Source organism: Triticum aestivum, chromosome 3D (genome assembly GCF_018294505.1).
Source record: "Triticum aestivum cultivar Chinese Spring chromosome 3D, IWGSC CS RefSeq v2.1, whole genome shotgun sequence".
NCBI classification, from domain to species: domain Eukaryota; kingdom Viridiplantae; phylum Streptophyta; class Magnoliopsida; order Poales; family Poaceae; genus Triticum; species Triticum aestivum.
Window position 1 is genome coordinate 327,795,625 of NC_057802.1, and position 288,358 is coordinate 328,083,982.

At 47.8% G+C, this 288,358-nt stretch overlaps 1 protein-coding gene across 1 annotated transcript; it reads right to left on the reverse strand.

Moving 5' to 3' along the window:
* Window positions 1-212,373: 212,373 nt before the first annotated feature.
* On the reverse strand, window positions 212,374-217,390 carry LOC123078681 (GDSL esterase/lipase At1g28600). Its single transcript, XM_044501265.1, has 5 exons — window positions 217,050-217,390; window positions 216,730-216,954; window positions 213,559-213,716; window positions 213,160-213,436; window positions 212,374-212,884 (listed from the first exon to the last, which is right to left on the reverse strand). The coding sequence occupies exons 1-5, from the start codon at window positions 217,300-217,302 to the stop codon at window positions 212,607-212,609; spliced, it is 1,191 nt and encodes a 396-aa protein (XP_044357200.1). The 5' UTR covers window positions 217,303-217,390; the 3' UTR covers window positions 212,374-212,606.
* Window positions 217,391-288,358: the final 70,968 nt, after the last annotated feature.

Here is a 288,358-nt window from a genome sequence, read left to right on the forward strand (position 1 = left end):
AAGTTTTACGTGGCTGCTACGGGCTTAGCAAGAACCGTTCTTACCTACGCATCAAAACCACAACGATAGTTTGTCAAGTTGGTGCTATTTTAACCTTCGCAAGGACCGGGCGTAGCCACACTCGGTTCAACTAAAGTGAGAGAGACAGACACCCGCCAGTCACCTTTAAGCATCGAGTGCTCGCAACGGTGAAACCAGTCTCGCGTAAGCGTACGCGTAATGTCGGTCCGGGCCGCTTCATCTGAAAATACCGCCGAACCAAAGTATGACATGTTGGTAAGAAGTATGACTTATATCGCCCACAACTCACTTGTGTTCTACTCGTGCATATAACATCAACGCATAAAACCTGGCTCGGATGCCACTGTTGGGGAACGTAGTAATTTCAAAAAAATTCTACGCACACGCAAGATCATGGTGATGCATAGCAACGAGAGGGGAGAGTGTTGTCCACGTACCCTCGTAGACCGAAAGCGGAAGCCTTAACACAATGCGGTTGATGTAGTCGTACGTCTTCACGATCCGACCGATCAAGTACCGAACGCACGGCACCTCCGAGTTCAGCACACGTTCAGCTCGATGACGTCCCTCGAACTCCGATCCAGTCGAGTGTTGAGGGAGAGTTTCGTCAGCACGACGGCGTGGTGACGATGATGATGTTCTACCGACGCAGGGCTTCGCCTAAGCTCCGCTACGATATTATCGAGGTGTAATATGGTGGAGGGGGCACCGCACACGGCTAAAAGATCGTTGATCAATTGTGTGTAGAGAGGTGCCCCCTTGCCCCCGTATATAAAGGAGCAAGGGGGAGGCCGCCGGCCAAGGAGGAGAGGCGCGCCAGGAGGAGTCCTACTCCTACCGGGAGTAGGACTCCCCCCCTTTCCATGTTGGACTAGGAGAGGAAGGGGGAAAAGGTGGAGGGGAGGAAGGAAGGGGGGCGCCGCCCCCCTCTCCTTGTCCTATTCGGGCTGGGGGGGAGAGGCGCGCGGACCTGCCCTGGCCTCCTCTCCTCTCTTCCACCTAGGCCCACTAAGGCCCATTAAGTTACCGGGGGGTTCCGGTAACCTCCCGGTACTCCGGAAAAATCCCGATTTCACCCGGAACACTTCCGATGTCCAAACATAGGCTTCCAATATATCAATCTTTATGTCTCGCCCATTTCGAGACTCCTCGTCATGTCCGTGATCACATCCGGGACTCCCAACAACCTTCGGTACATCAAAACATATAAACTCATAATATAACTGTCATCATAACGTTAAGCGTGCGGACCCTACGGGTTCGAGAACTATGTAGACATGACCGAGACACCTCTCCGGTCAATAACCAATAGCGGAACCTAGATGCTCATATTAGTTCCCACATATTCTACGAAGATCTTTATCGGTCAGACCGCATAACAACATACGTTGTTCCCTTTGTCATCGGTATGTTACTTGCCCGAGATTCGATCGTCGGTATCTCGATACCTAGTTCAATCTCGTTACCGGCAAGTCTCTTTACTCGTTCCGTAATACATCATCCCGCAACTAACTCATTAGTCACAATGCTTGCAAGGCTTATAGTGATGTGTATTACTGAGTGGGCCCAGAGATACCTCTCCGACAATCGGAGTGACAAATCCTAATCTCGAAATACGCCAACCCAACAAGTACCTTCGGAGACACCTGTAGAGCACCTTTATAATCACCCAGTTACGTTGTGACGTTTGGTAGCACACAAAGTGTTCCTCCGGTAAACGGGAGTTGCATAATCTCATAGTCATAGGAACATGTATAAGTCATGAAGAAAGCTATAGCAACATACTAAATGATCGAGTGCTAAGCTAACGGAATGGGTCATGTCAATCACATCATTCTCCTAATGATGTGATCCCGTTAATCAAATGACAACTCATGTCTATGGCTAGGAAACATAACCATCTTTGATCAATGAGCTAGTCAAGTAGAGGCATACTAGTGACACTCTGTTTGTCTATGTATTCACACATGTATCAAGTTTCCGGTTAATACAATTCTAGCATGAATAATAAACATTTATCATGATATAAGGAAATAAATAATAACTTTATTATTGCCTCTAGGGTATATTTCCTTCAGTTCGTTCCCGTCCGAGGCCTCACCATCGTCCTCCACCTTGGTTCGCTCGCCGCGGCGCCGCCCTCCAGTGTTGTCAACATGGTCAACAACCGAGAGGAATAAGGAGATGACTGTACATGGTGAGGATGACAGTAGGGACCCAGCAGCGCGCACAGTAATTTTGTTTTTTCGGGACGGAGAAGGGTATCAACTGGGTTGTGCGGGACCCGTGGCCCATCTAGCCCAGGCTTTTATTTCATATTTTTAGCACATGACCGGCCCAGTTTGTTTTTTTCCTTTCTGAAAATGGGTAGCCAGCTATTTTGTTTTTTGCAGAATAACCAACGTAGGCCTACTTGCTTTTCTACGCCCTGCTGGGCCGGAAATCTTTCAAGACGAGGAGGGATGCATTTGCCCAGAAAATGGGCTATAAGTAATAAGAAATGGGCTATAAGTAATAATAAATGGGCTGTAAAATGAAAAAATACAGCAAACAGGCAATTAGTTCCAAAATACCGTTTTCTTTCGGATTTTGATATTTTAAATTTCATTGTTTTTGTGCGGGTAAAATTTCGTTGAATTTAAATTAAGATATATTTAGATTTAAAATTAATTTGAATCTGGCTAGAAATTTCGGGTTGTATGCTGTTTGGGACAGATTTGGAGGCTGACTTGTGGGTCTACTAGGTTGACGTGTACTTTGGCTTTGTCAACTTAGTCCACAAACGATTCTAGCAGCAGTGACCGTTGGATGTTAAGCCAACGGCCGTGCTGCTTCTGCAATATCTGATCTTCTTGCTCCAACCGCCCAAACCAGCTCCGGTGGGACTGCCTACTCCCGCCTCCCGTGGCCGGCTATGCTGCCGCACAGGCCGCACCGCCCCACCCTACTTCATTGCTGGCCACGCCATTCCTCTACTCACCCACACCTCCTGTTATTTTCCGGCGACGGTAGCCAGACGAGTAAACCCTCGTACTCCCCACCGCGTGGGCAACCATTGCCGAGTCTTCCCCGGCTCCGTGTCGTTCCCTTCCTAGGCCTCGCCGTCGTCCACCGCCATGGTGCTCTCGGCGCGGCCTGGTCAACGTGGTCAACGAACGACATCCATCGGCCATGGACTGTACGCGTAAAATAATGATTCCTCCACCTGACAGCTGGGACCCACCGGAAGGGCCTCTGTATTTCGCGAAAAAAACGTTTCCCTCGCTGACATGTCGGACCCACCAGCTATATCTTCGCACGCAAGGAAGTGCCTCCTTATTACGCACAAAAAAATGAATACCCCCCTACTAGCTGGGACCCACCATAGTGGGAGGATGACTTGTGGGCCAACTAAGTTGACGGGGATGGAGGGCTTTGTCAACTTAGTCAATATGAACGATTCTAGCTCCAGTGATGTTCCTGGTGCACTGGGGCCTTGTTCTTCTTCAGCAGCTTGAGGCACTGGGGCCTTGTTCTTCTCCTCAGCAGGGATGTTCCTGGTGCTCCTCTTGGGTTTTGGCTTTGGAGCTGGAGCATCAGTCTTAGGAGCAGTTTTGGGCTTAGATGGAGCAGCCCCTGCCTTAATTGCATCTCCCATAAGCTTTTGATCTTTGGGTGCTGGTGCTGCAACCACTTCCTCTTTCTCTTCTTCAGAATCTCTAATCATTGAAGGTTTACCAATAACTCTGGCAATGGTCTTCTTGACCCTTTCTTTCCTCTTCTTACCATCTCTAGTTTCCTTGGGTTCAAGAGTGACCTCCATTGTTTCTCCTGTGGCAACTTTCCTTGGCTTAGACATGGGCTGTCTTCTTGCTGGCATCTTAGTTGTCAGACCTGGCTTAGTTGCAGCAGCTGAACCATACTCTTTCTTCAGCACTTTCTTCTTAGAAGTGGCTTCATCTTCAATAGCCACATAATCTTCATCTTCAGAGTCAGAAGTCCTCTGCTTCCTTGTTCTGGTAGCGGCCTTTGGCAGATTGCTTGGAGTGCTCCTGCTGCCTTCATCATAGCTGCTAGAGGGACTAGTGCCCTCACTTAACTGAACCTGTTCCTCTGACTTGTTCTGGCTGTCACTTTGGTCAGACATCTTGCAAGTACAGTGTCAGCAAACCCTGTGAATAGGTTATAGATGAGGTAGAGTAGATGAGCATCACAAAGTACAGGAGTTTTTGCAAAACAGATGACTTAAAAACTTAGTTTTAGTTCTTCACAGAAAGCATTTCGGATCTACCGATTTGTAAAATCGGTGATACCGAAGCAGCTTTTGGAACCTGAACTAGTGAACTTGGTCAGACCGAGTCACAGTTCGGTGGTACCGAGACTGCTAGGGTTTCACAGAGAATCGAACTCGGTCACACAGATTTGCAATTTTCGGTCGGACCGAAAATGCGTGTGCTCTGGCCTAAGCCAAAATCGGTGAGACCGATTTCTACAACTCGGTCGGTCCGAGATGAATTCGGCGGAGACCTAACCCTAAATTTTCAAATCAAAACTAATCTACAGGACGTTTTCGCTGGACAAGATGATTTCAATTATGGCAAGAAACATGGCAAATCAATGTGCTAAGAATCGGAGTTAAAGATTAGCACAATGATCAAGTCTGTACCCTAGTGCGGCGACGAACTTGCTACGGCGGCAACGGCGGAGAATATTTCCGTTGACGGCGGCGGAGACCAGCGGCGGGAGGTCGCTGGCGACGAGAGGACGATCCGGAGACCAGAAGAGGTAGAGTAGGTTACGCGTGGGCGAAGTGGTTCGGAGAAATTTCCAAAATTTGACCTAGTGGTATAACCTGACCCTGTCGGTGTGACCGAGTGGAACGACTCGGTGGCACCGAGATGCAAAACTGCAAGCAGTTACTGCAACTCGGTGTGACCGAAAAGTTCTAATCGGTTGCACCGAGATTGAAAACCCTAGATCAACTTGGTGACTCGGTAGGACCGAAAAGGATGAATCGGTCAGACCAAGATGCACAAAGAGGTTTTGGAGGTTTAAGTCTATGACGAATCGGGATCTCTGAGTGCTCCTCACACAGAGTGGTTCGAATCTGACTTGGTCAAACTTTGTGATGTAGCATGAATAGAGTTTGAGACAAGAAAAGCATAGATAGCTAGAGGGTGTTCTTAGGCATTCTTGTCCATCCATTTGGCAAAAGAGAAAGAGCCAAACAATCATAGCAACAAATGGATGTCCTCGAATGAGTAAAATATGCATCCAACATGCTCACACAATTAAATGGCAAATGAAATATGTGACAAAGCATGCACAAACACTCTAGCATCTATCAAGCAATTTGGCGATGACTAGGTCATCTATATATGAGTATATTGACTTAGGAGTCAAATGAGAACATTTGATCATAAGTCATACTCATCGTTTAAGCACGAGTGGGGTTACCACTTTTACATAAAGCATTGTTGTGTTCACACCATTAGAGTTGCTTTAGCTCATTGATTTGAGTAAAGCTCCCCCTAGATGTGATATCCCCCCTAAAGGGAATGAACTAACCTTGGGTTTTGTCGATGATGACTTCATGTAGGTGTTGAAGATGTAGATGCTCAATGTTGATGTAGATCATTTGGAGCAATCCTTTGGAGTGAGTTGCACTTTCAATACCTACACAGGTTAGTCCCACAAGGAACAAACACGGATATCCATAGACATAGAGTGACGCATACACAAGATGATGTCCATGAAGTCATTAGGTTACCTTGTCCCTTGTCTTACCAACAAGAGGGTTTGTGACTCCTTGAACTAGTGCAAGATATGGAAGTTGTTTGCACTTGTGCTTGCCAAAATGATAGGAGTGAATTATGTTGGCGGAGTCACCCTCAAGAACTCTCTAGTTCTTCTTCTTCTGGATCCACACCATCTTGAAGGGAACCCTTGGAGTCGTAGTTGTACTTGATGAAGTGGAACTTGATGTAGTCTTGGGAACCCACTTGACCAAGGCCTTAGGTGCTTCTTCAAATGCATCAATTTCCACTTGAAGCTTATCCTTGCCTTTTTGCTTGTGGTCTTGTGGTGGAGATCATCTTGAGCTTGTGTTCCTTTGAAAGAAGTAGGATCATACTTCTCTTGTTGAGGAACAAACTTCGTCTTGGGGTATTGATCTTCTCCCCACTCAACTCCATTGGCATCGAACTTCCGTTCAAAACCAACACCTTGATTCTTCCGGTGTCTTCCTTGCTTGCGCACAATTTCCTCAAATTTCTTACTTCCGGCAAGACTCTTGTAAACACCTTTCTCAATGATTCCCTTCAATAAGCTATTTTCTTGCTCAAGTGTAACTTGGCTAAGAGAATCATTAGTGGAATCAAGAGAACTACTAGAAGCATCAACATTGGATTTAGCATGATTGTTGTTACTACTAGATGAAGAATCTTTCTTGTTCTTGTTGCTAGATTTAACTTGTGGCATGTAAGTAGACAAGAGTAAACGCTTGGCAATGTAAGAAGAACTTTTCTTGCGAAGATCATCATTGATTGCCTTTAAAAACTCATGCTCTTGCTCAAGGTTGAGCTTTTCAAAGCATAGCTTATCATGAGTCTTTAAAAGTTCTCGATGATTTTCCAAGGTAGTTTCATGAGCTAACTTAAGAGTGTTTAGTTCTTGAGTTAGACGCTCAATCTCCTTCTTATCATCATCATTCGTTTTATCTTGATTAGCATGATTAATTGACGTTTCATCATAGTTTTCATCACTAGAGTTGTCAACAAGTAAATCATCATCACCTAGCAAATCATCTTCATCACTATTGAAATCAACATACTCGGGATGTGTTACCTTTGGACCTTTGGCCATGAAGCATCTTCCAATTCCTTCATTTGGTGAGTTAAATATGTCATAGGAGTTGGTTGACACAAGTGCTAGACCGGCAACACCTTCATCTTGAGTATATTCGGAGTCGGAGTGATAACTTCTTTCGGAGTGATTGTCGGAGTCGGAGCCGGATACCCATTCACCAACATGAGCTTGATGTCTTGTTTTTGTGTAGCTCCTTGATGACTTTTCCTTTCTTTCCGAATCCTTGCTTCTCTGAGAGGGTCTTCGTTCATAACGGTCATCTCTACTCCTCCTTTCTCTTGGTGGTGATTCTTCTCTTCTACTTCTTATTTTGGGAGAATCTTCTCTTCTTTTGTAGGGGGTCGTACACTCATTGGAGCAGTGTCCGGGTCTTCCACAATTGTAGCAATTACGCTCACGACTAGAAGATCTTTTGTCATTGTAGGACCTTGACTTGGAACTTCTTTCTTTCCTTCTACTCTTGTAGAACTTGTTGAAGTTCTTTACCATTAGGCTCAATTCTTCATTGAAGTTTTGTTTCTCACTTGAAGATGTGGGAGTATCACATGAGGCTTTGTAAGCACCACTTGACTTGTTGTGAAGCTCTTCTTTATCCTTGAGTGACATCTCATGAGCAACAATTCTTCCAATGACTTCTGTTGGCTTGAGATCTTTGTAATTGGGCATCATTTGGATCAATGTGCACACGGTATCATACTTTCCATCCAAGGCTCTTAGGATCTTTTTTATGATGAATTTGTCGGTCATCTCATCACTTCCTAAGCCGGTAATCCCATTTGTGATGAGAGCAAGCCTAGAGTACATTTCAGTGACACCTTCACCATCCTTCATTTTGAACTTGTCAAGTTGACTTTGAAGCACATCCAATTTCAATTCCTTGACGGAGTCGGCACCTTTGTCCATATCAATCAAAGTATCCCAAATTTACTTTGCATTCTCAAGATGGCTGATTTTGTTGAATTCTTCGGGGCACAATTCGTTGAAGAGAATATCACAAGCTTGAGCATTGTATTGTAGCATCTTCAACTCTTCCGCGGTAGCTTCACGGTTCGGTTCTCTCCCATCAAAGAATTCACCTTGCAAGCCAATACACACAATAGCCCAAACGACGGGGTTATGTCCAAGAATATGCATTTTCATCTTATGCTTCCAACTAGCAAAATTAGTGCCATCAAAGTAAGGACCTCTACGGTGGTAATTTCCCTTGCTAGACACCATACTCTCCTAGGTTGTGAAACCAAGGCTATGACCACCAAAAGCTATGAAAATCAAAGCAAATGGAGACCAAAGCTCTGATACCACTTGTAGGATCGGAAGTATGGCTAGAGGGGGGTGATTAGACTACTTGATCAAATAAAAATCTAGCCCTTTCCCAATTTTAGTTCTTGGCAGATTTTAGCAACTTAGCACAAATCAAGCAATCAACCTACACATGCAATTCTAAGAGTATAGCAGCGGAATGTAAAACAATTGCATATGAAGGTAAAGGGATGAGTTTGAGGGAGCAAACGCAATGTTGACACGGAGATTTTTTATCCGTGGTTCCGATAGGTGGTGCTATCGTACATCCACGTTGATGGAGACTTCAACCCACGAAGGGTAACGGTTGCGCAAGTCCACGGACGGCTCCACCCACGAAGGGTCCACGAAGAAGAAACGTTGTCTATCCCACCATGGCCGTCGCCCACGAAGGACTTGCATCACTAGGGTAGATCTTCATGAAGTAGGCGATCTCCTTGCCCTTACAAACTCCTTGGTTCAACTCCACAATCTAGTCGGAGGCTCCCTACTGACACCTAGCCAATCTAGGAGACACCACTCTCCAAGAAGTAACAAATGGTGTGTTGATGATGAACTCCTTGCTCTTGTGCTTCAAATGATAGTCTCCCCAACACTCAACTCTCTCTCATAGGATTGGATTTGGTAGAAAGAAGATTTGAGTGGAAAGCAACTTGGGGAAGGCTAGAGATCAAGATTTATGTGGTTGGAATGGAATATCTTGACCTCAACACAAGTGTAGGTGGTTCTCTCTCAGAAAATATGTATTGGAAGTGTAGGCATGTTCTGATGGCTCTCCCCACGCAAGAAGAGTGGGTGGAGGGGTATATATAGCCTCCACACAAAATCTAACCGTTACACACAAATCACCAAACTCGGTGGGACCGAATCATTAAACTCGGTCAGACCGGTTTAGTTCAAAATGTGAACGTTAGGATTCTCGGTGGGACCGACATATCAACTCGGTGGGACCGATGTCATTAGGGTTAGGGCATAATGTAATCTCGGTGAGACCGATTACACAAACTCGGTGAGACCGATTTTGGTAATAGCCAAACAGAGAGTTGGTCAGGCAAACTCGGTGGGACCGATTCGCTCATCTCGGTTGGACCGAAACGTTACGAAAAGGAAACAGAGAGTTTGCATTGCAATCTCAGTGGGACCGATCGCTCATCTCGGTTTGACCGAAACGTTATGAAGGGAAACAGAGAGTTTGCAACCCCATCTCGGTGAGACCGAGATCCCTATCGGTGAGACAAAATTAATTAGGGTTTCTGGCAGTGGCTGTGTCAACTGAACTCGGTGGCTCCGGATGTGAAACTTCGGTGGGGCCGAGTTGGACTTTTTGGTTTAGGACATATGTGGATATGAGAAAGTAGTGGAGGGTTTTGGAGCATATCACTAAGCATTTTGAGCAAGCTCCTCATTAAGCAACACCTCATCCCTTCTTAATAGTATTGGCTTTTCCTATAGACTCAATGTGATCTTGGATCACTAAAATAGAAAATGTAGAGTCTTGTGCTTTGAGCTTGAGCCAATCTTTCGTCCTTAGCATTTTGAAGGGTCCACTTTCTAATCCATGCCATGCCAACCATTGAGCTATATGTTGTTAGGAATTACCAAAACCACCTAGGGATAGTTGCACTTTCAGCGCTCTTCCCAGGGTGCGCGCGACGAGCAGCGCCACCACGCTGGAGACCCCGGGCACCGCCGTGGGAAGAGCCCTGTGCATCGTCCGTGGGACGAAGGAGTCCAGCATGCTCGCCGAAGTGCTGGCGAAAATGGCACGCAGCCGCTGGGCCGTGGTAGAGCTCCTTCTAACGTAGTTAGAAGTCGAAGCGTGCCACGGTCCACGTAGCTGTCACCGCCGCCCACGCCAGTGGAAGCTTTGGCACGCGCGCAGCTGCTCCTCGACTTCCCTCCTGCTGCGGAGAAGCTCGACGAGTGGAGAGCCACCATCCGGAGCCTCGTCTCCATCGCCAATAAAGATGATCCGCGACCGGCGGGGCCTTCGGGCCGGCACACCGTCAAACCACCACATGCCAGCGGTGGAGGGGCCGGGGGTGCGGCGGCCACGGTGCACTCTTCTCCTCCACGCCAGCCACCGCGGGTGCCGGTCCGTCGCGATGACGCTTGTGATAATGTTTCCATAGCTTTGTCCGACCCACGGACCCACCGCGACCAACGCCAAGTTCTTCGAGAACGAGCCCACGAAAATGCTCGAACCACTATCGAGCGCCGGCGCGATACGCGCCACCAGTCGGACAAGCGGGCGGGACCCACTATGGACCACCCAGCACCGGGGAGCTCCGGCGGCCTACCTTACGAGGTGGGTTGCCCAGCTTTTACCCATGAGCTGCGGCTGTTCCAGTGGCCGTCCCACCGCACGTTTAAGGGGAAACCCTACGCAAGTACATCCAGAGGTTCAGCCGGGTGCAGTACAACATCCCCGATGTTCATCCTGCCGCCGGGATCAGCGCGTTCCATCAGAACGTGCGCAACCGCAAGATGCGCGAAGAGCTAGCGATGAACAAGGTTAAGGATGTGGTCGAACTTTATGTTCTGGCCGATAGGTGCGCCCGGGCTGAAGAGGGAAGGAAGTACCCCGGCGAGGACGCCGACGCGGAAACCGACTCTTCTGATGAAGACACCGCCGCCCCGACGAAGAAGGGCCGGCGTAGCAACAGGAAACGCAAGGGCAAGACCGTGCTTGCCGTCGAGGGATCTGACAGCACCGGCGCTGCCAAGAAGGCCAAGGCAGACGACCCCGGCAAGGAGATTGCCGGGTGTGCCGCCTGCCAGGCTTTGGCGGCTGCCGACAAGCCAGGAGGCTCCGACAAGCAGTATTGCAAGATCCACCGCACCAAGGGCCACGACCTCCAGAACTGCCGACAAGTCGAGCTGCTTGCTGAGAAGCAAAAAGCTGAGTACAAGAGGCGGGACAAGCAGAAGGGCCAGGATGGTGCCGAGGGATCTGGCAAGAAGCATGGTGGCCAAGGAGGCCGCCGTGGCAAGGACAACCAGCAAGAGAGGCCCGCCCGGGGCCGTGACAAGAAGCAAGAAGACGATGATCGTGACGAGGACGACGAGTCCGGCGAGCAAGAGTTCCAGAAGGCTACGGAGGCCATGTGCGTCGATGGTGGCGCCTCGCTGCATACTTCTCATCGCCAGGTCAAGCAGTGGGCGCGTGAGATTACAGCAGCAGAGCCGTCGCTCGACGCTCAGAAGCCGCTGAAGTGGTCCAGCACGCCCCTCATCTTTGACGCCGAGGACCACCCTGACTGCACAACCACGGTCGGGTGTTTGCCGTTGTTGGTCTCGCTAATGATACGCAACCTCAAGGTGAACAAGATGTTGGTCGACGGCGGGGCTGGCCTGAACTTGATCTCGCCCATCGTGATCAAAAGGCTGCAAATTCCTGATGGAGACCTCGAGGAAACGGGCACGTTTCAAGGGGTCAATCCGGGGAGGAGTCAGCCAAAGGGGAAGGTCACACTGCCCGTGACGTTTGGAGGAGAGTTGAACTACAGGACGGAGAGAATCATCTTCGATGTGGCCGAGATCCCCTTGCCCTACAACGGGATCCTTGGCCGCCCGGCACTAGCCAAGTTCATGGCGGCGGCGCACTACGCCTACAACATGCTGAAGATGCCCGGGCCGTTGACCATCATCTCCGTCCCCTCCGACAAGAAGGACGCGCTGATTTGCACCGACCAACTCTACCGGGAAGCAGTTGCAGCAGCCGCCGCCAAGGCACTTGCTCCTGCCGCAGAAGCACCGGGGGAGAAGAAGAAGCTCGGCAAGACCTCTCGCACCCACTCCGGCAAGCGCACCTCTTCGGAGTGTTGTGCTACCATCGAGGATGTGCCAGAGAGCTCCACCAGCAAGAGCAAGAAATCCAGAGCTGAGCCACCGCAGACCAAGAAGGTGTCCGTTAGGGAGGATGGCATGGGGGGGGGCTTTCACCATAAGCTCCACCCTCGACAGCAAATAGGAAGGCGCGCTCGTCACCTTCCTGCGGGCGAATGTCGACGCATTTGGATGGCAAGCATCCGACATCCCTGGTGTTCCCAGGGAGGTGATTGAGCACCACCTAGCTGTCTGTCCTCATGCGCGGCCCGTCAAGCAGAAGGTCAGGAAGCAGGCTCTGGAAAGGCAGGAGTTCATCACGGAGGAGATCAGGAAGTTGGAAGCGGCAGGTTTGGTGAGAGGAGTGCTCCATCCGACGTGGTTGGCCAATCCGGTGGTGGTGTGCAAAGCAAATGGGAAGTGGAGGCTGTGTTTTGACTACATAGATATCAATAAGGTTTGTGATCAATTGAAAGTACAGTGGGGTTTTTACGCCCGAACTGCGAGTGTCGTGTCCTCCTCAGGGACTAGGCAAGTCAATGATCGTGCATGGATAAAGCTAGGTAACACAATTCAGCTTATGAATGCAGAAATAAAACCTAAACTATCAATGATTGTCGCCAAAGAAAATGCAGATAAGCAAAGGTAGATTCAGATTTTACTCGATGTATTTTTTGGTGTTTTTTTTTTAGTTGAGAAATAAAATGCTAACTCAAGCATACATCAACGGCTAGGGAATTGAAAAGAGATGAACATATATATAACTATCTAACATTTAACAGGGGGAAGAAACAAGGTTGTATGGCTGAATATAAATGTTTCACATCACGGCTCACACATATTTTTTTATCACAGGTACTTGAGTTAACGCATAGACTACAAAATGGAACAAATTCACAAGGTTGGATACACATATAAGGTGACAGAAAGACCACAGATACACAGCAAGAACAATTCAACTAGGGAGAACACAAAATATGTGATACAATATTTGTAAGTACGAAACTGAACCATTCACGGATTGCAAGCATTCTAAGAATTTGAACATTACAAGGCATTATACATCTCCTATTACAGAAATTCAGAGAATATAGAGGGAAAAAGAGAAAGAGAGCAGCAGTTTATGGTTCAGATTAGGAGCAGCAGCATGAGCGCAAGAAAAGTAGCAGCAGATCAGCAGCACAAGTACAGAGAGAAGCAGCAACAAGGTTTGGGGAAGAAGAAGCAGCAGGGGCGCAAGGAGAGATGGGACAACAACAAAGGAAAGGAGTAGTAGCAGCAGTATGGAGGCGCTGGGGAGAGGAGCAGAGATACAGCAGTAGGGACGTGGGGAGTAGCAAAGTGCAATAGCAGCAGTAGGTTCAGAGAAGGAGCAGGACAACGGGGATGCGGGAAGAAGAAGTAGAAGAGCAGCAGCAAGGTTAGGAGAAGAAGAAAGGTGGAGGAGCAGCAGGGAGATGGATGGGCGGCGGCGCGAGGTGGTGAGGCGGCGCTGTGGATGGTGGTGGATGGATGGCGCATGTCACATCCCTAGTTCTGGTATGACCTAGGCTAGGCTTCTTGTGAGCATCATGTTTAAATTCAATTTAAATTTGAAATGGGGATTCGAGAAACCCTCAGAAATCATTTCTGGAAATGACCTAGATAAAAATTGCTCCAAAAAGGTCCAAGAAAATGTTCATGTTACTCTTTGAAAATATTGGTCAGAGTTAAAATTCAAACCAATATTTCAAGGAGCTCATAGATATTTATTTTGGACATTTGGAATTAATGCAGTAATTATTTGCTTTGGATATATATGGTTATATATATAAAATATTGTCCAAAAATTATGCCAATTGTTGAGGAGCTCTGGAATAATACCACTAGCCCCTACAAAAATTGGCATAAGAAAATAAAATGGTTAAGTATTTTTTATTAAATCAAACAAATGTCAGAAAAATAGAAAAGATAAACAAAAAGGAAAAAGCTTACCTGGCGCCTACCTGCAGCCATCTGGCACCTCAGCCGGCCCAGCGGTGCGGCCCACTGGCCCAATCGCCAACCGTCGTCCTCCTGGCGACGACAGAAGGACAGGGGCACGCGCCGGCGCGCGCGGCCACGCGACCGGCCGCGGCCACGTCTCCCGCCACCTCCTGCTTCTTCCCCCTTGTCGCCTGGATCACGCGTGCGTCGCCACGCACCCCCAAGCCTCTTTCACTCTCTCCCGTTTCCCCTCCTCCCCTGGTTCTCTCTCTCTCGACCCGCCCGAGCGCTGCCGTCGCCGCCGCTCGCCGTTGCCGTAGCCACCGCCTCCCCCCTCGCCTCTCCGACACGCCCAGGAGCTCCGCCTCCTCGCTCTGAAGCCCTCCGCCGAGCCACGCAAGCCGGAGCGCCCCGTGGAGCCGTCGCCATCGCCATCTTCGTCTCCGGCCGCCGTGGATCCGCATGGCCGCCCCGCCGACTCTAGCCCTTCCCCGAGCTCTCCGATGATGCCCGCCGATTCGCTGTGAGCCCCGCCGTCGTCCCCCCCCTACTCCCCTGTCTTCTGCGCTCTCTAGCCCGCAGCCGCTCGAGCCCGAGCTTCGGCCGCCACCGCGAGCTCCGCTCCGGCGAGCTCCGGCCTCCCCAGCTCCTCCCACCTGCCCCACCAGATGCGGGAGAGCACGGGCTACGCCCCGGTGCTCTCAGCTGCCGCCCCCGTGCCCAGCAGCGCGGAGTCCGCCGCGACCAGAGGTCGCCGGCGATGACCTCGCCGGCCTGACATGCGGGCCCGGCCTGCCAGGTGATTAGCTTAAGGCTAATCACCATTTAACTAAACCCTGACACTGACAGTGGGCCCCCGCGCCCTAATCTTTTAATTAGATTAGTAAACCCCCTGTTTAACACTGTGTCACTGACGTGTGGACCCCACACGTCAGGTTTGACCCCAGTCAGCGCTGTTGACTTGCTGACGCAAGCATGACGCAGTTATTCATTTTCTGGATTTAAATTAAATCAGGAAATTCCAGAAAATGATATAAACTTCAACAATTCATAGAAATTCAACCGTAGCTCAGATTGAAATAAATTATATATGAAAAATTATCAGAAAAATTCAATCTGTCCATCTGTACTAGTTTCATGCATGAAAACCAAGTTATACCTGCTGTATATGTGAAAACACATAAATGGCATTTATAAGAGCTTATCTTGGAGTTGCATTTGAATCTTTGGTTCAAATGGACTTCAACCAAATGAATGTTAGTTGCATTAGCTCAAACAACATCACATCTTCATGCCATGTTCATGCATCATATTGTTGCATATGCTTGGGTATTGATTGTCGACACCGTTCCTTCTCGATAGGTCCTGCTCCGGAGAGTGTTCCAGAGTACCTGTCCAGTGAGCAGTGCCCCTCTGTTGATCTACCAGGCAAGCAAACCCCCTTGTTCATTCCAATACAATCCCACTCTCTCGCTCCTGCTCTCTTTTATTGCATTAGGACAACAACGATTCAACTGCTACTTTATGCTGCGGTAGTTGAACCCATTCCTCTGCATGACCTGTCATTGCCACAGTAAATAGTTGAAACCCACTAGCATGTGTAGGAGTTGATTGAGCCATGTTGTGTTCCTACCATGCCATGCCTGCTATTGCTTAGAGTTGTGTCAGGTCTGATTCATTGGGAATGGATTGGAGTGTTATGATATGTTCTGATGCTGAGATTTAAGTGTGTGAACACGATTTGGTAAAGATAGCGGTGAGAGGCCATGTAGGAGTACATGGTGGGTTGTCTCACTGGAACCGTCCTTAAGCACTGAGTTCTGTGTATGTTGTCCATTGACTAGCTACTACCACACATTGGGTTCCGGTAACTCGACCCCTCTCGACTTATTAACCAACTTGATCTCCGTCCAGGAGTTGCAACTAGTTTCTGGTGTTTGTAGGTAGTGCTATTTTTCTACCGAGTGGCACCCGGCAGGGTGGGCTTGGGACAGACTAGGCACAGGTGGCACGGTGTACCAAGTGGCACCCGGATGGTGGGCTTGGGAACCCTGCTCACATCGTTTGGGGCCGTGAGCGACACCCCGGCCGGATCTCCTTGCGGATGGAACCCGAATAGGCGATAAACCTGGACTAGAGTCTTGTGTGGTTAGTCAGGTCGTGGCCGACACCCTTGCCAGGCTTCCACTTGAAGGTTGCCGAGATACATGACGTGTACATGGCGGTAAGTGGCGAGAGCGTGTGTGAAGAAGTACACCCCTGGAGGGTTAACATGATCTATTCGAATAGCCGGGTCCGCGGTTATGGACTTCTTGGATGCTTACGTGGTACATAGACAACTTGAAGTGGATACTCTAAAATGCTCAAGATAAGTGTGAGTGCTATGGATGGCTTCTCGTAGTGAGATGGGAATGAATCCATAGTAGTGTATTGATGTGGTGATTAGTGGACTCGGATGCTCTTTCTTACCTCAAAGAAGTTTCTCGTAGTCGTAGAACAGGATAGCCACTGAGTCAAAGCTGGCTTGCTGCAACTAAACCCCACATTACCTTCTTGATACAAATGCATGTATGATAGGATCTGATGTAAGTCTTGCTGAGTACCTTCGTACTCACGTTGCTTTATTTATGTTTTTGCAGCGGAGACTTTGGTCTTACTAGTAGTTCCGCTTGGACTTCGACGACTAGCTTGTTACCTCAGCTATGATCTTGTACCCTTGGGAGGGTCTTGTAGATAGTCAGGCTTCTCAGCCTTTTTCTTTTGTAGTTGTCTGTACTCAGACATGTAATGCTTCCGTTGCTTGTATGCTTTGAATGATGGGTCATGTGACCCCTATTTGTACTTAATGCTATGTGGCTCTTCTGGGCCTTTATCTATATGAGTTTGCGTTATGTTGTGATGCCATGTTGTACAGCACATACTTGCATGTTATGCGTACGTGTGACGTGTATTGCTATGTGTGGGATCCGACAACCTAGTTGTCTATCCTTGGTAGCCTCTCTTATGGGGAAATGTAGTCTAGTGCTTCCACCGAGCCATGGTAGTCCGCTACAGCCCGGTTTACCGGAGTCCTGCTAGCCCAGCACTACTGCTCCGGAACACTTAGACTGGCCGGCATGTGATTCACTTCGTTCCTGTGTCTGTCCCTTCGGGGAAATGTCACGCGGTGACATCCGGAGTCCTGCCTAGCCTGCTACAGCCCGGGTTCCCGGAGTCCTGTTAGCCCAGTTGCTACAGCCCGGATTCACACGCTGCTGACCGGCATGCTCGATGTTGTTTCATGTATGCCTGTCCCCATAAGTTAGTGCCACTTTGGGTTCACGACTAGTCATGTCGGCCCGGGTTCTCTGTCATATGGATGCTAGCGACACTATCATATACGTGAGCCAAAAGGCACAAACGGTCCCGGGCCATGGTAAGGCGACACCCGTGGGAATACCGTGCGTGAGGCCGCAAAGTGATATGAGGTGTTACATGCTAGATCGGTGTGACTTAGAATCGGGGTCCCGACAGCTTTGGTATCAGAGCCTGACTGCCTGTAGGATTTCCAAGCCAACCTGGTCGAAGTTGAGTCTAGAAATTCTTTAGTTATGTAAGGGAATTGATTGTGGAAGGGAACGTAAGGCTCTTTTTACTTCTTTTACCTCATGCCTTCTGATCTGAGTCATCCTATCTTTCCTACGGGGTTAAGGAACTAGGCTTCCTCTTCTGTCTATCAGGATCACGTGTTACTACTCTGTAGTCTCTTAGGATTGGTTGATCAGAGTCATATCCCAGTTCGAGTACCTCCGGTGTAGCCTGTTTAGTAATATCTCAGAACCTTGAGTGATGATGTTGAGTATGGTGCTACCCCGTCTTTTGCAGAATGTCTCATTTTGAGCATTTTACTGCCGTTATGCTGCCGGAATTGTCCTAGGAGTTTGAGAGATACTAAATTTCCTTGTGCTACATGTTGCATCCTATAGTTGTTGTTGACCTCGTCCTTGGTTCCGCTTCTCAGGATGTCGTCAATTAACCAAAGTTCTGTTGCTCGTTGCCTGAACCACGGAGGTGGTAGGGATGAGGGGGATCCTCCCGACCAGCCTTCGTTGTCAGAGTTTATGTTAGAGATGGAGAGGAACAAGCATGAGTCTAACCGCTTGTTAGCACGTATCGAGGAGAACACCGCACCTCAGTGCAAAGAGTCAGCGACCATCTATGATTTCATTGGTTTGAAACCACCTACCTTCCATCATTCCATTGAACCACTCGATGCAGATGACTGGCTCCGTAGTATCACACACAAGCTGCATTCTGCGAACGTAGCTGAAGGTGACAAGGTCACCTATGCTGCATATCACCTGGAAGGTCCTGCTAGACTTTGGTGGCAGAACTATGACGCTATGCTTCCAGCTGGCCAGATACCGACCTGGAGAGATTTCACTGAGGCTTTTCGCGAGCATCACATTCCTCAGGCTCTCATTGACCGCAAGAGAGAAGAGTTCTGTAGTTTCACCCAGGGTAAGATGGCTGTTGATGCTTACAGTAGAGAGTTTGAGAACCTCGCCCGCTATGCTACAGAAGAAGTGTCCACGGACGCTAAGAAGCAGGCTAGGTTCCGGAAGGGTCTCAACCCCAAGTTGCGTCATGATCTCCACCTGCACCATTGCAATACATTCCAGGCTCTTGTGAACAAGGCCATTAATGCGGAGACAGCTCAGCTCACCTACGAGGAGTCTCGTAAGAACACCCGTGATTTGGTTTCTTCCTCTGGCTAGTTCTCATAAGCGCCGGATTTGGGTTCTGAACTCCGCTCTTCCACCCGGATATTCACCGAGGCCATCTTATGTGGCGCCTCACCCAGTTTAGTAGTATGCTCCACCCAAGCCTGTTGGTAGACCGCCTGTCAATGCGGGTCCACGTCCAACTTCAGGGACTTGCTTCACATGCGGAGAGCCAGGACACTATGCACGTGACTGCTCTCAAACCAACTATGCCCCACCCCTGCCTGAGAAGTCTGTTGGCAGTGGTAAGCCATCACGCAAGATGATCAGTGTCAAGCCAGCTCCCACTGAACGTGGACGTGTGCATCACGTCTCAGCTAAAGACGCTCATGATGATCCGGATGTCGTTCTTGGTACACTCCTTGTCAATTGCCATCCAGCTTCGGTTCTTTTCGATACCGGAGCATCTCACTCCTTCATTTCTGAAAGCTATGCCAGCTTGCACAACATATCCTTTTATGATATGCCCTCTCCACTAGTCATTCGAACTCCTGGATCCAAATGGCAAACCTCTAGTGTAAGCCATGGTAATGAAATCCTTGTCGACAGACTTGTATTCCTTGCATCACTTATAGCCCTCAAGTCTACAGATATTAACATCATCTTGGGTATGGACTGGATGAAATCTCATTATGCCAAGATTGATTGTTACACCAGGTCTGTTCAACTTACACATCCATCTGGCAAGATAGTCACTGTCTCCACTAGAGTTGCAAAGCGACAACTCTATTCTCTTAATGCCAGCCCTCTTCCAGACCTTGAAGATATCCCGGTAGTCCGTGACTTTCCGGATGTCTTTCCAGAGGAACTGCCAGGTATTCCACCTAACAGAGATGTAGAGTTTGTCATAGATCTTATCCCAGGAACCGCCCCAATTTCTAGGAGACCTTACAAGATGGCACCCTTAGAACTAGATGAGCTTAAGAAACAACTTGATGAGTCCTTGCAAAAGGGTTTCATCCGTCCTAGTTCTTCTCCCTGGGCTTGCCCCGTCCTCTTCGTCAAGAAGAATGATGGTACGGACCGGATGGTTGTAGATTATCGTCCCGTTAATTTGGTCATGATAAAGAACAAGTATCCGCTCCCCAGGATCAACGACCTGTATGATCAGCTCGCTGGATCCTCAGTCTTTTCCAAGATGGATTTGACATTAGGCTACCATCAAATCAAGATTAGAAACGGGGACATTCCCAAGACGGCTTTCGCCACTCGTTATGGCCAGTACGAGTACACCATCATGTCTTTCGGTCTAACCAATGCTCCAGCTACATTCTCCCGATTGATGAACTCGATCTTCATGGAGTACTTAGATAAGTTCGTCGTGGTTTACCTCGATGATATCCTTATTTACTTGAAGAACGAGGAAGAGCATGCCGAACATCTTAGACTTGTGTTAGAAAAACTCAGAGAGCACCACCATTATGCCAAGTTCTCCAAGTGCGAATTTTGGTTGCCAAAAGTGACCTATCTGGGCCATGTGATCTCTGGTAAGGGCATTGCTGTCAATCCCGAGAGATTTCAGGCCGTTCTTGATTGGACTCCACCTGAAACGGTTAAGCAAGTTAGGAGTTTCCTTGGTCTAGCCAGTTATTGTCGCCGCTTTGTTGAGAACTTTTCCAAAGTGGCCAAACCTCTCATGAAACTTCTCAAGAAAGATAAAAAGTTTGAGTGGTCCCCACAGTGTGAGTACAGTTTTCAGGAACTGAAAAGACGCCCGACTTCTGCTCCCATACTGGTGCCATCGGATTTCACTAAGGACTTTGTTATCTACTGCGACGCCTCACGACAGGGACTAGGTTGCATTCTTATGCAGGATCGTCATGTGATTGCCTATGCATCTCGACAGTTGCATCCACATGAGGAAAATTATCCTACACATGATCTAGAGCTTGCAGCCGTAGTCTATGCACTTAAGACATGGCGACATTACCTTCTTGGTAAACGTTGCGAGATTTACACCGATCACCAGAGTCTCAAGTATATCTTCACCCAACCAGATTTGAACCTTAGGCAAAGACGTTGGTTGGAGTTGATCTCAGATTACGACTTAGGGATTACCTACACCCCAGGCAAGGGCAATGTCATGGCTGATGCGCTAAGTCGTAAGTCCTATTGCAACAATCTTATGTTGCAGCAGGGCCAACCACTTCTCCATGAGGAATTCTGTAAGCTTAACCTTCACATTGCTCCTCAAGGATTCCTTTCTACCTTGGTGGCGAAGCCTACTCTTGTGGATCATATCATAGAAGCCCAGAAGCATGATACGGGGATTACCCGGATCAAGAGAAACATTACCAAGGGTATTGCTAGTAGTTTCTCTATAGATGATCGAGGTGTTGTTCTCTTCGAGAACCGTCTGGTAGTTCCCAAGAAGCAACATCTTCGGCAATTGATCCTTAAGGAGGCGCATGAATCCCCTCTCACGATTCATCCCGGTAGTACTAAGATGTATCAGGACCTATGCCAGAGGTCTAGTGGACTAGGATGAAGAGAGAAATTGCTGAGTTCATAGCTAACTGTGACGTTTGTCGTCGCGTTAAGGCAGAGCATCAAAGGCCTGCTGGCACCCTTCAGCCTTTAGCCATTCCTGAGTGGAAATGGGATAAAGTTGGTATGGACTTCATCACCGGCTTTCCCAGGACCAAGAAAGGGAATAATGCTATCTTCGTAGTCATTGATTGTCTGTCCAAAGTGGCTCACTTCCTACCTTTTCGGGAGAGTATCACTGCTAGTCAGCTCGCTGACTTATATATTTCTCGAATAGTGTCACTTCATGGTGTCCCACTAGAGATCAATTCAGACCGTGGTAGTCTTTTCACTTCTCATTTCTAGGAGAGTTTCCAAACTGCCATGGGAACCCATCTTTCCTTCAGTACCGCTTTCCACCCTCAGTCGAGTGGTCAGGTGGAACGGGTCAACCAAATTCTCAAAGACATGCTTAGAGCTTGCGTTATCTCATTCGGTATGGATTGGGAGAAATGCCTACCTTTCGCCGAGTTTGCTTATAACAATAGCTATCAATCCAGTCTCAAGAAAGCTCCTTTCAAGATTCTGTATGGACGAAGATGTCGAACACCTTTGAACTGGTCAGAAACCGGTGAAAGACAATTCTTTGGACCGGACATGATCCAGGAAGCAGAAGAGCAAGTTCGCATCATTCGTGAGAATTTGAAAACAGCCCAGTCTCGTCAAAAGAGCCAGTATGACCGTCGTCATAAGGAAGTGGCTTATGAAGTTGGCGACAAGGCTTACCTTCGGGTTACTCCTCTAAACCGATCATTTCGGTATGAAGGGCAAGTTGGCTCCTCGTTACATTGGTCCTTTTCGCATTCTCGCTAAACGAGGAGAGGTTGCCTACTAGTTGGAACTACCCCCACATCTTTCTCGAGTCCATGATGTCTTCCATGTCTCTCAACTCAGGCGTTGCTTCTTGGATCCCATCCGCGGAGTGGACCACGAAACGCTTGATCTCCAAGATAACCTCACACATCGAGACTACCCTATTCGCATTCTTCATCAAGCAGAGCGTGTCACCTGACGTCAGAACATCAAGTTTCTCAAGGTTCAGTGGTCTCATCATTCCGAGAGAGAAGCTACTTGGGAGCGAGAAGATCGTCTTCGACTGGAGTACTCCACCTATTTTCCATCGACCCCTGAATCTCGGGACGAGATTCTTTCAAGTGGGGGCGAGTTGTCACATCCCTAGTTCTGGTATGACCTAGGCTAGCCTTCTTGTGAGCATCATGTTAAATTCAATTTAAATTTGAAATGGGGATTTGTGAAACCCTCAGAAATCATTTCTGGAAATGACCCAGATAAAAATTGCTCCAAAAAGGTCCAAGAAAATGTTCATGTTACTCTCTGAAAATATTGGTCAGAGCTAAAATTCAAACCAATATTTCTAGGAGCTCATAGATATTTATTTTGGACATTTGGAATTAATACAGTAATTATTTGCTTTGGATATATATTGTTATATATATAATATTGTCCAAAAATTATGCTAGTTGTTGAGGAGCTCTGGAATAATACCACTAGCCCATACAAAAATTGGCATAAGAAAATAAAATCGTTTAGTATTTTTTATTAAATCAAACAAATGTCAGAAAAATAGAAAAGATAAACAAAAAGGAAAAAGCTTACCTGGCGCCTACCTGCAGCCATCTGGCGCCTCAGCCGGCCCAGCGGTGCGGCCCACTGGCCCAACCGCCAACCGTCGTCCTCCTGGTGACGGCAGAAGGACAGGGGCACGCGGCCGGCGCGCGCGGCCACGCGACCGGCCGCGGCCACGTCTCCCGCCACCTCCTGCTTCTTCCCCCCGTCGCCTGGATCACGCGTGCGTCGCCACGCACCCCCCAAGCCTCTCTCACTCTCTCCCGTTTCCCCTCCTCCCCTGGCTCTCTCTCTCTCTTGACCCGCCCGAGCATTGCCGTCGCCGCCGCTCGCCGTTGCCGTAGCCACCGCCTCCCCCGTCGCCTCTCCGGCACGCCCAGGAGCTCCGCCTCCTCGCTCTGAAGCCCTCCGCCGAGCCACGCAAGCCGGAGCGCCCCGTGGAGCCGTCGCCATCACCATCTGCGTCTCCGGCCGCCGTGGATTCCCATCGCCGCCCCGCCGACTCTAGCCCTTCCCCGAGCTCTCCGACGACGCCCGCCGATTCGCTGTGAGCCCCGCCGTCGTCCCCCCTACTCCCCTGTCTTCTGCGCCCTCTAGCCCGCAGCCGCTCGAGCTCGAGCTCTGGCCGCCGCGAGCTCCGCTCCGGCGAGCTCCGGCCTCCCCAGCTCCTCCCACCTGCCCCACCAGATGCGGGAGAGCACGGGCTACGCCCCGGTGCTCTCAGCCGCCGCCCCCATGCCCTGGAGCGCGGAGTCCGCCGCGACAAGAGGTCGCCGGCCTGACATGCGGGCCCGGCCTGCCAGGTGATTAGCTTAAGGTTAATCACCATTTAACTAAACCCTGACACTGACAGTGGGCCCCTGCGCCCTAATCTTTTAATTAGATTAGTAAACCCCCCTGTTTAACACTGTGTCACTGACGTGTGGACCCCACACGTCAGGTTTGACCCCAGTCAGCGCTGTTGACTTGCTGACGCAAGCATGACGCAGTTATTCATTTTCTGGATTTAAAATAAATCAGGAAATTCCAGAAAATGATATAAACTTCAAAAATTCATAGAAATTCAACCGTAGCTCAGATTGAAATATATTATATATGAAAAATTATCAGAAAAATTCAATCTATCCATCTGTACCAGTTTCATGCATGAAAAACCAGCTTATACCTGCTGTATATGTGAAAACACATAAATGGCATTTATAAGAGCTTATCCTGGAGTTGCATTTGAATCTTTGGTTCAAATGGACTGCAACCAAATGAATGTTAGTTGCATTAGCTCAAACAACATCACATCTTCATGCCATGTTCATGCATCATATTGTTGCATATGCTTGTGTATTGATTGTCGACACCGTTCCTTCTGGATAGGTCCTGCTCCGGAGAGTGTTCCAGAGTACCTGTCTGTGAAGCAGTGCCCCTCTGTTGATCTACCAGGCAAGCAAACCCCCTTGTTCATTCCGATACAATCCCACTCTCTCGCTCCTGCTCACTTTTATTGCATTAGGACAACAACAATTCAGCTGCTACTTTATGCTGCGGTAGTAGAACCCATTCCTCTGCATGACCTGTCATTGCCACAGTAAATAGTTGAAACCCACTAGCATGTGTAGGAGTTGATTGAGCCATGTTGTGTTCCTACCATGCCATGCCTACTATTTCTTAGAGTTGTGTCAGGTCTGATTCATTGGTAACGGATTGGAGTGTTATGATACGTTCTGGTGCTGAGAGTTAAGCGTGTGAACACGATTTGGTAAAGGTAGCGGTGAGAGGCCATGTAGGAGTACATGGTGGGTTGTCTCACTGGAACCGTCCTTAAGCACCGAGTTCTGTGTATGTTGTCCATTGACTAGCTACTACCACACATTGGGTTCCGGTAACTCAACCCTTCTCGACTTATTAACCAACTTGATCTCTGTCCAGGAGTTGCAACTAGTTTATGGTGTTTGTAGGTAGTGCTATTTTTCTACCGAGTGGCACCCGGCAGGGTGGGCTTGGGACAGACTAGGCACATGTGGCACGGTGTACCAAGTGGCACCTGGATGGTGGGCTTGGGAACCCTGCTCAAATCGTTTGGGGCCGTGAGCGACACCCCGGCCGGATCTCCTTGCGGATGGAACCCGAATAGGCGATAAACCTGGACTAGAGTCTTGTGTGGTTAGTCAGGTCATGGCCGACACCCTCGCCAGGCTTCCGCTTGAAGGTTGCTGAGCGTGTGTGAAGAAGTACACCCCTGCAGGGTTAACATGATCTATTCGAATAGCCGGGTCCGCGGTTATGGACTTCTTGGATGCTTACGTGGTACATGGACAACTTGAAGTGGATACTCTAAAATGCTCAAGATAAGTGTGAGTGCTATGGATGGCTTCTCGTAGTGAGACGGGAATGAATCCATAGTAGTGTATTGATGTGGTGATAAGTGGACTCGTGTGCGCTTTCTTACCTCAAAGAAGTTTCTCATAGTCGTAGAACAGGATAGCCACTGAGTCAAAGCTGGCTTGCTGCAACTAAAACCCACATTACCTTCTTGATACAAATGCATGTATGATAGGATCTGATGTAAGTCTTGCTGAGTACCTTCGTACTCACGTTGCTTTATTTATGTTTTTGCAGCGGAGACTTCGGTCTTACTAGTAGTTCCGCTTGGACTTCGACGACTAGCTTGTTACCTTAGCTACGATCTTGTACCCTTGGGAGGGTCTTGTAGATAGTCAGGCTTCTCAGCCTTTTTCTTTTGTAGTTGTCTGTACCCAGACATGTAATGCTTCCGTTGCTTGTATGCTCTGAATGATGGGTCATGTGACCCCCGTTTGTACTTAATGCTACGTGGATCTTCTGGGCCTTTATCTATATGAGTTTGCATTATGTTGTGATGCCATGTTGTACCACACATACTTGCATGTTATGCGTACGTGTAACGTGTATTGCTATGTGTGGGATCCGACAACCTAGTTGTCTATCCTTGGTAGCCTCTCTTATGGGGAAATGTAGTCTAGTGCTTCCACCGAGCCATGGTAGTCCGCTACAACCCGGTTTACCGAAGTCCTGCTAGCCCAGCACCACTGCTCCGGAACTCTTAGACTGGCCGGCATGTGATTCACTTCGTTCCTGTGTCTGTCCCTTCAGGGAAATGTGACGCGGTGACATCCGGAGTCCCGAAGTGGTGGATGGAGGCGTAGGGGTGTTGGTGGAGGTGTTGGTGGCGCGCTAGGGTGCGGTGGTGCTGGTGATGGATGGCGCGCCGCCACGCCAGCCTGGCCACGGCGGCGGCCGGATGTGGAGAAGGAGGGATGAGGGAGAGAGATGTGTGCCAGGCTTGAAGGGGATCGAAGGCCACCCTAGGTATTTTGACCCCTCTCGATCAGATCTGCCCATATTGCACTTTGGCCCTTCTCTTCTCTTCTTTTAGCTCATGTAGATCCCTCTCTTCTTTAGGTAGCCCCTCTGGTTACTTCTTATCATCACACACAAGTCCATTCTTCATTCTCTTCTTTGCAATTGACTAGTTCTCTTAGCCACCTAGTCCAGATCTTGGAAATTTATAGTGCCTTTGTGCACTTTTCTGCAAAAGAAACAAATGACTAGTCAACAATCCTTTTCTATGATTTTCCTGCGAATATGCAACAGTTCACAGCAAGAATTAATGGTCAGATCACAACAAATGTTATATTTGTATGCCAAAATTATATATATGGAATGTGCTTATCAGCTTGTCCCTAGGGCCCCCTTCCCGTTGCCGCGCATCGACCAGATTGTTGACTCCATGGCCGGGTGTGATCTGTTGTCACTCGTCGACGCCTACTCAGGCTACCACCAGATCTTCATGACAAGAGAAGACATCATTCATCACCCCATGTGGTACGTATTGCTTTTTACGGATGCCTTTCTGGTTGAAGAGTGCTGGCTCGATGTTTGCAAGAGCGGTCCAAATTGGTTTTGAACCCCAGCTCCATAGAAATATGGAGGCATACATGGATGACATAGTGGTGAAAACCAAGGCGAGGCAACTCTTGTACAAGACCTGGAAGAGACGTTTGCCAACCTGCGCAAGATCAACCTCAAGATGAACCCTGAGAAGTGTGTCTTCGGCGTTCCGTCCGGCAAGCTTCTCAGGTTCTTTGTGTCGCAATGCGGGATCGAGGCAAACCCAGACAAGATCAAGGCATCGAGCAGATTGTGGCGCCCAAGCGAATCAAGGATGTGCGTCGGCTCACTGGCTGCATTGCCGCCATGAGCCGATTCATCTCCAAGTCCGCTGAGCGCGCCCTTCCTTTTTTCAAGATCCCGAAGAAGGCGGGGCCAATGTTGTGGACCCCAGAGGCTGAAGCAGCGTTGCAAGACCTAAAGAGATACCTTTCCTCTACGCCGATACTAGTTGCGCCAAAACCACAAGAGCCGTTGCTACTGTATCTAGCGGCAACGAATCAAGTGGTCAGCGCCGCACTGGTGGCACAGAGGGAAGTCGACGAGGAGGCAGTGGCGACGGCAGGTCCGGCGGACGGCAAGTCAGAGATTCCCCCGACAGGGCCTGGTGTCGGCAAGGCAAGGCCCCCGGCAGAGTCTGACGCCATCGGGGCGGTGCCCACACAGTCAAGTGAAGTGGAGCAGAAGAAGAAGATGATGCAGCACCCGGTTTACTTTGTCAGCTCCCTCTTGCAGGGGGCTAGGTCTAGGTACTCCGGTGTGCAGAAATTGCTCTTCAGCCTCCATATGGCCTCAAGGAAGCTGTGTCATTACTTCCAAGCCCATGAGATCACTGTCGTCACCCGCCTCCCATTGCAACGGATACTGCACAACCCAGATGTGACCGGAAGGATTGTGGAATGGGCCTTGGAGTTGTTGAGCTTTGGGTTGAAGTTTGAAAGTACCTCGACAATCCAGAGCAGAGTCTTGGCAAAGTTCATTGCAGAATGGACCTCAATGCCCAACGAAGAAATTCAGGAGACCGCTCTCCCCGGCAAGGAAGCAAGCCGCGACTGGATCATGTACTTTGATGGGGCTTTCTCGCTGCAAGGCGCCGGTGCCGGTGTGCTGCTTGTCGCACCCACTGGAGAGCACCTCAAGTATGTGATCCAGATGCACTTTCCCAGGGAGATGTCCACAAACAACACTGCTGAATACGAGGGGCTGCTTGCCGTTCTCAGGATCGCGGCGGACCTCGGGGTGAAAAAGCTCATCGTCAGAGGTGATTCACGGCTTGTCGACAGAAAAGTTAACAAGGATTATCAAAGTCCGTTGATGGAGGCCTACGTAGATGAGGTGAGGAAACTGGAGGAGCGCTTCGACGGTATACAAGCAGAGCACGTTCCCCGAGCGGAGAACGACATTGCTGACTACCTGTCAAAGCGCGCTGCATTCAAGCTACCTGTGGAACCAGGTACCTTTTTGCTTCGGTTAACGCAACCATCCGTCGAGCCATCAACAGAGCAGAACAAGCGGAGGAAGTCAGGCCCCGGCAAGTACTTTCCCGCCGAGCCCCCAGGGGCTGCCGGAAAGGGTGTTACCGCAGATCCTGAGCCTGCCGAGGGATGGCTGGCTCCGGCAGGGCGCCAAGCCCTAGCCATAGAGACGGCTGCCCCCATGGCGGAAGAGATGCCTTTTGTGACGCCCTCGATTCAATTGTACACTAATCATACACGCAAATGTGTACGATCAAGATCAAGGACTCACAGGAAGATATCACAACACAACTCTAGACACAAATTAAAATAATACAAGCTTTATATTACAAGCCAGGGGCCTCGAGGGCTCGAATACATAAGCTCGAATACGCAAGAGTCAGCGGAAGCAACAATATTTGAGTACAGACATAAGTTAGACAAGTTTGCCTTAAGAAGGCCAGCACAAAAGCATCTACGATCGAAAAGGCAAGGCCTCTTGCCTGGGAGCCTCCTAACTACTCCTAGTCATCTGCGGTCTCCACGTAGTAGTGAGCATCGGCGGTGGCATCTGGTTCCCGGGCTCCGACATCTGGTTGCATCAACCAAAAAGAAGAAGAAAGGGGGAAAAGGGGGAGCAAAGCAACCCTGAGTACTCATCCAAAGTACTCGCAAGCAAGGATCTACACTACATATGCATCGGTATCAATGAAATGGGCTATATATCTGGACTGAACTGCAGAATGCCAGAAGAGAAGGGGAAAGCCTAGCCTATCGAAGACTAGCATCTTCAAGCAGCTCCAAGCATCTTGCAGCATCAGAAGAGATAAGAGTAGCATAAAGTAAAGTAGTAGTAGTGTTATCAGCCTCGGCCAGAGATCCTTTCTCGACTCCATGCGAGAAAGCAATCCCAGAGCCATACTATCCATTTCTCATATCCATGTCTCATCTCAAGTATCCACTTCTAGTTGTATCGGTCGGGATACAACTCCAAGTGTCCGTTACCTTAGGACAGGCTATCGATAGATGTTTTCTTCCCTGCAGGGGTGCACCAACTTACCAACCACACTCGATTAACTCCGGCCGGACACACTTTCCTGGGTCATGCCCGGCCTCGGCCAAACAATACGCCGCAACCCGACCTAGGCTTAATAGAGAGGCCAGCACGCCGGACTAAACCTATGCCCCAGGGGTCATGGGCCATCGCCCCAGGAACTCCTGCACGTTGCATGGGCGGCCGGTGAGCAAACCTAGCTACCTCCTTCAAAAAGGCAGGTGCTTACGCAGTCCAACCCGGCATGCGCCGCTCAGTCGCTGACGTCTATTAAGCTTCGGCTGATGTATACGACGCGGAACGCCCATACTATGCCCACGTGATGGTTAGTGCTATCAGGCCAGAGGCCCCTCGGATCAAATATCCAAATCGTAGTGGATTAGGAACGCGCGGTAACAAGCAGAGACTCACGAAAGATGTGACCCCGTTGCCCCGTCTCGAGGACTTGTGGCAAGGGCTAGGAATGCCCGGCCACGCCTTGTAATTATCTCGCGGGCACCCTCCAGGTCAACCCGTCTCCACAACACTCGCAGGTACCCCTCAAGGTCACCCTCCTTTCCAAGTAACAGTTGTAAAGTCCAAGTATCCGTGTGTCCAAACATCAAGGGGAAAACCCGAGGAATCACCCCCGGTGAATTCCACTCGATGTAATCATCAAGGTGAACATAAGAGGATCCACCCTCGAGGTTCACACTTGAGGGGTTGCACGACAGAGTCGTATCGGAAGTGGTTAAGGCGGAATCACCCACGATGACCACGACCGAATAGCTACACTACAGGGTTAACATCAGAAGTGCTGATGAGGTCTCACCCTCGGCACTCGATAGTAACCCAGTAGTGTCGAGCAACTAAGGGGAAAGTGACGTGCAGTGCCGGGGCCTGGTCTTCGATGATGAAGCAGGGGCAACAAGGACAAGGTGGGGGTCACTGATGGATCACTAACCAACCTATACTAAGCAGTTTAGGATAAGCAGGTAAGGTACAATGAGCAGGTTACAAAAGCAGGCTATGCATCAAAATAGGAGCAAACAATAACAGTAGCAAAATCTAATGCCAGCATGAGAGAATGGAATGGGCGATATCGGAATGATCAAAGGGGGGGCTTGCCTGGTTGCTCGGACGAGAAGGAGGGGTCGTCAGTGACGTAGTCGATCACAGTGGCATCAGCAGCCATCACGGGGTCTACCGAAGAGAAGAGGGGGAGAAACAGTAAATACATAGCAAGCAAAAGCATAACAGGACAACAGGCAGAGCTGGACATGTTCTAACGCGGTGCTACACGCTACCGGCGAAGGTGGTAACATCTGGGAATGCTTTCCCGAAGTTTGGCATTTTCGGACAAACGAACCAGAGGAGAAAAGTTTGATGTTTGCTATGCTAGGGATGTGAGGCCGATGAACGGGCACCGTATTCGGGTTTGTCTCGTCATTCTGAGCAACTTTCATGTAGAAAACATTTCCATCCGAGTTACGGATTAATTTCTATGATTTTTCAAAGTTTTAAACATTTTTTGGATTTATTATTAATTTGAAAATAAAGACTAAATGCTAGGTGCACCCGGCTCTATGTACGCAGAAAAGTACCAGAGACTAATAGGTGGGCCAGGGGGTCCCAGTTGACCAGTCAATGTTTGACTGGTCAACAGGGGGTGGGGCCCCCTGTTATACACACACCAATTAATTAGATGATTAATTAGACTAACTAGTAATTAGTTTAGTTAAACCTAATTAATTAATTAATTATATTTTTTTAAACCTTCTTTTTTTAACAACACAAGGGCATGGGCCCCGCTGGCAGTGGCACAACCGGCCACTGGAGCGGGCGGTTTACCGGGCACACAGGTACATGCACCCGCGCCCGAGGTCACCAGGGGCACCGGCCACGGGCCATGGCAGCGGCTGGAGGGGCGGCCTCGGCCACGTCGAGGCTGGCGGCGCCGCAGGGAGTAGAGGCGGGGCGGCAGCGGTGGAGCCTGGAGCGGCAGGCATCGGCAGGCGAGCCGGCGTCAGGCGAGCGAGGCCGTGCGGGGTGAGCTGCGGAGGCAGAGGCCAACGGCGAGCGTGGCTGCCAGCGGCGGGGAGCAGGAGCGCGCGGCAAGGGGGGTGCAGCGGGCGGCGCGGCGGTGCATGCATGCCAGGCGAGCGAGGCGGGGAGCGGCGTGAGGGTGGTGGCCGCAGTCGGAGAAGGTGAGGCCAGCGCGCGGATGGGGGACGGCCGGAGCGCGGCCATGGTGGCCAATGGCACGCGCGACCACCTACGATGACAGAGACGAGGGGAGAGGAGGGGGAATCGGCGAGGGGCTCACAACGGAGCGTAGGGGGCGGCAGTGGCTCGGGGATGCAGACGGGGTAGTGATGTCGAGGGCGCCGGCGTCGGGTGGCGGCGACTTGGGGCGGCGGAGTCCAGGCGGCGGGGCGCGGTTCGATCCGGCGGCTTCGGGGTCATGAGACGGGGCAAGGTGGCGCCGGCGAGGGGGCTCGGAGCGACGGCAGGTTCGGGCGGTGATGATGGGGTCCGGGCAGTCCGCTCGGTCCTGATCCGGTTCAGGAGGGAACGAGAGGAAGGAGGGGATCATGGGGAGTGGGGGAAGTGGAGGTGGGGATCGAGCGCTCTCTCCTGTGACGGCGCTGGAAGGAGGGGGTGGAGATTGTGGGGGAGTAGGGGTTGCTTCTAGGGTTCGGTTGGGGGGGGTTGGGGTTATAGGCCAGGGGGTGTAGGGAGTGGGCCAGCCTGGCTGGTGGCCAGGTGGGCCGTGGCCCAGTGGAGGGGGAGGGTTGTTTCTTTTCCCTTGTTTGCCTCTTTTCCCTTTTTCCTTTCTTTTGCTCTTTTCTTTTTACAGAAAAAATGCTATGCAATATTTGAGCTGCCAAAAGGAGTTCTGTAAAATGTCGGACTTGGCCAAATAAATACATTACAATATTTGGCACCTGCCACAAAAAGTTTGGGAGGAGTTTGAACTGATTTGGATTTTTCACAAATGGAAAAGCATTTTAAAAAATGCTGATTTGGAACTGCGCTAATTCGCATGGGAAATTAGCTATCTCAAATGATGTTGAATCACTCATGACATTTAGTTAGTGAATATTTGCTACCCAGCGAACATTTTTGTTTTACTATTTTGGAGAAAATAATTTATTTGACTTTATTTTAAAATGGAATTTGAATTGGTTTGGAATCAAAGTGAGATTAGCAACAGTAACAGTGATGACTTGGCATCATTAGTAGGGGATTACTGTAGCTTGATTATCCGGGCGTTACACCTTTGGTCCTTGCCGTCGAGCCCTAGGTTCCAGCATGGGCGCAGCATACCGTCCGTTTCCTTCAGACAGGGGAACTTCCTGAGGAGCAGGAAGAAGCGGAAAAAGTAGCCCGTCGGTCTGCCTTGTACTAGTTCGTCGATGACGTCCTGTACAAAAGAAGACCGAACAGTGTGAAATTGAAGTGCATCCCCCGGGAGGAAGGACTGGAGCTGTTGGCAGAGATACATGGAGGCAAATGTGGCTCCCACATAGGGTCGAGGGCCCTTGCCGGCAAGGCATTCCGGCAAGGCTTCTTCTGGCCCACCACCCTCCAGGATGCAACAGCACTAGTAACAAAGTGTGAAGCGTGTCAGTTCCATTCAAAGAAGCTTCATCAACCAGCTCAAGCCCTTCAAACAATCCCTCTCTCCTGGCCATTTTTGGTCTGGGGGCTCGACATACTGGGCCCCTTCCCCCGTGCTGTCGGGGGCTTTGAGTACTTGTACGTTGCAATCGACAAGTTCACAAAGTGGCCGGAGGTGGAACCGGTGAGGAAGGTGACAACATAGTCAGCCGTCAAGTTCTTCAAGGGACTAGTCTGCCGTTTTGGTGAGCCAAACAGAGTCATCACCGATAATGGCACGCAGTTCACAAGCCACACCTTCATGCAATACATTCAAGACCTCGGCAACAAGGTCTGTTTTTCTTCTGTGGCACACCCCCGGAGCAACGGCCAAGCGGAGAGGGCAAATGCTGAAGTCTTGCGAGGCCTGAGAACGAAGACCTTTGACAAGCTGCACAAGAGTGGAAGGCCCTGGATTGATGAGTTGCCGGCGGTTCTTTGGTCGATCAGGACGACGCCAAATCGAGCCACCGGCCAGACACACCCTTTGCCCTAGTCTATGGGGCAGAAGCAGTTCTCCCCACGGAACTCATATACGGGTCACCTCGAGTGCTCGCTTATGATGAGCTTTAGCAAGAGCAGTTGCAGCAAGATGACGCAACGCTCCTTGAGGAAGATCGTCTTCGGGCGACTGTGAGAGCAGTACACTACCAGCAAGCCTTGCGCCGCTACCATAGCCACAAGGTCCATGCCCGAAGCTTTGAGGAAGGCGACCTTGTTCTTCAGTGCGTTCAGTCGGCCAAGAATTCCAACAAGTTGACGCCGAAGTGGGAAGGCCCTTATCGGGTAATACGAGTCACCAGGCCCGGCGTAGTCCGCCTGGAGACCGAAGATGCTGTCCCAGTGAGCAACTCCTGGAACATCGAGCATCTTCGCAAGTTTTACCCATAAGGCGCGGCTTGTCGGGCCTCCCGGCAAGCCACCTTTTGTACTAGATTTGCCGGCAAGGCATGTAACCCTTTGTACAAAGCCAGGCGCAGACCCTGAGCATAAATAAACGAAGCGCTGGCGCCCTAAGTTATAGCATGCATGCTAGGTTGATTCTCTTCCTCGGTTAGGGTTGATAGTGCTTAGTGGCGACTAACCCCTAGCCTAGAGGTCGAGTGTGCGTCTTTCTATCCTCTTTGGTTCACAGGGCACGTGGACATATCTCCTGAGCCGCTTGGGAGAAAGAGGATGGACCGGCACTCCGGCCCCGACAAGCCAGGATTGCGGGGGGCTGAAGACACAAGGATCCAACAACGGCAAGCCAAGGTTGCCGGGGGCTGCAGATTCAGATAAGTCTTTTATCCCCTGCTATGCACTTCAGTATAGGACTGGGACATATGAAACCTCGTTTATATTCTTAAAACCACCATGCTCCCCTTTTCCCGTACCCAAGAGCTATCCCCTGGGTCGGAACTTGGTCGTAGTCACGGTGGCAAGAGAAATGAACGAGGGGCCTAATCCTGCTTCGTCCCTGCCTCCACCAAGAGCGTGAGAATGGTTGACCAAAGTGGGGGGACGGCAAGGCCTATTGCCGGGCGACAATGTTTATCTTAGAAATAACAAGGATCCGTCCTTGGCATGGGCCTCGCTCATGCACAAAGAACCCGGCAAGCACCCTTTTTCATTAAAAACGTCCCATACAGGTACTGTTCGTACGGAATTGAAAACATGAGCAAGGGGATTACAAGTCTAAAAATTAACAAGTGCCCGCAGGCTTACAAACTAAAAAGAGATAAGGTGCCTGTAATCCCTTTCTTGTCCCTCTCCTCAGGAGGTGAAGCAAGACAGCGGGAGGACGAAAAGAGCGCCTAGGCGAAGTACGAGAAGCAGAAGGCGCCAAGAGAGGATTCCGGTGCCGGCGGAGGGGCTGGAAGATGAGGCAACGACCCGACAATACGCGACGAAGGCGTTGGTGCCCGCGTACTCCAAGTTGACGGTCACCGCCCACCTTCTTCGCCTTCTCCGGCCCTCCAACGCCAGCCGCCCAAGGAGGCGATGGGGAACGTGCCGATGGAGAGCTTGACGAGGAAGGCCCTCGGCAGGGCGCGAGGTCGAGGGAGAGGCGACGCGATCAGTCGAAGTCAGGGTCGGCATCCTGCCGCCCGGCTCCCTCGTTGTCGCTGTCACTGTCCTCCTCGTAACTCCCGCTCGAGGAGGAATCTTCCTCGTCGGAGGAGCTCTCCACGCAACACTTCAGGCGAGTTCCAAGATCTCCGAAGACCTTGACGGAGAGAAGGCCGCCCTCCATTAACTTGAAGTAGACGACGAGCCCCACCGTCAGGCTATGGATGCGAGCAAATGTCTTCCATCCACGACAGAGATACATAACATGCAGAGCGGGGAAGTCGACGTCGACCCGCGTACCGCCGGTCCCGCAGCCCCTGATGTGCAATCTGAGGGTCTGTGTGGATTGAGCTCCATCTCCTCAGCGAAGGGGGTGGGGAGACGGAGACGACGACGCGGTGGCCGGCGCAGCCTGGAGAAGAACTCGCGAGGCCGGACCCCGACGTGGCCCTCCATCGCGGGAGGCACCGCTGGCGGAGGCACGACCGCCGCTCCACCTCGTCCTCCTCTCCCCCGACCGCCGTGGCGACCTCGGCCACGCCCCCTCCCCCTTCCTCTTGTGGCTGGCTCCACCACCATGGGCTCATGGGAAGGAAGGACGCGCTGACGAGCAGCGACCCTCGCCGCCACCGTCGAAGGCCCAGCACCTCCTCTCGCCATGGCAGGTGGAAGAAAGAAGCAGGGATGAAGGAGGATGGATACTGAAGGAATGTGGGACGACGCCCCCACCCCCTCCTTATAAAGGGGCAGGGTCGAGGCTCGGCCGCCCCACTCAGCCAATCCAGCCGGCGGAGGCGCAGGGAATCGGGACCGACCCGCTGCCCCAATTAGCGACGGCCCAGTTTCCTGCCTCCATAGCCCGCCACTTGCATGAAGGACGCGTGTCGAACGTGCAGGGTCGAAGGGACGGGTGAGGTGACCTTTCCCCGCCCTGTGATCGGGGGAGGGGGGCGTGGGCGCCTCGAAGACTGCGGCCTGAGTCCATCCAATAAATGAGCCACGCCTCCACGCCTCCCTCTTTTTATGGGGAAGGCACGAGCCGCCTCTTTACCATGATGTGACGCATGCATGCGGAAACCGCCCCACGCATGCCGCCCACGTCACGCACGGCCCCCCACGTCGCGCGTTCAACACAGGTCGTGGGGAAGCACAGCAGACGGAAAATTACTGCGGTAGAATCCACCCCTCCTGGCCGCGCACCGTTTTGGGCCTGGCCCAACAACGTGTCGCGCTTATGTGTGGCCCAGGCCCAGGGGCTCCCGTCGATGTACAAAAGTAGGGGCACACCTTTGTACCCCTTTACTTGTGCACGGGCAGTCAGAGCCGCGCGCTGCTACCTCTTGAGCACTGCGTTGGTTTTCCCTTGAAGAGGAAAGGGTGATGCAGTAAAGCAGCGTAAGTATTTCCCTCAGTTTTTGAGAAGCAATGTATCAATCCAGTAGGAGGCCACGCACAAGTCCCTCGCAGCTACACAAACAAATAAATCCTCGCAACCAACGCAATAAAGGGGTTGTCAATCCCTTCAGGGTCACTTACGAGAGTGAGATCTGATAGATATGATAAGATAATATTTTTAGTATTTTTATGATAAAGATGCAAAGTAAAGAAAGAAAAATAAAAACGGCGCCAAAAATAGCTTGTTGTTGGGAGATTAAATATGATGGAAAATAGACCCGGGGGCCATAGGTTTCACTAGTGGCTTCTCTCGAGAGCATAAGTATCACGGTGGGTAAACAAATTACTGTTGAGCAATTGACAGAATTGAGCATAGTTATGAGAATATCTAGGTATGATCATGTATATAGGCATCATGTCCGCGACAAGTAGACCGACTCCTGCCTGCATGTACTAATATTACTCCACACATCGACCGCTATCCAGCATGCATCTAGAGTATTAAGTTCATAAGAACAGAGTAACGCTTTAAGTAAGATGACATGATGTAGAGGGACAAACTCATGCAATATGATATAAACCCCATCTTGTTATCCTCGATGGCAACAATACAATACGTGCCTTTCTGCCCCTACAGTCACTCGGAAAGGACACCGCAAGATTGAACCCAAAGCTAAGCATTTCTCCCGTTGCAAGAAAGATCAATCTAGTAGGCCAAACCAAACTGATAATTCAAAGAGACTTGCGAAGATAACCAATCATACATAAAAGAATTCAGAGAAGATTCAAATATTGTTCATAGATAAACTTGATCATAAACCCACAATTCATCGGTCTCAACAAACACACCGCAAAATAAGATTACATTGAATAGATCTCCACAAGAGAGGGGCAGAACATTGTATTGAGATCCAAAAAGAGAGAAGAAGCCATCTAGCTAATAACTATGGACCCGAAGGTTTGAGGTAAACTACTCACACATCATCGGAGAGGCTATGGTGTTGATGTAGAAGCCCTCCGTGATCGATGCCCCCTCCGGCGGAGCTCCGGAAAAGGCCCCAAGATGGGATCTCACGGTACAGAAGGTTGCGGCGGTGGAATTAGGTTTATGGCTCCGTATCGGGTAGTTTGGGGGATGTAGGTATATATAGGAGGAAGAAGTACGTCCGTGGAGCAGCGTGGGGCCCACGAGGGTGGAGGGCGCGCCCAGGGGGGTAGGCACGCCCACCTACCTCGTGCCTTCCTGGTTGATGTCTTGACGTAGGGTGCAAGTCCTCTGGATCACGTTCGTTCCAAAAATCACGTTTCCGAAGGTTTCATTCCGTTTGGACTCCGTTTGTTATTCTTTTTCTGCGAAACTCTGAAATAGGCAAAAAACAACAATTCTGGGCTGGGCCTCCGGTTAATAGGTTAGTCCCAAAAATAATATAGAAGTGTATAATAAAGCCCATTAATGTCTAAAACAGAATATAATATAGCATGGAACAATCAAAAATTATAGATACGTTGGAGACGTATCAAGCATCCCCAAGCTTAATTCCTACTCGTCCTCGAGTAGGTAAATGATAAAAACAGAATTTTTGATGTGGAATGCTACTTGGCATAATTTCAATGTGATTCTCTTAATTGTGGTATGAATATTCAGATCTGAAAGATTCAAGACAAAAGTTTAATATTGACATAAAAATAATAATACTTCAAGCATACTAACTAAGCAATTATGTCTTCTCAAAATAACATGGCCAAAGAAAGTTATCCCTACAAAATCATATAGTCTGGCTATGCTCTATCTTCACCACACAAAGTATTTAAATCATGCACAACCCCGATGACAATCCAAGCAATTGTTTCATACTTTTGATGTTCTCAAACTTTTTCAATCTTCACGCAATACATGAGCGTGAGCCATGGACATAGCACTATATGTGGAATAGAATGGTGGTTGTGGAGAAGACAAAAAAGGAGAAGATAGTCTCACATCAACTAGGCGTATCAATGGGCTATGGAGATGCCCATTAGTAGATGTCAATGTGAGTGAGTAGGGATTGCCAAGCAACGGATGCACTAGAGCTATAAGTATATGAAAGCTCAACAAAAGGAACTAAGTGGGTGTGCATCCAACTCGCTTGCTCACGAAGACCTAGGGCATTTTGAGGAAGCCCATCATTGGAATATACAAGCCAAGTTCTATAATGAAAATTTCCCACTAGTATATGAAAGTGATATCATAGGAGACTCTCTATCATGAAGATCATGGTGCTACTTTGAAGCACAAGTGTGGTAAAAGGATAGTAACATTATCCCTTCTCTCTTTTTCTCTCATCATCATTTTTTTATTTGGGCCTTTTCTCTTTTTTTATGGCCTCTTTTTTTTCTTAGTCAGGAGAGTCTCATCCCGACTTGTGGGGGAATCATAGTCTCCATCATCCTTTCCTCACTTGGGACAATGCTCTAAAAAATGATGATCTTCACACTTTTATTTACTTACAACTCAACAATTACAACTCAATACTTAGAAAAAAATATGAATCTATGTGAATGCGTCCGGCGGTGTACCGGGATATGCAATGAATCAAGAGTGACATGTATGAAAGAATTATGAACGGTGGCTTTGCCACAAATACAATGTCAACTACATGATCATGCGAAGGAATATGACAATGATGGAGCGTGTCATAGTAAACGAAACGGTGGTAAGTTGCATGGCAATATATCTCGGAATGGCTATGGAAATGCCATGGTAGGTAGGTATGGTGGCTGTTTTGAGGAAGGTAATGGTGGATGTATGATACCGGCAAAAAGTGCGCGGTATTAGAGAGGCTAGCAATGGTGGAAGGAAGAAAAGTGCGTATAATCCATGGACTCAACATTAGTCATAAAGAACTCATATACTTATTGCAAAAATTTACAAGTTATCAAAGCAAAGTATTACGCGCATGCTCCTAGGGGGGTAGATTGGTAGGAAAAGACCATCGCTCGTCCCCGACCGCCACTCATAAGGAAGACAATCAATAAATAAATCATGCTCCCACTTCATCACATAACGGTTCACCATACGTGCATGCTACGAGAATTAGAAACTTTAATACAAGTATTTCTCAAATTCACAACTACTCAACTAGCATGACTCTAATATCATCATCTCCATATCTCAAAACAATTATCAAGCATCTAACTTCTCATAGTATTCAACACACTCATAAGATTTTTTTTACCAATCTTGAATGCCTATCATAATTAAAGCAAATTACCATGCTGTTTTGTAGAAATCTCAAAATAATCTAAGTGAAGCATGAGAGAACAATAGTTTCTATAAAACAAATCCACCATCGTGCTCTAAAAGATATAAGTGAAGCACTAGAGCAAAAACTATATAACTCAAAAGATATAAGTGAAGCACATAGAGTATTCTAATAAATTGCGAATCATGTGTGTCTCTCTCAAAAGGTGTGTACAGCAAGGATGATTGTGGCAAACTAACAAACAAAGACTCAAATAATAGAAGACGCTCCAAGCAAAACACATATCATGTGGTGAATAAAAATATAGCTCCAAGTAAAGTTACTGATGGAAGTAGACGAAAGAGGGGATGCCTTCCGGGGCATCCCCAAGCTTTGGCTTTTAGGTGTCCTTAGATTTTCTTGGGGTTCCATGGACATCCCCAAGCTTAGTCTCTTGCCACTCCTTGTTCCATGATCCATCAAATCTTTTACCCAAAACTTGAAAACTTCACAACACAAAACTCAACAGAAAATCTCGTGAGTTTCGTTAGCGAAAGAAAACAAAACACCACTTCAAGGTACTGTAATGAACTCATTATTTATTTATATTGGTGTTAAACCTACTGTATTCCAACTTCTCTATGGTTTATAAACTATTTTACTAGTCATAGATTCATCAAAATAATCAAACAACACACGAAAAAACAAAATCTGTCAAAAACAGAACAGTCTGTAGTAATCTGTAACTAACGCAAACTTATGGAACTCCAAAAATCCAGGCAAAATAGTACGACCTAGGAAATTTGTTTATTGATCAGAAGCAATTGGAATCAATATTTTATCACGTTCTGGTGATTTTTAACAATTATTTTCGTGAACAGAAAGTTTCTGGAATTTTCAGCAAGATCAAATAACTATCATCCAAGAAGATCCTATAGGTTTAACTTGTCACAAACACTAATTAAAACATAAAAACAAATCTAACAAGAGGTTAGATCAAATATTTATACCTAAACAGAAGCAAAAAGCAAAAAACTAAAAATAAAATTGGGTTGCCTCCCAACAAGTGCTATCGTTTAACGCCCCTAGCTAGGCATAAAAGCAAGGATAGATCTAGGTATTGCCATCTTTGGTAGGCTATCCATAAGTGGCTCTCATAATAGATTCATAAGGTAATTTTATCTTCTTTCTAGGGAAGTGTTCCATGCCTTTCCTTAACAGAAATTGGAATCTAATTTTCCCTTCCTTCATATCAATAATTGCACCAATCGTTATAAGGAAAGGTCTACCAAGAATAATAGGACATGAAGGATTGCAATCTATATCAAGAACAATAAAATCTACGGGCACATAGGTCCTATTTGCAACAATAAGAACATCATTAATTCTTCCCATAGGTTCCTTAATGGTGGAATCCGCAAGGTGCAAGTTTAGAGAACAATCATCAAAATCACGAAAACCTACACTAGTACAAAACAGGGCTTTCGTCACAGGGCAATATTCACATGAGTCCTGGTTCAGTCACGAACCGGGACTAATGTGAGCATTGGTCCCGGTTCATGCGGCTAAGGCATTAGTCCCGGTTCACCTGGGCCCTTTAGTCCCGGTTGGTGCCACGAACCGAGACTAAAGGGTGCGATGCCCATTAGTACTGGTTGGTGGCACCAACCGGGACTAAAGGACTAACCTTTAGTCCCGGTTGGTGCCACCAACCGGTACTAATGGGCTTTGAGGCATTAGTACCGGTTCATGGCACGAACCGGTACTAAAGGGCCCATCAAACTCTACCCCCCCACCCCCCGTGGACCGCCTTTTCAGTTTTAGAAAAAACAAAAGAAAATGATGGAAATGTCAAAAAAATAAAATAAAATAAGTTTCCCATGTGATAGTGGTCTAGTTGTTGGGAAAATTAACAAATATGAATTTCGACTTTATTTGCAAAATCTCTCTGGAATTTCTTAAAATGGGCATAACTTTTGCATACGAACTCGGATGAAAAAGTTTTTTATATGAAAAATCATCTACTCGAAAAGTTACATCCGAATTTAACGGGGGTACCCCGTTAAACATTTTCAAAATCCTCAAAAACCTAACACAAAAAAAGATACGGGGCTTTTAAGATCTGAAGAGGCAAAAAAATTCAAAAAATTTCAAATTGTGGTCAAACTGTGGTCAAACAATGGTCAAACTAATTATTCTAGAATATTAGTGTTACTAAATAATTATTTCAGTTTTTTTGAATTTTGGTCAAATCTGGTCAAACTGTGGTCAAACAATGGTCAAACTAATTATTCCAGAAATATTAGTGTTACTAAATAATTATTGTTTTTTAAAACAATAGTTTCAAACTCAAACAGTGAAATGTGTCACTTCATGCTCAAGCTAAATTCCTGAGGGTTAATAGAATTGACATCTTACTATTGTCAGGAAAACAACAAGTGCAGACTTGAAAACGAGGGAGAATAGAACCCAGAAGTTAAGCGTGCTCAGGCTGGAGTAGTGAGAGGCTGGGTGACCGTCCGGGAAGTTAGATGATTTGGAATGATGAGGGGTGATTAGAGATTAGAGGATAAATTGAGCAGTGATGAGGGGTGGTGATTAGAGATTAGAGGTTAAAATAATTCAGAAATTTGAAAATCAAAAAAAAAATTTAAAAAAATTCGCAATTTTTTTTAAAAAAGCATAAAATTTCCTTTAGTCCCGGTTGGTAACACCAACCGGGACTAAGGGTGGAGCTCCACGCTGCGTCCACGTGGACGGCCTTTAGTCCCGGTTCATGTAAGAATCGGGACTAAAGGGGGGAGGCATTAGTAACGACCCTTTAGTCCCGGTTCAAAACACGGACTAAAGGCCCTTACCAACACTAGTCTCAAATTCAGAAGGCATCTTATTAAAATTTCCATAAGAATTGTTGTAGGAATTACCATAATTATTAGAGGAATTACTAGGATAAGGCCTAGGATTAAAGTTTCCCCTATACGCGTTGTTACCAAAATTATTCCTACCAACAAAATTCACATCCATAGATTCATTATTATTCTCAATCTAGGTAGACAAAGGCATATCAATAGGATCAGAAGAAACACTTTTATTAGAAAATAATTTCATAAGTTCATCCATCTTTCCACTCAAAACATTAATTTCTTCTATCACATGCACCTTTTTATTAGTAGATCTTTCAGTGTGCCATTGAGAATAATTAACCATAATATTATCTAGGAGTTTAGTAGCTTCTCCTAAAGTGATTTCCATAAAAGTGCCTCCCGCGGCCGAATCTAAAAGATTTCTAGAAGCAAAATTCAATCCGGCATAAATTTTTTGTATAATCATCCACAAATTCAAACCATGTGTAGGGAATTACGTAACATTAATTTCATCCTCTCCCAAACTTGTGCAACATGTTCATGATCAAGTTGCTTAAAATTCATAATATCGTTTCTAAGAGAGATGATCTTAGCGGGAGGAAAATACTTAGAGATAAAAGCATCTTTGCACTTATTCCAAGAATCAATACTATTTTTAGGCAAAGACGAAAACCAAGCTTTAGCACGACCTCTAAGAGAAAAAGGAAATAGCTTCAATTTATCAATATCATTATCCACATCTTTCTTCTTTTGCATATCACACAAATCAACGAAGCTATTTAGATGGGTAGCGGCATCCTCACTAGGAAGGCCAGCGAATTGATCTTTCATGACAAGATTCAACAAAGCAGCATTAATTTCACAAGATTCAGTATCGGTAAGAGGAGCAATCGGCGTGCTAAGAAAATCATTATTGTTGGTATTGGTAAAGTCACACAATTTAGTATTATCTTGAGCCATCGTGACAAGCAAGCAATCCAACACACGAGCAAACAAGAAGCAAGCAAAAAAGAGGCGAACGAAAAAGAGAGGGCGAATAAAACGGCAAGGGTAAAGTGGGGGAGAGGAAAACGAGAGGCAAATGGCAAATAATGTAATGCGGGAGATAAGGGTTTGCGATGGGTACTTGGTATGTTGACTTTTGCGTAGACTCCCCGGCAACGGCGCCAGAAATCCTTCTTGCTACCTCTTGAGCACAGCTTTGGTTTTCCCTTGAAGAGGAAAGGGTGATGCAGTAAAGCAGCGTAAGTATTTCCCTCAGTTTTTTAGAACCATGGTATCAATCCAGTAGGAGGCCACGAACGAGTCCCTCGCACCTACACAAACAAATAAATCCTCGCAACCAACGCAATAAAGGGGTTGCCAATCCCTTCACGGTCACTTACGAGAGTGAGATCTGATAGATATGATAAGATAATATTTTTGGTATTTTTATGATAAAGATGCAAAGTAAAGAAAGCAAAATAAATACGGCGCCAGAAATAGCTTGTTGTTGGGAGATTAAATATGATGGAAAATAGACCCAGGGGCCATAGGTTTCACTAGTGGCTTCTCTCGAGAGCATAAGTATTACGGTGGGTAAACAAATTACTGTTGAGCAATTGACAGAATTGGGCATAGTTATGAGAATATCTAGGTATGATCATGTATATAGGCATCACGTCCGCGACAAGTAGACCGACTCCTGCCTGCATCTACTACTATTACTCCACACATCGACCGCTATCCAGCATGCATCTAGAGTATTAAGTTCATAAGAACAGAGTAACGCTTTAAGTAAGATGGCATGATGTAGAGGGATAAACTCATGCAATATGATATAAACCCCATCTTGTTATCCTCGATGGCAACAATACAACACGTGCCTTGCTGCCCCTACTGTCACTGGGAAAGGACACCGCAAGATTGAACCCAAAGCTAAGCATTTCTCCCATTGCAAGAAAGATCAATCTAGTAGGCCAAACCAAACTGATAATTCGAAGAGACTTGCAAAGATAACCAATCATACATAAAAGAATTCAGAGAAGATTCAAATATTGTTCATAGATAAACTTGATCATAAACCCACAATTCATTGATTTCAACAAACACACCGCAAAAGAAGATTACATCGAATAGATCTCCACAAGAGAGGGGGAGAACATTGTATTGAGATCCAAAAAGAGAGAAGAAGCCATCTAGCTAATAACTATGGACCCGAAGGTCTGAGGTAAACTACTCACACATCATCGGAGAGGCTATGGTGTTGATGTAGAAGCCCTCCGTGATCGATGCCCCCTCTGGCGGAGCTCTGGAAAAGGCCCCAAGATGGGATCTCACGGGTACAGAACGTTGCGGCGGTGGAATTAGGTTTTTGGCGCCGTATCTGGTAGTTTGGGGGTACGTAGGTATATATAGGAGGAAGAAGTACGTCAGTGGAGCAATGTGGGGCCCATGAGGGTGGAGGGCGCGCCCAGGGGGTAGGCGCGCCCCCTGTCGGGTGGTAGGTGCGACATATGCCAACGGGTGGCTTATCATTGTGGGAGCCAGTAAGACATCGCCGGTGCCTGGAAATGGGATAAGGCGAACACATGCACGCCGGCGGATCTTACCGAGGTTCGGGGCTCTCCGTGGAGATAACACCCCTAGTCCTGCTCTGCAGGGTCTCCGCATGATCACTAGATCAAGACAAGTAGCTACAAGTGCTCCTTGAGCTGTTTGGCTAGGGGAGAAAGAAGGGCAAGGCTAGCTCTCCTTTTCTCTCTATGTGGTGTGTGAAACTCTATGAGGTCAACCCTTTGCATGGGTGTCCCGGGGGGCTTATATAGGCCTACCCCCCAGGGGTACAATGGTAATCCGGCTGGGCACGGGTCCCAGCCGTCAGTGTCTGTGCTCGCCGGCTTCTCCGCCGGCCATTGGGGCCCGCCGACTGGTGGGTCCCGCCGGCTGCCGGCCTCTTGCCTGACATGCCGTCCCCACCGCTTGGGGGCCTTGTCGGCGGCTGGTTACTGTTGCCTCGCCTCTGATGACGAGGGCTTTGTCGAGGTAAGCGTGGCTACAGTGCCGCCGCCTTGCGGGCTCTCACTGTAGCCTTACCTCGTCTTGTCTCCTTAATGAGGCACATGTTTCGAGGGAGGGAGGTAGCCGGCTATTGGGAGCCGGCCACGCCCCTGGCCGACTAGGGGAGGCTGGGCCGCCTTCGAGCGTCTCTCTAGCTAAAGGGGCCCGCCGCCGCGGGCCGTACTGGCGCCTGTCGTGGGTGACATCGAGGTCAACATGGCTACAGTACCGCGCCGGACGGGAGATGGCTGGCCCGTACGGCGACCTGTGGCCATGCTTGTTTCGGGATTCGGGGGTAGTGGGTTGTACTGCGGCCACGCCCCGTCTTATCACCGTTATGTGGATGCAGTCTTGGTGGGTGCGGTCTTGGTGGGCGCAGTCTTGGCCGGCTTTTGGGAGTCGGCTTTCTTCTTGGCCGGCTTCTGGGAGTCGGTCCTCTTGAGGCAGGCTTCCTGGAGTCGGCTATCTCGTCGCTTTCTTTGGGAAGGTTTCTGAGGCCGGGTCGCCTTCTGATTAATTAGCCCTGGGGATAGCCGGCCGAGGGAAGGCGGCCCTATGCTCTGGATGCTTGAAGGCTCGAATGGCCTGATAATTTTTGGAAGAGCCAGGGGGAGTCGGTTAGGCTACCCATGGCCATTTACTCCGACAGTAGTCCCTGAAGCTGGTTGGGCTTCGAGGCTGAGAGGAGGTCGAGAAGCTCGGTCAGCTTCTTATCTTGACGAGCCAGCAGCTGGGAGCCGGCTTCGGTTGGGCGCTCCGTCTTGGCGAAATTTCTAGAGTCGGAAGGCGGGAGTCTGTTGGCGCGTGCGCCGGGCTACGGGTCGGCCGCTCGCCGCCCGCGAACCACATGGCATATTCCGGCTGAAAAAAGCCTACCTACCCACGCGCGCGACAGGACGTCGCCGCAGGCCGGGGGCCCACCACTCCTACGCCTAGGCCCAGGCGCGGATTCTCTGTGGCCCAGAGCTGTACGCACATCTTCCGGCGGCGGTTTCCGCACGCCGTTAGGGTGCAATAATCGCGGGACGTGGGGGAGTGGGCGCAGTTAATCCCACGTTCCTCCCCACGCCTCGCCTCCTCGGCTTCGCCGCACGAGGCTATAAGTAGGGGGGAGGGGAAGCGGCAGACGCTCGCACGCTCTTCTCCTCTCCGCCATCTTCTTCCTTCTGCTTTCCCTCGCAGCAGCGCCTCGCCGCCGCGCCGTCCCACCAATCTTCACTCCGCCCCGCAGCTTTGCCACCGCAGGGCCGTGCTTTCTCCGCTGCCACACCCTTTCTTGTTAGCTTCTCGCCACCATGTAGTATGGTGGGGACTGGGACGGCTCCAACGTCCATATGGACCACATCAACTTCCTCCGCAAGACGCGGCGGTTGCCCAGCAAGGACCAGGTGTGGGTCCGTCTCGCGCCGGAGAAGGAGATCACGCCGGCGCCGGAGGAAGGCGAGCGGGTAATCTTCCGCTCGCACTTCCTGCGCGGCCTCGGCCTGCCGGCGAGCACTTTCTTCCGCTCCTTTCTCGACTTCTATCAACTCCAGCCGCACCACCTCACTCCGAACACTGTGGTGCTGCTGTCCGCCTTCGACACCCTGTGCGAAGGCTTTCTTGGCGTTCTCTCCACCCTCGAGCTCTGGCGGGAGTTCTTCCAAACCAACCTCGGCACCCGCATGCAGGGTGTGCCGGCTCAGAGCGGCGCCTTCATTGCGATGCGGAGGCCGGCGGCCGACAACCCCTTCCCCGTCATCACGCTGATCCAGTCGGTGAAGCGCTGGCAGAAGTCGTATTTCTACGTGAGGAACGTCGCCCCGCAAGGCGACTACGTCAACTTGCCGGCTTACGTAGCTGGCCCGCCGGCTGGGAGGCGGCCCCAGTGGTCCTATCGGGCCGTGATGCTGTCGCTGGCTGGAGCCGCGGCCGTCGCGCGACTCCGGGTAATGATCCAGTCGGAGGGACTGACTGGGTCCGACTTGCTGGCCGCCTTCATCGCGGGCGGGGTGCTTCCGCTTCAAAGCCGCCCTCATCTGATCTGTCAGATGAGGGGCCAACTCGATCCGAGCCGGATGTGCACCAAGGACATGCCTCACGACGAGGTGGCTCATATGGTGAATTATCTTGCCAACTGCAAGCTCTCCGCAGAGTGGTGGTTTGGCAAGGAGCCGTACTCCCGTGCTCATCCCCCGCCTATGGTATGCTCTCTTTATCCTTTCTTCTCTTAGTTTGGTCGCCGAGTTTTTCTTGGTCGACTCTGACCAGTTGGCACGTCTTGGCAGAGCCCTCTCCTTTGACCTGCGACCGAGTTGGGGGTGGATCGCTGATTTCTTCCCGACCGGGCGGAGCATGACTTGGAGGATCACGACTTGGGGCGGCCGCCATGGATGACAACACCGAGGCGGGAGGCGGCAAAGCCGGCGGCGAAGAAGGCGGCTCCGGGTTTGGCATGCAATTCAAGCCCGCCTCCAGCCGGCTCACCGCATGCTCCGCTGGCTTCAGCGTGTTGGGGCGCAGGTGCTGGCCGCTCTCTGGCCCGGTGAGGTGATTCCCCGCACTCCCAGTCGGACTGCCGACTGGCTGGAGGTGGCGGCCGGCTGCTTCGAATCCTGGAAGGCTTCTGCGGCTCGGTTAGGCGCCAGGCGGGTGCTAGAGTTTGTCAAGGCCTGGTATCCCGAGCTAAGTTTGGACCAGTTGGGCACCTGGCGGCAGGAGGCCGACACGGAGCTGGAGCCGGTGCGGCCGGCTATCATCCAGCGAGCCTCGGCAATCGCCGACTACACCGACACCAGCGCCTTTGCTCCTGAGGTGGACGACAACGGCGTTGCCCAGCCGGAGGAGTGGTTCGGGCTGAACCCGGCAGATGGCGAGGATTCGGCGGAGGAGATCGACTCCAGCGACGAGGGCGAGGAGGAGGAGGAGGAGGAGGGTGAAGACGCCACGCCAGATGGTGGAGCGGCCGGTCAGCCTCAGCTTGACCGTGCCTCCAGCAACAAGGCACGTGCGAGCGCACCGCCTGCAGCCGGCGATGATCAAGCCGAGACTCGTCAGCCGGCCACTCCTCCAGCCGGTGCCGCCGTCTCCACCGACCAGCCCGGCTCCCCTGCTGCGCCCTTAGTCTAATCTGCTGCCTCTACTTTCCTGTTTTATTACTCTTGGAATAGTATTTTGTTAAGTTTGCACAGTTCCACCCACTGGGGGTGTATTCGAACTATATTGACTGCCGGCCTGTTAAGGGCCTTATGTGTAAATATAATCATGCATGCGTTTGGCTTTCCCTTGTTCTTTGCTTTTCATCCTTCGGCTGTTTCCTTTGTCGCCCTCCCTTGGTTGCCGCCATCCCAGCCGGACAGCTGCTCTGCAGTCTGTGGCTGGAGAAGTGCTTGGCCAGTTGGGAGGGCAAGTTCTCTAGCTTTGTTGGATTGTAGCGAAGTGACTGGGAGGCCGGCCAGCCGGCTGTTTTGACAGCCGGTAGGCGTGGTTGGAGGCCGGCTTGCGTTATATAAGTTTGTTAGTCCTTAGCCGTTTTTCGTGTGGGCATCCTTTCTGCCTTTGGCTCTTGCCAATCGGACAGTCGGTTCTTCAAGCTGCGACTTACAACAAGAGAGGGCTCGGGTGCTAGCACACTACTTGTCTGACTTCAGGTAGAACTTTTAATATAACTTAAGGCGGCCAGTCCCCGGGCCGACTAGTCGAACCTAGTGCCAGATAGAAAATCAAATGTAATAATACATTCATGGGTATGACACTTGTCATTCGTAGGTAAAGGAGGGCAGTCCCCGAGTGCTCCTCGGGGGGCCCATTGTTTCGTACTTAATACAAAAAGGTAGCATGATACATACTGCTTTTAAGTGTAAAATCTTCTCAGGAGGTTGGCGTTCCATGGTCGTTCCGACTCCTTGCCGGAATCATCCCTCTTGCGTGCTCTTGGCTTTTGTGCGTTGATCAGGTAGTAGGAGTCGTTGCCTAGGGCCTTGCTGACGATGAAAGGGCCTTCCCAAGGGGCCGAGAGCTTGTGCTGGCCGGCTGTTCGCTGGATCAGCCGGAGCACAAGATCGCCCTCTTGGAAGGATCTTGGCTAGACCTTCCGGTTGTGGTAACGGCGCAAACCCTGCTGGTAGATGGCGGACCGGCTGAGTGCTAACAGCCGGCCTTCTTCCGGCGGGTCGACGCCGTCTTCTCGCGCTTCCTTGGCCTCCGCCTCCATGTACATGGTGACCCGAGGCGAGTCGAACTCGATGTCAGTTGGGATGACTACCTCGGCACCATATACAAGGAAGAACGGAGTGAAGCCGATTGACTTGTTTGGGGTAGTACGCAGACTCCAGAGGACAGCCGACAGCTCATCGAGCCAGTAGCCTGCCGAACGCTCCAGTGGTACGACCAGTCGGGGCTTGATGCCGGAGAGGATGAGGCCGTTTGCTCGCTCGACCTGGCCGTTTGACTGCGGGTGGGCAACGGACGCTAAGTCCAGTCAGATGCCCTGTGTCGCGCAGAAACGTGCCAGTGCTCCCTTGGCAAAATTCGTGCCGTTGTCGATGATGATGCTGTGTGGTACACCATACCGAGTAGTGATGTCTGCGATGAATATTACGGCAGTCGGCCCGTCCAGCTTCTTGATCAGCTTCGCTTCAATCCACTTGGTAAATTTGTCCACGGCGACAAGCAGATGTGTCATGCCGCCGCGGGCTGTCTTGAATGGGCCCACCATGTCCAGCCCCCAAACGGCAAAGGGCCAGGTGAGGGGGATGGTCTTGAGTGCAGAAGCCGGCAGGTGTTGCTTGGAACTGAAGACTTGGCATCCTTTGCAGCATTTGACTAATTCCTTGGCATCTTCCAAAGCAGTCGGCCAGAAGAAACCATGGCGGAAAGCTTTGGCGACAAGTGATCTTGAGGCTGCGTGGTGGCAACATTCGCCTTGGTGGATATCCTTGAGGATTGCTATGCCCTTCTCTGGCTCGACGCAGCGCTGAAGACTGCAGTGACGCTACGCTTGACAAGTTCTCTGTTTATTATTGCATATGCTCCGGCTCGGCGTTGCACAAGTCTTGCCGAGATCTCATCAGTCGGCAGCTCTCTGTTGACTAGGAAGTTGAGGATGGGCTGGGCCCATGATGGAGCTGTGACTTCTTCTGTTGTCAGTACGGCCACTGTGACCCGCGTGGGTGGGTTGGGTGGTGGAGAGTTGGAGTCGGCCACCGCCTCTTGTGTCGCTGCAGTCCCCGGGCCGACTGCTGCAATCCCCGAGCCGGGTTCTGAAGTCCCCGAGCCGGGTGCGACTACAGCAGTCCCCAGGCCGCTTGTCGAAGTCGCCGAGCCGCCTGCTGGGTTCCTCCAGTCGGATCCGACTGCATCAGGGGCAGGCGGTACGAAGATAGAGTCCGATTCTGGAGACAGCTTGATAGACGGTTTGAGGAGGCGCTGGAGAGAGACACCGATTGGTATGGCCTGTCGGGTGGAGCCGATCCATGCCAGGGCATCTGCTTGGTCGTTGTCGGCCCGTGGCACGTGGAGGAACTCGCACCCTTCAAAGTATCCACTGATCTGCTAGACGAGGAATCGATAGCTCGCCATGTTTGCATCCTTGGCGTCCCAGTCGCCAGACGACTGCTGGACCACCAAGTCCGAGTCGCTATGACACAGGATCCGGCGTATGCTGAGCTCTTTGGCTAGCCGGAGCCCGTGTATGAGCGCCTCGTACTCAGCCACGTTGTTGGAGGCGGCAAAATGGATTTGCAGTGTGTATCTAATCTTGTCGCCTTTGGGAGAGGTGAGGACGATGCCGGCTCCCAAGCCGGTGCGCATTTTGGACCCGTCGAAGTGCATCCGCCAATGAGTGGAGTCGGGAGCCAGCGGTAGGTACTGGGTCTCGGCCCAATCGACAAGGAAGTCGGCCAATGCCTTGGACTTGATGGCGGTGCGGGGCTGGTAGAAGATTGTGTAAGGAGCCAGCGCAATGGCCCACTTAGCCACCCGGCCGGATGCATCCCGACTGTCTATGATCTCGGCAAGCGGGGCGGTGCATACGACCGTGATGGGATGCTCTTGAAAGTAGGGCTTCAGCTTCTTGGCGGCGAAGTACACTCCATAGCACATCTTCTGGTAGTGCGGGTAGTTTTGCTTTGAGGTGGACAGTACTTCGCTTAAATAATATACCGGCCTCTGGACTAACTGGGCTCGGCCTTCTTCTGGGTGCTGGACCACGATGACTGTACTGACCACTCGGCTAGTCGCGGAAATGTAAAGGAGCATGGGCTCCTTCTCAGTCGGCGCCGCTAGGACAGGTGGAGTGGTCAGCATCTTCTTCAACTCATGGAAGGCTTGGTCTGCTTGGTCGTTCCACTCGAAGTGAGTGGATTTCTTCATGAGTCGGTACAGGGGGAGAGCCTTCTCCCCTAGCTGGCTGATAAAGCGGTTTAGGGAGGCCAGGCACCCGGTGAACTCCTGAACGTCTCGCAACTTGGTGGGGATCTCCATTCTCTCAATGGCCTTGATCTTCACAGGGTTGCACTCAATGCCGCGTTCGGAGACCAGAAAGCCTAGAAGCAGGCCGGCTGGTACTTCGAACACGCATTTCTTGGGGTTGAGCTTGATCTGGAATCGGCGCAAGTTGGCAAATGTTTCTTTGAGGTCTTCCAGCAGGGTGCCGCGCCTCTCCATCTTCACCACAATATCGTCTACGTAGACGTGGGCATTTGTGCCAAGTTGCTTGAGGAGGTATTTCTGCATGCAACGCTGAAAAGTGGCACCAGCGTTCCTCAAGCCGAATGTCATAGTCAGGTAACAGAAGGCTCCGAATGGTGTGATGAAGGCGGTCTTCAGGCGGTCCGCTGGGTCCAACTTGATCTGGTGGTATCCTGAGTAGGCATCCAAGAAACTCAACAGCTCGCATCCGACTGTGGAGTCTATCACTTGATCAATCCGTAGTAGGGCAAACGGATCTTTGGGGCAGGCTTTGTTGAGGCTAGTGTAGTCTATACACATACGCCATTTGTTGTTCTTCTTCAACACCAAGACTGGGTTGGCAAGCCACTCTGGGAAAAACACTTCCATAATGAAGTCGGTGGCCAGGAGCCGGGCTATCTCTTCTCCTACGATTCTTCTCTTCTCCTCCGACAGTCGGCGGAGAGGCTGCTTGACTGGTTTCGCGTCCGCTCGGACATGCAACTTGTGCTCAGCGAAATCCTTCGGAACACCCGGCATGTCCTTTGGGGACAATGCAAAGATGTCTCGATTCTCACGGAGGAAGTCGACGAGCTCGTCTTCCTATTTACTGTCCAGGTTTGCACCAATGACAGCAAACCTCTCCGGGTTCTCCGGGTCCAGAGGTATCTTCTTCGTCTCCTTGGCCGGCTGGAAGGAGCCCTGCGCATCATATTCCTTGGGGTTGGGGGACACGGCCGGCCACTTGCCGGCCATGGTCACAACTCGCTCCAGCATCTTCTTCTCTTCTGCAACCACGAGGGACTCGGCCAGTCAGCTGCTGGCTGCAGCGCACTCGATGGATTTCTTGTAGTCACCGGCTATAGTGATGATCCCCTTCGAGCTCGGCATCTTCATATTGAGGTAGGCATAGTGGGGCACAGCCATGAACTTGGCCAGGGCAGGTCGGCCAAGCAAGGCCTGGTAAGGGCTCTCTAGGTCCACTACTTCAAACCAGATGGCTTCTCGGCAAAAGTGATCCTTGTCTCAGAAGAGAACATCCATTTTGATCTTGCCGATTGGGGAATAGGACAGGCCGGGTACGATGCCATGGAACATGGTCCGGCTTTGCATGAGCTGCTTCGCCTTGAGGTTCAACTTCTCCATGGTGTCATGGTACAGTATGTTGATACTGCTTCCGCCATCAATCAGCACGCGGGAGAATCGGGCAGCTCACCTATCTGTCGCGAGGGTGACGTCCAACACCAATGCGTAGGAGCCAGGGGATGGCATCACCTCTGGGTGATCGACCCGGCTCCAGCTGATAGGCCTTTCTGACCAATGCATGAACTCGAGGTTGCTGGAGGCGACTGCGTTGACCTCTTGGTGCTGTCGGCGCCGGCTGCGCTTGTCTTCAAGCTGGCTTGTGAAGACGACATAGGCGGCGTGCTCATCTGGGAAATCATCCTGAATGGCTCCGACTGCTGGTCGAGCAGCCGGCTGCTGGGGGGCTGGAGGCGGCGGGCCGGGAGGCGGAGGCGGCACCAGCCCCTCGCCCTTAGAGATCCGTGTGAGCCAGTGGCACTTCCGGGTCGTGTGGTTGGATGGCTTCGCGCCGCTGTGTAACTTGCAGGGGGCATCGAGAGTTTGCTCGTAGGAGAAGGCCGGCTGCCAAGCCGGCCTGCCGCCCTTCTTCTTGGGAGCGGGCCACTCTTCGGGTTGCTCGTCTTCGAGAGTGGCCACCTGCCGACTGGTGGAAGGCGGCATAGGGGCTTTGCGCTTGTGGTCGTTCTGGTAGGGGCGTCGGTTGGAGTCACCAGCCGGCGTCTTGGGAGCCGGAGCGAGCACCTTCCCAGAGGCGTCCACTCGGAGCTCGGTCTTCATCGAGGAGTCGGCCGTGGTGTACTTGTCTGCTATGACCAGCAGCTCGTCGAGGGTAGCCGGCTCGTCGCAAAGGAGTCGGTGCTTGAGGAGGGTGCCCTCTCGGCACCCGACGGTGAAGTATTCTATGGCTTGAACCTCGTGCACCCCCTCGCAGGAGTTGCGGAGCTCGGCCCACCGCATGAGGTAGTCGCGAGTCGATTCGCTGGGCCCTTGGACGCACAAGGAGAGCCGGCGGGGCTTGGGAGGCCGCTTGTACGTGCTGGTGAAGTTGCGGACGAAGACTTCCGTGAAGTCCAGCTAGCTGTTGACGCTGTACGGCTTGAGGCTGTTCAGCCAGGTGCGTGCCATGCCTTGAAGCATGAGAGGGACGTACTTCACGGCTACGCGCCTGTTGCCGTTCGCTATGCTGACAGCGGTAGAGTAGTCGATCAGCCAATCTTCCGGCTTCACGGAGCCGTTGTACTTGGGCGTGTCTCTGGAGAGCGAGAACCCTTTGGGGAAAGGCTCGTCGCGGATGCGGGGGCCAAAGCAAGGCGGGCCGACATCGTCTTCTTCTTCTAGCACCAGGGATCATGCTAGGCGGTCGATCCGGTGGTGGGCGCCGTTCTCGCCGACTCCTTCGCGGTGGCCTAGTCGGCCACCGAGAGTCGGATGCGTGACAGGCGGCGGGGTGGGATATCTCTCCCCACGAGGCGGGGGGGAGGCGGATTGCCTTGGCGTTCCATCGCTTGGGGGCGGCCTTCTGCGTCGCGCTCGATGGTGATTCGAGGCCGGCTGCGGCTAGCAGCCGACTCCTTGTCTTTCCTTGCGCGGGCGCTGCTCGCAGTCGGCGACCGGGATGTCACGGCGTGTTCTTGGCGTGGGGGAGGACTCTCAGCGCGGGCGCCGGCTTAATGCCGTTCTGTGGCCGCGTCGATCAGCTGCTGGATGCGCCTTGTCATGTATGGGAGCTCATCAGCCCCCAGCCCGTTCAGCTCTTCTGCGGCCGCCTGAGCGGCTCGTAGATTCTCGAGCGGTGTGGCGTAGACTGGGCGGTCTGCCCCCAGCATGCTGGCGATGGCCGCGCCGCGCTTCTTGACGAGGCCGGCTCGGCTCGGCCCGCCATGAGGCGGCGTACCAAAGGCGGCGCGGTCGACTTCGCGCTGGTGAGCCTCAGTGAGGCATCTCATGGAGGCTATCTTCTGGCCCTCCGCAATGAGGGCGAGGCGGCGTGCCTCCAGAGTCTCGGCATCGGCATCGGCCGGGATGGGGACAGATAAGTCATGCATCGCCGCTTGTAGAGTGTCGTGGGCGTCCTCGCCCGAGTCGGCGCCGTGGCTGATGACCAGCACCTCAGTGACAGCGCTGCTGCCACTGTCGGATCGAGGGAGAGGGTCGTCGAAGATTACCACGTCGGAGGGGTAGGCGTCAAGCGATGCCGTGTCGGAATCGACAAGCATCGGGTCGGTGGAGCCGACCGACTCCAAGTCCACAGCAAGCTCGCTGGAGACGTGAAGCTGGTCGAGGAGGCTGATGAGGCGGCTCTTAGGGTAGTCTGTGCCCGCGTCGGACGCGGGCTCGTCAGAGATGCGAGTCTCGCCAAGATGGTCGGCGAGGCAGCTCGTCACGTAGGCGTCGTCGACGCCTTGCAACGCGTCGGGGCAAGCGCCATCGGGCGTAGCAGGCTGGCTACGCTCGCGGGGGAGGAAAAGGGTTCCCGTCTAGAACAGGTCTCCGGACGACGGCGCACCTGGCCCCATGGTGGGCGCCAAACGTCGGGTGGTAGGTGCGACATATGCCAACGGGTGGCTTATCATTGTGGGAGCCAGTAAGACATCGCCGGTGCCTGGAAACGGGATAAGGCGAAGACATGCACGCCGACGGATCTTACCCAGGTTCGGGGCTCTCCGTGGAGATAACACCCCTAGTCCTGCTCTGCGGGGTCTCCGCATGATCACTAGATCAATAAAAGTAGCTACAAGTGCTCCTTGAGCTGTTTGGCTAGGGGAGAAAGAAGGGCAAGGCTAGCTCTCCTTTTCTCTCTATGTGGTGTGTGAAACTTTATGAGATCAACCCTTTGCATGGGTGTCCCGGGGGGCTTATATAGGCCTACCCCCCAGGGGTACAATGGTAATCCGGCTGGGCGCGGGTCCCAGCCGTCAGTGTGTGTGCTCGCCGGCTTCTCCGCCGGCCATTGGGGCCCGCCGACTGGTGGGTCCCGCCGGCTGCCGGCCTCTTGGCTGACAGGCCGGCCCCACCGCTGGGGGGCCTTGTCGGCGGCTGGTTACTGTTGCCTCGCCTCTGATGACGAGGGCTTTGTCGAGGTAAGCGTGGCTACAGTGCCGCCGCCTTGCGGGCTCTCACTGTAGCCTTACCTCGTCTTGTCTCCTTAATGAGGCACATGTTTCGAGGGAGGGAGGTAGCCGGCTATTGGGAGCCGGCCACGCCCCTGGCCGACTAGGGGAGGCTGGGCCGCCTTCGAGCGTCACTCTGGCTAAAGGGGCCCGCCACCCGCGGGCCGTACTGGCGCCTGTCGTGGGTGAAATCGAGGTCAACATGGCTACAGTACCGCGCCGGACGGGAGATGGCTGGCCCGTACGGCGCCCTGTGGCCATGCCTGTTTCGGGATTCGGGGGTAGTGGGCTGTACTGCGGCCACGCCCCGTCTTATCACCGTTATGTGGATGCAGTCTTCGTGGGTGCAGTCTTAGTGGGCGCGGTCTTGGCCGGCTTCTGGGAGTCGGCTTTCTTCATGCTCGGCTTTTGGGAGTCAGTCCTCTTGGGGCCAGCTTCCTGGAGTCGGCTATCTCGTAGCTTTCTTTGGGAAGGTTTCTGAGGCCAGGCCGCCTTCTGGTAATCGGCCCTGGGGATAGCCGGCCGGGGGAAGGCGGCCCTATGCTCTGGATGCTTGAAGGCTCGAATGGCCTGATAATTTTTTGAAGAGCCAGGGGGAGTCGGTTAGGCTACCCGTGGCCATTTACTCCGTCACCCCCCTACCTCGTGCCTTCCTGGTTGATGTCCTTACATAGGGTCCAAGTCCTCTGGATCACGTTCGTTCCAAAAATCACGTTCCTGAAGGTTTCATTCCGTTTTGGACTCCGTTTGATATTCTTTTTCTGTGAAACTCTGAAATAGGCAAAAAACATCAATTCTGGGTTGGGCCTCCGGTTAATAGGTTAGTCCCAAAAATAATATAAAAGTGTATAATAAAGCCCATCAATGTCCAAAACAGAATATAATATAGCATGGAACAATCAAAAATTATAGATACGTTGGAGACGTATCACGCGCCACGGCCACACTAAGCAGAGCATGGGAGGGAAGCCGGAGAGAAGCCGAAGCACAAGATGGCCAAGGCAATGCCAAGACCAAAGATACCAAAGAGCGAGAGGGCGAGGTGGACTCCCTCGGCAAGGCCCTTGCCGGGGCAGCCTCCGCGGCCCCGGCAAGAGCCTTGTCGGGGCGACTTGCCCGATGCTAACGGAGCGAGCCACCCTTGAGCCCATGGTTTCCAACTCAACCAACCACATTGGAACTAGGGCTCGGGAGGCACCTCCGTGGTAGCATACAGATCTTTGTCAAGACCATAGAGATATGAGATCGGATGAGAACCAGAAGATGGCGACCCTCGGTAGGATCCTTGCCGAGGAGATCCACAAGACCCCCGGCAAGCGCCTTGCCGGGGACGACTGCAATGCCACGGCAAGACCCTTGCCGGGCCTCCGGCAAGGCCCTTGCCGAGAGCGTCAGCGGGGCCACAGCCAGGCCCGCGTCGACCAAGACTCCACCACCGTCCCTAAGAAGCTGCTAGCTCAACCAGCTGGGCAGGCACATGCGTGGCGACGGGCGGCCTCTATGCCAACTCAGCAAGCACCTGCGTGGTGGCATGCAGATCTTCGTGAAGACCCTACCACTGCGCCACCTTAGCTTCCTGCCTGCCTACATGGCGCTGCATGCACCGCTGGCCTGGGCGCGTGTCGAAGCAGGGCGAGGCGGCGACGGACGGGACGGGCCTCGTTCCCGTCCCCAATAAAGCTAAGGGACACCTAAGCTACGCATTAAATGCGTCTTGTCATGTAACACGAGCGATATGCTCGCAGCACTGTAGGCCTTTCCACCTCCTGTGTGCCACTGTGGCAGCCCCTTCCGACTATAAAAGGAGGCCCTTGGCATACTGGAGAGGGATTCGGCTCTTCTGAACTACACAGCCACCATAGCTAGTTTGAGAGCTCAAGAACTCTCTCAAATACACACCAAAGCAGGAGTAGGGTATTACGCATCCTCACGGCCCAAACCTGGGTAAACGATCCTTGTGTTGACTGTTATTCCTGCTCTTCTCACAACCCTGTGCCCCGGCAACCGTAGTGGGGATTCTTGCGATCCCATAGGTGTCATTTCCCCCCGACACAGTGCGAGTTGCTGTTATTTTTGCTTGTTTTTTACTTCGCAGAATATCAGTACCAAACGGAGTGCAAACGCAGCAAAACTTTTTGGAGATTTTTTGGGACCAGACGACACCTTAGGGACCAAGAAAGCACCTGGGAGGAGGCCCGTGGGGAACACAACCCACCAGGGCGTGCCCAGGAGCCCAAGCGCCCAGGGGGTTGTGGGGCCCACGGGAGTCTCCTGCACCGCCTCTACGCCCTATAACTTCCCAAATATTCCAGAAACCCTAGGGGAGTCGACGAAACACAATTCTGGCCACCGCAAGTTCCAGAACCACGAGATCCAATCTAACACCATCACTGAGTTCATCATCCTCGTTGGTGCCTCTCCGATGATGCGTGAGTAGTCCACGTTAGACGTACGGGTGATACGTCTCCAACATATCTATAGTTTTTTATTGTTCCATGCTATTATATTATCTATCTTGGATGTTTTATATGCATTTATATGCTATTTTATATGATTTTTGGGACTAACCTATTAACCTAGAGCCCAGTGCCACTTTCTATTTTTTCCTTGTTTTTGAGTTTTGCAGAAAAGGAAAATCAAACGGAGTCCAATTGACCTGAAAATTTACGGTGATTTTTTATGGACCAGAAGAAGCCCCCGAAGGAAAAGAGTTGGGCCAGAAGAGCCACGAGCCCCCCACAAGGGTGGAGGGCACGCCCTCCAACCTTGTGGGCTCCTCGTGGATCCCCTTGACTTGTTCTCGACGCGAAAAAGTCCTATAAATACAGAAAACCCTAGAACAGAACCTAGATCGGGAGTTCCGCCGCCGCAAGCCTCTATAGCCACCAAAAACCAATCGGGACCCTGTTCCGGCACCCTGCCGGAGGGGGAAATCATCACCGGTGGCCATCTTCATCATCCCGGCGGTCTCCATGACAAGGAGGGAGTAGTTCACCCTTGGGGCTGAGGGTATGTACCAGTAGCTATGTGTTTGATCTCTCTCTCTCTCTCTCTCTCTCTCTCTCGTGTTCTTGATTTGGCATGATCTTGATGTACCGCGAGCTTTGTTATTATAGTTGGATCTTATGATGTTTCTCCCCCTCTGCCTTCTTGTAATGGATTGAGTTTTCCCTTTGAAGTTATCTTATCGGATTGAGTCTTGAAGGATTTGAGAACACTTGATGTATGTCTTGCATGTGCTTATTTGTGGTGACAATGGGATATTCACATGATCCACTTGATGTATGTTTTGGTGATCAACTTGCGGGTAATGTGACCTTGTGAACTTATGCATAGGGGTTGGCACATGTTTTCGTCTTGACTCTCCGGTAGAAACTTTGGGGCACTCTTCGAATTTCTTTGTATTCGTTTGAATAGATGAATCTGAGATTGTGTGATGCATATCATATAATCAAACCCGCGGATACTTGTGGTGACATTGGAGTATCTAGGTGACATTAGGATTTTGGTTGATGTGTGTCTTAAGGTGTTATTTTAGTACGAACTCTAGGGCTGTTTGTGACGCTTATAGGAATAGCCCAATAGATCGATCAGAAAGAATAACTTTCAGGTGGTTTCGTACCCTACAATAATCTCTTCGTTTGTTCTCCGCCATTAGTGACTTTGGAATGACTCTTTGTTTCATGTGGAGGCATTGTTATATGATCTAATTATGTTATCATTTTTTAGAGAACTTTCACTAGTGAAAGTATGAACCCTAGGCCTTGTTTCCAAGCATTGCAATACCGTTTACGCTCACTTTTGTTACTTCTTACCTTGCTGTTTTTATATTTTCAGGTTACAAAAACCTATATCTACCATCCATATTGGACTTGTATCACCATCTCTTCGCCGAACTAGTGCACCTATACAATTTACCATTGTATTGGGTGTGTTGGGGACACAAGAGACTCTTTGTTATTTGGTTGCAGGGTTGTTTGAGAGACACCATCTTCATCCTACGCCTCCCACGGATTGATAAACCTTACATCATCCACTTGAGGGAAACTTTGCTACTGTCCTACAAACTTTGCACTTGGAGGCCCAACAACGTCTACAAGAAGAAGGTTGCGTAGTAGACATCAAACTCTTTTCTGGCGCCGTTGCCGGGGAGGTTAGTGCTTGAAAGTATATCTTAAGATCTTGCAATCTAATCTTTTAGTTTCTTTTTTATCACTAGTTTAGTATATAAAAGAACACTACAAAAAAGGGAATTAAGGTTGCCTCACATGCTTCATCTTTTTAATGTCTTTCGTGAAAATGATGGAAAGGAAAATTGTGCTCAAGTGTTAGAAGAAGAAATCTATAAGATGTTTGGCACTAAATTTTTGAATGATGAGCATGATTACAATGTTGTTAGTATGAATTCTTTGAATATCCATAATGCTAATGATATGCAAAGCCACAAGCTTGGGGATGCTTTGTTTGATGAAGATGATATTTTTAGTCCCCCAAGTTTTGATGTGCAAATTTATTATAATGATAGCATGCCTCCTATCTATGATGATTATTGTGATGACATGTATGCCGTAAAGAATAATTATAACCATTAAACTTGTCATCATGATTTTAATTTTCAATTGGATTATGCCTCACATGATAGTTATTTTGTTGAATTTGCTCTCACTATTCCGAATGAGAATAAATTTTCTTATGTGGAGAGTAGTAAAAATTCTGTGCTTTTAGATCATGAAAAGAATGCTTTATGTGATTGTTATATTGTTGAATTCATTCATGATGCTACTGAAAAATATTATGAGGGAGGATTATATGCTTATAGGAATTGCAATAATACCAAGTTTCCCCTATTTATGTTGAAAATCTTGAAGTCATGCTTGTTTTGCTTTCCTATGCTAGTTGATTCTTGTTCCCATAAATTGTTTGCTCACAAAATCGCTAGGCATAGGAAGTGGGTTAGACTTAAATGTGCTAGTCATATGCTTCATGATGCTCTCATTATGTTTCAATTCTTATCTTCTATGTGAGCATCATTGACATCATCATGCCTAGCAAGAAAGGCATTAAAGAAAAGCACTTGTTGGGAGACAACCCAACACCATTACCTACTATTTATGCATGTTCACATGATTAAGCTACTGTAGTAATCATGTTTTATAGCCTTTGTTTCAATAAAATTTCCAAGTAAAACCTTTGGGATAGTGTGGATGATAGTTGACTTGATTTTGTGCAAAAACAGAAACATTTGCTTCCAGAAACAGAATTGTTTAAATTCACCTGAATGTGATAAAATTCTGATTTTTTTACTCATTATTATATACAAATTTCTTACGTTGTACTAATTTTTCAGAATTTTTGGAGTAACAGAAGTATGCTTGTTGTTCATATCATTACAGACTGTTCCGTTTTTGAAAGATTCTGTTTTTAATGCATAGTTTGCTTGTTTTCTAGTTTCTATGGCTTATATTTTTTTGACTGGTGACTTTAGGGAAAACCCCCCACAACATTCTACATTTATTCATAATGTAAATATACAATGTACATGGATTACAAGAGGTAATCAAAAAGGGAGAAAGGTAACAAAAACTAAGAAGCTAGTTTACAAAACCTCATGGAGGTAGAAATGAAATCCATCTTAACAGCTCCTCCTTATATCTGTGCTTGACTCTGTGTTGCATGAGTGTGATATCATGGATGAAAGCACTCCTCCATCTATTAAAACTCTGTCTCTCATGTCTGAACATTCTTGCATTCCTGATTATCCAAATGTTCCAGCAAGCAACAAAAACAACCTCAGTAAAGAAAGGTTTTGCAAAGTTTTGATTAGCTTGCATCACAATAGAGGACATGTAATCCCTAGGTGGCCATGTGACTTGGAGATAATTCCATATTCTCACACTGGAATTGCATTCAAAGAATAAGTGATTCCTTGTTTCACGTGTCAACAGAGGACAAAGCACACAATTAACCCCATCATCCAAATGCCAGTGCCTTCTTTCAACCATATCTTTAGTGTTAAGCCTATCCATAATTAACATCCAAGCAAACACTTTTATTTTCATTGTGCGGGAAGATTTCCATATCCACAAAAGGAGAGGATTGAAAGACATGGTGGAATGCATGAAAGAATAAAACAACTTGGGCTTGAAGGCATGACACGTCCCCTGCCAGTACCAAATGTCATTTGCATCCACTTCCCTATTGCAATTGGCCATCAGATTCTGCACTGTCATACACTCCTGGTATGCCTATGCAGACAAAGGTAAGTAGAACATCTGGGTGATATCCTGGGATTGGAAAGCTTCAGAGACTATAAGCCAGGGATCTTTCACATAGGAAAAGAGCCTTGGAAATCTTGTTTGCAATGGGGCCACTGAGTCACCAATCTTCCATTTATTAGACCAAAACAAAGCTGAGTTCCCATAATTGATTTGTAGCCAAGTTGTGTTCCTAAAATGATCCAGCAATTTACAAATATCTTTCCATCAAAAAGAACCACAGCTATCAGTCCCCTGAGGTACAGAAGAATGATAATATGTATCCCAAATAAGCCCATGGTAGGTCCATCCTAGTTAAGAAATTATGCAAATGCTTAAGCAAAAGAGCCATGTTCTGTACACCCAAATTCAAGATGCCCAGTCCACCTTTATTTTTGGGCCTACAAATTAGGTCCCAAGCTGCTAAGGATGGTGAGGGCTCATCCCTATGCTTTCTCCATAAGCACTGTCTTTGTATTCTCTCCAATTGTTTTAAAATTCCAGCAGGAACAAGCAAGCTGCCTAGGTAAAAGATGGGCATGGAGGACAAAGCAGAGTTCAAAAACTGAAGCCTTTCCCCTGATTTAGAAAAGAAGAACTAGCTGACATTCTTCTCTCCATACAGTCAACAAGGGGCATAAAGTCCACCATTTTGGGCCTGGTAGTACCAACAGGTAGGCCAAGATATGTAAAGGGCATTTTGCCAACCTGACATCCAAAAGCAGCAGCCAAACCAATGGTGGTGTCCTCATCAACATTTATGGGCACCATGGAAGATTTATGATAGTTAACCACTAAACCAGTTGAAGTGGAAAACACCTGAAGCATGTCCTTTAGTGCCAATAGCTGAGCTTTATCTGCTGGTATGATCAGAAGAGTATCATCAGCATATTGCACTATGGGATAATCTTGGTCATGACATGGTATAGGCAACTTTAAAATTCCCCTTCTGAACATACCATTTACTACTGATTGCAAAAGGTCAGCAGCAATAACAAAGAGTAAGGGTGAAAGGCAATCTCCTTGTCTAACACCCTTTTTACAGAGAAATTGCCTTCTAGGTACTCCATTTAAGAGGACTGATGATGTTCCAGTGGAGAGCAACTACTTAACCCAAGAAATCCATTTCTGATTAAATCCCTTATACTTCAGAATCTACAAGATAGCTTCATGTTCAATGGAGTCAAAGGCCTTTTCAAAATCTAATTTAAGAATAACAATAGGTCTCCTGGACTGATGACATTGATGCAAATATTCAAGGGACCAACCAATACAGTCCTGGATAGTCCTGCTTTTAGTGAAACCATATTGATTCTTATGAATACACTTCATAATTATCTTTTGAAATCTATTGGCAGCCATCTTGGATAGAAACTTGAGGCCCATCCCAGTAAAGGAAATTGGCCTATAATCCCCAACCCCTTCAGGAGCCAACTTCTTTGGGATGAGTGTGATATAAGAACCATTGATATTTTCCAAATTTGCAATGCCATTATGGAAAGCATCAACCAAATCATAGAAATCTTGACAAATAATGTGCCAGCATTTTTTGAAGAATAACCCATTAAATCCATCAGGACCAGGGGCTTTGTCAATGGGCATATGTTTGACAATGTCATCCATTTCCTCTTTTGTAAATGGCTCTGTAAGGAAATCTAACCCATCAATTGGTTGAAGCAAAGCACTCAAGTCAAAGCCCATTACTATTCCAGCAGAAACACCCATTCTATTCTTGAAACAATTCCATATGATGCCCTCCATCTGAGAATGTTGTGAAACCACAAACCCATCTATATCTTTCAAGGAAGCAATGGAGTTTCTTCGATGCCTCTCAGTGGCCATAGCATGGAAAAATTCAGTGTTCTCCCCACCAAGTTTAATATATCTGATTGTACACCTCTTCTTCCAATATATAAACTGGAGATGTAGGAGTTTTCCCACATGCAATTTGACCACCTTCCTGAAATTAAATTCAGGTTTGTGCAATGGCCTGACCTCTTCTAAGCCATCAAGACACAAAATTACCTCATTACACTTTGAGATCAACAGTTTCAGTTTGGAGATATTCATCTGCCATTTCTTAAAAGCCCCTCTCAAACTCTTAAACTTATCTGCAATCTGGGCAGTGATATGAGATTTGTGAGAAGGTTTCTGCCATGCCAGCTTAACACAATCCATAAACCCCTCAAGCTCAACCCAATAATTTTCAAACCTAAAGATTTAAATTTAGGAATAGAGGTCTTAATTGTCACCACAAAGGGTACATGATCAGTAGCAGTTCTGGCCAAAGACAAAACTTCTGTCATAGGATATGAGGAGATCCAATCAGCAGATGTAAAAAACCAATCCATCTGCTCTAATAAGGGATTGTCCTGCATATTAGACCATGTATAAGATCTCCCCTTAAGAGGTAGCTCCAGCAGACCTAGGTGAGCAATTATTTCATTGAAAATGAATATATCATTCAAATCACCCCTAGGCAGATTTCTATTTTCAAGTGATCTCATGAAGTTAAAATCTCCAACAACAAGCTAATTTTCACCCATAGGTATTTGAAAAATATATAACCAGCTGACAAAGTTATCCCTAGCTTCCCCTTGGCATGGACCATACACATAAATTAAAGACCATTGCTCATTATTTTTCTTGGAGATGAACTGTATTACAACTGCAAATTGCTGAATCTCAATCACAGTGCCCCAAAAAATAGATGAATTCCACACAATCAAAATGCCCCCAGAAGCACCCTCAGAGGGGGAGAAATCAAAACTATCAAATCTTTTAGGGAAGAAAGATCTAATAGACTTGAAATCAAAAGAATCACATTTGGTCTCTTGGAAACAAGCAACAACACACTGACTCTCATCCAGCTTCTGCCTGATAACCCTTTGTCTAGCATCAGAGTTTAGACCCCTAACATTCCAACATAGCACACTCCAGTTCTTGCATGCATTACTCATTAAAACAAATATGAGTAGAGAACATAGTGTGATGACACTTAATGCCACCACAAACAGCAAACACACATGTCCAGCATGATACATTTAAATTATTACAGGGAACATCAAAAGACAAATGCCCTGTTAACTGAAGAACAAAAGAAAACACCTGCCACCCCCATCTAGCCAGCTGATAACTAAACATTTGCACCATTGTTTGTAGGAGTAGAAGGATCAGCCATAAGCTTCTCCACAGAAATCAGATCATCAGCAATGCCAAGCTCATGGCCAATCTGTTGCAGCTTGCGAATAGGAGTTGGAGGTGGAAGATCATCAAGTGGCTCCTCCTGCATTTTCTCAGATACTGTAGCAGAAAAAGGCTTGGCCTTTGGCTTCCTCCTCTTGGACTGCATTGGTAACTCCTGGAAGGTTGGCTTGAAACCATCTCTCTGCAAAGAACCACGAGTGCCCCTTCTGACTGAAGTTTCAACAACAGGAGTTGGAGCCATAGTCTTCCTGGGCCTTCTAACTTTTCTCTGTTCATTTGCAGAAATGACATTAGGAACCACAGGAGATGAAATTTGCTCTGCCAGCACAGTTGACTGTTGTGTCTCACAAACAGAAGTAGATTCATTCTGCCTAGCTGGGAAAAGAGCCCTTGCCAGAGGCCTATGCTCCAGTTCAGTACTGTCATAAGTCAGTCTTGGCACATCAAAGGCCAAGTCCCAGCTTCTTTTGGATAGCAAAGCATACTGAAAAGGCAACACCTGCATGGGCTTAGGGATTTCATATATGATATCAGAGTGTAGGATGGCCTCAAAATTCCTTATGAAAGTTATCTCTGGGGGCAACTCAATCCCACAAAAAACTTTACTAGCAGTATCATTTGGGACAATAATGAGGGGAGCCTCTTCCACAGAAATATTTTCACCCACAACGGGAACATTCTCAGGAGCTGGTGCAAGAGGCTGAGAAACCACCAGAGCCCAGTCATCAGGATTGTAGTTTGGACCATTATCAAGCCCCACAACTACAGGTTGCTCATGTCCATCTTCAGGCACAGCTGGCTGCTCCACATCAAACACAAGCACAAAATTTGGCTGAATGTGTTGATCCACAGACACAGAATGATCTTCAGAGAGGTCAAGCACCATAGATTCTTGCACCACCTCCACTTCCTCCTGAAGAACTTCATCTTCTCCCCAAACAGCATTGCCCCAGTTGTTGTCTCCCATGTCAGGCTGCTCTGGAGGTGGTGGTGGCACATCATTCCAACCCAAAGCAGGGTATGGAGGCAGAATAAGCTATGGGATTTCAGGGAAAGGCACACCAGGCAGGGGGTGTGGATTTCCATTAATTGGCATCCAATCCTCATCTTGTGGCATTTGTTCAGCAAAGTTTGCACCAAGTATATAGATAGGAGTAGTCCATGACACTCTTGCCCCCCATGCAGCATAGTCACTAAAAACAACATCACGAGGAACCAGAGCGTCCTCAGGAAAAGACGCAAAAACTAGTGATCTGACAAGGTATGGATCCTCACTGTTCCAATGATGGAATTTGCCAAAAGTGTTCACCGCAACTCTAATATTGTCAGTGTTACAAAGATCTAAGGGGATGCCCAGCAGCATAATCAGACCCTGATGAAAACCCTGAGCCCCACGAAAACCCTCCCCCTCATCATGCTTCATAAAACGGACAAACCGATCATTGCCAAGGTGCTGAGGTGGAAGTTGGAGGAGGGAGAAACGAACTGCTGGATCCCTAACTCGAAACAGGCCCACAACATTGATCCAAGGCTGAACAGATCGAACCTGATAACCATGAGCTTCCAGCCAGTTAGCAACTTCCTCGCGAGCAGCTCCAATCTCGTTCGCAGCTGGCACTGGCATGACCTCAGCAAGCATGTAGTCTTCATGGCGATGCACTATAGGGACGTGTGGCATCACATAGGTGCGTGGCCATTTGCATCTCCTCCATCGATGATGTGATGTCCAGCAGGGACATATTGCATTGGATCAAGAGGGAAGTTGGCCATGGCAGGCGGTGGCGATTTTGGCTCGGTAGGTGGCGGCGGAGTCACCGGAGGAGAGCCAGGAGGAGTCTTGGGGCCAAGTTGGAAGGAATTGGGTGACGTGTACGGCGCAATCAAAACAGGGGAGTCCAAGATAGGTAGATATCCCGCCAGAGAGATATTCTCGGCCCCTGTAGCTTGAACCTCGGAAACTGGAACGACAACGGGTTTCGGTTTCCAAACCAAACACAAATGCTGAGCAAAACGGGTGCAATCACGCCTTCTATGACCAACCCGAGAGCACCCCAAGCACTTTAAAGTTGAAGTGCACGCAGAGGAAAAATGTCCTTTCTTAAAACATATCTGACACGTTACAATTTCATCAACCATATCATTAACCATTTGATCGAAAGAGGCAGCTGCTTCAGATGAGCTTGGCACTACTACCGTAGTAGATGGGCCGTTCATAGTTGGGCCCAAGAGAGGTTGATTTGAAGACCCAGAATTCCCGCCCGAACAAGCCGGCGCACTATCCAAGGCAATACCCCCAAGGCAGTACGCTGTTGGATCACCGACGAGCTCACGTGCCAAAGACAATCGGCGACGAGCTTACAGTCCAATTAAGATCAACAGACTCAGGCGGATGAATGACCACTCGCTCCCTGTCAGAGACCTCATAACCAGCACTCTCAGAGGCAGCAATGCACTCAGCCGAAGCGTGATATCTATACCCCTTGCACGCATCATAATTTTGAAACATACCAAAAGATGGTTTCTTCTGAACACTGGATCCAGACTTAGTGGCAGACTTAGCAGGAGGATTATGCATTGCAAGGAGACCCAAGGCTGCCCTACGCCTGGAAGGGCTGACCAAAATCCATTCAGCATCACACTCTTTCTTCCAAATTTTAAACTCACAATACCAATTTGGTCCCCCATTACCCCACAAATGAAAGTAACATTTGAATTGAGGGCAGGAGTAAGATCTAGTATCAACAATGTAAAAACCAACATCCTTGCATGAAACAATAAAGCTAAATAACTTGTCGGCAATGTATGAAACCCAGAGATCAATGGCCAATCCTCCCAACGCAGATTCAAGAGCTGCTGCCACAGAGTCCTCAGTGAGCCTGAAATCGTGCCTGCTGAATGAGATGACCAAGGTGAAGGCACCTCTGTCTTCCATAGGATGAACGGTGAGGCCAGAAACCCTGTAGATCTCATCTGCAAAAACCCTACCCTTGGAGAAATCCAAATCAAGGGTAGATACAGGAGATGATGCCATCACAGAAGACATGAGTAGAGAGATCTTGAGACGCCCAACAAGATGGATGTATCAAATCTCCAAGTTACTGGTGGAAAGTGGAGATCGCCAAGGCCTAGGGTTTAGGGGCGGGTGGGTGGGAGCACCATGCCAAGGCCTCGTCCCTACCTTGGTTTCCAGAAATTCATGTCTATGGCTTATATTGGTCAATATAAATTGTAGAAATGATATGGTATTGTAGGCATTTTGTGACAACAATTTTGAATCTTGTCTTGACAGTACCAAAGTGAATGATTTGTCTTTATCATATTAACCCATCTCACGAAGTTTCGTTAAGTTTTGTGTTGTGAAGTTTTCAAGTTTTGGGTAAAGTTTTGATGGACTATGGAATAAGGCATGGCAAGATCCTAAGCTTGGGGACGCCCAAGGCACCCCAAGGTAATATTCAAGGATAACCAAGAGCCTAAGCTTGGGGATGCCCCGGATGGCATCCCCTCTTTCGTCTTCGTTCATCGGTAAATTTACTTGCGGCTATATTTTTATTCACCACATGATATGTGTTTTGCTTGGAACGTCATTTTCTTTTATTAGGATTTGCTTGATGCTATTTATAATAATGTTTTGCATCTTTTAGTTCAATAAAAAGGTCAAGTATAGCCTTTACCATGCTTATTTTGCAAGTCTATATGTTGCTGTTTTAAAAACAGAAAGTTTGCTGTTATGTTTTGAATATTTGTGAATAGTCGGAACATGATAAAATCTTGAAATTTTTACACAATGAGTGAGGGAGTCTTGGATTAAGGGGTCTCCGGGCGTCCGGCCTATGTGACGTGGGCCGGACTAATGGGCCGTGATGATACAAGACAGAAGACTCTCTCCCGTGTCCGGATAGGACTCTCCTTTGCGTGGATGGCAAGCTTGGCGTTCGGATATGAAGATTCCTTTCTCTATAACCGACTTTGTACAACCCTGGTCCTATCGGATTTCGGGTTCCGGCAAAACCCTTGAGGTTCAAACACAGGAATGCACACAAATATCTCCCTCCCTCTAGCTCGCACACATCACGATCTCATGGCCAAGCTCGGCGAACCCAAAGAACAAGGAGACACAAGATTTATACTGGTTCAGGCCACCGATGTGGTGTAATACCCTACTCCAGTGTGGTGTGGTGGATTGCCTCTTGGGCTGAGGATGAACAGCACAAGGGAAGAACAACCTCCTGAGGAGAGGTGTTCTTGTCCTTGGTGAGTGTGTTGATCAAATGGATCTAGTCCAAGATCAGTTGCCTCCTATGGTGATGGCTAGTCCTATTTATAGAGGCCTTGGTCCTCTTCCCAAATATTGAGCAGGAAGGGATGCCACAACGGCCAATTTGAAGGGGGACAACTAGTACAAGCTATCCCGACTAAAGGTGGTCTTCGCCTGCCAAAGGCTCTGGTGGTTACGCCGTCTTGGGCTCCACGGTGACCTCCGTCCTGCCGTCCTGCTGGTCTTTGTCTCATTGCACCAATATGGAAACCTTTGCCTGATGCCTCGGGACTCCTAGCCTGTGCTTGCCTCTTTAGCACCAAAGAGGAAACGAGGACACTGTGCCCACTGGTGCCCGCCTGGTCTTGGTCGTCATGGCTTACGTCATAGGAACCTCACGAGGTTCCCCTTGCCTTGATCTCTCCGCCCCTCGCGAGCCAGCTTGGCAAGGCTGCCCCTGAGGAGGTCTTGCATCGTCCGCCTCGCGAGGCTTGGCCCCTCGCGAGGGTCTTGAGGGTTTGCTGGTGAAGATGGGTCGTACGGGGCCGCTAGTGGAGCGATGCCGCGGGACGCAGGCAGGCAAGTCTGGGGACCCCCGTTCCCAAAACGCCGACAGTAGCCCCCGGGCCCAAGGCGCGCTCGGACTTGGCTTCGAGGCGAAGCCAAAGGGCAAATGCAGAGCGCCACGGGCCCCAATAGCCTGTGGCCTTGGTCGACGCGTGGAGATTGATTGGACGTGGGCGTCTCCGCCTCCCCATGCTGCCTCGGCAACTGCCAGACTTGACGAGTCCCTGCTGCATGCAAGGAAAAACCATCATTACCTGTGATCGTGGGGATCGCTGGTTGGCCTTCTCCAGCTATAAATGAGGAGGGGGGCGGAGCCCCCGTCGCCCATCTGTTCTTGCTCCGCTTGCTCCTTCTCCCTTGCTCCATTGCTAGTAGCGACTCCCATGGTGCCGATTCGAAGGTTCTCGGCCGTGGAGAAGGGAAAACCCCCCCGCGATGAGCCTGGGCCACTTCCACCGAAGAAGAGGCCAGTCCACCGTCGTGATGTAGTCGAGAGGTCGGAGGTGACAAGGACTTGGTGCGAGCGGCCACCTCCCAGGTATCCGCCACCTCTGTACTCCCACGCAGAAGGCTCCGGAGCCATGGTCGCCGCAGCCATGGTCGCCGCACCGTGGTGGCACACGCCGTCACCCCTAGAGCCCATGCCACGGAATCCTCGCATGAGCTTGTGATGTGGGCGGCGATGCTTCCGCGGACTTGGATTCGCTTCCCACAGTCCTTCTCCGCCGAGATGCCGCCGAGCGGGCCCCTCGAGCTTTGGCTGCAGCACGCCGACTGCGACGCGCCGTCGACCGGAGCGGAGGTTGAAGCCGTCTCCCCAGGCAAGATCTTCATGACCCGCGGCTGGGGTGAGGTCGCCCGGGTTTGCCGCACGGAGGGCGCCCTCACGATCCACTTCGAGTACGAGAGCGCCTCCACGATGTTCTTCAAGGTCTTCAACGTGGAAGGCCGCCGCTTGGAGTGCTGCCCCGGAGAGGGCTACCTGGACGGCGCCGCGACAAGAGCCGGGCCTGCTTGCCTCGCCAGCGGCTCATCCAGCAGCGGCGGAGCTTGGGAGTCCAGCGACTCTCCTGAGTCCTACGAGACCCCGTAGACGAGCGACGACAGCTACGTGCCCAGGAGCTCTCGCCGCACCCAGAGCAAGGCCGCAGCGTCCGGCCATCGCCGTCGCTGATCTGGATGGGGTTGGCGCCGGCCCCCATGGCCCACTACTGATGATGGCGTCGGCCGCGCCGGCGCGTGTAGATAGGGCCCTTAGAAGCTCCCTTCTTTTGTTCCTTGCGAGGAATCGAGATGGACCCCGTGGGGGTGTGTAAAGGGTCTGCAACGTCTTCTGTTGACATTATCCTTATTATGAAAATTTTGCGAGTGTGTGTCCTATTTCGGCTCGGTCTCCCCTTTCCAACGCCGCAGCGGCTTGATGCTCTACGCCGACAGGTCCCGGTCCCCAGGCAGGCTGCAGCCGCCGCTGGTATGCCAGGTCGCGATGCCGTGGTCAAGGCCAGGAGGTGAGCGGCCTAAGGTCCAGTAAGAGCTCCTGAGGCGCGATGCTCATGAGGTCCCCTTTAGCGCGCAAGCGACCACCGAGAGGTAAGAAAGGGAGGCGACATTGCTGCAATAGGGCTGCAGCAAGTGAGAATCCTATGCCGTAACGATTGGTTGGCCCGGGCGCGAAACTCATCTTGGCAGTCCAGAGTCGGTTCCTTGTGATGCGCCAAACTCGTGCATCAGCGGCCGTAGCACAGCCAGGTCAGGCCCGCGCGAGTCTCCCCCTCTCCTCCACGCTCTTCTAGGTGCTCTACGTCCTCAGGTCCCGGCCCTCGAGCAAGCTCAGCCGCCGCTGGTATGCCAGGTCGTGGTGCCGTGGCAAGGCCAGGGGGTGAGGGCTGGAGAGCCAGTAAGAACTCCTGAGTCGCGATGCTCAGGAGCCCCCCTTTTAACGCGCAAGAAAATCGCATGGGAGAAGAGGGAGCCCATTCTACCGCCTGTTGTTGTTGTCCTCAGGAGGTCCCTGCAGGTTAGCGCGAGGAGGGACATTGATTGCCATTATGATTGCTGGCCCGCGACAGGTTGCTCTGCAAGAGGATGGAAGCACTGAGGGCCTGATGAGGTGACGTGCGCGGCGTGCCGCGAGTCAGAGCTCGACCGCTCAGATTTGTCGGTGTTGCAGGGACGGAGCCGAGCACAAGCACCATGCTAGCGTGAGTGGCTCCCGTGGTGGGTGACGATCAGGCAGGTGATAACCATAGGTAGATTATGCATGAAAAGCAAAGTAGCTCAGGTAAATGCAAGAACGATACACGCCACTGGGTTGGACCTGAGCGGCTCGGGGATGACGCAGCCCGTGGGGCGCCCCCAGTAGAGTAAGCTAAAGATGCAAAAGGATACATGCCGCAGGGACAGGCCCACGCGGCCTGGGAATGATGCAGCCCGAGGGGCGCTCCCAGCTAAATACACTTGGAAAATGTCACCTGGTTTCATTGTCGAAGGGGTCTTGGGGTAGCTGAAGACACGTGGCGAAGGGGTTTCTCCTCACGAGCCACCGGGGCACTGAGCCTCGGGAGGCTCTAGGGGTCCAGGCGGTTCCTTGAGGATCGTCTCCATTTCCTCCAGTACTGCGTGATGCCTGGCCTCTTGAGCCGCCAGGACGTTCCGCAGGTGGCGCTGGAAGGCGGATGCCATGCCCGGCAGGCCGAATGGCATGCGAACGTAGCTGTGAGGTGGGCCCTCGCAACGTCCCACGCGCGAAGGCCAGAAAATCTCCTGAGATGCGGCCCTGTTGAGCCCGGGGATGTCGATGCAGACACGCAGCCCGCCATCCTCGCCTAGATGGGGAGCTGCGCCAGGAGGGCGGCGGTCGCCGCGCATGGCTCTTGCTTCTTGAAGCTCTTGGGTAGTCTGGGTGATGAACTCCTGAGCACCAGGCGCTCCTCGCCCGGTGCCGTCCTGAGGGAAACATGCTGCAAGGCGCGCCTCCATGTGGTGCCCGAGCGCCTCTCCCGTGATGTTGGCGAGGTCTCAGGCCCTCCAGAAGAGAGCCCCCGAGCCCTGCCCGAGGAGGGCGCCGGGCGTGCCTTCCTATGCGAGGGAGGGAGGCGCCCCAGGCGCGGGCGCCGATCCTGACGTGGCACCGCTCAAGGCGCCGCTCCCCTGAGGCCCTGTGCAGAGTAGCTCTTCTTCTTGGCGATGGCCTTAGGAGGGTACTCGCCCTTGCCATCAGAGTCTTCGATTTCTGCGGCTTGGAAGGCACGCTCGAGGGAGCACACCGCGTCTCTTTCTTCGGAGGGGACCGTGATGATCCCGCCGCTTCCTGGCATCTTGAGGACGTTGTAGCCGTGGTGAGTCATTGCCATGAACTTGGCCAGGGCCGGATATCCAAGGATGGCATTGTACGGCAGGCGGATGTGGGCGACGTCGAAGTCGATGAGTTTGGTGCGGTAGTTGTCGCGCTGTCCGAAGGTGACAGTGAGGCGGACCTGCCCTATCGGGGTGGTGGAGCCGTCGATCACTCTTGAGAAGGGCTTGGTAGGATGAAGCTGATCGTATGGCACTTGAAGGCTGTCGAACGTCTCGACGAACAGGACGTTAAGCCCTACGCCGCTGTCGATGAGGGTTTTGGTGACTTGTACGTTGCTGATGACGGGTGAGCAGAGCATCGGGAGGGTGCCAGCGGTGGACGCGCACTTGAGCTGATCTGCCGAGTTGAAGGTGATGGCGGACTTGGACCACCTAAGCGGGCGTGTGGCCTCGATCCTGGGGAGGACTGCGTTCACCTCGCGAGCAAACTTCTTGAAGATACGCTGAGACGCTGGGGCCTGAGCTCCGCCCAAGATGGAGGCGATAGTGCGCGGTTCCTGGAAGCCCCCAGCTCCTTCGTCCTGATGGTGGTCGTCGTTCCTTCTGGGTGGTGGTGGCAGCGGAGGAAGACCAGCGTTGCCCTGAGCACGGTCCTCGCGAGGCTGATCCATCCAGGCTTCCTCACGAGGCTGATCCTGCCAGCGGTCCTCGCGAGGCCGTTCGCGCCACTCCTGGTGTGGGCCGCGATCGCCCCAGCGACCTCCGCCTCGTCCTCCTCCTCGGCGGTAGCCCCGGTCGTTGCACTCGGGGTGTCGACCGAAGCTTCCATCTCAAATGGCCCTAAGCTCCTGACAGTTGTTGGTGTTGTGGCTGTGTACATTGTGGAAGGCGCAGAACGGTCGGCGGCTCTTGGACAACTCGGCATGGTCCCGGCCACGCTTCGTGTCAGCCTCCGCTGTGAGCACGACTGCTCCCTTGAGCTTCACGGCCTCGGCATGGTCACGGCTTTCTTCTCCTCCGGGTCTATAGCAGGGAGCCCGAGGAGGGAAAGGCGCCCTTCCTAAGCTCTTGCGCACTTGGTTGCCAAGTTGAATAGCTCGAGAGCCGTGCATAGCTCCTCATGGATGGCGAGCTCCTCCTTCATCTTGACATCGCGGACGCCATCAGAAAACGCTGAAATGATGGCCTCATCCGTCACCTTGGGGATCTTGAGACGAATGTTGTTGAAGCGCTGGATGTACTTCTGCAAGATCTCTCCTAGCTGCTGCTTGATACGGCGCAGGTCACCCGCGGCCGGAGGGCGGTCGCGAGTGCCCTGGAAGTTAGCGACGAAGCGGTCACGCATCTCATCCTAGGAGGTGATCGAGCCCGGGGCAGGTTCAGGAGCCATGAGCAGGCGCCATCCTTGAGAGCCATGGGGAACCAGTTCGCCATGACCTTTTCATCGCCGTTGGCCGCCTTGATGCTCAGCACATAGAGCTGCAAGAACTCCGCAGGGTCGGGGGTGCCGTCGTAGCGAGGAGGGAGATCCGGCTTGACCTTGCCCAGCCAGACGACGCCACGCAGCTCAGGAGTGAAGGCGCGGCAGCCGGCCGTGGCCACCGGGGCCCGTCATGGAGGTGGAGCTTGATCTTGGCGTCCCCGCGCCGCCACGGCAATTGGCACGTGGCCCTGCCGCGGCAAGCGATCCTGACATGGCGGTGCTAGGAGCGGTGGAGCATTTTTTGCGGTCGGGGAACTTCTTGGCAGCTTCCTTCTTCCCGCGCGGGCTCCCAGCACGGTGGGTCGTGCCGAGGGGCTGCGCGTCTTGGCGCCAGAGCGCCGTCTTGGTGCGTAGGTGGCGGAGGTGCACCGTGAGCTACGTTGCCCGCAGCTGGCGGAGGGCGAGGCAGCGAGAGGGACGGTGCGGGGAGCCCCCTGCGGCGCTGACGAGCTCGGCGATGCGGTCCAACCAGTCCTCGTAGAGGTCGTCAACGGGGCGGTAGCGTAGGAGCTCAAGTGCCATGAGCAGCGCGACCTGTGCGTCCGTGGGAGCGCGACGAGCGTGAGACGACGAGCCGGCCGGGGTCAGCGATGGAGTGGCGGTGCGGCCGTCCCGCCGCACCGAGGGGTGCAGCTAAGACGCTTGCTGCTCATTTCCCGCCAGACCGGTGGCGGCGTTGGCGGCGGGCGACGGAGAACGACGGGGGGGGGGGGGCGACAGGGGCAGTCTGAGCGACGCGAGCAGCGAGGGCGGCCCGGCGCTCAGCGCGGGCTCGACGAGCGTCCGCCATGGATGCGACAAAGCGATGGGACGCAGATCAGCGGAAGGAAAGCTTCGGCGCACCCCTACCTGGCGCGCCAAATGTCGGATTTCGGGTTCCGGCAAAACCCTTGAGGTTCGAACACTCGGGTGCACATGAAGATCTCCCTCCCTCTAGCTCGCATGCATCACGATCTCATGGCCAAGCTCGGCGAACCCAAAGAACAAGGGGACACAAGATTTACACTGGTTCGGGCCACCGATGTGGTGTAATACCCTACTCCAGTGTGGTGTGGTGGATTGCCTCTTGGGCTGAGGATGAATAGTACAAGGGAAGAATATCCTCCTGAGGAGAGGTGTTCTTGTGCTTGGTGAGTGTGTTGATCGAATGGATCTAGTCCAAGATCAGTTGCCTCCTATGGTGATGGCTAGTCCTATTTATAGAGGCCTTGGTCCTCTTCCCAAATATTGAGCGGGAAGGGATGCCACAATGGCCAATTTGAAGGGGGACAACTAGTACAATCTATCCTGACTAAAGGTGGTCTTCGCCTGCCAAAGGCTCTGGTGGTGACGCCGTCTTGGGCTCCACGGTGATCTCCGTCCTGCTGTCCTGCTGGTCTTGGTCTCGTTGCACCGATATGGAAATCTTTGCCTGATGCGTCGGGACTCCTCGCCTGCGCTTGCCTCTTTAGCACCAAAGAGGAAATGAGGACATTGTGCCCGCTGGCGCCCGCCTGGTCTTGGTCGTCATGGCTTACGTCATAGGAACCTCGCGAGGTTCCCCTTGCCTTGATCCCTCTGCCCCTCGTGAGCCAGCCTGGTGAGGCTGCCCCCGAGGAGGTCTTGCATCGTCCGCCTCACGAGGCTTGGCCCCTCGCGAAGGTCTTGAGGGTTTGCTGGTGAAGATGGGCCGTACGGGGCCGCTAGTGGAGCCACGCCGCGGGACGCAAGCAGGCAAGCCTGGGGACCCCCGTTCCCAGAACGCCGATAGGTCCCCTCCGGTGTCTATATAAACCGAAGGGTTTAGTCTATAGAGGCAATCATAATCATACAGGCTAGACATCTAGGGTTTAGCCATTATGATCTCGTGGTAGATCAACTCTTGTAATCCTCATATTCATCAAGATCAATCAAGCAGGAAGTAGGTTATTACCTCCATCAAGAGGGCCCGAACCTGGGTAAACATCGTGTCCCTTGTCGCCTATTACCATCGACCTTAGACGCATAGTTCGGGACCCCCTATCCGAGATCCGCCGGTTTTTACACCGACATTGGTGCTTTCATTGGGAGTTCCGTTGTGTCATCAGCAGGAGGTTCGATGGCTCCATCCATCATCTACAACAACGTGGCCTTGGAGGAGGCCTTTCTCCTCGGCCAGATTTTCGTATTCGGCGGCTTCGCACTGCGGGCCAACTCGCTTGGCCATCTTGAGCAGATTGACAGCTATGCCTCAGGTCACCAGACTAGTTTTGGAAATCTGGACTATGTCATTGATATCCGAGGAGACTTGATCTTCCAGGTGTTCACGACCCCAACCTCCGCTCTGGCCTTAGATCCAGAGCGCATCGCCAGGTCCGAAGACGGGATTACTGAGCCCGCCGGACTGTCAGCGGCCATTAAGCCCGGCACGGGAGAGCCGGAGGGAGTAGTGCTGCTGGCACCCATCATGAAGCCGGACACCGGCTCCGGACCCTCGGAGTCAGTATCGTGTGAGTTCGGCCAAGGAGTTCCCTCCCCGCCGTACTCCACGAACTTTCTTCTCCCTGGCCAAACCTCGCATTTAAGCGAGGCTCTGGGTTTGATGCGGTCCCTCGTCATTATAGAGGAGCAATGTCCGAATTATGCCCTGCCCGGACTAGGGGCTGAGAGCGGGGAATCTTACTTCCCACCCACCACCCACTTTATAGCCACTGTCGAGGACTTAACTGACATGCTCGACTATGGCTCCGAAGACATCGACGGTATGGACGACGATGCCGGAGAGGAGCAGGCCGAAAATCCACCGTTCACCGGACGTTGGACGGCCACCTCTTCGTATGACGTATACATGGTGGATACACCCAAAGCGGGTAACGGCGATGACGAGGAAGATCCAGTCAAGGATAAACCTCCTGAGAAAGAGCCAAACCGCCGACGTCAGCGGCGCCGCTCTAAATCACGCCGTGGAAAAGATAGCGATACCGGCATAGGAGAAAACAATACTCTGGACGATGTCGAAGACAAAGAAGACCCCGTTGAGCCAACTTTCAAACAGGATGAACGGGAAGATGGGCAAGTCAGCCCTGATGAACAGGCCGTAAACGAAGACTCGGATGACAGTAATTGTCTTCCGCTCTCCGAGGACGAGGTGAGCCTCGAAAACGAGGATTTTATCGTGCCTGAGGAACCTCTCGAGCAGGAGCGCTTTAAGCGCTAGCTAATCGCAACTGCAAGGAGCCTGAAAAAGAAGCAGCAGCAGCTTCAAGCTGATCAAGATCTGCTCAACGACAGATGGACTAACGTCATGGCAGCCGAGGAATATGGCCTCGAGCGCCCAACCAAAACTTACCCAAAGCATAAACTTCTACCTCAATTCGACGACGAGGAAATGGACCACGTACCGTCAGCGCGTAGCGCAGCTGACCGACCATGACATGGCCGGGATAAAGCGGCAACTCAAGCCGAACACCAGCCCATACCGCCTCGCCGTAAAGGTAGAGACACAACAGCTCGGGGATATACATATGACCTGCAGAAGGACCTGGAAAATAGAGCAGGTCAGATCAGATCAATCTACGGATCGCGGGGGCGCGCCCCGACGTGCGATGACGGCTCTCCAACCGGACGCGATAAGCATAATCACGCCTGGGCCGAAAACCGCAGACGGACTCCATCCGAGCTACGTCTCGACTTGGCCCGATATAGAGGTGCCGCACACCCCCTCTGCTTCACCGATGAAGTAATGGAGCACGAATTCCCAGAAGGGTTTAAACCCGTGAATATCAAATCATATGATGGGACAATAGACCCCACGGTGTGGATTGAGGATTTTATTCTCCATATTCATATGGTCCGCGGTGATGATCTTCATGCCATCAAATACCTCCCACTAAAACTCAAGGGACCAGCTCGACACTGGTTGAACAGCCTGCCTGAAAACTCCATTGGCAGCTGGGAGGACCTACAAGACGCCTTCCGCGACAACTTCCAAGGTACATACGTCCGACCTCCGAATGCAGATGACTTAAGTCACATAGTCTAACAGCCCGGAGAGTCAGCCAGGAAATTTTGGACTAGCTTCTTAACTAAGAAGAACCAGATCGTCGACTGTCTGGATGTCGAAGCCCTAGCTCCTTTAAGCATAGCATCCACGACGAATGGCTCGCCCGACACCTCGGCCAGGAAAAGCTGAAGTCCATGGCAGCCCTCACGGCACTCATGACCCACTTTTGCGTGGGCGAAGATAGTTGGCTAGCCCGTAGCAATAATAATGCAAGTGAACCTGGCACCTCTGAAGCCAAGAATAGCCACGGCAAGCCCTGGTGCAACAGGCATAAGTATCGAAACAATGGTGACAATACGGATGACACGGCGGTCAACACCGGCTTCAGTGGCTCCAAGTCTGGCCAGTGGAAGAAGCCATACAAAAGGAACAATCCGGGCTCTTCCAGCTTGGACCACATACTCGATCGTCCATGTCAGATCCACGGCACCCCTGATAAACCAGCCAATCATACCCACCGGAGTTGTTGGGTCTTTAAACAGGTCGGCAAGTTAAATGCCGAGGATAAGGAGAAGGGGTCACAAAGTGAGAACGACAATGAAGAGCCCCGTCGGCCGAACAAAGGGCGACAGAAGAAGTTTCCCCCCCAGGTTAAAATGGTGAACATGATATACGCTACCCATATCCCCAAGAGGGAGCGCAAACGCGCACTCAGGGACGTCTATGCGATAGAGCCAGTCGCCCCAAAATTCAACCCATGGTCATCCTGTCCGATCACCTTCAATCGCAGGGATCATCCGACCAGTATCAGTCACGGCGGTTCAGCCACACTGGTCCTCGACCCAATCATTGATGGATTCCACCTCACGCGAGTCCTCATGGACGGGGGAAGCGGCCTTAACCTGCTCTATCAAGATACAGTGCGGAAAATGGGCATCGATCCATCAAGGATCAAGCCCCAAAAACTACCTTTAAAGGAGTTATACCAGGTGTAGAGGCCCGCTGCACGGGCTCAATCACATTGGAGGTCGTCTTCGGATCTCCGGACAACTTCTGAAGCGAAGACTTGATCTTCAATATCGTCCCCTTTCATAGTGGCTATCACGCACTGCTCGAACGAACCGCATTTGCTCGATTTAATGCGGTGCCACACTATGCTTATCTCAAGCTCAAGATGCCCGGACCACGCGGTGTCATAACAGTCAATGGAAACACAGAACACTCCCTCCGTACCGAGGAGCACACCGCAGCGCTGGCAGCAGAAGTACAGAGCGTCTTTCTCAAGCAGAACCTTAATTCGGCGGCTAAGCTCCCGGACACTGTCAAATGAGTCTAGACTACTCTGCAGTAGGACAGTCCAGCTCGTCAAGAGCTCGACTAGCAATTTGGCCTCCATCTCAGTCCCGACCAAACGGCAGCATACGTACCGCGTGTACATAACTACGCACTCAAAATACCATGGGCATAGACGGAGACGTAACTTTATTGTGGTCCATCATACGGTTCCCACACATACTTTTCCTTTTCCTTTTTTACCATTTTTTGGTCTCTTTTTCACAGGCCTCTCCCGACGGCCTGATCATTGGTCCTTTCGAAGGATAGATATACCAAGGCGGCAAGCAGTACAGACATGTGGGAGAATCTCTAGACGCTCTTCTTGATGATCGTTCTACCCGTTTTCAGGACCCACATGTAGCTCCCCCTTGGTCTTGGCATGTTAAATAGCCAGGTTTCTTATCGCACTATTTTTACAAATACACTTTGACGTATTAATCGAATTATAAGGGAAACAGTTTGCGGACCAGCTTATGTGGCACTAGCTTACTACTTCATTTTATTTCGTCATTCTTGTCGATTGCACCCATACACTTTCGTATGCTTTAATTCGCCAGGGGCTCCATTATGCTCCATACTACGGCAACAAAGTCCGAATACTTTTTACAGTACAGTTCGGCACCCTCAATTTTAGCATTATATGCATCGGCTCCGAATCATGTCTTCGGTCAATAGTTGGGTTGTCTGTCTCCTGTGCTTACTACCTTACGTTCCGCTGTATCGGCTAGGGTAGTAAAGGGAGAACTACTACGATTGTGTCCTTGTTTATCCGGATAAGCACCTCAGTAGAGAAAGCCGAAAACTGACTGTCATGATGCGGCGTGAGCCGGTTAGCTGTTCGGAGGTTACAAATCTTTTGCGATTTTTTCCGCATTATGCGACGAATCGGTCTCTACCCGATCAGGTGTTTACAACACCCTAGTCCGGATTAAATGCTAACTAGGGGTTGCGCCTACATTTTTATTGTCAAACTTCTCTGGCTAAGTGATGGTGATAAAGCCACATAGTTCAATTGCTTGGTTCGTTGCGCTAAACACCTCCTTCAAGGACCAAATTCTTGGATCAAGAGTGCTTGGATTCCATCCCGAACACCCCCGTACTACCTACGTGGGGGCTGAAGCCGATGACTGGCCAACTCTCAGATTTAATAAAAAACGGACGCACAGGAGGTAAAATTTTAAATAATAAACAAGCATTATATTACATAACGGCTTTGTTTCATCATACAAGACAACATGAATGTATTCATTTGAAGATAATGTCTTTTGAACACTGGCCCTCTACAATGCGGGATCCCTTGAGGACATCGTCAAAATACCGCTCCGGCGTGCGGTGCTCCTTGCCAGCGGGCGGTCCCTCGGTCGCGAGCTTGACGGCGTCCATCTTCGCCCACTGTATCTTGACACGGGCGAAGGCCATCCGCGCACCTTCGATGTAGACCGACCGCTTGATGGCATCAAGTCAAGGGCAGGCATTGACCAGCCGCTTCATGAGGCCGAAGTAGCTGCTGGGTATGGCTTCGACAGGCCACAAACGGATTATCAAATCCTTCATGGCCAGTTCGGCCACCCTATGCAGTTCGGTCAGCTGTTTCAGCTTATCGCTAAAGGGCACCGGATGCTCTGGCGCAAGGTATTGCAACCAGAACAGCTTCTCCGTTGAGCTCCCCTCTTCGGCTCGGAAGAATTCCGCAGCGTCAGAAACACTGCGCGGCAGATCCGCAAACGCCCCTAGAGAACTCCAAATACGGGTCAGTAAGAAGTATCTTTTCTTCACATACTTGCTCTGCATAATAAAAGCCTTACCCGCCACGATTTTCCTGGCCTCCTGGATTTCCTGGAGGGCACCCTGGGCTTCGACCCGGGCGTCTTGTGCGCTTTGGCGGGCCTTGGCAAGTTCGGATTCTTGATCCGCAATATTGCGCTCCAAGGACTCGCATTTCTTCACGGTGTCCTGGAGCTCCTGCTGGACCTCGCCGACCCTGGCCTCATGCTTTTCACGGGCGGCTTGTTCCTTTGCTGCTCTCTCCCCGGCCTCGGCCAGCGCCTTCTTTAGGGTCTCCACCTCAGATGCCGCTCCTACAAAATATCACGGCACTATGTCCAACATAAATTATTCATCCTTCTTCGATATCCAAAAGGCCATTATATACCTTGCTGGTCCTCCAGCTGCTATTTCACACGACCGAGCTCTTCCTCGGTCCGCTCCAAACTCTGCTTCAATTCGGAGACTTCGGCAGAATGAGAGGTCACAGCAAGCAACGACGCCTACTTATTCACATAATACATATTTGGTTAGTCTCCTGCGAAAATTACTTGATCCTCTGTCCGGCTTTTCTTTCCGAACACCGGACAGAGTCTCAGGGTCTACTATCTATACTATGACATTCCTTTTGCATAAATTGCGTTTCATACCTCAAAGCCTGTTAGAAGGCTTGTGCAGGCTTCGGTCAGTCCGCTCTTCGCAGACTGAATCCTCTCAATCACTGTACCCATGAGGGTACGGTGTTCCTCAACAATGGAAGCACTTCCCAGCGCTTCCAGTAGAGTATCCGGTGCCTCTGGATAGACAGAGGTCGCCGGTGGAATTGGCGCATCTCCTTCATTCGAAGGAGGCTGCTTGCCTGATTCCCGAGCCGTATAGGTCTCCGGGACCGTATTCGGCTGGGGGCCGAATTGGATATGGCCCCCATCGCCAGTCTCCATGGGGATTTGCTCCCCCACGTGTCCGGTGGCCGAGGTTTCACCCTCTGGCGCCGCCATGACAGCCTCCTGCGTCTCTCCCTGACCTGGGATCCTTCGGGACAACACCTCGGTGTCATCCATGGCCTTGGGAGAGGAGGCCGCCGGAAGGGACCCGCTGTCCATCACCTTTGGGTCCAGCGAATTCCCCGAAGATGAGGATCGCTCGAGGTCGGAACGAGCCGGACTGCAAGTGCATGATTCAACATGTTAAAACTACGAAGTAAAGAGGCTGGATATATGAAAGCGTCAGGGCCTTTGAGTACTCACGATTCGGCCAGGGGCTTATCTCGGGGGCGCCACTCCGAGCTGCTATTGATGTCCCACGCGGAGTTATCCGCGAGGGAGACCTTCCCCTTCTTGGACGCCTCTGGCTCCAGATGTGTGGAGGCCGCCCTTTTCTTCCTTCCCCCCTCAGGGGGAGAGTTGCTTTCCTCCTCCTCCTCATCATCCTCGGCGCTGGAGGAGTAAGTCTCGGTGTCTTCGGACGTCACATCCGAAGCGCCCTTGCGGCGGAGGCCACTTCTGGTCTCCTTGGCCTTCTTCTCCGGCGCCTAGTAGGGCGCCGGAACCAGCATCTTCGTCAGAAGAGGGATGGCTGTTTCCTTGGGTAGCAGAGCCGGACACTGAATCAGCTCCGCCTTCTTTTTCCAGCCCTGAAAAAACAAATAGGGAAGCTTAGGCATCTTCCTTGAGTAAGCAAGTAAAGGATACACCTTGAAACACGAAAGACTTACCCGACTGGCAGGATGGGCTAGGTCGTGCCCACGCTCCTCAGTCGTATTCGGCCACGTCTCGTTGGCCTTAAAGAGCACCTTCCAGATATCTTCGTGCGTAGTTCCGAAGAACCGTTGCAAGGTCTGGTGCTCGCCCGGATCGAACTCCCATAGATGGAAAGTCCGGCTTTGGCATGGAAGGATCCGACGAACTAGCATCACCTGGATCACATTGAGGAACTTGATGTTCTTGTCGACCATGCTCCTAATGCGCGTCTGAAGCGCTGTCAGCTCGTCAGACAAAGACCAGTCCAGGCCCTTCTCTATCCAGGAGGTGAGCCGCATCGGGGCTCCGGACTGGAATTCGGGAGCCGTGGCCCAGGTGGCGTTGCGAGGCTTAGTGACATAGAACCACTGTTGTTGCCACCCTTTGTTGGTCTCCATGAAGGTACCTTTGGGCCATGTGACGTTGGGCATCTTGCTCACCATGGAGCCTCCGCACTCTGCGTGTTGGCCACCCACCACCTTCGGCTTCACATTGAAGATCTTTAGCCACAATCCGAAGTGGGGTGGGATGCGGAGGAAGGCCTCACACACGACAATGAATGCCGAGATGTTGAGGAAGGAGTTGGGGGCCAGATCATGGAAATCCACCCCATAGTAGAACATGAGTCCGCGGACGAATGAGTGGAGCGGGAATCCTAGTCCACGGATGAAGTGGGGGATGAATACCACCCTCTCATGGGGCTCCGGGGTAGGGATGATCTGCCCCATTGTGGGAAGCCAGTGGGCGATCTCCTGGGCTAGGTACCCAGCCTCCCGGAGCTTGGTGATGTCCTTCTCATTGACGGAGGAGACCATCCACTTGCCCTGCGCTCCAGATCCGGACATGGTCGGAGTGCTTTTTTGAGGTGGAAAGGATTGAGGCTTGGGTGCTGGAGCTCGAGAATGGATGGGCGGAGAGAGAGAAGGCATGGGTGAAAGGGGTGAATCCTTATCTCCTTATAAAGGCAGTTAATATCAAGCGCCTCCCCACTCGCCTTAAAACTCGCCTATTCCCCAAGGGCCGTGTAGATGGCACGGTTGGATTACCCATGCCCGTATTGATGAGAATCCCGCAATAAGGGGACATGATCTCTGCTTTGACAAGACGTGCCAATAAAACCGCATCTCAAAATATGGAGCGGGAGGCTAAAAAATGGTTCCAAATAATGACCGGGCAGGGACGTGATGTCATGCTACAAAAAGTTGTCAGTAGATTGGACTCGTGAAATATTATACTCTCTGCGGTTGTGTGTAATACTTGTTTTGCAGAGCCGGACACATTTTTTTGTGTTCGAAGGTCGCTTTGGAGTATTTGGAGGAGGAACCCGCCTTGCAATGCCGAAGACAATCTGAGCGCCAGACGCCTCGTCATTGAAGCCTGGTTCAGGGGCTACTGAGGGAGTCCTGGATTAAGGGGTCTCTGGGCATCCGGCCTACGTGACGTGGGCCGGACTATTGGGTCGTGAAGATACAAGACAGAAGACTCTCTCCCATGTCCAGATAGGACTCTCCTTTGCGTGGATGGCAAGCTTGGCGTTCGGATATGAAGATTCCTTTCTCTATAACCGACTTTGTACAACCCTGGTCCCCTCCGATGTCTATATAAACCGAAGGGTTTAGTCCATAGAGGCAATCGTAATCATACAGGCTAGACATCTAGGGTTTAGCCATTACGATCTCGTGGTAGATCAACTCTTGCAATCCTCATATTCATCAAGATCAATCAAGCAACAAGTAGGGTATTACCTCCATCAAGAGGGCCCGAACCTGGGTAAACATCGTGTCCCCTGTCTCCTGTTACCATCGACCTTAGACGCACAGTTTGGGACCCCCTATCCGAGATCCGCCAGTTTTGACACCGACAATGAGCAACAACAAATTTTCTACAGTGTGGTTATCTTTCAGAATTTTTGGAGTTAAGTAAGTATGATTCCTCTAGCATTCTTTGCAGACTATTCTGTTTACACAGATTGCTGTTATGTTTGCACTGTTTGCATATGTTTGCTTGCTTAATGATTCTATTTGAGGATAGGAGTGTTAAATATGCATAGGCATTTAGTATGCAATGTCAAATAATAATTTTAGTGATTTTCTACAGTAGAGAATGATAAGGTTTTGCATGGATTTATACTAAGTTATCTCACGAGTTCTTGTTGAGTTTTGTGTGGATGAATTTTTTAAGAATTAGGGAAACCGTGGTATGAGAGGAATTAAGGAGACACAAAAGCTCAAGCTTGGGGATGCCCAAGGCTTCCCTAGTCAATATTTCAAGAAGTCTCAAGCATCTAAGCTTGGGGATGCCCCAGTTGGCATCCCACCTTTCTTCTTCAACAATGATCGGTCAGTTTTGGTTGAACCTAAGTTTTTGCTTCTTCACATGATATGTGCTATCCTTGCAATGTAATTTTATTATGTTTAGCTTGCTCTTTGAATAAAGTACTTAAGATATGAAATTTTATGAGAAGGAGTCTTCACATAGTAACATAATTATTCGACTACTCATTGATCTTCACTTATATCTTTTGGAGTAGTTTGTCATTTGCTCTAGTGCTTCACTTATATATTTTTAGAGCACGGCGGTATTTTTGTTTTGAAGAAATTGTTGAACTCTCATGCTTCACTTATATCATTTTGAGAGTCTCTAAACAACATGGTAATTTGCTTTGGTTATAAATTTAGTCCTAATATGATAGGCATCCAAGAGGGATATAATAAAAACTTTCATATTAAGTGCATTGAATACTATGAGAAGTTTGATTCCTTATGATTGTTTTGAGATATAAAGATGGTGATATTAGAGTCATGCTAGTGAGTAATTGTGGATTGTAGAAATACTTGTGTTAAATTTTGTGATTCCCGTAGCATGCACGTAAGGTGAACTGTTATGTGATGAAGTCGGAGCATGATTTATTTATTGACTGTCTTCCTTGTGAGTGGCGGTCGGGGACGAGCGATGGTCTTTTCCTACCAATCTATCCCCCTAGGAGCATGCGCGTAGTACTTCGTTTCGATAACAAATAAATTTTTGAAATAAGTATGTGAGTTCTTTATGACTAATGTTGAGTCCATCGATTATACGCACTCTCACCCTTCCACCATTGCTAGCCTCTCTAGTGCCGCGCAACTTTCACCGGTACCATACACCCACCATATACCTTCCTCAAAACAGCCACCATACCTACCTATTATGGCATTTCCATAGATATTCTGAGATATATTGCCATGCAACTTTCCACCGTTCCGTTTATTATGACATGCTTCATCATTGTCATATTGCTTTTCATGATCATGTAGTTGACATCGTATTTGTGGCAAAGCTACCGTTCATAATTCTTCCATACATGTCACTCTTGATTCATTGCACATCCCGGTACACGGCTGGAGGCATTCATATTGAGTCATATTCTGTTCTAAGTATCAAGTTGTAATTCTTGAGTTGTAAGTAAATAAAAGTGTTATGATCTTCATTATTAGAGCATTGTCGCATGTGAGGAAAGGATGATGGAGACTATGGTTCCCCCACAAGTCCGGATGAAAAATAAAAAAATAAAAATAAAAAAGAGGCCAAAAAAGGAGAGGGCCCAAAAAATTGAGAGAAAAGAGAGAAGGGTCAATGCTACTATCCTTTTACCACACTTGTGCTTCAAAGTAGCACCATGATCTTCATGATAGAGAGTCTCCTATGTTGTCACTTTCATATACTAGTGGGAATTTTTCATTATAGAATTTGCCTTGTATATTCCAATGATGGGCTTCCTCAAATTGCCCTAGGTCTTCGTGAGCAAGCAAGTTGGATGCACACCCACTTAGTTACTTTTTGAGCTTTCACAAACTTATAGCTCTAGTGCATTCTTTGCATGGCAATCCCTACTCACTCACATTGATATCTATTGATGGGTATCTCCATAGCCCGTTGATATGCCTAGTTGCTGTGAGACTTCCTCCTTCTTTTTGTCTTGTACACAGCCACCGTCCATTCCACCTATAGTGCTATGTCCATGGCTCACGCTCATGTATTGATGGAAAGTTGAAAAAGTTTGAGAACGTCAAAAGTATGAAACAATTGATTGGCTTGTCATCGGGGTTGTGCATGATTTGAGTACTTCGTGTGATGAAGATGGAGCATAACCGGACTATATGATTTTGTAGGGATCACTTTCTTTGGCCATGTTATTTTGAGAAGACATGATTGCTTTATTAGTATACTTGAAGTATTATTGTTTTTATGTCAATATTAAAATTTTGTTTTGAATCTTATGGATCTGAATATTCTTGCTACAATCAAGAAGATTACATGGATAAATATGTTAGGTAGCATTCCACATCAAAAATTCCATTTTTGTCATTTACCTACTCGAGTTTGAGCAGGAATTAAGCTTGGGGATGCTTGATACGTCTCCAACGTATCTATAACTAGATGACACCCCGCGCGTTGCTGCGGGACTTTGTTGTCACGAAGATGATAACGATTGGAATTACTTATGATAAATTTTATTTACATTTAATGAATTTTGTTTTATAACATGCATATCAGCACGGTGATTTGAACAATTGAAAAGATAGATATTGGAACACCCAAGAGCTGGAATAGCTCCTGTCTTCCTGAATGCCTTGACCTTCATGGTCTCTTCTGAACATAGCCAAATGCCATACAAAGTGAGTAACGTCAAAATCTAAATGGCTCATACAGTAACCCTTGGTATAAAAGAATAATCCAGAAGAGTGACCCATTGCATGGTTGTAATTTATTAGGTGTGCAAACTACAAAAAATGAAGAGAATCTTACGGGTCCTAATCACATCATATACACCATGCATGGTTTTTGATTTCCTTTTGAGTAGTACCAAAATCGATCACTGTTACCAATGAACAATCATAGTGTACGGAATCCACATATCCTGACATATGTATACTCCAGTCAATCAAACTGTAAGGTTCAAAAGACTAAATAAATCGAATTTTATCTTGTATTCAAACTGATGTACCTAGCTGAGGAAGAGGCAGCTGGGCCAAATAGAATAGGCAATACAGTGTAAATAATCAGTTGAAAAGGAGCTCACCTGTGTGCCTATGCTTGGCGTTCACGCGGAAGACGTTGGGGGTAGAGGAAACAGTGTAGGGTGGTGAGTAGGAGAAGAGGCGGACGACTCCACGCGCGCCGGCATTTACTGCAATGTACAGCGTGGACTCCTCGGCGCCAATACGGCAGTAAGCCATGCGCTGGATATGGAAGCCTTGGCTTCGGATGCCTCATCGTCTAGACGTCGTCGACCATGATGCGACGCACTGTGTCACTTGGCGATGACACAGAAGGCGTCCCAATCGAGACATTAGTGGATGGTGGTGAGCACTTGAGAAGAGGGTGGACGACTTTGAGTGTGCTGGCCACCTCTGGGACATACTACAACACAGACTACCGGCTTCCATCATTTCAACATGGTAGCAAGCAACGTGCTGGAATCGGACGCCTCGGCGTTGCCCAGAATGTGATGGCGTCACCGGGTTGGACGGAGGCAAGTGACGCGGCGTGCCGAGATCGCCTGCTGGGAGATCGACCGGATATGCATCGGCGATCAGGCGAGTGAGCAGCTGCTCTGTGGTCTTGTCGACCGCCAGTGCTATTGATTGGTGGGGGTGGATTCGGCAGCTGAACCTTGCTTTATATAGGAGAATACGACTCATTGAGGAAGGGGCGGAAGACGAACGTGACCAAGAAATTAAACCGGCAAGGGTGATGTGAGGCAATTATGGAGAAGATGGAGAGGCCAGACGGAAAGGTAATCGTCATTTCCTCTGCCAAACTAAATACCGGCTGGATTATGGAGAAGACAGAGAGGCCGGAGGGAGGGGTAGTCGTCAGTGCTTCAGCCCAACTAAATACCCGGCTAGAGAGGCAGTTAATAATTTAATACCCGCTGGGATGCTGCATGTCTCGTGATTGGGTGGGTGCAGAACTGCTGACGTGGCTGCTGATGTGTATAACCCGCATGTAAAGAGAAATGATGTAGTGGGGAGGTGGCACATCGTTGATGTGGACAATGTGCATGATGAGATAATAGGAGTAGTGGGGAGCAACTTCTTAAGAATGGTAGATTTTTTTATTGTTCCATGCTATTATATTATCTATCTTGGATGTTTTATATGCATTTATATGCTATTTTATATGATTTTTGGGACTAACCTATTAACCTAGAGCCCAGGGTCAGTTTTTGTTTTTTCCTTGTTTTTGAGTTTTGCAGAAAAGGATATCAAACGGAGTCCAATTGACCTGAAAATTTACGGTGATTTTTATGGACCAAAAGAAGCCCCTGAAGCAAAAGAGTTGGGCCAGAAGAGCCACGAGGCCCCCACAAGGGTGGAGGGCACCCCCACCCCCTAGGGCGCGCCCTCCGACCTTGTGGGCTCCTCGTGGACCCCCTGACTTGTTTTCGACGCCAAAAATTAGTAAATACAAACAACCCCAGAACAGAACCTAGATCGGGAGTTCCACCGCCGCAAGCCTCTGTAGCCACCAAAAACCAATCGGGGCCCTGTTCCGGCACCCTGCCGGAGGGGGAAATCATCACCGGTGGCCATCTTCATCTTCCCGGCGGTCTCCATGACGAGGAGGGAGTAGTTCACCCTCGGGGCTGAGGGTATGTACCCGTAGCTATGTGTTTGATCTCTCTCTCTCTCTCTTTCTCTCTCTCTCTCTCTCTCTCTCTCGTGTTCTTGATTTGGCACGATCTTGATGTACTGCGACCTTTGTTATTATAGTTGGATCTTATGATGTTTCTGCCCCTCTACCTTCTTGTAATGGATTGAGTTTTCCCTTTGAAGTTATCTTATCGGATTGAGTCTTTAAGAACACTTGATGTATGTCTTGCATTTGCTTATCTATGGTGACAATGGGATATTCACGTGATCCACTTGATGTATGTTTTGGTGATCAACTTGCGGGTTCTGTGACCTTGTGAACTTATGCATAGGGGTTGGCACACGTTTTCGTCTTGAATCTCCGACAGAAACTTTGGGGCACTCTTTGAAGTTCTTTGTGTTGGTTTGAATAGATGGATCTGAGATTGTGTGATGCATATCGTATAATCAAACCCGCGGATACTTGTGGTGACATTGGAGTATCTAGGTGACATTAGGGTTTTGGTTCATGTGTGTCTTAAGGTGTTATTTTAGTACGAACTCTAGGGCTGTTTGTGACACTTATAGGAATAGCCCAATAGATCGATCAGAAAGAATAATTTTGAGGTGGTTTCATACCCTACAATACTCTCTTTGTTTGTTCTTCGCTATTAGTGACTTTGGAATGACTCTTTGTTGCATGTTGAGGGATTGGTATATGATCTAATTATGTTACCATTGTCGAGAGAACTTGCACTAGTGAAAGTATGAACCCTAGGCCTTGTTTCCAAGCATTGCAATACCGTTTTCGCTAACTTTTGTTACTTGTTACCTTGTTGTTTTATATTTTCAGATTACAAAAACCTATATCTACCATCCATATTGCACTTGTATCACCATCTCTTCGCCGAATTAGTGCACCTATACAATTTACCATTGTATTGGGTGTGTTGGGGACACAAGAGACTCTTTGTTATTTGGTTGCAGGGTTGTTTGAGAGAGACCATCTTCATCCTACGCCTCCCACGGATTGATAAACCTTAGGTCATCAACTTGAGGGAAACTTGCTACTGTCCTGCAAAACTCTGCGCTTGGAGGCCCAACACGAGTCTACAAGAAGAAGGTTGCGTAGTAGACATCAACGGGTCTGTAGGCAGTAGCTAGATGTCTTCATCTCTCTCTTTGATTCTCAATACAATGGTCTCTAGGAGATCTATTTGATGTAATGACTTTTTGCGGTGTGTTTGTTGGGATCCAATGAAGTTTGAGTTTATGATCAGAATTTTATTCATGAATGTTATTTGAGTCTTCTTTGATCTCTTGTATGCATGATCATTTATAGCCTCGTATTTATTCTTCGAATCTTTGGTTTAGTTAGGCCAACTAGTTCGATTTTTCTTGCCATGCGAAGAGGTGCTTTGTGATGGGTTTGATCTTGTGGTGTTCTTTCCAGTGACAGAAAGGGCAGCAAGACACACATGTATCGTGGCTATTAAGGATGACAAGATGAGGGCTATTTTTACATGAATAGATCTCGTCTACATCATGTCATCGTTCTTATTGCATTACTATGTTTCTCCATGAACTTAATACACTAGATGAATGCTGGATAGCGGGCGATGTGTGGAGTAATAATAGTACATGCAGAATCGTTTACGGCGTACTAATCTTGGATGTGATGCCTATATATTGATCATTGCCTTGGATATAGTCATAATTATTTGATCTTCTATCAATTGCCCAACAGTAATTTGTTTACCCATCGTGTGCTATTTCTCAAGAGAAGCCACTAGTGAAATCTACGACCCCTGGGTCTATTCTTCATCATATTTGCTTTCCGATCTATTATTTGCCACTTTTATTTTCATATCTATTTTTCCAAAAACCCAAAAAATGCCTTGCTGCACTTTTTTATTACTTATTTTGTTTCGCGTTTTATCGAGAGCTATTTATCCAATCTTCCACAAATTTATCTATCTTTTTACTGTGGAGGGATTGACAACCCCTCTTACGCGTCGGGTTGCAAGTATTTGTTATTTGTGTGCAGGTACCATTTACATAGTGTTGCTTGGTTCTCCTACTAGATTAGTACCTTGGTTTCACAACTAAGGGAAATACCTACCATAGCTATACTGCATCATCCCTTCCTCTTTGGGGAAATACCGACGCAGTTTCAAGCGACATCATCCACAACATCGGAACAAACTGGGGTCTCGGCTTCATTACTACATGCATACTCTAAAGACTTGAAAACCCCCATAAAGATCCAAATCATCATACAGGGCGACAAGACGAATACTCATTGGAGCAGCCTCGCCGGTTCCTTCCTTCATGCTGCTAGCTTGAAGAGCATCCTTGTTGAGATCAATTTTTTCAGCGTCTTCCTTTTGACTACTTGCAATGAAGTATAGCAGCTCCAGTAGCTCATCGCTCATTGTACCAACTAGATTAGATCAAGGCAATGGCTGGGAGGCGGAGTGACCTGGAGAGAATGGGAAAGTGATTTTGTAGAGAATGGGAGAGTGTTGTTGCACTACCAGAGGGGTGAGGCTCACTTTGGTGAACCGAACACGCCGCTGGGACTCTTGTGTCACCTCACGCGCAGCGTTGTCATGTCAATTCAATGTGAGGACATGATGAATAATTTGATCGACGTATACTAGTACTGATGTACTACTTACTAGTCGTACAACAACTACTTACTAGTTACTACTACCTCCATCCTGGTTTATTGGTCCCTTCGTATTTAATGTCACATTTTGACCATAGGTTTAACTAACAAAATGTCAATGCATGTCACCGAAAATTATACCATTGGAAACTATGTTCAAATACGAATCCAGTGATATAATTTTTGTGACATGCATTAACATTTAGTTAGTTAAATTTATGGTCAAAATTTGACACAAATTACGAAGGGGGCAAATAAACTAGGAGGGAGGTAGTAGTACGAGTGGCGCAATATACGGTATAGAGGACTACTAGTACTACAAATTTAGAAATGGAGTACGAAGTTACAAGGTTGTGCGACCGACTTTGTAGGCTACATGAGTAATACAAAATATAATTCCCATTGGACAACACTTTCACCAACAAGTATGCACTTGAAGCCTAATTGATATATATGGCTTCTGCACAACATCTCCATCATCATTATCAGTACATTCTATGCAGGTGAATTAGGATGCACTTGATCCCAAAAAGGTATCTAGCCTTCAAACCAACTATAGTACATAATATCCAACAAAACGTGGCCATGCTATAGCAGCAGGATACATGGCTCAGTCTAGATATCACTATGAATCAAGTTGTGCATATTTGATATTGGCATGAACCACATCACCGCATGTCGGGTTTGCAAAAGCCATTCCTCGCTTGGAAGCTTGATGCCTTTCACACACTGAAGATCATCTGGCAACAAGCTGTGTCGATGAATCTCTAGATATGGTGATTCATGAAACCTATGGTATGATGTGTAAACACAGTTCCCCCTGGCGAATGGAAGTTGCATAGCACAATAATCATTGCCGGTGATATGATCGATGATTGGCTGGATGATTGGATAATTGAGCACAAGGAACATGGAGTGGTTGTCAAAACTATAAACCCGCCTCCAGTTGAATATGCCTGGCCCAATGGAGCTGCGATCTTTCTTGAACATGAAGCATCCATAGCCATCATAGTCACGAACGCCCCAGGCATTGTACTGCATGTCGTTTAATGAAATGTTTGGTCAATTTGGTACGTGCGAATGAGCATCAAATGCCCACCGTCAGTTGAACGAGTGATAAACCACCACCCATTTACCTTTATATTTCTAGGTCCTGGAATTATGAAGGTCAGCGCATTTGCGTGTGCTGCAACAAATCAAATTGGAGACCAAAAGGACAAAAATATAAAATCATGTTCACAGTATGTGTGGAATTACGATTATTATAACAGTGACACAGATCATAGCCAGCGAATTGCAATGTTGTGGTCATAATCATACCCCAAGTAAAAAAAATTGAGCTAAGGGCTTTCATATTCAAACAATATGTCATGGTTCAAACATCATGTAAAAATGAGAGGAAAACAGCTATGCCAGGGCCTACTCATATTCTACCATAGCAGTTACTACTGTTCTCATATCAACTCTAACAATAACATGTGTGGTTATAAAAATCTTGGAAATGAGAGTAACATATAGCAATCATGAGGTTATACTCATAATATCTATTCTAACAATCATTAGATGCCAATTGTTCTCATATCAACTCTAACAATAACATGTGTGGTCATAAAAAGTTAGGAAATGAGAGGAACATATAGCAATGATGTGGTTATAGCCATACTATCTATTCTAAATTTCTAACAGTCAAAAGGCAGTCGTATTCATAAGGTAAAGATGAGATGAGACGAGACAGAAAAATTACACAAAGATAGATTCCACCAGTATATGCAGCCAATCTGTGCGTCAACCGCCTAAACAATGCCATCATGCACTATAGCATCAGACAGAAATGGAGGGTCAACATGATTCATGATGAGCCATAACCATGTATGGCGACCGGATTCCAGATAGACTAATCCCCCGTCAAACAGGGCAATGAGCTTATAATCCATGTAGTCTTTTGATGGTGTGGGCACTTTGCAGATTACAACCTTCAGCAAACGGAGGTCATACCAAAAGCTCGACGCGTCGTGCGTAGTAGGCAGGAGTGTCCGGCGGGGCGCGAGGCTCGATGCCGGCGGTATCCAACGATGGAAGGGTGATCTCTCGTTGGGTGTAGATATCCACGAGACGCCATGGACTAACGATTGGTGGATGAGGATGATCTAGTTGGCCTTCATGCCCGCCCAGTAGTGGTCACGCATGAAGAATAGGTGGGCAGGTAGTGGTAGATGTCGAGGGGCATGGCGGCAACCTCTGTAGGATCGTCAGGTCGGTGTCTGGGCCACCTGCAAGCTAGGATCGAGCATTAGCAAGCAGGGTGTCTTGAAAAGGGTCGGCCGGCTGCAGACAAGTACACAATACATAGACACCGAGCATGCGGCCAGACGCACGGTATTGAGCAGGTCCATACAATTATAGATCTGCTCCAAGAGAACATCAGGGAGGGAACTCCAATCGCGGCTTTGCGTGTCAAGCAGTTCTGCCATAGGTTTTTTTAGGGCGCTGAGTGATTGGGGTTTTCGGTGCCTACGAGCGAGCGGGGAAGTGGATTCGGGCGGGCAAGCAAAGAAGATGGCGTGTGTGGCCAAGCAGTGAGTAGGGGGATATGGTACGCGCGAGCTACCGACGAAGATGGCGCGGGCGGACGAGCAGTGAGCGAGGGGAAATGGTATATGGCCGACGATGGGGAAGAGAGGAGGAAGAAGAGGGAAAGACGGGCAAGAAGGTGCATTAAATCTCAATTATACTAATACTACTACTAGGATATACCGTCCTTCGACGTGTAAATAGTTAAGCCGATGACATGTGGATCTACCTCAAGAGGGCCCATATGTCAGTTAATGGAATAGAGAGGTGCGTAGGCGTATTTGCAGAAGTGTGCTCCACTGGTAAACATGATGGTAGTACAGGGTAAGGCTGATTTAGTAACAACAACATGTTGGCTCAGCTTATTAATTAAGTGTCCCATCTGCTACAACGCGTATTGTCACTTCACTATGAAGACTAGTTGAATAATTCTCTCTCACCGAGATGGACCGCCAAGACTTCCTATCTATAGTATCCCTATGCCTCGACTCTCATTCTGCCCAACAACAAGAAACATTGGACAAGTCACCCGACGCCAATGATGTAGGAGTAGTACTGGTACTACCTACTCCCTCCTTCCGATTTATATACAGATCAATAAAAAATCATCAACCAAGGCATGAAGAATTTTTCCAAAAGTACTCAATAATGGGCTTGTTTTCCTCAAGAAAAATGTGTTTACGAACATATTAATTGCAATCCCTGTGTGAACAACAAAAGACCAGAACTTTTATATGCATTGGTGAGTTTTCTTTTAATTCTTGCATGCAACATTTTAAGGAAGCTTGAAATATGAACATGTCAATGGGAGGGAGTAGTAGAAGCTTCATGCATGCATACAACACTCAGACGTACACATGCATGCATGCAACACTCATACATCCATGCGGCACACAGCACAAGACGCAACACACACACTCAAGTGCTCAACCTACACGTGCATACACTCACATACACAGCCAGGGTGGTTCGCGCGCAAGCGTTGGAATCCTGTCGCGCCTGCGTAAATTTTGTTTAACTGATTTCTTTGCTCTGCCAACTAAGAGGTGGGACCCAGAAACCAGGTGCCAATTTAACCAGTCAATAAAGTGCCATGTCGATTATGTAGCCGGTCAATAGGGTGCAATATGGTGCTCTACGGTGAGCTAGTGACCGTATAATCACTGCAAAACTATATGGTGACTGTAATGAGCGTAGTATGAAGTCCAGTGACCGTATGGTTACCAATACGTTGACCGCTAGTGTATTTATCTCGTTTCAAATCAAGCCATGTTAATCGGAAAGGACGCAGTATGGACTAGTACCTCCTTCCTGGTTTACAAGTCCCCTTTATTTTTTGTGCCAAATTTTGACTGGAGATTTACTTCCTCCATCCTGCTTTATTAGTCCTCTTTGTATTCCGTGCCAAATTTTGACCTTAAATTTAACTAACAAAATTTTAATGCATGTCATAAAAGATAATATTATTGGAAACAATGTTTAAATTTGAATACAACTATAATTTTTTTCACATGCATTAAAATTTTGTTAGTTAATTCTCTAGTCAAAATTTAGCACAAAATACAAAGGGGACTTGTAAACCAGGACAAATGTAGTAACTAACAAAATTTGAATGCATGTGACAAAAAATTATATTGTTAGAGTCCTATTTAAACATTGTTTCCAACTATATTATTTTTTATGAAATGCATTAAAATTTTGTTAGTTAAATTTAAGGTCTAAATTTGGCACGAAATACAAACATGACTAATAAACGAGGACGGAGGTAGTACTACTTTGATGTGTCCCGTCAACTCATAGACCAAGGATAAGCGTGCTTACTATGTCCTCTCCCCCACCCACGCGCGTGGTGGCTCACGTGATGTGGAGAAGCTTGCTTACCACGTACGCCTACGCCCTCCCCCTCGCCCATGCGCATGGTGGCTCGCAGGATGATACCTCTCCAATGTATCTATAATTTTTTATTGTTTAATGCTGTTATACTATCATTCTTGGATGTTTTAAATTCATTCTATAGCAACTTTATATCATTTTTTGGGACTAACCTATTGACATAGTGCCTAGTGCCAGTTGTTGTTTTTTGCTTGTTTTTTATTTCGCAAAATATCAGTACCAAACGAAGTCTAAATGCCACGAAACTTTTTGGAGATTTGTTTTTGCCCAGAAGACAACTTGGGAGCCAAGGAAGTGCGCGAGGGAAGGCCCGTGGGGGCCCACTACCAACCTGGTCATGCTAGAGGCCAATGACGCGCCCTGATGGGTAGTGGGGCCCACAGAGGTCCTTCCCATCGCCTCTCAGCTCTATAAATACCCAAATATTCCAGAAACCCTAGGGGAGTCTACAAAAAACAATTCCAGCCGCTGCAAGTTCTAGAACCACAATATCCAATCTAGAGCCCTATTCCGGCACCTTGCCGGAGGGGAACATGATCACGGAGGGGTTCATCATCCTCATTGGTGCTCCTCCTATGATGCGTGAGTAGTTTACTACAGACCTACGGGTCCGTAGGAAGTAGCTAGATGGCTTCTTCTCTCTTTTTGATTCTCAATATAATATTCTCCTCGATGTTCTTGAGGATCTATTTGATGTAATGACTTTTTGCTGTGTGGTTGTTGGGATCCGATGAATTGTGAGTTTATGATCAGTTCTATCTGTGAATATAATTTGAGTCTTCTTTGATCTCTTATATGCATGATTATTATAGCATCGTATTTCTTCTCCGAAACTTTTTTTGGTTTGGCCAACTAGATTGATTTTTCTTGCAATGGGAACAGGTGCTTTGTGATCGGTTCGATCTTGCTGTGTCCTCACCCAATAACAGAAGGGGTAGCAAGACATGCATGTATCATGGCTATTAAGGATAAAAGGATGGGGTCTATTCCTACATGAATAGACACTAGTGCAGGATGGTCCAAACGCGACACTACGATCAGAGACCCTTCGACGAAACTGTGTGCGATGCCATAATTGCAAGCGGTGGTGTAAAACAACCGTCAAAAAAGGTGCAAAACATTTGCGATGACGAATGCATCAAACACGGTTCAGATTTTAGTTGCGTGTGGGTTGCAGGGCATATGGTTCAGTACAATTAACTATTTGGGATGAGGAGGAACAAAAGAAACGGGCAGCCGGATGAAGGTGTGTGCAATATATAACATACGGTTCACTAGGATGAACTATGTGTGATTAGGCAACACAATGGAAACGGTTCAACTGAACAAGATGTGTGTGATACGCGTCAAACAGGTCCGTAATAAAAAATGTGTGCGAAGACCAATAATAACACAGATGATTGCTGCTAATAAGCTGTGTGATTTGCTCTGTCTACAGAAGAATAACATGTATATATATATATAACTAAAATAAACATCCAATTACATAAGTGACAATACAGATCATTCGCACACACCTCAATAAACAATTGCATGCATTCTAAAGTAGAAGAAATGATCGTCTAGTCATCTACTTCTTCTGACGCTCCCGCCACTGCTCTGTGGCTCGATCCCTCATATGGGGTAGGAAGAAGACACTTCCTCATGTCAACGATCCGCCTGTACATCCCGTAGCTTGTGTAGGCGTCCATGGCCGCGTCCTTGGCCGCGTACTTGACATGTTGTTCATCCAGTCTCTCATGCCACACACTGTGCTAGGCGTTCTTGTCCTTCTTGCTCTCATTCTTCATCTTCATGGAGTAGGGGTCGATGATGGCTGAGGCGAGGTCAACTAGGGAGTTCAATTTGTTTTTGTCGCTGCCTCAGACATTGTAGTGGTGCTGGATGTTGACAAGATTCAGGCATTTCAAGCCCGAAACCTTGAGCGCTTTTAGATTGTTGTTTGTGTCCACCATAGCAAAACTGTAGTCGGAGTTGTTTGATAAACCTGGAGAAATGCTCGCAAGGCCTTGTGGCAAGGTGGTAGTGGTAGACGAGGATGTCATGTCGCATGCACAACTGGGCGACGGCAATCTTCTGATCGTGCCCGACGCGGCCGATGGTGTACTCGAGGTCGAAGCCGACCACTTGGTACTTGTCCTCGGCAAGGAACTGCTCCATAGTTTGGATGGAGCTCTCCACCGAGACCGGATCGTTCGTGTACACCACCGAGAGGGCCTTCCCCCTCACGTGGGTGTCCACTACGTGATGCGTGGTGAACTGCCCGCCGTTGTCGTCGTCGGCCGCTGGGAGCGCCATTGGAACCGCTGGATGTCCTCTTTGTATGTGTCGTCATGGGTGTGCTTATTGTGTCGTGTGACGCGAGAGATGAAGGTAAATGGCCGCATGAATAAATTGGGGCCTGGGCGGCCTGGATTCTCTGCACGTACGCATGGCAGTTTTTGCAGTGGGTACCTGCATTGTCACGCCGCGCCCAGCGCAACCGCATGCACACGAATGTGCGTTAATGTGCACCGGCCCCAAACACTGGCAGCATGCATGGAGGAATGAGGGCAGAGCACCCGGAGGGACGAGAGAGCAAAGCGTGCGCAGCAGGACGCGAGCAGAGCGTGCCGCGGCCGCCTGAACTGCAAGCAACCACACGCATAGAGCAGTTGAACACGCAGGAAATGGTCGCCTACAAGCCGGCCGACAGTTGCATCGCTGCGTAGATACCGGTCGTGTGCTACTACCTCCGTCTAGTCTATAGTCCCCTTTATATTCTGTGCCATAGTTTTCCCTCAAATTTAACCAACAAAATGTTAATGCATGTTATAAAAATATATAATTGGAAACTATGTTCAAATACGAATCCAACTATATAATCTTTGGCGACATGCATTCGTATTTTATTAGTTAAATCATACTTATAAACCAGGATGGGGTATAGTAGGTAATTAAATCGCAACCGTTTTTTTATTAACCGTATATGTACGTGGCATTTCATCCTCCTCTTGCATGTCTTGTCATCCCGCTGCCGCAGACGGCTTACAGCGCAAGGTTGCGCAGCGCGCGGGGGCGTTCTTTTGGCCAAACGCTGGCGCAAATGAATCGTCCGTGAGACCGTTCCCGCGCAACCTCACAGATTCCCGCGCAAGCTTCCCGCCCGACTCGGTGAAATCCCCCAAAATCCCAATGCTTTACCGGCCTGCTATATAAACCCTCACGGCCGGCGAGTCCTGCGTCGCATTTTCCCCTCCCTCCCTGTAGCTTATCTCGTCTGCTTCTCCCACAATCGCCAATGGCACCGGTCCATCGTCGTCGCTCAGCCACTCCACCGTCATCAGAGGACAGCACCAGCTGGGAGGCTACACCGCGGCGGCGGCGCAGTCCTGGGCATAGTGTAGTGCGCGTGGCGTCCCTGTTGGGTGTGCGCAGAACACCCACCACACGCTCCGCCGCCACTGCCCATCGGCAACTATTGCTATCCGCCGTTGCTGCCACACCATCATCGAAAGCCAGGCCCATCGCCCGCTCCGCCGCGGCGGCCCGAAGGCGGGAGGTGGCCGTCGTGGCCGCCACCCCACTACCGGCCAACGTGGCCATCACCCGCTCCGCCACCGCGGCCCGAAGGCAGGAGGTGGTGGTCGTGGCCGCCACCCCATCGTCAGCCGCCATGGCCGCCAGCGCACTGTCGACCACCGGGGTCATCACCCGCTCCGCCACCACCGCCCAAACGCGGGAGGCGGAGGTGGATGCCCGCACATGCGTCAGCGACCTTGCGCGCTACATCGAGTTCCTGCGGGTGGAGAAGGAGCGCCCTGTCGAGCATGCAAAGAGCCTTACCGCTGTCGTGGCTGCGGCACACGCCTCCTCTGAGGCGAGGAATTGGGAGATCTACAAGGAGAACCACCGCTTTGAGAGGGGTTGGCTGGAGCGGCAGAGGGCGTTCGAGGTGAGCGTCGCTGAAGCTGCAGCAGGGGCAGGCACCATATTGAAGTTGCCCAGCTCATCGGTAGGCTCCTCCTCCTCTACCTCTTACTGAGCGCGCTCGGCAGAGGAGAGGCATTCGGAGGTAGTACAAAGCCCTTCCGTAGTAGTAGTAGTATTTAGGGGCTATTTTCTTCAGTTCATCTGACTATAGATGTGGTGGAACTGTACAACGTACTTAAAATTAGCTAGTATATATAGTTGAACTAGCTATTTCAGTACGTGGTTGGCAACAATTGGGGAAAAGTTTCATCGGTTTAGCTATTGAGTTGAACTGTTTGTATAAATTAAGAACGACTGCTTAATCTATGAATGAAATATATGCTTAATTACTGAATTTTAGTTGAAAAAATTAGATACTGCTAGTGATTTTCAGCTTCATATTTTGACAAATCGTAGTGTTACAAGGTTGACAAATGACAATGTTACTAGATCAACAAATGTCAATCTTTCCAGTTTGACAAATGGCAACATACTCAATATGACAGATGCAAATCTTACCAGATTGTTTGTAAGTGGTTGCAAATGGGTCATCCAAAAGAACCGTTTGCGTTGAAGAGATGCACAAATCTTGCTCTCACTTTGCATACGGGTGTTCTATCTAAAACATTTGTGATCAAGTGCCGCACAAATCCTGCTCGGCACATTTTCCCTTTGCTTCCTGGGGAAGCTGTCGGTTTGCATACGGGTGTTCTAACTAAAACGTTTGCGATGAGTGTTTTATATTTAAAAACCATTGATTTTTTTCAAAAGAAAATCGTTTGATAAGTCTGTACATTAAGAGAGAAAAATGCAAGTTCGCTCAAACCATATCTTTCATTCAGTCATACTGCGAATTTATATTCATATGACCGAGATACAGTATTAAAGTCAAGAAAAAAACTATTTCCGACAGCGGCTGAGGCGGCGTGCCGCACCGTCGTTGTCGTTGTCGTCCTCCGGGACGCCGTTGTTGAAGTCTTCAATGCAGCACAGAATGTTCTTCACTTGTAAATCAAACATCATGTCGTCGTGCGATCGACGAGCGGGGCGCGGGAGGACAGCAGCTGGCGGCGCTGAGAGGTAGCGGTCGACGGCGGCGTCCATGCCGCTGAAGGGGGCGCGTGCACGGGCATGGGCATGGCGAGTGCAGCCAAACGCACGGGGACCGGCGCCGCGGTGGGTGGAGGGGAGCGCACGGGCACGGGTACGGGCGCTGGTGCTGGCATATACACGAGCTCGTGCGGGTCCGCGGAGACCTCGCTGACGCCCGCGGCTTCCAGCTCCGCGATAGTGCCGGGCGACCAGCCCATCAATGCTACGGGGATGGTCACTAGCGCAGACGCGGGGATGGGAGCTGGCACGGGAGCGGGGCAGCAACCGCCGTGGCCAGCTTGTTCTGGGCCATGTCCATGAGGCCCCATTCCTCCTTATTTTCTATCTCCTCAGCTCGAAGTCGACTTCACCAAACTTGAAGACTAGTGGCAGATGATCCTTCTGCGCCATGGCGTTGGTGGATGTGGCACCCCGGCTTAGAGAAACCGGAACACCCCATATTCCAGCCCAAAGATCGAGATGAAGTCTTCTGGAATACGGCACTGCCTGACATAGAAAAAAATCAGCTCTTATTACAAAGGAAAATGGTACAAGGGTCTGATGTTGCAAAGGATCACATCAGCAAGGTGACACTATGCCTGCGATACTATTCTTGCTCTATGCTAGCAGCGGAACAACTCGTAGCAGTGGAACAATGACGAAGGTGGTGAACTCCACTCCATAGGGACGCTGGCTGGGACACGATCTAGCTCGCACAAAAGGAAACCATGACAAACAATCAACCAATCATGGCATCACCTACAATCTGGCATGACACGCCAGGTCAGTACATTGAATGTACTTGCAAGATCACAACAATCAAAAGCATCAAGGCAAAACAACAACATAGCATCAGCAGATTAATTAATTAACAACTACTATGATGAAGCGACTACTAAACATGATATGAAACTACTACAATACTGATAAACCAACATCTTAATCTCAATGAATCATCTCACGCTTGGCTATCTGCCCAAGCAATATACCATCTCGATCACCTCGTGATCCACCTGCTCACCTTGTGATCACAACATCCACATGATCACCTCGTGACCACATCACAACTAAATGATCATCCTTAAGATAATCTCAATATCATCATCTGCATCCTGCCAAACTATTACTGCTCACAATATCAACATATAAATCACCTATAAGTCATTCCGTCAGTGAGTGTTGATCGAACTGTGTGACCTAGTACGAACTTGTGCCCATGACCGAGGACGCGGCTATTGATAGATTAACACGCACACTCTGCAGAGGTAGCGCACTTTACCCACACCACGGGACCCATGGCCCCGCACTCCCATTCGGGTGGACCAATGGCGTTCCGACAAAACCGACCTACTGCCATGACACTCTCCCAGCCACTCCGACCAACACCCCTTTTTGGGTTCCGTCCTGGGTGGCCCCGTGCCTAGCAAAGGCATCAACGGCCACCGTCGTGGCAAAACAAAAACGGTCCCAAACGGGAAAAAAGGCGCCTAACAACAACTACGGGCACACAAGGGTATGTCTGCCTACCTGATTAAGGTAACGCACGCCCATAACCTTCCCTCGTTGGAGGCACCGGCAAGAGACATGACAATAGACCGCATTAGGGCCTCCCCATAAAAGGAAAATGTGGTTGCACTGGAAAAAGCCCGTTTCAGTGGCACCTGACCAATTTAATGACGGAATTTATCCCCAAAATATAACAGTGATAACTAATACTCCGATAACATCTATCAACCTGCAATCCAAGCCATAGCAATATCCAACAACTAATCGAAAGCATAATATTGTCATATCACACTACCCCGAGGATAGCATAACACTACGATCATGATGAATCCAAGAACAATAATAATATTACTCCAATAACAAGAACAAGCTATCCAACTAAGATCCACATGCAAGCATCATCTCCGAAATCATACTATCATCATGATAGAAATAATTCTAGCCACTAATAATCCAAAGGCAGCATGACATTCAAAGTAATACTCCAAAAATATACTGCCAGATACCTACGTGAAAATAATCATAACATGGGCCACTAATAATCCAATGGTAACATGTCATCCTCATAAGATGCAAAATATTAGTCCTAGAACTCCAAGAAATATCATGGCAATAGCAAGATCGAAACAAAACTCTGAGAAATGCCATGAACAGATCACAAGTAGCTAAAACAATATTTTAAACAAGTTCAAATAATTTAAACCTTGTCACTACATTGTAATCCTACAAATAGAGGGTGTGGCTTACCTGGGATGGAAGGATTCACCGGGAAGAAGTGCGAGAAACTCGCGGAACTAACCGCCGAAAAAGTTCTCTCTCGGAGGGGGCTGATTTACTGCAAGGGAAAAATGGTCATTTTTAGAATGTTAAAACATGGTGAACATGATACCAATAGAACTTGACGAGACGAAGAAGTGGGATTTGGATTCACCTCATTTGGAGTTGGGAGTAAAAAGATATGATAGTTTTTCTGCCAGGGACCTATCTGCAAGAAAATCTTCACAAATAGGCCCTCGGCCGAAAAAACTGAACATGTTTTTCTGAAAATACTTTTCCATAATGGAAAATGCATTTCGGACCGAGAGAGAGGAGGAATGCGCTTTCATGGAGGGGAGACGTATTCGTGAGAATACGCCTCCACTTATCCACGTCAGCGGAGGCGGGGTCAACGGCTGAGGGGCTGATGCCACTACAAAAAAATACACTTCCGCGATGATACGTGTTTGTCACAGTAGGTCACGTTTTTTGTCATGCATGTACATCCATGACAAGTTTATGACAGAATCAAGATAGTCATACCTGTGCTGTCGTAGAAGTGTTCCATGACATTAACAAAATTATCATCACGGAAGTGTCCACTTCCATGACCATAAATCGCGCGTCACAGAACTGTTTTCGTCAAGGGTGACCGACACATGGCATCCACCGTAATGGAATGCCGTTAAGCTATCGGGTCGGGTTTTGGATCCGATAACCCGTTAACAGCCCCGACCAATGGGGATTTTCCACGTGTAAAATCATCATTGGCTGGAGGAAACACGTGTCGGCTCACCGTTGGGACAGATGTCATCCGCTCATTGGACCGAAGGCGCCTATGATACGGCGACACGTGGCACGGCCCAACAGAGGCCCATTCCTATGAAAAGGCCGGCCCCTTTGACTTGGTCAAAAGGTGGCGGGCTGGCCCACGAAAAGCCTGTTAACGGCCTGTTCGCATATAGCCCATTTACAGCCCGCTAACCCAGGGCCCGTTACGCCCTATCCGAATTAGGCCTAGTAGCGTCATCTGGGCCGTCCAATATGATTCAACCCGTTTTAACTTCCGGCCATGTGTGGCCCATGACATCTTTCGGCCCATGTGAGGACCTTTGTAACTCTTGGCCCATTAACGGCCCGTGGTGAAACTGGCCCGTAATGAACAGTGTATCACTTTATACCCATTAACGGCCCGTTATTCCATTGGGCCATTTCCAGCCCAAGTTATCTTTCAGCCTTCTCAGGGCCCATTGATTCTTGGGCTCATTTGCAGCATTCGGTTACATACGGCCCGTTACTGTCATTTTCTGCTTCTGGGCCAAATTCAGCCCGTCGTTACAGTGAGCCCGTTTGCGGACCATTAATACGTTGGGCCGTTTTCATGTCAAAAAAACCCGTTGGGCTGTTTTCATAGAGTTATCAAATACGGCCTATTAACGGCCCGTTATGGTCCACGAATAGTATGGCCCATGATTGGCAAAATGATGATATGCCCCGTAGAAGGCCCATGGATCCTACGGCCCGTATGAGGCCCAGGGATATACGGCCCGTAGAAGGCCCATGGATCGTACGGCCCGTAGAAGGCCCATGGACCCTACGGCTCGTAGAAGGCCCATGGACCCTAAGGCCCGTATAGAAGGCCGATGGATCCTACGGCCCGACGAAGGCCCATGGATCATACGGCCTGCAGGAGGCCCATGGTTACAACAGTCCGTGTGTTGCCACGATTATTTTGGCCTAGTTACCAAAAATAGGCTATTGTGGCCACTAGAAAAAAACATAAAAAGAACTGCAGTGACTACAAGCAAACAACTAAACAAGACAATAAGGAAATAAATAAGCAAGCAATTAACGCTAGCCTATTACCGCTATTACACATATTACATCCACTGGGCATCAAAGTTCGCCACCAGTGCAAATATAGGGAACAAAGAAGCACATTACATACACTGGCCGTCAAAATTGGCCACCAGTGCAAATAAACGCGGCAGCAAAACAAGAGCATAACTAAAACAACTTCAGAAGAGCTCAAGAAACGTTATCCTGGGTATCCACCATGCTGGCAATAAGCTTAGCAAGCTGATTAGCTTTGTCCTGTTTGGCGCTAAAATCCTCCAACGCTTGCTGTTGCACCAGAAAGTATGCATCTGAATGCTCCAGGGACTTCCGCAGTCCTTCCGCTTCTTGTCGCAGCACAGATGATCGATGTCTTTCAGCTTGTAGTTGAGACTCAAGAAACCGAATTAATTCAGACAGTGAGTTTGAATAGCTTGTGCAAGCGGTAGTGGCCAGCAACTCGAACACTAAACCAAGACATGACTTTGGGGTTGTCTCGTTGTCTTCAAGATAGTCTTCCTTAGCTGTTTTATCAGCTTTGTTGGAGACCAACAAGGATGTGTCACTATCCTGAACCTTATCTGCATTACTTCCTTTACCATTGCTTAATAAGGCACTCTTCCCCAATATTCTGTCAGCATTCTAAAAGAAGAAACAAGAAGACACATAACAAGTTTAGCATGTACTAGTATATGAAACTCATTTAGGTGAACCAGTTCATTAGTAAGGTGGACAGGATTAAACTACCAAGTCTTCTATTGCCAAGTACTAGTACATAATAAAAGCATCAAACAAACATATATCTATGTCCTATGGTCACTGCATTGTCTTGCCAAATCAAAATAGAGACACAGTTCAAGTCATATCAGTTCAAGACAAAGCAGCAGTGAAAGAATACAAAGCGTGGGAAACTACACGGCACAACAAGATTTTAGATGGGTACCATGGGTCTACATGTACAACAACACTATTGGCTCTGTTGTGATGCTAGTAATGTGCATGATATGAAATTCAACTGTATACACAATTGAAATTGAAATCAACAGAGCTATTGATAAGAGCAAACCTGTTAAAGAAACATGCGTGAACATACCTGCTGTGCCATTGGAGTTTCGATTGGATCATTCAATTTAAAAATAATTTGTATGAGTAAATACAGTGATACAAGAGCAAAGCAATCATAGTTAAAAAAGGCGCGCCTAAGCGAGCTTTTAAGCGCACCTAGGCTCTAGGCGTTGGCAAAACGCATTGCGCATAACTATGCATAATCTGTGCATAACTGCGCATAAGCATGCGCTTTGGTCAGTAAAGCGCAAGGCGGTGGCAAAACGCACAATTAACGCCTAGCGCTTTTTTGAACTATGATAGCAATGGAATCTTAAATTAGAACAGTTGTTCTTCAGGTTTAGGCACTTGTTCTACATGAACAGAGTACAGTAAGACGCAAGAATATAATACTTAAAATAGAAAATGAGCTCATAGACCTTACCACATTCTTGGTTCGAGACCAGTACAGAACAAGGCGTTCCCAGTCATCGTCCAGTAAATGTGTCTCAGGAGAACGTAAGGGAATTTGATGAGTTTCTTTGCCGGTGAAGTACGTTTTCTTCAGGTAATTCCGATACTGCCACCAAGCATTCTTGAAGATAGCAGAGGTATTAGCACAGGTTACCTCATCCTGAGTTTCCAAATCGGTCCTTCTCTATAGAGAAAAATGGGAAAATTTGCTGTATTATAACCGTCATGGAGGTAGGATGTATGGGACGAAGCAAAGTAATTGCCATGAATAACATTACTTACACATAACTCCTGGACAAACACGTGCAACTGGCATTTTCCTTCATCTTCAGTATAATATTTCCAAGATGGGAAGATACGCACATACGATTTAACAACATCAAATGCGACAGATGCTAAACTATGACTAGCTGGTTGTGCTTCCTCCACAGGAATAGGTGTACTAACTGGTGGAGTTGGGGTTCGCCGTGATAGTACTGGCCCTTTGGGCACTGGAGCTGCCTTACTAACTGCTCTTGTTTGGGAGCTCTGTGGTGGAGATGGTGCTGTGTCAACAGGAACTGGGTTACTATCGGCTGGGGTTGGGGTTAGATTGGGTGAAGCTGGTTCTCTGTCCATCGCAGTAGGGGTACAATCTGCGAGAGTTTAGGTTATGTGTGGTAGGGCTGGTTCTTGTGCATGTACAACCGGGGTGCAATCTCCACCAAGAGGTAGCACTGTTTTATTTGAAGACCGTGTTTTTAGTCCGCTAGATACTGGCATCACCCGCTCCAATTCAAATGGCTGATAAACAGGAAACATAGTTGAATGTACAGACATTGTATGAAAGACAGATGCAATAGATAGTGTGGAAAAAAGAGGGCATGAAATAGTTTACATGTATATTGTTTAACTAAAACGGATAGCATGACATAATTTCACATATATGATGTCTATCTAAACTGGATAGCATAGCATAACATAATTCAAAGATATGATGAATAACTAAACAGGATCGCATGACATATTCACCTACATGTTATCTAAGTAATCGGGGTCGCATCATTTAATTCACATATGTGATTTATATGCTAAACAGAGGGCATTCGATATGATGTCTGAACTAAGAACATGGTGTTGAATATTGTGTATATGATGTCTAAACTATGCAATGCAAGACACTGTATGCATGATATGAGCAGTATAACCATGCCAAGTTAGAGCATACACCTCAGTGGGGGAATAGGACTGGTCATCTGCCTCTGAATCCATCTCTGAGGAGTTATCGGGACCCAACAAGAGATCTGCTTCGACAGGTAGCACTGTGTGCTCTGAAGGCCTTGTTTTCACTCCAAATTTTTCCATCTCCCACCCAAATGGCTGATTCACAGGAAGAGTAGTTTAATGTACAAACATTATCGACAAATGGAAATGTAATGAAGAAAAGGATGGGCAAGATATCATTCAAATATATGATGCCTGGTTAAACAGGATGGCATTGCACATTTCACATATATTATGGCTGGCTAAAAGACATGAGACTTCATAATTCCCATATATGATATAGAAACTAAACAGGTGGCATTACAGAACATGTCTAAACTAAGCAGATGACATATATGATGTCAAAAGTAGGCACTGCAAGGCAACATATGCATGATATGACTAACATCATCATGCCAAGGTAGAGCAAACACCTTGGGGGTAAATAGGAGTGGTCAGCGGCGTCTGAATCCGCCTCAGAACAGATATGTTCCTCTGGATTACAATCTGGAGAGGGGTGGGGAGGGTTTGCCATTGAACCCACCATGGAGCGATGTCTGCATGACATTGTATTGCCGCACAAAACTCTTCTCTTTTTCTCTACATGTTCAGCATGACTGTGTACAATATCTGACATGCATACAAAAAAATATGGTGAGATTATGTAAGGAGAGCATGCAGAAATTTAGAGTGATGGTAACAACCAATGGATCGACGTTTTTCCGTTGAACCAAAATAGCCCTAATGGATCGACGTGAATGTATAGTAATAAGTGATGCAACAAGTGTACAACCTCTTTGCCGTAGCCGTGTCGACCTTAGCATCATTGGGTTGGTCGTTGAAGCAGTTGAGGCAGAGGTGGCTGTCAGAGTTGTGGAGGAAGATCTGAGGAATGTGTAGACGGCGTCCAGGGCACTGCTCTGTTGTGATGGATCGTTCTATCGTTGGAGCAGCTCCGGTGAGCCATAAGACGTCAAGGCTGAAGCAGCACAAGACAGACATCGTCAATCTCAAGTGGGATTCTAATGGCATCTCCAATAGATGATGTAAAATGGATGTAAAATTAACATCACCAAAAACCACCTGACTACAACAGATGAGGTAAAAACTGTTGACTCTGAACTTAACTGTCGAAACTGAAATTTACTGTGGAATCTGAATGCTACTGTCGAAACTGAACGTAATGGTAGCAGAGAGGCACTTGACATGTAGTTTAGGGAGGGCCTGCAGTTCATCTTGAACCTGCACCCCCCTGAGCCGCCAGCCACCACCGGCCGAACCGCCAGCCCCAGCGCCGCCTCGCCGCCCCGAAACAACTCGCCACCGCCGCCCGGCCAACCCTCTAGGCCCCCCGCCCCCACCCTGAACCCTAAGATAGATAGTGGGGTACCTCTCCGGCGAGCCCCCGTCCCCGCTGCGGGTGGTTCTTCCTTAACTCCAGCGAGCCCCCCCAACCCTGAAATCGACTGACCCAAAAGTCGATTCAGTCGACTGAAGTGTGGATTAATCGGAGCAGAGCAGCAGCACGAGCGAGGGGGAGAGCAGCAACAGCAGCTGGGCGAGCGAGCGATCGAGCAAGAGCCGGAGCAGTAGCAGCAGCGCGAGCGAGCGAGCGAGAGCCAGAGCAGCAGCAGCAGATCCGGCTGGTATGGACGCCGCCGCCAAAGGGGCCTCGCACTGGGGGAGAGCCGCCATGGAGATGTCGCCCGCGGCACCAGCTTCAAGGTAGCCGCTCCATGGGGGTGCGGGATGGAGCACCGTCGGCGCCGGGAGGTCGAGTTAAGGAGAAGGTGCGATGCGATGAGTGTACAACCTCTTTGGTGGCGCCGAGTAGGCCTCGGCTTCGTCCGAGGAGTCGGTGAGGATGCTGCGGTTCCGGTGGAGCAGGTTAAGGCGGCGCTGTGGGGATGGACCAGCCGCGATAGACGAGGCGATCGTCGGAGCAGCTCCTTGGAGGTGGAGGACGGGGCGGCTGAACAGGCGGGACGACGAGATGGACGACGGATCCTCATTCGGGGAGGTGGACGAGGGATGTTGAGCTATTGCGGTGGACGACGTGTTGGGGAAGAGGCTCCGGCTAGGCAAAGGTGACGTGGCGGACGGAGGAGGGTGGGGTTTCGCGGCTGGAGCGGAGAGGTTATGGCGCCTGGGATTTCGAATGGCGAAAAGGGGGCGATGGGAGGGGGTGAAGCATGACTTAGGGACGCGCTTGTCCAAAATGTAGGGTGTGTTACAAAAGTACCCCCACCGATTTGAACTAGCGGCCCTTTCGGCTCAGGGTTAGAAGGGGGATTTCGCGTGTCGGGATTTGGCAGCTGGAGGGAGTTTTCGCGCGCGTTGTAATTTCGGGATAGCAAGGCGCGGGTTGTGAAGGCGCCAGTTTTGGGAGCACGATATCTGAATTTTCGGGATATAACAAGACGCGGGTTGAATTTTAGGGACAAGCCTAACGTGTAGTAATATTGTACTTGTACGTACCAAATCAATTCGCACTTCCCTCAACCAAAAAGAAAACGAAAAAAATAAAACTATTCACACCACACAAAGAGAGAGTCTTGCCCCGTTTTACTATACAAATGCTATTCAAAGCTACTCCCTCCTTCCATCTATATAGGGCCTAATGCGTTTTTCGATGCTAACTTTGACCAAATATTAGAGCAATGATATATGACATGCAACTTACACAAAGCACACCGTTAAATTCGTCTGTGAAAGGTTCTTTCAATGATATAATTTTCACATTGTGCATGTCATGTACTATTAATCTTGTCAATAGTCAAAGGCGGTCTTAAAAATCTCATTACGCCCTATATAGATGGAAGGAGGGAGTATGAGTCCATGTTATGTCCGATTAAATTTTTTCGCTTGCCTGTATAATGCATGTAACCTACTCATACCAACATTTTAGTGCATTCCAAATGTCTATACTACCGCTGCAATTCGAACTAAATTTGAATTCGTTTCTCTATTTCAATAAGAATCTACAATCATGATTGTTGCCAACTTCAACCATCATAGTTTCCTTGCTATCCGCCAGATATAAATCGGACGGCCTATAATGCAGGATGGCAGGCACACCATCATCAACAACTCCGTTTTTTATAAGAGTAGAGATAAAATATATTAAATGTAGTATAACATGTTCATAACCACACCATGTGTATCACCGTTATATATATTCACACATGCGTCGGTTTGAAACACTATGATAAATTCTTCAAATATCCGAATTCGCTTTTTATAATGAAGTATATATGATCTCTATTCGTCTTTTACACCCACACAACCCTCTTATCTTTGTAGCTAGCGCTAACTTTCTCTTGTGCATGCACACGCCCGCATCCCTCTCACCCTCCCTCAGCATTCTCTAGCTCCATCGCGCAAATTCGTCTTTTCACTTTAGGTCGTTCACCCACGGTGTGTGTAGGCCCCCCAGCTCCTTCTTTACAGCACACATCGATCGATATGCCTCTCTAGCCAGGTGTGCCTAGCACAAACACAAGCTTCCCCTCTTCTCTTGTCACCGTCCATGCCTCACTCCCACCACTCTTTTCATCGTTCTCGTACTCGCACACTCCTCCCCCCTCGATATAGTATGCCTCTCGTACCACCTCCTACATGCATCCCTCTCTCTCTCTATCCTTCTCCTCGTGCCTCATTTGCTTCTAACACACACATGCATGTATACCGATCGATCTCCCAACATATACCTAGATCGACTTTAACTACCCCCCCATCGATCGACGTACCTCACAAGTTATGTCTCTCCTTTCTCTAACAAAGGGCGATTGATCTTCCTATGTAGTTACGTCTGCTTACCACAGCCACATCGTCCCCCCTCATCATTCGTGCATGCCTCCTGACCCGTCTCTCACACGCATGTGCACAGACAACAAGCAGCCATCTCCTCTCTTATTGATATTGCGGGCGTGCCCTCCGTTTGTCTAGCAAGCCTATCCCACCATTTGTTAGAAGCAACTCCACTACCACCCCCTCCAACACTCTAGCTCTGTCTCTCTCCCAACCTTATTCCTCTCCTGCACATATGCATGGATGCCGATCGATCTCCCTTAATACATTAATTGAGTTTCTGGACTTTTAATGTGCATAATCTAAATATGAATTGCATGCACATGCTCCGGTGCACCAAAGTGGGTTGAAAATAACATGTGTGTCCTTGGTTGAATTTCTAGGTCCCATGGAAGAAATGAGAATGAAATTCAAACATCTGGGCGTCATGACTCGGCCGAGAACATCGAGAAACTTTGATTTTAAATTCATGTAAATCCAAAACTCGCCTGGAAATCATGAAACTTGGCATGGTGTCATGTCATGGCACTAACATGTTGTGGTAAAAAATTGGGCCGATTTGGAAGCTCGTGGTTCTAAGAGGGAACGTGCCACCTTTGAGTGTGAAACGATATACGCTGCCCCCCCTTGAGTTTCTTAACAAAGGCAACATAGAACTACATTAGTGCCCTGTTAAATTTGGAATTATTCCGGGTTCGTTTGTCGTTTTTTATACATTAATTGAGTTTCTGGTCATTTAATGTGCATAAGTCAAATTTGAACTACAAGCACATGCTCTCGTGCACCAAAGTTGGTTGAAAAATCACATTTGTGTCCTCGGGTGAATTTCTAGGTCCCATGCAAGAAATGAGAATAAAATTAAAACATCTGGGCATCGTGGCTCGGCCGAGAACATTGAGAAACTTGGTTTTAAAATTCTTGTAAATCCAAAACACGTCTGAAAATCATGAAACTTGGCATGGATGTCATGTCATGGTACTACCATGTTGTGGTAAAAAAATTGGCCGAATAGGAACAGATTTTGGTATAAGCTTCTTGCAAACCGAAGCTTCTCTCAAGAAGGCTCGTGGTTCTGAGAGGGAACGTGCCACCTTTGAGTGCGAAACGATATACGTTGTCCCCCTTGAGTTTATTTACAAAGGCAACATAGAACTACATGAGTGCCCTGTTAAATTTTGGAATTATTCCGGCTTCGTTTGGCCTTATTTACACATTAATTGAGTTTTTGGTCATTTAATGTGCATAATTCAAATTTGAACTACAAGCACATGCTCCCGTGCACCAAAGTTGGTTGAAAAATCACATTTGTGTCCTCGGGTGAATTTCTACTCCCTCCTTCCATCTATATAGGTCCTAATGCGTTTTTCGAGGCTAACTTTGACCAAACGTTAGAGCAATAATATATGACATGCAACTTACACAAAGCATACCTTCAAATTTGTATGTCAAAGGAGCTTCCAATAATATAATTTTCATAGTATACATCTCATGTGCTATTAATCTTGTCAATAGTCAAAGGCTGTCTTGAAAAACACATTAGGCCCTATATAGATGGAAGGAGGGAGTAGGTCCCATGCAAAAAATGAGAATAAAATTCAAACATCTGGGCATCGTGGCTCGGTCGAGAACATTGAGAAACTTGGTTTTAAAATCATGAAACTTGGCATGGTGTCATGTCATGGTAGTACCATGCCGTGGTAAAAAAATTGGCCGAATAGGAACAAATTTTGGTATAAGCTTCTTGCAAATCGGAGCTTCTCTCAAGAAGGCTCGTGGTTCTGGGAGGGAACGTGTCACCTTTGTGTGCATAATTCAAATTTGAAATACAAGCACATGTTCCAGTGCACCAAAGTTGGTTGAAAAATCACATGTGTGTCCTCGGGTAAATTTCTAGGTTCCATGCAAGAAATGGGAATGAAATTCAAAATTCTGGGCGTCGTGGCTGGGTTGGAAACATTGAGAAACTTAGTTTTTTAATTCCCTGTAAATCCAAAACACGCATGAAAATAATGAAACTTGGCTTGGTGCCATGACATGGCACCAACATGCTGTGGTAAATTTGTAGTCCGATTTGCGAAGGCGCACACATTAACAATCAACAAAGTCATTTTGGAACAAGTGCTGTCACGTTACAATCGGAAACACAAGTATTATTGAAACCGTGGGCGTTCTACTTACTAGTACCATTTACGTGCCGCCACGCGTCCCCATTTTTTATTAGCTAGGAGGCGCCGTGCAGGGTAGCTATTTGAGTATGAGAGGCGTGCGATCAGACCCCTACGTGTGCTTATCGGGAGGAGAGCCCTTTGACCTCCATCTGCCGTCCACCTCTCTCCCAAGGTCTCCATTAATGGCGCCCGAGCCTCTGTTTAATGGCGTGGCTATGTCTCACTCGACTGAGATTTAAGAGAGAAAAAAGAAAATCTGAAAGCACGGATCTTGATGTAAGATCCGACGGACCTATATAGCATCTACTACGACTTATAGCAAGACTGATGAATATATAAGGACGCGGCAGTCCGCGCAGGCCAGGTGCCCTCCCTTGCACTGCAGAAATCAATCGAACAGCACATCAATCAAGAAACCTGCACCTTGCTCAATCAGCCAAACGGACAAGGTGTATTCGAACCTCATACACTGGAGGCGTCAAGGGGCGGAGGCACAAGGGGCAGTGGAGCACGGTGAGGTCCATCGAGACCTTAGAGAGCTCCATCGTCGGGTCCTGTTCGGTCTCCATGATCTCGCCCTCCTCGTGCACAACCATCTCTCGACTTGGGCCGGGGTATTACAAAGCTTTACCGTCACATATTTTATACTACTTCAAGGTGCATTAAATCAACACATGCAAGTATCAAAAGGAGAGTCACGGCATGCATGCATGCGTTGTAATAATGCATCGGTAAACGCAAATTATTGAAATATATTGAGTGCAGTGCTTTGATGTGTCGTGTCAACTCGTACATCAACGAGAAGTTTGATTATCCTCTTCCTCGCAGACTTAACTGCACCTGCCTTTGGCTGTATGACAGGTTGGCCACACACCTGTCGGGCCCACCTGTCATACACGCAAAGGCAGGAGCGTCCCTCCCTCGCCCATGAGCGTGGTGGCTGGCAAGACTAGGAGAAGCTTTCGCTACACGCTCTCCCTCCCGCACGCGGTGGACATGCAGCAGTTCAATCGGTGTCAGATGGCCAGAAGCGTACGGCCACATATATTTTAATTTGTGGCGGGTAAATGTTAGAGGTTGCAGCAAATATATTGTACACTGCGGGTCTTTCGGCCAAGTTTAGAGGCAAGCATGTGGGGCCAGTGCTATGATGTGTCGCGTCAACTCGTACAATGAGGAGAAGCTTGATTTTACTACACGCCTTCTCCCTCACCCATGCGCGCGGTTGCTCGCAAACGAGGACAGGCTTTTGCTTAGTAGTACTTCTACAACAAGCTATCCGTCCCGCTCGCGGTGGACGGACATGCAGCAGTGGATTCGACACTGTAGAAGCAGTAGTAGTAACATCATTGTTCGTCTTCTCAAAGAGGCGAAGAGCCAAGCGCAAACCGAACGTTGCAGTTGCGAACATTGGAGCATGCATATAGCCAGGCTCTTGCATGAGACAAAATTGCTATGTGAGCCCACTATTGTACTAGTACGTACAGCTACTTGCTAGTATAGCCCTGTAAACCAGAAAGGAGTATTTTCCCTTCTAGAGATTTCAACAAGTGAATAGACTACACCGAGACGGAGTACATATGGAGCAAAATGAGTGAATCTGCACCGTAAACAAAATACGTACTAGTTCTATCGTTTTCCTCTCTGGGGTGCACAATATTAAGTATACTCACTAGTCTCTTTTTGACACGCATTTACGTTTTTTACACAGTACAGACGCAAGCGCTCATATACACGTGCATACACTCACCCCTATGAACGCACACACGCATGGCACTATCATCTTGAAATTTACGAAGTCACCATAGGCACCTCGTCGTCGACGGGTCCATAGGTGCTTGAATGCCAAGGAGGGAGAGGGTAGCGGTTCCCGAGACGTTGAACGGTCAATGATGCATCCTCAATTACATGCAGAGGGAATTAATTGGAGAAGCAGAATAGAGCCAGCACGATGTGAATGCAACACAGTTTGGACTCTCATATAATAAAGGCGCCCCACCACTCCAATCCATCTACTCCCAAGTCTCTGCGCAACACTGCTCACTCCAATCCAAGACCAAGTGACCAGAAGCCACAAGCACCTATGGAGGCGATGGACGCGAGCGGCAGTCGGCTGTGCCAAATCATCCAAGGCGCCGGCCTGCGGCCCCGCACCGCGCAGCGTTTCCAGACGGTGCTGGCGACCGCAGGCACCGTAGCCCTCGCCGACGCCAGCTTCGCCTCTCGCATGGATGACATGATGGTCAACTCCATCCGCAAGTTCACCGCCGTCAAGAAGCGCGCGGATGACCTTGCCGTACTGCTCCGGCCCGCGCGCCCAGGCTCCTCATTGCCTGCCACCCTCATCGGCCTCCATGGTGATGAACTCTTTCAAGCCCTGGTGGCCCTGCAGGTGCCGGAGATCACGACGAAGAATGTGCACCTCGAGGCCGCGCTCGCCGCGCAGCGCCTCGCCATGCAAGAAACCGTCGACCTGCACATCCACGTCTACGCCTCGATGGTGTAGAGTGCCCTGAGGTTGAGCACACAGATGATCTACGTACGTTCAAATACGATCAACCGTGCGACAGCAGTTCCAAATCGAGAGGGAAAGGCGAAGAGTCGGTGGACGGTTGCCAGTTTGCCACGGTACACGAAGAGGCGCCCCGGCCTACACGTCCTTTCAGAAATTCTACAAAAGGACTCGCCGTCTTCTTACTGCACCTGCCTTTGGGTGTATGACACGTGGGTCCAACGGGTGGCTGGCCAACCTGTCATCCAGCAAAGGAAGGTGCAGTCCAGGGGCGAGGAGTAGATGGCCAACACGCACGTGAATTCAACGCAATCTGCACTTCTCATATAAAGGCTCCCGCCAGTCCAATCTACGAAATCCTACGCAGCTACGCACCTAAGGGCAAGGGTGATCACTCCAATCGCAAGATCAGTTGACTAGAAGCTAGACCCATGGAGGCGATGAGCGCGAGCATCAGCCGGCTGTGCCAGATGGTCTACGACGCCGGCCTGCATCCTGGCACCAAGGAATGTCTCCAGGTAGTGCTTGAGGCCGCCAGGGCGAGGGGCCGCTTGGACGACAGTTTCGTCTCCTTGTTTGATGAGGTCCTCGTCGGCTTCCTCGACAAGTTCACCGTCGTCAAGAAGCTCGCGGACGACCTTGACGTACGCCTCCAGCCCACGTGCCCAGGCTCTGCGATGCCTGCCACCCTCAACAGCCTCTATGGTGACAACCTCTTCGACACACTGGTGGCCCTGCGACTGCCCGCCGTTGCGCCGGAGAATGTCCACCTCGAGGTCGCGCTCTCCGCGCAGCGCCTGGCGCAGCAAGACACCATCGACATAATCACCCACGTCTACGCGCAAGTCGTCCACAAGGACTACTACATGCAAGAGGAGGACGATAGGACGCTGGCCTTCTTGGACCGCAGGGCAACCTTGGACGGCATTGTTTAGAAGCATGTTGAGCTTGCCGCCAACGCCGCTGCTCCTCACACGTCGGTTGGTGACCCAGTGCACTAGGGCGTGAGGATGTCGTTGATGGATCCGTATGTATCTTTATCTTTCCGTCAAATCCATGTAGTAGTATATGGTACTACTAGTAATTATCTTACCTTTCGCATCAAATTCATAATTTTCCTACGTACTCCATGCATGAACCATGCCAGAACCAAACTTCTCATTACTCTAGGGAAAATCGTTATTTCTATCTATCGGTCGCCCCATGGAGCAGAACCAAATTTTAGAAGTTACAAGTTCAAAAGGAAAAGCCTGCCGTGTTTGTGTCGCACCCCCACACGGTTTGTCCGGCACGCCACTCAAGGGGGAATGCGTGCTGTGTTGCATTTTCACTTACAATTGGGACCGCAGTTGAGCAAACTGACTATCGGCAAACCCCCACCCCGCCCACCGCGCGATGGCTGAGAAAACAGGAGGGAGAAGAGATGGCTGTAGCTAGCACGGACTCCAAGAAAATTGGTGTCGGATGGGACTCGTGTGGGTGGCGTGTGCCGTACTGCTAGACATGAATGCTAGTTATGGCCCATGCCACCCCACTATATCGAGGTGCTGGTTACTCCACTATATCGAGTACGTAGAACAAATTTCCTGGAGTCCGTGCTCGGCCCTCCTCTATCTCTCTTCTCTGCCAGCCAGCAGACGCGCGGAGCCCATCGTCTGTTTGCTCATATGCGGTCCCACATGTCAGTGAAAACGCAAGAGGACCCATTGAACCCGCACATCTTTCACCTCGACGTGCTGGTGGTGAAAAACAAATCCAATAAAGATCTTCGGTGGCCGCTTTTGGAGTTACTCAAGAGTAGTAAGATTCTATTTATAGTTTAACCCAAGATGCACATCACGTGGCTTCACCTACCACTCTATTTTCATGCATGACACAGCCTGGATGCTGGATGTCCCACGTGTCGGCAAAAGGAGGAAGAACTCGATCAAATCTTTGGTTGTGCTCTCGGATTAGACTAGTTGTGCTAACTTAAAATTATATTGTGTAGAGTGGATGCAAGTTTTGGTATTGGGAAGAAGAGTACAATGATATATTGATAGAGCACAATTTAGTATATGTTCTAGCACTTTTAGCTAGCATAGAGGCTAGAGATGAGACTAGTGCACTTGTTGATAGAATAGAGGCTAGACACGTCTACTTCTTTACACTCGAAGAAGAAAGAAGCACGCAAGATCGAGCCTCCGCAGATCAACAATGAATGCATCGAGAAGGCACTAATCCAACTTACAGGAGCAGTTATGGAAGTTGGATATCTTCTAAAATGTATTCTTGTGGTTCTTGTTTTCTTTGGTCTTGCTTTTCTAGTCAAAATTTTGGTGATGTATTTCCATGTACCAAAAAATCAATGATGAAAAAAAGATATGTGAATAGTGCACGTACTCAATGACAGAGCACGGGATGGTAGCCATGGACATGGTCGTCCCTTTTGAAGAGAGTAGTAATAAATAACTTTGATGTGTCCCGTCAACTTGCAGAACGACGAGAAGCTTGCTTACTACGCCTTCTCCCTCGCCAACATGTGCGCGGTGGATCGTAGCACGAGGAGAAACTTTTGCTTACAAGCGGTGGATGTGCAGCAGTTCATTTGGTGTCAGATTGCCAGAAGTACTACTGTAGTACCATCATTATTGTTCGACTTCCGGAAGAGGAGAAGAGCCAAGCGCAAGGTCACCTACTAACCTAGTACAGTACTACTATAGCCAAAGCTGGTCCACCTTTTTAGAGCATGGTTAATAAATATAGGCGGCTCTTGCAGCGGCACATCATTTAGAGCAAGTACTCTCTTCGTAGGAACAAAGGAAGTGAAACAAAAGTTGGAGTGGATGCTAGATTGCCAATTAAAAGATGATTACATAGGGAAAAAATCCTATAGCATTCTATCCTATGAATCAAACGATCAATGTAGGAAAATTATGAGGGGGTCTCTCCAACAGTGTTCCTGGGCTCGCACCTAACATCACGGTGGTCGAACTTGGAGTCATTCATCTGGTACACGTGGCATCTCAGATCTGGACACAAGGTGACGCGACCTCTCACTTCCTCCGCCATTTGAAGCGGCGCGCCGGTGGAGGGCTAGCATACTCCAATATTAGGTTGGCTCTATGTGATGTGGCAACTTCATATACTAACCGGATGCTGGCTATACTACTATGGTACTCACACTCCAAGAAGTGACTCGAAAACCATTCATAAATTGAGTCTATGACATGCATTCGCAACTGAAATGTACCATTCATTAAATACAACAAGTCATCAACACACAACGACAACGAGGATACATGTTGGATTATAGATTATTTCCAACAAAACATTCTAGCAAATACTAAAGTTTTCATCACACAACAAATAACAAGCAATGAAATGAACTTCAACTCAACCAATCCTCGGCGTTGGAAACGCTTGCTTTGAACCATAGGTGCTCTGGGAAGGGCCAGCTATTGTCAATATCGAAAGCAACGCAGGACTGATCATCCAGGCTGAAGCGGCATATATCAGGACCAGGGTAGGGAAGCCACCGAAATGTCCGAGGTATAGATACAGTTGCTTCTCATAAATGGTAGTAACGTTGTGTCAACAGCAGCTGGATCGCCTTTCACCATCATTGGATAGTTTGGTCCAAGGAAGAGCGAGTTTGTTCCAAGACTATCAATACTGAACCAGGGAGAAGGTGTTTGCGCTAGCACACTAGTATCCGTGCTGAATAGCATGCAACGGGTGTTGGAATAGGTCAGGAGAGGGCGACCATGGGAGACAACACCTGCTTCCTCAGTAGTAACAGTCTGAGTGCACTGTATACAGACAAGAAGAGGTGATCCATCGGAATTAGTTGCCAGGCGCCACTGAGTATATAAGTTCTGCTCCTCCTCATGCTCGTGATCATCACCATCGTCATCTCCCCCTTGCTTATAAATTTTTTCAAGTATAGGTGGTGGAATGTTCACAGGACCTTGGAAACACAAGAAGAAGGTTAATTAGTAAAGGGAAACTTGCTAACCCGCATGCATGTGGATGAAACAATTATAATTACGGTGGAAGACAAACATACCGAAACTACGAGGATCCCATGCAAAAACAGTGCCACGAATGGTGGCAACAAACACAAGATCCTCGTATTCAATTGCATCACAGTACACATCCGTGTATAGAAACTGATTTTTGAGCAATATCCATCCAGTCGAACCACGAAGGACGGCAACAAGCTTGTCGAAGATAGCAACAACTTGATAGTTCTTGTAATTCCAAGAGCGGTTGGGAACTCGACAAATTCATATCTTCAGTAGACGACAGTCACCATGATCGTATTTGAACGTACATAGATCATCTGTGTGCTCAACCTCAGGGCATTCGGAGATTTTTGGAAGTGGAATCCGCTGACGAGTGTACACATTCACAAGTTCCCAGTCACAATTGTACCCAATATAAACAACCCAATCTCCATTTGTGCCAGCCCAGGACTTACCCTTAAGCGATGGCATCTTGACATCACACGTATCATTATCAAGCGGCATCAACTTGCACAAGGCGAGGCCTCCGTCGTCCGCGCCCATGCGAACAGGCTTATAGCAAAGAAGATAAGGGAGATCAAACCGCTCCTGGACCCTTGGGTTCCTTGTAATGATGTTATTAGTTGAGTCGATAATGGGCTTGAACGAACCTGCCATGCTAGCCGAGGTGATGACGTCGCACCGATCAATGAGTTCCCCCACCACGTCATCTTTCAGATCAGGGCAAGAATAACGGGGTCGTTTCCGGCTTGGTCCCTCCATGGAGAAGACGATCGAACAATGGCAGAAGGAAGGGTGAAGGAAAATGGAGGAGGGAGGAAGAGCGTGCGACAGCAGTTCCAAATCGAGAGGGAAAGGCGAAGAGTCGGTGGACGGTTGCCAGTTTGCCACGGTACACGAAGAGGCGCCCCAGCCTACACGTCTTTTCAGAAATTGTACAAAAGGACTCACCGTCGTCTCACTGACATGTTGGAACGGGACCACATGTCAACAAAACATCGTGTGTAATTTCTCTTGCAAAATGCGATCTGGCCGCGTTGGCCCGAGGTGCCGCATTATTTCTCGACTTTATTTTTTTAATGGCATGCCGTTCAGTTTTGAAGCACGACTAACTGGTACTGTTTGCAGAGAAAATATAAACTACTCTACCACTACTCCACCTCTAGTACTAGTAGTATAAAAAAGATATATAGGCTGGAGCTTCAGAGCTTTCTTGCTAAGGGCTGCCCACTTGCTTCTCACACTATCACCCTCTCTCCAGATCTAAAAAAGACGGCCTCTCTTTCCCTCCTCACCGGTGGTCACAGATCCGCCGGGGAAGAAAAGGGCGTGCAGTGTTGACGCACTCGTCGTCGGAGAGCGAGGTCACGCACTGACGACAAGGCCGTCCTCTCAGACCTAGCGCCTACGCGGGATGGCATCCGTCCCCAAGCTCGCTGTCGTAGTGCGTGTGGAGGACGATGACCATGAGCGAAGCCACTTCCCACCGACCCTCAGGTATGCTACCTCTTTTTGAACCATACCCTTGTTCTATTGCCCCATCTGCCATGTCGCTGCATGTGGATCTTTTTCCACTCCACCATCTTCCCAATTTGCTATCCTCTGCTCTACTGGTCATGCAGACAGAAACCTTAATTTCACTATTAAAGGAAACCCTACTTCATGCAGACTAATCCATGTATGGGTTGAATAAGGAAAGGAAGGGAGACTGTACTATCCAAGAGAGTAGGCATCGAACCCGCATCTAGGTTGAGAAGGGGAAAATCAGTAGCTAAGGAACGAGTCTCGTGTCTCTTGGTTGAAGAAGGGTAGAAAGGCATGACAACGCAATAGAGAATGACCAGGTCGATCGGTTTGTTGTCCTCACATAGGAAAAAGGTGGCTAAACATAACAAAAATGGGACATAATCCACATATGCTGCCTGGATATTTGTTGCTCTGGGCAACCATACCTCCCTCACCACTCTATGCGTCCGTGGAGGTACATCATACTAGTGCGCCCACTGTCCGAATGGGCCTCGCATGCTCTTAGTCTAACTTTTTTGCTGTTAGTATAACGCCAGCAGTCAAGTCAAGCAATGCTACTGCTAAAGTGATGCCACATTTAACTAATGCCGCACTTAGTCTAATGCCACCGATAAATTTAAGCAATGCCATTTAATGTCACTGGATTATTTCAGGGTTAGTTGTTGATTGTGGATGTATTAAAGATTTTTCAACTAAGGCATTCTAATGAAGTTGCACAGCCAGTATACCAACGATGAAACTTGTTACTACCTTCAGATTTTTGCACTGTTAAGGCTTATAGATTACATACCTCACTTTCATGAGATAAGTTAATTTTTTTGTACAGTGTCACCAAAATGCCAAGGCGCTGATGTCATTTTATTTTGGTTAAACTGCACAAAAAATTATGAAGACAAGAGGAAAGGTTAAGAGTGGGCACCTCCTCCTCCGGCTGTGCTCTTGATTCGTTCGATCAAGTTTTTATGTTTGATCGATTATCAAGATTGGGATAGCAACTTTTAAGGTCCCCCCGAGTTCGAAATGATATTTACCTTGGAGGTACATGGTTTGCAATTTTTTTAAACTGTCCTTAGTTAATAATGCTAGTTACCTTCAGACTTTTGTATTTGGTTTAATGCTCATGCACAGCTAGTATACCAATGCTGAAACGTGTTACCTTTACATTTTGTATTGTTAATCTTATAGAAATCTTCCAGTGCCAGAGTTTATTGAAATCTGTTCAGTTAAACCATTGTACTGTACCCTGTAATAAAATAACTACTCTACTGTTGCACTAGCCACTGGATTAGTGTATATTTGTAGTATTCGAAATTTTGAATGGTGTTGCATTAGCGTATGGACATAAATAAAGGGTGGCAAGCTTTCCTAGATATGTGCTCAAGAAAACTACTACCTGTTTTTCTAAATACTAGTAGACGTTTGGGTACTTTAAACTGAACCGCAAAAACCTCTTATATTAAGGAACAGAGGGTGTAGAGTTCACTCAAATTATCCCGGTAAAGCTAGTCACACCTTTGTTAAAATTAATGTTCATTATGTTATCGGAGGAGGTCTGTAAGTTTGTCTCTAATGCCTGTCGACTACATACCTGACATCATGATGTAATGTTAAGTCATTTCCTTTTGTACAGTGTCACTGAATTGTCAAGGCGGTGATGGCATTTTATTTTAGTTGAACTGCACAAAATATGCTTAAAAGAAGAGGAAAGGTCAGGAATCGATCATTCTTTCATAAAGAACTATATATGTCTTTCTGACATCAGCCTCTGTTGCCTTATTTATTCCTTCAAAAAGGTGGTTAGAAACAGTCTTGCTACCTTTTCCCATTAAGAAATTGGAATACTTATATTTGTGAGTCTATGCTTCAACTAATGCCACTTTTATAGTAATCACACTTTCAATATCTATGCAAACAGGGATGCTCGAGTTTAGTGGAAATGCACAAAAAGTCCAACTGGTTCATCATTAGGAGCATGTTTTCTCCCAAACCTTTATATCCAATTGGTGGCACTATGAGCTGTTCATTAAGAAGGTACATGGTTTGCTACTATCTTGCTAATCTTTTTGTACTGTCATTAGATAGTAATACTAGTGGTTTGCATGTGAATTTATTGGCAGGGTGGACCTACATTGGAGGTGCAGGACATGATTCAATGACTGGATGCTCAATTTCGGTTGTATCGATTTCACCTCTTCCATCACTGCGAACATGGATATCCTTGGTCTGATGAAGAATAGGCGCTATATTTCTGCTCTGAACAAGCAAATCAATTCAGTATGAAATTGTCCAGGGCAAAACATGACTGTATCAAATTGTCCAGTGCAAAACATGACAGATCTAAGCGGAAGAGACATGTTTAAACCAAAAATACAAGGTGGGGTATATGTTTACTAGCTGCTTGATATTTGTGCAGACAGAGATGTCTGCCCGTTGCTATTTAGCAAACACACAAAGTGACCGCAATTTTGGTTGAACTGCACAAGAGAATAGTATAGTCACTACATGCAGTGCCATTTGAAAATAGACACAGAAAGATTGGATAGTCACTTCATGGACTGCAGAAAAGTAGTACTGTACTATTTATTGGCCAACACTAGGTGCTTCATTGCTTTGGTCTGATTATACAATGGGCATCATTTTGCCTAAGTTAAAGTTTGTATTCCGAAAATAGTCTCGCCGTGTGATCAAGAGAAGACCAAATCATATTGCAATGGATGTTCCTCCATCATGTGTGGTTCATTCCCATGGTTCCAGCTGTTGGTGAAACCACTTACGTTTGCAAGAGGAATTGTAGACTTCACAAACAAATTTGTCATTCAGTCTGTACTGAATGTTGGCCAAGAGAAGCATCCATGTTAGTAGGAAGAACATATTGTTTTTCTAGATCTTTGCTTTTGGAGCTACATATTTGTATATGATCTGTGAATCATTGAGATGCATTAACATGTTGATCTTATGTATGGGAATCGTACTAGTTGGTTTTAGTTGTGGCTGATCTTTGCTTTTGGAGCTACATATTTGTATATGATCTGTGAATCATTGAGATGCATTAACAGTTCCTTATATCTATTCGCTCAGTGTTTACAAGTTACCGATCGATCACTAGCTAGCCTACTAATGCGCTCCTGGCTGATTTAGTTGCGACGCAAGATCCGAAGTGGCAGTTTTTTGAATAGAAATGCCTAGCTTTGAAGAAACTGACAGGCTGCTCTGAAGAAAATGCCATGCGAATCTGAAGAAACTGCTTGCAAAACGTTCGCAAATGCCTTATCTCCCAGCTAGAGTTCATCAATTAATGCCCTCGGCTGTGACTCGTTGCATGCTGCTCCGTGTACTGGTTGTGAGCGATTTTGAGTGCCCGCATGCAGCCGGCCATAATTAAGGCAGCTAACTGATGCGAAAAAAGATGCGCTTTAATTGTTGCGGGCCTTTTAAATCCGTGGAATCATTATTGACAAGGAGTGAGATGATTTGAGTGCACTCGTTTGACCGTAAGGCTGGCGTGCGACCCAGCACGGATGGGACGGGACGGCATAGTCAGAATTTCAGTTTCTCTAGTTTTCCACGGCAAGCTGGCGCGCTAAGCCATGCCTGCTTCATTATGCATTGAATTCCAATGACCGTCGCGCTACCTTCCGCTTATAAGTACTGTTTCTCAGCCTTCTATGGTGACATCGTGACCCAACTCGCCCTATCCTCATAGGCCCCCACCGGCCTGACGTTGCTCGCCACTTATCCTCGCTCTCGCCACGTCCGCCATGCCCCCGCCTGTCTGCGATAGGCCTGGCCGGAGGCTGTCACCGCCGGAACTATTGTTCGGTTTTTCACCGGAAGGCAGACGGAGGGAGGAGGATTCTATCGGTCTTTAGATGGCAATGCGGAGATCGAGGACTTGTTGGAGCGTGACCGCCTGGCAGAGGAGCAGGAGTTTTTGGAGCGCGACTGCTTGGCGGATGAGCAGCGTATCGCCGATTTGCGCCGCCAGCGGGACATGGAGCAGCAGCGCACCGATGCTCTGAGTCGCGAGCAGAGCGCCCGCACGTGGGCCGACTACGTGGAGGCCGGCGCCCGACAAATAGCCCTGGAGGCTGTCAGGCACGCACGCATTCGCGACGCCGATTTTTACTACCAGCTCGTCAAGTGGTTTCCCGCTTAGAAGCCGAAGCTTCGGTGGACCACGCCGGCATGGAAAGGGCCAACGCGCGCGAGCAACGCGCCCTATCGCACCTCTGGCACGTCCGAGGAGAGGCGGAGGACGCCGGTGCCGGCGTTTAGCGTGTACCACAGATGGCAGCCGGCATCGTCTAGTTAGCTAAGAGTAAGTTAGTACTTGTACGCTACTAGAGTATTAGTGGAAGTAGATAGTTAACTTGGCTATGATGGTTGTCAACGTGGAAGTTCAGTACTCTATATGTGGATCAGACCTGTTACTTTTCTCTGAATGTTGAACTTTCCGTTTGAACCTCTGGAATGGGCTGTTATTTTTTAAATGGGTTGTATTTGTCCTCCACGGGTTTAGAGGCTGACTTGTGGGCCTAGCAAGTTGACGCGTACACAACCAGGAGATGATTGTACGTGAAGAGGATGACAGCAGGGACCCACCAAGGTCATGGCAGTACGCAAGCAAAGTGCCTCCTTATTTCAATCCAATAAAAAATGGCTCCTCGTAATGGATTTCTGACATCTGGGTCCCATGCCATTGTCAACGTAGTCAATAAACGAGAGAGTTGCACAACAAGCGGCTGACATCAGGGACCCAGCAGCTCGCCCAGTTATTTTTGTTTTGGGTTAATTTGATAAATGCCACTCCAAAGCTGGTGTTTCTAAGAAATGCCATTGCAATTTCCAAACTTTGAAAAATGCCATTTCATGCCATCCCAAGTGGCATTTTTCGAAGTCTGGAGTGGCGTTTTTCAAAGTTTGCAAATTGCAGTGGCATTTTCCAAAGTTTGCAAAAATTGCAGTGGCATTTTTCAAAGTTTGGAAATTGCAGTGGCATTTTTATGAATCGCCATATTTGTTGTGGCATTTATCTAATTTGTTTTTGAGACGGAAGCAGGGTGTCAACTGGGCTGTGTGGGGCTCTCTGGCATGTCTAGACAACCTTCTCTTTTATGTTTACCACAGACCGGCCCAGTAGTTATTTTTTCTTTCTGAAAATGGCTACCCCAGTTTTTTTGTGATTTGCCAAGTAAGTCGCTTTGTCAGGCCTATTGGGCTGCAAATCTTTCAAGACGAGGAGAGCTTCATTCGGTTGGACGAGAAAATGGCCTATCAGTAATGAGAAATGGGCTGTACTTTTTTAAAACACATCAAACCGGCAATTACTTTCAAATTTCTTTTTTTCATTTCAAGATTTTAAATTGCATTAATTTTTATGCGTGGACAATTTGTTGGATTTTATATTGATATACATTTATTTTTAAAATCTGTTTGAATGTGACTCGAAATTTCTGGATTAAAAACAGTTCGGACCGCACCGAAATATGCAACATTTCGTATAATTGTTTAACCGTGGCCACAATATGGGCTGTAATGCTAACAAAAAGAATATGGGCACCAAAAGAAACCTTCAGAATTAGCAAATGGGCTGTAAATTATTAGAAATAATGGCAGATGGGTTGTATGCTGTTTTCCACAGATTTGAGGCTTTCCTAAAAAAAGGTTGACGCACAAGCAGTGACTGTTGGATGGCCATCCAACGGCCGTCGTGCTTCTTCAATCTCTGCTCTTCCTGCTCCAGCCGCTCAAACAAGCGCCGGTGGGACTGCCTGCTCCCTCCTCCCCGCGGCCGGCTCTGCTGCCGCGCAGGCCTCACCGCCCCACCGTACTCCTAACGCAGGCCTAGCCATCCCTCTACTCACCCACACCTGCTATTATTCTCCGGCGACGACAGACGAACCAGTAAACCCTTGTACAGTCGTACTCCCCTCTGCATGGGAAACAACTGCCGAGTCTTCCCTGCCTCTGTTTCATTCCCTTCCTAGGCCTCGCCGTCGTCCACCGCCCTGGTGCTCTCGGCGCGGCCTGGTCAACATGGTCAACGACCGACATGCATCTGAAGTGGACTGTACGTGGAGAGGCCGACAGCTGGGTCCATGGCCGCACGCAAGGAAATGCCTCCTTATTGCGTGCAAAATAATGATTCCTCCACCTGACATCAGGGACCCACCAAAAGGGCCTCTGTATTTCGCGAAAAAATCATTACCGCCCTGACAGCTCGGACCCACCAGCTATATCTTCGCATGCAAGGAAGTACCTCCTTATTACGCACAAAAAATGAATACTCCCCCTGCTAGCTGGGACCCACCATGGTGGGAGGATGACTTGTGGGCCTACTAAGTTGACTGGGACGGGGGCCTTTGTCAACTTTAGTCAATATGAACGATTCTAGCTCCAGTGACAGTGCGATGTCCATCCAACGGCCGTAGTGCTTCTTCAACCTCTGGTGTTCTTGCTCCAGCCGCCCAAACCAGCGCCGGTCATGTCACATGCTCCTGCGTCCCATGGCCGGCTGTGCTGCCGTGGAGGCCTCACCGCCCCTACTATTCCCACCGCTGGCCAGGCCCTGCGGCGACGGCAGCCTCACACCGCAGCCGAACCAGTGAACCCTCGTACTCCTCTCCGCGCGGGCTTCCACTGCCGCGTCTTCCCCGGCTCCCCGTCGTCCCCTTCCTAGGCCTCGCCATCGTCCACCGCCCTGGTGCTCTCTGCGCGGCATGGTCAACATGGTCAAGGAACGACTTCCATCGGACGTGGACTGTACGTGGAGAGGCTGACAGCTGGGTCCACGGCCGCAGCAAGGAAGTGCCTCCTTATTACGGTGAAAATAATGATTCCTCCACCTGACAGCTGGGACCCACCGGACGGGCCACTGTATTTCACGAAAAAAATGTTCCCCCTGACTGCTGGGACCCACCAGCTACATCTTCACACGCAAGGAAGTGCGTCCGGGCAAAAAAAAGGTTCGCCCCCTGACTGCTGGGACCCACCAGCTACATCTTCGGAGACAAGGAAGTGCGTGACAGTCGGGACCCACCTAGTCGAAGTGTACGTAGCGTTGTCATTCTGGTCGCGAACGTGTACGTACATATATACTGGTGGATGTAGAGGCACGCACGTGTCGTAGTAGAGGCGCGCACGTAGCATGTACACGTACGTACAGCGGCCAGTGTGCAAGAAAGAAAATACGGCCACGTACGTACATACATACAGGGTCTCGAACGCCTACTCGCGCATACGTACGGCCAGGGCTCGTGTACATGGCTGGGTCGGAACGGAGAAACAGCGTCGTCGTCGTGTTCATGGGGAGCCAACCGGCTGGGTCGGAACGGAATGCGTCGTCGTGTTCATCGGGAGGGCTTGGACGGAACAGCCGATGGAAACGAGGCCTGGCGTACCGCAGAACGGAGGAAACGGCCTTGTGTTCGACCGGCCACGTTTGAAACGGGATCCTATTCATCAGGAGGGGTCTGGCGTACCACAAAACGGAGGAAACGGACCTCCTACGGTCAAAACGGGGGTCCTGTTGATCGGGAGGGGTGTGGCGTACTGCAAAACGGAGGAAACAGACTTGTGTTGGAGTGCTACGGTCGAAACAGGGGTCCTGTTCATCGGGAGGGGTGTGGCGTACCGCAAAACGGGACTCCACGGGATACTATTCATCTCCACCGTCGACCCCCTCCAGCCTCCACGGGCTACTGTTCATCCACCGTCGATCTCCTCCAGCCTCCACCTACGACTGTTCATCCACGGGCTCCTGTTCATCCAGCCTCCACCACGCGCTACTCCACCGGCTACTGTTCAACCAGTCCTCTCCACGGCCTCCTGTTCAACCACCCCTCCATGGGGCTACTGTTCATCCAGCCCTCCACCGTCTACTGTTCATTCTGCCCTCCACGGGGTGGTCCTGTTCATCCTGCCCTCCACGGGGTCCTGTTCGTCCAGCCCCAACCGGCTCGATCGATCGGGGTCCTGTTCATCCAGAGGCAACACCACGGGGTCCTGTTCATCCACCCCCACCGGGAACTGTTCATCCAAACCCCCCCAGCAACACTCACTGTTCATCCAGAGGCAGCATCGATTGGCTTCAGTTAGCAGCAGTAGCGAAGGAATCGCTCGATCGGGTTCAGTTAACAGCCATCGATCGATCGCACGGGTTCAGTAACGCGTAGCCTGAAGTGCAATCGCTCGGGTTCAGCTAGAGCCCAACGCCTCGCTCGGGTTCAGTTAGAGCCAACGCCTCGCACACACGCGTGTACGTGTACGAGAGAAATGCGCATCGCTCGGCCCCCGACCTTCCACCGTAACCGGGAACTCCCCGAAATTTTCCTCCCCCTCGCTTCTACCACGGTTTTTTCCGTCATGGATGGCCCAAAGAATGTCATGCGGCTGCGTCTCCGGCCTGCCCAGGACGAAAAGCCCATTTTCTGTCATGATTTTTTGTCATAGAAGTAGGAGCCCACCACATCTATGATGATACCGGGATTTGTCACAATTATCATCATAGAAGTGTCATATGTATGACAGAAAAAAATTCGTTCGGCCCAAAATGTCACGGATGTGTCTTTTTTTGTAGTGTGCGCGGGGCCCGTGGCTAGCTGGCAGGAGGGGGCATCGTCTCCTTATTCTCCTCGCTCGCGCCCGTGGAGCAGAGGGAGGTCGCCGGCGCGGGGGCTCGTCCGGCCGGCTCCGGCCATCCCTCACCTCGCTCGACCTATGGACGAGCTCAGCAGGAGGAGCCGCACCCGTCGGTGGAGGTCACGGGCTCCGGGGTGGACCGAGGAGGCGACGACATGAACTCCGGCGTACGGCGATTCGGGTAGATGCGGGAATGGCGATGTGGTTGCTCCGCTGGCAAGGCGTGGGTTGGGGAGACTCGCAGGAGCACGGGGAAGACGATGGTGTTGGTGTGAGGGGTGGACGAGCTCGGCGTTGAGTGAATTTAGGCCGAGGCCCAGGCGAGCATGGCGGCCATGGAGGAGGAAAGGGAGGCGCTCGATCTCAAATGAGTGGCTAGGGAGGGCTAGGGGAGTGCGGTGAAGTGGATGGAGAGGCGAGGTGCAGTCGGGGTTGGCTTAAAAAGCCGAGGAGAGGCGGTTGGACGAGGGCCGAGGCCATGTGCCGCCGCTCGAGCTCGGCCAATGCTTTGGCGTGCTTAGCAAGCACGGGCGGGCACGGCAACACGATGAGGGATCGATGCAGGGGGTCACGGAGGAGAAAGCGACACCGGGGAGCAGAGGAAGAAGCCGAAACGAGCTCGGGCCCAAACGGGGCACAGTGCACCCGTGGCCGCTCATCGGCATGCTCCGGCAAGGACGCTTCGAGAGGGGGCAGAGGGTCGAGGGTGACGTGAGAGGGAGGGGGAGTCAGGTCGGCACGCCCAGACGCGCGGAAACGGTCGATGCCGAGCTGGCCCACGCGTCCCGACGCCCAGAGCACGGCCAACACTGCCAGAGCATGTGAAACGCAATGCCAAGGGGACATTCACCATGGGCACTGGCATAATGAGGACAAGAGAGGCTGCGAGGAGTTGTCTAGAGACTAGTCCCTGCGTCACTGAGGTTGTGGGAGGAGAAAAATAAGCAGAAGAAGCCATGGGCAGCTGGGATTCATCGCGAGAAGTTTGCTGCATTAGACTTGGACGAGCACTGCTGATCAACAGGAAGTTGATTGGGTCAAATGGTGTTGTCTGGGGTGTTTAGGATAGCAAGGACTACGATCCTGGAAAGTTTGAGGATAATTGGACCAATATATATCCTAGTTGCTTCACAACTGCATTTTTGGTCCAAAATAGAAATCAGGATGATGCACGCAAATGGTGAGGCCACTTGAGCTGAAATTTGGCAAGGCCTGATGATTTGGTCATATCAAGATGCTATCAAAATTTCATACAAATTGGATTCACCAAAATGGTACTTCCTTCACAGCTATTTTCTTTGTCCAGAAACTTGCAGAAATTCTAGAGGAATATTTGCTTGGTGAATTGGTCCCACAATTGTTGGAGAGAGGTTATGAGGGTAGGAGCACAATCTGGTAATTTATCAGAATTAATGAAGCAATAAAAATTATACTTGCTTCACAACCTGAAAATATTAGCAGAATCAAAGATTTGGCCATGTGCTCACATAGATGATTGGATGGGGCTAAAATTTGGAGGAGGATAATGATATGAGCACACTAAGGAGTGTGCAAAATTTCAACTCATTTGAATAACCCTAGCTAGTACTTCCTTCACAAAGCCTTCTGTTTGACGGAAACTTTGAAAAAATCACTGAGGAAGATTGGCTAGGAAAATAAACTTGAATTTTTGCATGAGGCAATTATTTGGACATAAAAGAATGCCCAAAAAGTTTGGGAGCAAACAAGATTGGATAGGTGGCACTTCTTTCACAGAAAGCCACACTCGACAGAAATGAAGAATAATTATTGGGGAATTATTCTTGGGCTAGGACGGGAAAGTTTGGGCATATTTGAGCAACATATGACCCAAACAAATTTTGAGAATTATTTAGGAATTTTTGGATGGATAGAAATATAGGTTGCTTCACAACCTAGGGCAAACAGGGTTATTCCTTTAAAAAGGAATATTCCCCAAGAAAAGAATTTGAGGGTTGGGCTAGAATGGAAATGATATGGTCTTGGGCTAGATTTGAGGATGATGAGTCACTTGGGAGAGGAAATGATGATGATCTCCCAAGTTGCAAGGCCACAGACCCACTCCAAAAAGAAAAAAACAGAGCAAAAAAACAAATAAATCAAAATAAAAAGAAAAGGGCCAAAAACCAGGCTGTTACAAACCTTCCCCCCTTAAAGAAATCTCATCCTCGAGATTTGGTTGCTCAGGGAACAAGTATGACTTGAGGATACCGTTTCCAACTCAGGTATCCTTTTCCTTTATTTGTTGTTACCCCGAGAATTTCATATGATCTTCCTACCTTGCTCCGGGGTGGTTTGCTTCACCTTTCCAAATTCTAACAGGTTTTTTCTCAGATACCAAATCCTTTTGTTGACGTTGATTTTCTCATATCTGTGCTGATATCGAGAGGATCTGAGCATAAATTTTCCTTTGGTCATGAAAACCTTTTTACTTCTGACCATGGGTTTGCTCAAACAGATGCCTGCCTTCCGGGATCAACAACTACTGAGAATCATGGCCATTTTGTAACAGAATCTGACTGCTCATAGGTGGTACTGATTTATCTTGATTGTTCCTTTGGCTCGAGCATGGGGTATGTACCAAAGATTTGATTGCCTTCTGTCGTGAGCAATATACTGGGGTATGGATCTATAGCTGTATCATACCTCAAATATTAACATCTTGAGACTGTCCTGACAGGAGTGCTGGCGGGAAAATACTTTTCATGACCTGTTGTCCGTGCACTTGGTTCCGCCAGTGAATATACCTGATCTGAGCTACTGGTTCGATTTTTGAATTACCCATGTTGTCGGTATACCCATCATTTCAAGCGGGTCAGCGGAATATGAAATCCTTGTAGAACGGAGTAGGCCTCTGAGGGTATGCCTTTGTAGATCCATATGGAAATTATGGCCTCCAACTAACTTGGGTATCAGGACCCTGATGGTCATGCAAAAATCACCATACCATTATTGCCAGTCTCATCCTCTGACGGTCATGATTTTCTTTGTTAGGATACCTTATTGAAATAACTTGGCCACACATGTCCTTGATTCTCTGTATGATCATGGATGTGGCTAGTGCAATAGTTTGGCACCATTCCTTGTGCTTGTTTTCTAACCTGTGCCCGCACATATCTGACATATACTCAGGCTTGTAGCTGTACCAATCTTTGCTGTTGAGACCAATCATACAAGAGGGTGACAAGAGTTCATAATATCACCTTGTCAGGTGCGGGAATAATTGCCTTGGTGACCATTGTCAAGACTGTGGATTCTGCGTTGTCATCTCCAGATCTTGTCGATCCTTGTATTACATGAGATGTATCTCTGCTTATCTTCATTTGCATGGCTCATGAGGTTGTTGAATCCTTAATTTTCTTAGATATGTCTGTTTGATCCTTGCCGCAACTCGCATGAGTGACTGATATGACTGGGGATGCATGCTCACCATATATATAAGAAGAATATGCCATCGAACACTCGATCCTTGCGGTAGGCATATGTTTTGACTGCATTGTACCTCTGACAAAATTATTGCAAATCTGATCCTTGAACTGCACTATCATATACTGCCTACTCACTGTGTCATATCTTGTAACAATACGGAATACGACATGTAGTGTCGTACTGAAGATGGCAAGGTGTCGTGGGTTGAAAGTTATCCGAGTAACTTGTATGTCCGGGGATACATCCTCACCATATATGTGGAAAGATGTGTAGCCGAACACTTGATTTCTGAAGCAGACATATGCTTTGACTGATTTGTACTTCTGACCAAAAATATTGTTGATCTGACTCTTGAGCGGTACTGCCATATATTACCAACTCACCATATAATCTCTGAGGATGGTGCAATAATGTGGTCTGACGCAGACTGAGTGGCTTACGAGAGAAGCCATCCGAGTAGCTTGCTGAGGAAGACTCATTAGCTCCTGCTCGAACCTTATGTCTGGGTAGCGTGCAGAAGAAATCTTGATAGCTCACACATGAAGCTTGGCTTGGGTATTGTGCTGGAGAAGCCTGTGTTCCGTACTTGAGTGGCTTCTCCTCAGGTTGCTTGCTGAGAAAGATTCTCTTCCTTATGTCAGAATCCTTTACTGAGGTATCTTGCTGAGAAAGACTGGGTACCTTGGACCGGAATCTGTCCATATATTGCACTGAGGAAAAATTGAGGAGCCTTGCACCATAAATATCTTCCGATAGCGTGTGGAAGAAGACTGAGTTTCTCATATCAAAGCTTCACACTATGATTTGCAGAATGAAATCCCTACACACTCCCATAATATTTGGCGGCTGATTACTTGCATGAGAAAATTTGTTTGACTATCTTCCTTGATCATAGCACATTCTGGCTTTCTTTCAGAGTATAACATATTTCAAGCATCTTTCATTGCTGAGCCAAAACTTTGTATATGAGCCATACCTTTGACAAGAAATATTCCGTTGGTCTGGCAACTGACTTGTCTTTGTGCTGGCTGGATCATTACTACTGTGAGGATTTTGTACTGATGTAAACTCGATGCTAATAATCAATCAAAGACACCATTGGTATTCTGAGCAGATATTAATGCGGTTGACTGGGCAGACCATAATGTTCAGCCGAGCTTCTTCCAAATTTGTAAAATCCTTATTGCTTCTTCGAGTTCGATATTGGTTGATGAGCAACTTCCATAAGGGGAAATAAGGTAACACCGAGGGCCCAAAAAGAAAGAAGCAAAAGAAAACAACTCAACTAAACAAAAGCACACAAACAATCAATTCACACACAAACAATGTCACATATTACTACTAGTCACACAATATGCATGCCTACTTAAGCACACAAATTTCACGGGATCTACGATACTACGATCTAACATGTTGTGACGGTGTGCACGAGGACGAATCACTGTGTGGAAGAGTTGGTGTAAACATTGCTACACCAAGTGCTGGCTTAGCCAGGTAGCAACCTGGACTAGCTTGGGAACAAGGACGTACTTGGTAACCATGTAGCAGGACACGAATGTCGAGACCACATTATTATCAAGCGGACGGAAAAAGATCCGTACCCGTCCAAGAAATAGGATAGCGGGTCAAAACTGAGTCTGCTGACATTGCCCTTCCTTAATAGCTAAGATCATTAAGGGTTGCCAACACGACAAGATAAAAGGACGATCCGAGATAGAAGCATGTCTATCACCGAAACGATAGGTGAGGCTGAAAGAATGATATCGGCGCGATACGTGATCACAATTTTTGCAAAGAGTGTCGTGATCACTTGGCATCACTCCGTTGGGACAGAAATGACTCCAAACACCGAAGAAAAGGCAAGAAAACAAAACTGGAGAAATGCAGGGGCTGAGCTGTAGTGGATCCGAACTGATGCCAGCTACACTCACAAGATAAATCGTTAGCTACAAAATAATAAGGCTATATGCATGCTATGCAACAAACAAATGCAGCAACCAAATGCAATAAACAAGCCAGACTCTATATTACCGATTTCTACCGCTCGCGCTAACTAGGGCATCCTACTGCCAGACTTGCTCTGATACCAAGCCTGTGGCACCCCATCTCAGAGAACCAGAACGCCCCATATTCCAGTCCAGAGATCGAGATGAAGTCTTCTGGAATACGGCACTGCTTGACATAGAACAAATCAGCTCTTATTGCAAAGGAAAATGGTACAAGGGTCTGATGTTGCAAAGGATCACATCAGCGTGGCGAGACTATGCCTGCGATACTACTCTTTCTCTATGCTAGCAGCGGAAGAACTCGCAACAGCGGAATACTTCTAGCAGCGGAACCATGACGAAGGTGGTGAACTTCACTCTGCAGGCACGCTGGATGGGACACGATCTAGCTCGCACGAACGGAAACCACGACAAACAATCAATCAATCATGGCATCACCTGCAATCTGGCATGACACGCCAGGTCAGTACATTGAATGTACTTGCAAGCTCACAACAACCAAAAGCATCAAGGCAAAACAACAACATAGCATTAGCAGATTAATTAATTAACAACTACTATGATGAAGCGACTACTAAACATGATATGAAACTACTACAATACTGATAAACCAACATCTTAATCTCAATGAATCATCTCACGCTTGGCTATCTGACCAAGCAATATACCATCTCAATCACCTCGTGATCCACCTGCTCACCTTGTGATCACAACATCCACCTTATCACCTCGTGACCACATCACAACTGAATGATCATCCATAAGATAATCTCAATATCATCATCTGCATCCTGCGAAACTATTACTGCTCACAATATCAACATATAAATCACCTATAAGTCATTCTGTCATGTGAGTGTTGATTGAACTGTGTGACCTAGTATGAACTTGTGCCCATGACCGAGGACGCGGCTATCGATAGATTAAACACACACACTCTGCAGAGGTAGCGCACTTTACCCACACCACGGAACCCATGGCCCCGCACTCCCATTCGGGTGGACCAATGGCGTTCCGACAAAACCGACCTACTGCCATGACACTCTCCCGGCCACTCCGACCAACACCCCTTTTTGGGTTCAGTCCAGGGTGGCCCCGTGCCTACCAAAGGCATCAACGGCCACCGTCGTGGCAAAACAAAACCGGTCCCAAACGGGGGGAAAAGGCGCCTAACAACAACTACGGGCACACAAGGTTATGTCTGCCTACCTGATTAGGGTAACACACGCCCATAACCTTCCCTCGTTGGAGGCACCAGCGAGAGACATGACAATAGACCGCATTAGGGCCTCCCCATAAAAGGCAAATGTGGTTGCACTGGAAAAATCCCGTTTTAGTGGCACCTGACCAAGTTAATGACGGAATTTATCCCCAAAATATAACAGTGATAACTGATACTTCGATAAGATCTATCAACCTGCAATCCAAGCCATAGCAATATCCAACAACTAATCGAAAGCATAATGTTGTCATATCACACTACCCCAAGGATATCATAACACTACGATCATGATGAATCCAAGAACGATAATAATATTACTCCAATAACAAGAACAAGCTATCCAACTAAGATCCACATGCAAGCATCATCTCCGAAATCATACTAGCATCATGTTAAAAATAATTCTAGCCACTAATAATCCAAAGGTAGCATGACATTCAAAGTAATACTCCAAAATATAATGCCAGATACCAACATGAAAATAATCATAACATGGGCCACTAATAATCCAATGGCAACATGTCATCCTCATAAGATGCAAAATATTAGTCCTAGAACTCCAAGCAATATCATGGCAATAGCAAGATCGAAACAAAACTCCGAGAAATGCCATGAAAAGATCACAAGTACCTAAAATAATATTTTAAACAAGTTCAAATAATTTAAACCATGTCACTGCATTGCAATCATGCAAATGGAGGGTCTGGCTTGCCTGGGATAGAAGGATTCACCGGGAATAAGTGCGAGAAACTCGCGGAAAGAATCGCTGGAAAACGTTCTCTCTCGGAGGGCGCTGATTTAGTGCAAGGGAAAAATGTCATTTTTAGAATGTTAAAATATGGCAAAAATGGTACCAACAGAACGGGCTTGACGAGACGAAGAAGTGGGCTTTGGATTTACCTCATTTGGAGTTGGGAGTAAAAATATATGCTAGTTTTTCTGCCAGGGACCTATCTGCAAGAAAATCTTCACAAACCGGCCCTCAGCCGGAAAAACTAAACAGGTTTGTCTGAAAATACGTTTTCCAGAATGGAAAACGCATTTCGGCCTGAGGGAGAGGAGGAATGCGCTTTCGTGGAGGGGAGACGTATTCGCGAGAATAAGCCTCCACTTATCCACGTTAGGGGAGGCGGGTCAACGGCTGAGGGGCTGACACACGGGGCCCGCGGCCAGCTGGTAGGAGGGGGCGTCGTTTCTGTCTTCTCCTCGCTCTCGCCCGCAGAGCAGAGGGAGGTCGCCGGCGTGGGGGCTCGTCCGGCCGGCTCCGGCCATCCCTCGCCTCGCTCGACCTATGGACGAGCTCAACAGGAGGAGCCGCACCCGTCGGTGGAGGTCACGGGCTCCGGGGTGGACCGAGGTGGCGACGACATGAACTCCGGCGGACAGCGGTTTGGGTAGATGCGAGCATGGCGATGTGGTTGCTCCGACGGCAAGGCGTCGGGTTGGGGAGACTCGCAGGAGCACGGGGAAGATGATGGTGTTGGTGTGAGGGGTGGACGATTTTGGCGTTGAGTGAATTTAGGCCGTGGCCGAGGCCGGGTCAGAAAGGGAGGCGATCGAGTTCAAATGAGTGGCTAGGGAGGGCTAGGGGAGTGCGGTGAAGTGGATGGAGAGGCGAGGCGCAGCCGGGGTTGGCTTAAATAGGCAAGGAGAGGCGGTTGGACGAGGGCTGAGGCCATGTGCCGCCGCTCGAGCTTGGCCAACGCTTTGGCACGCTCAGCGAGCACGGGCAGGCACGACAACACGACGAGGGATCAATGCAGGGGGTCACGGAGGAGAAAGCGACACTGGGGAGCAGAGGAAGAAGCCAAAACGAGCTCGGGGCCAAACGGGGCACAGTGCACCCGTGGCCGCTCATCGGCTTGCTCCGGTGAGGATGCTTCGGGAGGGGGCAGAGGGTCGAGGGTGACGTGAGAGAGAGGGGGAGTCAGGTCGGCATGCCCAGACGCGTGGAAATGGTCGATGCCGAGTTGGCCGATGCGTCCCGACGCCCAGAGTGCGGCCAACGCTGCCAGAGCGCGTGAAACGCAATGCCAAGGGGACAGTCACCACGGGCACTGGCATGATGAGGACAAGAGAGGCTGTGAGGAGTTGTCTAGAGACTAGTCCCTGCGTCACTTAGGTTGTGGGAGGAGAAAAATAAGCAGAAGAAGCCATGGACAGCTGGGATTCGTCGAGAGAAGTTTGCTGCATCGGACTTGGACGAGCACTACTGATCAACAGGAAGTTGATTGGGTCAAATGGTGTTGTCTGGGTGTTTAGGATAGGAAGGACTACGATCCTGGAAAGTTTGAGGATAATTGGACCAATATAAATCCTAGTTGCTTCACAATTGCGTTTTTGGTCCTGAATAGAAATCAGGATGATGCACTCAAATGGTGAGGCCACTTGAGCTAAAATTTGGCAAGGCCTGATGATTCGGTCATATCAAGATGCTGTAAAAATTTCATACCAATTGGATTCACCAAAATGGTACTTCCTTCACAGCTATTCTCTCTGTCCAGATCCTTGCAGAATTTCTAGAGGAATATTTGCTTGGTGAATTGGTCCCAAAATTGTTGGAGAGAGGTTATGAGGGTAGGAGCACAATCTGGTAATTTATCAGAATTAATGAAGCAATAAAAATTATACTTGCTTCACAACTTGAAAATATTAGCAGAATCAAAGATTTGGTCCTGTGCTCACATAGATGATTGGATGGGGCTGAAATTTGGAGGAGGATAATGATACGAGCACATTAAGGAGTGTGCAAAATTTCAACTCATTTGAATACCCTAGCTAGTATACTTCCTTCACAAAGCCTTCTGTCTGACAGAAACTTTGAAAAAATCACTGAGGAAGATTGGCTAGGCAAATAAAGTTGAATTTTTGCATGAGGCAATAATTTGGACATAAAAGAATGCCCAAAAAGTTTCGGAGCAAACAAGATTGGATAGGTGGCACTTCCTTCACAGAAAGCCACACTGGACAGAAATGAAGAATAATTATTGGCGAATTATTCTTGGGCTAGGACAGGAAAGTTTGAGCATATTTGAGTAACATATGACCCAAAGAAATTATGAGAATTATTTGGGAATTTTTGGATGGACGGAAATATAGGTTGCTTCACAACCTAGGGCAAACAGGGTTATTCCTTTAAAAAGGAATATTCCCCAAGAAAATAATTTGAGGGTTGGCTAGAATGGAAATGATATGGTCTTGGGGTAGATTTGAGGATGATGAGTCACTTGGGAGAGGAAATGATGATGATCTCCCATGTTGCAAGGCCACATGTCCACTCCAAAAAGAAATAAATAGAGCAAAACAAAATAAATTAAAAGAAAAAGAAAAGGGCCAAAACCCAGGCTGTTACAGTGGAGGTCTGTGATACGTCTCCAACGTATCTATAATTTATCAAGTATTCATGCCATGTTTACAATGGTTTTATATGATTTTGGTATGATTTGATTAGAACTAACCCGGACTGACGCTGTTTTCAGCAGAACTACCGTGGTGTTGTTTTTGTGCAGAAATAGAAGTTCTCGGAATGCGCTGAAAATCAACGAAGATATTTTCTGGAAAATATAAAAATACTGGAACAAAGAGTTACCGGAGGGGAGTCCCGTGGGCCCCACGAGGGTGGAAGGCGCGCCCACCCCCCTGGGGCGGTGGGCGCGCCCCTGTGCCTCGTGGACTTCCCGTGGGGCCCCCTGACTTGTTCTCGATGCCAACCTCTCCTATAAATGCCCAAACCTCCAGAAAATAACCTAGATCAGAATTTCCGCCGCCGCAAGCCTCTGTAGCCATGAGAAATCAATCTAGGCCCTCTCTGGCACCCTGCCGGAGGGGGCCATCATCACCGGAGACCATGGGAAGGATCCCGGAGGGGCCATCAACGCCATGAAGGACAAGATCCAGAGGGAGAACTTCTCCCCATCCAGGGGGAGGCCATGAAGGAGGAAGCACAAGGGGGAGAACCTCCCCAACTCTCTCTCAGTGGCGTCGGAGTGCCATCGGGAGGGGAATCATCGCCGCGGTGATCGTATTCATCAACATCACCATCATCATCATCATCCTCATCTCTTTTACCCGGTCCACTCTCCCGCACCCCGCTGTAATCCCTACTTTAACATGGTGCTTTATGCCACATATTATGATCCAATGATGTGTTGCCATCCTATGATGTTTTGAGTAGACTTCCTTTATCTGTGGGTTTATTGATGATCTAGATTGGTATGAGTTGTATGTTTTATTCTGGTGTTGTCCTATTGTGCACTCCATGTTGCGCAAGCATGAGGGATTCCCGCTGTAGGGTGTTGCAATACGTTAATGATTCGCTTATAATGGGTTGCTTGAGTGACAGAAGCATAAACCCGAGTAAGGGGGTTGTTGCGTATGGGATAAAGGGAACTTGATATGTTAATGCTATGGTTGGGTTTTACCTTAATGATATTTAGTAGTTGCGGATGCTTGCTAGAGTTCCAATCATAAGTGCATATGATCCAAGAAGAGAAAGTATGTTAGCTTGTGCCTCTCCCTCATATGAAATTGCAATGACGACTACCAATCTTGTTAACGATTGCCTAGGATAATTCCGCACACCGACCCATCATTATCCCACACTCGCTATTTATAATATTTAGTAATATATTCTAACTTTATGATAACAACACCTACTTTTATATTTTAGCTCTCCGATACCATGCAAAGTTATCCTCTTCATACCCACAACGTAGTTTTATTTCTCGTTTCTAGTTGGAAGCAAACGTTCGGTGTACATAGAGTCGTATCAGTGGCAGATAAGACTTGAGAGAATATTGATCTTACCTTTAGCTCCTTGTGGGTTCGACACTCCATACTTATCACTTCCACCTTTGGGAATTGCTACGATGATTCCCTGCACTTGCGGATTATCAAGCTCTTTTCTAGCACCGTTGCTGGGGAGCAATAGCGTGGGGTTGATATTCTCGTGTGTGTTTGTTTGCTTTCTTCACTAAGTAGATTTTGTTTTTCCTTTTTGTTTCTGTTTAGTTGTGGGTGAAACATACAAAAAATAAAGAATGAAAATACAAAAAAATTACTTGCCTCTCATGCCTAAAAAGTTTTTCAATAAGAGAAGTGATTGGAAGGTTATGCATTGGAGAAGTGAGGGTCCACCTTGAACACTTGTGTTCATGCTCATGGAAACAATGTAAAACAATTCATGGAAGATTCTCTAAAAATAATTATCCCCTTGTATATATCCATTTTATTATAAAAATAATGTGCCAAGCTTTGGTTTTAGGATGATTAGATCGCTTGTTTACTTTGTGCAGTACAAAAACAGAAACTTTGGCTGTATCGCGTGAATTTACATTTTTTACTGGAAAGTAAAATGGGTCTGAAACTTTTTGCACATTACTTCCGTACAATTGTTTTAAATTTTCATATTATTTTTTTAGAATTTTTGGAGTTACATAAGTATACTAAACTTCCAGATTACTACAGACTGTCCTGTTTTTGACAGATTCTGTTTTCTATGTGTTGTTCGCTTATTTTGATGAATCTATGGGTAGTATCGGGGGGAGTATGAACCATGGTGAAGTTGGAATACAGTATATATAGTTCTAATATGAAATTGGAATAAGTTTGCTTTATTATACTAATGGATCTCACAAAGTTTTTGTTAACGTTTTGTGTGGATGAAGTGTTCGAAGATCGAGGAGCTATCAATATGATAAGAATAAAGAGAGGCAAGAGTTCAAGCTTGAGGATGCCCAAGGCACCCCAAGTAAATATTTCAAGGATACTCAAGCATCTAAGCTTGGGGATGCCCCGGTTGGCATCCCATCTTTCTTCTTCAACCATTATCGGTATACCTCGGTTTTTGTTTTGATCACATGATTTGTGTCCTTTGTGTTTTTGTTTTTCCTTTAAGAACCATGCTAGTATGAGATAGCCCTTCATTGATTTATAGAATGCTTCAGGTGCTTCACTTATATCTTTTAAGTATGATCTTATAGAATTGCTCTTTGTGCTTCACTTAAATCTTTTGAGTATGGTTTTATAGAATGCTTCGTGTGCTTCACTTATAAATTTTGAGCTTGGATATTGGTTAGTCTATATTAATTGTAGAGTGCTCCATGAACTTCACCTATATATTTTGGAGTATGAATAATACTATAATCTAAAGTGGGGTTGGAAGAGTGTCAACTTTAGGAATTAGTGATCCCACTATTTTGGAGGGTGTTGAATCTTAGTGTGACATTTATGAAAGTGGATTTGGAAGAGTGTCAACTTTAGTTAGTAATGGTTCCACTATTTCGGAAGAGGTTCCAATTGATTATGAGAACAAAGGTGCTATCTGATACGTCTCCAACGTATCTATAATTTTTGATTGCTCCATGCTATATTATATTCTGTTTTGGACATTATTGGGCTTTATTATACACTTTTATATTATTTTTGGGACTAACCTATTAACCGGAGGCCCAGCCCAGAATTGTTGTTTTTTTGCCTATTTCAGAGTTTCGCAGAAAAAGAATATCAAACGGAGTCCAAACGGAATGAAACCTTCGGGAACGTGCTTTTCGGAACGAACGTGATCCAGAGGACTTGGACCCTACGTCAAGACATCAACCAGGAAGCCAAGAGGTAGGGGGCGCGCCCTCCACCCTCATGGGCCCCCTGTTGCTCCACCGACGTACTCCTTCCTCCTATATATACCTACGTACCCCCAAACTACCAGATACGAAGCTAAAAACCTAATTCCACTGCCGCAATCTTCTGTACCCGTGAGATCCCATCTTGGGGCCTGTTCCGGACCTCTGCCGGAGGGGGCATCGATCACGGAGGGCTTCTACATCAACGCCATAGCCTCTCTGATGATGTGTGAGTAGTTTACCTCAAACCTTCAGGTCCATAGTTATTAGCTACATGGCGTCTTCTCTCTTTTTGGATCTCAATACAATGTTCTCCCCCTCTCTTGTGGAGATCTATTCGATGTAATCTTCTTTTGCGGTGTTTTTGTTGAGATCGATGAATTGTGGGTTTATGATCATGTTTATCTATGAACAATATTTGAATCTTTCCTGAATTATTTTATGTATGATTGGTTATCTTTGCAAGTCTCTTCGAATTATCAGTTTGGTTTGGCCTACTAGATTGATCTTTCTTGCAATGGGAGAAGTGCTTAGCTTTGGGTTCATTCTTGCGGTGTCCTTTCCCAGTGACAGTAGGGGCAGCAAGGCACGTATTGTATTGTTGCCATCGAGGATAACAAGATGGGGTTTCTATCATATTGCATGAGTTTATCCCTCTACATCATGTCATCTTGCTTAAAGCGTTACTCTGTTCTTATGAACTTAATACTCCAGATGCATGCTGGATAGCGGTCGATGTGTGGAGTAATAGTAGTAGATGCAGGCAGGAGTCGGTCTACTTGTCTCGGACGTGATGCCTATATACATGATCATACCTAGATATTCTCATAACTATGCTCAATTTTGTCAATTGCTCAACAGTAATTTGTTCACCCACCATAAATACTTATGCTCTTGAGAGAAGCCACTAGTGAAACCTATGGCCCCCGGGTCTATTTTCCATCATATTAATCTCCCGACAACAAGCTATTTCTGGCGCCGTTTTTATTTTACTTTATTTACTTTGCATCTCTATCATAAAAATACCAAAAATATTATCTTATCATATCTATCAGATCTCACTCTCGTAAGTGACCGTGTAGGGATTGACAACCCCTTATCGTGTTGGTTGCGAGGATTTATTTGTTTGTGTAGGTGCGAGGGACTCGTGCGTGGCCTCCTACTGGGTTGATACCTTGGTTCTCAAAAACTGAGGGAAATACTTACGCTACTTTGCTGCATCACCCTTTCCGCTTCAAGGGACAACCAACGCAGTGCTCAAGAGGTAGCAAGAAGGATTTCTGGCGCCGTTGCCGGGGATTCTATGCAAGAGTCAAGATACCAAGTACCCATCACAAACCCTTATCTCCCGCATTACATTATTTTCCATTTGCCTCTCGTTTTCCTCTCCCCCACTTCACCGTTGCCGCTTTATTCACCCTCTCTTTTTCGTTCGCTTGCTTCTTGTTTGCTCGTGTGTTGGATTGCTTGCTTGTCTCGATGGCTCTACCAAGATTTGGTGATCACCACCTTAAAAGGCTAGAAGAGATCGAAATCAACGTTAGGAGTTTCATGGTCTTACAATTTGAACATAACAATTTCTTTAGAAACGAGCTTAAGAAACAAAAAAGCTTTATGAGTTATATGAATAAAGAGCTCGATGATATGTCTAAAGAATTTGATGGTTTGAGATCCCAAAATGCTCATCTTGAGAAGTTAATAACTAAAATAACGGATAAGCAGGCCACCTTAGTTAATAAGATGGCCGCTAAGCCGGAAAACTTTGAAAATAAAGATGAAGATCTAAAAGTTATTGATGTGTCCCCTATTAAATCATTGTTTTGCAATATGAATCTTGATAATGATGGGACTGAATATGATCCACCTTTACCTAGAAGGCGTTCTAGAAATTCAGAGTTTTTAGATCTTGATGCTAAAATTGATTAAAGTGGGATTGAAGCGATCAAAACACTAGATATTAATGAACCCACTATTTTGGATTTCAAGGAATTTAATTATGATAATTGCTCTTTGATAGATTGTATTTCCTTGTTGCAATCCGTGCTAAATTCTCCTCATGCTTATAGTCAAAATAAAGCGTTTACCAAACATATCTTTGATGCTTTGATGCAATCTTATGAAGAAAAACTTGAGTTGGAAGTTTCTATCCCTAGAAAACTTTATGATGAATGGGAACCTACTATTAAAATTAAAATTAAAGATCATGAATGCTATGCTTTGTGTGATTTGGGTGCTAGTGTTTCCACGATTCCAAAGACTTTGTGCGGTTTGCTAGGTTTCCGTGATTTTGATGATTGCTCTCTGAACTTGCACCTTGCGGATTCCACTATTAAGAAACCTATGGGAAGAATTAATGATGTTCTTATTGTTGCAAATAGGAACTATGTGCTCGTAGATTTTATTGTTCTTGATATAGATTGCAATCCTTCATGTCCTATTATTCTTGGTAGACGTTTCCTTAGAACGATTGGTGCAATTATTGATATGAAGGAAGGGAATATTAGATTCCAGTTTCCATTAAATAAAATCATGGAACACTTCCCTAGAAAGAAAATAAAATTACCATATGAATATATTATGAGAGCCACTTATGGATTGCCTACCAAAGATGGCAATACCTAGATCTATCCTTGCTTTTATGCCTAGCCAGGGGCATTAAACGATAGCGCTTGTTGGGAGGCAACCCAATTTTATTTTTATTTTTTTGCTTTTTGCTTCTGTTTAGGAATAAATATTTGTTCTAGCCTCTGGTTAGATTTGTTTTTATGTTTTAATTAGTGTTTGTGCCAAGTTAAACCTATAGGATCTTCTTGGATGATAGTTATTTGATCTTGCTGTAAATTCCAGAAACTTTTTGTTCATGAAAAAAATTGTTAAAAATCACCAGAACGTGATAAAATATTGATTCCAATTGCTGCTTATCAATAAAAAATATTTCTAGGTCGTCCTATTTTGGCTGAATTTTTGGAGTTCCAGAAGTTTGCGTTAGTTACAGATTACTACACTGTTCTGTTTTTGATAGATTCTGTTTTTCGTGTGTTGTTTGCTTATTTTGATGAATCTGTGGCTAGTAAAATAGTTTATAAACCATAGAGAAGTTGGAATACAATAGGTTTAACACCAATATAAATAAAGAATGAGCTCATTACAGTACCTTGAAGTGGTCTTCTGTTTTCTTTCGCTAACGGAGCTCACGAGATTTTCTGTTAAGTTTTGTGTTGTAAAGTTTTCAAGTTTTGGGTAAAAGATTTGATGGATTATGGAACAAGGATTGGCAAGAGCCTAAGCATGGGGATTCCCATGGCACCCCAAGATAATCTAAGTACACCTAAAAGCCAAAGCTTGGGGATGCCCCGGAAGGCATCCCCTCTTTCGTCTACTTCCATCGGTAACTTTACTTGGAGCTATATTTTTATTCACCACATGATATGTGTTTTGCTTGGAGCGTCTTGTATGATTTGAGTCTTTTCTTTTTAGTTTACCACAATCATCTTTGCTGTACACACCTTTTGAGAGAGACACACATGATTCGGAAATTATTAGAATACTCTATGTGCTTCACTTATATCTTTTGAGTTATATAGTTTTTGCTCTAGTGCTTCACTTATATCTTTTAGAGCACGGTGGTGGATTTGTTTTATAGAAACTATTGATCTCTCATGCTTCACTTAGATTATTTTGAGAGTCTTAAACAACATGGTAATTTGCTTAAATAATCCTAATATGCTAGGTATTCAAGATTAGTAAAAACTTTCTTATGAGTGTGATGAATACTAAGAGAAGTTTGATGCTTGATGATTGTTTTGAGACATGGAGGTAGTGATATCAAAGTTGTGCTAGTTGAGTAGTTGTGAATTTGAGAAATACTTGTGTTGAAGTCTGTAAGTCCCGTAGCATGCACATATGGTAAACGTTATGTAACAAATTTGAAACATGAGGTGTTCTTTGATTGTCCTCCTTATGAGTGGCGGTCGGGGACGAGCGATGGTCTTTTCCTACCAATCTATCCCCTAGGAGCATGCGCGTAGTGCTTGGTTTTTGATGACTTGTAGATTTTTGCAATAAGTATGTGAGTTCTTTATGACTAATGTTGAGTCCATGGATTATACGCACTCTCACCTTTCCATCATTGCTAGCCTCTTCGGTACCGTGCATTGCCCTTTCTCACATTGAGAGTTGGTGCAAACTTCGCCGGTGCATCCAAACCCCGTGATATGATACACTCTTTCACACATAAACCTCCTTATATCTTCCTCAAAACAGCCACCATACCTACCTATTATGGCATTTCCATAGCCATTCCGAGATATATTGCCATGCAACTTTCCACCGTTCCGTTTATCATGACACGTTCATCATTGTCATGTCGCTTTGCATGATCATGTAGTTGACATAGTATTTGTGGCAAAGCCACCATTCATAATTCTTTCATATATGTCACTCTTGGTTCATTACATATCCCGGTACACCGCCGGAGGCATTCACATAGAGTCATACTTTGTTCTAGTATCGAGTTGTAATCATTGAGTTGTAAATAAATAGAAGTGTGATGATCATCATTTTCTAGAGCATTGTCCCAAGTGAGGAATAAAAAAAGAGAAAGGCCATAAAAAAAGGAGTCCCAAAAAAAAGAGAGAGAAAAAGAGGGAAGGGACAATGTTACTATCCTTTTTACCACACTTGTGCTTCAAAGTAGCACCATAATCTTCATGATAGAGAGTCTCTTGTTTTGTCACTTTCATATACTAGTGGGAATTTTTCATTATATAACTTGGCTTGTATATTCCAACAATGGGCCTCCTCAAGTGCCCTAGGTCTTCGTGAGCAAGCAAGTTGGATGCACACCCACTTAGTTTCTTTTGTTGAGCTTTCATATATTTATAGCTCTAGTGCATTCGTTGCATGGCAATCCCTACTCCTTGCATTAACATCAATCGATGGGCATCTCCATAGCTCATTGATTAGCCTCGTTGATGTGAGACTTTCTCCTTTTTTGTCTTCTCCACATAACCCCCATAGTTATATTCTATTCCACCCATAGTGTTATATCCATGGCTCACGCTCACGTATTGCGTGAAAGTTGAAAAAGTTTGAGATTACTAAAGTATGAAACAATTGCTTGGCTTGTCATCGGGGTTGTGCATGATGAGAGCATTCTTGTGTGACGAAAATGGAGCATGACTAAAATATATGATTTTGTAGGGATGAACTTTCTTTGGCCATGTTATTTTGAGAGGACATAATTGCTTAGTTAGTATGCTTGAAGTATTATTATTTTTATGTCAATATTAAACTTTTATCTTGAATCTTTTGGATCTGAATATTCATACCACAATTAAGAAGAATTACATTGAAATTATGCCAAGTAGGATTCCACATCAAAAATTCTGTTTTGATCATTTACCTACTCGAGGACGAGCAGGAATTAAGCTTGGGGATGCTTGATACGTCTCCAACGTATCTATAATTTTTTATTGCTCCATGCTATATTATATTCTGTTTTGGACATTATTGGGCTTTATTATACACTTTTATATTATTTTTGGGACTAACCTATTAACCGGAGGCCCAGCCCAGAATTGTTGTTCTTTGCCTATTTCAGAGTTTCGCAAAAAAATAATATCAAACGGAGTCCAAACGGAATGAAACCTTCGGGAACGTGATTTTTGGAACGAACGTGATCCAGAGGACTTGGACCCTACGTCAAGACATCAACCAGGAAGCCAGGAGGTAGGGGGCGCCAACCCCCCCCCCCCCCCCCCCGGCGCGCCCTCCACCCTCGTGGGCCCCCTGTTGCTCCACCAACGTACTCCTTCCTCCTATATATACCTACATACCCCCAAACTACCAGATACGGAGCCAAAAACGTAATTCCACCGCCGCAACCTTCTGTACCCGGAGATCCCATCTTGGGGCCTGTTCCGGAGCTCCGCCGGAGGGGGCATCGATCACGGAGGGCTTCTACATCAACACCATAGCCTCTCCGATGATGTGTGAGTAGTTTACCTCAGACCTTCGGGTCCATAGTTATTAGCTAGATGGCTTCTTCTCTCTTTTTGGATCTCAATACAATGTTCTCCCCCTCGCTCGTGGAGATCTATTCGATGTAATCTTCTTTTGCGGTGTGTTTGTTGAGACCGATGAATTGTGGGTTTATGATCAAGTTTATCTATGAACAGTATTTGAATCTTTTCTGAATTCTTTTATGTATGATTGGTTATCTTTGCAAGTTTCTTCGAATTATCCGTTTGGTTTGGCCTACTAGATTGATCTTTCTTGCAATGGGAGAAGTGCTTAGCTTTGGTTTCAATCTTGTGGTGTCCTTTCCCAGTGACAGTAGGGGCCGCAAGGCACGTATTGTATTGTTGCCATCGAAGATAACAAGATGGGGTTTATATCGTATTGCATGAGTTTATCCCTCCACATCATGTCATCTTGCTTGAAGCGTTACTATGTTCTTATGAACTTAATACTCTAGATGCATGCTGGATAGCGGTCGATGTGTAGAGTAATAGTAGTAGATGCAGGCAGGAGTCGGTCTACTTGTCTCGGACGTGATGCCTATATACATGATCATACCTAGATATTCTCATAACTATGCTCAATTCTGTCAATTGCTCAGCAGTAATTTGTTCACCTACCGTAAATACTTATGCTCTTGAGAGAAGCCACTAGTGAAACCTATGGCCCCCGGGTCTATTTTCCATCATATTAATCTCCCGACAACAAGCTATTTCTGGCGCCGTTTTTATTTTACTTTCTTTACTTTGCATCTCTATCATAAAAATACCAAAAATATTATCTTATCATATCTATCAGATCTTACTCTCGTAAGTGACCGTGTAGGGATTGACAACCCCTTATCGCGTTGGTTGCGAGGATTTATTTGTTTGTGTAGGTGCGAGGGACTCGTGCGTGGCCTCCTACTGGATTGATACCTTGGTTCTCAAAAACTGAGGGAAATACTTACGCTACTTTGCTGCATCACCCTTTCCTCTTCAAGGGAAAACCAACGCAGTGCTCAAGAGGTAGCACTATCTATGATGAATATTGTGATGACATGTATGCTATAAAGAATAATGTTAACCATGAAACTTGTCATCATGATTTTCAATTGGATTATGCCTCACATGACCGTTATTCTGTTGAGTTTGCTCCCATTATTCCCAATGAGAAGAATTTTGCTTATGTGGAGAGTAGAAAAATTTCTATGCTTGTAGATCATGAAAAGAATGCTTTATGTGATGGTTATATTGTTGAATTCATTCATGATGCTACTGAAAATTATTATGAGGAAGGAATATATGCTTGTAGGAGTTGCAATAATATCAAGTTTCCTCTCTATGTGCTTAAAGTTTTGAAGTTATACTTGTTTTGCCTTCCTATGCTAGTTGATCCTTGTTCCTATAAATTGTGTGCTCACAAAATCCCTAGGCATAGGAAGTGGGTTAGATTTAAATGTGCTATTCATATTATTCATGATGCTCTCTTTATGTTTTAATTCTTATCTTTTATGTGAGCATCATTGAAATCATCCTGCCTAGCTAAAAGGCATTAAAGAAAAGTGCTTGTTGGGAGACAACCCAATATTTACCCTTACTGTTTTTGTGTGTTTACATGATTAAGCTACTGTATTAATCATGTTTTATAGCTTTTTTTCAATAAAGTGCCAAGTAAGACCTTTGGGAAGACTTGGGTGAAAGTTAATGTGATCTTGCTGTAAAAAACAGAAACTTTGCGCTCACGAGATTAGCTGTAATTATTTACAGAATAGTGCTTTTGAGTTGATTCTTTTTTCAGAAGATTAATAGACAAATTCCTCACGTCCACAAATTTATTTCATAATTTTTGGATTAGCAGAAGTATGGTTGCTGTTCAGATCATTACAGACTGTTCTGTTTCTGACAGATTCTGTTTTCATTGCATGTTTGCTTGTTTTCTAGTTTCTATGGCTTATATTTCTCAATATAAATTGTAGAAATGATATGGTACAGTAGGCATTGTTTGAGAACAATTATTAACCTTGTCTTTGACAGTACCAAAGTGAATGGTTTACTCTTTATCATACTAACCTCTCACACGAAGTTCCGTTAAGTTTTGTGTGATTGAAGTTTTCAAGCTTTGGGTGAGATATCGATATGAGGAGAATAAGGAGTGGGAAGACCCTAAGCTTGGGGATTCCCAAGGCACCCCAAGGTAATATTAAAGGAATACTCAAGCGCCTAAGCTTGGGGATGCCCCGGAAGGCATCCCCTCTTTTGTCTTCAAAACTATCGGTATACCTTACTCGGAGCTATATTTTTATTCGTCACATGATATGTGTTTTGCTTGGAGTGTATTTTCAAATTTACTTGCTGTTTGAATAAAATCATTGGATCTGAAATCTTGAATGAAAAAGAATCCTCCCATAGCGATCTCAGAAGTGTTTTGATGATTTCTTGCTTGGTGATCTCAGTGGCGCCGAGAGCGCGAAGCTCATTTGTGATGTCAGTGAGGCGATCAAATGTAAGATGGACATTCTCATTGTCATTTCTCTTGAAGCGGTTGAAGACGTTGCAAAGAACACTGATCCTTGAGTCTCTCTGGGTTGAGACGCCTTCGCTGACCTTGGAGAGCCAGTCCCAGACTAGCTTCTAAGTTTCCAGAGCACTCACACGGCCATACTGTCCTTTGGTCAGATGACTACAGATGATGTTCTTGGCAGTAGAATCCAGTTGAATGAACTTCTTGACATTAGCAGGGTGACACCTTCACCAGTCCTGGGAACACCATTCTTGACGACATACCAGAGGTCGACATCAATGGCTTCAAGATGCATTCGCATCATATTCTTCCAATAGGGGTAATCAGTGCCATCAAAGACACGGCACGCAGCGGAGACTTTGACTATCCCTGCAGTCGACATAGCTAAAACTCCAGGTGGTTAAACCGAATCACACAGAACAAGGGAGCACCTTGCTCTGATACCAATTGAAAGTGCTAGTTATCGACTAGAGGGGGGTGAATAGGCGATTTTTATGAAAGTCTTCAAAACATGGGAGTTTCGAAGACAGACAATAGAAATGAACCTATTGATATGCAGCGGAATGTAGACTACACTAAACAAGCCATAGTCAAGTAAGCAATGATGTGAAAGCACGAATACTATTAGCACCTAGGTAGAATGGATCAGGATGGAAGATAATATAAAGCCAAACAACAACAGTCTTCACACAGTGAAGTCAATCAGATCATGCAAGCAGGCAATGACTTCATGAAGACAAACTGTAAGTAAAGAGAGGGAAGTGATAGAACCAATTGCTTGGAGAGGACAAGGATTTGTTGGACCAGTTCCAGTTGCTGTGACAACTGTACGTCTGGTTAGGGAGGCTGAGATTCAACTCAGAAGACCGCGTCTTCACCTTATTCCCCTTGAGCTAAGAACACTTAGTCCTCGCCCAATCACTTAGGTAAGTCTTCAAGGTAGACTCCCAAACCTTCACAGACTTCGTTCACCAGCAATCCACAATGACTCTTGGATGCTCAGAACGCGGCGCCTAACCGGCTGGAGGATTCACTGTCCTCAAGTGTAATAAGTCTTCAGAGCACGCGGACAGAAAGACTTCAGTGATGCCTAACACTCTTTGGCTCTGGGTGTTTTGGGATTTGTCCTTGCAAGGATCTCTCTCTCAAATGCTTCGGAAGTGGGTTGCTCTCAAACGACAAAAGCCGTGTACTAACTCTGAGCAGCCACCAATTTATGGTGTAGGGGGTGGGCTATTTATAGCCATCAGGCAACCCGACCGGATTTGTCCAAAATGAACCTGGGTCACTAAGGAACTGACACGTGTCCAACGGTCAGATTTCAAACACACGCAACAGCTTGACTTGAGCTACAAGTAAAGCTGACTCATCCAGCTCTGGACAAGATTTGCTTTCATTGTCTTCACTCGAAGACATATGATTTGGTTGAGCATCACTTCAGTCACTCTGACTTTGTTCACTTGGACCCCACTTAACAGTGCGGTGGTTCCTATGATTCAACAAAGAAGAAAGGAAACTACGAAACAACTATGTATTCGCACTCCATAGTCTTCACGTGAATGTCTTCTCGAGTCATAATCTTCGTTGTGAATATCTTCACATACCACCATTGTCTTCAATGTCTTCACACATTTTTAGGTGTCATCTCCGGTAGGTAAACCGAATCAATGAGGGACTACTACCTGTGTTATCCTACAATTCTCACAAACACATTAGTCCCTCAACCAAGTTTGTCGTCAATACTCCAAAACCAATTAGGGGTGGCACTAGATGCACTTACAATCTCCCCCTTTTTGGTGATTGATGACAAACTGGTTGAAGTTTTCAACGGGGATAAAAGTATGTGAAATTGTAAAGGTAAAGGCATTGTCTTCATAAGTAGCAAAAGGCTCCCCCTGAAGATGTGCATATAAGTAGTTTGCTCTTGAATGCAAATGCACATGGCAGGTTTTACTTGTGGAGATCCTCTTCAACTGATGAAGACAATTCATCATGCATATACAGATATAGCAAAGATAATGACATGCATAATGAAAAATGGACGTATGCGCAATGACTTCATGCGAAATTTATCATCGCATCACAGAATAGGAGACAAAGTAGCAGATGACCATCGAGTTTAAGTGCTACAACCCAAAGAACCAAATGTATCAAAAACGAGAGTTGTAAGCACTCAGCAAAAATTATATAGCAACCACCCATATGGACCCGCTTGAAGACTATCAACTCATATGCTTATCCCCCTTTTGTCAGTAAGGACCAAAAAGGTTTGAAGACATAGAGCATCTACTCGTTCCCATCAGGAGTATATGAAGGTGCAAGGTCGACGTTGGAGTTTGGTGGTGCAGAGGGGCCTGGTGCAGTGTCGAGACGCGGCGAAGTCATGGTTGGTGAAGTGGCATCGTCTTCGTCATCGACGACTCTCGCAACAACAGTTGCAGCCGAAGATGAATACTCCGAGTCTTCTAAGGAAGGAGTACGATGCAAGACGGCATTCCGGGGAGGCGTGGAATCAAATTTGTAGCGCTCTGTGAAGCCATCTTCGCGAAGATCGTCTTCGGAGCTTAGAAATGTCAGACTCTTCCAGGACCTCCGACAGGCTTCATGTGATACGAATGCATTCTTGGTGGCAAGATTTCGAATGCGATTAACATCCACCAAGAGGCTCTGCATCTGACGGTTCAGCCAGTCATGGTGCTTATCCTGTTTCTGATGCAAGGCCATAAGAAGCTCTCTGTCATTGAGTACATGAGATCGCTTCCGAGGCCTTTGAGCAATGGTGCTTTCAGTGGCTTCAGTAGTTGCACGATGAGGTGCACGTGTATTTCCAGTCAGAGGATAAACACGAGTTGCAGCAAGAACTCCCTCAATTGGTTGCGAAAAGCTTTGGCGATCGATATTATGAAGATAAATTGGCTCCTTGGCAGGCTCAGGGTAGATGGCTTTGACAGACATATCAACCTCAGGCAAGAAGATAAAATGGTTGCGTGCAAAGTGCTGATAGTTGACAAAAGAGTGAAGCTTGATTAAGCGCATCACCCATGGAGCATAAAACTTCAAGCCAAATAGATCAATTCCAGATGCAGCAAGTTGCCTAATGTAGAAATCTTGAGCATTGAAGCTGATGCGATTGAGAATATAGAACACCAATGTCTTCATCGTGCCTTCAAGCTTGGCTGCAGGATAATGTCCTTTGACGGGCCATAGAGTTCGCTTGGTGGCTTCATCATGCTGAGCATCTGACTCATGTTGGGCTCAGGCTTCTGAAATATTCTCTCCAATGCATTCCTGTGTAGCTGACAAGCAAGTTCATAGAGCTCACCTGGAGTGGGCAGGGAAGTAAGCTCAATGATATCTTGAGCTTTGGCTTCATGGTGCACATCACCTGTCATGCACTCAAGGACCCAAGTCTTCGGATCCCTGTTGTAGCCACGAATGTGAAGAGTGGCATAGAATTGCAGCAGAAGCTCCTCATTCCAATGCTCTTTGTCAGTTATGAACTGCAGAAGCCCAGCATCTCTGAAATAGTCTAGAGCTTCTTCCAAGCAGGGCAGACCAGCAATGGCTTCACAATCCAGACGCATGTGAGGAAAGATTCGCCCTTGATTATATAAGATACATGAGTAATAAGTGCACTGCTGATAGCTCGAGAAGCGATCAAATGAGATCCTTGGCTTCGAGTAAGGGTTCTTGGCACTGTCAAAGAATGTGTTATGTGCCCTGAAGCTGTTTACATTGAACGATCCTGGCGATGTTGCAGCACCGGGAAATCTTGGCAGTCTGGGTTTTGGCTTCTGGACCTGAGGCCTTTGCTCCACATGATAATCATATTATGGTCCGGGAGCAGGAGGAGGAACCAGAACAGGCCATCGGACAGTGACAAGTTGGCCGCGATCATATGCCTGCTCAATAGTGTGAGGCCTTGGGGGTGGAACAGCAGCATCGATATTGACTGTGGCTTCAGGTAGCACACTAGCTTCAGGCGCAACATTAGCTTCAGATGCCACAATGTCTTCAGCCATGACAACGTCATTGGCTTCAACAGTGTTGTTTGTGGCCGCCTCAATGTTTTCAACCTCCTCTCCAGTAACAGGAGGGTCGGGCACTGACACGTTCTCCTCGAGAACAACTTCTTGAGTGACTGGGGGTGTGGCAACTCTTTCTTCTTCTTGACATGGTTCTTGATTGTCATCGACTGATGCAGCCGAAATGTCTTCAGCAGCTTTTGCTTCAGACTCGGAGACATTTGCAGTGGGAGTGGCTTCAGGAAACACTTGGCGTGCTACGGAGATTTGTTGCACTTCTCCCTCTGGAATGCTCGACATGGAGACCTGTGGCCTAGGGCCTTTGCGAAGCCTGCGGAATGCGGGCGACGCCTGTGGTGATGGAGTGGTCTGGACCATGTAGTCATCGTCAAGCACCGGACTGGTGACTTGAGGTGGTGGAGTACTGGGTGTGTCTTCATTACTTGGGGTCTCTTGTTGAGGGCGATCAGCCCACGAAGCATAATGAGCAATTGGCGTCAAAGGACGACCAATGCTGATGAGTTCGCTGTTTGTGAGAACAGGGGATGATACTAGTTGGTGCTCGATCTGAGGAAGGACTTCATCATCTTCTACATTGTCGCCATGACCAATGTCTTCAGCTGTGATGGGGTCGATAGCTGGAATTTCTTCATCTTTAGGAGCCTATGTGAAAGCAGGCTCGTGAACTACAAGTTGACGCTCTTGGTTTGTGGAGGCAGGACGAGCAACTGATATGGGCTCGACAACAAGTGGCTCTGTGGCAGCAGCACGCTCTTTCCGCGAAGACTTTGTCTTCGGCTTCTTTGTTGATGGAGCACCATCAGAGGCATTCTTGTGCTTGCTCTTCTTGGCTTCGGCCTCAGCTGCCCTTGTCTTCTTCAGTTCTGAAGCTGCTGAGGGGACCTTAGGCTTCAAGCCTGTCATGCTGGCAGGGAAGACAATGCGAGGTGCTTCCTGCCTTGATGCTTCAGCTTGGGCCATAGCAGGCTTCTTCTTCTGTTTGGCAGCCATCTTGGGGTCGATGCCAGGATGCCCAAGTGCCTTGCGCTTTTCGGCCTCATTATGAGCTTGAACACATTTTCCTACGAAGTATTTCATCCGCTCTCTTGAACCTTTTGCTTCTTCACGCTTCTTGTGAAACTCTTCCTTGAGGTCATGCAACATCTGCTTGAAGCTTTGAACATCAGCCACACTGAGCTTGGCCATGTTCTTCTTGAATTGAGCCTTTTCATAATCAATTTTGTTCTTCAGCTCGACGATCTTCTGAGCCAGAACCAGCTCATTAGCAATGGCTCCGTGGAATGTGACACTTATGTCCACCGGGAGCTGAAGATCATGAATGCTGAGGCTCGGGTTGTCAAACCACTCATCGATGAAGTTATTTAAAATATCCACATCAAAGAGGGGCAGATCGTTGAAAATCTCCGCCTCTTGCTTGCTCTTGATCAGGAGCTCAAGAGCATCATCACCAAGATCTTCATCGCTGGACAGATCAATGGCGGCATCCTCATTGCGCAGAACGGTAGCAGGGGTCAGTTCTTGCACAGAACTCTTGATGAGCTTCCTTTTCTGCTTGGACTTCTCTGTCTTCTTGGAGACACAAGAAAGATCTTCAGATTGCACACTGGCTTCAGGAGGTGCAGTGGCCAATGGCTTCGCACGTGAAGCTTTTGGTGCGGCAGAGGGCTTTGAAGCCTTAGACTTCTTTTGCTTCTGAGGCTTTGGTGGTGGTGGTGCTTTATCAGAATCAGCGTCATCAGCTGAGTGATCCACGGCGGCCCCCCGTACTGCTATGTGAGTGATGAGGCCTTCGAGGTTATAGAAGGGGCTGACGACCTTTGGATTGGCATCACGAGTGCCATCAGCCCTTAGAGCAGATGGACCAGGGTTGAAGTCGAGTCCAAATGCTTTCTTGTTCTTTACAGCAAACTCCTTTGCAAACTGGAAATTGCGCTTGAAGAGATTGTCTTCACGACACCATAGCAAAGATGATGGGTCGGCATTGTCTGGCTGCGGTCCATGGGCCATGCAAGGGTAGAAGCCTTGAGCAATGGCTTCAGACCGGGACTTGGGCAGTAGACCTCTGTATACAATATCTCCCCATGGTCGCTTGATGGCGTTCTTTTCAGCATACTCAGCGGTGACAAATCTGTACTTGAACCATTCCTCTGCCCAATATCTTCGAATCCATTGGATTCGAGTCTTGCGTTGATTGTAATTATCTTCAGGATCTGTCTTGTACATGTCAAAAAGATCTGGTGGCAAATCCTTGGTTGTATCCCCACGGCGCTGCCTGCCACCCTTTCTTGCTGACTTGTCAGTAGCCATGATGTTCAGATTGAAAGGCTTCAATACTGTGAATGGCTTCCTCTTGCTGGTCAGACATGAACTAGCTTCTGGTGAGTGAATGTGACGCTGTAAGGACTCTGCAAATGAATGCAGACTATGAGAACCAAGGGATTCTCCCACGGAAAGCATTAGAGGTGCGAGGGAAGGGAAGAGATCATATGCATTCTCAGAAGATTTTGAAGATAAATCAATTTGAAGACATTGACCTCATAGCGCGAAGACATTCACTTATTTGATTAGAGTTGGTTCCAGATTTGTATGAATCCAAGAATAATTACAAGTGAGGAATCTAACTAGTTGTGAAGCATAAGTGAATATACTTGGCAAGATATGAGATTCAGAACAAGATAGATCCAGATTTGGAAGTTTAGAAACCACTTTTGGTAGAAGTGGATTGATCTGATGGATCAAAAAGGCAGTAAAAAGTAAGTTTTAATTACCCTTGATGAACTGCTAGACCAGGCGAAAAGGGAGGCCGACCAGTTCAATCTCCCCCGCCCTAACTTGGTGGCGGAAGACACCTACGGCGGCGGCGGAGAGGACAAGGTCCGCGGCCGGCGTGAGGACGTCATCGAAGAGGTCGCGGCAGCTAAGCGCTTCGTCTCTGGCGTCGACGCGAGCTAGCGGAGGCGCTACGGTTTGTGCGAGTTGGCGAGGTGGAAGAAGAGATAATGACCGCGGTGAGTTGAGTATTTGTAAGAAAAGGGACAGCAGAGCGTAATTACACAGGTGCCCCTGGCGGTTCACATCTGAAGGACACATGGCAAGCATGCAACATATTGGAAATTGTTCCATGTTCCCACGCACGCCTGGACTGTCGGGTGGTCGTTCCGGCTTCTCCGGGTTTCAGGCAATAAGGATATAGCATTAAAACATATTCAACTTTTGTCTCTGTATCTTCTGCTGACAAAGGAGGCAGAGAAGACATTTGACAGTTTCAATAGAATGCATATCATTTAGATAGATAGAACCTGAGGTAGAAGCATAAAAGGGGTTAGGGTCCGATCACATTCACATAGATCAAAAAATTCAAACAAGAAGACAATAGCTATAAGTGAATGATGTAGAGGACAAAACACAAGTATATGTATATATATATCAGTATAAGACCAAATCAAGATTGTGAAGATAAACATGAAGTCAAATCAATGTTGAAGACAAACCAAATGCGAAGATTCTGCAAATGTGACGCCAAATGAAACACTTCAAACAAAGGTTTGGTGGTGGCGTTACCCATCGTATAGGAAGTATTAGACCCAGACATGACGCACAATTATCGTGGCGCTCCGAAGTCATATTCTGCATTAATGTATTCACACTTAGAGTGTATGTCTTCATTGATTGAAGATATACTTTACTTCGTGTGTTGCACATCTAAGTCATCACATGCATAAGCGTTAGGATGTGTGTCCAATCATAGGACATTCGAGGATTCTAAGATATTTAGCTCACACCGCAACTTGCAAAACCTTTTCTCATCCAAGGGCTTTGTGAAGATATCTGCCAATTGCTCTTCAGTGTTGACGTGAATGATATCAATATCTTCCTTCATGACATGATCTCTGAGAAAGTGATGACGAATTTCAATGTGCTTTGTCTTCGAGTGCTGAACTGGGTTGTTGGCAATCTTGATGGCGCTTTCATTGTCGCAGTAGAGTGGCACTTGCTTCAGATGGATGCCATAGTCCTTGAGAGTTTGCTTCATCCATAGAAGATGAGCGTAGCAGGATCCAGCAGCAATGTATTCAGATTCAACATTGGAGAGAGACACACAGTTTTGCTTCTTTGAAGACCAACAGACAAGAGATCGTCCAACAAAGTGACATGTGCCTGATGTGGACTTGCGATCAACCTCGTCACCAGCATAATCAGCATCTGAGAATCCAACTAGATCAAACTCTGAGCCCTTTTGATACCATAATCCTAGTGTTGGGGTGTAAGCCAAATATCGAAGAATTCGCTTCACAGCTAAGTGATGCGATTCCTTTGGTGCCGCTTGGAATCGGGCACACATGCAAATGCTAAGCATGATATCTGGCCTAGATGCACATAAATAGAGTAAAGAACCAATCATGGAGCGGTATACCTTTTGATCAAACTCTTTACCATTGTCGTCGGGGCCCAGATGACTTTTGGCTGGCATTGGCGTTGAGTAACCTTTGCAGTCTTGCATTCCAAACTTCTTCAGGCAATCTTTGAGGTACTTCTCTTGAGATATGAAGATGTCGTTGCTCTGCTGATGAATTTGAAGACCAAGGAAGAACTTCAGCTCACCCATCATGGACATCTGATATTGCTCTTGCATCATGTGCCCAAACTCATCACTGTATCTTTTGTCAGTGCAACCGAAGATAATGTCATCCACATAGATCTGGCACACAAACAGTTCACCATCGTATGTCTTTGTGAAGAGAGTGGGATCCAGGGAACCAGGTTTGAAGCCTTTGCTCTTCAGGAAGTCTTTGAGTGTGTCATACCAAGCTCGTGGGGCTTGTTTGAAGCCATACAGTGCCTTGTTGAGCTTGTATACCATATCAGGATGTTTTGGATCTTCAAAGCCAGGTGGTTGTGCAACATACACTTCTTCTTCAATCTTGCCATTGAGAAAAGCACTCTTCACATCCATTTGATACAAAAGGATGTTGTGATGGTTGGCATAGGCTAGCAGTATGCGAATGGCTTCAAGCCTAGCCACCGGAGCAAATGTTTCATCGAAGTCAATCCCTTCAACTTGAGTGTATCCTTGAGCAACGAGACGAGCCTTGTTTCTGGCAACTTGACCATGCTCATCTTGTTTGTTGCAATAGATCCATTTGGTGCCAATGATATTGTGCTTGCGAGGGTCAGGGCGCCTGACTAATTCCCACAGATTGTTCAGCTCGAATTGTTGAAGCTCTTCTTGCATAGCTTGAATCCATTCAGGTTCCATGAAGGCTTCAACAACTTTATTGGGTTTAGATATAGAGACAAATGCAAAGTGCCCACAGAAATTTGCTAGCTGAGTTGCTTTTGAACGAGTGAGTGGACCAGGTGCATTGATGCTATCAATTATCTTCTCAATCTGTACTTCATTTGCAACACGAGGATGAACTGGACAAAGATTTTGCTCTTGTTGAACATTGTCTTCTTCTTCAGCATTGGCTTCAGGCTGGGCAGTGTCTTCAAGTTGGTTTGACGCAGAAATGATAAGTTCTTCAGCTTGTGCCTCTGAAGGTATGATTTCTCCAGTTCCCATAAGCTTAATCGATTCACTAGGAGGGACTTCATCTAGCACATTTGGCAGGTGCTCTCTTTGCGAGCCGTTAGTCTCATCGAACCGCACATCCACAGTTTCAACCACTTTATAGTGAAAGAGGTTGAAAACTCTGTAGGAGTGCGAATCCTTTCCGTAACCAAGCATAAAACCTTCATGTGCTTTCGGTGCAAATTTTGAAGTGTGATGTGGATCCTTGATCCAGCACCTAGCACCAAATACTCTGAAGTAACTGACGTGTGGCTTCTTACCAGTCAGGAGCTCATAGGATGTCTTCTTCAGAAGCTTGTGAAGATAAACACGGTTGATGATGTGGCATGCAGTATCGATGGCTTCAGGCCAGAACTTCCTTGGAGTCTTGTACTCATCAAGCATCATCCGAGCCATCTCAATGAGTGTCCTGTTCTTGGTCTCCAGGATGCCATTTTGCTGAGGTGTGGATGGAGCAAAGAACTCATGAGTGATGCCCAATGTATCAAGATAAGTGCCGAGGCCTATGTTCTTGAACTCTGTGCCGTTGTCACTTCTGATGTGCTTGATCTTGATGCCAAAGTTTGTCATGGCACAATTGGCGAAGCGTTTGAAGACATCCTGCACTTCATTCTTGTAGAGGATTATATGCACCCATGTTTATCTTGAATAATCATCAAAAATGAGGAAGCCGTAGAGACAGGCAGTGGTAGTATGATTAGAGTAATGAGTAGGGCCAAATAAGTTCATGTGAAGCAGCTCGAAGGCCGGTTGAGATGTCGTCATGATTGTCTTCGAGGGATGCTTGGCCCTAGTCACGTTTCCAGCTTCGCAGGCACCACACAGATGATCCTTCTTGAACTTGACACCCTCGATGCCTATGACATGTTTCTTCTTTGCGATAGTGTACAAGTTCCTCATGCCAGCATGCCCTAGCCTCCAATGCCAGAGCCAGCACTTTGAAGCTTTTGCTAGAAGACATATGGCCATCTGTGGTCCTGCTGAGAAATCTACCATGTACAAGTTGTCTTTTCGATACCCTTCAAAGACCCAGGTTGTTGCACATTTTAAGGTACCTTCATAATGTGTAAGCACGCCCTTCAGTCTATCTTTCATTCCAGATAGATCAGATATAGCATCATCATGAGCAGCTGTAGTCTCAGTGTCGCTGGGGTCAGCTGATGCATAGCTACTCTTGTGTGGTGTTGTCGCGCAATAACCAGCATCCTCCATGCCCGCCTCCCCTCCCATCTGCTAGCTATCTGTCAGTGTAAGAGTCTTCTGCATCATCATTGACTCAATTTCCTTTTGAATAGTCAGATGCATGTCCTTCCTCAGCCTTTCATACAATTCATTCTGCTTCATTTCACTCCTCACTTTTTTCATGCCGAGCCTATCTTCTTTGCTGAGTGTGAAAGCCCTCTTGTGCGCGACATTAACACTTATACCCCTTGAACGGCCAGGGGGCTCTCTTGTTTCCAGAGGATCGGATAGAATGTCACATGGCCCTGAGTTTCTGTAGAACCTTCCAGGGATCTCAGAAGCCGTTAACATCGCGCGATACATTTTTTCTTCATGTCAGTTTTCGAAGTAATAAGTTACATCATCACGCCTCCTTGCATGTGCCCGCAAGTAGTCTCTAGCGCGTTCGCCCCTAATTTCACTAAAGGTTGGTTTCCCACCTGCAGTTACTGCTTCTTTGTCCTCTTGGTCCCATATCGGTTTCACGTCGTAATATCCTGCCACACCCATACGGTGGGGGTGTGTGTTCCTCTTCTGAAGTTCCGATTGCTTGGCACTCTTCTCAGCAAATTTTTTAGTTGCCCTGACCCTTTTGAATTCTGCCCAATCTGCCTTTGTAATTTTGGGGTATGCGGGGATTGGGTACTTGCCTTCACTCAAGTACTTCTTGTACAACACGTGCTTCCAGTTTCTCCAAGCATCCCTAGACTTCTTCAGTGCATCGTATTCCACCTGCATTCTGCACTGCTCTGGAATGTTGAAGTGATCCATGATCTCCCGGACTATCCTTTATCGTGTTTCTGTGTCAGCCTTCCGAAACCCCGGCAGATTAATGTCGAGCCTTGCCCTACCAACAAATCCACACACACTCCTAAACCTCGTGCGTGCTTTATCTGGTTTAGTTGGATCCCAAGAATTTAAATCGATGCCGGTTACTTCATATACACCTTTAGGCTGGTGTGTGGGCTTCCTTGGAGTGTTCCTCCGTGTCCTGACCGGAAGGGTAATTGCTGCAACTCTATTATGTTCTAGATTACTTGATACATCACCATCTGCTGAAGACCTAGGGTTGTTGGACTCAGATGAAGATACATCGCCTAAAGCATGAGTGATGTCGCTGCTACTCGGCATCTACAGATAACACATGCAAAACTCAGGAAAGGAGGATAAGCATAAAGCTACAACTTGGTATCAAGCTGTCTAAACATGTCATGCAATAATTTAGAAAATGTACGGCTAATTTGTTAAGTTGTGTGACTCGGGCGTCCACGATCTGTGTCGGCATTCTGGGAACGGGGGTCCCAAGACTTGCCTGCCTGCGGCCCACGGTGTGGCTCTGCGAGCGGGCCCGTACGGCCCATCTTCACCAACAAGCATTCAAGACCCTCGGGAGGGGCCAAGCCTCGCGAGGCGGATGACACAAGACCTCCTAGGGAGCGGCCTCACCAAGTTGGCTCGCAAGGGGCAGAGAGATCAAGGCAAGGCAAACCTCGCGAGGTTCTCGTGACGTGAGCTATGACGACCGGGACCAGGCGGGTGCCAGCGCGCGCAGTGTCCTTGTTTCCTCTTTGGTGCTAAAGAGGCAAGCGCAGGCGCGGAGTACCAAGGCGTCAAGCAAAGGTTTCCATATCAGTGCAACGAGACCAAGACCAGCAGGACGGCAGGACGGAGGTCACCATGGATCCCAAGGCGGTGTCACCACCGGAGCCTTTTGCAGGCGAAGACTGCTTTTGTCAGGATAAGTAGTACCAGTTGTCTCCTTTCAAATTGGTCGTTGTTGGCTCCCTTCCTGCTCAATATTTGGGGAGAGGACCAGGGCCTCTATAAATAGGACTAGCCACCACCGTAGGAGGCAACTGATAAAGAGACAACCGAGCCTCAGGCATCTGATCTTTAGTCAGTCCTTAGACACACACCGAGCACAAGAACACCTCAACCTCAGGAGGCTGTTCTTCCCCTTTGTAACTGTTCATCCTCATCCCGAGAGGCAATCCACCACCACCACATTGGAGTAGGGTATTACACCACAATGGTGGCCCGAACCAGTATAAATCTTGTGTTCTTTGTGTTGCGAGTTCGTCGAGTTAGTCCTTGAGATCTTAGCAAAGCTAGGACATGGATCGGTAGGGGGAGATCTTCGTGCGCACCCCAGAGTTCGAACCTTAAGGGTTTTGCCGGAACCCGTGATCCGACATTTGGCGCGCCAGGCAGGGGTGCGCCGTGCCTTTCCTTCCATCGATCTGCGCTCCGCCACCACCGCGCTCCACCCTCATGGCAGGTGTCCCGCTCCCGGCTCCGACGACTGGCACCGACGACGGGGCCAGGGGCTCCGAGCCCTGGACCCGGCCTTGCGGCGGGTGCAGTGGCCGCCCAAGTTCAAGCCGGAGATGCCGCCGCACTACGACGGCGCGGCGGACCTGTCAGCTTTCCTGCTGGCGTACGAGGAGGCCGTCCTCGAGGCCGGGGGTGATGACAAGGTCATGACCAACTGGCTTCCCATGGCCCTCACTGGTGTGCCGCGCGCCTGGCTGCTCAACCTCCCCGGATCCACGGTGGCGTCTTGGGAGGAGCTGCGCGGCCTATTCACTGCGCGCTACATGGCACCGGCGCACCACGCGGTCGCGGCCCTGCTAGGCCGCTCTCAAGCGCCGCCTTCAGATCGCCATATCAAGCCGTTCCTTCGCCAGATCGGCGCCGCTTGCAAGCGCTCGGGGGCTCCGCCGGGCTGGGGTGCGCCCGAGGCCGACCTCACCTTCGACTCAGAAGACCTCCCCATCACCACCGCCGGCGCGGGTGTGCTCCCAATGCTTTGCACGCCCACCATTTGCAACGTGGCCGTCACCAAGACCCTCATCGACGGCGGCGCTGGCCTCAACGTGCTCTCTGTGGAGGCCTTCAGCCTTCTTCACGTGCTGCTCAAGCGGCTCGGCCTCAGCAAGCCTTTCTCAGGAGTTGGTGGTGGCACCTCCCACCCCCTGGGGCAGATCCGCCTCCCTGTCACCTTCGGCACGCGCGACAACTACCGCACCGAGCTGGTCGACTTCGACATTGCCCACATCGGCCTCCCGTACAATGCCATCCTCGGGTACTCAGCTCTGGCCCAGTTCATGGCAACGACCCATCTGGCCTACAACCTCATGAAGATGCCTGGAAGCAAAGGCGTCCTCACCGTCAAGGGGTGCGTCAAGGAGGCCTTGATGGTGCTCAAGCTTGCCCTCAAGACCGACGCGGCGGCGCAGCCCGCCGGCGCGGGCACCTCCGAGGCCGAGGGAGCCGCACCAACCAAGAAGCAGCTGTTCACCCAAGACAAGGCAGAAACCAAGCAAGTGCCGGTCGATGAGGACGGATCCTCAGGAGCCACCTTTACCATAGGTGCCGACCTCGACCCGAGTCAAGAGGAAGCGTTGGTGAGGTTCTTGCACGCAAACAAGGAGATATTCGCATGGGAACCCAAGCAGCTGGTGGGGGTCCCGAGAGAGGTGATTCAGCATCACTTAAGGGTGTGCCCCATGTTGGGGAACGTAGTAATTTCAAAAAATTCTACGCACACGCAAGATCATGGTGATGCATAGAAACGAGAGGGGAGAGTGTTGTCCACGTACCCTCGTAGACCGAAAGCGGAAGCGTTAACACAACACGGTTGATGTAGTCGTACGTCTTCACGATCCGACCGATCAAGTACCGAACGCACGGCACCTCCGAGTTCAGCACACGTTCAGCTCGATGACGTCCCTCGAACTCCGATCCAGCTGAGTGTTGAGGGAGAGTTTCATCAGCACGACGGCGTGGTGACAATGTTGATGTTCTACCGACGCAGGGCTTCGCCTAAGCACCGCTACGATATTATCGAGGTGTAATATGGTGGAGGGGGGCACCGCACACGGCTAAGAGATCAATGATCAATTGTGTGTCTAGAGGTGCCCCCCTGCCCCCGTATATAAAGGAGCAAGGGGGGTTCGGCCGGCCAAGGGGAGAGGCGCGCCAGGAGGAGTCCTACTCCTACCGGGAGTAGGACTCCCCCCCTTTTCCATGTTGGACTAGGAGAGAGGGGGGGAAGAGGTGGAGGGGAGGAAGGAAAGGGGGGCGCCGCCCCCCTCTCCTTGTCCTATTCGGATTGGGGGGGCGTGCGGCCCTGCCCTGGCCTCCTCTCCTCTCTTCCACCTAGGCCCACTAAGGCCCATTAAGTTACCGGGGGGTTCCGGTAACCTCCCGGTACTCCGGAAAAATCCCGATTTCACCCGGAACACTTCCGATGTCCAAACATAGGCTTCCAATATATCAATCTTTATATCTCGACCATTTCGAGACTCCTCGTCATGTCCGTGATCACATCCGGGACTCCGAACAACCTTCGGTACATCAAAACATATAAACTCATAATATAACTGTCATCGTAACGTTAAGCGTGCGGACCCTACGGGTTCGAGAACTATGTAGACATGACCGAGACACCTCTCCGGTCAATAACCAATAGCGGAACCTGGATGCTCATATTGGTTCCCACATATTCTATGAAGATCTTTATCAGTCAGACCGCATAACAACATACGTTGTTCCCTTTGTCATCGGTATGTTACTTGCCCGAGATTCGATCGTCGGTATCTCGATACCTAGTTCAATCTCGTTACCGGCAAGTCTCTTTACTCGTTCCGTAATACATCATCCCGCAACTAACTCATTAGTCACAATGCTTGCAAGGCTTATAGTGATGTGTATTACTGAGTGGGCCCAGAGATACCTCTCCGACAATCGGAGTGACAAATCCTAATCTCGAAATACGCCAACCCAACAAGTACCTTTGGAGACACCTGTAGAGCACCTTTATAATCACCCAGTTACGTTGTGACGTTTGGTAGCACACAAAGTGTTCCTCCGGTAAACGGGAGTTGCATAATCTCATAGTCATAGGAACATGTATAAGTCATGAAGAAAGCAATAGCAACATACTAAACGATCGAGTGCTAAGCTAACAGAATGGGTCAAGTCAATCACATCATTCTCCTAATGATGTGATCCCGTTAATCAAATGACAACTCATGTCTATGGCTAGGAAACATAACCATCTTTGATCAACGAGCTAGTCAAGTAGAGGCATACTAGTGACACTCTGTTTGTCTATGTATTCACACATGTATTATGTTTCCGGTTAATACAATTCTAGCATGAATAATAAACATTTATCATGATATAAGGAAATAAATAATAACTTTACTATTGCCTCTAGGGCATATTTCCTTCACCCCAATGTACGCCCTGTGAACCAGCGGGCGAGACGGCAGTCCACGGAGAAGCAGGCCTTCATTGTCCAAGAAACGCGCAAGTTAGAGGCGGCGGGTGCCATTCGCGAGGTTCGGTACCCCGAATGGCTGGCAAACCCCGTCGTTGTGCCGAAGAAAGGCGGGAAGGAGCGAATGTGCGTCGACTTCACTAACCTCAACAAGGCATGCCCCCAAGATCCGTTTCCGCTCCCACGCATTGACCAGATCATCGACTCCACCGCCGAGTGCGACCTGTTGTGCTTCCTGGATGCATTCTCAGGGTATCACCAGATCAAGATGGCGGTACAAGATGTAGAGAAGACAGCCTTCCTGACCCCGTGTGGAGTGTACTGCTACACTTGCATGCCTTTCGGACTGCGCAACGCGGGCGCGACCTTTCAGCGGTTGATGCACATCGCCTTAGGGTGGCAGCTCGGGAGAAACGTGGAGGACTACATCGACGACATTGTGGTGAAGCCTCGGGAGGCGAGAACCTTGATGCAAGACCTGGAGGAGACTTTCGCGAGCCTACGCCAGGTGAACTTGCGACTCAACCCGGAGAAGTGCGTGTTTGGTGTCCCTTTCGGCAAGCTGCTGGTTTTCCTCGTGTCCCACAGAGGGATCGAGGCGAACCCAGAAAAGATCAAGGCCATTGAAGACATGAGCCCACCGCAGACCCTCAAGGAAATGCAGAAACTGGCTGGTCGGGTGACTGCGTTGGGGCGCTTCATCTCCAAGCTGGGAGAGCGTGCCCTACCCTTCTTCAAGCTGATGAAGAAGAAGGGCCCGTTCGAGTGGACCCCGGAGGACGACCGAGCTTTTCAAGACCTCAAGAGATACCTGACCAGCCCTCCGGTGATGGTGGCGCCGCGACCTCTCGAGCCCCTAGTGCTTTATCTTGTCGCCACCCCGTACTCTGCCAGCGCGGCTCTGGTGGCGGTTCGGGAAGAGCGACAAGCCAAAGGCGCGTCGTGCCAAGCTACGCCACCAACCAAGATGACGCAAGATCAGGAAGGTGCCGCAAGAGCTATAGCAGCGTCAACGGAGGGGCAAGCTCGGCAGGACGATGCAGCTGAGACCCCGACAAGCGATCAAGCATCGGGAGTTCCACTGCCTCAGGAGACGCCCCAACTTCCGCAAGACACGAGCCTCACCAACGCGCCAGCTCTCGTCAAGCACCCGATGTATTTTGTCAGCACGGTGTTGCAGGACGCAAGGGCACGATACCCCATGCCTCAGAAGCTTTTACTCGCGCTCTTGGTGGCCTCGCGTAAGTTGCGGCACTACTTCCAGGGCCACCCCATCAAGGTCGTCTCAGCCTACCCATTGGAGAGAGTGCTCAGGAGCCCCAACTCTGCTGGAAGTGTCACTGAGTGGAACATCGAGTTGCAGGCGTTCCAGTTGGAGTTCAGCACTACCAGGGTCATCAAGGGAGCCGCACTCGCTAATTCCGTGGCAGAATGGACCAATGCCCCGACGCTTGAAGTAGGCGAGGACCGGTCCACTTCGCCGGGAAGTGAGGCACCTGACGGCTGGGTCATGTATTTCGATGGCGCCTTCGCGCACCAGGGCGCGGGGGCTGGAGCAGTACTCATCTCGCCCACTCAAGACAAGCTCTACTACGCCGTGCAGCTCTGCTTTCAGCGGGGCGAGAAGGTCTCCAACAACATCGCAGAATACGAAGGCCTCATAGCTGGCCTGAAGGCTACGGCAGCTCTGGGGGTGAAGCGCCTCACTGTTAGGGGCGACTCGTAGCTCCTCGTCAACTTCTCCAACAAGGTGTACGAGCCGAAGGACGAGCACATGGAAGCATACCTCGCGGAGGTGCGCAAGATGGAGAAGTTGTTCCTGGGCCTGGAGTTGCAGCACGTGCCCCGTGGCACCAACAAGGAAGCTGGCGACATCGCCAGGCGGGCATCCAAGCGGCAGCCCCAAGAGCCTGGCGTCTTCGAGGAGCGGCTCTTCAAGCCGTCAGCGACACCACCACTTTCAAGGACAGCTCAGCCTTGGGAGGAACTCCCGCAGCCGCCTGCCAGAGGAGCCCCAGCCTGTGGCCCGACTTCGGGAGCGTGCCTGCTCTTGGCACTCAAGCGCCAGGAGGGAAGCTGGACCAAGGAATACATGATGCAAGGGGCGCTGCCGGAGAAGGAGGAGGACGCGGAGCGCATGGCCTGGCAAGCCACGACATACTGCATTCGGAGCGGTGAGTTATACAGGAAGCGACCAAATGACGTTTCACTGTGTTGCATCTCCAGAGACCAGGGGAAGGAGCTGCTATCTGACATACACGGTGGGGACTGCGGGCACCACTCATCATCACGGACCCTCGTCGACAAGGCATTCCATAGCGGATTCTACTGGCCCATGGCGCTCAACGACGCAACTGAGCTGTTGAAGTCCTGTGAAGCCTGCCAGTTCCACGCCAAGCAGATCCACCAGCCAGCTCAGGGCCTCCAGACCATCCCACTCACATGGACGTTCATGGTCTGGGGGCTGGACATCTTGGGCCCGTTCCCTCGAGTGCCTGGGGGCTACCGCTACCTCTACATCGCCATTGACAAGTTCACCAAGTGGGCGGAGGTGGAAGTCGTCCGCACCATCCCAGCTGGCTCCGTGGTCAAGTTCATCAAGGGTCTCGTGAGCCACTTCGGGGTCCCCAACCGCATCATCACCGACAACGGCCCGCAGTTCACTAGTAATCTCTTCAAGACATACTGTGCTAACCTTGGAACGCAGATCTGCTACGCTTCGGTGGCGCACCCCAGGAGCAATGGTCAGGCCAAACGCGCCAACGCAGAGGTCCTGAGGGGCCTCAAGACCAGGAACTTCAAGAAGAAGCTCGAGGCCTGTGGCAGGGGCTGGTACGACGAGCTCCAGTCCGTGTTGTGGTCCATCCGCACCACCGCCACCAAGCCAACGGGCGAGACCCCGTTCTTCCTTGTCTATCGAGCTGAAGCGGTCCTCCCTCACAAGGTCAAGCATCTCTCCGCACAGGTCCTGGTGTTCGATGAAACGCAACAGAACGCCATGTGGGGGATGGACCTCGTGCCGGGGGAGGAACGTCACCGCGAAGCCGCACTGCGGGCGGCAAGGTATCAGCAGGCGCTGCGGCGATACCACTGCCGCAATATCCGTTCCAGGACGCTCGAGGCGGGTGACCTCGTCCTGAGGCGGGTCCTCTCCAGGGAAGGGCTGCATAAGCTCTCACCCATGTGGGAGGGCCCGTTCAAGGTCGTCCATATCTCCAGGCCTGGTGCCGCGCGCCTAGAGACACAGGACGGGGTACCCATCCAAAACGCTTGGAACATCCAGCATCTCTGGAAGTTCTACCCATGAAGAAAGGCCCGATGCCTGTGAAGAAGGCCCGGTGCCTGTGAAGATCGCCACCCATGACACTCTCACATAATAACGAGTGGGGCTGTACATGCCCCGGAGTCTCAAGAGTGCCGCCCTCGGGCCTCTGGGGCTCCCTCCCACGTCCTAGTGGCAGCACTTAGCTCCGCGCTGGTGAGAAGACTTGAAGACTAGACTAGGTGTCGGACGTGACTTTTCATTTGCTTTCCTAGTTGGCTCGCCTCCTTTTAATTGAAGTTTGCTTCTGGCATTCCTTGCTGATTTGGTTCCGTCGCCTTTTGCCGCTATTTCCGACTCCAGTTTAACATGTTCTCTCTCTCGCATACCTCACGAGGGGGCTAGGCAGGTGCCCTTGCGAGCTTTTTCCTTTTCTCTGCCTTCCATCTGCTTTTTCGCGAGGCACCCTTGTTCGAGCCCACAAGCTGGCGCATCTCTCCTAATCCATGCCCCTCGGGTACCGCGATATGAAGCGCTGGGTCAAGGCTCGGGTGAACGATAAGCCTCCTAGCGAGCTTCCTAGATAAGCCTCCTAGCGAGCTTCCTAATGAATTTTTTGCAGTTCCTAGGCGCCCACTGAGTCAAGGAAGGCCTTGAAAGGCACCAGGAAACAAGTGCCTCGTGAAGAGGAGGCTGCCCCGAACGTGCCAAGCTAAGTTGTCTCTACACAAAACAACGACATAGCACAGAAACGATAAGCATAACATAGTGATTGAGGAATCACGGTTCGATACACGCCCCTCCGGGGCCCATACTGGTTTCTTTTTGATACAGGAAGGAAAGGAAGAACAAAATAAAAGTGGCGCCTGCCCCCACAGTGGTTCACGGGGGCAGGCTCTTGGCGACGTCCTGAGCTCAGCTGGACCCCTCCTCGCGCTTCACGGAGGCGCGGCGATGAGATGACCCGCTGCCACCTTCGAAGCGGGCGCGGCGGCGTGGTGGCTGGTTGTAGCCACCACTGCTGGAGCTGTCGCTGGGGGAAGATCCACCGTAGCTGGACGAGACGCGGTCGACACCAAGGGTGGGTTCGCCCTCCTCCTCATCCCGACCGTCGCCAAGGCCGAGCACCTCCTCGCCGTCGTTCACCTCGGGGCAGCACCCGGCGCGGCGACCATCTTCCCCAAACACCCTCACGTAGAGGGTCGCATCACCATCATACTTCAAATGGAGGGTGCACCGCCTGTCCAGGCCGCGCGCGCGGGCGAACGTCTACCAACCGCGGGCCAGAGCTATGTTGCCCGCGACGGAGACCTCGACTGCAACCCAAGAAGCCCTGCTGCAGCAACCGTCCGCCTGCAGCCAGAGCCCACCTGGACCGGAGGCTGGCAGCTCGTCAGCGAAGAAGCACGGGAGCTGAAGCCAGTTGCCGGCCGGGTTCTTCGACCAGACGACGAACTCCGGCAGCACCTCCGCCGAGTGGAAGCACGGCCGAGGAGGCCGTGCAACCATGGCACGTCTCCCTTCATCGACAAGGCTACCACGACTAGAACGACCCCTGCCACGCGCAGCGGCACCACCACGGGAACGAGGGGCCGCGGCGGGGGTCGCGGTGTGCTTGCGGGGACGGCCACGTCCACGCTTGGGCGCCGGGGAGCCGGGCCCCTCGCGAGAGGCCTTCCCCTTCTCCGCGGCAGAGAACCTCCTCGACGGCACCATTGGTGTCGCTGCTGGCAATGGAGCAAAGGGGAGAAGGAAACGGAATGGGAAGAGATGGGCGACGGGGGCTCTGCCCCCCGCCCCATTTATAGCAGGAGAAGGCCAACCAGCGCCCCCCACGAACATAGGTAATGATGGCTTTTCCTTGCATGTCGTAGGGAATGTCAAGTCGGGCAGTTGCCGAGGCAGCGTGGGGAAGTGGAGACGCCCACGTCCAATCAACCGCCACACGTCGACTAAGGCCGCAGGCTATTGGGGTCCGCGACGCTCTGCACTTGACCTTTGGCTTCGCCTCGAAGCCAAGCCCGAGCGCGCCTTGGGTCTGGGGGCTACTGTCAGCGTTCTGGGAACAAGGGTCCCCAGACTTGCCTGCATGCGGCCCACGGAGTGGCTCTGCGAGCGGGTCCGTACGGCCCATCTTCACCAACAAGCATTCAAGACCCTCGTGAGGGGCCAAGCCTCGCGAGGCGGACGACACAAGACCTCCTCGGAAGCGACCTCACAAGGTTGGCTCACGAGGGACGGAGAGATCAAGGCAAGGCAAACCTCGCGAGGTTCTCGTGATGTGAGCCATGACGACTGAGACCAGGCGAGCGCCAGCGCGCGCAGTGTCCTTGTTTCCTCTTTGGTGCTAAAGAGGCAAGCGCAGGCGCAGAGTACCGAGGTGTCAAGCAAAGGTTTCCATATCAGTGCAACGAGACCAAGACCAGCAGGACGGCAGGACGGAGGTCACCGTGGAGCCCAAGGCAGCGTCACCACCGGAGCCTTTTGCAGGCGAAGACTGCTTTTGTCAGGATAAGTTGTACCAGTTGTCTCCTTTCAAATTGGTCGTTGTTTGCTCCCTTCCCGCTCAATATTTGGGGAGAGGACCAGGGCCTCTATAAATAGGACTAGCCACCACCGTAGGAGGCAACTGATAAAGAGACAACCGAGCCTCTGGCATCTGATCTTTAGCCAGTCCTTAGCCACACACCGAGCACAAGAACACCTCAACCTCAGGACGCTGTTCTTCCCCTTTGTAACTGTTCATCCTCAGCCCGAGAGGCAATCCACCACCACCACACTGGAGTAGGGTATTACACCACAACGGTGGCCCGAACCAGTATAAATCTTGTGTTCTTTGTGTTGCGAGTTCTTCGAGTTAGTCCTTGAGATCTTAGCAAAGCTAGGACGTGGATCGGTAGGGGGAGATCTTCGTGCGCACCCAAGAGTTCGAACCTTAAGGGTTTTGCCGGAACCCGTGATCCGACAATCTGTAAATCAACGGTAACTTATTGGAACAAATACAGCTTATATGTACTAGTTAGGAAGGTAGATAATGAACATATATACGCTCTGCGTTATATTATAGCCAATTTGGGAACATACCGAACAAAATAGGAAGAGGGATTGCGAGGAAATATGCCTCACTACGTTGGAGAGCAGTAACTAACAGGTTTCTTGTGCAAATCCAGCAGGACCATAGGAGAGGGGAGGGTTACAGGATCGATATGATCGAGGGTGGCTGGCGAGCAAACGAAGACGGTGAGGCGCGGGCAGCCGCGTGTTGGGAACGGTAGTGGAGGTACGGTTGACGCTGAAGAGCGGGCACACGGCCGGGTTGAGCACGTCAGCGCCGGAGAGGGTTCTTGTGTTGATCTGGGGAGGGGGAGCTAGCGATGGAGATTGGGTGGACTATTGAGTGAAACACATGCGGTGGGTGGAGTGTTGGCGGCCTAGGTGAAAAGGGTGAAAAAAGATCCCCGGTCGCCCCGCGGAAAGGCCTATGCAAACGATTGCCTCTAAGCGCTCGTGTGCACAAACGGCATAATTTTGTTTGAAATGAAGACATGCTAATTTTGAAATGAAGACGTGAGTTCATCATTGCGCCTCTAATTTTTTTCCACAGTAAGCAATCACCACTATACCACAGGTTTGAATTGCTGGCGCATTTCGGGTCTTGTGTGCTATATTTAAGCCATATTTGGCATTTACCTTGCATTTTGGTATATAAATAAAATCCTAGCCGGAACTGCATGTGCTGATGAATGGGATGATGATTGTTGTTCGATCTGGGAGCATCCAACGATGCAGACGTACGATCCGTGGGGTCTGGGTTCTGGCCAATCAGAACGCACGACTCAAATCGCGCGCGCAACAGGGGGGCATCGGCCATGGTTTGGTAGGCACACAGCTTTCATGAGTGAACCGTGTGCTATTTGAAAACATTTACATTAACTAACATCATATTTTCGTTTGAATGAAAACATGAGTTCATCGTTTCGCCTCGAATTTTTTTCACAGTAAGAAATCACCATTGTACCCTAAGGTTCGATTTGCTGGTGCATTTGAGATCTTGTTTGCTATATTTGAGTCATTTTTTGCATTTACCATGCATATATATATAGCAACATCATTTGTGTGTCGCTTTGCGTGTTTTCATTCGTTGTCCGAGAAATGGGAAAAAATCAAACAGTTCGGCCGTAGGGTGTGGCCAGAGGCGTAGGCCATGTTGGTATTTTAATTACAGGAAATGCATATAGAGTCCGGAAATAACAAAATCTGTGTGTCACTATGGCGTGCTCACGATCCCATGGAGAAATTTTGGTAAAGTTTGGCACAAGTTTTGATGCTCGCACCTTCCAAACCGGAGCATCTCACAAGAAGGATCATAGTTTCCAAAAGGAGACACGGCACTTCAGACTCCAATCGTCGGTGACTTCATCGTTCCACCTCGATTTTTTCCCATGGTAAACAATCATGATATACCCTAGGTTTGATTTTATGGCTCGTTTCATGTCTCGTCTGCTATATTTAAGCCATTTATTTTGCATTTACCTTGCATTTAGTGCATATAAAATCAAAAACCTATGTCGGTGTACAAAAGTAGGGGCCTTTCTGTACCCCTTTACTTGTGCACGGGCAGTCGTAGCCACAACCTACGGCCGTGCTTGGCAGGGCAAAGGAAGGGAAGGAACAAGACCGCCAAGGCAGTATTCAAGCCAGAAGCATGAAGAGCAAAGGGGCAAGATCTTTGTGGAATACCAAGGGCCTGCAAATCTAGATGAGAACCAGAAGACGAAGACCCCCGGCAAGATCCTTGCCAGGGACGACCGAAGACCCCCGGTAAGGTCCTTGCCGGGACGGCCACGAGACCCCGGCAAGACCCTTGCCGGGGACGGCCATGAGACCCCGGCAAGACCCTTCCCAGGGGTATCTGCGGGGCCACAACCAGGCCCGGACCAACTGAAGTTTCGCTACCCCGCGGCAACCAGCACGCCAACTAGGCGAGCACCTGCGTGGCAGCATGCAGCTTCTGGGCCAACCAGTCAAGCACCTGCGTGGTGACATGTAGATCTTCGTGAAGACCCTGTCACCGCACCAGCACAGCAGCCAGCCAGCCAGCGTGGCGCTGCATGCCTCGTCAACTTGGACGCGCGTCGGAGCCAGACGATGCAGCGACGGGCGGGACGGGCTTTGTTGCCATCCCCGATAAAGCAAGAGGGCACGTAGGCGGCGCATTAAATGCATTTGTCCTACGGTGCCAGGCGATAAACTTGTACACTGTAGATACTTTCCACCTCCTGTGTACCACTGTGGCGACCCCTTTGACATATAAAAGGAGGCCCAAGGCGTACTGAGGAAGGATTCGGACTTCTTGGACTGGGCATGCACGGCAGCTAGTTCAAGAGCTCAAGAACACCAAATATACACAGATACGTAGGACTAGGGTATTACGCATCGTTTGCGGCCCGAACCTGGGTAAAAATCCCCTCGCGTTAATTGCTATACCTACTCTTTGCGCAGATCCACGCCCTGCCAACCGTAGAAGGGATTCCTCGCGATCCCATAGGTGTCGTTTCCCCCAACATCTTTAGCGCGCCAGGCAGGGGGCGCTGAGGCTGTGAAAATCTGGTCTAGAAGTTAGCGCATCGACTTCATCATCGCCATGGCCCCCAAGAAGAAGGGGATCATAGCGATCGGGTCGTCCGGAGCCGGCCCGTCCGCACCAGCATGGGCGGGCGACGGCGCAGTTGCGGATAGTGGCGGAGGCGTGGCCCCCGAGCATCCACGACACTCTGGCAATCGAAGCCACGCGAGCGGCGTCGTTCGTGTCCAAGATGACGAGCCACACGCCGCTGGGTCCGGGAGCGGGGCCGTGCTACCCACGGGCGGTGCAGCAACCTCCAGGACGCCCCAGTCGGTGCCCGCGCCACGGCATTCCCAGGCCGCGCACGACGAGCAACACCGCGATGTCGGTGCCCCCAGGCGCCGCCGCGGGAAGAGCCCTTTGCATCACTCCCAGGACGCACCGGGCCGGCGTGCGCACCCGAACGCTAGGAGAAACGACGCGTGACTGCGAGACCGTGATAGAGCTCCTTCTAACGTAGTTAGAAGTCAGAGCGCGTCACGGTCCATGCAGCTTTCGCTGCCACCCACGCCAGCAGAAGCGTTGGCACGCGTGCAACTGCTCCTCGACTTTCCTCCTGTCGCGGAGAAGCTCGACGAGTGGAGAGCCACCATTCAGAGCCTCATCAGCTTTGCTAATAAAGATGACCCGCGACCAGCGGAACCCTCGTGTCGGCGCTCCGTTGAGCCGGCGCACGCCAGTGGTGGAAGGACCGGGGCTGCTGCGACCATGATGCACTCTCCTCCCCCACGCCAGCAACAGCAGCCGCCGGCTCGTCGGGCCGACGCCTGTGACAACGTTTCCGCAGCGTCGTCCGACCTGCGAGCCAGCTTCGACCAACGCCAAGTTCTTCGAGAACGAGCTTAGGAGGATGCCCGAACCACCATCGAGCGGCGGCGGGAAGCACGCCATCAGTCATACCGGCGTGCGGGGCCCACTATGGACCGCCCGGCGCCGAGGGGCTCCGGCGACCTACCTTAGAGGTGGGTTGTACAGCCTTTACCCGTGAGCTGCGGCAGTTCTAGTGGCCCACCCATCGCACGTTCAAGCCTGAGGTTGGAGAAAAGTACAACGATAAGACTCACCAGTCAGAGTTCCTCAGCATCTACACTATCGCAATGCAAGCTGCCGGGGATCGCGAGGACAAGGTGCTTGCCAAATACTTTTCGTTGGCACTTAAGCCCAATGTCATGTCATGGTTGATGCACCTGCCAGTGGATTCCATCTCTTCTTGGTCAGATCTGTGCCACGAGTTTGTTGGCGCCTTTACCAGAGGCCACCAAGCTCCTGGCCAGGCAAGTGATTTGCATGTCATCCCCCAGAAGGACGGCGAAACCCTGTGCAAGTACATACAAAGGTCCAGCCATGTGCAGTACAACATCCCAGATGTTCATCCCGCCGCCGTCATCAGTGCATTCCATCAGAATGTGCGCAACCACAAGATGCGTGAAGAGCTGGCGATGAACAAGGTTAAGGATGTAGCCGAGCTTTATTTTCTGGCCAAAAGATGTGCTCGGGCTGAAGAAGGGAGGAAGTACCCCGGCGAAGACGCAGGCGTGGAAACCGACTCCACAGATGAAGTCGTCGTTGCCCCGGCAAGGAAGGGCCGCCGCCGCAATAGGAAGCGTAAGGGCAAGATCGTGCTTGTCGTTCAGGGATCCGGCGACCCTAGTGCCGCCAAGAAGGCCAAGGCTGACGACCCCGGCAAGGAAGTTGTCGGGTGCGCCGCCTGCCGGGCCTTGGCGGCTGCCGACAAGCCAGGAGGCTCCGACAAGCAGTACTGCAAGATCCATCGGACCAAGGGCCATGACCTCCAGAACTGCCAGCAGGTTGAGCTGCTTGCAGAGAAGCAGAAAGATGAATATGAGAGGCGGGACAAGGAGAAGGGTCAGGATGGTGCTGAGGGGTCCGGCAAGAAGCGTGGCGGTCGAGGGGATCGCCGCAGCAAAGATAACCAACCAGAGAGGCCCGCTCGGGGCCGCGACAAGAAGGAGGGAGATGATGACCATGATGAGGACGACGAGTCCACCGAGCACGAGTTCCAGAAGGCCACGGAGGCCATGTGCGTCAACGGTGGCGCCTCGTTGCACACCTCTCACAGCTAGCTGAAGCAGTGGGCGCGTGAAGTCACTGCGGCGGAGCCATCGTTCGATGCCCAGAGGCCACTGAAGTGGTCCAGCAGGCCTATCATTTTTTACACCGAGGATCACCCCGATCGCACAACTGCGGTCGGGTGTTTGCCGTTGTTGGTTTCACCAACAATACGCAACCTCAAGGTGACAAAAGTGCTAGTTGACAGAGGGGCCGGTCTGAACTTGATCTCGCCCGCCGTGATCGATAGACTACAAATCCCTGATGGAGATCTCGAGGAGACGGGCATGTTTCAAGGGGTCAACCCGGGGAGGACTCAGCCGAAGGGTAAGGTCACGATGCCCATTACATTTGGGGGCGAGCTGAACTATCGGACGGAGAAAATCGTTTTTGATGTCGCCAAGATCCCCTTGCCTTATAATGGGATCCTTGGCCGCCCAGTGCTAGCCAAGTTCATGGCGGCATCACATTACGCGTACAACACGTTGAAGATGCCGGGGCCGATGAGCATCATCACCGTCCCCTCCGACAGGAAAGACGCGCTCATCTGCGCTGACCAACTTTACCGGGAGGCAGTTGCAGCAACTACCGCCAAGGCACTTGCTCCTGCCGAGGAAGCCCCGGGAGGGAAGAAAACCAGCAAGACCTCTGCCTCCGCCGACAAGGCCCCTTCCGGTGATACCTCTTCCGGCAAGACCTCCTGCACCCACTCCGGCAAGCGCGCCTCTTCGGAGTGTTGCGCCCCCATCGAGGGCATGCCAGAGAGCTCCACCGGCAAGAGCAAGAAATCCAAGGCAGCACCACCTGATACCAAGAAGGTGCCCGTCAAGGAGGACGGCACGGGCAGGGCTTTTACTATAAGCTCCACCCTCGACGGCAAATAGAAAAGTGCGCTCGTCGCCTTCCTGCGGGCTAATGTCGATGTGTTTGCGTGGCAAGCATCTGACATCGCCGACGTTCCCAGGGAGGTGATTGAGCACCATCTTGATGTCTGTCCTCATGCACGGCCCGTCAAGCAGAAGGTCAGGAAGCAAGCTTTGGAACGACAAGAGTTCATCATCGAGGAGATCAGGAAGTTGGAGGTGGCAGGCTTGGTCAGGGGAGTGCTCCACCCCACGTGGTTGGCCAATCCAGTGGTGGTGTGTAAGGCAAATGGGAAATGGAGGTTGTGCATTGACTATACAGATATCAATAAAGCATGTCCAAAGGATCCTTTCCCTCTGCCGCGCATTGACCAGATAGTGGACTCCACTACCGGGTGTGACCTGCTGTCATTCCTCGACTCCTACTCAGGATACCACCAGATCTTCATGATGAAGGAAGATGAAGAAAAGACCGCCTTCATCACCCCATGTGGTACGTACTGTTTTGTACGGATGCCTTTCGGGTTGAAAAGCGTTGGTTCGATGTTTGCCCGAGCAGTCCAAATTGGTTTTGAGCCACCGCTACATAGAAATATGGAAGCTTATATGGATGATATAGTGGTCAAGACCAAGGGCAAGGCCACGCTCATGCAGGATCTGGAGGAAACATTTGCAAAGCTGCGCAAGATCAATCTCAAGCTCAACCCAGAGAAGTGCGTGTTCAGCGTCCCGTCCGGCAAGCTTCTTGGTTTCTTTGTGTCTCGACGCGGAATCGAAGCAAATCCCGACAAGATCAAAGCGATTGAGCAGATTGAGGCGCCAAGACGGGTCAAAGACATCCGTAGGCTCGCCGGCTGCGTTGCTGCTCTAAGTAGGTTCATCTCCAAATCTGGTGAGCGCGCCCTCCCCTTTTTCAAAGTTTTGAAAAAGGTGGGCCCAATGAAATGGACTCCGGAGGCAGAGGCGGCGCTACAAGATATGAAGAGGTACCTCTCCTCCACGCCAATACTAGTCGCGCCTAAGCCGCAAGAGCCGTTGCTGCTGTATCTGGCGGCAACGAATCAAGTGGTCAGTGCTGCGCTACTAGCACAGAGAACTTGAGGAAGAAACAGCGGTAGCGGCGGAGCCGTCGGATGATGGGCCGAGGCATTCCCCGGTAGGGCCTGATGCCGGCAGGGCGGGACCCCCGGCAAGGCACGATCCCAGCAAGACAGAGTCTGCGCAAGTAGGCGAAGTCGAACAGAAGAAGAAGGTGGTGCAGCACCCGGTTTATTTTGTCAGTTCTCTCTTGCAGGGGGTAGATCAAGATATTCTGGTATGCAGAAGCTACTTTTCGGCCTCCTTATGGCCTCGAGAAAGCTGCGTCACTATTTCCAAGCGCATGAGATCACCGTCGTCACCCGCCTCCATTTGCAACGAATGTTGCACAACCCGGATGCAACCGGGAGGATTGTGGTGTGGGCGTTGGAACTATCAAGCTTTGGCCTCAAGTTTGAAAGTACTTCAACAATCAAGAGCCGAGCCCTGGCGGAGTTCATAGCAGAATGGACCTCAACGCCCGATGAAGAGATTCAAGAGACCACCCTTCCCGGCAAGGAGACGAGCCGTGGTTGGATTATGTACTTTGATGGGGCTTTCTCGCTGCAAGGGGCTAGTGTCGGAGTGCTACTCGCCGCACCCATCGGAGAGCGCCTCAAGTACGTAGCCCAGATGCACTTTCCCCGGGAAAAATCAACAAACAACACTGCAGAGTACGAGGGATTGCTTGCCGGTCTCAGGATCGCGGTAGACCTCGGAATCAGGAAGCTTATCATCAGGGGTGATTCGTAGCTTGTCATCAAGCAAGTTAACAAGGATTACCAGAGCCCATTGATGGAAGCCTATGTGGATGAAGTGAGGAATTTGGAGGAGCGTTTTGGTGGCCTACGGGCAGAGCAAATTCCCCGAGCAGAGAACATCATTGCCGATGACTTGTCAAAACGCGCTGCCCTCGAGTTGCTTGTGGAACCAGGTACCTTTCTGCTTCAACTGACCCAGCCATCCGTTGAGCCATCAATAGGACAGGACACGCGAAGGAAGGCGTGCCCCGGCAAGTACTTTCCCGCTGAGCTCCCAGGAGCCGCCGGCAAGGAAGCTGTCGGGTACCCCAAGCTTGTTGGGGAGCAGCAATCTCCGGCAGGGCCCCGGGCCCTGACCGTAGAGGCAGCTGCCCCTACGGCCGAAGATGAGCCTTTAGTCCTTGCCGTCGAGCCCCAGGCTCCGACATGGGTGCAGCGCACCGTCCATTTCCTCCAAACGGGGGAACTCCCTGAGGAACAGGAAGAAGCAGAGAAAGTAGCCCATCGGTCCAACATGTACCAGTTTGTGGATGATACCTATACAGAAGGAGACCAAACGACGTGAAATTGAAGTGCATTCCTCAAGAGGACGAACTGAAGCTGTTGGCAGAGATACATGGAGGCATGTGTGGCTCCCACATAGGGTCAAGAGCCCTTGTCGGCAAGGCGTTCCGGCAAGGTTTCTTCTGGCCCACCGCTCTCCAGGACGCAACTGCACTAGTAACCAAGTGTGAAGCATGCCAGTTCCATTCAAAGAAGATTCGTCAACCAGCCCAAGCCCTTCAAACAATCCCTCTTTCCTGGCCCTTTTCGGCCTGGGGGCTCGACATACTGGGCCCCTTTCCCTATGCTATCGGGGGCTTTGAGTACTTGTATGTCGCAATCGACAAGTTCACAAAGTGACCAGAAGTGGAACCGGTGAGAAAGGTGACAGCACAATCAGCCGTCAAGTTCTTCAAGGGACTAGCCTGCCATTTTGGTGTGCCGAATAGAGTCATCACCGACAATGGCACGCAGTTCACAAGCCGCACCTTTATGCAGTATATCCAAGACCTCGGCGGTAAGGTTTGTTTTGCTTCTGTTGCTCATCCCAGAAGTAACGGCCAGGCTAAGAGGGCAAACGCAGAGGTGTTGCAAGGCCTCAAGACCAGAACTTTTGACAGGCTACACAAGTGCGGAAGGTGCTGGATTGATGAGTTGCCAATGGTTCTTTGGTCGATCAGAATGACGCCAAATCGAGCCACTGGCCAGACACCCTTTGCCTTGGTATACGGGGCAGAAGCAGTTCTCCCCACGGAACTCATATACGGGTCACCTCGAGTGCTAGCTTATAATGAGCTTGAGCAAGAGCAGTTGCGCCAAGATGATGGGACGCTCCTTGAGGAAGATCGTCTTCGGGCTGCTGCGTGAGCCGCTTGCTACCAGCAAGCCTTGCGCTGCTACCATAGCTGCAAAGTTCATGCCCGAAGCCTTGAGGAAGGCGACCTTGTTCTTCGGCGAGTCCAATCCGCCAAGAATTCCAACAAGTTGACGCCGACGTGGGAAGGTCCTTACCGGGTAATACGAGTCACCAGGCCCGACGCAGTCCGCCTGGAGACCGAAGATGGTATCCCAGTGAGTAATTCCTAGAACATCGAACATCTTCAGAAGTTTTATCCGTGAGGCATGTAGCCAAATCGCCCCCGCCCCCGGCAAACCACCTTTTTGTACAAGCCTTGCCGATGAGGCATGTAACCCTTTGTACAAAGCCAGGCGCAGACCCTGAGCAACAGATGAATAAACGAAGCGCTGGCGCCCTAAGATTTAGCATGCATGTTAGGTTGAGTCTCCCTCTGGTAGGGTCGATAGTGCTTAGCGGCAACTAACCCCTAACATAGAGGTCGAGTATGTGTCTTTGCGTCCCTTCCAGTTCTTCTTGGTTCACAGGCCGCACGGGCGCTTCAGCGGAACTTTTCGGGGAAAGGAGACGAGTTGGCACCCCGACCCCGGCAAGCCATTCCTACCGGGGGCAGCAGATTCACATAAGTCTTTTTCCCAGCCATGTACTTCCGTATGAAACTTGAACGTATGAACACTCGCTTAATCCCATGCTGCCATGCTCCCTCCTTCCTATATCGGAATCCCTTTCGGGCTGGAATTTGGTTGTAGTTGCGGTGGAAGGGAGACAGACGAAGGGCCCAATCCTACTTTGCCCCTACCCCCGCCAAGGGCTTGAGTGTAGTCGTGGTATAAGGTAGGAGGACGGCAAGGCCTGTTGCCGGGCAACGTTGTTTACTTAAAGAAAAATGAGGACTCGTTCCTTGGTGTGAGCCTCGCCCCCGCACAAAAAAACCCGGCAAACGCCCTTTTCATTGATACGTTGATTAACAAGTACAGTCCATACGGAATGTAAACATGAGCAAGGGATTACAAAGTCTAAATTCGACAAGTGCCCGCATGCTTAAGATCTAAAAAAAGAGATAAGATGCCCGTGATCCCTTTCTTGTCCCTCTCCTCAGGAAGCGGATCAAGATAGCAGGAGGGCAAAAGGAGCGCCTAGGCGAGGTATGAGCAGCAGAAGACACCAAGAGAACGTCCCGGCGGCCGCCCAGAAGAGGGCTGGTGATGACGGTGTCGGGGAAGGAGCCGAAAGATGAGGCAGCGGGCCAGCAATACGAGACGAAGGCATCGATGCCATCGTACTCCAACTTGACGGCCCGCCACCCGCCTTCTTCATCTTCTCCGGCCTTCCAGCGCCAGCCGCCATAAGCGACGGCCCCGAGAAGTTCAAGGAGCTGGCTCGAGGAGCCGCCACCAAGGACTACCCCCCGGCAAATCACTCTGCCGGGGAGAAGGCCAGGTGCAGATGGTGCTGCCGCCGGCGTCGCCTAGGGACAGGGCGTCCGACATCTAGTCGGACCTATCCTCGTCGTCCTCCCCACTGGTCGCCTCCTCGCCGCCGTCGCTCGAGGAGGAGCTTTCGTCGTCAGTCGAACTCTCCGCGCAGCACCCTAACCTGATTCCCGAGCGCCCGAAGACCTTGACGGAGAGCAGGTCGGCCTCCACTAATTTGAAGTGGAGGACGTGCCCCTTCGTCAGGCAGTGTGCTCGTGCGAAGGTTTTACAACCCCTATGAAGAAGCATTACATGAGGGACGGGGAACCTTGTGTTCGCCCACATGTCGCCATTGCAACATCCCTTCATGTGAAGCCTCAACCTCGGCAGCTGGTCAACCTCCAGCACCCTCGTGAACGCCTCAGGAAGACGAAGGCGGTTATGCGGTGGCTCGCGCAACTGCAGGATAAACTCCAGCGCCGTGTCTCCAACATGGCCGCTTGATGAAGCGGGAGGAGACGGCGGCACCGCAGGTGCCCCACCTCCACGTCCTCTTCCGCCTCGACCACCTCGCCGACCGCGGCCCCGTCCAGCACCTCCGCCTTGGTCACTTGGCTCCTCCTTGACCGCCGCAGCTCTCTGGCGAGAAGAGGATCTAGTTGCCTCCGCAGAAGGACGGCCACGACCGCGCCCCCCGGCATGATGGTGGATATAGAACGGAGAAGAAGAGAAGATGCGAGGAGATGCACATCCCTCCTCCCGACCCCCCTTTTATAGTCAAGCAGGAAGAGCGCGGGGTTGGCTCCATACCCCCTCCAAAGGGCCTTTTCGAGTCCGGCTCATTAAAGCCATTGGTAACGAGCGAGGCCGTCGACCGCCCTCCCCGCGCCAATCAAAGGCGCGTGAGTATCGGCCATGGTGCGCCTTCCCATACCCCGCGCGTCCGCCACCTACCCCGCGCCGTGCATGCAGCGTACATGGCAAAAAAGGCAGGCATGGTGGAAAAACGTGGAACGGCGGTTCCGAGACTGAGAAAGGCGTGGAGGGTAAATGAGCAGCGCCCCCTGCGGTTTCCTCTTTTTTATGGGGAAGACGCGGGCCGCCTCTTTACTATTCACCACGAGATGACGCGAGAATGCTGCAACCATCCTACGCACAACCCCCACACCACGCACTCAATGCGGATCGTGGGGAAGCGCAACTGGCGAAGAAATTACCACAGGTAAAACTCTGCCGCGCGTGCCCGTGCACTATTCTGGGCCTGGCCCAACAACGCTTTGTGCTTATGTGTGGCCTAGGCCCGGGGGCTCCTGTCGTTGTACAAAAGTAGGGGCCTTTCTGTACCCCTTTACTTGTGCATGGGCAGTCGTAGCCACAACCTACGGCCGTGCTTGGCAGGGCAGAGGAAGGGAAGGAACAAGACCGCCAAGGCAGTATTCAAGCCAGAAGCATGAAGAGCAAAGGGGCAAGATCTTTGTGGAATACCAAGGGCCTGCAAATCTAGATGAGAACCAGAAGACGAAGACCCCCGGCAAGATCCTTGCCGAGGACGACCGAATACCCCGCAGACGCCCACAGACCCCGGCAAGACCCTTGCCGGGGACATCTGCGGGGCCCAACAGGCCCCACCTACAAGGTCTCGCCGCCCGCAGGCCGTTCCGCGGCAACGCAGCCTGCCAACTAGGCAACGCACTACGTGGCAGCATGCACCTCTAGGCCAACCAGCAAGCACCTGCGTGGTGGCATGCAGATCTTCGTGAAGACCTGCCACCGCACCAGCTCAGCAGCCAGCCAGCCAGCGTGGCGCTGCATGCCTCGTCAGCTGGACGCGCGTCGAAGGAGGCGAGGCGGCGACAGACGGGACGAGCTTTGTTGTCGTCCCCGAATAAAGCAAGAGGGCACGTAGGCGGCGCATTGAATGCGTTTGTCCTAGGGTGCCAGGCGATAAACTTGTACACTGTAGATACTTTCCACCTCCTGTGTGCCACTGTGGCGACCCCTTTGACATATAAAAGGAGGCCCGAGGCATACTAAGGAAGGATTCGGACTTTTTGGACCGGGCATGCACGGCAGCTAGTTCAAGAGCTCAAGAACACCAAATATACACAGATAAGCAGGACTAGGGTATTACGCATCGTTTGCGGCCCGAACCTGGGTAAAAATCCCCTCACATTAATTGCTTGCGCAGCTCCACGCCTCGCCAACCATAGAAGGGATTCCCCAGGATCCCATATGTGTCGTTTCCCCCGACAACCTACTACAACTACATGTGGGTGTTAGTTAGAAAAGAAGGTGTACAAATCATTTGTGTGTCACTTTGCGAGTTTTCATCAATTGTCTGAGAAGCGGGGAGAAGTTTCAAACATTTTGGCCGCGAGGTGCGACCACCGGCGTAAACCTAGTTGGTATTTTAATTATAGGAAATTCAGATGGAGTCTGGACATCATCAAAATTGGTGTGTGCCCGTGGCGTGCTCTCATGACCCCGTGGAAAAATTTTTGGTGAATTTTGGCACAAGTTTTGATGATCTCTCCTTGGAAACTGGAGCATCTCACAAGAAGGATCATGGTTTCCAAAAGGAGACGTGTCAATTCAAACTCTAGTGGCCGGTCACTTCATCGTTTGGCCTCATAAAAAAATCCACGGTACGCAATCACCATTATACCATGGTTTTGATTTTCTGGTGCATTTTAGGTATCATTTTCTATATTTAAGACATTTTTTGAATTTAATGTGCATTTTGTGCATATAAATAAAATCACAACCACAACTGAATGTGCTGTTGAAAGGGATGAGGGTTGTCGTTCGATCGGGGAGCATCCAACGGTGCGGACGTACGATCCGTGGGGTTTGGGTTCTGGCCAATCGGAACACACGACTCAGATCACGCGTGCGCGGTTTGGTCGGCACACGGCTTTCATGAATGAACCGCGTGCTATTCACAAACCAAATTGCATATCTTCTGTTCATACATACTGGAGTGATATCAATTGAGTGTGCTACCTCTATGGTATAATAATAATAATAATAATAATAATAATAATAATAATAATAATAATAATTCATTGCCTGAGCTGACAGCATATCAAGGTCAACATATTAACGGTTCTTACATCAACAGAAGACTAGGCATAACTCACAGATTCAGTACATGCGACTGTTCTAAATGGATTAATTCCCATGTACATGGGGGAACTGGGATCATTACGTTGACCCCAATGAACTTAGGTTTTCTGATGATTTTACGCTTCTCTGTTTGGAAGGTGCGTGATCCCTTGGTTGGCAACTCAGCAAATTCATCGTACTCGTCCTCATCGGTAACATCCTCGATGCCCAGTACCCTCCTCTTCCCATGCATCACTACATGCCAGTTGTTATGCAAGGGGTCTTCGACATAGAAAATCTGGGTAGCATTGCTAGCAACAATGAACAGGTTCGCGTGATATGCCATTGTTGTCCTGTTAACACGGGTCTTCCTATAATCATCAACCTTTACCTGACTAAGAGGGATCCATCTGCACCTGAATAATGCCACCTTAACTTTCACATAGTTAAGCTCCCAAATCTCTTTGATGGTTCCATAGTATACCCTTTTATCAGCTTCATCTACAGTCATGCATTCTATTCGAACAGAGTTGTTCTGATATGAGGTCTTCTCATCACATTCCTCGGTGTAGAAAGTGTAGCCATTTATGTCATATGCTTGGTACATCAACACCGTAGGTGATGGTTTTTGTGCCAACTATGTAGCAATGTCATCCATGGATCCTTGTGCCAAATGATTCTTCAGTCATCCGGCGTAGTTCTTAGTGTGCTCCTTCATCTCCACATATAATGAATACACCATTGGTAAGAAGCTTTTTCATATCTCCGCCAAGTGTTCGGCAACATAAGCGCTGAGAACTGGGCTATTAAGCAGTACCATCAAATGGGCTTTGTCGGCCAAATCTCTGGGTGCAGCCTTTTGTGTGCCAACAAGGACCAGCTTACCTTTCAGCCTTCCCTCGTGGCGAGAGAGGGGCAAACCTATAGGTCGTTGTTTCATGTATTTGGTGCAAAACTTAACCACCTCCTCCACGGTATAACCTTGTAGGATGCTTGCCTCTGGATGGCTTCAGATCCGACAATAGCACTTCAGTATTCCCATGAACCGCTCAAAGGGATACAAGTTAAGAAACACAAGACCACAATACTTTATCTCATCGACAAGGTGCACATTGAGATGGACCATGACATCAAAGAATGACTGTGGGAAAAAATATCTCTAGGCCGGACAATATTCTTGCAATATCCTCTTGCATATGATCCAACTCTTTAAGATCTACAACTTTCTGCCATAGTTTGTTGAAGAAATCACATAGCTCAATGAGTGTGTTTCTTATATCTTTGTCCATCAGATTCCTGATGGCCACCAGGAGGATTTGTGTCAACATTACGTGGCAATCATGTGACTTCATGTGTCCCAACTTCATTTTACCCGAGCTCACATCCACGAGACTTCTGATGTTTGCGGAGTAGAAAGAGGGTGTCTTAACTGACAACAAATAGTTGAAGGACTTTGTTGCTTCTTTTGTACTGAAATTGTAACTCCGACAAGTGTGGAGGAATTTGTTAGCATCATCTGCTTCACTCTTGTGTTTTGATTGATCACCAAGCATATCGAGTCGTGCACCATCACCATACTTTGTTTTACCTTTAATCTTGAGCAGAGTACCAAGGATGCTTTCACATACATTCTTCTCTACATGCATGACATCGATGCAGTGATGTACACGTAGAATCTCCCAGTAAGGTAATTTCCAGAACACCGATTTCTTCTTAAACACTTGATCCTTGGGTGTTTGTTTCACCGTCAAAGTGTGGTTCTTGCCAAGCACAAAATTAATTTGTTTACCCATGTTTTGGACCACCTCCCCCGCATAAGGTCTTGGGCCCAAACCTACCTCTGCCGTACCATCAAATTCAGCTTTCATCTTTTGGTATGGGTCATTTATCCATAAGAACCTACGGTGACGCAAATACACGATTTTGCGTGAGTTGGGAAGAAATATGCTAGTTGTCCTATCCATGCATGTGACACACCCTACATCTCCCTTTGTTTTCTGCCCCAATGTGTTGCCTAATGCCGTCATATCTTGAATGGTGTGCAGCAGCATCACATGTGGATCGAAAATCTCCTTTTTGTCAGCATCATAACATTTTACAGCAGGCTCTTTTACCAACATTGTCAGCAGTTCTTCTACTAGTAGCTGAAAGTAAATGTCGATGTCATTTCCAGGTTGCTTCGGGCCGTGGATAATAATTGACATCATAATGTATTTTTTCTTCATACACAACCAAGGAGCTAGGTTATATATGCACAGAAGCACTGGCCATGTGTTGTGATTGGTACTCATATCGCCAAAAGGATTCATCCCGTCAGTACACTCCCCGAGCCTTATACTTCTAGGATCCTTGGAAGAGTCTTTCAACTTGTTGTCGATTGATTCCCACTAAGCCCCATCTTTTGGGTGCCTCATATATTTATCCGCAGTTCGCTCATCATGATGCCACCGCAACCTCTTTGCCTCTCTAGGGTTTGCAAACAAACGACTCAACCTTGGAATTAAAGGCAAGTACCAAACAACCTTGAAAGGGATTCCTATCTTGATCTCGTCGTCCAATTTGTACTTGTCCTTCGCTCTCCTATGCTTGTATCGTGCGTGCTTGCATATGGGACCTGCACGCCAATCTTTGTACTCACCATAGTACAATATACAATCATTCACACAAGTATATATCTTCTATACTTCAAGTTCCAATGGGAAAACAATTTTCTTTTCTCCGTTCGTGCTTTTGGGGAGCACATTATCTTCCGGAAGAATTTCTTTGAAAAGACCTAACAACTCTGTGAAGCCCTTGTTTGATAGATAGTTTGATGCTTTAAATCTGAGAAGCGCCAGTGTGGCACTCAACATGGAATATTTCTTTTTGCAACCTAGATACAAATCTTTCTTGGAGTCCGCATCAATGGTTGGCAAATCCTTGTAGCCAATCATATCCTTTTTTGGGCCCTTGAAATCTGCAATCATGGCAGCAAAATCTGGCATATCAAGGTCGTCGTCGTCGTCTGTGTCGCCGTCTTGGTTTTCCAGTGGGGGTTTCGGCTTTCCGGTGTTCCATTGGTAGCTTGACGCCTCAGCCCCGATGTTAGATTCAACATCCATGTGACTCTGACCGGGGTTTGGCATCTCGTAGCCCTGGGTATATTAATCCATGACTTGCTCTTCACCGTGTCTGGTCCAATGTGTATATCCATCCATGAATCCCTGAGTGAGTAAGTGGAACTCGACAATTGTAACTTCCTGTGACTCTGTATTGGCACAATGACAGCATGGACACATCATGTAATCCTCATGACCAATTCTCTTCTTTGTACTTTCAGCCAAATTCATGAACTCCGTCACGCCACTAATAAAATCTGAGCTTCTCCGATTCTTCATCCATTCAGATCGTTCCATCTGCACCACACAAAGGGTAATTAATAACAAAACAACAACATTAATACACGGATTAACTGATGCCCAAAAGATGTGTGCATAAATCACAAGATTTTATTTTCATAACTACTGAGGGCGCTCCATATTGTTATCCAATCATGCGATGACAAAAATTAATGGCCAGTCAATTTACACGTAGAGGACTACAGCACTACCCTTAGGAATTGAATACTTTAATTAAGCCACTCACGAAAAGAATACCTTAATTACTTAGCCGCGCGGCGACCTCCACCCACTAGACAGAGAAGTGCGATGCGGCGGTACGCCGAGACAGCAGAGTTGAGGATCAAAGCTTATTGCGGCTACCGCCTGAAGTTTGACCTCCACTATCCCGCCATCGACCACGATGGATGTGCTCCAATCACGCCGCTGCCGACCTCGATGGTTGAGCTCCTCCTATCTCCCCCCGCAGATCGAGGATTGACCTCCTATGATGCCACCACCGCCCACCGACCGAGGATTGACCTCTTATCCGGTAGCCGCTGCCTCATCCGCTGCCGCCATCTCTATCTGCAGAGCGGTTGTTTTTATTTTTTGACGGATATCCACAGAGCGACTGTTTACACTAAGTATTACTATAACTCAATTATTGCAGCCCCGTATGTATAGGGTAGTACATCACATACGCTTATGTCACGTCAACCGTGTCTCGCCTACATTGTATTCTCACATGGTTTGGTGCAGAAATCATGTGTGAAGTTGTAATACCTAACACAAACGACATGTATAAACAGTGTACCGTATACAACATAGTGCGATAAGTAGTTCCCTGCCGTTAGCTTATCCCCATAGTTTCCCCATTTCCCCCAAATCCCAAGATAGCCTCCAAATTCCCTCACGTGGCGCTGACATTGGGGGAATCCGGGCGAGTTGTGCTGATGGTTTCGGTGCGGCTGCTCCTGCTCGTATCGCCGCTCTCGGCAGCGCCGCCATGACGGCGGTCACCGCCGAGCACTTGCCTAAGGTCATCAGAAGGCAGGTGTACTACGGATCTGAATCGTCCTGTCAGGTTCCAATCTATCCCAATCTTTTTTAGCATGTCCAAAGTAGCTCCCTGCTGAATCTATCCTGAATGACCCCCCCAGGAAAGCGATTAGCCGCCGAATCCGGAGCATGACTCCAGACTCCCGCAACACGAGTTTGACTCCGAGTTTTGTGCCACTGAGAAGTACCAAAAGCTGAGTTGTGTGCATGAGCACACTCCCGCTCAACGTGTATGCACGGAGGGATCCGACACTGGCAGACGGTTTCTCAGTTGCCCCTTAGAGGTTAGTGCTAAGTTCATCATTTTAGTTGAGTTAATGCCACCGCTCATCCTGAATACTATTTAACATTGGCAGGGATATGATGCTTGCGCCTTTGTTAACTGGCTGGATGAAGAATGGCATGGCAGGGCTCGGAGTGTTATCACCAAGCTCGCAGAAGATAACGTAAAGCTGAAGAAGAAACTGACTGATCTGGAGTGTACAATCAGTACGATGAAGCAAGAAGAATCAATCATAGACAACAGATGAAAGCAGGAGACAAGAAGGAACTAGCATGTGTAGTTGTGGTTGTCGCATTAGCCATGTTTTGTGCGCTATTTTCAATGATGATTAGGGGTTTTGTTTGACAATATTGCTAAAGCACATCTAGATGTGCTCTAAGTAATGCACATCTAGGTCCTATGCCATTGATGTTACGCGAAGATTCATGCAGATATTTTCCTTTCTCTTTTTTATTTTCCTTTGTAGTTTGATTATTACTGGCTTCATCAATAAGAAGAGCTCAATGTATTGCTTGCCAACTGTCCTACTCCATTCATATCGGTGCATAAGTCACATTACAAAAACCAAATACCAAAACTCGTTCCTCATTTTTTGTCCTGAAAAAAGAAATCAGCCAATAGGAGTCCTGGGGCTTGTATGCATATAATGACTTCAGACTATTTAGCATAACATGCAATGGTCAATTCTCTGCACGCAATGGTATTGATTACCAAATAATCATCAAGTTATCTCGTTTTTCCCCTACCTAGGTCGCCGGTACGGAGGGAGTAGTACTATGAAAAATGCTTGTTTCATATTTGGACGCTCCAACGCATGTGCGTAACTATCACATTGAGAACTGCACAACCCCGGGAATTTGCAGCGACTAGGTACAAATAATTGTGGTCGATTATATCAGCGGTTAGATAATACGTCAATCCCCCGCTTCAATTGGCATTCCTCTTCTCTGCAGACCCCGCTTTATTGTGTTGGGTGCAAATATTTGTTTGTTTGTGTAGGTGCAATCATTGGTGACTTGTGTGTTCCTCCTACTGGATTGGTACCTTGGTTCTAAACTGAGGGGAATACTTATCTCTACTTTGCTGCATCACCCTTTCCTCTTCAAGGGAAAAACCAACGCAAGCTCAAGAAGTAGCAGGAAGAATTTCTGGCGCTGTTGCCGGGGAGGATCTACATGAAGCCTGACAAGTACCCATCATAAACTCTCATCTCTTGCATTTACATTATTCTTCATTTGCCTCTCATTTAGCTCTCCCCCACTTCTAAAACATTTTCAGAAAAACACAAAAATATTTGCCTTTTTATTCGCCTTCTTTCCGTTCGCTTTTTCGTTTGCTTTTTGTTTGCTTGTGTGCTAGATTGCTTGCTTTGTCATCATGTCTCAATTTAAAAATCTTGATCCCTACCATAGAAGGTTGGAAGAGATCAAAAATAGTGCAAAAAGCTTCATGTCTTTACAATTTGAGCATAATAGTTTCTTTAGGAATGAACTTAAAGAACAATCTACTATGATAGAGTATATCAATAAACAGCTTGATGATGTTAATAAAGAATTTATTGGTCTTCAATCCCAACTTGTTCGTATTGAAAGTTTGGTAGGCCAAATTTCTGATAAGCAAACTACGTTAGTAAATAAGATGGCTGCTAAACCTGAATCTTTGAATCATGATGAAGATCTTAAAGTGATTAGTGTGACTCCTATTGAATCTTTGTTTGCTAATATAAAACTTGATAAAGAAGGGACTGGAGATGAGTCAACTTTAGCTAGAAGGCGTCCCAATAATTTGGAGGGTGGAGATCTTAATGAAAAATTTGATAAAAGTGGGTTTGGCGAGGTCAAAACTTTAACTAGAGATGAGCCCACTCTTTTGGATTTCAACAAAATTAATTATGATAATTGTTCTTTGATTTAGTGTATTTTCTTGTTACAATCTATGCTTAATTCACTTCATGCTTATAATCAAAATAAGGCTTTCACTAAACATATCGTTGAGGCTATGATGAAATCTTTTGAAGAAAAACTTGAGTCGGAAGTTTCATTCCCTAGAAAGCTTTATGATGAATGGGAACCTACTATTAAAATTAAGATTATAGATTAGGAGTGCAACGCTTTGTGTGATTTGGGTGCTAGCGTGTCCACTATTCCAAAAACATTATGTGATGTGCTAGGTTTCCATAGACTTGATTAGTGTTCCATAAATTTGCACTTAGCGGATTATACTATTAAGAAACCTATGGGAAGGATTAATGATGTTCTTATTATTTCAAATAGGAATTATGTGCACGTAGATTTCATTGTTCTTGATATAGATTGCAATCCCACATGCCCCATAATTCTTGGTAGACCTTTCCTTAGAACGATTGGTGTAATTATTGATATGAAAGAAGGAAACATTAGATTTCAATTTCCATTAAGGAAGGGCATGGACTTTCCAAGAAAGAAAATTAAGTTGCCATATGAATCTATTATGAGGGCCACTTATGGATTGAATACCAACGATGACAATACCTAGATCTATGCAATATGCCTAGCTAGGGGCGTAAAACAATAGCGTTGGGAGACAACCCAATTTTATTATATGTTTTTGCTTTTTCTTTTGTTTTTCAATAAATATCCAATTATACTTCTGTTATGATTGTGTTTTAGTGTTTAATTAGTGTTTGTGCCAAGTAAGACCTTTGGGATAGTTTGGAAGTTTGTTAATTTGATTATGTGCAAAAGCAGAAACTTTTACATTCGGCAAAATTGTTAAATATCACTAGAGCGATGAAAAATTCTGAAGTTTTTACACTTTATTGATATACAAATTTCGCACGTTATCCTAATTTTCCAGAATTTTTGGAGTTACAGAAGTTTGGCTAAAGTCCAGATTACTACAGACTGTTCTGTTTTTGATAGATTATGTTTTCGTTGTGTTATTTGCTTATTTTGATGAATCTATGGGTAGTATCGGGGGGTATGAACCATGGAGAAGTCAGAATACAGTAGATATAATGCAAATATAAATTAGAATGAATTTACAACAGTACCTAAAAGTGGTTATTTGCTTTGTTTCACCAACCGATCTCATGATTTTTCTGTTGAGTTTTGTGTTGTGAAGTTTTCAAGTTTTGGGTGAAGTTTCGATGGGCTAAGGAATAAGGAGTGGCAAGATCCTAAGCTTGGGGATGCCCAAGGCACCCCAAGGTAAAACTCAAGGACAACCAAGCATCTAAGCTTGGGGATGCCCCGGATGGCAAACCCTCTTTTATCTACAATCCATCGGTAAATTACTTGAGGCTATATTTTTTATTCATCACATGATATGTGTTTTGCTTGGAGCGTCTTGTATTATATGATTCTTTGCTTTATTTTCTTTTAGTTTGCACAATCGTCCTTGCTGGACACACCTTTTGAGAGGGACACACATTAATCGTGAATTTGTTAGAATACTCTATGTGCTTCACTTATATCTTTTGAGCTAGGTAGTTCCTCTCGTGCTTCACTTATATCTTTCTAGAGCAAGGCGATAGTTATATTTTAAAGAAATTGTTGAACTCTCATGCTTCACTTATATTATTTTGAGAGTCTTATAAATAGTATGGCAATTTGCTTGGGTTATGAATTTAGTTCTAATATGATAGGTATTCAAGAGGGATATAATAAAAACTTTCATCAAAATCATTGAATATATGAGAAGTTTGATTCCTTGCATTTATTTTGAGATATAAAATAAAGATGGTGATATTAGAGTCATGCTAAAGAGTAAATTGTGGTTTAGTAAGAATATTTGTGTTAAGGTTTGTGATTTCCGAAGCATGCACGTATGGTCTCTTGTTATGCTATGAAATTGGAGCATGATTTATTATTGATTGTCTTCCTTATGAGTGGCGGTTGGGGACAAGCGGTGGTCTTTTCCTACCAATCTATCCTCCTAGGAGCATGCATAGTAGTACTTTCCTTTGAGGGATAAACTTTTGCAATAAGTATGTGAGTTCTTTATTACTAATGTGAGTCCATGGATTATACGCACTCTCACCTTTCCACATTTTGCTAGCCTCTTCGATACTGTGCATTGCCCTTTCTCACCTTGAGAGTTGGTGCAAACTTTGCTGGTGCGTCCAAACCCCGTGATATGATACGCTCTTTCACACATAAGCCACCTTATATCTTCCTCAAAACAGCCACCATACCTACCTATTATGGCATTTCCATAGCCATTCCAAAATATATTGCCATGCAACTTCCACCATTCAGTTTTATTATGACACATATCATCGTTGTCATATTGCTTTGCATGATCATATAGTTGACATAGTATTTGTGGCTTGGCCATCGTTCATATTTTTTATACATGTCACGCTAGATCATTGCACACCCTGGTACACCGCCGGAGGCATTCATATAGAGTCATATCTTTGTTCTAGTATCGAGTTGTAATTCTTGAGTTGTAAGTAAATAAAAGTGTAAGATCATCACTATTAGAGCATTCTCCCATGTGAGGACAGGATGATTTAGACTATGATTCCCCCACAAGTCGGGATGAGACTCCGGACGAAAATAAAAAAGAGCCCAAAATTAAAAAAAAGGCCAAAGAGCCCAAAACAAAACAAAAAAGAGAGAAAAAAATAAAAAATGAGAGAAAAAGAGAGAAGGGACAATGTTATTATCCTTTTCCACACTTGTGCTTCAAAGTAGCACCATGTTCTTCATGATAGAGAGTCTCCTATTTTTTCACTTTTATATATTACTAGTGGGAACTTTTCATTATAGACTTGGCTTGTATATTCCAATGATGGGCTTCCTCAAATGCCCGAGGTCTTCATGAGCAAGCAAGTTGGATGCACACCCACTTAGTTTTCTTTTGAGCTTTCATACACTTATAGCTCTAGTGCATTTGTTGCATGGCAATCCCTACTCCTTGTATTGACATCAATTGATGGGCATCTCCATAGCCCGTTGATTAGCCTCGTCAAGACTTTCTCCTTTTTTGTATTCTCCACACAACCTCCAACATCATATTTTATTCCACCCATAGTGCTATATCCATTGATCATGCTCATGTATTGCATGAGAGTTGAAAAAGCTGAAGCGCATTAAAAAGTATGAACCAATTGATTGGCTTGTGAATGGGGTTGTGCATGATAAATACTTTGTGTTAAGAAGATGGAGCATGACAAGACTATATGATTTTGTAGGGATAACTTTCTTTAGCCATTATATTTTGAAAAGACATGATTGCTTTTTAGCATGCTTGAAGTATTATTGTTTTTATGTCAATATTAAACTTTTGTTTTGAATCTTACGGATCTGAATATTCATGCCACATAAAGAAAGATTACATGATAAACATGTTAGGTAGCATTCCACATCAAAAATTCTATTTTTATCATTTACCTACTCGGGGACGAGCAGGAATTAAGCTTGGGGGTGCTTGATACGTCTCCTACGTATCTATTTTTTTTGTTCCATGCTATTATATTATCAATCTTGGATGTTTCATATGCATTATTAAGCTATTTATATCATTCTTTGGGACTAACCTATTAACCTAGTGCCAAGTGTCAGTTGTTGTTTTTTCCTTGTTTTTGTCTTTACAGAAAATCAATACCAAACGGAGTCCAAACGGTATGAAACTTTTTGATGATTTTTCTTGGACCACAAGACACCCTAGAAGCTTCGGGGGGAGGCTAAAAGGGCCACGAGGCAGCGACAAGCTCGGAGGGTGCGCCTTAGGGGGGCGCCCCCCAAGCTTGTGGGCCCCCTATGGCTCCTCTAGCCCTAATTCTTCTTCTATAAATACTCAAATATTCCCAGTAGACTAGAGGGCACACCAAGCCGCCACAAGTTCCAGAACCACGAGATCCCATATGGAGGCCTTTTTCGATACTCTGTCGGAGGGGGATTCGACCATGGAGGGCTTCTACATCAACCTTGCTAAACTTCCGATGATGTGAGTGTAGTTTACCACAGACCTAAGGTCCATAGCTAGTAGCCAGATGACTTCTTCTCTCTCTTTAATCTTCAATACAATGTTCTCCTTGATGTTCTTGGAGATCTATTCGATGTAATCTTCTTTTGCGGTGCGTTTCTTGAGATCCGATGAATTGTGGGTTTATGATTAGATTATTGTCGGTGTCAAAATCAGCTGATCTCGGGTAGGGGGTCCCGAACTGTGCGTCTGAGGATCGAAGGTAATAGGAGACAGGGGACGCGATGTTTACCCAGGTTCAGGCCCTCTTAATGGAGGTAATACCCTACTTCCTGCTTGATTGACTTTGATGAGTATAGGGGTTACAAGAGTTGATCTACCTCGAGATCGTAATGGCTAAACCCTAGATGTCTAGCCTATATGATTTGTGATAGCCTCTACGGACTAAACCCTCCGGCTTATATAGACACCGGAGGGGCCTAGGGTTATACAAAGTCGGTTTATAGAGGAAGGAAACTACACATCCGGACGTCAAGCTTGTCACCCACGCAAGGGAGAGTCCCATCCAGACACGGGGGAAGGCCTTCTATCTTGTATCTTCACGGCCCATCAGTCCGGCCCATGCTACACAGCCCGGACGCCCGAGGACCCCATAATCCAGGACTCCCTCAGTAGCCCCCGAACTTGCCTTCAATGACGACGTAATATTCGGCTCATGTCTGCGGCTTTGCAAGGCGGGTTCTTCATTATAATCCGGACTGATGACAATCTGGTGATAATCTTTATGCCTTTTACGATTCCCCCTGTTGACACTTCGATTTCCGTGCGCCGAGTGAATATGAACGATCCATGCTTTTTTGCAAATGAGTCCTTTACCACGCTCGGATGGCATCTATATAAGGTGATACAGATATCCAAATGACATCCCAAGAAAATCGCCAAGTCCAGCCACGAGCAAAGCTTTCCACCATGACAAGCGCCCCAGGCTCTTCTTCATGCCCCCATGGCCCTCAAGAGGGCAATTGGCAGAGTTGCTCCGTGCCTCATCTTCAGTTAAGCCGGCTCCAGACGCAAGGCTACCCCCCCCCCCACGGATCAAGTCTCCGTTCGAGCGGGATTGTATTCAGTGGGCAACGACGCGGTGGCTGAGAATTTCCCCAACCCCAATAAGGAGGAAAGGGTGTGCTTCGTCTCATTCTTGTTGCGGGGCCTAGGATTTCCAATCCATCCCTTTCTCAGGGGGTTATTGGAGTTTTATGGCATCGAACTACACAACCTCACCCCAGGTTCGATTTTGCACATCTCAGGCTTTTGTCGCCCTCTGCGAGCTATTTTTGGGTATTGAGGCCCATTTTGAATTATGGAGGAAGTTCTTCTGTCTCGTTCCCCGCCACCGAGGAGGTTCTATATTTGAGGTGGGCGGTGCCGAAGTATGGCGTATAGCCGGATCCGAATACCTCGTAGGAACACCTAAAGAGGTATACCCGCAGTGGTCTTTGGAATGGTTCTATGTGGATGACGTCCCACTGCCGGACTCAGTTCGTAGTGGCCTCCCAGAATTTTCCAGTGCTCCTTTAAAGAAGCGCCTCAACTGGCGTCCCCGCAGTCCCAATGAAGAGGATAGTGCAGAGATTAAGAGGTTGGTCAAAAAGGTCAGGTTGCTAGCCCATACCAAGCTCTCGATAGTCGAGGTCATGGCTATTACAATAAAGAGGTGTGTTCAATCTCTTCAATCCAGAGTAACTCCCTTATGGTGCTATAACAAAGAAGACGACGTGTCCCGCTCCGGTTAAACTGTCGGCAGGCTTATTCTATGTACACCCCTATTGAATGGGTAATATCTCGATCGTTTGTGCTTATTTTATTGTATTGCAGTCACTAATCGAATCTGCTTGTTGTTGCCATCAACAGTCATGGAGAAGGATGACCGAAGACATCCAATGCCCTGATCCCCAGCTAGAGGATCATAATCGAGATGAGGATCTTGGCTTTTGCGAGGATCCAGACATATATATAGAATTTGATGACGGGGTATTCTATCAATCGAGCCTTGACGGTTCGGAAGTGGCCATCACCGCCGACTACCCTCGCCTTTATCCATTATGCATCGTGAGTATCCGGAGGCTTCTTAAAAGAAGTTCCTTATCTGCATCTCTACCCGTTGTACTGATCCAGATTTTAACAGGATCGGCGCTCTAGGGACCATATCTCCTCAAAGGCGGCCCCTACACAAGGCCGTCGTTCGAAACAAAAAGAGACCGGGAATACTACAGAGAACTCACAGGCTTCCAAGAGGTACATATGCCTTAATGCATGCCTAGGCATGAGTCTGGATTATTAAAAGTCTCCGTCTTTATCCTTGTCATTAGGAGGAGTACGCGGCAGACTATGGGAAAACGTCCGATTAGCCAAATGTCTGCTAATCCGGCGTCGGATTCGTCAACTAGCACGCGAGCCGATGCAATGCCCGTTTTGCTTCCTCAAGAGGATTCGGATGACATATCAGTCATGAATTCCGAATTGGAGAGCGTGACGAATCACTGTCGATTAAAGGAGGCTATGCGTGCTCCGAACAAGAGTTTGCCGCACTGAATTCGGTGGATGCATATTTCCAAGCCGCTCGAGACGGACTTGCCGGAGTCATTTAGTTGTTCTCGAAGGATATACAGGTAAAATCTGACGCAAATTGTATGGTCATATGCCAGTAGCCCCCGAGACTTGAAACAGTGAAGCAAACCAATTTAAGGATCAATAATTTTTGCAGGTTCTGAAAGAAAAGAACACTATGCTAGTCCAGGAGCTGAACAAAAACCAGACGCAACTGAATGCGATCACCGCCGAACTAGCGGATTTGAAAGAGATCGCGACGGGCGCATCTAGGGAGAAAAAACTTGAGGAGGAAAAAGACAAACAGTCCGAAGAGACAAAGAGCTTGAAGGCTCGGCTATCGGCCGTTCAGAGGGAAAATAAAAAACTGAAGGGCGGCATGTTCGGTATGTCTTTCACTCTTATTTAGAACCACCATAGGTGCTCATGTTTAGCCCATAATACGGAATATCATGACTTTGTTGCTACAGGTCTGTTAACTGGTCGGCCGGAAGAGGAAGCATCCGGATTTCAAGGCGACGTTCTAAAGGAGTTGTCCGCCATGCATGCTCGGGCCCGGAAGGCCATGAGGAGTATGGTGAAGGCGTTATGGCCATCTGATACCCCTCCAGAAAGTATGGAGGGCCTGGCAAACCTGTTCAAAGGTGCCCGGCGCCGATTCGAGCTATGGAAGATGTCTGCTCGCCATGAAGGCGCACGAGAAGCCTGGGCCATGGTGAAGACACGCTTCACTAAACTGGACCCGAATCATATGGCTCGAGTAGGACCACAGGGACCAGATGGGAAGGAAATCCCTTTAAATTTGGTCTATGATCAAGTAATGATTGATGCGAAATATTCACAGGAAGACTGTAGATTAGACAACCTTATAGACGGAATAGAGAAGGAATAGGTTCTTGACTTAATGTATCAATGTACATTTATGATCAACCTTTGGTTTGATCCGAACATTTGAAATGATTTTGTCATCGCAGGCTTTCAGCTTTAACCTCTGGACCAAAATGGTGGAGTGTTTCCGTATACTTAAGACAAAAGGAAGTATTTATTCGGAAACCAGGCAACCCAGTCATTGTGCTCGAACAGACAAAAAATTCGAGTTCGGGATGTATGTTATATTACGTATGTAAGAAACATCTTCCAAGGAAACTAGTTCCGTTAAGGGTTCCTTTCCTTGGGTCGGCATATTATGATCACACTTGTCGGGGCATGAGGTCCGTAATACGGAAAAACTGTCTCGCGGTGCTTAAAATGGTTGCAATATGGCAACAATCTGTCGTTTAAGTGCCGGCCAATTATTCCCTTAAGAACGCTAGCTTTCGGCTTCACCCGTCTGAGGTATATGTCTGAATAACCCGGTTGTAACAATCGCAGAGGTGCTCCCTTTATGCCCCTAGCTGAACAATCGGGAACGTAGGACATAAGCACAGGAGCAAGGCAACCAAGCTTGGCAAAAACTTAAGTCACAGAGGTGCATATAATGGCAAAAAGGGATATATATATCCGCAAACGACACATATATTGTGAGCTCTAGGCTTGATATAATAATAAGCTCTACTTATAGAAGCCCCCAGTCATGGTGGGGTGAGTACATTTAAGGATGTTTACCCCTCAAATGTTCGGCTTATCCGAACACACCATGGGAAACGTGAAAATGAAAAAAGGAAAAAAATTGAAAAGGAGAAAAAAGAACGAATAAGAAGCATGGCCGGATTTATGCATAGAATCTTCGGACCCGGGCAGCGTTCCAAGGGTTCCGCTCTAAGCGATTATCCAATGCATTACGAAGGCGGTAGGCTCCTCCAGTGAGAACTTCATCTATAATGAAGGGACCTTCCCATTTTGGTTTGATTTTGTCCTTTTCTTCTCTGGGAGGCACAAAACGAGCTCACCGACGTTATAAGTCTTTGCCCGCACTTCCCTGCTTTGGTATATTCGAGCTTGTTGTTGGTAGAATGCGGAACGGGCTTTTGCGACATCACACTCCTCCTCCAGGCCATCTAAGTCGTCCTGCCGATCGAGCTCGGCCTCTCTCTCTTCATACATGCGCACTCGAGGTGAGTCATGAATAATGTCGCAGGGCAAGACAGCCTCTGCTACGTACACCATGAGGAACGGTGTGTATCCGGTCGTGCGGTTGGGCGTGGTCCGCAGCCCCCAGAGTACGGAGTCGAGCTCCTCGACCCAGTGTTTATCCAACTCCTTTAGGGATCGCACTAGTCTGGGTTTGATGCCACTCATTATCAGGCCATTGGCCCGTTCAACTTGACCGTTTGTTTGAGGGTGATATACGGAGGTGTAATCGAGCTTGATACCCAGATTAGCACACCAGTTTTTCACCTCATCGGCTGTGAAGTTAGAGCCGTTGTCAGTAATAATGCTATGTGGGACACCATAATGATGTACAACACTGGAGATAAAATCTATCACCGGTCCGGACTCAGCCGTTTTTACTGGTTTAGCCTCTATCCACTTAGTGAATTTATCCACCATAACCAGTAAATATTTCTTCTTATGGCTTCCCCCTTTAAGGGGTCCAACCATATCTAGCCCCCAGACCGTGAAAGGCCAGGTAATGGGGATTGTTCTTAGGGCTGTGGGCGGCATATGGCTTTGATTGGCAAAAGGCTGGCACCCGACACAGCGCTATATGAGCGCCTGTGCATCTGCTCGGGCCGTGGGCCAAAAGAAACCTGTACAGAAGGCCTTACTTACGAGGGCCCGAGCTGCGGCATGATGGCCGCCGAGGCCAGCATGTATTTCGGCCAAGAGCTGCTGCCCCTCCTCCTCGGAGATACATCTTTGAAGAACTCCAGTAGTGCTTTTCTTGTAGAGTTCTCCTTCGTGAACTTTGTAGGCCTTAGAACGTCGAACTATGCGACGGGCCTCGTTCTGGTCATCAGGAAGCTCCTGCCTATTAAGGTAGACTAAGAAGGGTTCGGTTCATGGAGCGATTACCGTCATCATTACATGGGCAGAAGGCGTTGGTTCGGTGCCCGAGCCCCCGATGATATCCGGGTCGTGTTCGGCATCCGGGGGTGTGATCGGTGCCGGAATGGTATTTCCGCTCTCGTCCTGCCATACCACGGATGGCTTGAAAAGCCTTTCCACAAAGGTGTTAGGCGGGACGGGGTTGCGTTTAGTGCCCATTCGAGCAAGGATGTCCACTGCTTGATTACTGTCTCGAGCCACATGATGAAACTCGAGCTCTCAAACCGAGCTGATATTTTGAGTACGGAGTTGCGGTAGGCCGCCATCTTTGGATCTTTTGCATCGAATTCTTCATTTATTTGAGATATCGCGAGATTCGAATCCCCACGCACCTCGAGGCGTTGTATGCCCATAGAAACGGCCATCCGGAGACCATGCAGTAGTGCCTCATATTCGGTCGCGTTATTGGAGTCTGTATACATGATTTGTAATACATAACGAACCGTGTCCCCTGTAGGGGATGTTAGGATGACACCAGCCCCCAATCCGGCTAACATTTTGGAGTCGTCGAAGTACATCACCCAGTTGGAGTATGTGCCGTACTCTTTAGGGAGTTCGGCTTCTATCCATTCGGCGACAAAGTCGGCCAACACCTGAGATTTAATAGCTCGGCGTGGCTTGTATGTTATTTCAAATGGTAAGAGCTCAATAGCCCATTTGGCAATCCGGCCGGTGGCGTCTCGATTATTTATGAAGTCATTGAGTGGTACCTCATAGGCCACCGTGATCGAGCACTCTTGAAAGTAGTGCCACAGCTTCCGAGATGCCATGAAAACCGCATACGCTATCTTTTGATAGTGCGGGTATCGGGGTTCGCATGGTGTGAGGACCGCAGATATGTAGTATACTGGTTTTTGGAGTGGGAATTTGTGTCCCTCCTCTCGTTTGACGACGAGCACAGCGCTCACCACCTGGTGAGTTGCTGATATGTACAGCAGCATAGGTTCGCCGATGTTCGGCGCGGCAAGGATTGGGTTGTTTGCTAACAAAGTTTTTATTTCTTCCAACCCGGATGTTGCCGCATCCGTCCACTCAAAGTGGTCGGTACGTCGGAGCAGGCGATAGAGCGGCAGTGCCTTTTCTCCCAATCTGGAGATAACGCGGCTCAAGGCTACCACGCACCCAACTAGTTTTTGGACCTGCTTTAGGTCTGTTGGCGTTGCCAATTGTGACAGGGCTTGGATTTTGGCCGGATTTGCTTAGATTCCTCTATTGGAAACAATGAACCAGAGCAGCTTTCCGGCCGGAACGCCGAAAACGCATTTTTCCGGATTGAGCCGTATGTCGTATGTCCGGAGGTTGTCGAATGTAAGGCTTAAGTCGTCCACCAATGATTCGACATGTTTAGTTTTGATGACTACATCATCTACATATGCCTCCACCATCTTGCCAATTTGTTTTTCCAGGCATGTTTGAATCATGCGTTGGTAAGTGGCGCCGGCATTTTTTAGTCCGAAAGGCATAGTGTTGAAGCAGAAAGGCCCATACGGAGTAATGAATGTCGTTGCGGCCTGATCGGATTCCTTCATCTTAATTTGATGGTGTCAGGAGTATGCGTCGAGGAAGCACAGTGAATCGTGTCCTGCAATTGCGTCAATGATTTGGTCAATGCGGGGCAACGGGAAGGGGTCCTTAGGGCAGGCCTTGTTAAGGTCTTTGAAATCAACACAAAGGCGCCAGGATTTGTCCTTCTTTGGCACCATGACCAGGTTTGCTAGCCAGTCCGGGTGTTTGATCTCTTTGATGAACCCGGCTTCAAGTCGTTTGGCTAGCTCCTCCCCCATAGCTTGTCGCTTGGGTTCAGAAAATTGCCGCAGCGTTTATTTGACTAGTTTGAACCCCTTAATTATGTTGAGGCTGTGTTTGGCCAGTCTGCATGGGATTCCTGGCATATCTGAAGGATGCCAGGCAAAGATGTCCCAATTCTCGTGCTGAAACGGTCTTAGAGCGGCGTCGACCGTTGGATCCAGCTGTGCTCCAATCGCTGATGTTTCATTAGGATCCGTTGGGTGTACTTGAAATTTGACTATTTCGTTTACTGGCTTGAAGGAAGTGGATTTGGGCCTCTTGTCGAGGATTACATCGTCCTTGTCCACTATAGAGCGCAGAGTGGTTAGTTCCTCGGCCGCGAGGGCCTCGGATAGCGCCTCGAGGGCCAGGGATGCAGTTTTGTTTTCAGTGCGGAGTGCTATATCCGGATCACTAGTGATAGTGATAACTTCATTGGGCCCTGGCATTTTTAGCTTCATGTACCCGTAATGGGGTATGGCTTGAAAGCGTGTGAATGCGTCTCGCCCTAACAGGGTGTGATGTCCGCTGTTAAAAGGTGCCACGTGGAAGAGTAACTCTTCGGACATGTAGTTCTCCGGCGTGCCGAATACGACGTTGAGTTTGATCTTCCCCGAGCTTCGTGCTTCTCGACTGGGGACAATGCCTCGGAAAGTGGTGCCGCTTTGCTCAATGCGACTTTTGTCCATCTGCATTTTTGGAGCGTATCTTCGTAGATGAGGTTCAGTCCGCTGCCGCCGTCCATGAGCACTTTGGTGAGCCGAAAGCCGTCCACTATTGGGTTTAAGACCAAGGCGGCTGGTGCTCGGACTGATCTGGCCCTTGGCTCGTCATTGGCGGTGAAAGTTATCGCTATGTCGTTCCAAGGATTTATTGCGGCTACCTGGCTGACTTCGGCAAGGTTGCATAATGCCCTTTTGCGCCGGTTGTTGGAAGAAAAGGTCTCGAAGATCGTAAAAACGTTGAGATCAGCATCCTCCGAAGAGTGCCTCTCTGGAATAATGTTAATGAGGATGGCCTCGCCGCTCTTAGCCACCTGCCGGAGTACCCAACATGCCCAAAGGCTATGTGTTGGTTCGGTAATCGACGTCGTATGTATCTGACAGGGTTTGTCGAGCAGGTCCTCAAGGACAGTTCTGTGTCCCATGAAGGGCTTGACTTTTTTGTCCATGAGTTGATAGTCAGGTGCCCCGTAAGGGTGCATCCTTTTTGTCCGTCCGGTGGGCTGCTTGAAGGCGGGCGGTTCCCACCGAGCTGTCTGGGCCTTCCGGGTGCTTCCATTGCGCAGTACTTCTGTATGATGTGTGCTAAATCTGCAAAGTGCAGTATGCGGCGGCCGTTGAGGGCGTTAAGGATTCCCTCGTCCGTACAGTTGCGGCAAAATACTGAAACCGCGTCGTCGTCGCAGCAATCCTTGATCTTGGTTTTAACAAGGAGGAATCTGGCCCAAAAGTGATGGACCGTTTCCTCAGGTTGCTGTCGTACATACATTAAGTCACGTACATCTGGAGGACCTGAATTGCTTGGGGAATATTGCTTGTGGTGGGTGGGCGGGTTAAAATCCGAACCTCGACCAGCTATTGCATCCGGAATTTGAAGAATTCGCGAGGTTGCCGGCCCAGGATCCGGAGTGTCCTGGCGGCCTTTGGGCTCAGCGCCTGGTTCTATGTTCAGAGGACATAAGGTCTCTTCCCGAAGATGGGTATCCAGCTCGCAGGACTCGGAAATACGAACATAGCTTGTTCTTAACTTAGGGGAGAAGTATTCTCGGCTTGTTCCTCCACGACCGCCGCCAGATGGGTGATCGGCAAGGACCTGATTTCCCTTTGATCGGGTTTAAGCCCAATCCAATCATAGTCTGTTTCCACTCCCAGGGCGGCGATGCGATCTAGTAGCTCGTTTAAGGACGAGACATCTGTTGGATCCATCTTTTCGGGGTGTTCAAGGCCGATGTGAAGACGATGTTTAGCGGTTTCGAGGGCTGCCTTTGGCTTAATGGCCGCGTGGGTGCCCATGGTGAAACCGCCGAGCTGGAGGACCTGTTCAGGAGCTAGGGCCCCTCCAGAGGTAATGTTGTCGTTAATGACAAGGCGAGCCATCGATCCCGCCGTCGACGACACAGCGGAACTCTCAATGAAAGCAGCAATGTCGGTGTCAAAACCGGCTGATCTCGGGTAGGGGGTCCCGAACTGTGCGTCTGAGGATCGAAGGTAACAGGAGACAGGGGATGCGATGTTTACCCAGGTTCGGGCCCTCTTAATGGAGGTAATACCCTACTTCCTGCTTGATTGACTTTGATGAGTATAGGGGTTACAAGAGTTGATCTACCTTGAGATCGTAATGGCTAAACCCTAGATGTCTAGCCTATATGATTTGTGATAGCCTCTATGGACTAAACCCTCCGGTTTATATAGACACCGGAGGGGCCTAGGATTATACAAAGTCGGTTTACAGAGGAAGGAAACTACACATCCGGACGTCAAGCTTGTCACCCACGCAAGGGAGAGTCCCATCCGGACACGGGGAAGGCCTTCTATCTTGTATTTTCACGGCCCATCAGTCCGGCCCATGCTACACAGCTCGGACGCCCGAGGACCCCATAATCCAGGACTCCCTCAATTATCTATGAATATTACTTGAGTCTTTTCTGAACTCTTTTATGCATGATTAAGATAGCTTTGTATTTCTCTCCGATCTATTGATTTGGTTTGGCCAATTAGATTGATTTTTCTTGCAATGGGAGAGGTGCTTTGTATTGGGTTCAATCTTGCGGTGCTCAATCCCAGTGACAGAAAGGGACATGACACGTATTGTATTGTTGGCATTAAGGATAAAAAGATGGGGTTTGTTCATATTGTTTGGATCTATCCCTCTACATCATGTTATCTTGCTTAAGGTGTTACTCCATTCTTGTTAACTTAATACACTAGATGCATGTTGGATAGCGGTCGATGTGTGGAGTAATAGTAGTAGATGCAGGCAGGAGTCGGTCTACTTGTCACGGATGTGATGCCTATATTCATGATCATTGCCTTAGATATCATCATAATTATTTGCTTTTCTATCAATTGTTCAACAATAATTTGTTTACCCACCGTATGCTTTCTTTCAAGAGAGAAGCCTCTAGTGAAAACTAGGGCCCCCGGGTCTATTTTTATCATATTATTTTTAGATCTATAAAATCAAAAACACAAAATACCTTGCTGCAATTTATTTACCTTTATTTTATTTTGCACTTTTACTTATCTTTTATATCTATCACTATCGCATCTCATCCTTGCAAGTAACCGTGAAGGAATTGACAACCCCTTTATCGCGTTGGGTGCAAGTATTTGTTTGTTTGTGTAGGTGCAATCATTGGTGACTTGTGTGTTCCTCCTACTGGATTGATACCTTGGTTCTCAACTAAGGGAAATGCTTATATCTACTTTGTTGCATCACTCTTTCCTCTTCAAGGGAAAAACCAACACAATCTCAAGAAGTAGCACCAGCCCCCTCCATGCCTATGAAAAGATGGGGAGGCATTGGGGACAGCAAGGCTTCCACGCTTGCCCCGTCTCCCTCCCGTTACCCCTCTATATTCTCCGATACGCGCTTGGCGAAGTCTTGCCGGAATTCCGCTGCCACCACCACCACCACGCCGTCGTGTTGGTTCGGATCTCATCTACGTCCTCTCCCTCGCTTGTTGGACGCCGCCGAGCCATATGTGTGTTAATCTCGGAGGTGCCGTCCGTTCAGCACTAGATCGGATTGGATCGCGATTGGATCGTCAAGAGTATGACTACATCAACCGCGTTACGACGCTAACACTTTCGGTCTATAAGGGTGTGTAGACACACTCCCCTCTCGTTGCTATACGTCTCCTAGATTAGATCTTGGGTGTTCGTAGGAATTTTTTTGATTTTCATGCAACGTTCCCCATCAATCTAATCTTAGTGTTGCACTTCGCATTGATTTTTACTTTTATCCGTTACTAAATTTGCATCATTGCTTATGCTCTAAACATTCATTTTTTATTTATTTTGCGCTTTTACTTGATGATAATGCACTAATTTGCTGTAAATATATTCAAATCCCTTCTTCATACAAACTGATATGTAAATTAACTTCTTGTGCAGTGTCATATTTACAAACATTCTTATCATTCTATTGCAAAAAATGGATGGGCACAACAACGCGTGCTATGATGGTCTAGTAGTAACAATGATGGAGCAACTGTTTGGGTGTAGGCACAGTGGGTCAGGCATTTGGTACTTCAACTAGATTGAAGTTGGATGGAGAGCTTCGTGCAATTTATAAATCTTTTTCTATTGCCACATGCATGAACAAACATATGCATCCAGCAAATACAAAATGAAAATTATACACCCGCTTTATCTTCTTGAAAAATCATTTAGTAATTCACAAATAGATTTGTAGGTTGTGTGTCGTGTGAGTACAATGTGTGTATGTGCTCATTGTAATCTAATGGACTAGAACCTTTTGGCATGGCTACATCTTACCATTAGCCAAATTCTCATAATGTAGAATCGTCATATTTCACCCGCAAAAAAATTCATCATATTTAAACCATATATAGTTACAGAATTACATGTCGTAAAGGACCTTGTATTCAAGGGAAGAAGCAAGCTCAGTAGTTTGTGGACATGAACTGGTGGTGGAAATTGGAGGCTGAGTATATGAACCTCTTAGGAGGCCATTGGCAATGCCTTTGTATGTAGCTTCTGTAGGATGGAAGCCATCCCATGATGCATATTTTTGTGGGTCATTGCATACCTTGTAGTCTCCATGCCCACATCCTGCACTTGCGGACACACCGTATGGCCCTCCTCCACCGCAACAAGCCATCAAAGGATCCTCTATCCCTGAACAATAGTTAATGCAATGCGGAATGGGGGTCAAAGAAAAGAATGTTACACTTGATGGGTTTGTATGTTTCTCTAGGAGCTATAAAGAATTTTGTCAACTTTGTCAACTAGCTTGTTAAATGGTCAATCGAAGAGGCAACATATGGATACATATGAAATATGTTCTCTTTGAATAGACACCAGAGAGAGACTGGTATGTTAGTTGGCAAGTATTCTTCTTGTATCATATGAAGTGTTCTCGTAGTAATAAAAATAGAAGGATTTGAACTCACCAAATTGTTCGGGAGAAGAGAAGATCTCCATGGCAGCTCCATAGTAATCAGCATAGATGATCACCACTCCAGGATGAAGCTTTCGCAAATTTTCCAACTCATCCACAAGAAGTTTGTTGTGGTACTGTGAGAACTCATTCATCCAACGGATGCAACCCGTCTCTGGTTCATAATCTTCCATCATGTCACTCTTGTATGTCGTGAGGTAGGCTGGGATGCACCCAATTGGAAGGTTGCCAGGAACTAGCAACGTTTTGGCACCTAGCTCAACCAGTTCCTGCAAACTCAATTCATTGTGCATTATTATGTATGTACGTCTGCACCATTTCTCGAGTTGGGACTCAATAGTAGCACCGGCGGTAATGATAACAACAGCACAAGCAGTTTAGAATGACTCACGGCGATAGTAGAAGAGATTTTGGCAATGATACTTGGTGTGAAGGTGCGAATCTTCTCAAAGGGCACCCCATAGAAAAGAGGTAGGTTGTAGTCATTGCCCCCAATTTCACCAACCAGGAAGAGAGATTTGCTCATCATGTCCATGCAATCTATTTCATCTGTAAATGTGGTATTGAATCAGTATGTAAATACAACATCTAGTTTAAAAAAATAGTGTTCAGGAAGTACTAAAAAACAATATTCTACAGCATTGAAGACAATGTAGTTTGCAAGAACAGTTCTGACAAAGTGTCAAACACTTAAGTAAATATTCTACAATAGTGCAGTAGTATAAAGGCTCAAATCAAGTTACCACTGATATATTTTTAGCACATTAGAGTGCAATCTGGAAGTTTAATCTTGGATAGCAAATTGATTTATTTTTAGTGTTATTGTATCACCCCCAGTTACTGGGCTTTCACAAATCATGTCACAGGAAATATTTCATATTTTCCAACTTCTACCCGCAAAGTTATATCTCCTTTGGAACAAACACCATGTTGTCATAATTTTGGAGGGGGGAATCAAGCAATGTAAAGTTTTGTGGTGTCTCTGCTGAAATTTCTACTTTGTGGCTACAACTCAGTAGGCATGTTCCATAATGACTGAAATATGGAGATATGGAATGTGTGGCTACTTGCATTCAACTGAAACCATCAGTTGATCATCAGAAGAACATGAATACAGCATATACTTCTTACCGATGAATTGTTGTGCCTATATCATTGTTCATTAGTACATTTTCTCTTTTGAAGTATAATTGTGTTCTATTTTGTCATGGAGCAAGTAAGAACATATGACCCTTCATTGGCTATCGTCTCTTCGATTCTTTCTTCCAAGCAATTTGAGTACTCCCTCCATCAGGGTCTATAAAACTTGTGTGCGCTTTTAGGTCATCAATTTGACTAACCGAATATGTGCTGTATGTCATCAAATATGTGTTACACGAATAAAGTTTTTAAACAAATACTTTTGGTTACATATAACACATATTTGGTCAGTCAAATCGAGGACCTAGAAGCATGTGCATGCCCAATAATATTGAACAGAGGGAGTATTCCCCGCCCAGCATTCTTGGAACAACAACACCTTTGCAACATTTTTGCAAGAATTCCCTTTTCTAGATCGACAAATACGTAGTTAAGAACTTTAATAGATTCTCACCACTTTCGCCCTAAGTTATGAACTATCGTTTAGAGCAAAAATATTCTTCCCTCTATGTATAAAGTTTTAAGTAAACGATTTGCTAAGTACTGCCTCTGTAGAGAAATATAAGATTGTTTAGATCACTACTATAGTGATCTTAAATGGAAATTCATGCATATTTTTGTGTTTTTAGGAAGAATAAGTATTGTGTGAGGTGTTGGATTCTAACCCACAACTTGGTACTCAGTTTCTTAATTTTTGTTGTTGCTGTTTTGTCAGCATGTTATTGCACTGAAAACGTATCCACTACGCCATTGTTGTTGTGCAACCAGAGCATCCAATTTGGAAAACAGATGTTAGAGGTTACCAAACAACCTGGAAATAAATTAGCAAGTAGGTATATGCACCGGATACGTCCACTTGTTGCACTTTGTTCTCCTAATGGCCTTCTTGGGAACTTATAATTATCGTGTTGCACATTTTTTTCTGCAATTGTTGTTCACATATGACAGGTTGTTAGAACTTTTTACCTATTTCGTTTACTCGATGCATTTCATTGTTTTTCTTAATATTCAATTATTTAATTTTTTGGTCATTGACTAACTTTTCAAAGTATCATATCTGGTTACATATATATCGAAACATTCTCCTTTTTTATGCAACTTGGGTAGTGGTTAGCATCAACAAGGCAAAGTCAATAATGAAAAATCGAGCCAACGGCCAGTTTATAGGTTAGGTTCCGTGAGGCGAAGTCGATACTCCATAGTGGTGTTGAGCGAGCACAGAGATGCTGTGAGCCAATGTACAAAGTTGTATTATTAGCTCAACGAGGCAAAGTTGATGGTGATGCGAAGCGTCCGAAGATGTACTCCCTCCATCTAAATATAGAGGCTAATACAATTTTAAGGTTGTCTTTGACCATTGATAAGATTAATAATATATGAGATGTATGATGTAAAAATTATACCTTTAAAAACTCCTTTGACATACGAATTTGATGGTATACTTTATGTAACATACATGGCATATATTACTGCTCTAATTCGTGGTCAAAGGTAACATCAGAAAACGTATTAGGCCATGTATATTTGGATGGAGTGAGTACTAGAGTTGCACAGTTGAATAATAAGTTTCAAAATAAAATGTACAGTTAGAGTTTTTAGAGAAGAAAAATGAAAAGTCACCCAGAAGCACTTGCTCCAGGTTCAAAGGTAATTCTCTGAATATATTAAGAGTCCAGAAAAAATAGATACATAAAAGATTTCAAGTTTTTTGTGTGCTTGCAAAAGTTACGTGAAAAGAATGCACAATAGTTCTCCTCGAGCATCAAAATTTATTTTCTCTTCGGGGCAAAAGGTATTCTACTATTAAAAGTTACAAGCATATAAAAGACAAACTATATTTGCCCTTGTTTTCCAAATACACTAGAATTTTTTTTTATGAATTACTGTATATATCTCGGAAGCACATGCTGCAAAGAACCATTTCGTGTAACATTTTTAATCTGAAAGTGCACACTCTCTCAATAGATTGATGAAAAACGTTTGGTTGCTTGTACTACCTCTACTACGGGCGTGCACGAGATTTAACAATGACATTTAGTTGGACTAATAATATACCGTTCCCATCTCAAAGTAAATATCACTGATTTAGTATAACAGCGACACTTACTTTGAAACGGAAGGCGTATAAGTTTTATGAGTTAACAATGATATCATTTAATTTTTTAATATGAATTCAACGGTATAAATTGTATCGCACATAACTGGTACTCCCTCCGTCTCATAATGTAAGATGTTTTTCGACACTACACTAGTGTCAAAAAATGTTTTACAATATGGAACGGAGGGAGTACTTTGTTAGTTAACTTGATTGTGAAAATAGCGTGTGCGCCTTATTCGATGAAGGGAATACTGAAATTACTAAGTAACTAAGGGGTTAAGGTCCATGTCAAAGCGGAAAAGAGAAGGGGGTGAATTATCATACCGGCGACGTCGCCGGGGCAGAGCAGGTCAAGGAGGTCGCGGAACCACTCTATTTCCATGTCAAGGTGCACCGTGTCGGCCCGAAACGCGGGCACCCCATTCTCCCAGAAGAAGTCCGGGCTCAGAGCCGTGGCGCCGCCCACGGCGAAGTTAGCCCCGCCGGCGAAGTCCTCCGCGCTCCGCCCGCTCAGGTACGGCGGCACGAACGGCAACCCCAGCGCCTCCGCTGCGCCCACACAGATTTCAAGTTAGTATAATTACTCTTGCTACCAAGCTGGCTGGTCGATGGATCCAGCGAGGCGGGTGGTTGTTGTGCCGTACCGATGAAGTCGACGATGAGGCGGCCGTTGGAGGATCGGCCGGTGGCTCTGTGGAAGTAGGTCTCGCCGTAGGGCAGCCTGGTCGCGGCCTCGTAGGAGTCGTTGCCGTAGAGGTAGAGCAAGTTTCCCGTGTCCGCCAGCGAGTCCCCGAAGCTGAACACCCGCGGGTAGCACGCCGGATCCGCCCGCGCCTGCGCCGCCGCCAGTAGCAGGAGCGCCGCCGCCATCGCCGTCATGGAGGCAGAGGAAGGCATGACCTTTTTCTCCCCGCGGCCCGTGGGAATGTGGGAGTGGACGGGGAATGGCTCCACGGGGGCGCCAAGGGAAAGAAGAGGACGCGACGTTTTCACCAACCAAACTCGCTTTCGCGGGGCCATCTGCGATCTTCACCGGCCTCTGACAGATGATACCGACAGCGCTGAAAATTAGCCTCAAATGATTTCGGGTTGGGACGGTAGGTAGGGCCTGGCTGAATGGCTTCTGTGTCATCCATGGAGTGTTTTTTTGGGGGAACATCATCCGTTTTTTAATATGAGAAGAGGATGGATAATGAGCACCACGATAAAGAAGCCACACGCTTCGCTCGTTCCTAAATTGTTTATATGAGATGAGATTCAAAACCGGGCACACGCGGCGGGCAGATACGAAACAGGTGCACATGGTCTTCCACTTTATCACACTGCGCGGGAAATTTTTACTTTTAAAAAAAAAATCAGACTCATGTCTCGTGCCAAAAAGCAGAACTGCCACTTTATGTCGGGGAATTTCCGATCCCTTGTATTTTAATCGTGTGTAACTTAATTTAATCATGTGTAACTCTGGCGCCAAATCCAACAAGCGGGGCTGGCCCTCGACAGTCAGGTGCTGGATAGAATATAGTGGACGGCGGGAGGCGGTGATCGCTACTCAGCCAGGGCGGCCTACCGCATGTCCTTTCTCCCCAAGCCACACACGAGCGATGTCAAGATGATCTGGAGGTGCTGGGCGCCGGGATCTGCAAACGTTTTCTCCTGGCTAATGCACAAAAACAGGCTCTGGTGCAATGATCGGCTACAGAGGCGAGGATGGCCAAATAACTATTTCTGCAGCCTCTGCCTCCGGAACCTGGAGTCGGCGGTCCATCTCTTCTAGGAGTGTCCGTTCTCCCGGCAGGTTTGGACGACCCTCTCGTCCAAAGCTGGCTGCGAGGCACTGACCACCGCAAAATCGCATCTCCACTCTACCATGCAGCATTGTCAAGAGGTGATCCGCCGGACTCCCTCGCCTGAGATGCCGCAGCCTCCTCTCTCCTTCTCCGTCCTCGGTAGCCGCGGAGCGCAGACTCCTCTCTCCTCCCTCCGCGGAGCGCGGCGGCGCCGAGCGAGCAAAGTGGCGATGGCGCCGGCGGAGCAGAGCGGCGGTCGCGTGGCGTGTCGGCCATTGCGCTGCCGCCGTCCTTGCTCGAGCAGCACGGCTGCACTGGCGGAGGAAGGTGAGGACGGCCTGGCGGCTGGTCGCCCACTGGCTCTAGCATGCTCTCTCCGCACCAAGATGACGCGCCGCTTTTACTCTCGACCACGAGAGAGGACGTGTCCTGCTCGAGCACCACATCGGAGGACGTGGCCGGACCGTCGCGGCCTCCTGTCCTCCGTCCCGACGACCACGACGGCGAGTGCGGCGTGCAGCTCGCGCGGTGTGCACGGCTCTCGCTGGGAAGGGGCACCAACGGCGGGGTCAGGGTGGTCAGGCTCGCCGCTGCGTTCTTCGCGGCGTCCAAGACCCTCGAGGCCAGCAAGCACGCCGGGGCATCCGCCGGGAGAAAGATAGAGAGAGAAGGAGAAGGGCATCCACCGGGCAGGCCGGCAGGGCATCCAAGGAGCTGGAAGGAGGACGGGGATGGTGTGCGGGAGAGACAGATCCCGATCTGAATCGGGAGGGTGTTTTCGCTTTTTGACAATAGTGTTGGGGGTGTTTTCGCTTTTTTACCCATGTAATGCTGTCTTTGGTAAAACTATGCCACATCAGCGAAATAGGGGCCCCATCTGTCATAAATGCACTTAACTGAGCCAGATCCGCCAATCAGTGGTTTTTGCAAAAAGATTACACAAGACATGGTGCAATTTGTCAAGAAACTGTAACCTAGTGTTTTCTGAAAACCTAGCCCTCAAAGTGGTGGTTTTCTGCAATTTACTCCTTCTAGGAGTGTCCGTTCTCCCGGCAGGTTTGGACGACCCTCTCGTCCAAAGCTGGCTGCGAGGCACAGACCACCGCAAAATCGCCTCTCCACTCTACCATGCAGCATTGTCAAGAGGTGATCCGCCGGACTCCGGCCGGAGCGAGGAAGGGGTGCAGAACCATGCTCATCTTGGTCGTCTGGCACCTCTGGAAGGATCGAAACGCCTGCGTTTTCAGGAGAAAACTGCCATGCATGGACAATGCCGTCGGCGCCATCATGCTGGATTACGATCAATGGAGAGCTGCCGGAGCAGTCTGCCTCGAGCCCCCGTTTGGGGTCATTTTCGCGAGATAAAGCCCCAGGAGCCCCTTTGTTTTCCCGTTTTTCCTCTCCTTTTGCACATCTTTGTGCCCATGATCACTTGATCCCCCATGTATTTCCCGTTGCTTTCTCCTAAATCAATGAAGCCGGCCAACCCGGATCTTTAAAAAAAATCCATATACTACGGACGAGTTTATCTGGGGAACATTCGTTGGGGGAAAATTGCCAAGGAACGCTTCACTTGCCATGTCAAAATAACCATTAGTGCCATGCGTTTTTGAGAGAAATGCCATGTAAGAAAGGTGAAATTGTCATTATAGGAAAGAATTGCCAACAACTATTTAAAAAAATGCCATCCAACGTGATCTGGATCCAATGATTGTGGGCAGCATTCACGGACTGCATTCTCAGCGAATGTTCACACATTAGCATTTCCGTATACTCAAGCTAATAACTGATTTTTGCCTCACATGCAATGAAGACCGCTGCTTTGGCATCTTCCTTAACAGTGAACATTTTTATCAAATTTGGGTTAGAAAATGTCCATAATGTTGAACCTAATGAATAATTACAAAGCTACAGGTGTGTACTACTTGTATAGTTCTATCATTTTCTTTTCGCTGAAAGACATCTTGTGAAGTAGATTTTCCGAAGTTCCTCTAACTCATCAGCCAGATATTCCCCTTGCCCCTGCTAGACTTTCCCAACGGCATATCGGTAGGTGTTACCATGGCGGTACCTAACAACCTTCATTTCTTCAAAAACACTAGTGGTAGAACCAGAAACTCAAGATGGATGCCAGGGGCGGATCCAATGGTGGTTCCATGGGTACCATGGCACCCCCTAAAAATACAAAACAATGCATACTACTCCCTCTGTAAAGAAATATAAGAGCGTTTATATCACTACTTTAGTGATATGAACAACAACAAACAACAACAAAGCCTTTAGTCCCAAACAAGTTGAGGTAGGCTAGAGGTGAAACCCATAAGATCTCGCGACCAACTCATGGTTTTGGCACATGGATAGCAAGCTTCCACGCACCCATGTCCATAGCTAGTTCTTTGTTGATACTCCAATCTTTCAGGTCTCTCTTAACGCACTCCTCCAATGTCAAATTCGGTCTACCCCGCCCTCTCTTGACATTCTCCGCACGCTTTAGCCGTCCGCTATGCACTAGAGCTTCTAGAGGTCTGCGCTGAATATGCCCAAACCATCTCAGACGATGTTGGACAAGCTTCTCTTCAATTGGTGCTACCCCAACTCTATCTCGTATACCATCATTCCGGACTTGATCCTTTCTCGTGTGGCCACACATCCATCTCAACATATGCATCTTCGCCAAACCTAACTGTTGAACATGTCGCCTTTTGGTCGGCCAACACGCAGCACCATACAACATTGCGGGTCGAACCGTTGTCCTGTAGAACTTGCCTTTAGCTTTTGTGGCACTCTCTTATCATAGAGAATGCCAGAAGCTTGGCGCCACTTCATCCATCCAGTTTTGATTCGATGGTTCACATCTTCATCAATACCCCCATCCTCCTGCAGCATTGACCCCAAATATCAAAATGTGTCCTTCTGAGGTACCACCTGCCCATCAAGGCTAACCTCCTCCTCCTCACACCTATTAGTACTGAAACCGCACATCATGTACTCGGTTTTCGTTCTACTAAGCCTAAACCCTTTCGATTCCAAGTTTTGTCTCCATAACTCTAACTTCCTATTTACCCCCGTCCGACTATCGTCAACTAGCACCACATCATCCGCAAAGAGCATACACCATGGGATATCTCCTTGTACATCCATTGTGGCCTCATCCATCACCAAGGTAAAAAGATAAGGGCTCAAAGCTGACCCCTGATGCAGTCCTATCTTAATCGGGAAGTCATCAGTGTTGACATCACTTGTTCGAACACTTCAAGTCTCCTGGATCACGTTCGAACACTTCAAGGCCGCCTCGTTTGCTTCCTTGACGTCCACTCCAAGTCTCCTGGATCACGTTTGTTCCAAAAATAACTCTCCCGAAGGTTTCATTCCGTTTGGATTCTGTTTGATATTCATTTTCTGCGAAACACTAAAATAGGGAAAAAACAGCAATTTGCACTAGGCCTTTGGTTAGTAGGTTAGTCCCAAAAATAATATAAAAGTGTATAATAAAGCCCATTAAACATCCAAAACGGATAATATAATAGGATGGAACAATAAAAAATTATAGATACGTTGGAGACGTATCAAGCATCCCCAAGCTTAATTCATGCTCGTCCTCGAGTAGGTAAATGATAAAAACAGAATTTTTGATGTGGAATGCTTCCTAACATAATCTTCAATGTAATTTTCTTTATTGTGGAATGAATGTTCAGATCCGAAAGATTAAAGATAAAAGTTTAATATTGACATAAAAATGATAATACTTCAAGCATACTAACTAAGCAATTATGTCTTCTCAAAATAACATAGCCAAAGAAAGTTCATCCCTACAAAATCATATAGTTTGGTCATGCTCCATTTTCGTCACACAAGAATGCCCTCATCATGCACAACCCCGATGACGAGCCAAGCAACTGTTTCATACTTTAGTAATCTCAAAGTTTTTCAACCTTCACGCAATACATGAGCGTGAGCCATGGATATAGCACTATGGGTGGAATAGAATATAATGATGGGGGTTATATGGAGAAGACAAAAAAGGAGAAAGTCTCACATTGACGTGGCTAATCAACGGGCTAGGGAGATTCCCATAAATTGATGTCAATGGAAGGAGTAGGGATTGCCATGCAACGGATGCACTAGAGCTATAAATGTATGAAAGCTCAACAAAAGAAACTAAGTGGGTGTGCATCCAACTTGCTTGCTCACGAAGACCTAGGGCATTTGAGGAAGCCCATCGTTGGAATATACAAGCCAAGTTCTTATAATGAAAAATTCCCACTAATATATGAAAGTGACAAAATAAGAGACTCTCTATCATGAAGATTATGGTACTACTTTGAAGCACAAGTGTGGAAAAAGATAGTAACATTGTCCCTTTTATTTATTTATTGGGCCTTTCTTCTTTTTTCTTATTTGGCCTTTCTCTTTTTTTTTGGGACAATGCTCTAATAATGATGATCATCACACTTCTATTTATTTACAACTCAAAGATTGCAACTCGATACTTAGAACAAAATATGACTCTACATGGATGCCTCCGGCAGTGTACCGGGATGGGCAATGAATCAAGAGTGACATGTATGATGAATTATGCATGGTGGCTTTGCCACAAATACGATGTCAACTTCATGATCATGCAAGGCAATATGGCAATGATGAAGCGTGTCATAATAAATGAAACGGTGGAAAGTTGCATGGCAATATATCTCGGAATGGCTATGGAAATGCCATAATTGGTAGGCATGGTGGCTGTTTTGAGGAAGATATAAGGGGGTTATGTGTGATAGAGCGTATCATATCACGGGGGTTGGATGCACCGGCGAAGTTTGCACCAACTCTCAAGGTGAGAAAGGGCAATGCACGGTACCGAAGAGGCTAGCAATGATGGAAGGGTGAGAGTGTGTATGATCCATGGACTCAACATTAGTCATAGAGAACTCACATACTTATTGCAAAAATCTACAAGTCATCAAAAACCAAGCACTACGTGCATGCTCCTAGGGGGATATATTGGTAGGAAAAGACCATCGCTCGTCCCCGACCGCCACTCATAAGGATGACAATCAAAGGACACCTCATGTTTCAAATTTGTTACACAACGGTCACCATACGTGCATGCTATGGGACTTGCAAACTTCAACACAAGTGTTTCTCAAATTCACAATTACTCAACTAGCACAACTTTAATATCACCACCTTCATATCTCAAAACAATCATCAAGTATCAAACTTCTCATAGTATTCAATGCACTCTATATGAAAGTTTCTATTATATCCATCTTGGATGCCTATCATATTAGGACTAATTTTATAGCCAAAGAAAATTAACATGTTGTTCTAAAGAACTCTCAAAATAATTTAAGCGAAGCATGAGAGATCAATAATTTCTATAAAATAGAACCACCACCGTGCTCTAAAAAGATATAAGTGAAGTACTAGAGCAAAATTATCTAGCTCAAAAGATATAAGTGAAGCACATAGAGTATTCTAATAAATTCCGATTCATGTGTGTCTCTCCCAAAAGGTGTGTACAGCAAGGATGATTGTGGTAAACTAAAAAGCAAAGACTCAAATCATACAAGAAGCTCCAAGGAAAACACATATCATGTGGTTAATAAAAATATAACATCAAGTAAAGTTACCAATGGACGAAGACGAAAGAGGGGATGCCTTCCGGGGCATCCCAAAGCTTAGGCTTTTGGTTGTCCTTGATTTTTACCTTGGGGTGCCTTGGGCATCCCCAAGCTTAGGCTCTTTGTAACGCCCCGGATCCGATGTGCCAGGTGTCTTCCAGTTATTCGTCATTGTTGCCATGTCATTTGCTTGCGTGTTGCACTTTGCCATGTCATCATCTGCATGTTTTTCAAAACTTGCATCCGGTCCTTCTCCCCGTTGTCCGTTTCGCGATCCGACACTCCCACTCGCGCCCGTCGCCCCCCTCAGACCTTGTTTCGTGAGCAGGAGAAAAACGTTCTCGGAATGGGTCGGTGCCGTGTGGCCTTGGTATATCACCGGTAGACCGCCCGTCAAATTTCGTTCCATTTGGAGGTCGTTTGATGCCCCAACGGTTAACCGCGTAGCCCGAAACCCCTCTCTCTTTGCAGCCCAGCACCCCTCCACCATAGCCCACTAACCCAGCAAAACCCCCTCCATCCTCTCGGTTGTTCGATCACGATCGTGTGGGCGAAAACCGCACCCCATTTGGACTCTCCTAGCTCCCTATGCCTATATAAACACCCCCTCCCCGAAATTCACGGATGAATCCACCCTAACCCTAGCCATCTTCTTCCTCCCGTAGCCGGACATGTCCACCCGCGCCAGACGTGTCCGCCGGCCACCTCACTCCGACCAATCGGAGGCCGCCACGTCACCTCCGCCGCCGCTCCTGGCCAACCAGGCGCCGCCACCTCACCCCGCCGGCTCCCCTCCACTACGCCTCTCCACCGCAAGCCCACGGGGCCCAGATCCGACCCGCCCCGGGCCAGATCGGGCCCGCCGCCGCCCGGGAATCGCTCCGCCGCCTGGATCCCGCTTGCCTCCCCGCCGCCGCGCCAACCCTCGCCGCCGACCGCGCCCAACGCCCGCACCCTCTGCCGTCCAGCCCCGTCGCCGGCCGCCACTCCTCCACCGTCGTCTACCACCGCGCCGCCCCTCAGCATCCTCGCCGGAGCTCTGCTCCCTCTCGCGTGCCATGTAGGAGCCGCAAGACATCGCCGCCGGAGTCCCTCCGGAGACCTCCCGTGACCGGATCCGCGTGCCCCGCCGTCGCTCCGCCCCTCTATGGCCATCTTCGTCGCGCCGTCTCGCCGGAATCACACCGCCGTCGTCCTCCAGTTCGTCGGGAGGCTCGCCCGTGCGCCCGTTGACCGTGTCCTGCGCGTGGGCCTCCACGCCGGCCTCGGCCCATCGCGCCACGCGGGCCGCGTCCAGCAGGCCCCCTGCCTCCTGCCTCCTCCTCCTTCTGGGCCTCGGCCCATGGTGAGCGCCCACATATTCCCCGCCCGCGCGTTGTTTTGCTATTAGACGCTCTGTTTTTTTCTGTTAAAACGACCAAGTCCCGAAAATTTCATAATATGTGTGCATCTTTGACCTGCTGTAAATTCTTGTACATAGCTCCGTTTCGGGCGTGTAATATGTCAAAATGTTAAGCATGAGATGCTCGTCAATTCACTCCATTGTGCCATGCTTGTTTTTGTCTATCTTGATGCCCTAATCACCGTTGCAAGAGTGCTATATGATGTTAACTGCTGTCTGTCATCAGAACTTGATGATTTGTCTTTTTCATTGAATTTTGTGTGTGCATCCTATGAGCATGAGCTCTACATGTGTTTTAAACTACATCATGCCATCTTTACAGGGGTGCTTGTCTTGTATTTTTGTGATATATGTGGTGACTAGCACAAGCCTGCAAAGTAGTCTCCGTGATGTTGCTGATTTCTGTGACTTAGTCATTTCTGCTAAGTCTGTAACTGTAACTTTGTGATGTCATGTAAACCTGCTGCTACCATGAGTTCCATGCATAATCTAGAGATATTTACTAAGGATGTTTTGTTATACATGTTATGCTCTATCCATCCATGCCTTGGTTTGCATTTGTAGCCTGCTGTAACTTGTTGTTATCATGCTCTAAACTTGCTAAATAATGTTGCTGTCAGCCTGTTAACATTAAGTTTAGTTTTGACATGTGTTTTGCTAGAGATCCATGCACCCTATGAACTTGATCTTGCCATGCTTAGCTTTATAATTATGCCATCTTACTGTTGGATGCCTTCACATGCCATGAAATGCTTTGTGATGAGTGATTTAAGCTCTCAAAGATGCCTTCATAATTCTGTTTATGACATGCTCAGTAATTTCTGCTAAGTCTGAATCTGTTTATGAAACTTGCTATGTTTATATGGGTGCCATCAGATCTTCTGTGCTTTTTTGGCTCGTAATCACTAAGGGACTTTTGTTCTATGAAATTAGTAGATTCATGCCATGCCTTTGTTTGCTATGATATATTCCTGTAGCATGTTGTTTTCTTGCTCTAAACATCCTGATGTTATTTCTGTCTTGTCCAGTAATTTCTGCCAAGTCTGTGACTCTGTTATTATTTGCAATCTTGCCATGTCCTTTTGGGCATGTTCTACTGGTTCCTGGAGTTAGCTCATTGTTCATGTTTTGTAATGATTTACCTGTACATCATCTCCATGCCTTTTGTTATCATGTTGGGGTGCTGTAGCATATTTTCATGATGCTTGCAATATGCCTAGTTGCTATTTTGGGCAGATTGTTGCTATATCTTGTTTGGAGTGTATGTGTTGCACCGTTGCTCCGTTTTGAGCATGTTCTATATGTAACTTGCTTAGATTTGCATGTAGATTCATGTTACCTTGTTGCATCCATGTTTTGAGTGTTTTTGCTTGATGTTTGAATGCATTTTTCATCAATGCCATGTTTAACTTGCTTTGCTCATATCTTCTAGGCCGTAGCTCCGAACTAAATGAACTTTATATGTAACTTGACTAGAATTTCGTATAGATCATTTTGGTGCATCTTAACTTGCTGTTTAACAACTTGAACATAAGATTTATTCAGATCTGGACCAATTTCGAAATTTGCATATGAGGACTTACCGGATTTGTTATATGTTAGTTCCGGCCTTATTTAAATTTGCTTTGATGTGTTGTTCTTGTATGCATCATCTCTTGCCATGAGTAGCTTCATGTAGCCTTGTCATGCATCATACTTGGTTGAGCATCATGTCTTGTTTATGTGTTGAGTGTTTACCGTGTTGTTTGCTTCTTTCAGGTTGTGCTTCTCCTCGATAGTTCCTGTTTCGTTGCGTTCGTGAGGATTCGTTCGTTTACGCTTGGTTCGTCTTCGTGGCTTCATCTTCTTCATGGACTCATTCTTCTTCCTAGCGGGATTTCAGGCAAGATGACCGTCACCTTGGATCTCATTACTATCATTGCTATGCTAGTTGCTTCGTTCTATCGCTATGCTGCGTTACCTACCACTTGCTTATCAAGCCTCCCAAATTGCCATGAACCTCTAACCTTTGTCACCCTTCCTAGCAAACCATTGTTTGGCTATGTTACCGCTTTTGTTCAGCCCCTCTTATAGCGTTGCTAGTTGCAGGTGAAGATGAAGATTGCTCCATGTTGGATTATGTTTATGTTGGGATATCACAATATCTCTTATATTATTAATGCATCTATATACTTGGTAAAGGGTGGAAGGCTCGGCCTTATGCCTGGTGTTTTGTTCCACTCTTGCCGCCCTAGTTTCTGTCATACCGGTGTTATGTTCCTTGATTTTGCGTTCCTAACGTGGTTGGGTGTTATGGGGACCCCTTGACAGTTCGTTTTGAATAAAACTCCTCCAGCAAGGCCCAACCTTGGTTTTACCATTTGCCTATCACCTATATCTTTTCCCTAGGGAGTCGCTCTCCCGAGGGTCATCTTTATTTAACCCCCCGGGCCAGTGCTTCTCTAAGTGTTGGTCCGAACCGAGCAGCCTGCGGGGCCACCTCGGGGAAACTCGAGGCCTGGTTTTACTCGTAGCTTGACTTATCCGGTGTTGCCCTGAGAACGAGATATGTGCAGCTCCTATCGGGATTGTCGGCGCATCGGGCGGCTCTGCTGGTCTTGTTTTACCATTGTCGAAATGTCTTGTAAACCGGGATTCCGAGACTGATCGGGTCTTCCCGGGAGAAGGAATATCCTTCGTTGACCGTGAGAGCTTATAATGGGCTAAGTTGGGACACCCCTGCAAGGTATTATCTTTCGAAAGCCGTGCCCGCGGTTATGTGGCAGATGGGAATTTGTTAATGTCCGGTTGTACAGAACTTGACACTCGACCTAAATAAAACGCATCAACCGCGTGTGTAGCCGTGATGGTCTCTTCTCGGCGGAGTCCGGGAAGTGAACACGGTTACTGGGTTATGTTTGACGTAAGTAGGAGTTGATCACTTCTTGATCATTGCTAGTTTCACGACTGTTCCGTTGCTTCTCTTCTCGCTCTTATTTGCGTATGTTAGCCACCATATATGCTTAGTCGCTGCTGCAACCTCACCACTTTACCCCTTCCTTACCCATTAAGCTTTGCTAGTCTTGATACCCATGGTAATGGGATTGCTGAGTCCTCGTGGCTCACAGATTACTACAACACCAGTTGCAGGTACGGGTTTTGCGATGATCATGACGCGAGAGCGATGTTGCTTGTATTGGAGTTCTTCTTCTGCTTCTTCTTCGATCAGGGGATAGGTTCCAGGTCGGCAGCCTGGGCTAGCAGGGTGGATGTCGTTGAGTTTCTGTTTGTGTTACATCCGTAGTCGGATGTTGCTCTTATGTATGTTGTATTGATGTATTCTTGCGGCATTTGTATGCCTTTTGTATGTATCCCCATCTATTATGTAATGCTGATGTAATGATATCCACCTTGCAAAAGCGTTTCAATATGCGGTTCTATCCTTGGATGGACCTTCGAGTCTCTTTAGGATAGTATCGCATATTGGGCGAGACACTCTTGCCACTCCTTATTCCGTAATCCATCAAATCTTTACCCAAAACATGAAAACTTCACAACACAAAACTCAACAGAAAATCTCATGATCTCCATTGGCGAAATAAAACAAACCACCACTTTAAGGTACTGTAATGAACTCATTCTTTATTTATATTGGTGTTAAACCTAATGTATTCCAACTTCTCTATGGTTCATACCCCCCGATACTAGCCATAGATTCATCAAAATAAGCAAACAACACACAAAAAACAGAATCTGTCAAAAATAGAACAGTCTGTAGTAATCTGTATCAAACGCAAAATTTCTCTAACTCAAAATTTCTACCAAAATAGGACGACCTAAAAATTCTTTTTATTGATCTACTGTAATTGGAATCAGTATTTTATCACGCTCTGGTGATTTTTAACAATTGTTTTCGTGAGCAGAAAGTTTCTGACTTTTTCAGCAAGATCAAATAACTATCATCCAAGAAGATCCTATAGGTTTTACTTGGCACAAACACTAATTAAAACATAAAACCACATCTAACCAGAGGCTAGATCAATTATTTATTACTAAACAGGAACAAAAAGCAAGGAACAAAAATAAAATTGGGTTGCCTCCCAACAAGCGCTTTCATTTAACGCCCCTAGCTAGGCATTGAGATTTCAATGATGCTCACATGAAAGACAAGAATTGAAGCACAAAGAGAGCATCATAAAACATGTGACAAACACACTTAAGTATAACATAATTCCTGTGCATAGGCATCTTATAGGCAAACAAATTATCAAGGCAAGCAAAAACTAGCATATGCAAGGAAGCGGAAAGAAACAATAGCAATCTCAACATAACGAGAGGTAATTTAGTAACATGAAAATTTCTACAACCATATTTTCCTCTCTCATAATAATTACATGTAGGATCATAAGCAAATTCAACAATATAGCTATCACAAAACATATTCTTAACATGATCCACATGTATGCAAAGTTGACACTCTTCCAAAATAGTGGGATTATCATTAACTAAAGTCATGACCTCTCAAAACCCACTTTTATCAAAATTTTCATAAGATTGAACATTCTCCAAATATGTGGGATCTAAAGTTGACACTCTTCCAAACCCACTTTAAATAATATTTCAAACACTATTATCAATCTCATATTCATCATGGGGCTTAAATAAATTTTCAAGATCAAAAGAAGAATCACCCCAATCATGATCATTGCAACAAATAGTAGTCATAGCCAAACTAGCATCCCCAAGCTTAGGGTTTTGCATATTATTAGCACAATTGACATCAAGAGAATTTATAATAACATCATTGCAATCATGCTTTTCATCAAAGGAACAATCAAGTATGGGCGCAATAGCAACGATCTCATGTTTAACATAAGGAATTATAGCAAATTCGTCTTAAAAATATTGGCATCATGGCCACAAGAATAGCAAGCATCATGTTCATCAAGGGAAATTTCAATCAAATCATCGGAATCATCATTATCTATAGATTCATGCATATCATTACTTTCTTACAAAGCAACGGTCATTCTCTCAATAATTTCTTTGACATAGACATTATGAGCATAGTTTTCATCGCAATATTTAAGTATGTCAAAATTTTCAGATTCGTAGAGAGTAATGTCATATTTTTCAATCAAAGAAGCAACCTCGTAAGCACCCTTAAAAGCAACAAATTCTTCAATTTGTTCGATATCATAATAATTATAAACACCCTTTGCATAAGAAGATAAGATTTCATTATCGTTAAACTCACATAGGTAGGGAAGGTGTTTTTTAGGGTTCTTAGAGCAACAAGTAAAATCATAAATTTCACAAAGATTCCAAGCATAACATAGCAATATGTTTATTTGATCCCATAAGAGTCTCCCCTTTTCAGAGAACGGTGACGCACAAAATGAGCATGCTCATCTAAAGATTTCCCATCAACTAGGCTAGTTGGGGTTTCAGCATGAGCGCATAAGGATCTAAGACGATCCAAGTAGAACACTTTAAGTGGATCCATATCAATAGATTTTTAGCAAGCAAAGATGCAAGCAAATAGAAGGCACATGGAAACACAAACAAAAAGACATATGGGAAGAACGCGAAGAAAAGGCAAAGGTGAAGTGGGGGAGAGAAAAACGAGAGACAAATGGCAAATAATCTAATGCGAGGGATAAGAGTTTGTGATGGGTACTTGGTATATCTTGACATGTGCGTAAATTTCGCCGGCAACGGCGCCAGAAATCCTTCTTGCTACCTCTTGAGCATGCGTTGGTTTTCCTTCCTGGCTAATGCACAAAAACAGGCTCTGGTGCAATGATCGGCTGCAGAGGCGAGGATGGCCAAATAACTATTTCTACAACCTCTACCTCCAGAACCTGGAGTCGGCGGTCCATCTCTTCTGGGAGTGCCCGTTCTCCCGGCAGGTTTGGACGACCTTCTCGTCCAAAGCTGGCTGCAAGGCACTGGCCACCGCAAAATCGCCTCTCCACGCTACCATGCAGTATTGTCAGGAGGTGATCCGCCGGACTCTGGCCGGAGCGAGGAAGGGTGCAGAACCATGCTCATCTTGGTCGTCTGGCACCTCTGGAAGGAGCGAAACGCCTGCGTTTTAAGGGGAAAACTGCCGTGCATGGACGATGTCGTCTGTGCCATCATGCTAGATTACGATCAATAGAGAGCTGCCGGAGCAGTCTGCCTCGAGCCCCCGTTTGGGGTCATTTCCGCGAGACAAAGCCCCAGGAGCACCCAGGAGCCCCTTTGTTTTCCCGTTTTTCTCTCCTTTTGCACATCTTTGTGCCCATGATAACTTGATCCTCCATGTATTTCCTGTTGCTTTCTCCTAAATCAATGAAGCCGGCCTACCCGGATCTTTCAAAAAAAATCCATATACTACAGACGAGTTTATCTGGGGAACATTCGTTGGGGGAAAATTGTCAACGAATGCTTCACTTGCCATGTCAAAATAACCATTAGTGCCATGCGTTTTTGAGAGAAATGACATGTAAGAACGGTGAAATTGTCATTATAGGAAAGAATTGCCAGCAACTATTTAAAAAAATGCCATCCAACATGATCTGGATCCAATGATTGTGGGCAGCATTCGCAGACTGCATTCTCAGCGAATGTTCACACATTAGCATTTCCATATACTCAAGCTAATAACTGATTTTGCGTCACATGCAATGAAGTCTGCTGCTTTGGCATCTTCCTTAACAGTGAACATTTTTATCAAATTTGGGTTAGAAAATGTCCATAATGTTGAACCTAATGAATAATTACAAAGCTACAGGTGTGTACTACTTGTATAATTGTATCATTTTCTTTTTGCTGAAAGACATCTTGTGAAGTAGATTTGCCGAAGTTCCTCTAACTCATCAGCCAGATATTCCCCTTGCCCCTGCTAGACTTTCCCAACGGCATATCGGTAGGTGTTACCATGGTGGTACCTAACAACCTTCATTTCTTGAAAAACACCAGTGGTAGAACCAGAAACTCAAGATGGAGGCCAGGGGCGGATCCAATGGTGGTTCCATGGGTACCATGGCACCCCTTAAAAATACAAAACAATGCATACTACTCCCTCTGTAAAGAAATATAAGAGCGTTTAGATCACTACTTTAGTGATTTGAACAACAACAAACAACAACAAAGCCTTTAGTCCCAAACAAGTTGAGGTAGGCTAGAGGTGAAACCCATAAGATCTCACGACCAACTCATGGTTCTGGCACATGGATAGCAAGCTTCCACGCACCCATGTCCATAGCTAGTTCTGTGCTAATACTCCAATCTTTCAGGTCTCTCTTAATGGACTCCTCCAATGTCAAATTCGGTCTACCCCGCCCTCTCTTGACATTCTCCGCACGCTTTAGCCGTCCGCTATGCACTAGAGCTTCTGGAGGTCTGCGCTGAATATGCCGAAACCATCTCAGACGATGTTGGACAAGCTTCTCTTCAATTGATGCTACCCCAACTCTATCTCGTATACCATCATTCCGGACTCGATCCTTCCTCGTGTGGCCACACATCCATCTCAACATACGCATCTTCGCCACACCTAACTGTTGAACATGTCGCCTTTTAGTCGGCCAACACGCAGCACCATACAACATTGCGGGTCAAACCGCTGTCCTGTAGAACTTGCCTTTTAGCTTTTGTGGCACTCTCTTGTCATAGAGAATGCCAGAAACTTGGCGCCACTTCATCCATCCGGTTTTGATTCGATGGTTCACATCTTCATCAATACCCCCATCCTCCTGCAGCCTTGACCCCAAATATCAAAATGTGTCCTTCTGAGGTACCACCTGCCCATCAAGGCTAACATCCTCCTCCTCACACCTAGTAGTACTGAAACCGCACATCATGTACTCGGTTTTAGTTCTACTAAGCCTAAACCCTTTCGATTCCAAGGTTTGTCTCCATAACTCTAACTTCCTATTTACCCCCATCCGACTATCGTCAACTAGCACCACATCATCCGCAAAGAGCATACACCATGGGATATCTCCTTGTACATCCATTGTGGCCTCATCCATCACCAAGGTAAAAAGATAAGGGCTCAAAGCTGACCCCTAATGCAGTCCTATCTTAACCGGGAAGTCATCGGTGTTGACATCACTTGTTCGAACACTTGTCACAACATTATCGTACATGTCCTTGATGAGGGTAATGTACTTTGTTGGGACTTTGTGTTTCTCCAAGGCCCACCACATGACATTCCGCGGTATCTTATCATAGGCCTTCTCCAAGTCAATGAACATCATATGTGCTACCTCTTGAGCATGCGTTGGTTTTCCCTTGAAGAGGAAAGGGTGATGCAGCAAAGTAGCGTAAGTATTTCCCTCAGTTGTTGAGAACCAAGGTATCTATCCAGTAGGAGGATACACGCAAATCGCCTCGTACCTACACAAACAAATAAGAACCTGGCAACCAACGCGATAAAGGGGTTGTCAATCCCTTCACGGCCACTTGCAAAAGTGAGATCTGATAGAGATAATAAGGTAAATATTTTTGGTATTTTTATGATATAGATTGGAAAGTAAAGATTGCAAAATAAAATAGATCGGAAACTTATATGATGGAAAATAGACCCGGGGGCCATAGGTTTCACTAGTGGCTTCTCTCAAGATAGCAGAATCTACGGTGGGTGAACAAATTACTGTCGAGCAATTGATAGAAAAGCGCATAGTTATGAGAAATCTAGGCATGATCATGTATATAGGCATCACGTCCGTGTCAAGTAGACCGAAACGATTCTGCATCTACTACTATTACTCCACACATCGACCGCTATACAGCATGCATCTAGAGTATTAAGTTCATAAGAACAGAGTAACACATTAAGCAAGATGACATGATTTAGAGATATAAACTCAAGCAATATGATATAAACCCCATCTTTTTATCCTCGATGGCAACAATACAATACGTGCCTTGCTGCCCCTGATGACACTGGGAAAGGACACTGCAAGATTGAACCCAAAGCTAAGCACTTCTCCCATTGCAAGAAAGATCAATCTAGTCGGCCAAACCAAACTGATAATTCGAAGAGACTTGCAAAGATATCAAATCCTACATATAAGAATTCAGAGAAGAACCAAATATTGTTCATAGATAATCTTGATCATAAACCCACAATTCATCGGATCTCAACAAACACACCGCAAAAAGAATTATATCGAATAGATCTCCAAGAGAATCGAGGAGAACTTTGTATTGAGATCCAAAGAGAGAGAAGAAGCCATCTAGCTAATAACTATGGACCCGAAGGTCTGTGGTAAACTACTCACACATCATCGAAGAGGCTATGGTGTTGATGTAGAAGCCCTCGGTGATCGATTCCCGCTCCGGCGGAGCGCCAGAAAAGGCCCCAAGATGGGATCTCACGGGTACAGAAGGTTGCGGCGGTGGAAATAGGGTTTCGTGGTGCTCTCGGATGTTTTCGGGGTATATGAGTATATATAGGCGAAAGAAGTAGGTCGGTGGAGCCACGAGGGGCCCACGAGGGTGGGGGCGCGCCTACCCCCTGGGCGCGCCTCCCTGCCTCGTGGCCGCCTCGTTGCTTCCTTGGCGTCCACTCCAAGTCTCCTGGATCACGTTTGTTCCAAAAATAACTCTCCCGAAGGTTTCATTCCGTATGGATTCCATTTGATATTCCTTTTCTGCGAAACACTAGAATAGGCAAAAAACAGCAATTTGCACTTGGCCTTTGGTTAGTAGGTTAGTCCCAAAAATAATATAAAAGTGTATAATAAAGCCCATTAAACATCCAAAACGGATAATATAATAGCATGGAACAATCAAAAATTATAGATACGTTGGAGACATATCAAGCATCCCCAAGCTTAATTCCTGCTCGTCCTCGAGTAGGTAAATGATAAAAATGGAATTTTTGATGAATGCTTCCTAACATAATCTTCAATGTAATTTTTTCTTTATTGTGGCATGAATGTTCAGATCCGAAAGATTCAAGATAAAAGTTTAATATTGACATAAAAATGATAATACTTCAAGCATACTAACTAAGCAATTATGTCTTCTCAAAATAACATGGCTAAAGAAAGTTCATCCCTACAAAATCATATAGTTTGGTCATGCTCCATTTTCGTCACACAAGAATGCTCTCATCGTGCACAAACCCGATGAGAATCCAAGCAATTGTTTCATACTTTAGTAATCTCAAACTTTTTCAACCTTCACGCAATACATGAGCGTTAGCCGTGGATATAGCTGAGGGAGTCTTGGATTAGGGGGTCCTCGGACAGCCGGACTATATACTTTAGCCGGACTGTTGGACTATGAAGATACAAGATTGACGACTTTGTTCCGTGTCCGGATGGGACTCTCCTTGGCGTGGAAGGCAAGCTTGGCAATACGGATATGTAGATCTCCTCCCTTGTAACCGACTCTCTGTAACCCTAGCCCCCTCCGGTGTCTATATAAACCGGAGGGTTTAGTCCGTAGGACAACAACAATCATACCATAGGCTAGCTTCTAGGGTTTAGCCTCTACGATCTTGTGGTAGATCAACTCTTGTAATACTCATATCATCAAGATCAATCAAGCAGGAAGTAGGGTATTACCTCCATCGAGAGGGCCCGAACCTGGGTAAACATCGTGTCCCCCGCCTCCTATTACCATCCGCCTTAGACGCACAGTTCGGGGCCCCCTACCCGAGATCCGTCGGTTTTGACATCGACATTGGTGCTTTCATTGAGAGTTACACTGTGCCTTCACCACAAGGCTTGATGGCTCCTTCGATCATCGGCAATGATGCGATCCAGGGTGAGGTTTTCCTCCCAGGACAGATCTTCGTATTCGGCGGCTTCGTACTGCGGGCCAACTCGCTTGGCCATCTGGAGAAGATCGAGAGCTACGCCCCTGGCCATCAGGTCAGGTTTGGAAACTTGAACTATACTGCCAACATCCGCGGAGACTTGATCTTCGACGGATTCGAGCCCATGTCAGGTGCGCCGCACAGTCACGACGAGCATGACTTAGCTCTGCCGTCGGACAGTGTTCGGGAGATCACACCTGCAACTACTCCGGCCCTCAATCCGGAACCGTTCGCGCCGTCCGAGGACGGGTGGATGGACCTCGCCATGAAGGCCCCGCACTCAGTGGCGATAAAGCCGAATGCTGACTTCACTTCCTATGAGACCCGTGTTGCCGGACACTTGGATTCGTCCCCGGCCACGGGCTCCGAGCCGCCTGCATCCGTGCCTATCGAATCCGACTGGGCACCGATTATGGAGTTTTCCTCCGCGGATATCTTTCAGCACACACCACTGGGCGATGTGTAAACTCATTGAGGTCTCTCTCCTTGTCAGGAGACCCTTGGCCAAACTATGTCCGGCTAGAATGGGATGCGGACGACGAAGAAATTCGATCCCCACCCACCACCCACTTAGTAGCCATTGTCGACGATTTAACCGACATGCTCGATTTCGGCTCCGAAGACATCGACGGTATGGACGACGATGCAGGAGACAAACAGGAACCACTGCCCACAGGGCGCTGGACTGCCACCTCATCATATGATATATACATGGTGGACACCCCCAAAGAAGGCGATGGCGATAAGACAGCGGAGGATAATCCCTACAAGAGGCAATCCAAGCACCGACGTCAGCGGCGCCGCTCTAAGTCCCGCCATAGCAAAAGCAGCGATACTGGCACAAGAGACAATAACGCTCCGGATAGTGCCGAAGACGACGACAATCCCCTCCAGCCAGACCTCGAGCGGGAAGATGAACAAGCTAGCCCTCCGGAACAGGCAGCAGGCGGAGAATCAGAGGATGACAATTACATGCCTCTCTCCGAAGACGAGGTGAGCCTCGGCGACGATGAATTTATCGTGCCTGAGGATCCCGTCGAGCAGGAGCGCTTCAAGCCCCGACTTATAGCCACAAAAAAACAGCCTGAAGAAAAAGCAACAACAACTTCGAGCTGACCAAGACCTGCTAGCGGATAGATGGACCGAGGTCCTGGCGGCCGAGGAATACGAACTCGAACGCCCAACCAAGAGTTACCCCAAGCACAGGTTGCTACCCCAACTTGAGGAGGAAGCATTAAAACCTACATTACCAGCGTATGATGAGGCTGATCGGCCACCTCGTGGCCGAGACAGAGTGGCATATCAGCCCGAAGTCCAGCCCGCACCCCGCCGCCATTCAAACAAAAATACCAAGGCCCGGGGCAACACGTGGGACCTGCAAGACGTATTGGAAAACAAAGCAGGACATACAAGATCGATCTACGGATCACGGGGTCGCGCCCCAACGCGTGACGATGATTGTCATGCCGGATACAATAAAAGCAAATCCGGTCGGGCCGAATACAACAGACAAGACTCGTATGAACTGCATCATGACATAGCCCGACACAGAGGCGCCGCACACCCCCTATGCTTCACCGATGAAGTAATGGATCATGAATTCCGAGAAGGATTCAAACCCGTGAACATTGAGTCATACGATGGCACAACAGACCCCGCGGTATGGATCGAAGATTTCCTCCTCCACATCCACATGGCCCGCGGTGACGATCTACATGCCATCAAGTACCTCCCACTAAAACTCAAAGGACCAGCTCGGCATTGGCTGAATAGCCTGCCAGCAAACTCCATTGGCAGTTGGGAGAATTTGGAAGATGCATTCCTTGACAACTTCCAGGGCACTTATGTGCGACCACCAGATGCTGATGACTTTAGCCACATAACCCAACAGCCAGGGGAATCGGCCAGGAAATTCTGGACTCGGTTCCTAACTAAAAAGAACCAAATTGTCGACTGTCCGGATGTCGAGGCCTTAGCGGCATTTAAACATAACATCCGAGACGAGTGGCTCGCCCGACACCTCGGCCAAGAGAAGCCGAAGTCCATGGCAGCCCTCACGACACTCATGACCCGCTTTTGCGCGGGCGAGGACAGCTGGCTGCCTCGCAGCAACAACACATCAAGAAATCCTGGCAATTCAGATGCCAAAGATACTAACGGCAGACCACGTCGCAACAGACACAAGCGCCGCAACAACGGTGACAACGCCGAAGACACGACAGTCAATGCCGGATTCAGTGGCTCTAAATCTGGTCAGCGGAAAAAGCCATTCACAAGAAGAAATCCAGGCCCGTCCATTTTGGACCGCATACTCGATCGCTCATGTCAAATTCACGACACCCCCGATAAGCCAGCCAATCACACCAATAGAGAATGCTGGGTGTTCAAGCAGGCCGGCAAGTTGAACGCCGAAAACAAGGACAAGGGGCTGCATAGCGACGACGAGGAGGAGCCTCGGCCGCCGAACACAGGAGGACAGAAGAGGTTCCCTCCACAAGTGAAAACGGTGAATATGATATACGCAACCCATATTCCCAAGAGGGAACGGAAGCGTGCACTAAGGGACGTCTATGCGATGGAGCCAGTCACCCCAAAGTTCAACCCATGGTCCTCTTGTCCGATCACCTTCAATCGCAGGGACCACCCCACTAGTATCTGTCATGGCGGATCTACCGCATTGGTCCTTGACCCCATCATTGACGGATTTGACCTCACTCGAGTCCTTATGGACGGTGGCAGCAGCCTGAACCTGCTCTATCAGGATACAGTGCGCAAAATGGGCATAGACCCCTCGAGGATCAAACCCACCAAAACCACCTTTAAAGGTGTAATCCCAGGTGTAGAGGCCTGTTGCACGGGCTCAATCACACTAGAAGTGGTCTTCGGATCTCCGGACAACTTTCGAAGCGAGGAGTTAATCTTCGATATCGTCCCCTTTCGCAGCGGCTATCACGCACTACTCGAGCGAACCGCATTTGCCAGATTCAATGTGGTACCGCATTATGCATACCTCAAACTCAAAATGCCAGGACCACTCGGGGTCATAACAGTTAATGGAAACACAGAGCGCTCGCTCCACACGGCACGTCCCACAATGCGGCTCAACCGCCCCAGGGGTCGTATACCTTTATCATTTTCTCTCTTTCAGGACCTTACTCTCTGGAAGCCCTTTCCGGCAGTCTAATTGTTGGACCCATCGCGGTAAGGAAATACCAAGGAAGCAAGACGCTCTGGCGTACAAGGGAATCCCTAGGTGGTCTCTGATAATGATCGATATACCTGTTTTACATACCCATACGCAGCTTGCCCTTGGATAGGACATGTCAGATAGTCCTATTTTTTGCTTATTGCACTACTTGTATCCGTACGCTTTGACGTATTATTTAATAGCAATGCATAGCGTTAGACTATTGTTGCATTCCCCTTTCTTTTATTCTCTTCTTTTTCCTTGTCCGCTTATTTACGACAAATTGCACCCGTACATTCTGGTACGACCAGTGCGCCAGGGGCTTCAGTATACCCCATAACACGGCGTGAGAAGTCCGAACACTTTCGACAGTACGGCACCCCGGACTTATAGCATTATATGCATCAGCTCCGAATCATGTCTTGGGTCAATAGTTGGGTTTGCCCGGCTCCCATGTTTTGGTACCTTACATTCCGCAATATCGGCTAAGGTAGCACTGGGATAACTACTGCGATTGTGTCCCGGTTCTTCCGGACGAGCACCTCAGTAGAGAAAGCCGAAAACTGACTGTCATGATGAAGCGAGAGCTGGTCGCTGTTCGAGAGGTCTCAAGTCCTTGAAGACTTTTTCCGCTTCGGGCGAGGAGTCGACCTTGCCCGACTTAGGCGTATATAGCGCCCCAAATTCGGCCTTCCGAATACTAGGGGCTTCGCCAAAATTTAAAATTGTAGACTTCTATGGCTAAGTGAGAGTGATAAAGCTTTATAGTCCGATTGCCTGGTTAGTTTCATATTACAGGATCACATGAGTACATTCATTCAAATATTACATCCTTAGCACATTCCTCCGCCACAAGGCGAGCACCCTTCAGGACACTGTCATAATACTTTTCGGGGTGGCGATGCTCCTTGCCCTCCGGCGGCCCCTCCTTCACCAGCTTTTCGGCGTCCAGCTTCGCCCAGTGCACCTTCGCCCGGGCAAAAGCCCTGCGCGCACCCTCGATGCAGACGGACCGCTTTATGACTTCAAACCATGGGCAGGCATTCACAAGCCGCCTCACCAGACCGAAGTAGCTACCAGGCAGGGGCTCGCCAGGCCACATCCGGACTATAAAACCCTTCATGGCCTGTTCGGCCGCCTTGTGAAGCTCGACCAGTTGCTTCAACTGGTTGCTCAAGGGCATTGGGTCTTCGGTCCCAGTATACTGAGACCAGAACAACTTCTCCGTCGAGCTCCCCTCCTCGGCCCGGTAGAACTCCGCGGCATCCGACACACTGCGGGGTAGATCTGCGAACGCTCCTGGAGAGCCCCGAACTCGAGTAAGTAAAAAGAAAGTTCCTTCACATGCTTGCTTTGCATAATGAATGCCTTACCCGCCGCTATCTTCTTAACCGCCTCAATTTCCTGGAGGGCCTTTTGGGCTTCGGCCTTGGCATGTTGTGCGCTTTCGAGGGCCTTCGCAAGCTCGGACCCTTGTGTCTTAGAGTCAAGCTCCAAGGACTCGTGTTTCTTGACGAGAGCCTGGAGCTCTTGCTGCACCTCGCCTACTCGGGCCTCTTGCTTCTCTCGCTCGATGCGCTCCTTGGCCGCTTTGTCTTCGGCCTCGGATAGCGCCTTCTGCAGGGCCGCCACTTCGGTCGTGGCCCCTAGCAAAATTCATGACGATCCTATTATTCCAAAACCAAATTTTTCTTTATTAATATTCAGACGGGGTGTCAGTTACCTTTGTTCTCTTCGAGCTGCCTCTTGGTAAGGCCGAGCTCGTCCTTGGACCGCTCAAGGTCCCGCTTCAGTGCGGCGACCTCCACAGTACGAGCGGCGGCGGCCAGTAGTGAAGCCTGCTTATTCACATAGACACATTCCGATTAGACTCCTGCGATTATTATTTGATCCTCTATTCGGCCTTTCTTCGCGAATGCCAAACAGAGCATCAGGGGCTACTGTCTATGTTGTAACATTTTCTTCCAATTTGATTACTTACCACAAAGGCGGTTAGGAGGCTGGCACAGGCTTCAGTCAGTCCTCTCTTAGCGGACTGAACCTTCTTGACTACCGCACTCATAATAGTGCGGTGCTCTTCGTCAATGGAAGCGTCGCGAAGCACTTCCAGCAAGTTGACCGATGCCTCTGGATGGACAGAGGCCATCGGCACAGACGGCTTGCCCCCCTTAGCGAGGGGTTGCCCGACAGAATCCGGAACCACTGGAGGTTCCGGCGCCGTATTCGGCTTGGGGCTAGACTTGTTGCCCCCGGCGTTAGGGCCCAGGGGAGTCTTGCCCCTCGTACTCCTAGCGCCTGGAATGTCGCCTTGCAGCGCCTCCGGAACTATCTCCCCTTGGTTCTGTTCCCTTTGAGACAACACCTCGGCGTCGTCCGTAGGGCGGGGGGAGGAGGCAGTCGGGAGTGAATCGTTGTTCATATCTGACGGGCCCAAAGAATCATCCGATGAAGACACGTCGATATGGGCTCGGGATGGACTGCATAATCATGTGCGGCGTGATAAGAAACAGTACAATAAGACATACCAAGAGTTATTATGGTATCCGGATACTCACGACTTCGCCATGGGCTTGTCCCTGGGTAACCACTCCTCGTCGCTGAAAGCGGCTGTCGTGGAGCAGTCCGGGAGGAGGGTCCTTCCCTTCTTGGACCCTTCGGCCTCCCCTGATGGGGCGGCCTTCCTTTTCCTATCCCCCCCCGGCTTGGGGGAGAACTTTCCTCTTCCTCCTCCTCGTTTTCATGGGAGGAGTGCGCCTCGGTGTTTTCGGACGATGAGTCCGATATAACCTTGCACCGGAGACCCTTCCTGGTCCCCATGGCCTTCTTCTTGGCCTTCTTCTCCGGCACCTCATAAGGCGCTGGAACCAGCATCTCCGTTGGGAGAGCATCTGCTGGATCTTCGGGCAGGGGGGCCGGATAATCGATCTGCTCCGCTGTCGCTACCCAGTCCTGTTAAATGGCGTGGAGGCTTAGATCCCGCGCGTGGTTATACTGGGGAAAATAACATCTTATGAGATATAAAAGACTTACCGGATTGGCAGGGCGCTTTGCCCTGAGTCCGCGGTCCTCGGTAAGGGGAGGAGGTACCTCGGCGCCGTTGAACAGCGCCTTCCAGACGTCCTTGTGCATCGTGTCGAAGAGCTCTCGTAGCATCTGGTGCTCGGCCGGGTTGAACTCCTACAAATTGAATGCCCGTCTTTGACACGGGAGGATCCGGCGGAAGAGCATGACTTGGACCACGTTGACGAGCTTGATTTTCTTGTTCATCATGTTTTTGACGCAGGTCTGGAGTCCGGTCAGCTCTACCGAGGAACCCCAGGATAGGCCCTTCTCTTTCCAGGAGGTGAGCCGCATGGGGATTCCGGATCGAAATTCGGGGGCCGCCACCCAGTTGGTGTCGCGCGGCTCGGTGATGTAGAACCACCCCGATTGCCACCCCTTTACGGTCTCCACATAGGAGCCTTCGAGCCAGGTGACGTTGGGCATTTTGCCCACCATGGCGCCTCCGCACTCCGCTTGCTGGCCGACCACCACCTTCGGTTTAACGTTGAAGGTCTTCAGCCACAGGCCGAAGTGGGGCTTGATGCGGAGGAAGGCCTCGCACACGACGATAAACGCCGAGATGTTGAGGATGAAATTGGGGGCCAGATCGTGAAAGTCCAGCCCGTAGTAGAACATGAGCCCGCGGACAAACGGGTGGAGGGGAAATCCCAGTCCGCGGACGAAGTGGGTAAGAAATACCACCCTCTCATGGGGTTCTGGAGTAGGGACGATCTGCCCCGCATCTGGCAGTCGGTGTGCGATATCCGCGGCCAGGTATCCGGCTCCTCATAGCTTTGTGATGTCCTCCTCCGTAACGGAGGAGACCATCCACTTGCCTCCCGCTCCGGACATGGTTGGAGTAGTTTGAGGAGGAAATGCGAACTTGGGTGCTGGAGCTCAAGTGCGCAAGAATGGGTGAGCAAGGAGGAAGAGGGCGTGGGTGAAAAACATGAATCCTTGTCTCTTTATAAGGGCGGAAGGAACTATGCGCCTCCCCACCTGCCTGGTAAACTCGCTTATTCCCCAAGCGCCGTAATTCATGGCACTGTTGGGTTACCCACACCCGTATTGATGAGAATCCCGTGATAAGGGGACACGATCTCTGCTTCGACAAGACGTGCCAAGAAAACCGCCTCGCAATATGTGCAGTGGCTGGTTGAGAAAAACGGTTCAAATAATGACTAGGCCGTGGTGTGATGTCATGCTGCAGAATGTGTCAGCAGATTAGATTTGTGGAAATATTATTCTCTCTACGGTGGTATGTGGAATTTGTTTTGCAGAGCCGGACACTATCCTCGTGTTCAAAATCTTTTATGGAATATTCGGAGGAGGAACCCGCCTTGCAATGCCGAAGACAATCTGCACGCCGGACTCGTCGTCATTGAAGCCTGGTTCAGGGGCTACTGAGGGAGTCCTGGATTAGGGTGTCCTCGGACAGCCGAACTATATACTTTAGCCGGACTGTTGGACTATGAAGATACAAGATTGAAGACTTCGTCCCATGTCCGGATGGGACTCTCCTTGGCGTGGAAGGCAAGCTTGGCAATACGGATATGTAGATCTCCTCCCTTGTAACCGACTCTGTGTAACCCTAGCCCCCTCCGGTGTCTATATAAACCGGAGGGTTTAGTCCGTAGGACAACAACAATCATACCATAGGCTAGCTTCTAGGGTTTAGCCTCTACGATCTCGTGGTAGATCAACTCTTGTAATACTCATATCATCAAGATCAATCAAGCAGGAAGTAGGGTATTACCTCCATCGAGAGGGCCCGGACCTGGGTAAACATCGTGTCCCCCGCCTCCTGTTACCATCCGCCTTAGACGCACAGTTCGGGACCCCCTACCCGATATCCGCCGGTTTTGACACCGACAATAGCACTATCGGTGGAATAGAATATAATGATGGGGGGTATGTGGAGAAGACAAAAAAGGAGAAAGTCTCACATTGACGCGGCTAATCAACGGGCTAGGAAGATGCCCATAAATTGATGTCAATGGAAGGAGTAGGGATTGCCATGCAACGGATGCACTAGAGCTATAAATGTATGAAAGCTCAACAAAAGAAACTAAGTGGGTGTGCATCCAACTTGCTTGCTCACGAAGACCTAGGGCATTTGAGGAAGCCCACCGTTGGAATATACAAGCCAAGTTCTTATAATGAAAAATTCCCACTAATATATGAAAGTGACAAAATAAGAGACTCTCTATCATGAAGATTATGGTACTACTTTGAAGCACAAGTGTGGAAAAAGATAGTAACATTGTCCCTTTTTTTGGGCCTTTCTTCTTTTTATTATTTGGCCTTTCTCTTTTTTTGGGACGATGCTCTAATAATGATGATCATCACACTTCTATTTATTTACAACTCAAAGATTGCAACTCGATACTTAGAACAAAATATGACTCTACATGGATGCCTCCGGCGGTGTACCGGGATGGGCAATGAATCAAGAGTGACATGTATGATGAATTATGCATGGTGGCTTTGCCACAAATACGATGTCAACTTCATGATCATGCAAGGCAATATGACAATGATGAAGCGTGTCATAATAAATGAAACGGTGGAAAGTTGCATGGCAATATATCTCGGAATGGCTATGGAAATGCCATAATAGGTAGGTATGGTGGCTGTTTTGAGGAAGATATAAGGAGGTTTATGTGTGATAGAGCATATCATATCATGGGGGTTGGATGCACCGGCGAAGTTTGCACCAACTCTCAAGGTGAGAAAGGGCAATGCACGGTACCGAAGAGGCTAGCAATGATGGAAGGGTGAGAGTGTGTATGATCCATGGACTCAACATTAGTCATGAAGAACTCACATACTTATTGCAAAAATCTACAAGTCATTGAAAACCAAGCACTATGCGCATGATCCTAGGGGGATAGATTGGTAGGAAAAGACCATCGCTCGTCCCCGACCGCCACTCATAAGGATGACAATCAAAGGACACCTCATGTTTCAAATTTGTTACACAACGGTTACCATACGTGCATGCTATGGGACTTGCAAACTTCAACACAAGTATTTCTCAAATTCACAATTACTCAACTAGCACAACTTTAATATCACCACCTTCATATCTCAAAACAATTATCAAGTATCAAACTTCTCATAGTATTCAATGCACTCTATACGATAGTTTTTATTATATCCATCTTGGATACCTATCATATTAGGACTAATTTTATAGCCAAAGAAAATTACCATGTTGTTCTAAAGGACTCTCCAAATAATTTAAGTGAAGCATGAGATATCAATAATTTCTATAAAATAGAACCACCACCGTGCTCTAAAAAGATATAAGTGAAGTACTAGTGCAAAATTATCTAGCTCAAAAGATATAAGTGAAGCACATAGAGTATTCTAATAAATTCCGATTCATGTGTGTGTCTCCCAAAAGGTGTGTACAGCAAGGATGATTGTGGTAAACTAAAAATCAAAGACTCAAATCATACAAGACGCTCCAAGCAAAACACATATCATGTGGTGAATAAAAATATAGCATCAAGTAAAGTTACCGATGGACGAAGACGAAAGAGGGGATGCCTTCCGGGGCATCCCCAAGCTTAGGCTTTTGGTTGTCCTTGATTTTTACCTGGGGGTGCCTTGGGCATCCCCAAGCTTAGGCTCTTGCCACTCCTTATTCCGTAATCCATCAAATCTTTACCCAAAACTTGAAAACTTCACAACACAAAACTCAACAGAAAATCTCATGAGCTCCGTTAGCGAAATAAAACAAACCACCAATTTAAGGTACTATAATGAACTCATTATTTATTTATATTGCTGTTAAACCTAATGTATTCCAACTTCTCTATGGTTCATACCCCCCGATACTAGCCATAAATTCATCAAAATAAGCAAACAACACACGAAAAAAACAGAATCTGTCAAAAATAGAACAGTCTGTAGTAATCTGTATCAAACGCAAAATTTATGTAACTCAAAAATTCTACCAAAATAGGACGACCTAAATATTTTTTTATTGATCTACTGCAATTGGAATCAGTATTTTATCATGTTCTAGTTATTTTTAACAATTGTTTTCGTGAGCAGAAAGTTTCTGACTTTTTCAGCAAGATCAAATAACTATCATCCAAGAAGATCCTATAGGTTTTACATGGCACAAACACTAATTAAAATATAAAACCACATCTAACCAGAGGCTAGATCAATTATTTATTACTAAACAGGAACAAAAAGCAAGGAACAAAAATAAAATTGGGTTGCCTCCCAACAAGCGCTATCGTTTAACGCCCCTAGCTAGGCATTGAGATTTCAATGATGCTCACATGAAAGACAAGAATTGAAGCACAAAGAGAGCATCATAAAACATGTGACAAACTCACTTAAGTATAACATAATTCCTATGCATAGGCATCTTATAGGCAAACAAATTATGAAGGCAAGCAAAAATTAGCATATGCAAGGAAGCGGAAAGAAACAATAGCAATCTCAACATAACGAGAGGTAATTTAGTAAAATGAAAATTTCTACAACCATATTTTCCTCTCTCATAATAATTACATGTGGGATCATATTCAAATTCAACAATATAGCTATCACATAAAATTTTCTCTACATCATCCACATGCATGCGAAGTTGACACTCTTCCAAAATAGTGGGATTATCATTAACTAAAGTCATGACCTCTCAAAACCCACTTTTATCAAAATTTTCATAAGATTGAACATTCTCCAAATATGTGGGATCTAAAGTTGACACTCTTCCAAACCCACTTTCAATAATATTGCAAACACTATTATCAATCTCATATTCATCATGGGGCTTAAATAAAGTTTCAAGATCAAAAGAAGAATCACCCCAATCATGATCATTGCAACAAATAGTAGTCATAGCCAAACTAGCATCCCCAAGCTTAGGGTTTTGCATATTATTAGCACAATTGACATCAAGAGAATTTATAATAACATCATTGCAATCATGCTTTTCATCAAAGGAACTATCAAGTATGGGCGCAATAGCAACCATCTCATGTTTAACATAAGGAATTATAGCAAATTTGTCTTAAAAAATATTGGCATCATGGCCACAAGAATAGCAAGCATCATGTTCATCAAGGGAAATTTCAATCAAATCATCGGAATCATCTTTATCTATAGATTCATGCATATCATTATTTTCTTCCAAAGCAACAGTCATTCTCTCAATAATTTCTTTGACATAGACATTATCAGCATAGTTTTCATAGCAATATTTAAGTATGTCAAAATTTTCAGATTCGTAGAGAGTAATATAATATTTTTCAATCAAAGAAGCAACCTCATAAGCACCCTTAAAAGCAACAAATTCTTCAATTTGTTCGATATCACAATAATTATAAACACCCTTTGCATAAGAAGATAATATTTCATTATCATTAAACTCACATAGGTAGGGAAGGTGTTTTTTAGGGTTCTTAGAGCAACAAGTAAAATCATAAATTTCACAAAGATTCCAAGCATAACATAGCAATCTGTTTATTTGATCCCATAACAGCCTCCCCTTTTCAGACAAACGGTGACGCACAAAATGAGCATGCTCATCTAAAGATTTCCCATCAACTAGGCTAGTTGGGGTTTCAGCACGAGCGCATAAGGATCGAAGATGATCCAAGTAGAACACTTTAAGTGGATCCATATCAATAGATTTTTAGCAAGCAAAGATGCAAGAAAATAGAAGGCACATGGAAAAACAAACAAAAAGACATACGAGAAGAAGGCGAAGAAAAGGTAAAGGTGAAGTGGGGGAGAGGAAAACGAGAGGCAAATGGCAAATAATGTAATGCGAGGGATAAGAGTTTGTGATGGGTACTTGGTATGTCTTGACTTGTGCGTAAATTTCCCCGGCAACGGCGCCAGAAATCCTTCTTGCTACCTCTTGAGCATGCGTTGGTTTTCCCTCCTGGCTAATGCACAAAAACAGGCTCTGGTGCAATGATCGGCTACAGAGGCGAGGATGGCCAAATAACTATTTCTACAGCCTCTGCCTCCGGAACCTGGAGTCGGCGGTCCATCTCTTCTGGGAGTGCCCGTTCTCCCGGCAGGTTTGGATGACCCTCTCGTCCAAAGCTGGCTGCGCGGCACTAGCCACCGCAAAATCGCCTCTGCACACTACCATGCAGCATTGTCAAGAGGTGATCCGTCGGACTCCGGCCGGAGCGAGGAAGGGGTGCAGAACCATGCTCATCTTGGTCATCTGGCACCTCTGGAAGGAGCGAAACACCTGCGTTTTTAGGGGAAAACTGTCGTGCATGGACGATGCCGTCCGTGCCATCATGCTGGATTACGATCAATGGAGAGCTGCCGGAGCAGTCTGCCTCGAGCCCCCGTTTGGGGTCATTTCCCCGAGATAAAGCCCCAGGAGCACCCAGGAGCCCCTTTGTTTTCCCGTTTTTCTCTCCTTTTGCACATCTTTCTGCCCAAGATCACTTGATCCTCCATGTATTTCCCGTTGCTTTCTCCTAAATCAATAAAGCCGGCCAACCCAGATCTTTCAAAAAAATCCACAGACTACGAACGAGTTTATCTGGGAACATTCGTTGGGGGAAAATTGCCAACGAACGCTTCACTTGCCATGTCAAAATAACCATTAGTGCCATGCGTTTTTGAGAGAAATGCCATGTAAGAAAGGTGAAATTGTCATTATAGGAAAGAATTGCCAGCAACTATTTAAAAAATGCCATCCAACGTGATCTGGATCCAATGATTGTGGGCAGCATTCGTGGACTGCATTCTCAGTGAATGTTCACACATTAGCATTTCCATATACTCAAGCTAATAACTGATTTTGCCAAACATGCAATGAAGTCCGCTGCTTTGGCATCTTCCTTAACAGTGAACATTTTTATCAAATTTGGGTTAGAAAATGTCCATAATGTTGAACCTAATGAATAATTACAAAGCTACAGGTGTGTACAACTTGTATAGTTGTATCATTTTCTTTTCGCTGAAAGACATCTTGTGAAGTATATTTGCCGAAGTTCCTCTAACTCATCAACCAGATATTCCCCTTGCACCTGCTAGACTTTCCCAACGCCATATCGGTAGGTGTTACCGTGGCGGTACCTAACAACCTTCATTTCTTGAAAAACACGAGTGGTAGAACCAGAAACTCAAGATGGAGGCCAGGGGCGGATCCAATGGTGGTTCCATGGGTACCATGGCAACCCCTAAAAATACAAAACAATGCATACTACTCCCTCTGTAAAGAAATATAAGAGCGTTTAGATCAGTACTTTAGTGATTTGAACAACAACAAACAACAACAAAGCCTTTAGTTCCAAACAAGTTGAGGTAGGCTAGAGGTGAAACCCATAAGATCTCGTGACCAACTCATGGTTCTGGCACATGGATAGCAAGCTTCCACGCACCCATGTCCATAGCTAGTTCTTTGCTGATACTCCAATCTTTCAGGTCTCTCTTAACGGACTCCTCCAATGTCAAATTCGGTCTACCCCGCCCTCTCTTGACATTCTCCGCACGCATTAGCCGTCCGCTATGCACTAGAGCTTCTGGAGGTCTGCGCTGAATATGCCCAAACCATCTCAGACGATGTTGGACAAGCTTCTCTTCAATTGGTGCTACCCCAACTCTATCTCGTATACCATCATTCCGGACTCGATCCTTCCTCGTGTGGCCACACATCCATCTCAACATACGCATCTTCGCCACACCTAACTGTTGAACATGTCGCCTTTTAGTCGGCCAACACGCAGCACCATACAACATTGCGGGTCGAACCGCTGTCCTGTAGAACTTGCCTTTTAGCTTTTGTGGCACTCTCTTGTCATAGAGAATGCCAGAAGCTGGGCGCCACTTCATCCATCCGGTTTTGATTCGATGGTTCACATCTTCATCAATACCCCCATCCTCCTGCAGCATTGACCCCAAATATCAAAATGTGTCCTTCTGAGGTACCACCTGCCCATCAAGGCTAACCTCCTCCTCCTGACACCTAGTAGTACTGAAACCGCACATCATGTACTCGGTTTTAGTTCTACTAAGCCTAAACACTTTCGTTTCCAAGGTTTGTCTCCATAACTCTAACTTCCTATTTACCCCCGTTCGACTATCGTCAACTAGCACCACATCATCCGCAAAGAGCATACACCATGGGATATCTCCTTGTACATCCATTGTGGCCTCATCCATCACTAAGGTAAAAAGATAAGGGCTCAAAGATGACCACTGATGCAGTCCTATCTTAATCGGGAAGTCATCGGTGTTGACATCACTTGTTCGAACACTTGTCACAACATTATCGTACATGTCCTTGATGAGGGTAATGTACTTTGTTGGGACTTTGTGTTTCTCCAAGGCCCACCACATGACATTCTGCGGTATCTTATCATAGGCCTTCTCCAAGTCAATGAACATCATATGTGCTACCTCTTGAGCATGCGTTGGTTTTCCCTTGAAGAGGAAAGGGTGATGCAGCAAAGTAGCATAAGTGTTTCCCTTAGTTTTTGTGAACCAAGGTATCAATCCAGTAGGAGGATACACGCAAATGGCCTCGTACCTACACAAACAAATAAGAACCTTGGAACCAACGCGATAAAGGGCTTGTCAATCCCTTCACGGGCACTTGCAAAAGTGAGATCTGATAGAGATAATAAGGTAAATATTTTTGGTATTTTTATGATATAGATTGGAAAGTAAAGATTGCAAAATAAAATAGATTGGAAACTTATATGATAGAAAATAGACCCGGGGGCCATAGGTTTCACTAGTGGCTTCTCTCAAGATAGCATAATCTACGGTGGGTGAACAAATTACTGTCGAGCAATAGATAGAAAAGCGCATAGTTATGAGAATATCTAGGCATGATCATGTATATAGGCATCACGTCCGTGTCAAGTAGACCGAAACGATTCTGCATCTACTACTATTACTCCACACATCGAACGCTATCCAGGATGCATTTAGAGTATTAAGTTCATAAGAACAGAGTAACGCATTAAGCAAGATGACATGATATAGAGGTATAAACTCAAGCAATATGATATAAACCCCATCTTTTTATCCTCGATGGCAACAATACAATACATGCCTTGCTGCCCCTGCTGTCACTGGGAAAGGACACCGTGTTGGGGAACGTAGTAATTTCAAAAAATTTCCTACGAACACGCAAGATCATGGTGATGCATAGCAATGAGAGGGGAGAGTGTTGTCCACGTACCCTCGTAGACCGAAAGCGGAAGCGTTAACACAACGCGGTTGATATAGTTGTACGTCTTCACGATCCGACCGATCAAGTACCGAACGTACGGCACCTCCGAGTTCAGCACACGTTCAGCTCGATGACGTCCCTCGAACTCCGATCCAGCCGAGTGTTGAGGGAGAGTTTCGTCAGCACGACGGCGTGGTGACGATGATGATGTTCTACCGACGCAGGGCTTCGCCTAAGCACCGCTACGATATTATCGAGGTGTAATATGGTGGAGGAGGGCACCACACACGGCTAAGAGATCAATAGATCAATTGTTGTGTCTATGGGGTGCCCCCCTGCCCCCGTATATAAAGGAGCAAGGGGGAGGCGGCCGGCCTAGGAGGAGGGCGCGCCAAGGGGGGACTCCTACTCCCACCGGGAATAGGACTCCTCCTTTCCTTGTTGGAGTAGGAGAAGGGAAGGGAGAAGGAGAAGGAAGGAAGGGGGCGCCCCCCCAGTCCAATTCGGACTAGTCCATGGGGAGGGGTGCGGCCACCCTTTGGGGCCTGTCTCTCCTTTCCCGTATGGCCCATTAAGGCCCAATACGAATTCCCGTAACTCTCCGGTACTCCGAAAAATATCCGAATCACTCGGAACCTTTCCGATGTCCGAATATAGTCGTCCAATATATCGATATTTACGTCTCGACCATTTCGAGACTCCTCGTCATGTCCCCGATCTCATCCGGGACTCCGAACTCCTTCGGTACATCAAAACTCATAAACTCATAATAAAACTGCCATCGTAACGTTAAGCGTGCGGACCCTACGGGTTCGAGAACTATGTAGACATGACCGAGACACGTCTCCGGTCAATAACCAATAGCGGGACCTGGATGCCCATATTGGCTCCCACATATTCTACGAAGATCTTTATCGGTCAAACCGCATAACAACATACGTTGTTCCCTTTGTCATCGGTATGTTACTTGCCCGAGATTCGATCGTCGGTATCTTAATACCTAGTTCAATCTCGTTACCGGCAAGTCTCTTTACTCGTTCCGTAATACATCATCTCGCAACAAACTCATTAGTTGCAATGCTTGCAAGGCTTAAGTGATGTGCATTACCGAGAGGGCCCAGAGATACCTCTCCGACAATCGGAGTGACAAATCCTAATCTCGAAATACGCCAACCCAACAAGTACCTTTGGAGACACCTGTAGAGCACCTTTATAATCACCCAGTTACGTTGTGACGTTTGGTAGCACACAAAGTGTTCCTCCGGTAAACGGGAGTTGCATAATCTCATAGTCATAGGAACATGTATAAGTCATGAAGAAAGCAATAGCAACATACTAAACGATCGAGTGCTAAGCTAACGGAATGGGTCAAGTCAATCACATCATTCTCCTAATGATGTGATCCCGTTAATCAAATGACAACTCATGTCTATGGCTAGGAAACATAACCATCTTTGATCAACGAGCTAGTCAAGTAGAGGCATACTAGTGACACTCTGTTTGTCTATGTATTCACACATGTATCATGTTTCCGGTTAATACAATTCTAGCATGAATAATAAACATTTATCATGATATAAGGAAATAAATAATAACTTTATTATTGCCTCTAGGGCATATTTCCTTCAGTCTCCCACTTGCACTAGAGTCAATAATCTAGTTCACATCGCCATGTGATTTAACATCAATAGTTCACATCACCATGTGATTAACACCCATAGTTCACATCGTCATGTGACCAACACCCAAAGGGTTTACTAGAGTCAATAATCTAGTTCACATCGCTATGTGATTAACACCCAAAGAGTACTAAGGTGTGATCATGTTTTGCTTGTGAGATAATTTTAGTCAACGGGTCTGTCACATTCAGATCCGTAAGTATTTTGCAAATTTCTATGTCTACAATGCTCTGCACGGAGCTACTCTAGCTAATTGCTCCCACTTTCAATATGTATCTAGACCGAGACTTAGAGTCATCTAGATTAGTGTCAAAACTTGCATCGACGTAACCCTTTACGACGAACCTTTTGTCACTTCCATAATCGAGAAACATATCCTTATTCCAGTAAGGATAATTTTGACCGCTGTCCAGTGATCTACTCCTAGATCACTATTGTACTCCCTTGCCAAAATCAGTGTAGGGTATACAATAGATCTGGTACACAGCATGGCATACTTTATAGAACCTATGGCCGAGGCATAGGGAATGACTTTCATTCTCTTTCTATCTTCTGCCGTGGTCGGGCTTTGAGTCTTACTCAATTTCACACCTTGTAACACAGGCAAGAAACTCTTTCTTTGACTGTTCCATTTTGAACCACTTCAAAATCTTGTTAAGGTATGTACTCATTGAAAAAACTTATCAAGCGTCTTGATCTATCTCTATAGATCTTGATGCTCAATATGTAAGCAGCTTCACCGAGGTCTTTCTTTGAAAAACTCCTTTCAAACACTCCTTTATGCTTTGCAGAATAATTCTACATTATTTCCGATCAACAATATGTCATTCACATATACTTATCAGAAATGCTGTAGTGCTCCCACTCACTTTCTTGTAAATACAGGCTTCACCGCAAGTCTGTATAAAACTATATCCTTTGATCAACTTATCAAAGCGTATATTCCAACTCCGAGAGGCTTGCACCAGTCCATAGATGGATCGCTGGAGCTTGCACACTTTGTTAGCACCTTTAGGATCGACAAAACCTTCCTGGTTGCATCATATACAACTCTTCTTCCAGAAATCCATTCAGGAATGCAGTTTTGACATCCATTTGCCAAATTTCATAATCATAAAATGCGGCAATTGCTAACATGATTCGGACAGACTTAGCATCGCTACGGGTGAGAAGGTCTCATCGTAGTCAATCCCTTGAACTTGTCGAAAACCTTTCGCAACAAGTCGAGCTTTATAGACAGTAACATTACCGTCAGCGTCAGTCTTCTTCTTGAAGATCCATTTATTTTCAATGGCTTGCCGATCATCGGGCAAGTCAACCAAAGTCCATACTTTGTTCTCATACATGGATCCCATCTCGGATTTCATGGCCTCAAGCCATTTTGCGGAATCTGGGCTCACCATCGCTTCTTCATAGTTCGTAGGTTCGTCATGGTCTAGTAACATAACCTCCAGAACAGGATTACCGTACCACTCTAGTGCGGATCTTACTCTGGTTGATCTACGAGGTTCAGTAATAACTTGATCTGAAGTTTCATGATCATCATCATTAACTTCCTCACTAATTGGCGTAGGTGTCGCAGAAACTGGTTTCTGTGATGAACTACTTTCCAATAAGGGAGCAGGTACAGTTACCTCATCAAGTTCTACTTTCCTCCCACTCACTTCTTTCGAGAGAAACTCCTTCTCTAGAAAGGATCCATTCTTAGCAACGAATGTCTTGCCTTCGGATCTGTGATAGAAGGTGTACCCAACTGTCTCCTTTGGGTATCCTATGAAGACACATTTCTCCGATTTGGGTTTGAGCTTATCAGGATGAAACTTTTCACATAAGCATCGCAACCCCAAACTTTAAGAAACAGCAACTTTGGTTTCTTGCCAAACCACAGTTCATAAGATGTCGTCTCAACGGATTTAGATGGTACCCTATTTAACGTGAATGCAACTGTCTCTAATGCATAACCCCAAAACGATAGTGGTAGATTGGTAAGAGACATCATATATCGCATTATATCCAATAAAGTACGGTTATGATGTTCAGACACACCATTATGCTGTGGTGTTCTAGGTGGCACGAATTTGTGAAACTATTACACATTGTTTTAATTGAAGACCAAACTCGTAACTCAAATATTTGTCTCCGCGATCAGATCGTAGAAACCTTATTTTCTTGTCACGATGATTTTCCACTTCACTCTGAAATTCTTTGAACCTTTCAGATGTTTCAGACTTATGTTTCATCAAGTAGATATACCCATATCTGCTCAAATCATCTGTGAAGGTCAGAAAATAACGATACCCGCCGGGAGCCTCAACACTCATCGGATCGCATACATCAGTATGTATTATTTCCAATAAGTCAGTTGCTCGCTCCATTGTTCCGGAGAACGGAATCTTAGTCATCTTGCCCATAAGGCATGGTTCGCAAGCATCAAGTGAGTCATAATCAAGTGATTCCAAAGTCCATCAGCATGGAGTTTCATCATGCGCTTTACACCAATATGACCTAAACGGCAGTGCCACAAATAAGTTGCACTATCATTATTAACATTGCATCTTTTGGCTTCAATATTATGAATATGTGTATCACTACGATCGAGATCCAACGAACCATTTTCATTGGGTGTGTAACCATATAAGGTTTTATTCATGTAAACAGAACAACAATTATTCTCTAACTTAAATGAATAACCGTACTGCAATAAACATGATCAAATCATATTCATGCTCAACGCAAACACCAAATAACACTTATTTAGGTTCAACATTAATCCCGAAAGTATAGGGAGTATGCGATGATGATCATATCAATCTTGGAACCACTTCCAATACACATCGTCACTTCATCCTTAACTAGTTTCTGTTCATTATGCAACTCCCGTTTCGAGTTACTACTCTTTAGCAACTGAACCAGTATTAAATACCGAGGGGTTGCTACGAACACTAGTAAAATACACATCAATAATCTGTATATCAAATATACCTTTGTTCACTTTTGCCATCCTTCTTATCCACCAAATACTTGGGGCAGTTCCGCTTCCAGTGACCAGTCTCTTTGCAGTAGAAGCACTTAGTCTCAGGCTTAGGTCCAGACTTGGGCTTCTTCACTTGAGCAACAACTTGCTTGCTGTTCTTCTTGAAGTTCCCCTTCTATCCCTTTGCCCTTTTCTTGAAACTAGTGGTCTTGTTAACCATCAACACTTGATGCTCTTTCTTGATTTTTACCTTCGTCGATTTCAGCATCGCGAAGAGCTCGGGAATTACTTTCGTCATCCCTCGCATACTATAGTTCATCATGAAGTTCTACTAACTTGGTGATGGTGACTAGAGAATTCTGTCAATCACTATTTTATCTGGAAGATTAACTCCCACTTGATTCAAGCGATTGTAGTACCCAGACAATCTGAGCACATGCTCATTGCTTGAGCTATTCTCCTCCATCTTTTAGCTATAGAACTTGTTGGAGACTTCATATCTCTCAACTCGGGTATTTGCTTGAAATATTAACTTCAACTCCTGGAACATCTCATATGGTCGATGACGTTCAAAACGTCTTTGAAGTCCCGATTCTAAGCCGTTTAAGCATGGTGCACTAAACTATCAAGTAGTCATCATATTGAGCTAGCCAAACATTCATAACGTCTGCATCTGCTTCTGCAATAGGTCTGTCACCAAGCGGTGCATCAAGGACATAATTCTTCTGTGCAGCAATGAGGATAATCCTCAGATCACGGATCCAATCCGCATCTTTGCTACTAACATCTTTCAACATAATTTTTCTCTAGGAACATATCAAAAATAAACACAGGGAAGCAACAAACGCGAGCTATTGATCTACAACATAATTTTCAAAATACTATCAGGACTAAGTTCATGATAAATTTAAGTTCAATTAATCATATTACTTAAGAACTCCCACTTAGATAGACATCCTCTAATCCTCTAAGTGATCACGTGATCCATATCAACTAAACCATGTCCGATCATCACGTGAGATGGAGTAGTTTCAACGGTGAACATCACTATGTTGATCATATCTACTATATGATTCACGCTCGACCTTTCGGTCTCCGTGTTCCGAGGCCATATCTGTTATATGCTAGGCTCGTCAAGTTTAACCTGAGTATTCCGCGTGTGCAACTGTTTTGCACCCGTTGTATTTGAACGTAGAGCCTATCACACCCGATCATCACGTGGTGTCTCAGCACGAAGAACTTTCGCAACGGTGCATACTCAGGGAGAACACTTATACTTTGATAATTTAGTGAGGGATCATCTTATAATGCTACCATCAATCAAAGCAAGATAAGATGCATAAAAGATAAACATCACATGCAATCAATATAAGTGATATGATATGGCCATCATCATCTTGTGCTTGTGATCTCCATCTCCGAAGCACCGTCATGATCACCATCGTCACCGGCGCGACACCTTGATCTCCATCGTAGCATCATTGTCATCTCGCCAATCTTATGCTTCTACGACTATCGCTACCACTTAGTGATAAAGTAAAGCATTACAGGGCGATTGCATTGCATACAATAAAGCGACAACCATATGGCTCCTGCCAGTTGCCGATAACTCGGTTACAAAACATGATCATCTCATACAATAAAATTTAGTATCATGTCTTGACCATATCACATCACAACATGCCCTGCAAAAACAAGTTAGACGTCCTCTGCTTTGTTGTTGCAAGTTTTACGTGGCTGCTACGGGCTTAGCAAGAACCGTTCTTACCTACGCATCAAAACCACAACGATAGTTTGTCAAGTTTGTGCTGTTTTAACCTTCGCAAGGACCGGGCGTAGCCACACTCGGTTCAACTAAAGTGAGAGAGACAGACACCCGCCGGTCACCTTTAAGCAACGAGTGCTCGCAACGGTGAAACCAGTCTCGCGTAAGCGTATGCGTAATGTCGGTCTGGGCCGCTTCATCTCACAATAACGTCGAACCAAAGTATGACATGCTGGTAAGCAGTATGACTTATATCGCCCACAACTCACTTGTGTTCTACTCATGCATATGACATCTACGCATAACACCAGGCTCTGATACCACTGTTGGGGAACGTAGTAATTTCAAAAAAATTCCTACGAACACGCAAGATCTGTTGGGGAACGTAGCAGAAATTCAAAATTTTCTACGCATCACCAAGATCAATCTATGGAGTAATCTAGCAACGAGGGGAAGGGGAGTGCATCTACATACCCTTGTAGATCGCGAGCGGAAGCGTTCAAGAGAACGGGGTTGATGGAGTCGTACTCGTCGTGATCCAAATCACCGATGATCCTAGCGCCGAACGGACGGCACCTCCGTGTTCAACACACGTACGGAGCAGCGACGTCTCCTCCTTCTTGATCCAGCAAGGGGGGAGGAGAGGTTGATGGAGATCCAGCAGCACGACGGCGTGGTGGTGGAAGTAGTGGGATCCTGGCAGGGCTTCGCCATGCGCAAGCGGGGAGGAAGAGGTGTCACGGGAGGGAGAGGGAGGCGCCAGGGCTTAGATTATTGCTGCCCTCCCTTCCCCCCACTATATATAGGGCCAAGGGAGGGGGGCACAGCCTTGGACCTTCCTCCAAGGAAGGGTGCGGCCAGGGAGGAGTCCTTCCCCCCCAAGGCACCTCGGAGGTGCCTTCCCCCTTTAGGACTCTCCCTTTTCCTTATCTCTTGGCGCATGGGCCTCTTGGGGCTGGTGCCCTTGGCCCATATAGGCCAAGGCGCACCCCCTACAGCCCATGTGGCCCCCCGGGGCTGATGGACCCCCTTGGTGGACCCCCGGACCCCTTTCGGCACTCCCGGTACAATACCGATAAAGTGCGAAACTTTTCCGGCGACCAAAATAAGACTTCCCATATATAAATCTTTACCTCCGGACCATTCCGGAACTCCTCGTGACGTCCCGGATCTCATCCGGGACTCCGAACAACTTTCGGGTTACCGCATACTAATATCTCTATAACCCTAGCGTCACCGAACCTTAAGTGTGTAGACCCTACGGGTTCGGGAGACATGCAGACATGACCGAGACGACTCTCCGGTCAATAACCAACAGCGGGATCTGGATACCCATGTTGGCTCCCACATGCTCCTCGATGATCTCATCGGATGAACCACGATGTCGAGGATTCAATCAATCCCGTATCCAATTCCCTTTGTCAATCGGTATGGTACTTGCCCGAGATTCGATCGTCGGTATCCCGATACCTTGTTCAATCTCGTTACCGGCAAGTCTCTTTACTCGTTCCGTAACTCACATCATCCCGTGATCAACTCCTTGGTCACATTGTGCACATTATGATGATGTCCTACCGAGTGGGCCCAGAGATACCTCTCCGTTTACACGGAGTGACAAATCCCAGTCTCGATTCGTGCCAACCCAACAGACACTTTCGGAGATACCTGTAGTGCACCTTTATAGCCACCCAGTTACGTTGTGACGTTTGGTACACCCAAAGCATTCCTACGGTATCCGGGAGTTGCACAATCTCATGGTCTAAGGAAATGATACTTGACATTAGAAAAGCTCTGAGCAAACGAACTACACGATCTTGTGCTAGGCTTAGGATTGGGTCTTGTCCATCACATCATTCTCCTAATGATGTGATCCCGTTATCAACGACATCCAATGTCCATGGTCAGGAAACCGTAACCATCTATTGATCAACGAGCTAGTCAACTAGAGGCTTACTAGGGACATGGTGTTGTCTATGTATCCACACATGTATCTGAGTTTCCTATCAATACAATTCTAGCATGGATAATAAACGATTATCATGAACAAGGAAATATAATAATAACCAATTTATTATTGCCTCTAGGGCATATTTCCAACAGTCTCCCACTTGCACTAGAGTCAATAATCTAGTCCACATCACCATGTGATTAACACTCACAGGTCACATCACCATGTGACCAACATCCAAAGAGTTTACTAGAGTCAACAATCTAGTTCACATCTCTATGTGATTAACACTCAATGAGTTCTGGTTTGATCATGTTATGCTTGTGAGAGAGGTTATTAGTCAACGGGTCTGAACCTTTCAGATCCGTGTGTGCTTTACGAATATCTATGTCATCTTGTGGATGCTACCACGCGCTACTTGGAGCCATTTCAAATAATTGCTCTACTATACGAATCCGGTTTACTACTCAGAGTCATCCGGATTAGTGTCAAAGTTCGCATCGACGTAACCCTTTACGACGAACTCCTTTTCACCTCCATAATCGAGAAAATTCCTTAGTCCACTAGATACTAAGGATAAGTTCGACCGCTGTCATGTGATCCATTCCCGGATCACTATTGTACCCCTTGACCAACTCATGGCAAGGCACACTTCATGTGCGGTACACAGCATAGCATACTGTAGAGCCTACGTCTAAAGCATAGGGGACGACCTTCGTCCTTTCTCTCTCTTCTGCTGTGGTCAGGTCTTGAGTCTTACTCAATACTCACACCTTGTAACACAGCCAAGAACTCCTTCTTTGCTGATCTATTTTGAACTCTTTCAAAATCATGTCAAGGTGTGCGTTCTTTGAAAGTATCATCAGGCGTCTTGATCTATCTCTATAGATCTTGATGCCCAATATGTAAGCAGCTTTATCCAGGTCTTCCTTTGAAAAACTCCTTTCAAACAACCCTTTATGCTTTCCAGAAATTCTACATCATTTCGGATCAACAATATGTCATTCACATATACTTATCAGAAATGTTGTAGCGCTCCCACTCACTTTATTGTAAATACAAGTTTCTAACAAACTTTGTATAAACCCAAAAACTTTGATCACTCCATCAAAGCGTATATTCTGACTCCGAGATGCTTGCTCTAGTCCATGGAAGGATCGCTGGAGCTAGCATACCTTTTAGCATCCTTAGGATCGACAAAACCTTTCTGATTGTATCACATACAACCTTTCCTTACGAAAACTGGTAAGGAAACTTGTTTTGACATCCATCTGCCAGATTTCATAAATGCAGCTAATGCTAACATGATTCCGACGGACTTAAGCATCGCTACGGATGAGAAAATCTCATCGTAGTCAACTCCTTGAACTTGTGGAAATACTCTTTGCCACAAGTCGAGCTTCATAGACGGTAACATTACCGTCCACGTCCGTCTTCTTCTCAAAGATCCATTTATCTCGGATTTCATGGCTTCTAACCATTTGTCGGAATATGGGCCCACCATCGCTTCTCCATAGCTCGTAGGTTCATATTGTCCAACAACATGATATCTCAGACAGGATCACGTACCACTCTGAAGTAGCACGCATCCTCGTCGTCCTACGAGGTTTGGTAGTGACTTGATCCGAAGTTTCATGATCACTATCATAAGCTTCCACTTCAATTGGTGTAGGTGCCACAGGAACAACTTCCTGTGCCCTGCTACACACTAGTTGAAGTGACGGTTCAATAACCTTATCAAGTCTCCACCATCCTCCCACTCAATTCTTTCGAGAGAAACTTTTCCTCGAGAAAGGACCCGTTCCTAGAAGCAATTACTTTTGCTTCCAGATCTGAAATAGGAGGTATACCCAACTGTTTTGGGTATTCTATGAAGACGCATTTATCCGCTTTGGGTTCGAGCTTATCAGCCTGAAACTTTTTCACATAAGCATCGCAGCCCCAAACTTTTAAGAAACGACAACTTAGGTTTCTCTAAACGGTGTCGTCTCAACGGAATTGCGTGGTGCCCCTTTTAAAGTGAATGCGGTTGTCTCTAATGCCTAACCCATAAACGATAGTGGTAATTCGATAAGAGACATCATGGTATGCACCATATCCAATAGGGTGCAGTTATGATGTTCGGACACACCATCACACTATGGTGTTCCAGGCGGTATTAATTGTGAAACACTTTCCACAATGTCTTAATTGTGTGCCAAACTCGTAACTCAGATACTCATCTCTATGATCATATCACAGACATTTTATCCTCTTGTCACGACGATCTTCAACTTCACTCTGAAATTACTTGAACCTTTCAATAATTCAGACTTGTGTTTCATCAAGTAAATACACTCAGCATCTACTCAAATCATCTGTGAAGTAAGAACATAACGATATCCACTGCATGCCTCAGCACTCATTGGACTGCATACATCAAAATGTATTACTTCCAATAAGTTGCTCTCTTGTTCCATCTTACTGAAAACGAGGCCTTTCAGTCATCTTGCCCATGTGGTATGATTTGCATGTCTCAAGTGATTCAAAATCAAGTGAGTCCAAACGATCCATCTGCATGGAGTTTCTTCATGCATATATACCAATAGACATGGTTCGCATGTCTCATCTTTTCAAAAACGAGTGAGTCCAAAGATCCATCTACATGGAGCTTCTTCATGCGTTCTATACCAATATGACTCAAGTGGCAGTGCCACAAGTATGTGGTACTATCATTACTATCTTATATCTTTTGGCATGAACATGTGTATCACTACGATCGAGATTCATTTTAGGTGCAAGACCATTGAAGGTATTATTCAAATAAACAGAGTAACCATTATTCTCCTTAAATGAATAACCGTATTGCGATAAACATAATCCAATCATGTTCAACGCAAACACCAAATCTCGATAGTAGAGGGAGCATGCGATGCTTGATCACATCAACCTTGGAAACACTTCCAACACATATCGTCATCTCACCTTTAGCTAGTCTCCGTTTATTCCGCAGCTTTTATTTCGAGTTACTAACACTTAGCAACCGAACCGGTATCTAATACCCTAGTGCTGCTAGGAGTACTAGTAAAGTACACATTCATATAACGTATATCCAATATACTTCTGTCGACCTTGCCTGCCTTCTCATCTACCAAGTATCTAGGGTAGTACTGCTTCAGTGACCGTTCCCCTCATTACAGAAGCACTTAGTCTCGGGTTTGGGTTCAACCTTGGGATTCTTCACTAGAGCAGCAAATGACTTGCTGTTTCATGAAGTATCCCTTTTGCCCTTGCCCTTCTTAAAACTAGTGGTTTTACTAACCATCAACAATTGATGCTCCTTCTTGATTTCTACTTTCGCGGTGTCAAACATCGCGAATAGCTCAAGGATCATCATAACTATCCCTGATATGTTATAGTTCATCACGAAGCTCTACTAGCTTGGTGGCAGTGACTATGGAGAACCATCACTATCTCATCTGGGAGATTAACTCCCACTCGATTCAAGCGATTGTGGTACTCAGACAATCTGAGCACATGCTCAACGATTGAGCTTTTCTCCCTTAGTTTGCAGGCTTAAGAAACTTGTCAGAGGTCTCATACCTCTTGACGTGGGCACTAGTCTGAAATCCCAATTTCAGTCTTCGGAACATCTCATATGTTCTGCGACGTTTCAAAAACGTCTTTGGTGCCACAATTCTAAACCGTTAGCATTACGCACTGAACTATCACGTAGTCATCAAAACGTGTATGTCAGATGTTTCGCAACATCTACAGACGACGCTGAGGTTCAGCACACCGAGCGGTGCATTAAGGACATAAGCCTTCTGTGCAGCAATGAGGACAATCCTCAGTTTACGGACCCAGTCCGCATAATTGCTACTATCAACTTTCAACTAAATTTTCTCTAGGAACATATCTTAAACAGTAGAACTAAAGCGCAAGTATGACATAATTTGCAAAGACCTTTTGACTATGTTCATGATAATGAAGTTCATCTGATTATTGAACTCCCACTCAGATAGACATCCCTCTAGTCATCTAAGTGATACATGATCCGAGTCAAACTAGGCCGTGTCCGATCATCACGTGAGACGGACTAGTCATCATCGGTGAACATCTCCATGTTGATCGCATCTACTATACGACTCATGTTCGATCTTTCGATCTCTTGTGTTCCGAGGCCATGTCTGTACATGCTAGGCTCGTCAAGTCAACCTAAGTGTTTCGCATGTGTTCCGAGGCCATGTCTGTACATGCTAGGCTCGTCAACACCCGTTGTATTCGAACGTTAGAATCTATCACACCCGATCATCACGTGGTGCTTCGAAACAACGAACCTTCGCAACGGTGCACAGTTAGGGGGAACACGTCTCTTGAAATTTTAGTGAGGGATCATCTTATTTATGCTACCGTCGTTGCAAATAAGATGCATAACATGATAAACATCACATGCAATCAAATAGTGACATGATATGGCCAATATCATTTTGCTCCTTTGATCTCCATCTTCGGGGCACCATGATCATCTTTGTCACCGGCATGACACCATGATCTCCATCATCATGATCTCCATCATTGTGTCTTCATGAAGTTGTCACGCCAATGATTACTTCTACTTCTATGGCTAACGCACTTAGCAATAAAGTAAAGTAATTTACATGGCGTTATTCAATGACACGCAGGTCATACAAAAAATAAAGACAACTCCTATGGCTCCTGCCGGTTGTCATACTCATCGACATGCAAGTCGTGATTCCTATTACAAGAATATGATCAATCTCATACATCATTCATCATCTTCTGGCCATATCACATCACATAGGCACATGCTGCAAAAACAAGTTAGACGTCCTCTAATTGTTGTTGCAAGTTTTTACGTGGCTTGTATAGGTTTCTAGCAAGAACGTTTCTTACCTATGTAAGACCACAACGTGATATGCCAATTTTTATTTACCCTTCATAAGGACCCTTTTCATCGAATCCGTTCCGACTAAAGTGGGAGAGAAAGACACCCGCTAGCCACCTTATGCATCTAATGCATGTCAGTCGGTGGAACCTGTCTCACGTAAGCGTACGTGTAAGGTCGGTCCAGGCCGCTTCATCCCACAATGCCGCCGAAACAAGATAAGACTAGTAGCGGCAAGAAGAATTGGCAACATCTACGCCCACAACTTCTTTGTGTTCTACTCGTGCATAGAAACTACGCATAGACCTAGCTCTGATACCACTGTTGGGGAACGTAGCAGAAATTCAAAATTTTCTACGCATCACCAAGATCAATCTATGGAGTAATCTAGCAACGAGGGGAAGGGGAGTGCATCTACATACCCTTGTAGATCGCGAGCGGAAGCGTTCAAGAGAACGGGGTTGATGGAGTCATACTCGTCGTGATCCAAATCACCGATGATCCTAGCACCGAACGGACGGCACCTCCATGTTCAACACACGTACAGAGCAGCGACGTCTCCTCCTTCTTGATCCAGCAAGGGGGGAGGAGAGGTTGATGGAGATCCAGCAGCACGACGGCGTGGTGGTGGAAGTAGCGGGATCCCGGCAGGGCTTCGCCAAGCGCAAGCGGGGAGGAAGAGGTGTCACGGGAGGGAGAGGGAGGCGCCAGGGCTTAGATTATTGCTGCCCTCCCTTCCCCCCACTATATATAGGGCCAAGGGAGAGGGGGGGCGCAGCCTTGGCCCTTCCTCCAAGGAAGGGTGCGGCCAGGGAGGAGTCCTTCCCCCCCAAGGCACCTCGGAGGTGCCTTCCCCCTTTAGGACTCTCCCTTTTCCTTATCTCTTGGTGCATGGGCCTCTTGGGGCTGGTGCCCTTGGCCCATATAGGCCAAGGCGCACCCCCTACAGCCCATGTTCCCCCCCGGGGCTGATGGACCCCCTTGGTGGATCCCCGGACCCCTTTCGGCACTCCCGGTACAATACCGATAAAGTGCGAAACTTTTCCGGCGACCAAAATAAGACTTCCCATATATAAATCTTTACCTCCGGACCATTCCGGAACTCCTCGTGACGTCTGGGATCTCATCCGGGACTCCGAACAACTTTCGGGTTACCGCATACTAATATCTCTATAACCCTAGCGTCACCGAACCTTAAGTGTGTAGACCCTACGGGTTCGGGAGACATGCAGACATGACCGAGACGACTCTCCGGTCAATAACCAACAGCGGGATCTGGATACCCATGTTGGCTCCCACATGCTCCTCGATGATCTCATCGGATGAACCACGATGTCGAGGATTCAATCAATCCCGTATCCAATTCCCTTTGTCAATCGGTATGGTACTTGCCCGAGATTCGATCGTCGGTATCCCGATACCTTGTTCAATCTCGTTACCGGCAAGTCTCTTTACTCGTTCCGTAACTCACATCATCCCGTGATCAACTCCTTGGTCACATTGTGCACATTATGATGATGTCCTACCGAGTGGGCCCAGAGATACCTCTCCGTTTACACGGAGTGACAAATCCCAGTCTCGATTCGTGCCAACCCAACAGACACTTTCGGAGATACCTGTAGTGCACCTTTATAGCCACCCAGTTACGTTGTGACGTTTGGTACACCCAAAGCATTCCTACGGTATCCGGGAGTTGCACAATCTCATGGTCTAAGGAAATGATACTTGACATTAGAAAAGCTCTGAGCAAACGAACTACACGATCTTGTGCTAGGCTTAGGATTGGGTCTTGTCCATCACATCATTCTCCTAATGATGTGATCCCGTTATCAACGACATCCAATGTCCATGGTCAGGAAACCGTAACCATCTATTGATCAACGAGCTAGTCAACTAGAGGCTTACTAGGGACATGGTGTTGTCTATGTGTCCACACATGTATCTGAGTTTCCTATCAATACAATTCTAGCATGGATAATAAGCGATTATCACGAACAAGGAAATATAATAATAACCAATTTATTATTGCGTCTAGGGCATATTTCCAACAAGATCATGGTGATGCATAGCAACGAGAGGGGAGAGTGTTGTCCACGTACCCTCATAGACCGAAAGCGGAAGCGTTAACACAACACGGTTGATGTAGTCGTACGTCTTCATGATCTGACCGATCAAGTACCGAACGTACGACACCTCCGAGTTTAGCACACGTTCAGCTCGATGACGTCCCTCGAACTCCGATCCAGCCGAGTGTTGAGGGAGAGTTTCGTCAGCACGACGGTGTGGTGACGATGATGATGTTCTACCGACGCAGGGCTTCGCCTAAGCACCGCTACGATATTATCGAGGTGTAATATGGTGGAGGAGGGCACCGCACACGGCTAAGAGATCAATAGATCAATTTTTGTGTCTATGGGGTGCCCCCTGCCCCCGTATATAAAGGAGCAAGGGGGGAGGCGGCCGGCCTAGGAGTAGGGCGCGCCAAGGGGGGAGTCCTACTCCACCGGGAGTAGGACTCCTCCTTTCCTTGTTGGAGTAGGAGAAGGGAAGGGAGAAGGAGAAGGAAGGAAGGGGGCGCCCCCCCTCCCTAGTCCAATTCGGACTAGTCCATGGGGAGGGGTGCGGCCACCCTTTGGGGCCTTTCTCTCCTTTCCCGTATGGCCCATTAAGGCCCAATACGAATTCCCGTAACTCTCCGGTACTCCGAAAAATACCCGAATCACTCGGAACCTTTCCGATGTCCGAATATAGTCGTCCAATATATCGATCTTTACGTCTCGACCATTTTGAGACTCCTTGTCATGTCCCCGATCTCATCCGGGACTCCGAACTCCTTCGGTACATCAAAACTCATAAACTCATAATAAAACTGTCAGCGTAACGTTAAGCGTGCGGACCCTACGGGTTCGAGAACTATGTAGACATGACCGAGACACGTCTCCGGTCAATAACCAATAGCGGGACCTGGATGCCCATATTGGCTCCCACATATTCTACGAAGATCTTTATCGGTCAAACCGCATAACAACATACATTGTTCCCTTTGTCATCGGTATGTTACTTGCCCGAGATTCGATCGTCGGTATCTTAATACCTAGTTCAATCTCGTTACCGGCAAGTCTCTTTACTCGTTCCGTAATACATCATCTCGCAACAAACTCATTAGTTGCAATGCTTGCAAGGCTTAAGTGATGTGCATTACCGAGAGGGCCCAGAGATACCTCTCCGACAATCGGAGTGACAAATCCTAATCTCGAAATACGCCAACCCAACAAGTACCTTTGGAGACACCTGTAGAGCACCTTTATAATCACCCAATTACGTTGTGACGTTTGGTAGCACACAAAGTGTTCCTCCGGTAAACGGGAGTTGCATAATCTCATAGTCATAGGAACATGTATAAGTCATGAAGAAAGCAATAGCAACATACTAAACGATCGAGTGCTAAGGTAACGGAATGGGTCAAGTCAATCACATCATTCTCCTAATGATATGATCCCGTTAATCAAATGACAACTCATGTCTATGGCTAGGAAACATAACCATCTTTGATCAATGAGCTAGTCAAGTAGAGGCATACTAGTGACACTCTGTTTGTCTATGTATTCACACATGTATCATGTTTCTGGTTAATACAATTCTAGCATGAATAATAAACATTTATCATGATATAAGGAAATAAATAATAACTTTATTATTGCCTCTAGGGCATATTTCCTTCATACCGCAAGATTGAACTCAAAGCTAAGCACTTCTCCCATTGAAAGAAAGATCAATCTAGTAGGCCAAACCAAACTAGTAGGCCAAACCAAACTGATAATTCGAAGAGACTTGCAAAGATATCAAATCATACATATAAGAATTCAGAGAAGAACCAAATATTGTTCATAGATAATATTGATCATAAACCCACAATTCATCGGATCTCGACAAACACACCACAAAAAGAATTACATCGACTAGATCTCCAAGAGAATCGAGGAGAACTTTGTATTAAGATCCAAAGAGAGAGAAGAAGCCATCTAGGTAATAACTATGGACTCGAAGGTCTGTGGTTTACTACTCACACATCATCGGAGAGGCTATGGTGTTGATGTAGAAGCCCTCCGTGATTGATTCCCCCTCCGGCGGAGCGCCGGAAAAGGCCCCAAGATGGGATGTCATGGGTACAGAAGGTTGTGGCGGTGGAAATAGGGTTTCGTGGTGCTCTCGGATGTTTTCAGGGTATATGAGTATATATAGGCGAAAGAAGTAGGTCGGTGGAGCCACGAGGGGCCCATGAGGGTGGGGGGCGCGCCTACCCCCCTGGGCGCGCCTCCCTGCCTCGTGGCCGCCTCGTTGCTTCCTTGACTTCCACTCCAAGTCGCCTGGATCGTGTTTGTTCCAAAAATAACTCTCCCGAAGGTTTCATTCCGTTTGATATTCCTTTTCTGCGAAACACTAAAATAGGGGGAAAAACAGCAATTTGCACTGGGCCTTTGGTTAGTAGGTTAGTCCCAAAAATAATATAAAAGTGTATAATAAAGCCCATTAAACATCCAAAATGGATAATATAATAGCATGGAAGAATCAAAAATTATAGATACGTTGGAGACGTATCAATATGCAAGTCCTTCTTTTGCTCCATGTATCTCTCCATAAGTTGTCGTACCAAGAAAATGGCTTCCATGGTCGACCTCCCAGGTATGAAACCAAACTAATTTTTGGTCACACTTGTCATTCTTCTTAAGTGGTGCTCAATGACTCTCTCCCATAGCTTCATTGTATGGCTCATCAGCTTAACTCCACGGTAATTAGTACAACTTTGAACATCCCCCTTGTTCTTGATGATTGGTACTAATATACTCCGTCTCCATTCTTCTAGCATCTTGTTTGCCCGAAAAATGAGGTTGAAAAGCCTGGTTAGCCATACTATCGCTATGTCCCCGAGGCCTTTCCAGACCTTAATGGGGCTAGAATCAGGACCCATCGCCTTGCCTCCTTTCATCCTTTATAAAGCCTCCTTGACCTCAGACTCCTGGATTGGCCGCACAAAACACATGCTGGTATCATCAAAGGAGTTGTCCAGTTCAATGGTAGTACTCTCATTCTCCCCATTGAACATCTTGTCGAAGTACTCCCGCCATCTATGCTTAATCTCCTCGTCCTTCACCAAGAGTTGGTCTGCTCCTTCCTTGATGCATTTGACCTGAGGGCATCAGCAAGCAAGGAGCTGGCTTAAAAAGCTCTGGCCTGAGGGCTTTGAGTAAACAATACACCCCCGATGAGCACGCGGCGAGCGGCATGGTACTGAGGTTGTCCACATGTGAAAACAATGAGCTTGATTACCTTTATGGGGAGCGAATTCCATCCACTCTTTCGGCGGACCTGCTCGGTTCTGCCATTGTTAGTGCTTGGGTTTCGGACGAGGGGGGGAGGCGCCTTAGCGGGATGGAAGATTGGATGAGGGGGAGGCGCCTTAGAGGGGATGGAAAAGCGGACAAAGATGGAGAAGCAAATATGTGCTGCGGGAAGTGGACAGCGTTGATGATACGTCGCTTGACGACGATACCAGCACTATCTCAAGTCCAACTTGCTTGAGTGATACTAGTACGACTTCCCGTGCGTCCTTATGCACCTTTGATGATCTAGAGCGTGCATCCTTAGTACTAAACACGACTTGTATGTACTAATCTAAAATAGTATGCCTTTTACGAGTGTGGGAACGACTACGAACCCATCGGTGCTAACCCAATCATTCTCAACAAGGACCCTTTACTGTCTACATTGTGACGCAAGTCATTGTAACGCCCACGATGCGGCTATATCTCCCACGTGTCGAGGCACGACTTAGAGGCATAACCGCATAGTGGTTTTGTCGCAAGAAGGGTCATCTTCACACAATCCCATGTAATGAACAAGAATGGGATAAAGAGTTGGCTTACAATCGCCACTTCACACAATACATAAATAACATTCATACATCATCCAAAATACAATCATATAGACCGACTACGGTCAAAATCCAGATGAAAATAAGACAACCCCAAATGCTAGATCCCCGATCGTCCCAACTGGGCTCCACTACTGATCATCAGGAAAAGACACATAGTAACGACCACGTTCCTCGTCGAACTCCCACTTGAGATCGACGCCATCATCTGCACTGGCATCGTCGGCACCTGCAACTGTTTTGGTAGAATCTGTGAGTCACGGGGACTCAGCAATCTCACACCCGCGAGATCAAGACTATTTAAGCTTGTAGGAAAAGGATGGTGCAGAGAGGTGGAGCTGCAGCGGCAAAAGCATATATGGTGGCTAACTTGCGCAAATGAGAGCGAGAAGAGAAGCAATGGAACGGACGTCATCTAGCAATGACCAAGAAGAGGTCCTGAACACCTACTTACGTCATACATAACTCAGACCGTGTTCACTTCCCGGACTCCGCCGAGAAGAGACCATCACGGCTACACACGCAGTTGATGTATTTTACTTGGGTCAAGTGACAAGTTATCTACAACCGGACATTAACAAATTCCCATCTGCCTCATAACCGCGGGCACGGCTTTCGAAAGATAATACCCTGCAGGGGTGTCCCAACTTAGCCCATCATAAGCTCTCACGGTCAACGAAGGATAAACCTTCTCCCGGAAAGACCCGATCAGTCTCGGAATCCCGGTTTACAAGACATCTCGACAATGGTAAAACAAGACCAGCAAAGCCGCCCGAATGTGCCGACAAATCCCGATAGGAGCTGCACATATCTCGTTCTCAGGGCACACCGGATGAGCAGTCCGTACAACTAAAACCAATCCTCGAGTTTCCCCAAGGTGGCGCTGCAAAGGGCTCTAGTTTGGACCAGCACTCAGAGGAACACTGGCCCGGGGGTTTAAAATAAAGATGACCCTCGGGCTCTAGAAAACCCGGGGGAAAAGGTATAGGTCGCAAATGGTAAAACCAAGGTTGGGCCTTGCTGGAGGAGTTTTATTCAAGGCGAACTGTCAAGGGGGTCCCATAAATCACCCGACCGCGTAAGGAACGCAAACTCAAGGAACATAATCCCGGTATAACAGTAACTAGGGCGGCAAGAGTGGAACAAAACACCAGGCATAAGGCCGAGCCTTCCACCCTTTACCAAAATATATAGATGCATTAATTAAATAAGAGATATTGTGATATCCCAACATATCCATGTTCCGACATGGAACAACTTCAACTTCACCTGCATCTAGCAACGCTATAAGAGGGGCTGAGCAAAAGCGGTAACTTAGCCAAACAACGGTTTGCTAGGGAAGGATGGTTAGGGCTGGCATGGCTAAAATGGGAGACATGATATAGCAAGTGCTGGGTAGCGGAGCATGGCAATAGAGCGAACAACTAGCATAGCAAAGATAGAAGTGATTTCGAGGGGTGGTCATCTTGCCTGCAAGATTCTCAGAGTTGTCGAAAGCTTGATCCTCGTAAGCGTACTCGACAGGTTCCTCGTTCACGAACTCGTCTCCCGGCTCTACCCAAGACAAGAACACAAACAAACGGAACCACAATCAACAACGAGAAATGCGCAAGCAACATGATGCAAAACATGTATGATATGCAAGATATGATATGTGATGCGTATGCGTGCTCCGGAAGGAAAATGATGAACATGGAAGTAACTTGGCAAACCAAGCATGCCACTGGAAAGATGAGATGATTTCGGTCGAAATCGATATAAAGATCACCGGAATCGGATGCACGGTTTGCAAATGGCAAGCAAAACAAGAATGACACTAATCTGCGATAAACAGCAAGATAGCACTTAAAATGCAACAAGAACAATGCTACAGCACCCCAACATAGCAACAAAGCACATGGCAGTAATCTACAGGAGATGCTTGACAAAAGATGAACACTGAGCTACGGCTAGTTCACAACATATCAAGCTCAAACAAGCATGGCAAAAGTGCAAAAGATTACAGGTTCACAGACTTAGTGAAAAACTGGACATGGCAGAAACAGCATCAGGTAGCAATGTTCAGAGCACGAAATCAACATGCTACAGGAACTTAACATAGCAAAACAAGGCATGGTAGTGTTCTACTAAATGCACATGACAAAAGTCCCTTACTGACCATAAGCCAAAAAGGACCAGAAGATATGATGGCAAGCATGTAAACATAGCAAGTTTCGTTATCAGGTTTCAGACTTAGCAGAAAACAGAGCATGGCAGAAATATTAATATGTAGGCCTCTTTGTGAGCTTGATGCACTCACTACAGAGCAATGCATGACAAACCAAGCATACCTACAGCAAGATGGCATGTTTATGAAGCTAACCATGGCAAGAACAATTGCATAGCATGTATGGATCAACTACAATAAGCTTGGCAAAATTGCAATATCATGTTAAGAATCTGCCAGAAATATTTTATAGCAAAAGTAGAGCAAGATTGAGTCATGCTATGGCACTCCATAATTGCAAAAATTGCAGGAATGGATCAATTACAACTATAGCTACAAAACATCCTTACTGAACATCTCCAAAATATGCATGGATCTCTCTGTAGCATCAAGTTTACATGGCAACAAAATTACAGCAGACGAGGACTTAGAGAAATCAAGTCTCTGAAATCAGAAATATTACGGGGCCTACTTTGCATGCTTGTGCTAGTCACCACAGAGATCACAAAAATACATGGACTATACCACTGGAAAGATGGCATGGCATACTTCAAAACACATGTAGAGCTCATGCTCAAAAGATGCACAGATTAAATGATACAAAAATGACAAATCTCCAAGTTCTGATAAGAACCAGAGAATAACAGCAACTAGCCCTCTTCCAACGAAGATTTGGGCATCAAGATGACCTCTAATGACATGGTGCAATTGAACAAAATGAAGCGCATCACGAGGCGAACAATTTGACATATTACACGCGCGAATCGGAGCTACATGCAAGAAGTTACGGCATCTCGAAACAGGAGCACATGCTGAGAAATGTTGAGGACTTGGAAGAAAAAACGGGCTCGGAAAGTCAACGGGAACAGTGCTATACCAGATCGATCGGACAAAGGCCGGGCGGCGCTTGCCGGCACGGGGAAGAAGAAGGAGAGAAGGCGCGTCGGCGAGGGAGGCCGGAGGAGGGGCGGCGGAGCCCGGGCTGCGGCCGGAGGAGGAGGCCGGCGGCCGGCGGGCACGGGCGGCGGGCCGCGGAGGCCGGAGGAGCAGCACGGCCGGCGGCGCGGCCGGAGAGCTCGCCCGGCGCGGCGGAGATGTGGACCGGCGGCGGCGAGGCGCGGCGGCGAGCCACGCGAGCTACGGCGGCGGGAGGCGAGGGCGCGCTCGCGGGCGCGCGGCGCGGAGATGGCCCGCGGGCGCCGATCCGGGCCCGCGGCCTGGCGCGCGGAGACGGCGCGGGCACGTGGCGCGATGCCACTGGCCGGGACGGCGGGCGACTTGTCCGGCGGCGCGAGGGAAAATCATCGTAGTTTCGTTTTTCGGGATGCCCACTATTTATAGGTAGAGGGAGCTAGGAGGCTCCAAATGAGGTGCGGTTTTCGCCCACACGATCGTGATCGAACGACCTAGAGCATGGAAGAGAGTTTGGTGGGTTTTGGGCTGGTTTTAGAGGGGGTTTTTGCTGGACACTCAAATGGACTTTGCGGATGCCCGGTTAACCGTTGGAGTACCAAACGACCTCCGAATGGAACGAAACTTGACCGGTAGTCTCCGGGTGGTATATAAGACCACTTGACAAGCCTCGGTCCATTCCGAGAAAGTTTGACACACGCACACGAAAGAAAACTAGAGGGGTGCACCGGAGGAGATAGGAGCGCCGGATTGGAAAACGGACAACGGGGAAAATGCTCGGATGCATGAGACGAACACGTATGCGAATGCAATGCACATGATGACATGATATGAAAATGCATGACATGACAAAATACAAAACGAAAGACAAAACCCGACAACGGAGGGAAAATCATAACACATAGCCGGAAATGGCAAGAGTCGGAGTTACAAATATGGCAAGTTACATGCGGGGTGTTACAACACTCCACCACTACGAGAGGATCTCGTCCCGAGATCTAGGACTGAAAGAACTCCGGATATTCGGAACGGAGATGGTCCTCGCGTTCCCAGGTGGCTTCCCGGTCGGAATGGTGCGACCACTTCACTTTCAGGAATTTGATTGACTTGTTGCGAGTCTTGCGCTCAGTTTCTTCAAGAATAGCAACTGGGGTGCTCATGATAAGACAAATCTTCTTGGAGGTCAATCTCTTCGAAGTCGATAGTGCGCTCAGGCGTCTTGAAGCACTTGCGGAGCTGTGACACGTGGAACACATCGTGCACGTTCGCGAAGTTGGAAGGAAGCTCAAGTTGATAGGCGAGGTCGCCTCTTTTGCCAATGATCTTGAAAGGACCCACGTATCTAGGGGCAAGCTTCCCTTTGATACCGAAGCGACGAGTGCCTTTCATTGGAGAGACGCGGAGGTAGACATGGCCTCCGATCTCGAAAGCCAAATCACGGTGCTTACTGTCATAGTAACTCTTCTGGCACGATTGCGCGGCTTTGAGATTATCACGGATGACTTTACACATTTCTTCAGCTTCAGTGATTAAGTCATTGCCAAGAAGTTGGCGTTCACCAGTCTCTGACCAATTGAGAGGAGTACGGCACTTTCTGCCATAGAGAATCTCGAATGGGGCCTTGCCCGAACTCGCTTGGAAGCTGTTGTTGTAGGAGAATTCAGCATAAGGAAGACAATCTTCCCATTTCATGCCAAAGGAAATGACACAAGCCCTGAGCATATCTTCAAGAATTTGATTGACTCGCTCGACTTGGCCACTAGTTTGAGGGTGGAAAGCTGTGCTGAAGCGAATGTTTGTGCCCATGGCCTTCTGGAAGGAGTCCCAGAACTTAGAGGTGAAGATGCTTCCACGATCTGAAGAAATCAATTGTGGAATGCCGTGCAAAGAGACAATTCTGGAGGTGTAGAGCTCTGCCAACTGAGCTGCTGTGATGGATTCTTTGATAGGAAGGAAATGAGACACTTTAGAGAGCTTGTCAATGACAACGAAGATAGCATCATTTCCGCGCTTGGACTTGGGAAATCCAGTCACGAAGTCCATTTCGATATGATCAAACTTCCACTCTGGGATAGCAAGAGGTTGGAGGAGACCAGCTGGTCGTTGGTGTTCTGCTTTCACTCTTCGGCAGACATCACATTCATTCACGAATTGAGCAATTTCTCGCTTCATTCGAGTCCACCAATACGACTGCTTGAGGTCATGATACATCTTCGTACTTCCAGGATGAATGGAAAGGAGAGAATTGTGCGCCTCGTTCATTATGACTTTCCTTAGATCACCTTTAGGAACCACAATCCGGTCCTCGAAGAACAAAGTGTCTCTGTCATCAATGCGATAGCACTTGTATTTGGAAAGACCCTTGTCGATACCACGTTTCACCTTCTTCACCATGGCATCAAGGAGTTGTGCCTCACGAATTTGATCTTCCAAAGTAGGAGATACTATGAGGTTGGCAAGAAAGCCTTGAGGAACAACTTGGAGATTCAGCTTGCGGAAAGCTTCACAAAGATCCGGTTGGAAAGGCTTGAGAATTAAGCTGTTGCAATAAGCCTTCCTGCTTAAAGCATCTGCAATGACATTTGCTTTGCCTGGAGTATATTCAATACTCGGATTGTACTCTTGAATCATTTCGACCCATCGAGTCTGCCTGAGGTTGAGGTTGGGCTGAGTGAAGATATACTTGAGACTCTTGTGATCAGTGAAAATGTCCACTTGTCTTCCCAACAAGAGATGTCTCCACGTAATCAATGCATGGACAACTGCCGCCAACTCAAGATCGTGAGTGGGGTAGTTCTTCTCGTTGGGCTTCAACTGCCGAGAGGTATAGGCCACAACTTTCTTCTCTTGCATTAACACAGCACCGAGACCTTGGAGAGAAGCATCACAGAAAACTTCATACGGCTTGGATTCATCAGGAGGAGTCAAGACAGGAGCTGTGACTAGTTTCTCTTTGAGAGTGTTGAAAGCAACGTCACACTCAGGAGACCAGACATACTTCACATGCTTCTGTAGGAGGTTGGAAAGAGGCTTTGCAATCTTGGAGAAATTCTCAACGAATCTTCGGCAATAGCTTGCAAGACCCAGAAAACTGCGGAGCTGCTTGACATTTTGAGGAGGTTCCCAATCCAGAACTGCGGACACCTTCTCGGGGTTAACAGCGATGCCCTTGGCAGAGATGATGTGACCAAGAAAAGAACTTCATCGAGCCAAAACTCACATTTAGAGAACTTCGCATAGAATTGATACTCTCTGAGCTTGTCGAGCACCAATCGCAAATGTTTGGCATGATCCTGCTTATTCTTGGAGAAGACCAAGATATCATCGAGATACACCAGAACGAATTCATTGGTATAGGGGTTGAAGATGAAATTCATCATCCGAGAGAACACCGGAGGAGCATTGACAAGGCCGAAAGACACGACAGTATATTCATAAGAACCAAAGCTTGTTCTGAATGCTGTCTTGGGAATATCTTCTTCACGAATGCGAATCTGATGATAACCCATACGAAGGTCAAGCTTCGAGAATACTTTAGCCCCTTTGAGTTGCTCAAATAGCTCATTGATGTTGGGAAGTGGATACTTGTTCTTGATTGTCTTCTTGTTCAATGGACGGTAGTCGACACAAAGTCGGTCCGTGCCATCCTTCTTCTTGACAAAAAGAACACCACAACCCCATGGAGAAGAACTCGGTCTGATCAAACCCAGACGTTCTTGTTCATCGAGCTGCTTCTTCAATTCCTTCAGCTCGTTGGGTCCAAGCTTGTATGGACGCTTGCAAACGGGTTCAGTGCCAGGCTCTAGTTCGATAACGAACTCAACTGGCCGATGAGGAGGCATACCCGGAAGCTCTTCTGGAAAGACATCTTGGTACTCGCAAACGACTGGAATTTGAGAGATGGCATTCAATTCGCCCTTCTCATTGAGAGAAAATAACCGAATGGTTTCATCACGAGCGGCATAAATAATCACATCCTCAGACGAGTGTGTCAATTGAATTTCCCTGGCAGCACAATCAAGTAGAGCTTTGTGCTTAGAAAGCCAGTCCATTCCGAGAATTAGATCAATATCCGAGTCACCAAGAACAATTGGAGAAGACAGAAATGCATAGTCGCCCAACTTGATTGTGGAATCCCGAACGAATGCTCGAGAAGTCAGTTGTCGAGCCGGAGAAACAATAGACAGAGGACTCGGCAATACTTCAGTAACCAGATCATGCATAGCCACAAAAGGTCTAGAAATGAAAGAATGCGATGCACCAGTATCAAAAAGAACTTTTGCAGGAATATCATTAACAGGAAGATTACCCATTATCACATCAGTAGATTCCTCCGCTTGAGCTGCATTCATCATGTTCACCTTTGCAAACTTTGGATTATGCTTGACCACTGCATTGCTGGAAGATCTGACAGGAGGAGGAGGAGGAAGACGCCTTTGGTTGAAGCACTTGTTAGCATAGTGACCTTTCTGCTGACATTTGTTGCAAGTCACCTCTGAGAGTGGACGGTGATAAGGAGCATTGGACTTTGGAGCTTGATTCTGAGACTTGTTCTGATAGCCAGAGTTGGAAGAGTTTGAAGAACCATGGCCACCTTTGTTCTTCTGCTGGTAAGGCTGACGAAACGGAGGAGGAGGAGGCAACCAGAACTTCTGTTGCTTAGCTGTCACAAGTGAGGAAGAAGAAGACTGAACTGCGTCTCTGACTCTCTTCTTAGAAGCCTCACACTTGAGCTGAGCAGCCTCTTGCTTCAGTGCCATATTGTAGAATTGATCAAACTGAGTAGGCTCAACAAGAACGAGAGCTAACTGCAGATCCTCTTTAAGGCCACCTCTGAAGTGATAGATCATACTCTTCTCATCAGGAACGTCTTGTTTAGCGAAGCGAGCAAGTTTCTGAAACTGAATGTTGTATTGATACACAGACATGTTGCCTTGCTTGAGATTGCGGAACTCCTCACGCTTGCTCTCAACAACACTTTGTGGAATGTGGTGCGCTTTGAAGTCCCGACAGAAGTCAGTCCAAGTGATCACACGACCTCCTCTGGAATCTTTGTATTGTTGATACCAATCAGCAGCTTGGTCCTTGAGCTGGAAAGAAGCGAACTTGACATAGTCCTCAGGCCTGACATTGCTACATTCAAAATGCTTGTTGATGTCCACGAGCCAATCATCGGCATCCGTGGCCTCGGCACAGTAGCTGAAAGACTTGGGCTGATTTGCGAGAAACTGGTTGAGAGTGGCAAAGTGAAACTGATTGTTGCCTTGACCTTGATTGCCTTGATTGCCTTGCCCTTGAGTACGTTCTTGCAAGAGTTGCAGAATCATCTGAGCATTGGCGTTGGTGGCTGCCATGATTGCTTGCCATGCCTCCGGAGGTGGAGGTGGTGGCGGAGGGTTCGCTTGACTCCCTTCATTGCGATCCGGATTCTGACGCGTTGGCGGAGCCATCCTGAAGAGGGTGACATCCGTTAGCATCTTGATAGACAAATAGATAAGTAGAATCAACGGATAGAAATTGCAACATATAGTCTTCACAATAAACATTCGAACGAAGATGAACGAATGAATTCCGTAGTAAATCATCACACTTCCATAAGTTGAGAAGCCACTTGAAAAAGATATGGAATGAACATATGAATTCGAAGCAACTCGAATACCACAATACAAAACAAACAAAGTATTGGCTTGCAGAATAAGCCGGAACAAACATATGATAGATATTTCGTCCGAAGTTTTCGTGGTGGGGCCCACACGGGCTCAATCGTACAGCACCATCATGTACAAGGCTGTGCACATGACATACGAAGCGTCCCCGAGTCGGCAAAGCCATGGACTCTTTAAGACACAACGAGACCACTGTAAAATCAACCGTGGAAAGGCGGACCACTAGACGTCGAACCCCAATCTCATATCATGCGTCTGTCGGAAAGATATCCTAAGGCTACTTGAATTCCCACTTATAAACTCCCGAAACTTTCTGGTTATGCAATCTGGTGTAGGGGATACAGGGGACACAAAATATATCACCCAAACTAACAATCCCTAGATCCAGCTGTATCCATCCATCAACACACAACCAAGAAATCTTCGGAAATCGTTTACCTCAACCTTCGAAAAACATCCGTTATACAAGTTATGGCAATACTCCCAAACTCCCGCCCCAGTACTGGGTGGCGTCTAGGTGATCTCACCAACAACTGCATAAAAGAGATTTCGATGTCGGCGAAACTCAGGTATTCCAGAACTGCAACGATAAAATTGTGACGACAACACCTCGGAGCTCAACTCCCCGGGACACTGCCACAACCCCTAAATGTCAGGAGGCACCAAGAACAATGTTCTCGTCACAAATCCATCGGAACGATTCCAAGATACCCGCGTGATCCTAAAAAAATTTTAGTGAAATTTGAGGAGAGGATAGTCAAAACTTCTACGTCAGGAGACCTCACCAGAGCGACGAAGGGACTGAGGAGTAAAAAGAATCCTACTCTTCGATATATATAATCCTAAGACTCAAAACATTTTTAATCTAGACTCAACAACGTCAGCGATTCGATCAAGCAGGGGGCTCCTAAGTCGGGGATGGCTCTGATTACCAACTTGTAACGCCCACGATGCGGCTATATCTCCCACGTGTCGAGGCATGACTTAGAGGCATAACCGCATAGTGGTTTTGTCGCAAGAAGGGTCATCTTCACACAATCCCATGTAATGAACAAGAATGGGATAAAGAGTTGGCTTACAATCACCACTTCACACAATACATAAATAACATTCATACATCATCCAAAATACAATCATATAGACCGACTACGGTCAAAATCCAGATGAAAATAAGACAACCCCAAATGCTAGATCCCCGATCGTCCCAACTGGGCTCCACTACTGATCATCAGGAAAAGACACATAGTAACGACCACGTTCCTCGTCGAACTCCCACTTGAGATCGACGCCATCATCTGCACTGGCATCATCGGCACCTGCAACTATTTTGGTAGAATCTGTGAGTCATGGGGACTCAGCAATCTCACACTCGCGAGATCAAGACTATTTAAGCTTGTAGGAAAAGATGGTGCAGAGAGGTGGAGCTGCAGCGGCAAAAGCATATATGGTGGCTAACTTGCGCAAATGAGAGCGAGAAGAGAAGCAATGGAACGGACGTCATCTAGCAATGACCAAGAGGAGGTCCTGAACACCTACTTACGTCATACATAACTCAGACCGTGTTCACTTCCCGGACTCCGCCGAGAAGAGACCATCACGGCTACACACGCAGTTGATGTATTTTACTTGGGTCAAGTGACAAGTTATCTACAACCGGACATTAACAAATTCCCATCTGCCTCATAACCGCGGGCACGGCTTTCGAAAGATAATACCCTGCAGGGGTGTCCCAACTTAGCCCATCATAAGCTCTCACGGTCAACGAAGGATAAACCTTCTCCCGGAAAGACCCGATCAGTCTCGGAATCCCGGTTTACAAGACATCTCGACAATGGTAAAACAAGACCAGCAAAGCCGCCCGAATGTGCCGACAAATCCCGATAGGAGCTGCACATATCTCGTTCTCAGGGCACACCGGATGAGCAGTCCGTACAACTAAAACCAATCCTCGAGTTTCCCCAAGGTGGCGCTGCAAAGGGCTCTAGTTTGGACCAGCACTCAGAGGAACACTGGCCCGGGGGTTTAAAATAAAGATGACCCTCGGGCTCTAGAAAACCCGGGGGAAAAAGGTATAGGTCGCAAATGGTAAAACCAAGGTTGGGCCTTGCTGGAGGAGTTTTATTCAAGGCGAACTGTCAAGGGGGTCCCATAAATCACCCGACCGCGTAAGGAACGCAAACTCAAGGAACATAATCCCGGTATAACAGTAACTAGGGCGGCAAGAGTGGAACAAAACACCAGTCATAAGGCCGAGCCTTCCACCCTTTACCAAAATATATAGATGCATTAATTAAATAAGAGATATTGTGATAACATAGCAAAACAAAGCATGGTAGTGTTCTACTAAATGCACATGACAAAAGTCCCTTACTGACCGTAAGCCAAGAAGGACCAGAAGATATGGTGGCAAGCAAGTAAACATAGCAAGTTTCGTTATCAGGTTTCAGACTCAGCAGAAAACAGAGCATGGCAGAAATATTAATATGTAGGCCTCTTTGTGAGTTTGATGCAGTCACTACAGAGCAATTCATGACAAACCAAGCATACCTACAGCAAGATGGCATGTTTATGAAGCTAACCATGGAAAGAAAAATTGCATAGCATGTATGGATTAACTACAATAAGCTTGGCAAGATTGCAAATCATGTCAAGAATCTGCCAGAAATATTTTATAGCAAAAGTAGAGCACAATTGAGTCATGCTTTGGCACTCCAAAATTGCGAAAAATTGCATGAATGGATCAATTACAACTATATCTACGAAACATCCTTACTGAACATCTCCAAAATATGCATGGATCTCTCTGTAGCATCAAGTTTACATGGCAACAAAATTACAGCAGACGAGGACTTCGAGAAATCACTAACTCCCTGAAATCAGAAATATTACGGGGCCTACTTTGCATGATTGTGCTAGTCACCACAGAGGTCACAAAAATACATGGACTATACAAAAATAAAGATGACCTCTAATGAACATGGTGCAATTGAACAAAATGAAGAGCATCACGAGGCGAACAATTTGACATATTACACGCGCGAATCGGAGCTACATGCAAGAAGTTACGTCATCTCAAACAGGAGCACATGCTGAGAAATGTTGAGGACTTAGAAGAAAAACGGGGCTCGGGGGGAAAGTCAACGGCTATACCAGATCCGATCGGACAAAGGCCTGGCGGCGCTTGCCGGCGACGGGGACGAAGAAGGAGAGGAAGGCGCATCGGCGAGGGAGGCCGGAGGAGGAGGGGCGGCGGAGCCCCGGGCTGCGGCCGGAGGAGGAGGCCGGCGGCCGGCGGGCACGGGCGGCGGGGCCGCGGAGGCCGGAGGAGCAGCACGCCGGCGGCGGCCGGAGAGCTCGCCCGGCGCGGCGGAGATGGCGGGACCGGCCGGCGCCGGCGAGGGCAGGCGGCGGCGAGCCACGGCGAGCTACGGGCGGCGGGAGGCGAGGGCGCGCTCGCGGGCGCGCGGCGGCGGAGATGGGCCCCGCGGGCCTGATCCGGGCCCGGCGGGCCTGGCGCGGCGGAGACGGCGGCGGGGCGACGTGGCGCGATGCCACTGGTCGGGAGCGGCGGCGCGACTTGTCCGGCGGCGCGGAGGGAAAAATCATCTGCAGTTTCGTTTTTCGGGATGCCCACCTATTTATAGGTAGAGGGAGCTAGGAGGCTCCAAATGAGGTGCGGTTTTCGCCCACACGATCGTGATCGAACGACCTAGAGCATGGAAGAGAGTTTGGTGGGTTTTGGGCTGGTTTTAGAGGGGGTTTTTGCTGGACACTCAAATGAACTTTGCGGATGCCCGGTTAACCGTTGGAGTACCAAACGACCTCCGAATGAAACGAAACTTGACCGGTAGTCTCCGGGTGGTATAAGAAGACCACTTGACAAGCCTCGGTCCATTCCGAGAAAGTTTGACACACGCACACGAAAGAAAACTAGAGGGGTGCACCGGAGGAGATAGGAGCGCCGGATTGGAAAACGGACAACGGGGAAAATGCTCGGATGCATGAGACGAACACGTATGCGAATGCAATGCACATGATGACATGATAAGAAAATGCATGACATGACAAAATACAAAACGAAAGACAAAACCCGACAACGGAGGGAAAATCATAACACATAGCCGGAAATGGCAAGAGTCGGAGTTACAAATATGGCAAGTTACATGCGGGGTGTTACACATGTACACTGTACTGATAGTGGAACCCACAGAGTACTTAGAATACAAGATTAAGGATGCAATTAACTTTTGATAGAGGGAGAATCATACACGCAATTAACTCAAATGGATTGGACGTGACTCTATTATTCTCCAACGGCAACCGGCAAATTTCCTCCCACGGGCCGGAGTAGGTTTCTCGGTTTGCATGCGGGTTTAACGGAGGGGTTTGATGGAGGCGAGGAGGCGTGTTCAGCCGGGCGTGCAGTGGACGGCGCAGTACTATTCGATTTGACAACTACAACTAGTATATTATAAAAAACAAAGAAGAGTAGTAGAGATAGAGATAAGAATAGAGACTAGGGAGGAGCACCATCTACTGCTTCGTGGGCTACTCCTGCGCTCCATTCAGCGGCCGCAACGTCCCCTACAGCCACTCCCTCCTGCGCTCCATTCGGCGGGCGCTGTTGAAATTTGGGGAGCACACTCTCGCGACTGCTACTAGCGACGACTTCACCGATGACGACTTCTTCCCCGACCTCGGAAACCTCTTCCTCAACGACATGGGCGACAACCTCAACGCCAATGGTGCTGCTCCCGTTGCACCGTATGTGTTTCTGTCCTTCCTGTTCAAAATCGTGGTAGAATTCATGTTTCTAGTCTGTGTCCTAGATTCGATCTGTTCATCTACTATGCTAGTCCGCATGATTAGTTTAATCTCTGTTATAGCCGTCATGATTTATTTTGTGCTTATTCGGACTAAATCTCTTAGTAACTTGCTCATATATTCAACTGGCGGAACGTCCCCTACAGCCACTCCCGCTTCATGGACGGCCTGGTTGATGCCTCCAAGGAGCCCTTCGTCTACTGCTATGAGTGCCGGGTGCCGTTTTGGGGCTCGCCGGCGGACATCGTGCATCACCCGACGCAGGCGTGCGGCAATCACTGCTGGCCCTTGGCGAAGAACATCAAGTACAAGACGTGCTACCCGTTCACCGTGCCGGAGTCGCTGGAGGATCAGCGCCGCCTGCTAGTCTCGGAGGAGGACGGCAGCGTCTTCCTCTTGATCGTGGCCACCGACGAGGCCCGCGTAGGCCGCCGCCACATCTCTGTAGTGTGCGTCAGGGGCGACGCCGCCGACGCTGACACTGACAGAAGGTCGATGTACGGGTGCGTGCTCACTATTACTACCCCTCGGAGGTACGTGGGCGGCGACACTGACTACGCCAAGCATACTTGGACTCTGCCGAGCTGGCACTTTCCCGCCGATGTGGACATGGAAGACGCCCGGTATTATTTGACCCCCAACAATGTGCACGGGGACTCCAAGGAGGTTCACCTAGAGATCTGCATTATCAAGTTAAATGTTCATCATTAGTCTTCGCTCAATGTAATCCGCTGTCTAAGCATGTGGAGACTTCCATGCATGATCTTGCTCTATTGGAGTATCACGCATGAATAAAAGTGTATCCATTTATGGTTTAGTCTAGAATCTTCCATGTATGAAGTTTTACTACAGTACTGGTGAAAGACTTATGATGAACCATTTCTTACATATCCTCTGCCCCCTTCCAAGTCATCCTGATTTAATCCCTCCGTCTAGGTGTATAAGGGCATGGTTAATACTTAAATAGTATAGCCAACTGTTCACTATAAGAAAGTGCCATGTCATCTGTAGCCAACATGTATAACAATGGATACTCAAAAACTAATTCTTGACGATCATTTCCTGCAAAGCACAATAAGAGTTATTTCTTCACAAGTTTTGGATGCAGGTTGAACAGTTGAACGCTTTTGTTTGCAAAAGATACTTTTTAACTATTTCACCCGGATGTTTGTGAGCTCTAGAGATGAAATAATATCCGAACAAACCTATCGATACCCGTTACACATGAGATGACCCCACATCCTTTGTCAAAATAAACAACTCCCCGATCAATGCATTTCACTCTTCCGTGCAACGCACGGGCACCTTACTATAGATTAGTACGACCAAAAATTGAACTAACATTATATATAGTACGATAAATGATGATGCATGTCACCTAAAATTATATCATTGAAAACTATGTTCAAATACGGATCCAACGATATTGTTTTTGTTGACATGCACTAACATTTTGTCAGTTAAATCTTCAGTCAAATTCAATGGGGGATAAACCATGACCGATGTAGTAGTACTAGTGTAGAGGGCGGCGCTGCACGGGAGTCTCACCCCGCTCGTGGCGCGGCAGTAAAGCCGTCATATCACAAAACCCAACCACTCCCAGTAATAAGTGGCCTGGTAAAATAAACGGACAAGCAACCATCACATCCCTCCGTATTTTTTGCATTTCATCTCTCTGCATTTACTTTCTCCGGTTCATCTCGCACACTCAATCCCTAGCTACTACTCCTAGTATCCCTAGCTACTACTCCTAGGGCCAGTTTTTTTACAAAAACCGCATCGTAATTTTAAAACGTGCATTTGCACGTACATAAGTAATAGTAGTACTCCCTCCGTCTAGGTGTATAAGTCTTCCTTCCTTCTTGGCCACGGTGCACAACCAAAGATGACTTATTGACCTGGACGGAGGGAGTAGCATAGTTTGCAAGAATATATAGAGAGAGACGTGTAGTGCGATAGTATATAGTAAAGTTTGTGCTATATGCATGTACTTGCAAAATGCGTACGAATACACAAGGTTTCCAAACTTTCCCTTTTACATACTTAATTAAGGACGCTAATAATTCCTGAACGTTCGGGATTTATCATTTGCGTCCCAAAACTAATGAGATCGCCTTACGAAACAAAAATTATACTCCTAAAAGCCACGACGCTCGCAGGAGCGCTTGCGGCACGCCACGAGTGCCCTGGTGCGCGGCCGTTTCCCAGCGCGCCGACCCAACGCCTCTTCCTCAGCCTCGCAACTCGCGAGGTGCTGATTGGCGGCTTGCCGGCGGGCGAGCGCGATCTCACCGGTGTGGTGATCTGGCGCCAACAGGTACTCCTCCTCGTTGGAAGCGTGCACCCGGTCCACGTACCGCCAAGCGTAGATGAGGCGCTTGGGCCCGACTGCACTCAGGACATCGGCACGGGCGTCCTCCGCCACCCTCACGGCCCTCGCACGAGCCTTCTGCCAAAGAGCCAATTGCCTGACTCTCTCGGACGCGACATAGGCCTCCCAGGCAGCTTGTTCCGCGGTGCGCTTCTCTTCCTCGGCCTTCTTCTCCGCCTCTATTTTGGCGCGCTCTGCTGGAGGCAAAGCCTCCCACAAGGCGACATCCATTTCTTTCCAAAGCTCCTCAAGGCTGGGGGGCTCGCCGGGCGGCGCGGTGTTCTCCTCGTAGCGGGGAGCCGACGCGTCCTCCAACGCGCGTGCTGGCGAGATTGGAACACCGACGTGTCCACCTCGACGCGTCGCGGCGAGGAGCGGAACGCCGACGCGTCCTCCTCGACTAGTGGCGGTGAGGAACGGAACGGCGATGCGTCGCGTCGTGGCGAGGAGTGGAACGCCGACGCGTCCTCGTCGACTAGTGGCGGCGAGGAACGGAACAGCGACGCGTGACCGTCCGCGCGGTGCAGCGAGGGGCGCCTAGGGCTTGGGAGGGGCGATGCCATGGTGGTCGACGTGAGAGGGAGCCAGGGAGGGGGAGGAGATAGCGATGTCGTGGGAGGCGCAGTATTTATAGCGAGCAATGGCACACCTACGTAAGATATGGACTGAGCTGCACTGACTTAACTGCAGGTCCAGTTGCGTCACTGACATGTAGGCCAGACCCCTGTTGGGCCCATATGTCAGTGACCCAATGCACCTGCAGTTAACTAACAACTACGTGGGCATATTTGTTGGAGTAAATTACGGGGGAGGGAAGGGATGGAAATATTGCTGGTCACAAATGATTGGACGAGCGCGGGGGGAGGAGAGTCATGCATGCAGATTTTTTCCACACGGGGTGGAGTGGTGGGACCGCCGGAGGGAGAAGGAGAGTCTGGCAGGCATATTCTTTCCACACATGGAGAGGAAAAGATTTGGAGACGAACGGGCTTCCTGCAGGTATGGGGAACGGTGCATAATACTGTAAGTCTCATCTTGCATGCCGGGCTAGGTATAGTCTCAAGTCATTAAAAACATACACGCCCCACACATGTTCATATTTCAAGGTGCACTAAATTATTGCATGCGATGATTAAGGCTGACCATAATGGTGGTATCTTAGCTAGTATCATGCACACGGGAATAGCAAACATGCTGATGTGGCAAAGAATTAAAGAAGAGAGGGGGTTTAGAGTAACTAGTGTTCATGCATGCATTGGTAAACACATTTTTTGTGAAGAACTACAATAACTATTACACCACCTCTATCTTGCTAAGAGTAGGTCAAATTTTTGAATCGAGCCCTTTAAACTAGAAGGGAGGTAGTAGTACTCTAATAGCTAACCTTGGCCTCTTTGGATCCACGTGTTAGAGTTAGTTTGGGTTAGTTTGAACTCAACTAACCTAAAAAAAATATAACCCACCCAAGAGGTGCTTTATACTCATAATAATCAGTATTGTAGATATTGATATTTTTAGTATAAACGGTTGACGGAAGTAAAAAAGGACCAGAGGGAGTATCATGCATGCGGAGTAGGCAAAAAAATTGCTCATTTATAGTCGTCGAAGTCTCAAAGGGAGCGACTGCGCGAGGGAGGCGAAGGTCGTGGGAGGCGCAACGGTTGATGGAATTAATTGAAGTTACACACAAGCCGGCATGGCGTGCGAACAGGCAGAAGCTATACCGTTAGGCCTACGATATGGGTCTAGTAGACATGACATCTAGTGGGT

Bases quoted from the DNA above. Each gene is read 5' to 3' on its own strand.
- LOC123078681 (XM_044501265.1), bottom strand. From the start codon at position 217,302: ATGCCTTCCTCTGCCTCCATGACGGCGATGGCGGCGGCGCTCCTGCTA. The intron at 216,955-217,049 runs GTACGGCACAAC...GTGTGGGCGCAG, and splicing joins CCTCATCGTCGACTTCATCG to CGGAGGCGCTGGGGTTGCCG. The intron at 213,717-216,729 runs GTATGATAATTC...CCACATTTACAG, and splicing joins CTGCCCCGGCGACGTCGCCG to ATGAAATAGATTGCATGGAC.